The following is a 229,816-nucleotide window of genomic DNA, read 5'->3' on the forward strand; positions in this document are numbered from 1 at the left end:
ATTTTTACGTTACTCTTGGATGACATCCAAATAATTAGAAATTGTGTTAATTAACGAAGTATATATGTGTGCGCACAGAATCTTTCATTGATTAGTTTATTTTAACTCTTAAACATAATTAAAACCCAGATTGCGCAAAATGTATAACAAGTAAGACACCTACATTTTAATGTATCGCATCGAACTTGAAATATTAGTTTTGAAGATAATTTATCTTGCTTTTTCATATCTTTCCTGCTTATTAATAAGTTATACATAGTAAATTCATGAAAACTGAGAATCATAATGGTAGAAAGGTGGAAATCAGTAAACTTCCGAGTATATTTGTTTTAAAATTCCTAGCAACATTATGCTGCTCGCTCATCGTTCACTCAATTCCATCACTGTCATAGAAATTGTCACTGTCAATCTGACGTTATGTCAATTACCGAACGTTCCGTTCATCCGGTTCATCATTCATTATCAGTTCATATTTTGCCCGTGCTCGTGCATTGTTTGCAATGTTCGTTGGCGGGGTGTCAATGATATTCGTAAAATATCTCAAGTGCGCATAATACAAAATATTATTTATGAAACGTTGGCGACCCACTACAGTCTTTGTTTAAAAAATATCTAAGAAAGATAAGGACTATATCAGTCGGACGTTCTCAGTCTCAGTGAAGATTAGTTCGTCTGCTCTCGGGCATCTTGCTTTATCTCAATAACTCGGAAATGCGAACATCTCCAGTGTACTGATTATATATTCAGTTCATCGCGCGAAACAGTATCCGCCGGTTGTTTTGACTATGTATCGGTAGCACTGGCTGGTTAGAAAAAAATATAGTAGTCTGTGAACTTTTGAAAAAGGAACACTTATTTGTTGGTATTTTTTTTTATTGGGGGAATTAGTCGTAATGGCGGGTTATTTACCGGAGTATATGTTCACTTTTGTGGATCAGCTTGATGAGCACCCGTGGCTCTTCGCAGGGCTGGCATCAGTCCTTGTGGGGCTCAGTGGCATCTTCCCACTGCTCATCATTCCTCTAGACGCGACAGACACCTTCACTGATGGCCGTGAGTATTTTTGTTTACTTGCTATAATTTTTTCGACCATGTGTTTGTTATTTTTAGATATTTCAAGTCATCATTCATGGTAGTGTGATGTGATAGTCGCTTACGTCGTTTGGCATAATTTCGGGAAAATAATAACAAAGAAGTGGGTTATAATATCTGACAAACCTTTGCAACAGAGTTTAAAATTAAATTAGTGTAATAAACCTTATCTCTAACTGAGTAAAAATATGTAGGAAGGTTCATTTGTTTTTATTGTCTTTTATTGTTGATCCTATTCAATAACAAAAACTTGATCTATAACACGTTTTAGTAGTGTACAACAAAATTATTAAGTAGATATACAGACTAAAGTCTAATTAAAATTCATATTTCATTATCTTTGTTTGTAACAAACAAGAAATAATATTTTGCTTATAATCTGGATATTATTATTAGTATTTAATTAATTTGTTACATTATTTTTGACATTAATTACAACAGATATTTTATCATCTATTGTTTTCTAGAAACATCTTAATAAAAATGTTTTTATTACAATTAGGATTTGAATTCCATCATTTCCTTCTATTTACAAGTTATTTTTATACTTAAAAAATAATCTTTATACATTTTCACTAGATCATCTGTTCCTGGAATATTTAGAAAAAAGTTTTTAATCTAACATAATAATGTAATGTATAATAATAATGTTTACTGCATCACTTCAAGGTAAAATTCAAGTTGATAAAAATGGTTTCCTGTATATATGGATAGAATAATAATAGCCATACACAAACAACAATCAACTAAACCAGTATTTTTTGAAGAATAATATCAGAGTGTTAACTTGGTATATGCAAGCTTTCTGCTAATCCAAACTTATATTATAAATGCGAAAGTAACTCTGTCTGTTTGTCTTTTCTTCACGCCTAAACTACTGAACCGATTTGTATGAAATTGGGTACAGAGATAGTCTAGAACTTGAGAAAGGACATAGGATAGTTGTCATTACAAAAAATAAAATTCTCTGCTTGCATCAACCAACTGTTTACCAACTTCCTCAATCAATATACATGTAAATTATCATATTTCTTGTTATTCATGCTGATTACACAACAAAAACATGTACCTAACCCATAACTCCTTACAAACATCTTCAACACACATTTAACAAGATAAAAAAGTACATATTTTAACCCACAAACTTGCCATTCTGTTTACAACACAAAACACACTGTTCGGAGGCTATTGACTTGTACTGTTTACAACTGCGTGAGAACCATTGTTTTGTCTCCGCCATATCTACGATGCGTTTTTGTTTATTCATTCCAGTTGATTCAACTTTCTCTTCCTTCCTTTGCAATGGTTGTTTGTCAACTTATTGGTAGTTTTTTGGCAACGGCAAAAATATATTGGTACTCAGCTGTATCCGTTTAGATTGGTAGCTGACCCCAACATAGTTGGGAAAAGGCTTGGGAGATGATGAGTTATTTTTTTTACAATAATATCCCAATGTAGTATTTGTGTGTTTGTTGATTTTAAAAAGCATCCATTGAGTTTCTTGCTAGCTCTTCTCCATTAACTAGCTCTCTATCTTAACTTATTATAAAAACTGAATTATATTAGGTCTATTTGAAATAAAAAGCATAAAATTTCTCATAAACCTAAAGCAAAGTCTAATAGAAATGTCAAAACAGTTCTGACAGAAATATTTAGAAAATCGAACATAATATTTAGGTGCATAAAATCGCGACTGAAAGCATTTTAATGGACCAGTCATTACGTAGATCAAAGTTGATTGAACCAATCGCGACAATTTGTGTAACTGCACGCTTCATTGACCGCGAGATGATATCAACTGTTCCATTTAATTGGACGTGATATTTGCACGTTATTAAGTTTTCAATGCAATATCTAAGTTTTTAGTTTTTTTTTTTTTTACTCTAAGATTTTTTATGAGCAGCAAATATTTAAAAGATGCTACACTCTAATTACTTGAGAAAATCCTTCGAAAAAAGGTGTTTTTTGAAGTTAGTTAAAAGCTCTTGTTGTACTTGACGTGATTTATACTGCTTCAGTGCAAGCACATGTAGAAAAGGGTATTTTAAGAACTTAGTGCATAGAACCGATGTCTATTCTATTTTCCTTGATACCAATTATGAAACTGCAAGCGAGGATCGCATAACTTCACACGTTCAAACCACCCCACTAGCCAATGTGATAAATGGCAAAACGGTCACATCCTGAATCCTGATACATAGAACAGTGTCGTCGAAAGCAATCGGTTAAACAACGACACTAAGCCATGCTTTGAATGCATGTCTGCAATGCACTCTTCACAAATCTTATCTAGACTTCTTGTTTGTTCCAAAATCTCTATTTCAATTTGATAGATTTGCCTTTTATCCGATTGCCAAAAAAGGCTGCGGTTGCAGTCCCTTTGTGTCTAATTGCGAGAGATTAGGGAAATTCTAAATCATCATCGTCGTTGTCGTTTGAGCCGAAAGACGTCCACAAAGGACAAAGTCCTCCCCAAAGTTCGCCATTTTGCTCGATCTTCAGCAACCCGCATGCACTGCTTCCCGGCGACCTTTTCCAGAACATCCGTCCATCTAGTTGGGGAATGCTAATTTAAAGAAACGAAAGAAAGATCTGCTTCAATGCACCTATTAGTTACAATTTGCAAACCAGTCACAAAATGTGGAAAATTGTCGGCATTTGTAATTTCTTAAAGACTTGAACTTTTTCATCATTTGCCGTCAATAAGAGGTGATTGAATAATAATTATTCCAAACCCTTGACTTTACAAAGACAAACGGCCATCAAGATAAGAGTATGAATCCCATAGCAACAAAAAGCTACAAGATCATTAATTGTGAAAAACCATTTGGCTCCTTTAATTCGAATTAGATATATTCTGAATAGGCTTGGATATGCGAGATCGATATGCAGACCTTGGAAACACGACCGTCACGGTCAAAACTATGAAAAAGAAATAACTGCGTGCTAAGGAGCGATAGGGCCTCACGATGGAGCTTATATTTTGTATATTCACTATACTTAGTACCTTAATCAAGAACCTATATTTTGATAAGACCATTTTTCGACATGCCAATACATGAACACAAATGACTCATCATTTATTTGCATTATGTACAAAAAATATATTTTGTGCAACAATGTATCCTTATCTCCGGTTTTTCACACTCGTTCTAAACGAGATAATAAACACATATTTAGTTTATTTCAACGCTCAATTGATCATAGTTCAGGTACCTCCTTATCGGTAGCAGGCAGATAACACGATTTATTTTAGATCAACAGCATCCAATCTCGTTGACTTTAGAACTAACCTTCGGTATGTTGTGAAACTGACCGTTTAGCAATGCTTGACAGTTGACTGGCTTTGTTAACAAAAGACACTCGAGATTATATATTTTTTTTACGAAATCTGGCGAATTCTGGAGACTAAATTCTGGCAATGAGGAAAATTGTGGTCTAACGAGCACAAAAAGTTGTTTTTTTATACAAATTTTTGGATGTATTGTGGCTGGCTGGAAACTTGTCAGATTCTTATTTTAAAATATTGCTGTTGCTAAGAGCAATTTCCCGATAAGCCAAAGAGGTTTATGCCTGTTTCTAATCCGGAATACTAGAAATAAGGGTCAATTGCAGCGCCAGAGGTGAATAACCTACGAGCAATAATGCACAAATGCAATCCTCGCCGGACACGTTACATTGCTGTCAAACACAATGCGATAACAATACAATTGGCATTGTAGTAATAATACGTCAACGATAGGCTAAGGACAATTTGTGATAATCAAGGGGAAAAGGACCACAGAATAACATGTTTTTCTGCTGATCTGCCTCACCGTGTCACACTTCAGGGGCTACTAAAAATTAAAGAAACCATGAGTATTTTAGGGTCAATCTAAGGAACTAGTGGAAACTAGGACAGTCTATCAAATGAACACTAACTTAATGTCGAAATGTCATTTAAAACTAATGTAGTCTGAAGCAAAGCTATAAGTGAGGCTGATATCAATTTCACAGCTCAATAAGTCTATTTATACACCATCTGTGTTCTCGAGATAAAGTGTAATTTATCCACGTTTATTACCTTTTATGTATCCGTGAAAACATCGTAATCAATATTTTGCACATAGCCTTGCTTATTTCTAAAAACAGGTACTTCTTTCTTATGGCGTCTGTGTCTTGTTTCCATAAAAAAATTGCCAAATGGCCATAAAAATCATATGATAGTTCAAACAATACGATTGTTACGATTCAGGCACGTTTGGTGATAAACTGCATACTACGTTTTGTTTACAATTTTTTATTCAGCTAGTAAAAGTACTAATTCAAACGTTTTCTCAACACATAGTCTATTCATCAGTCCGATTTTGAGAATGATTTCCCTAAGAATGAACTAACGTAACCCTAAGTTCTACAGTCTCATACTCCGAATACTGAAAATGAAGGCAGCAAGCCAGTCATCTATAAATCCATACATACACGTGTTCAGCCTAAAGCGTAGATTAGTATACGTACCTTGATAGCTAAATTCTACCTAACACGTTCTTAGATATGAGATAATAATGCACTTTACACGTATTCTGATAAAAATGCACTTTACACGTAGATTGATAACGAACTTTAAATGACACGGGGCATGCACCATACTGAAGGTCGTACAACTTCTCTGAAGATGAATGAAGGTTGCATTAAATTGAGAATCTGCTGTCCGATCTTCACTTGTCCTTTCTTCAAGTGTCATAAAAAAGACCTCAAAAATATTATTAGTCATCGTAGACAAGCATCACCTTCGTGCCCTGTTCACAAGTTATTTGGCGTCGGTGCTACAGAGTAAGCGCAATATTTTTCCGCTTGCATTCCTCTCTGTCAGCCAGGATCACGCCGTCATACTACCATCCACTCTCTTCTTATTCATGCCCTCTTCTCAGCAAACAATACATCTTTCTCTTGGTCTGCCTTTGTCTGGAATAAAATTCTTTTAAAACTGCTGACATTTCGGTCACCTGTTTGGGAAAAATTTGGGATCGAGCCGTTTAAAATCAAGAAAGATTACAATTTTTATTATATTTTTTACCAATGCCAATGATATGACAGATTTCGAACAAAACATTGTAGGTATACGAACGTACCTATTTTTACATAATCGATCGGTTTTCGTAGACGACCTTCAGGAGAACGTGAAATTTTTTAACTGGATTAACTTTTTTAAGTGACCAAGAAACGAAGTAAAAAAGCAACGCTTAAAAGAAACCAAACCCATAGTTTGCCAAGCAGATTGTATGGTATGCAACTGCGGACTGCAAGTCAATTGTTGAAATTAATTTATTTGCATTCTTATCATTCGGTCAGGCGGGTTTCTTAGTAAACCACAATGTTTTTATTGTGGGCCGTCTGTTGGTATCGGTCTGATGTGGTTTGCCGTGACCACATGCCGTATGCGGCAGTATTTATATTGTGTTGATAATCCCAGTAGGTACTGTCAACATAACAAAAATGTATTATACATTTTTTACTGTGTTACGCAAAAGGGAAACCAGAAAATATTTACTTGTGAATTGCTGAGTACATTCATCGAAAAACGATTTAATTACTGACTATCCCGCTATTACTCACTTTTTAATCCAAGACACTTTTTATAGAGATGGCAAAAATCATCAAATGACTCCCGCTGTGGGTTAGCAGCGGTGAGGGAGTGTCAGACTTTTACGAACTAAAAATCCATCGTGTTCCTTCGCAGGCCTTTTATGTACCAGGGCCGCGATAACTCTTTCGAACAATCCCACAGCCCCGGCGGGCCTTGGCCCGGTTGGGCCCCGCAGGGGATAATCAAAGACTCTAAAATACATTAGATATTTCCATGGATATTTTTAGAGAGTTGATTATTCTAGGCTATTTATTTACTACCACTGTTTCTGATCACACAATCTTATACAAGCCTTTGCAATGCTTTTCTGCCTATTTGATTAACGATTAACTACAACCGATACACTCGAAGAACAATGTTAATTAACCGTACATAATGTTAATTGTTGCACACGCATTCGCTTTGGCAGCGTAACGTTCATTTTAAACATGTCTTACGGGAAATTACGGAAGGCTCACGGAAAATTATGTTTCGGTAAGTTGATTGGCCCTTACAAAGTAGCAGGTTGTCTTAACCGCTTAGTTGTTTTATCATCTCTTATCTCTACGTGATGAAGAGCTCGTAAGATAAAGACAATTGGAGATACACTTATGACAGCCACGTCATAGGTCAGCCTGGAGCGCTCTAAAAATTCGTTTTATTGATATTTTCCATCATGCTCGTGTGAACTGCATACACATGTAGGTAGGTAGTTCTGTTGATAAGATTACGTATCTGTTGCATTATATTACCGTTTGAAGTTGAAATTCATTTTTTTTTAAGATGAATAATCCTCATACTGGTTTTTACCGGTCTGGCTAGGATGGCCTTTTACTAACTTGCATCTACGTTGTGATATCTATCCGTCGATTATTTTAAACTCCCCAAACCTTCAAAATCATCTTTGACCGCTTTAAAGCGGATATGTTTATGGGTAGGTATATTAATAGCTTATGGCTTCTTAGATGCCAAGCCTACAATATAAGCTATAAGTGAAAATAATAATTTCAATAAAAGAAAAAAAATCGGATTTCCCAAAGATCCGTCGCGCGGTATCTCTGATGGTGCGATTATATCAGTTTCATGAATGTGTCCGATAACAAGTATTTCGAGAGATACGCAGTCTATCTCCTACATATAGGTATCTATTTATTTATATCTATCCTATCTGAAGGGAGTGTCTGAATATTTATCTCAAGCGGTTCAAAAGAGGAATGGAATTTTCTTCAGTTACCTATTTGGGAAATTACAGAATATTTAATTTTCAATCACACGTAGGAAACAAAAACAACGCTCGATTCGCAATTAATCGATTCATTTTCATTTTACCGATTACTTATAAATCTTCAATGATATCGGTCCGTTTTCCCAAGACTCATTTACGACACTTTCATACATAAAATTACCTGTGTTTAAGTTTGCAGCTCCTATATTATACTTTCATGAATGAGAAATACATTCGTTCAACAAGATAAGCCACTCACAAAGTTACTCAAAAATTAAATCCGATTGCTGATAAGACCAATACAGTCCTATCTGCGCAATCACAGCGGCAATCGACAAGCAATTAACAAATAATACGAAAGATAACATATCGCGTAATGTAAACTTAAATAGTTCGTGATACAGCGCGTGCTTATCTGACAACTTGAATAATGAATCAACAATGGGCATTAAGTAGTGTTTAGCAATGATTATAATGTCATCATCTGTCTAGCCTTCGTACATCACCATTTTACAATCTTCAGGCTTTAGAACTCAAAAGTTTTGGACTGACACAGTTCGTCTTAGAAACATTCTCGAGGATATATTGTCTTCGTGGTACAAAGACGTTTTACATATGCTTCTAATAAAGAAGAAAAAATATGTGAAGATCCTCAAGCCTCAAGTACCTACTCGTACAGGAAATCCTAAACTTTTCCTTCCTTTTTTTAAAGGGTAGGAAATTCTCAGCACCCTACAATTGCTTAGTTGACAGAGTTTTCTGCTTAGTTCGCCGAAAAAGTTGTCACAGAAACGTTACAATACCTGGAGAAGTAAACTCAAAAGTAATTTTCAGCTAGATTTTTAGGTATGGCTTGAAGATGATTAAACGTTAATCATACTACCATACCTAAATACCTATAAATCAAATAGATTTTCTGCCTCCTTGAACATTTTACAGGACCTTTCACACGATGACCAGAAGCAGCTGCGAACTGTAAAAAATCGCCTTTATTGGTTGCGCTAGTTATGTGATTATCTCAAATCCGGTAGCGGTCCTGAAAAGTGATAGTTAATAAATTATCTCTGCATGCACTCTGTTATCCGTGACCTCAGCTATAATTAACAGTTTTCCACGTGAATTTTTTGCAGAAATTAAATGTGTAAATAAAACTACTTATCTGCATTTATCATTGTTTCAATTCCTGGCTGTAGTTCTGACTTTAAGCCATCGAATAAAATTAAAGTCATGCAATGCTGACAAAAAAAAGTCGTGGTGGCCTAGTGGGTAAAGGACCAATCTCTCAAGTATGAGGGCGCGGGTTCGATCCCAGGTCAGGCAAGTACCAATGCAACTTTTCTAAGTCTGTATGTACTTTCTAAGTATATCTTAGACACCATTGGCTGTGTTTCGGATGGCACGTTAAACTGTAGGTCCCGGCTGTCATTGAACATCCTTGGCAGTCGTTACGGGTAGTCAGAAGCCAGTAAGTCTGACACCAGTCTAACCAAGGGGTATCGGGTTGCCCGGATAACTGGGTTGAGGAGGTCAGATAGGCAGTCGCTTCTTGTAAAGCACTGGTACTCAGCTGAATCCGGTTAGACTGGAAGCCGACCCCAACATGATTGGGAAAAAGGCTCGGAGGATGATGATGCAATGCTGACAAAAGAAGACATGCAACTTCACTCGCGGCTCTGCTGGAATCCAAAAAACCGCAGGAGTCGGAGAAAAACAATAGGCAAAACTGATAACTTACTACTATTGAAATGTTTAAGAAACATGTAATTTCACACACAGTTTAACAACCTTTGGACTATTTTCCTAGCTTCCCAATATGTATCCTAACTCCCTATGTACTTCATATTCTCGCTGAATAATTACTCATACAGCCTATTCGTCCAAGCTTGTTACACAAATCCTATAAGCGGTGACCCTCGCGTATCAGTCGCACAGATTAGATACAGTCGATCCCGTGATATTGACAGCCTATTGTTGCTAGCAGCACTACAGACTGATGGAAAACTTGATAACCTTGAGATAGTTCGTTTACTTTAGTGCAATATATGGACTTTGCTTCGAACTGTAGCAATGTGATGAATTTTATAAGAAAATAAATACAAGACTTCTTTTTTTCTAAATTTTAGAAGAAACAGAAATAGATCCCACTCGATGTGCCATAAAAAATATATTTACTGCCAGAACTTTCTGGTCCCTATGTTTTAGGTCATGCTTGTATTTTTCATTTTCTTGACGATGACAGACACGGCTCGGGCTCGGATACCCATACCACATCCTATGAAAATAAAAAGTACATTTATCTGTTCTTAATATAGGTACTGTAAATCTTTCCAAAATAGACAAATCAGGGTGTCAATCTGTAAGCAGTTACTTAAAAACGCTACTTATGGTCTATCTATCAACTTCCCCTTTAATCAGTTAGTGTTATCCTTTAGTCATCAGCCATTTCCAAACTTCTAATATTTCTTTCCACGTACATTAAATTACAATTGTTTTCCATTTCAGCTGGCGCGTCTATGCTGAGGATACTACTAAGCTTCGCAGTAGGCGGTCTACTGGGCGACGTGTTCCTACATCTGCTGCCTGAAGCCTGGCAGAACGATCTCAATAATACTAAACGTGAGTTTTATTGTATTTTATCAAGTCTAAATTAAGGATTACCAGTCTCAAGACCATGGGCCTGTATAACTTCTATATCATAAAGCAGGCGTGTCTTTTCTCTGATCGGTCGTGTCGTATTGCCGGCCCATCGGACTTTGCGAGTGAGGAAATAGAGAGTACACCTGTGCCTGCGAATTGGTCGTTGTTCAAATTTATTTAGGGTTAATGAATGTCTTATGACTGAAATGCATCTTTTAACAGTACCTATGTAAGCTTCTAGTAATAATATATGTACTCCAAAATTATTCTATGATTGAAAGACTAATCATCGTTACAATCTTCAATTTATTTGTTCCTTCTAACGGCTCTGACGAATGTACAAATGACTACATTTGCATATAAATGAGTATTAGACCGTCAAGTATTATTTCGATTACGTCTGCGACCTATTTCGCCATATATTCAAGGGCTTGTGAATTATTTAACTTATTTTAATTCCGTCAGGCAAGTAATTAACCTAGCCTTTTACAGTTTTGCTATCGATCAATAAATACCGTAAATAACAAGTTTAATAATTTGAATAACAGAACCAATATAGGTATTTTCATGGATTTTTTGAACCGCTGACAAAATTAAAGTAGTGGTAGTGTGGTGGTAGTAGTAAGTAGCTCAAACTACTATTATATTAAGAGTTCTGTCTTCTTATCTCCACTCCTTTTCTCTCCCTCTCTTACTCTGTCTCCTTCTTAAGTCTTGTTCTTTGTTCTAGCCTTAATCTAGTAGTAATAACAAGAGTTATGTCTCCTTTTCTCTCCCTCTCTTTCTCTGTCTCCTTCTTAAGTCTTTGTTCTAGCCTAGAATACGATACGGCCAATGAACTGTATGTACGTGTTACGGTGATTAAAAATCGAGACACATTATCTGGCTCTTGTTTAAAAAGCATGACTCATTCTTCAACATATTTTTTTTATCACTTGGTAAACAAAAACGTTTCTATACTTGAAGTTTTTATACCGAATTGATGAGTAGTAGAAGTAAATAGCTTACTGCTTCCTGATTGTACATCAACAAGTTTACATTATGATACAGAACAATGGATTTTGGTAACAATCAAATTGTCGCTTCCTAAGCTTACAATATAACAGTGTTTGGTTCAGGCATTGTAGTTCTAACCTCTATTTACTAGCACAAATTTCCCTGGTCTGCTCACAGTTTTACTAGCCATCATTATTATCATTTGTAGCTAGGGCTGCCATCTCAAATTTCACCAAACCCGGACAAACATTAAAAAAACCCGGACATTTGGCGTAAATCGCATTTTTTCCCCGAAGGAGTACGATTTTTTTAAACAAAATAATACCTAATTTGTAATCCATTTACTATTAACACATACCTACTTAAATCCAATGAGGTGCTTCCTTACATGAAAAGTGTCCGGGTTTTCCCCGGACACTTCTTGAAACCCCGCCCGGACGGCCCCCGGACAAATCCGGGGACCGGGGTCCGGACGGATGGCAGCCCTATTTGTAGCCCATAACCGCGAATGTGCTAATCTCAGATCAGATTGGTCCGTTTTTTTTGTGTTAGCTAGACTTTTTATCGAGGGAGGCTATAGCACATGGCACGGCAATAATATTTTACCGTGGCTACAGGCCATCTTTTTATTCAGTTGTGCATAGTTGTTCCCACTGGATGCAGGTGAAACCGTTGATGGAATGTAGTCACTAAAATTAAATGGGAGTCTCATAATAGGTGATCATGCTACCGGTATGACAAAACATATCAAATTACCAAACAAATAGTTTCACCGCGTAATACTAGCTCTATGTCAAGAATTCAAGATCAGCATTCCGTGCCGCATTTAAGTCTTATATCTTCATGCACATGTTTTTAGAAAAGTATCAACACATTGTATTAAATGTGTCACTTTATTGTCCTTCTCGAGATAATCCCCTACAAAACATATGTAACTAAACCGATAATGTTAAAAGCAATACTTATTATTAAAATAAAACTGATAGGGGGAATAACGTTTAGGACTGTAGGAGAAGTATATAGAACTTTTCCATCTATATGAATGACAGTTTCACCCGCGTCCCGTGGAAACTATTGCTCTCCCGAGATAAGATATAGCCTATTTTTCTCAGGAAGAGTGTAGTTTCCCAAAAATGAAAGCATTTTTAAAATCGGTTCAGTAATTTCGTAGCAGTTAGGGTACAAAGAAACAAAAAAACTCCTCTTTATTTTAGTAGTATAGGATAACACAAGTTAATATTAATCATCATTAATCCTTATTCAATTTTAATAAAAATTACCGTCATAATAATGTAAAGATTGAAAATGCAGCCATTGTCAATGAGTCAGAAGTCACGGCCAAAGTTCAACAGTAACAATTTTCACGGACTAACCGCCTATAAAAACAATGTGTAAAATGCTAATATGCATAGTTAGCATAGTTTTAGTACAATGTAGCTGTTTATGCATAAAGATAACGCGGTAAGTCCATTGTCAATGCTGACGGGCGTACATAATGACTTTCCGTATTTGTAACCTTTTGGCGGAAGAAAATTTGTATGAAAATGTAAATAATGTATCCAAAATACATTGTTAGGACTATATATCTATATTATGTATAATATTTTTTATGGTATGTATGTCCTTCCTGCTTCTTGTCTCAATCCAAAGATTGTCATGAAGAGATCGCTTGCTACTAGCTAATAAGATGGTCTTTTCTAACTCGGTGTACCCAATAAATTATCTATCCGACAGTTATTGTGAAAAAAAGAGCACTTACACCCATCAGGATTATTGGGCGCTATTGAAATGAGTGTAAACTTGAACAAATCGTATAAAAACAACCCAAGATGGACAATAAGTACCTACTGAAAAAACGATTGGATTCTAGACAGAATAACATCACAAAAGACCTGTTGACTTTGTTATCAGGACGAACTAGTTTTTAACAACAAACAAAATAAACTCAGAATTCATAGAAACAAACAAAGCAAACAGACTATCTGATTTCCGTGTCACATTTCCTACTGATTTGCTTGCTCAAAACATGTTGAGAATGACCCGAGCAATGTCATTGTATCGACGATAACTTAGTATTGCATAATATAACTAGTGCATTCATTCATACGACTGTAGCCACTGAAAGTTTGAACACGGTCAGTAGAGAAACCCGTGATAGGCAGTTTCTTATATCCTACCTATCTGTTGATTTGCTTACTAGAAACATAATTTTGACGTTAACCCCATAAGTAATACCAAATTCCTATCTTTAGCAGGCACATAAATATCATATTGGAAATGGGGTTGTAAGTCAATCCATAATCCCTCAGTCAGACTCTTATGCCTAGCACACACGAGATTTTCAAGCTAGGATTGCAACCTGGCTTGGATGACCAGGCCGGAATAGTCCCAAGTATTTTTACATGAGGCTAGATTATTTTAAGTTTGTCCTATAAGTTGAAGTGCCACCGTTTTGCTTTACTTTACTGAAAGCTGGCTTCACCGCCCACAAAAGTTCGGTAAATGGCTTCAACAATTTCAGTCGATTTCAGACATTTTAAAGTATTCAGAGCGCCATAAGTCTCAAGTAATAGGTACTGGTCATAGTGGTCATTGATTCAAAGAAAAAGGTCGTTTTCCTCAAGATACGGATGCACATTATTAGTTATGTAAATAAACATTGCTGGCCTATTTATAGTAAATTGTTGGTTGGTTTACATTGTTGAGGTTTTGTGTCGCCAAGCCTCGTTCATTTGTTGCTGTGGTTTGTGGTTTTGAGGGCTTGTTTTAGATATTTCATTGTTGTGGAATTGTTAATAAATAAATACACTTTATAGTTATTTAAGTGAGCCTACATAATTATGTGTTATTGCGCAAGCCATTGTCACATTTTCTAGTTCTAGAATACATGGTATTCTGTATGGTACTTATTTCTATAAAACAAACTTTGCAAAACGACGTACCTATTAGTTAAATAAGCTTCAAAGAGAAGTTGCTCTAAAAAACATATTTAAATGCACAATGGTCATAACCACTAAACTAAGCCAATTAATGTAATCCAAATAGTCTATGTAGATTATTGTTGAATGTTCCTACAATCATATAAATATGTAAATAAACAAAGCCGATAGGAATCATTGCGACTAAATCACGGCACGTTGTTTCAATTAGTGGTAATAGTTAGTAAATTGTAGGTGACGACTTCTGGGGGACTGCAAACCTATCATATTGCTTGCAACTGTAGTGTCAGTCTTCATAAAAATACACACATCAAAAGTGTCTAGGGATCAACATATATTTTTGCAATAACTTTTCTCCTGATTGATATTAATTAAAATTTTCTTTAAGGATTCATCAAATAAAGTGTTTTCGTTTGTCACAGTAACGATAAACCAAGTCACCTTTGCACTAATAAAGAAATTTGCCATTTTCCTAATAAAGGGATTTTTGACATTTGAAACACTAACACAAAAGTTCGAAAAAAAAGACTGAAATAACAGTTTTCTTTAAAAGTTTATTGGGTAACTTAAACAATTAATAATCCGTGTTTCTACCGCGAACACTAACAACACAAGAACATCGGTTTGGCATACTCAAAATGAGTTCATCCAAATCACGATGTGGAATGGCCGCCCATGTTCGTTGCAACAACAAAAAAAGGTCTTCTTGCGACTGGATACCCTCCATATTCGGCAGAGCTCTTCTCTGTAGCATATCCCATGCATGCTCAATCGGGTTCAAGTCTGGCGACTGAGCAGGCCAGGGCAGGACATTGATGTTAGCTGCCGCGAGAGTCTGTCTTACAACTCTTGCGGTGTGCGGTCGTGCATTATCATGCATTAACTGAAATAAGGGACCGATTTGCACTTGTAGAGGAACGATGACGTCTGATACAATCGTCTCAGCATAAATTTGAGCGTTGAGGTTGCTTCTGATCCAAATCAACTCAGTTCTTCCGCCGATCCAAATACCCGCCCATACCATGATGGTTCCACCACTATAAGGATGGACTTCCTGGCAGGATTTTAATCGCTGTTGGCGTCCAGGGGTTCTCCAGTGTCGTATACGTCTTGTATCCGGTCTCATACCAAAACGAGACTCATCAGAAAAGCACACGAAACGCCATTGTTCTTCTGCCCAATTTCTGTGTTCAAGAGCCCATTGATATCGAATCCTACGATTGTGCATTGCTATAGGTGGTACCCGTAGCGGTCTTCGGGAATGAAGGTTCACTTCATGCAAGCGGTTTCTGACTGTTTGGTCGCTAATTAAGTTCCCTGAAGAGTGATGAAGCCTCACGGCTAACATCATGGCGGTTATTGTTGGAGCTCTTCGAGTTAAGATTTGAATGTATCGGTCTTGTCTCCGTGTGGTGCAGCGATACCGTCCTCCATGGCGCTCAGCTACGGTACCAGTGCTTCGGTAACGTGTCCAAAGTCGACTGATAACACTCTGACTTGTATTCAGAGCTAAAGCCACAGTACGTTGCCGGGAACCAGCTTCTATCATTCCCACGGCTCTGAGCATTTCTTCCCTGCTTAAATGACGTCGCCGCTCCATAATAACGTTGGTTTTAATCAGTAGTAGGGAAACAGTAGCACTAATAATGTCTTCAATGCGTTGTATGTGTTTATAGGGAAAATATTGACAGCTGATTTTCATCTTTTACTCGAATTTGATTCACAGTTCCTGATTCAAATTATGAAATGCACCAAAAAGGATCCATATAAATTTATAAAATCATAAATTTATTATAGTTCGGCCATTCAGAGAATGCGTTCCTGACACGTCGCGATTGAACTGACGACGTAACTTTGCAATGGCGTTGCAGTTACGATAAAAATATTTTTGCTGGTTGTTTACCGTTTTAACAATTGAGGAGCATTAAAACAACATTATTATATCAATAATCAATGAATGTTATAATTTTGTGCCAAACTGAGTGTCAAATAACTTGGTAAACAATATTTTTCTAAATCTATACTGCGCTATTACAAGGTTATGTCAGCGGTTTATATTTTGTAGTGCTGTGCTAAAAATAACAGGCAAGTATCGTAATCTGTTCTTATACAGTTATAATATAAAATAATACGTTTTGATTTTCTTTTTAAGAATTGGAAAATAATGGACTATAAGACTTAATTATAACTTTTATGAAAAATAAAAATAAAACTATGACCAAACCGCATTTTTATACTTAGATTAAAAATGGTAACCCCAAATGGCGTTATGGGCCGCCATTTTGTGACGCTAAAACAGTCGTCCGTTGTCGTTTCGTGCGCATAGACCACGTTTTTCAAGTGTTTTCGATCTGTTTTTATTTGATTACCCGGCTTTTGTTAGACCGAGATATCAGGATTGATTCTGTTATTGATAATAATATAATTATACATGTAGGCGAAGATGATGATGAAGACACCACCTCCTCAAGCAAATCGGAGTCTGATTAATATTCTGTTCGCACATTCAATTCAATGTACTTGTAACAAAGAATAAATAAAACAATTTTATTATATGAATATTACCTTTTTTTGGTTTCCACTTAAATAACTAAAATATAAAACAAATGATTCCGCCAATTTAAAACGAAAATAATCTTAAAATAATGCGGCGGTTCATTTTGAAGGAACGGTAACGAACTCAGTGTTATGTTGTGCCCATCACTAGTCGTGACTAACTGATAGGTGTCAGGAACGCATTCTCTGAACGGCCGAAGTATACAAAGCCACATCTCAATCTCAAGAAATCCGCATAAAAATGCTTGATCCCTAGACACTTTTGATGTGTGTATTATTTACATGTCATTGTTGAGAATAAGAAAAAACCTCATGTGTCCAAATGATTTTGTAAAAATTACCCACATCAATTCAGGCAAATACCAATGCAACTTTTCTAAGTTTGTATGTACTTTCTAAGTATATCTTGGACACCAATGGATGATAAAAAGGTGAAGGAAACATCTTGAGGAAACCTGGACTATCTCATATAGTCCACATTTTAGACTATATGTATAGTCTAAAATCACTAACCCGCACTGAGCAAGCGTTGTGATTAATGCTCAATCCTTCTCCGTGTGAGAGGAGGCTTGTGCCCAGCAGTGGGACGATAAAAAGGCTGTAACAGTACCCAAATCATCTTATTACACCCCAACCTAGACTGAAAAGTCGGCCGATAGTTTAATCGGATGCCTTAATCAGAGAGAAGAATTTAAGTGCTCCCATTATATATCCAGCCACTATCGCCTAAAGCTCGAAGCTCGCGGAAAAACGTCCTGAATGGCGCAAACGTGTCGCGGAGGGTCGCAAATTTTGCGATGAAGCCTGGTTCGGAGTGCTTGCTGACAAGAGACAGAAAAGACATGAACACGGTTCGCCACTAATGTCCAGTTGCTTCTCTTGTCAAGCCTGTGGTAAGAAATGTCGCTCTCGTATCGGTCTGTTCAGTCACGAAAGGCGTTGTATCACATAAATCGTCCGCAATAGACGAAAAGGCCGTTGAATCGCCCAAAATTTTAATAGCCACAAATAAAAAAATATACAAAATTAAAAGATGATGACAATTAAAAAAGATTCAAGTTTCAAAATGTCGTTATTACCATTTCATTATCAAAATGTTTACATAACACTTATTGTTAATGATGGTTAATTAAGTAATTAAACAATGTTTTGTAATTAAGATTACCATGTCAGATACGATGGGTTTACGTAGAGATATTTTAATATTTTTATTACAAGTAGGCGTGTTACTCGGTCACCGACATGACTTTATAGTTATCTGGCTAAAAATAACACAGCTGCCTACTTTGTTACGAGAATATATTTTCGCGATGTATATTGTTTTAGTGAAAGAAAAACTATTTAAAAACTCTTTTAATACGTAGTATGTATGCTATTTAAACATTATTTAAGTATAATATGGTTTATCTATATGTAATATATTTATTGCATCAGCTGTGTACTTAAAGCCATGTATTCACTGAGAAACAATTGTTTATAAACACTGTTTCAGAAACAAAATCTACGTGTTTCTGAAACAAATAATTTTGTTTCTGTAAACACTACGTGTTTATCGAATGTTACAAATCAGTTGCGCGACATATGGATACAAGTGTGGACGCGTGTTTCATTTGTTTATAAACGCCAAATAAATGTCTTCATAGCAAGTAATTTCTCTTTTCTTTTTCTTTTTACTAGAAATGGACTTATGCAAATAAATGTAGGCACCACACAACAACACTACTTCCTCGGGCGACATATTGTAAACATCTGACGGTGTGGACGGCAGTTTCCGAAACATTGTTGCTGTAAATATCTACGTGATGTTTCAGAAACTGTGTATCTGAAACATTGTTTCCCAGTGAATACATGGCTTAATAGATATTACATATACTTAACTATGATTGCACACAACTGCAATATACCTATATCGGGTATTTTATATATTTTTACCACAAGAAAAAGATAAAGTCATCCAACTAACACCCATTCGTACGTACATCATTTACATATGTACTTGGAAATGTTACGACTTACAAACATTATGTAAGTTTACACAGCACGAGAATAAGCGCAGATGCACTACTGCACTAGCTATTATCTCACTCTCCTATTATATAAATCAGACACAACCGACAACCTACTAAAATCAGGACCAGGATCCAATCAACAACAGGATAGTATTTCTAAATAAAACAGCCCATCCAAACACTGACCGCGGCAAGTCAAAACCCACTTCAACATAATCAGCAATAAGTACAAATTGTAGTTGACTCGCATAATCACTTGTAATGAAGTAGGCATTCCACTAATTCTGATACAACAATGACAAACGCACGCGCACTCATTTATATTATACACACACTGAGGTTGAGGTTTTGTGTCGTCATACACGCAAATCATTTCAAAAGGTACTCTAACGTTGTTGTTTTAAAGTAGAAAATCGTTTGGATTAGCGCGAAGTTTTGTGTTCCAAGCGATAGTACGCGATGTTGGTAGTAAAAAGTAAACATTGTGAATCATGCTGTCTGTTCGATCAATCATAGTAACTGCTAACTGGTATTGTTTTATTATTTATATCTATTTATTGGAGGCTATAAAATGCATTTTTGAACATTATACACCGAAATGTAGGGAACTTCTCGACCACCCTCTTTTCTACACTACTGGCTCGTGATCATTGATCAACAATCGATAGGAACTCCTTTGTTACTACTAAGTAACAACGCTAAACATTTATCTAGGACACTCGGACACCAGGGTATCCAAATCGAAGTGCTGAAGGAGAATGTCATGCGTCCAGTCAAATAACTTTGATCCACTGAATCTAGCCATATAACACCTCGCACAAGCGCAGGGGCATTTTCTTGTCCATTTTGATTATAGTGAAGTGAGTAGCAATCTTGTAATCTGTGTCAGCGAACTTCAGACAAGCAAAGCTGGTCGCAGAGACTGTAACTGTTCGGTTTCCAGTCTAACCAGACGACGTTGATGTTTTCCTTGATACGCTATCTGACCTACAACTGGTATTCTTACAGTTATTCTAGGCTGAATGGGAGCGCATTCAACTTTTGCTCAGCGGGTTAAAAATAAATCTGTAGGGCTTGCTTATCTAACTACTAAACGCGATTAGCGATTCAATAGGTGAAAACATCATGCTATTTCATCACGGCCAGTTTCTTAGCAGCTTTTATAGGCGCCTTATCCGATTTTTACAAGAAAATAAATTGATAAACCGCCAATGCAGATATCCAAAACCGGCTTACCGTTAAAAATAACCATAACAGAATGTCTCAAATCATGTTTAACGTGTTTAGTATCTAGTCGCGGAAATTGGCCTCAATCATGTAACATAACACTCGGGTTCTTTTATAAAAAAGCATACTAATCCCATTTATATGCACACAGTAAATAAATAACTAGCTAACCAACAATGAACATGAATACAATAGTAATTACAGTTAATCTATGTTTGCTTACGTAGTAGGCTATTTACAGATTATTTATTGATCGTACAATTACACAATGTTTGCATAATTTTCTGATATTACGTATATTTGGCTGACCCATCTGGTTCACCCAAAAACTGACGTAATATTTTCAGTTGTTTTACAGTTCACCATATCATGAATCATCCAAAGTTTGCAAGTCATATACAAACCAGGGATGTAGTTTATGAAGATACAGACGAAAACCACCACACACATTCATTACATGACTTGTAAGGTCCCGCGAATTGCCCCAATTTTGCTTTCCATATAGCCAAAATACCCAAATAAGTCTATTGTCTCACATTCTCGTCTTCAATTTAAGAGCCCAGCTCTTGTCGGTGTAGCTCCTCCCATTTACGCCTATCTAGCGCCAACTCCTGAACTTCCTTATACGTCACAACATTCACCTTCTCTATAATTTGCTTGATGTAGCTGTACCTTGGACGACCCCTTCCCCTTCCCTTGTCACATATTATTTGAATTAATTTCCAGTAAACACTAGAAATCTCCCCAGAAAATACAGAACTTCGTTAAACCATCTTATCTAATTCAATCCATTTTAACTACACCACATTTTCCACCCACAGCCGGCGAACACGTCTCCCTAAAAAGTGGACTATGGTGCCTCTGCGGTATGCTAGTCTTCATCGTCGTGGAGAAACTCTTCGCTGCCACCGAACAGGAGGAAAACGAGGAAGAATCGCCCGAGGAACAAGACACCGTCAAGCAAAACGGGACCAAAATCAAACAGATTGAGATCGAAGAGATTGAGAAGCTTCTTAACTTGGAAAGACGGCAGAGAGGCAAGAGTATAGGAGAAGGTATTTGTGATAGCAACGGCGTGGTGACGGCGAAGGAACTGTATGACACCTGTGTCTTCAATAATAATACTAAAGGTCAGTAGAGGTAGTTGTTATTGATTAAGGCTTGTCAGAATGACTGGTAGACTTTTTCCTGTGGGAATGAACATGGTCTTTAGTATTGATTTTAATCGTTGATTTTAATAATTTGTGCTGCTAAAAGTGATATACAGACACTTGCCCAGGGTCCTCCGATCGATTATATGGAGTGATCCCTATTGTGGCCCAATGGGTTTACAGCTAGAGCCTCAATTCTTAAGGTCCATCAAAACAGACGTGGCATATTTTTTGTCATAATTCGCCACGCTAAAGGCCCACTTTAATTCCAATTTGCCTAGCCTTTTACTGTCTAGTCATAATATTAGGGATATTATAATATTAGGGTCGGCTTCCAGTCTAACCAGATGCATCTGAGTGCCATTGTTTTTACATGAAGCGACAGCAAGAAGGTCTACACGACCCTAATCATTATTGTATATAATTCATCATAACTGTACTACATTCCAGGAGTATGCTGCAACTCAGTAGCAACACAAAATGGCAACACTCGGTGCAACAGCAAGGGCAACAGATGGATGGGGCGCTGCCTGCTGCGCGAGGCGCGGGAGCAGGCACTCAAAGCCACCAAGGAGAAGTCCAACAAGAAAGACGTGAGTTACTGTGATTATTTTAGGGAACCAGTTCAACCAGTGTTGCGGAATTGATACCGCGGCCCTGGTATGCAAAGATCTCCAGGTCTTATTCAGTAGATGTCTGACACTCCCTCACAGCGGGTGCGGGAGAGGTCATTTGATGGCTTCGCATCAGGAAAAAGAGTGTTTATTAGGGGACTTGCTTCTACCTGCTTGTTTCATCTGGATAAAAATAGCCTATAGTCTCCTAATTATGCCTCTTTATAGGATATAGATTTTATCGTAATTGTTATACATATAAATACTAATAAGCAGCAATAACTCTTGTGTTTAACGTTCCAGGTGGCAGGCTACCTGAACCTGATGGCTAACTCCATCGACAACTTCACTCACGGTCTCGCGGTCGGAGGCTCCTTCCTCGTCGGCTTCCGAGTAGGACTACTTACAACGTTCGCTATACTCGGTAATTATCATTATTATATGAAATATTAGCCGCGAGTAACACGCCTGAGGGAATTACATCTCTTATCTAGGTGGGAATAAAAGTATCCAATGTCCATCTCCTGTTGCTAAGCAAAAAAAATGAAAAAAAAAAATGCACAAAATAACCATTTTATTTTTGAAGTACTTCAAGTACTTCAAATATAAATACTTGCGATAAAATTGCATGAAATTCAGCCTCCTGAATTACAGAGCGAAAACATCTCGAGTCGATTTTTTGTTGTTAATTATTTTCAATTATCTGTTTCAGTTCACGAGATCCCTCATGAAGTTGGTGATTTCGCTATCCTACTGAAAAGTGGGTTTTCTCGGTGGGAGGCAGCTAAAGCGCAACTGGTGAGTTTGGCAAACAAATTACATAGTAATAAACTAGAACTTATGTTAACTATATTCAGTAGACAATATTTTTAAAGAAATATTTGTCCTAAAAATTCATTGTCACCTGAAAAAAAATACCTATGGTTTGAAAATGATTATTAAGTAGTGTTCAATGTTTTTTTTTTGTAAACCAGTCAGTTGTTTAAGATAGTTTCATTTATTTTTTTCCCAGGCAACGGCGGCAGCAGGTCTGATCGGCGCCATGACGGCAGTTATATTCAGTGGCGCTAGGAACTCTATTGGTGAGTCTTTTTTATATATTTATGTAAAACACTGTAAGCTATTAGTACCGTGTTTTAAATAAAACAACAAAAATTCCAAGATTGTGTTTTATTATGAAGATTTATGATTTAAATGTGCATAAATAAATTGATCATTCACAAACATGCAGTGGAAAAGTACAAAAAACTTTTGTGGTTCAGTACATTTGTATCAAGAAAAATTGCACAATTCTGCAACAAAATTAAAACCTAAAAAACTTTTAATACTTTTAAAGATATCTATTAAAAAAAAAAATACTTATTCTTTCAGAGGCAAAAACATCCTGGATAGTCCCCTTCACAGCGGGCGGTTTCCTCCACATTGCTCTGGTCACCGTCTTACCTGATCTACTCCGAGAGCCTGACAAGATACAATCCCTCAAGCATCTCGGAGCCCTGGTCTCCGGGATACTCATCATGGCCGTGATGACCTATTACTTTGGATAAGATGGACTGGATCCCAAATTATGATGAAGAGCAACCCAAGATTTGAAGGAAGGAAACAGGAATTTGTGTCTGTGTGTGTGTCAGTGATGAGATTTTTTGTGAGAAGGTTATAAAGTGCTATAAGTGGGAATATTTATTTTAAAGTTGCCCTAAAGTTTATTGGGTTATTGGGCAAGTTTTGGATAAACATCATCTGTGTGTTAGCTCTATCAGGCGCAGATTTGAAAAGCGTAATACCAATTTATAAGTACGTACAGTGAAAGTTTTCCACGATAAATAAGGCGAATGAGTTAGACGACAGCACATCACCGACCTCAATCTGTCAAATTTCTTCAATAGAATTTCAACCATATCACAATAGTGGAAGGTTACTATTTGATTGGTAACATTTGACAGCTTCGGGTAGGTTGTCCTGCTGTCGTCTATACGACTAAACCCTACAGCTTGTTACATATCTGAGCTAACATAAAAAAAACCTTAGTATGTTGTTAATGTAAATACTGTCATCAGTGGCTATAAACTTAGGAATCATATATTTTTATATTCTTAAGATTAAATCGTCCCATAGGACATTAAATGAGTATTAATATTTTTGAATTTAACTTAGACTGTGAGTAAGTGGAAGTTAAGTTACAACTGTAGTATGTTAAGTAAATAATACTCCGATAGCGTACTAAGTGATACGTAAATATTTTGAAATTGTATTTCTTTTTCTGTACTAGTAACACTCCCAGTGTTGCTCGCTGCAATCGAGAACATAACTTTTTGAAACTAAGAGAAAGTTCATGTCTGATGAAACATGCGTACCGTATGGGTTGCGTTAGTTGCGTAACACCAAAACAGACAAATTTGCGATAAAACATTCAATCAATCACAACTAATCGATAATGTGTTAGTGCGTCGATCATACATTTACGATTCGTTCGACGCATGTTCTGTTAGATATGCACCTTCCCTAAATGTCTTTAAAATCAGAAAAAAATGAATTTATTCATTTTGCTTTATTCCTTAAACTATTTATGAAAAATATACTTTCTTTTCGAATATAATGGTTGCTATATACTAAGATAAATAGCTATCTATCGAATTGTACTCCACTAAGTAAATGTACAAACATATTTAGATATTAATCACTTATTAAAACCAAATCACACTATGTTATGTAGTTTTAAGCTATCATTTTTGATTAAATGTTTAATTTTGAGTTTTAGGATTTCATACACGATCTCAGAAAATACAAAAATATTTTTAAAAGTAATTACACAAAAAAGTTATAAAATCGTCATTGAGGTCTCTAATACTTGAATATTACATTAATCAATTAAACAAACATGTAAATTATTGTAAATATTATGGAGTTAAGAACTTAGTTGCCTAGTGGTTAAAATACCAGCCTCTCAAGTATAAGAGTGCAGGTTCGATTGCAGGTCAAACAAGTTACAAGAGTATAGGGCGCAATTTAATATTGGACAGTTAAAACATTTTTTTTTCTTACATTTAGGATGTAATTACATATTCTCGAGACTTAATCGCACTTTAATAATAAAAATATTTCTTTACAGTAATATATCGCGATTAAGTCCCAACTGTGTAAAAATATTTGTACAATTTACGAAGATAAACTTGCAATTAATTTATATCTTGGAACAAACAGCCTCCGTGTAAACAATAAATACTTAGTCCCTTAGTAAATAGTACAAACTCCACTTGTAATATTGTGATAGTTTTCTATAATAGTTATTCATATATTTTTTGTTATTTCCACATTTAGAGGTGCAGTCGTTTTTTTATTATTATATATCAATTTATTTTTCGCCCGTTTCTATACACGTAATCATGCATTTTAGTTGTTAATAAAAATATTGCTAGCGAGTGCATTTAGACAAGTAGCTATATCAAAAATCTAAAATACTTACGTCAATTCTAATTTTGTATCTTATTTTTTGTACGTTCTCTAATGATACGTAAGATTTTCAATTTGTTCGCTATTTGCACTTGATATATAAACAATAACGTATCTACAATGAGTAGCCATTAAAATATATTGTGATAAATAATGCCATTTACGAGTATTTTAGTCGTGAGAACGACATTACTATTAAGAAAGTGTTAAAAGTCAATAAAATTATCAGAAGCAGTCTTTTGTTATTTTATTTCATTTTTTACAACATCCATCGCGCGTCCACACGATAGGTTTAGCTAATATTAATTTTCTCCTCCGTTCTTGCATTTAAAATCTATCAATAAAACACTGTTATTTTGATTTGCATTTATTTCCCAATGTAACAATTTACAATAATGATACAATGAGCTTATTTATTTATTTTCTACATTAGACAAACTCGTGATGACACAGTCCGCGGTAGATATTTAATGTTTTACACGAACTACAAGTAAACAATCACAATAAAACATAGGTATTACTGTATGATTTTTATAGAGAAACTAGCTTCTGCACACAATATTGCTCGTAAATTGTATAAAATATAGCCTTTTTCAGGGATAATATAGCTCTCGAGCAATGAGTTTCTAAAATCAGTTCAGTGATTCTTGATTTATTACATACAAACCTTTTACAGAATCAGAATTATTTTTTTATATTTTTATTGAAAGCGTTTCAAATTAGAGTAATGACCTAAAGAGCACAAGGGTTCAGTTAAATAGACAGTTTTGTTTATTTTCGTGCTAAGCGAAAAGCAAGTTTGACTGCCTTTGTGAAGATATTAAGTTCTGTCTTATTGAGATGAAGTGTTCCAAATAAACTAAAATGGCACAAAAATATATACATATTTTATTTTAATGTGTGTTACAAAATAGTAAAGTTAACTCCGTTTAGAAGTTGAAAACTTACTGTTTAACTACGAATCTATCGACACGCATTAATATTACAGACTATCCTTCATCTCGAGAAAAATTAAATTCTGATTATAAGAACACATTTTGAAGTTTATGGACAATCCCTATCTAAAAAGTTATAAATACTCCAATTTACTTACTGCACGCATTGATAACGATATTTCGAGATTCCATAGACTTCTTGAAAATACAGAATGTTTTGTTTGAGAAATAACCTATATTTGTCTATTTTTTTGCTCATAAGTTTTAAAATCACATTTGACTATGTCTTTTGCTTGAAGTTCGATATTGCTTATGAAAACATTCTGCATTATTTGTTAAATATACAATACAATATTTTTTTTCTCTTTTCAAATAAACACATAAAATAATACTAAGGTTTATAATATAAGAGGCGTAGCTAGGTTACTTTTCAATATTCTTTATTTATCAAAACCAAAAGAAATAAACAATCATGAAATTAGTATTTCTCGCTCTTGATATTTGAAAATGAAGCTGCCCTGTATAATTAAAATCCCCATATTTTACCTCAAATAAAAAAAACTCGCACATTTTAGAAGTTGTTTTACCGATATTCTTCTAGCCACGCCAAAACAAGATGATATTTATTTCCATATAATTTTTATTTTTTATAGTTAGTACATTAGACATACTAATCGTCGCGTAAATGCTAGCATGTACATAATATAGCGTATGCAGTATAGTATATACATTATACAGTAAATAGGTTTTTACATAACGTAGACTTTCTCGACGCGTTTCATACAGAATACTTCCTTCGTCTTCGGGCAGATGATGGAGCCGTGTTCCTTCATCATTTCTTTTAGAGCCTGAAATTGTATGAATTGTAATATAATTTAATTAAAAATACACTATATAGGGTTGATATGTTGGGGTCACTTTCACGATAGATGAGTAGAGTTTGAGTTAAATAAATATCAAAGTTTGATAATGTGTTTTCATATCCAAAATAATCATCAATACATCTCTGATGATTGACCACCAAAAAAATATAATCAGATGCCGAATTATATTATCAAAAAGTCAAAATGACAGTTAGGAGTCGTGGCCCAGAATTTAACGTGCCTTCTTAAATAGCCATGAATTTCTTGAATAGCCATACACAGGACAACTGTCCCATCAGCGAGCCTTCCTTTCATCAGTTGGTCAATTTGGCCGTAAAATATTGTTTAAAAAATATCTCACCTTTTCACCATAAACCTGTCCATTAGGCAGCACCATGGGCTGGTTGTGTTCATTGAGCGGAGCCCTGGATATGCGGCACAGCAGCCGCGAGTGCGACACGTGCGCGTGAGGCAGTGTCCTGGCAAGAGTGCACAGCGGCGGCTGGCAGGCGGGGCAGGCTGGTACCTAAAGTTGTGAAACATCGATATATTAAGTGAATTTCTCAATGAAAAAGATTTTATTATAGAGATAATTTAATCAGAATTGTGGTTATTATTGAAATACTTATACATCTTTAGTTTTTAGAAACCTTCAGAAAGCTGTCCATAGTCTGAAAGTTGGTGATTGAACACCGTGAAACCCGTCATCGCAGAGCATATTAATGTCGGTCGTTCGTTCTCCGGTCGTGTGGGTTTGCCGTCCCATCGGGCTAAGAGACTGAAGAGATAGTGAGTGCACCTGTGTCTGCGTAAACGCTCGTACACTACAACGCCTGCGTAATTGACTGATCTCTTTGTATGAGAATAACCACTGTGACCGAAATAATAATAATAAATTTTTCGAAAAAAATATGTTCATCTTTCTTTACCCTAGCTGCTCCACATTGAGGAGTATGCAGTGCAGCGAGGCCGAGCTGCAACGCTACAGGCAGCGAGGGCAGCTTGGCGGGGTGCAGCAGCCGCGCGTGCTCCCAGCGGAACTGCTCCACCAGCCCCGTCCAGCGACCCGTCTGCAGGAGCGAGCGGTATGGTTCTACCTCTGGAATCACAAATGGTGTGTTAGGCAATTTTAGCTGTTCAAGTATTATGGAAGAATGATATGATATTGTTTTGATGTATTGATATATACAATGAATATGTACCCACATAATTATGTTAAGTAAGAAACGGACTGATCAACCAACACAGCTGAAACCGCAGAATTTTTAAATAGAATAGAATATTCGTATTTGCACAAACAATCCTTAAATGTACTCTCTTAGAGCTGGGCAGGAGGAAGAAGAAGAGCTCATGTACTAACAACTTATACACAACTTCGTATATTCGGATTTTCTTATTAAATTGTGAGTGAAATACAGTTCATTTTAACAGAAATCTGATCTTGGTAAATACGTGCAAAAAGATCTATTGACACAATTACTACATTAAACAAATAAATAAGCTAAGCTACCTGTATCTTTAGGGAAGGCGAGCATGCCCATGCAATGCTGTATGTCTTTGAGCTGATCTTCCTCATAAGTGGAGAAGTGTTTTTTGGCGTAGCGCACCGCCTCCAAGCGCTTGTCTTCGCGAACCAGCTCTATGAACTCCTAGAAAACATCGAAATAGCATGAATATAACTTAGGCTCAGGCTAGCTGTTCATGAATTGAAATAATTCAAGAGTTGAATGGATATGAGGATCGTATACTTGGTAGGAACAAATTACTATGATGACGAAAGACCATTTTAAAACTCATTCATTAATTTTTCCTCATTATGATAACATTTCGACACTACAATAAGTTGTCTTCCTTGTTCATCAAAGTGGTCTGTTTTTTTTAGGCATTTTTTCTACCTTTGTCTAAAAAGTTTCAGTTATTCAGCAGTTGCTTGACCATGAATCATGATATCATGGTCAAGGTTTTCTGCTTATCCTATCAGCCATCCCCTTGTAAAAGGGTAGCAGTAAAAGCAAAAAAAAATAGCTAAGATATTTTTTGAATGTCATACATAAGCCTGGCATAAGCCATTGGCATATAACTTCTCTAAATTCAGGCCACAATACCACCTTACTCTACTTAATATCACAAACCTGTATCCGTATCTTGAACTCCATGTTGGAGTTGAGTTTCCTGAGCTTGGACTTGTTGTCTGCGCACCACTGCAGGCACCGCGCCGTGCGACGCGACACTAGCTCCGCTTCTACTTCAGCCGCCGCGCCGTATATGTCTGATATTGTGAAGGAGAATTTAGTATGTACTTTTATAGGGAAGAACATAGGTGAAATAGTTGTCTGTGAGTAAGGTACTAAAATAAAGTAAAAGTGGACAGATTATGTGATTTGGTATGAAAGTTAGTAGTAATGCTAATTTTTATAATATAACGGCGCAGATTGAGATTTTTTTAAATATTGTTTTCCGTAAACTTTGGCCTCCTTTAATTAGACTTCATGAAGTAACTAGATATATAGTATATAGTAAGTTTCTTTACCACTATGTATTCATGTGCAAATAAATTACTTTTTTACCTGAACAGCTAAGAAAAATTAAAGTCAATTTATGTAACCTATTCAAATTAATTATCAGAAAGTTCGGAGAAGTATCCAAGATTTTCTTATTATCTGACATTATAAACAGGTTCCCCAAAAATATTTATTTATAGTTCGGCCATTCAGAGAATGCGTTCCTGACACGTCGCGATTGAACTGACGACGTAACTTTGCAATGGCGTTGCAGTTACGATAAAAATATTTTTGCTGGTTGTTTACCGTTTTAACAATTGAGGAGCATTAAAACAACATTATTATATCAATAATCAATGAATGTTATAATTTTGTGCCAAACTGAGTGTCAAATAACTTGGTAAACAATATTTTTCTAAATCTATACTGCGCTATTACAAGGTTATGTCAGCGGTTTATATTTTGTAGTGCTGTGCTAAAAATAACAGGCAAGTATCGTAATCTGTTCTTATACAGTTATAATATAAAATAATACGTTTTGATTTTCTTTTTAAGAATTGGAAAATAATGGACTATAAGACTTAATTATAACTTTTATGAAAAATAAAAATAAAACTATGACCAAACCGCATTTTTATACTTAGATTAAAAATGGTAACCCCAAATGGCGTTATGGGCCGCCATTTTGTGACGCTAAAACAGTCGTCCGTTGTCGTTTCGTGCGCATAGACCACGTTTTTCAAGTGTTTTCGATCTGTTTTTATTTGATTACCCGGCTTTTGTTAGACCGAGATATCAGGATTGATTCTGTTATTGATAATAATATAATTATACATGTAGGCGAAGATGATGATGAAGACACCACCTCCTCAAGCAAATCGGAGTCTGATTAATATTCTGTTCGCACATTCAATTCAATGTACTTGTAACAAAGAATAAATAAAACAATTTTATTATATGAATATTACCTTTTTTTGGTTTCCACTTAAATAACTAAAATATAAAACAAATGATTCCGCCAATTTAAAACGAAAATAATCTTAAAATAATGCGGCGGTTCATTTTGAAGGAACGGTAACGAACTCAGTGTTATGTTGTGCCCATCACTAGTCGTGACTAACTGATAGGTGTCAGGAACGCATTCTCTGAACGGCCGAAGTATAGTCATCGAATAAAAGTTTACATACCAACATTGGTGAGGTCCCGCAGCCCCCTAGCGTCCGCCAGTTTGTTGGCAGACTCATAGTAGCCGTTCCTGAGGAAGTAGTCTACCAGCATGCGGTCTAAGCGGACCTTGCGCCATTGGTTCAGTGTGGTCTGCGGTAGATAGTATCCTTTTTAGTTACGAGATAAGTAGCTTTTTTAGACAGGATGTGCTTAATAGGTAAGTATTTTTCTATGATACAATATTTCTTCATCCAAAATGATGAATGAGATTGTTGCTCTGCGATCATTCACCAACTAGAGATAGAGGGGACCCTGAGAGGAACTTGGGGCTAAGCAACTGCCTCCGTGTTTTGGAGGCATTGGTGGGTCCTGGTTTTCATTTGAACATCTTCAGCAGTCATTAAGTCTGACAACCAGTCTTACTAAACAGGTTGGGTGCCTGGGTTGAGAACGCCAGATAGGTAGTCGCTCCTTGTAAAACACTGGTAGTCAGCTGCATCTGGTTATAGTTCGGCCATTCAGAGAATGCGTTCCTGACACGTCGCGATTGAACTGACGACGTAACTTTGCAATGGCGTTGCAGTTACGATAAAAATATTTTTGCTGGTTGTTTACCGTTTTAACAATTGAGGAGCATTAAAACAACATTATTATATCAATAATCAATGAATGTAGTTACGTCGTCAGTTCAATCGCGACGTGTCAGGAACGCATTCTCTGAATGGCCGAACTATAGTTTGGAAGCCTACCGCAGTATAGTTGCCGTAAAAGTCTAGGTAGATGATGAGATCCTGTAGATAGTTTAAATACTAACCTTAACTTGAGGCGTGCTGGGCTCCGCCAGGGCTGCGGCCTGCTCCTTCAGGTGCTCCAACCTCTTCTTACACACGTAAGCGGCTTGCACCTCCTCCGTGATCGCTTCAGAAGCCTTGCGTTTCATTGTTGTTAGCTTTTCCACCTGATATACATTATTATATATAGTTTGAATCCGTTATGTAGAGGTTTTCAGTTAATAAATGGCTGTTATTGTTATTGCAAGCAGATTGTAATGTGAAATACCAGAAACATCTGGTTATTTACTTATTTCTGGTATTATCTGTTTTATACATAACATTATTTTGAGCAATTAAGTTTTGCTTCAAATGCAATTCACAACCAACTTTAGATGCTAATATAATATGATTGAGGATAAATTCCATTACACCTCCTACATAGAGAATTGTTTTAAATATAAGGATGTGCATGCACATATGCACATAGACAAAAATAAATAATAGTTTTAAAAAACTAAAAAACACGCTTTTTATAGAAAAACGAACTAAAAAATAGAGAATAAATTTAAATGAATTTAAATTAAGAAAACAGTGTTAAAAATTTCAATGAATGTAAATTAATAATAGTGTGAATACAAAAAAAAAATATTAAAAAAAAAAAGCGTGGGGTGCATGGTGTCAATAGTTTTTTTATTGACAGATATGAGTACAGTGATTTTCATTTCGATAATATCTTAAAAAGCACCCCACGCTTTTTTTTAATATTTTTTTTTTGTATTCACACTATTATTAATTTACATTCATTGAAATTTTTAACACTGTTTTCTTAATTTAAATTCATTTAAATTTATTCTCTATTTTTTAGTTCGTTTTTCTATAAAAAGCGTGTTTTTTAGTTTTTTAAAACTATTATTTATTTTCTACTTTTTAGTTTGTTTTAAAACTATTATTTGTTTTGTAGAATTAAAATTCTCTTTAGTATACAAAAATTTGTCAATATTAGAGGAAACGGCTAAAGATAATGATTGGAAACAAAAATTAACATCGAGTCCTGCCTTATCGACTGTAGAGAAAAATTCTAGAAAATTTTAATTAATTTTCTTACCTTATCGACTATAGATGAAAATTATATAAATTAACAAAAATCATATTTTGCAAATTGAAAAGCCTAGAAGTCGGTGTCTAATGGATGTTACTAAGTTAATTTTGCCACCGACTTCTAGGCCGATGCACCTAAAATTAGTTTTTTTTTTGCTTTTTAGTGTTTTGGGAAGTCGGTTTAATTTTTTTGTAAAAAGGTTATTTATTTAAAGCTTTTCAGTGATACGAATAGTTGTCACTATCCATACAAGTGGGAAGTTCTCATCAATACAAAGAATATAAGTCCAAACGAGGTATTTTACATATTCAGTTGTCGCGTTCCCTCGACTTTCTCTGGTCTCCATCATCAGGTCAGCTCCAAACCTTCACTGTTGCATAGGTCTTGTCAATACGAATAATTTAAGCCCAAACACGAGGTAGTTTACATATTCAGTTGTCGAGTTTCCTCGATTTTCTCTGGTCTCCATCATCAGGTCAGCTCCAAACCTTCACTATTGCAAAGGTCTTGTCAATACAAATAATTTAAGCCCAAACACGAGGTAGTTTACATATTCAGTTGTCGAGTTCCCTCGACCCTCCCTGGTCTCCATCATCAGGGCAGCTCCAAATCTTCACAGTTGAATAGTGCTTTTAGGCGTACACCTGAGTGTCAAGTTTTTACCCTATGTATGCCTACAACTTTTGAAGGTTGCCCTCGATTTCTCAGGGTTTCCATCATCAGATCCTGACCTGATGACTATGGGACCAACTGGCAGCTATTCCGAGTCGAACAAAAAAAGAATCACGTAAATCGGTCTATAAACCTCTGAGTAATCGATGTGTATGTGTAACCTCCTCCCTTTTGGGAAGTCGGTTAAAATGGAATAATTTTATCAAATTAGTGTATTGTCATCGGTCCTCAATAAATCTACAAAGTTTGAACGAAATCTGGCCGTTTAAAGTGGGTCAAAATCGCGCCCAAAGAAGTCGGTTACAAACATACAAACATACAGGTGAAGCTAATAAAAAGCGTGTAAAAACACCTCTCACCATGCCACCAAGAAGTGTATCAATCTCTCCAGTAGTGACCGGTTGCTTCCTGGTAGCGGTGTCAAGCTCACCAGCCCCGCTGCCCACTTGACGAGCTTCTACGTCTAGCACTCGCTGGGCATTGCGGTAGCGTTTGTTGAACACCTCATACGGTACCTAAAATAATTCATTTATTTCTATTCATACTATTGTTAATACAATAGTACCTAATATGGGTACAATTTAGAGTTACAAGTTTGTTAATATAATCTTTCCTACAAAAGATGTAAATATGTAGAGTGCTCTTTTGATATGTTGGTATTTTCTAATACATGAAAGTAGCCAATGGATATCTTCAAGAAATATTACACTAGTTTACAAAATCAAACTTTTTGCCTGTTGCCGTGGATTTAATGGCTGGTAACATTCACTTATGTTTAGTTTTTATTAATTACACCCGCAAAAATTTTTTTGTAGCTCGACTTTACTTGTTATTGACTTTCTCTTTTCTGAACCTTTTTCAGTCGCTGAAGTACGTATTTTATTGTAATTATACAAATATGTGAAGTTTTTACAACACGAGTAGTTCAAGGAGGCGTTGTTTGAACAATCCAAACCATGTTTGTTACTTATGTGGAGAATATGTGTTTGAGAAGAGTAGAAATGTCATCAGAGACGCTTAAAAATACTTATTTTTTATATTTTGGAATGTTGTTAGATAAAAATGACAAATCTTGGGCTCCTGATTGTGTTTGTAAATCGTGCGTTGAATATTTAAGATTATGGAAAAGTGGTAAAAGAAGTACTTTTCAACTTAAAACACCAACTATTTGGAAAGAATCGAAAAATCATCTCGACGGCTCTTACTTTTGCAGCGTGAACATAAACAGCTTAAACACCAAAAATCGAGCTAAATGGCAAAACCGAAGTAGAACATGTGTTTAGCGAAGAGTGTAGCATTCACCTGAACTTTCAGAGAATAAAAATTATATTGAATTTTGAAAAATTATAATGAAAATTATGTTGAACTTGTCGAAGACCTGCTTTTACAAATAAGAGGTATGGGATGCAATTTGAGCATAAAGTCACTTCCTCTTCAGTCATCTGGACAGATTTCCAGAAAATTTAGGAGATATGAGCGAAGAGCAGGGGAGAACGTATGCATCAAGATTAACGTGTCATGGAAGAACGTTATCAGGGTTTCTGGGATGTAAATATGATGTCTGACTATTGCTGGTCTCTGATACGCCATTTCCCAAAGTCTACACATAAGAGAAGAGCTTTAAAGCCAAGTTTTTTGGAACTTAACAATTAATATAATTTTTAAACAAATATTCTTTAAGGTAAATCCACGTTTTTTCTCTTTAAACCGCACTTAGCTGAATCTCAAAAACTAGAGCTGATAAAAAAAAACTACTAATAGTTTTAAATATGGTTAAATATGAGTAGTCAACAACAGCTTAAAAAATCCCGGCAACAAATGTACTGTAAACTAGTGTTATGATAGATAGAAGTACATTACTATATTTTACACAAATAAATCTGCAAAGTAATACAATGTCTGACCTACATTGTTTAAAAGATAATATAGGACAATCTAGAGAGTCAAAAACCTCATTAACTTATTGTTTGTATTATTGTGCTAATTTTAACTGATAACTATGGTATTACTTTGTTGATTATAGTAAACTTTCTTCTTGTTGTGCCACTATCACTAATTATGAAGTTTCAATATGGTTTAGTAACGTGAAAAGCTAATTTGTCGATGTAAATAATAGCCATTTTGTATGATCTTGTTACAAACGATACAAAGTAATATGGCCAACTTTACCTTCAACGTAGCGTGTTCTAGAGACTTCAATTCGTTCATATTTATGTTCGATCGATGAGTTAAACTTGTATTATATCCTGAAATACACGTTCACACTGTTATAGTAGGCACACGATTACTTCTGAAGACCTGAGAAATGAAAACAAAGCTCAGCTGATTGATAAATGGATTACTAAACGAAACATACGTAGGTATACGAATCAACTAAAATTACAACAGTGGCCATAACTTCTGGCAAAATAAACACTAAACTGTAAAAAGACTTAACATTATTATCCAATCATGATATCAACAACAATAATTTTAGAATGTAAGGTAGAAAAAAATATACGAAACCTTTTTGTGGTGTACACGACGTCTTTTCATGAGTTCGTACAAATTGCAAGCAACATTGTTTTGTCTTTTTCTTTACCTGTGAAAATGAGCGAGATGAAAAATGTTTTGTAGAGTACGTTTAGTACAGAATTGTTTTGAGTGTTTTAAAGTGTTTACGCGAATATTTAATTTATCCAATATTATGAGGAAAACATCTTTTACATATGGGGACGATTTAATGTTTATTATTTTTTTCAAAAAAGGTAATAACATAAAACAATTAAAAAAATATAGATGCAGTTTTTGAACATACCTTATCATAGACTATTCAGTTTTATTTTTTAGAAATGTGCAACATAAAAAGTTTTCAAAACGTAAATAATTTAATTTAAACCTATTTCAACTAAAAAATATCGTTTTATTGATAAAACGTATCCTTTATATTTCTGCCCTGCTCTATAAAAAAATTGTCATCTTACCTTTAACTATATTTTTAAACTTTAACTGAATTCCATAACAGAAACTATTGAAATATATTATAATAGATTTTTTCTATTAACAATTTATAATCATTTTAAATAAAATAATTATCTTTTTTTTCGAGGCGTTGACCATAGACAACGATTTAGTCCATGCGTTTTCGGCGCGTCAGCGCGTCACTTTCATTACGCAAATCCGCCATTTTGTATGTAGCTGGCGGTGCTTCACGGTATACTTTCTCGGTTCAGTGATTATATCCACGAAAAACTGGGAAACTTTGTTCAATTTGACTTTGTAAACTGACTGTGAATATAACTAACAATTTTGTGAAGTTACATAGCTTCAACTTCTTGTGCTTTCGTGATTTGTGTGTGCCCTATAATTGGAGCGCGTGGCTGGTGACTCTTTGTTGTTGGAATCGGCTTATTTACGGTGAGTTTCTTTATATTTACTAATAATAGAGTAGTTTCAGTGAGTTACCAGTGCACCAGAGAAGTTTTAGTGATAAAAAACGTAATGTGAGAGCATTATTAGCAAGAATGTGTTGGCGTCATTGATGCGGTTGTAGCGGCGCGGTGATTGCTTTGCTGTGGCGGTGGCTGGCGGCCGACGACATTATTCTCGCGGCGACGCCGACGCGTCACCTCTTGATCGCGTGAGAAAACGTGTTAGTGGTGAATTGGTTTTTCTAGAAATCTCTGCTAATCCCGAATTCGGTGTAATAGTTGAGATAGTTAGAAGAGTTTTTGAAAAGTTCCTAACATGTGCTCGTAACGGTTATGACCCTAATTCTGAAAATTGTGGGAGGTGCTTTCCAATGAGTTAACTGTCTAATCTGAATCTATCGTGTTCTAATTATGGATATCTGATAACGCGCTCACACAACGTCATTTCAGGTAAGATAACATTTTAAACATTGTTCGAAATAAAAATCAATAGTTGACCGTGCCACCTGTTTCTTTGAAACTCTAAAAAAACTGGCCAATATTACGTTTTATTCAATTTCAATTGGATGAATCATTTTCACAAGTGAACTGCGTATTCGTAAAAAAATATATCATTATTACCTAACTTAAAACTGTAAATTTAGAGTTTTCTAATAAATTTTTGGCTTTCGATAGTATACATTTTTTTTTTTCTTTTTACTCCTCTCTTTTGTAGAAAAATTGACAATAGTAACACAGTATAAATTTATTTCAAACACCTTTTTCTATTAAAAAAGTGTGCATCGTTTTTGTTCTTAATCATTTCACCACGATTGCCCAATTATTTTCCTTATTTCATGACACTCGTGTTTTTACTCTAACTGCGTAATTTGGGATAACTAGCTCAAAAACTTATTAGAATCAAACAAATCAATGAAAGCAGCAATATGTTGTTAGGTATTACCTGATACAATACACAATAATCGTTATGTTAGTGAAACCATTCACATAACATTATTAAAACTCAAAGTTAAATTACAAATTAGTACATACCCAGTAAACTTGGTTTTGTTCTCACAAAAAGTTTCAATGGATTTCATTGGAAACTTTCCACCTTTCATTATTTACCTATTTAGCTTTTTTCATTTGTTCAGTTTTGCTCTTGTTTGAATTCTTCGCAAGTTTCATTAATTTGTTTGTCCAAAGTTTTTATTTCATTTTTTATTAAAAGTATGCCGAAACGAATTCGTATCATGTTTTGTAGGTACGTTCCCGTTTTGATAATTGTGATGAAAGAAGTTTTTTCGTCGATTTATTGCTATTTCGTTTTCAGCTAGAAAGTTTTATTGCTGTTTCCAATAAAAATGTTTGGCTTTGCCGGCGGCGGATGACGTAAACGCGTGCGTCGGTAATCCTTAAACTTATCTATGTCGCAGTATGTGTTTGCTATCACAATAAATTCAAGCTACTAACAGAAAAAAACTGTTATCGTCTCAATAAACTTCTTTAATAGTTCATTTACCTACATTCCCAGGGAACGTCATACCAAAAATGCAAACTAAATTCGACCAGAGCTCTCGTACACCTAAATGAATAATGCGCACCCGTCTAGAACGTTGGCTTTGCTTGCCCATACATATTCACGTAGGTATACCTACTACGCTATAGCCAACGAGATTTATGTACTCTGTACACGAATCGCAGTTAATTCCATCTTGACTTGCCTCCACTAAAAGTTCACGAACTCTCAAATCAATAGTCTTAATTAAGAGATCGAAATCCTAATTGTGTTCGCTGTTCAAGCAAGTACGTAATCATAATAACTTTTGTTTCGAAACGGCTCGTCTAGCAGTGTACTTAGATGTCGCATAGCAACATATTATTATACGTATGTACGGTGGCGTAAACAAAGAGGACGTAGTGTAGCGCATCGGTTCGCCTCGACCTATCTTTACACGCTATGTCAAGAAGTAACTAGGTATAGTCTAGTCTAGTCTATATCTAGCTAGCTAGCGCAGATAACGATAGAGTAACGTCGCTTGCCTTGCCTTCCACACTAGGGTTGGCCAAAACTAAAACGTAAAACTTTTTTTTTGTATACCAAAAACTTTGCCGTGACGTCTTACGAATTAGAACTAATGATGAATGAAAACTGCATCATAAAATATTCCTTAATTACTCGAAACATTCCATTTCAGATAAGACCGTAATGACGCTTACTATCTAAGTTTGTAACGCTCACATCACACGCTCTTCCGCGCGTGCCCACCGTACCGTTACACTAGACTTTTCCCAGTCATTTTTCAACGTCGGTGTATTTTATAAATCGTTTATATGACATCCATAGTGCTCGCTTAGATACTTGTCGGTAAATACACGGACGGACAGACCACATCCGTTAGTGCCGGTGTGATTGTGCGCGTGTGTGAACGCTCACACACACTAGCACACGACCGGCCAGGCGGGTTGTCGATCGGCAATCGATTGCGCGTTCCTTTTAAATACTCGCCTACAATCATCGCCACGATTTTATTTAGCTTTGTTTTCTTGCCCGAGGCCGTGGAAAGGTGTCTTCGTCGTAAAACGTGTTTTTTTTTTCATTATTATTATCTCGATGTTCGTCTTTATACTTGTGGTCAGTAACTTTTATGGGTTTCATATCGTTGGGACGCTTTTGTAATTACTGTCTTTAGTAATTGTTTTATTGTTATCATGAAACTTTTTGGATTCATGGCATGGACGATTTGTAACTGATATGGTTAAAACTCCTTGTATTTTAATTAATGCTATTCGGGTTTGATTAGGTAATACTTCAAGCTAACTAGTCTATAATAAAGTATATCTCAATTGTATGCAAATTATCGTCTACACGCGCTACTCTACATAAGGCCAGACTATATTTTCGGTGCTTTTACATTCACTATTCTTGTGCATAATTCTTACCAGGTCTTTAATATGTTAATTAACAAGAATTATGTATACTAATGTAGCGATAATATTAAATTGATATGCATTTATGCATTTTTATGATCTACACGTGTAAGAAACTGCTTTAAATAAAATCACAAGTCGTCCATAACTCCGTATTATAGATTCTCTCTGACTCAATTTTCCTATAAGAGAATATACAAGGGGTGGATAAATAAATATAATTTACCTAAAAACGTGATGGCGGGTGACCAAACTGCCTCGGTTCCACGTCGTGTTTATCCCCTCTATATCAATACGTTATTTGTTGAGGGGTTTCTATACAAAGTATCGAATGTCCCCGCAAGCAACCACACTACGCACTTTCCCCGATACTCTATACTTTCCTTATTCATCGAATATGACACTTATAAAAGCTGATATATCAATTGATGTCGTGGATTTGTAGACTATCGTAAGTTTTTGCTTGGAATCATATCGTGTTAAATACATAACAGTGAAAGTATCGATTATTTTTATATTCAGTAAAATTCCATAACTGTAAATAAAGGGATAGTACGCGCTCCGGATTAATTTAATTCCAATTTATTGTTTACCAAAGTGCGTTTGAATTTCATGGGATGCAAAATTGCAAACGTGTTTTTTTTTTTTTTCACGATAAATGTCGAGTGTGAATTTATAGATTCATTGGCCTATCAAACCTGTTTTTTTGTTTGAAACAAATAAAGCCATAACGGTAATGCAATATTCATCAAATTAAGCATAGAATGACGGCCATCTTTTTCCAAAAGCGGTGAATCGTCACCTGTAATGTATGCGCATATAATTATAATACTTTTTCTATAGAGCAACTGTAGACTTAAATCGCTTGCTACATGACATCTGGGTTTTTCCTAGCTTATAAATAGGTGCTTAGGTATTTTTTTAGCCTGTCTGCGTTGGTCTAGTAGCAAGCACTACTGTTAAGCATGATTTCAAAGCTGTAAGTTAATGACTCTTTTGTGGTAGGTTAATATTTTCATTAGCTTTTTATAATCACTGGTGTTATTTATGATGAACTTGTGGTCAAGGATAGTTGAAAAATATTGCTTTTGGAGTTCTTACAATTTTCTATTCAGGACGGATATGGGTTAATCAGATCACTAGCGAAAACTTTTAGTGCATTTTTCACCAAGAAAACGAATAGGATATGCGATGTTTTTTTTATTTGATTTAGTCATCTGAGATATAGGTCACGGTGTTCATAAGCCAAGGATGCGTCACTGTTTATGCAAGATTACTAATGCAGCTGAATTGTTAAGATCCAAGATCACAAAAACCAATAAATAAGATCCTGTTGCTAAGCTATATTTTTAACAGGATACATTTTATTGACCTGCACAGTTCCCAGTTCTTAGTACGAGTAAGTAGGTGCGGCGGTTTCTTGAGAACTATCTGCCTTTGTAGGTTTAACTACTGTTACAACTCTGTAGCTTTCCTGGAAAGATAGGTTAACGATACAAAATAGTTCACGATAAATTGTATTTCCCTTTCATGTTACAAATACTGTAGTAACCGGGAAGTTGAAGATCTTCGGAGTAATAATTTTTCTCGTGTTATCTTGGTATCATATTCTGAAGTAGCTACCTCCAGCGATTTCATCCATGTCCCATCGGAATAATATGCACACCTGGATAAAAGTAGCTTCATGGGTAATTGGGCTATCACACTGAAAAATAAAATCTAATCGGACCATTAGTTCCTGTGATTAAAGCGTGCAAGCAAACAACCACACTTATAATAATAATAAACAACAAATAGGCTCAATATAACTATAATCTTACATAAAATATTCTTAAACATATTTTAATGGATTCGTCTTTAGCATTGTCCAATTACTTTATTCGAGGGTCGACTTAGCTTATGCGTAATAGAAATAGTAATTTTCCTTATGTATGACACAATCACTAAGCACGTGATATGTCTCTTGAATAATAAGCGTCTCTGTCAGTTCATTCTTATTACTATGACACTCATTTACGATTGTTTGTTGCTAGATATTAGTAGTTAATGTAATACTAGACGTTTGCTCGCGGTTTCACCCGCGTCCCGTGGAATGAAATATGGCCTATGTTACTCAGAAACAGTGTAGCTTTCCAAGTCAAAGAATTTTTGAAATTGGTTCATTAGTTTCGGAGCCTTTATACAATCAAACAATCTTTATTATGTTAGTATAGATTATCGAACTTTAAATTCGTAAAATGTTGTCGGCATCTGTCTGACTAATTTTGCCATTATTTTATGTATATCTGCTTTTATAGCCATAATCTATGCAAATTATATGAAACCGGACTCCAGACAGGTTTGCTCGTGCCCAAATATAGTCAAATCTTTCATCTTTTTTGTAGACACATAAATAATAGAATTTATATTAATTCTAGAATAATAATATCGTCCTATTATGTGAGCTAATAAACTGGAATGATATTAATATTTAGTTAGCAAGCATTTATGGTATTTATAAGATGGTAACGCAATATTACATAGGTAAGTACACGATATTGTTTTTTAATGCATTCTTATTGTCCTATTAACTTGTTATCTGCCTTGAACTGGAAACTAGGATATTTCCATGACATGATCACGGTATACTTGTATTATCTACAATATACTCGTAAATAAACTATTATTATTCATAATATTAAACCTATATACGAAATTCAGCCAGGAACTAGTATTCTGTTCTTAAATCCTACATTGTATTATCTAAAAAAGTCAAACATAGGAGAAGTATTTGGTCAATGTCCTGAAATATAAATCAAGCAACAAAGTACAGAATAATTGGCAAAACAGCTATACGACGAAACCAACTTCCCGCAAGATAAATTAAAATTTTCGCTCAGTAGCATTGTCAAAAACTGTATTATTTAAGTTACGAACAGTTCTATTGTACAACGGCTCGTTAATTGTGCCTCCCCATCCCCGGGCGAGGGTGGTGGACACCCCCAAACCCACCCCACTCGCTGACCGACCTATTAAAATTCTAATTACCGACCGGCTTTGTGTGTTATTGCCGAAAAGACTTCATATTGATTCCATGAAACGTGGAAATGCGGTAACATTTTTAGCTATATAAAAAGATATCTACAGAGTTCGTTTTTTGCGGAATTTAAATGGACGATAATAATTGAATCCAGAATATCCTTTCTATTACTATTTGAAATCTCTTACGTAACGACTGACGCTTCTCGTTTTTTTCCCGACCATTTTTCCAGAAGTGTTTTTGAAGCACACAAAAACAGCTCTCCAGATTCAGCGATGTGCCAAATGGACAAAACGTATGCCTGAAGTAGTTGGCTTATCTTCAAAAACTTAGCAAATAAGAACTTCATTCATACTCCAAAACTTTACAAAGGATTCCGCAGATAAAAAAGTTTTAATGTACACAGGAAACGGCTATAGCTTTCCAAACTAGTTAGTGGAGTAGTACTATTAAGCTGAGATAACTACTTAGGTATTGTTGCGACAAAACCTACGAGGGTCGAAGCCAAACACCATCTCTACCAGAAGTTTGGAACAATAGCTAGTTCCAGAATTACTTTTCAAGACCGACACGAAAATGTTTGATATCACTCATTGTCTTATACACGCATTCCTAAACGTGATCTTAACCGAATATAATATTCACGTAATATATCAGAGCACAGTTAATTTCGCACACAACGGCGACAAAGCTATGTCGAACAATAGTTAATGTGATTTTGACACAAAGGCGGGGAGGGCCGGTCGAGGGACGTTTCCCCTCTCGGCCGTCTCTCCGGCACATCCCAAGATTTGAGATATGACCTTGTCATGTCCCCTCCGATAGTAACTCACTTATCAAGGCCTCTTTATTCTTCGTCGCTTTGATGTTATTGCGAGAACACGAGTGCCCCAAATTGAACTCGCAAATATGATATCACACAATTTTAACTGACTTTGATTGCGTTCTCGAGCAAAAATGCTTTTTTTTATTCGTAGAATTTTCGAGAAAATTGAGGCGCTGTCATTCATTTATGTTGAGTTTCCTTCTTGAGGGTGAATTATTTGATGAAGGTATGAAGTGTGCCATAGAATTAACCGTATTTTTCGATTATTATTTACACAGGCCGGTCTGTCGTAGATACATTTTTAAAATGTTTATTTTTGATAAAGACAAGTTTCATCTCCAGAATTCTGTCGTCTCAAATTTACCATTCTTCAATATAAATGAAGTTCCTATATCTAGATGAGAAACAAGTCCTTTACAAAAATGTATTATCAATAACTTGCTTGGTACGAACTGTATATTTACAATCTATTTGCCGTTTCGCGAGTCGTGGGCGCGAGTGGCAGATATTCAAACATGTCTAAAAATATACACTGATACATGAATCTATGTGGGAATAAATTTTTCTAACACTTTATTTTAGGGAAAATTAACTGCAGCTATTTAAATTGTTTAGTCATCAGGTCAGTTCGTGATTTAATCAGAGAAATGCTTATATCGCCAATAAAGCATCATTTAGCTCCGTCTTTCTACGGTTATTTACTTTACGAAGAATCTACAAAGATACCTAATATCTTTTTGAAGTGTGTGGTCTTGTTATTTGTATAACCGACACTATTAATCTATTCCAAAAACACAAGCATTCGTTGTGTTTGCATTCGCAAATTATCACTCAGAACGATTGGTACTTAAATTAAAATCCTATCTCGAAGTGACGCATTACGTCTGCACCAAAAAACTATTCGTGGGCGTTGAGCAGTCTACACGAACAATATGATAGGTGTTCCCAACGCGATATAAACATGGAGTATTATCCATTTGGATGCGATCATACCGTTGTTTATTGCAGGCGAACGCGCGCCCATAATGCTCGATTTATGGCTCAATTTAGTGCTCCCATACCTAACAGTTTTATGTTCAATGTAGTGTACCTTTTTTTGTCAATACCTATTATTATAACACTCGGAATGTACCTGGTTTCAACGAATATTTACAGAACCATTTCACAAAGTACTTACATACTTATAGCCACGCGGATGAAAAGCTTAGATTCTTGACTAACACGTAAAACCATTATGTAATGTGGAAATAAAAAACGCTACACGTGCGAAACTGAAGGTTACAGTACTTATATTGTAACGATACTGCGAATTCTATACATAGATAGCTGTTGCCATACGTTTATGTCTGGGTAAATATTTAACTGGCATGACACCGCAGCAAATTGAGACTAAATTTACCTTAGCATTGTTCAAAATTAAGACAAGAATTTCGCTATTCTCGCTGATACTTACTCGTCAGCTTAGAAATAAAAAGTTTAATTACAAGAAAGCTATAGCCATTAAAAATAAGAATTAAACGTCAAAGCCGACCGCACTTAAATTCCTACCCCGTTCGTTTGCCACTTTTCTCACAGTTGGATACAACTACTTTCAGCTTGGCTTTATACGTGTTTTATCGTACACTTTACGTAATTAAACACACGGCTTCTACCGCATGGCGATCATTAAAATGTATTTAATGGCGTCTTGTGTAAGCTGTTTTCGCAAAGCACATTCCCCGGGTATTTTTTTCGCAGTGCCCGGTTATTCGGACGGTTAATGAAAGCCGACGAGATGGGATGGCTAATTGGATTCCGTTTTGTATCGGAAGCCAGCGGCGCGGCTGCGTTTCCGTTCTGAGCGGTGTTATTCACCTTTCGGGTTCTTTGTCATGGTAATTTTTTAGAAACAAAATGACACGCTTTAGCGGCTATCGTATAGACGTGCTCAGCCATAGTTTTATATAACTTTTATTACTGTCAAGTTTTATTTTGATAGACAATCTTTATCTCTGGCTTTCTTTCAACTTTTAACAATCCGCCGTTTTTATTATACTTACGAAACAATTCTCGGATAGATAGATACGTTCGGACGAAACCTCAGGAAACTTTCCCGTGAATGCCGAGAGCATTCCTCGAAGTCTTCCCTAACTTTTATTAAAACAATAAAATAACTTTCCCCAGCTACTTGTCTATAATTTATTCTCAAGCGCGTCTCACCTTCATCTTTGCCGGTATCGCCATTACCGATGCTTTATCGGCAAAAAACAGGTATTTACTGCGAAAAACATGCCACTAGAGTCGTGCGACGTCGAATTTGATCTAAGGCTCGCTGCTGAGTCATACAAGTGGCGACTGGGGGGCAGGGGAGGTGTTTGGGAGGGGGGAGGAAACAGCTCAGCTCAGCCACCTATTGTAGTATTGTGGAGGCACGTTGTTTTTGCGGAGAGTGGTGTGTCAGCGACAGGACGTAAGCCGACGTGGCCGTGGCGAACTAGGCTTGAACGAGAACGCGACTCGTTTCAAAAGGTCTAGCTAGACAATTTATGCGTTGATGACATTCTGCAAGTGAACGACTCTTTTGTCTAACAAAACTATAATGTTTCAAAACGACCCCAATCCAAGATGGCAGTGTTACATAAAAGAAAAATAAAGACTTAATAGGTCTCATCCCAGGCTCCTTTACAAAGGCTGTCTTTTGGAACTCTTCTCGAAAATAAAATGTTGGACCACTTCTAACAACGGGCGTAGAAATGTTTTTCTAAACTCAGGATCGGTTCCACGGGATGCAGAAAAAACAAGAAAACGGACGTTATTTAATTAAACAACGTTGGGTATACATTTTATATGCAGTGAGGTGGGAAAAGTCGTTATGGAAGATGCAAGATGAGTCAGTTGGGAAGTTTGCTAGCGACGAACTGTAAATGGCAATTACTTAGTCCGCAAGTCGCCACGACGCGACTGGGAGCCGTTGCTGACTGTTTGGACAATTTTCATTTTTATCGTTCTCGCTAACATTTGTTTCTTTTATATTTTGCACTGTTTGTTAGTGCCGAATTACATTTTGTTTTATTTGTTTACACTTTCCGTTTTGTTCGCTAATTTGTGCTTATCGACGTTTTCCTTAGATTTATTTGGTTCCTTCAAGTCATATAAAACTCGTCAGTTTTGTTCGTTCTTCCGTGATATCAAATTAGCTTTAATTTATCCAAGTATCACCAAATAATTCGACTATTTACAATGCTTTTGAAGTCAGCCTGAAAATCCGTACTGTTTATTTATAATGTTTGAACAAGTCTGCAATAAATACATATTTCGCAAATTAACTAATGACCATTATTTGCAATTCCGAAACTGCCTATTCCCAACGGGGAAACATTTGTGATTCTAACATTAAATTAGTCAGCAACATAATTTGTGTATTTAATTAGTTAGCACAGAGTGCCGCAATTGTGTTGTTACTAGTCACAGTTTCACAGAATGCAGATAAAATTACAACACCAGTATATACTGGCAATTGATGTCACCGGGTTATCACTGTTCAAATGGTGTAACTCAGAGAAAAATAAACTCTGAAGCCGATCCTGATAACGCACGCCGTTATAAAACTTTATCTCTCGCATATTAAAACACACGTACATTGTATACAATTAATTACCCTGGCAATATTACGTAGTTATTAAAATCCATGCTTTAATTATATAATTTTCTTACGTAAAGCCATGTGAAGTTTTTTTTTTTCTGAATAACCATTAGGCATGAATATGTAAATCATTTTATTGCGTTGTGTATAAATGGAGCTTGATTAGAGTTAAATGTCACAGCTCCATCCGTTCTCACGCCTAAATTGTTGAATATTTATTATGATTGATATTTCAGTTAGCTTAATACAATAAAATTAAAACCTTCCACATCATTAGGGCAGGAACAGATGAAGGGAAAAACATGGTATGCTAAAACCATTTGAATACATCTCCAGTTGGGAGTTTCAATCACCGCTGTAAGCTAGCCGTCAGTCTATCACTCACTATCGAAATGACAGTCTCGCCACAACATCCGACGTTTTGTAATTGGCGCGTTTGAAATGGCAAGTCAAAAAGTTGCCTTTCTGCTCAGTCATGTGCACGATGACGGCTTCTTTGATTAAGTCATTATCTTAACCACTTTATCGAGACATTTAAATGTGTATCAGTCTCCAACTAAGTAATAATAAGGCACTAACTAAATGCGACATGCTCACGCCACGATTCCAACTTTGATAACCTAACTGTAATGTCAGATAGCTAGATCACTAATTTTATTTATTGACTACAATATCGGGGCATCGTAACTTCGTCATAATATAAGACAGACTGTATTATAGCCGGTTTATCTGGAAAGTTCTATGTAATTAATATTCTATTGTCGCTGTCACGTGTATTTATGGCCCAGATAAATAAATCGTGTCTTATTCTGCTTACGTGTTAGAGAGGGGCCAGTAGCTTCCCCATAGTCGGCTGACGTAAACTAAACGATGTCGATTCTCCACCGGAGATTGTTTTCCAAAGCGACCCCACCCGGATTGTTCTAGTGAAAATCTCATTTTTGGTCTTACGAATTAATTAAGGGTCTTCCTTTCTCCGTTTGGTGTTCGAATTAGTATTTTAATAGGCTCTAATGTATAGTAATTAACTTGTATAAAAAAATTGTATAGCAACAGGAAACTAGCGATGTTGTGACAAATAACACGTTCAATTTCCGGGTGACCTTAGCGCGGTTTTGTGGCCAAATGGCGATTTCTCACGTGCGATCCTAATCTATGCTGAGAACGCAGCTATGTATTAATTGACACATTTCTGAAATGAGATTGTTAACCTTGTTTCGTATTAAATGTATTTATAACATGATTGAAATACGTCAGCAAATATTTAATTAAAAATTAATTCGAATCATTTATCAACTTATTCTTTAACAGTTATAATATAAATTAAAGATACGATCAAGTGACACTAATTTAATTTCCCCTTCCAGTTCAGAAATATCCGTTGCTAATATTGGAAAATTAAAACTTCTGAAAGCCGATAAAACAGCGTTGCGGCGTCATCGGAAATCTTGCTAAGATGGCGTTTCTTTTATGTGGAAGATCGTGCCTCGGCGCGACAGTAAAAAGTAGCTGACTTAACCGATCCGGTTTACTAGACTCGGCAAAAAAGTCGCATGTGTATACATTAGCTGTATGTGAAACGTTTGTAATTAATGATTCCGTTTTAGAACGAAACGTTAATCGAGCTAAAGATGCGCGTGTCGGACATTTTAAATCGAATACGTGGCCATGTCGATTTGTTACAGATGTCTATTCACAAGTTCAGCAAAAACATGTTTGTGTCAAGAATAGATTTCAAATATTTCTTAGTCTTAATTAATTATGTCGTCCGGCGCAAAAACTATGATACATCTATTTATCTCTAGATCAGCGGTTCCCGAATTCTTTTGGCTTCGGAACCCTTTTCGTTTCACCATTTTTCGGCGGAACCTTAGCTTAAGTAAGAAGTAAACTAAAGACGTAAAAACACTTAGGTACGGCTCGTGGCGTGTGGTAGCGCACCAAATGGTTATATGGTTAGAGACATATTCATTATACTCAGGCGTAGCATGGCTATCTGCCACACGGGCCAGAAAACAATTTAACCGCCCTTGAATTTGTGTATTATGTGAATAGTTTTCAGTTTGAAGACTGACAAAGTAAACGCAAAAAGAAATAGATTGGGTTTGTACAGGTGCGAGGCGAGCGAGCGCGATTTTTTTTAACTAAAAGAAGAAGTTCCAAGCACCCACTAGCATTGAAAGACATTCAATGGTAGCCGGTATCGCGAGCGAAGCGAGCGCGATTTTTTTTTAGTTTAAGTACCTACACAAAATAAATAAAACCACTGTAAATTAATAAGGTCTCAAAAAGTACAATATCCACACAAAAAAGGAAATGCAAATGAATAAGCAGCTAGCGAAGAAAGCGCTATTGCTTTTTCTGAACCAGAGGAATAAAAAATAAACATCAAAGAAATCTCGACGGTAGAGCGCGAAAGGACCATGGGCAAAAATGTATGAAGCCTGGGCTCACCCACCAACAGAGATGAGACCAATTTGAATATACTTGTTAAACACTAAATATAAAGATTTAAACTCATTTTTGCGAAGAATCCATTGGGTTATTTTGCTATAAATATTTTTCTCCGACCATGAATAAACTAATATTCTGCAAAAAGTAGTGCTGTTATGGCATTGTAGGTTTTGTTATTGAACACCTTTATCTAGTTTTAATTCCAGGTTTAATGTATACATAAAAAATAAAACAACTGCTAACAGTTAAAATTATTTTTGTTAACATTTCAATCAATACCAATAATAATGTCGTCTAAATATCCTGCTGGTGGATTAAATTGTGTGTGCCTGCCTAACCCTAGATACCATATTATTGAAATGATATGAGCACAACTTCCTACTGTGCGTCTACCTGTTAGACACGAGCAGTAAGGGTCATGGCACAGTATAGCGGCACCGCAACAGCACGGCGTGGACAGTCCGTGGACGATTTCTTCTTTGTGCTAGAGATGGAGTCTCCTGATGTCTCCTATGGATGTTCCTGAGTTTATACGCCACCGACTTCTATGCCGATGCACCTAAGAATAGTTTTATTTTTGGCTTTTCAGTGACAAGCATAGTTGTCACTATTCGCATTTGTGGAAAGTTCTCATCAATACGAATAATATAAGCCCAAACACGAGGTAGTTTACATATTCAGTTGTCGAGTTCCCTCGACCTTCTCCGGTCTCCATCATCAGGTCAGCTCCAAACCTTCACTGTTGCATAGTGTTATCAAACGTACACCTCATTGTCAAGTTTTTAACCTATGCACGCCTACAATTTTCGAAAGTTGCCCTCGATTTCTCAGGGTTTTCATCATCAGATCCTGACCTGGTGATGAAGGTGGTCCCATAATCCTTTCATAATCAAATCCTGCGAATTAGATTTTATGTCATGAACAACCAAGCGCACTACGACTCCTAACAATTCTTTTTCTACAAAACCTGTTTAGGTGCGTATCTTTTTTTTGCCATGGAATTGAAGGTAGTGCCCATAGTAACAATTTTAGTACAAACAAAAACCTTCACAACGGCATATGCTATAACTCTGTTGGACAATGAGCCCAATTTGACTCATGGTCCTTTTTTTGGTGTTGGATACTTGAGCAATTAAATGAACATAAAACCATCATACGTAACATGGAGTCGCGAGCGAAGCGAGCGCGAAATTTTCGGATTCGCGGAGGTGCAAAAATTGGAAATAATGTCACACTTTGATTCATGGTAAAAATAGCCACTGGAAATACTCGTATGCCGTGTCATTTCACGTCCTGTCAAATGTATCAAAACGAATAATCCTGGCAATGAAATAAGCCCAAAAAATGCGGTGATTTTTGTCCGACTCGCTACCTACTTGCAGATTGCCGAAGACCTGGAGGTATTAAGTTAATCTACAATTTGTAAAAAACGGAATTAAATTATCTGCTGCCGTGGCCTTCCCCCGCCACTTGTCGCGAAAGTACGAGACTTACACTCCCGAGTGGTACCCACCTACATGGTGCCTAAATGGAATTTTAGAATGCAATATTTAAAACAATTTAATTGAGAATGTATAATAATTTAATATTGTCAAAAGTGAAACGATTTACCATATGGAAATCTTGAATTTTCCACGGAACCCCTGAGTGCCTGTCACGGAACCTCAGGGTTCCGCGGAACCCCATTTGGGAATCACTGCTCTAGATAACTCGATTTATTATTATTCAGGCTGAATCTCGTGGCATGACGCATCCAATTTATCTCCTAATTTGTCTGCCATATGAATATTTAACCATCTGAATTATTAATACTAAAAATTATAAAGCGGCATCGAATAGGATAAACTTCTATTTAGGTTAACGTGCGTGAGTTTCGAATAAACATTTTTAACATTTGTTATTGTACAGTTTTATCTCCAGAGTATATAAAGCCGTGTAAATTATATTAACTATGCTAATTAATCGTCAGTGCTAGACTTTTTCTCGCGACTGACATTGACGAGAGCCACGGACGGTAATTATAAAGCCACCTGGTCGGTTGAGAACCAGTCATGAAACTCGCGAATGAAGCGGTCGCATCCTCCGTTTGTTGAAGAATTTTACTCGTTTTATAGACGCCGAGAAAAAACGTTGGTATTCCGCGAATTGTGGCCGCAGTTTAGTTCGTTCTTCTATTTTACTAGGAATGGTCTTCAGCTGCTTTTACTCTTTGCCAAAGGAAATTAGCTATGGAAATATCAAGATTGCTTTTGTTGAGAAGTGTTCTTTGAAATTGTAGTTGATAAGGCGTCTCGAATGGAATAATATTATTTGCCTTGATCTCTCAATCTTCATCAATTTAATCAATTCATGGAAAAAGTGTCTAATGATAAATGTTTTTATTGTTTCATGGTTACCTTACAGTTTATTTTCTTAAACTACTTTCTTTTATATAACTGAAACTGTCTCTGAAATAAGCAGTTGAATGTTTAATTTATCTTTTAAACTTTTTAAAACAGTTGGCGACTTCTTAAAGGTCAGACAGCTTGACGGCTTGACACAGTAATTATGGAATAGTTAGCATTTATTAATAATGACTGTATTCAGCTGGTGATTTAACTGGATATTTGGTTTTTAATGAATGATTTTATTAATTAATAGTTTTAAAACTTTCCAATTTTCTAGATGACCAACTATTGCACTTTTTTAATGAAGTTAAATTGAATCAAAATGGCAAGAGCATCTTTGGAAAGTTTTCTAGTGAACTCAAATATTTTTTTATGTATCGTGTCGTGAACTGGAAACCCCCGTATTTAAACATTCTGTGATACTAACTGAACTTTTAACAAACACGTACAAATTATTAACGCTAAGCACAAAAGCTGAATTGTCGCTTGTTGCCTACCAACACAGTCGTCATACCTATTGTATTTACTCATATCTGTGTATAATACAAGAGCGATAACGAAATATACGATAAGGATTACGTACGTAGAAATGTTATTTCATTTTATTTTCACTGTTGCTGAATCGATTTGCTCGGAGTCTAGCTAATATAATGGTAAGGCGGCAGGAAAAAATGAATCATAACTTCTGAGCACACGTGTATGTTTTTTGTACACGCTTCGACCTACTATTCGGATTCTAATTGTATAAAATTCTGATTCTGAATAGCGAATGAAATGAGATCTTAAGTTTGAAAGAATTAATTGGGTTAAATACAGGAAAATCATGACATGAATTATGTAGAAGGCTGTTTCTCAGTGAATTCCCGTATAGTAAGGTTCCCAAGCCAATTATAAAATTAACTATATCCGTAGCGGACGAAGGAGTTTATCATCTTACCCAGTGAACATAAGTCGTAGCCATAGGCTTTAGCTAAAAATAGACTTCGCATCTCGTCCCCAGATATATTCTATCCAGTGGACACGTCCTCCGTCCACTGAAAACGTCATAAAGAAAGATGTCATGAATGCATTATCACGTATGCGCACGTGTTGCAACTGAATTAGCTCCACTAAGAGCCAACGCATGATATAGCAATTTCCGAGCTGCATCGCGGTTTGCCGAATTACGTTCGACTGCACTATCAAATGAATGCTGTGGAATAGCTCGCTGCCAGCTAGTGGAATACTAATAGTATCACTTATACTTTGTCTCTTGTGTAGCGGTTTTTGTAAACTATACCTACGAACAGAGTAGTCTACTTTCTTATCTATGTATAATGTGTCTTGGCGCCGTATTCATTACATTATATCTGTAGCACCGTTACTGTATATTTTACATAATGGAATAACAGCTTCGACAACTTTCAACTTTTAGTTGTTATTCTATTCGAATCTAACGTTTCAGAACTTTCCGAATTGTTTGTGTATGAAATTTTATTAAAATTCTTGTCATACGTACCATTTGTACAGTTGATCATAGAGCGTGAAATATTCATGTTTAACAACTGTTCGCGTTCATACCGCGGATACCGAAGCGTTTATAAAACTATTTTCATTCACACCCACTCGTATACACTAAACTAAATCACCGGTAAACATTTTGAAGCTAAACGTACGTATAAAATTATTTCATTCATATACAATCTTTTTTGTACGAACAAAGAGAACTGGAATCATTCAATATTAATCGTTAAAGCGAATTGAGACCGGGCGACACAGCTAGGTCGCAGTTAGGTTACGTAGACAAGGGCGGCGACCTTGGAAACACCCTTGTCCCCGCTGCCTCCCCGCCCCCTCCCGCCTACAACCCTCGTGCACCCTCCCGGGACGAGATGTGAGCTGACTTTTGAGAACCTACTCCTTTGACTGTTACCAAGTACCTATCATCTATACACGTATTGGTTCTAGAAGAATCGATGAGATTTCGGTTAGCTCCCCAACTATGTAACATTGTGCAAACGCTGTTGTTATGGCGTGTAATGTTTTGTCAATTTCTAATGGCTGGTTTTCTTTTGTTTCAGGTGAGAAAAATTTCTATCAACCGTTGTTTTCCCGGCATTTTGGATTTAGCGTAAGTTGTGAATGAGCGTTCAAAATAAGTGCCATAGGATTAGTTGGTTACGTTCTAGTAATAAAGAATAAGCAATAAAAGGATGTTATCTCTTTTGTGCCGATAGAGTAATGTTGTTTGCCTTGGAAAGTAGGTTTTGGATCTAAATTTGAGCTCTATCTATAGTAACTACAACATGGATGTTTAAGATATTACTGTTTTTTTCTACCCTCCTTACATATCAGTAACCCAGCATTATATAAGACTCATATAGCATGCATAAATTAGCACTGAACACTGCGTAAAAGCCTGCTAATACTGTGATTCACTTATTTCCATGAATTCCTTGTTTCGGATTACGTATTTTTCTTGAGAGCTTAGATTTCACTCCCCTCCTCATCCATGCAAATATGTACATTACATACTATATTATGTATCTAAATAAACTAGGATTTAGTATGAGAACTATATTTACTAGTTCTTCTGACTTCTCATTTCATGCGAAATTGTGGAGTTAAAACATTCGTGTCTTGATGTGTTACTATCTACGCAATAAACAACCAAGGGTGAACAGGGTATTATTATAAGACATTCAACGCTAAACATCACGAAGGGTCAGCTAAAGGGGTGATATTTAGGACACCTACGTTACGCCAGTTATGTTCTCACTCAGGGGCGTAGCTACCGCCGTATTTGCCGTATCAATTATACGGGGCCCCCGGGCCACGAGGGCCCCCAAAGTGTGTAAGGAAAAAGAATAAAAACTTTCTAATTTATTTTATTTTACAAATGACAAAATTCTATAAAGTAATTTTTTTCTTTTTTTCCCGCCTTAAGCGTGCGTTCAAAAGTTAGCAACACTACATCGTTATGGCGGGCTGCGGGACTTCCCCGTTTTACTTACTTCATCTTCAACTCAGCGGGGAATCCCCGGGAATCCTTTATCGATATCGCGATGTACGTGTACGTTGTTGTACTTTGCATTGGATGTTAAACCACGGAGTACAGTGCACTGTTTATTTACGCGCTTTATATAAATGTACATTACATTGTAATTCAGTACAAACAATATTGTTCTTCTGGTTTAGCAGTATTAGTAGCGACTTGTAAAAGAAATGAGTGAAAGGAAAAGAGATTATCCCAGCGGCGCTGAGAAAAGAAAAATAAAACAGAAAAGGGACGAGGTTATAAAAAAAGTGCCCAAAATTTCTTCATTTTTTCAGAGACAAGATACTGTGAGTGATTTAGATTGGAAAGGTAAGTACTACACTACTACCCAACCCATTTATTAGGAGCCCGTAGTGATAAACAAGGAAATATTTTAATTTCGGTCTGTCCATCTGTCCGTCACGTTATTTATTTATATATAACTCTTTTTAGTTTAGTATCAAAGCATTCGTATTTATTTTTTAACAATTACTCGTTTATTTTTAGATTCTTTTGAAGCATGTTCTTCGTCACATATCCATCCGGAAATAGAAGAAAGCCAAGCACATACTTTATCGGATGTCCATCCAGAAAGCGAGGAACCCCAAGTCAACGATTCTGATATATCTGCAGATAATGCAGATTGTAATATAATTTCATCAGATAGAGGAAATTTTGGTGACAATTTAACTGAATGCGAACGAAAAATAATTTTTTAATTGGGTCCATTTAAACCACAAGGACCATTTCCAAAAGTTTCAGAAAATAACCGACCTTTTTCGGCTTATTATATTCATATTTCAATCAGGCAGGCATAAAAATTATAAGACCATGGTTATGTTATTCTAACGTTTTAAACAAACCGTAGGTACTGTCACTTCTGTTGGTTATTAGCAGATCGTCAAAACAAATCGTACTCCTCTGCTTGGGTTAACGGTGTTTCGGTTAGAAGCAATTTCACACAAACTATTCTTGACCATGAAAAATCACAGCAGCATATTAGTGCCTCACTCTCTTATAATAATTGGTTGCAAGGAAATACCATCGATACTCTATTGAAAAGTGAAATCGATAGTAAAATTACATTCTGGAGAGATGTACTGCATCGTATAATTAATGTTATAATTACTTTAGTATCTTGTAATCTACCTTTGAGGGGGCATGATTCTGATTCTGGCAATTTTATGGCAATTTCACGTCTGCTATCTAACTATGATGCAACTTTAAAAGAACTTCTTCTAAAACCGAAAGGTGAAATAAATTATTTAAGCCCTACGATTCAAAACGAAATTATTAGTTTGCTTGGTACTAAGTTAGTACCGTTACGTTAGTACTACTAACGTTAGGAACAGTATTATCTCAGAAATTAAAAAAGCTCCATTTCTGACAATAATTCTGGATACAACACAAGACTTGTCAAAAATTGACCAACTATCTGTAGTTTTTCGATATATCTCGGTTACAGAAAATGATGATAATGTGCCTAAAGAAATAAAAATCTGTGAGTCCTTTTTAGGATTCATAGCAGTAACCGATTGCAGTGCTGCAGGTCTGAAAACTGTCATTTTAAATTTGACTAAAGAATATGGAATTGATTTGACTAAATGTAGAGGACAGGGATACGATGGAGCAAATGTTATGTCGGGTGTGTATGGAGGATTACAAACCCTAATAAAAGAGCATGCTCCAAATGCCGATTATGTTCATTGTGCTGCGCACGCTTTAAACTTGGTTTTGAACGATGCTGCGAGACATGTTCGTGAAGTATCGACATTTTTCGATAATTTAGAAATAATATATACTTTTTTTGCCAATAGTATAAAACGCTGGGCTATGCTACGTGACGATTCATCTGAGAAATATTTGATTACCCTTAAAAAGGTATGTCCTACCAGATGGTCTTCTAGGAACGACGCTTTATTAGCAGTAAAGAAAAATTTTTTACTAATCATGAAAACTTTGTACCAACTAAATTTAATTTCAAATAAACAAAATGAACGTGAAGAATGTAAAAGTATAATTAAAATTTTAGAAAGTTTTGATTTCTTAGTGCTCGTTATTTTTTCTTCACTATTTGAAATTATTAATCGTGTTTCTAAAGTTCTACAGCATGAAAATAATGACTTACTTAGAAATCTAGTATTTTATTAAGTAATTTTTTGAATAGACTGTGCCAATTAAGAAATCAGAATTCATTTAATAGTTTGCTAAATGAATCCAAAGATTTAGCAAAAGAGTGGGGGGTAACAACTGTTTTTAAAAACAGTAGGCGTAAGATAACGAAGCGTTTTTTTGATGAGTTATCACAAGATGAAAGAATTTCCGACCCGGAATCATATTTCAAAGTCAATGTATACTATTGCTGTTTAGATATATTAATTTCTCAAACTAAAGAAAGATTTCAGAGCCTTTGCAACCTGAGTAGTATATTCGAAATATTACAACCGGAGAAACTCCTATCTTCTTCAAGCGAAGAGATATTAAACGCTTCCATAAAACTGTCTGCTAAATACAGTAAAGACATCTCACTTAATCTTTGTGACCAATTAAAGGCTCTAAAAACATGCTTAAATTCTGAAATTAAAAAAAATTATTCCATTAAAGAACTCATTGAATTATTGCTAGTAAAATTCAATAGTCTTGCATCCAGTTTTCCCGAGGTAATCACAGCATGCTTTTTATTCTTGACCCTTCCAGTTACAACCGCAACGGCAGAAAGAAGTTTTTCAAAATTAAAACTAATAAAAAATTATTTAAGAACTTCGATGGGACAAGAACGGCTGTCAGACATGTCACTATTGTCCATAGAGGCAGAAACTTTAGAAAAACTAAAATCATCATCAGCCATGAAAGATTTAATAAATCAGTTTGCCGAAAAAAAGGCAAGGAGAGTGAATATTTAAAATTCGATTTTTATTTGTAAAATGGGTAAATTATGTGATAAATAAATATTTCTTCTCACAATATTTTTTTTCTTTTGTGAAAAATCTTTACCTCCATATAAGGGCCTCCAAAAAAAATTTTATACGGGGCCCCGACAAGGCACGCTACGCCACTGTTCTCACTTATATGACAAAGGGCGACCTTATTGGCTTGAACCTTAAATCTAAATGACTTGGTGCTATTGAAAATTTCCACATGGAAAAACACATAAGTATAACACTGACCTGCTCCTAGGAGTTGTCTAACAATATTACATGTTCAATTGTACACGTCGTTCTTATCTCAACGATTACAAGACATCAAAAAGATAAAATAAAATTGTTAGATATTAAAAAGACATGCAAAGCCGAAGCGGGTCGTTTACTAAGTCAAATGACAGACCTCGCCTCGATGTAATTGAGTGAGTCATTTCGGCCTTTTAAAGTAATGAAACGGTTTTTTTTTATTTATTTAAATGCTTTAGGTAGTTGAGTCTGTTTGCACGCCCCGACGCTTAATCGTTTCAATGATACGGGCTATCCTGAAGTGACTTGGCACTTTAATGATTTTATTGAACGACAGTGGTTTTAAGATTATATCTGGTCGCAACTGCAGTTACTAAGCTTCTAGAATCAATGGAAGTTACGTTTTTCAGAATTCACATGGAACACATTTAAGAAGGTCCATTTTTTGGTCCGTAAGATGTTTTTTTAAAAGGTTTTAATTGAGAGTTATAACAATACTACTTCGCCTACCAAATAAGATAATCTGATAGTCTACGTTTATAATGGTTCATCAGATCCAAGCTCACGAATATTTCAATGTAAATATATTACATTAATATCTTCGAGATCTAATATAACAGGGTTAAAGTTCATCTTGCATTGAAATCTATCTTGCTTTATTTGTTCTACACGTACGGAGTTCCAGTAAATTGATCTTACTTTTATTTGCACACATTTTGCTCTATTGTGATTTTAATACATCAGATAACACCAATTCATTGCAGACACGTTTTTCATACAGTATAAACGTTTTTGCTGTCTAGATCTCAAGAATATTTCTCACAATGATGCACCCACGTACATTGTCTCATTAAAATATCCAATTCACACAGTAACATGGGTTTATAATTGAATACAATGCCTAATTACAATTTTGGGTTAATTTTCACACAATCCCATTCAATCCGCTGCAATTTGTATGATTGCGCTCGGTGTTGGTCCTAGTTCGCTGCAGTAATTGTGTAATATCCCGCTAAGCCACGATACGTACGGCCGTGCACTCGTACACTGACGTGCAAACTTATAGATTTGATTGCACTTAGTTTAATAACTTGCATATATCACGAACTGTTTAACACCACATGGTAACCGTGTCATACTTTACTAAGCTCTATTTCTTCTTCGCGTCTTTATACGGGATGTTACTTAATCCTTGACTGACAAGGTTTCATTAATATGGCTGCGATTTAATAGAAATTTTCCTGTCGACATAAATTACTTTTAGTTCAACCTTCACGCAACTAATCTCTAACCACAAATCGTCCATGTGAAAAGATAGATTTTTATTATAACTTCGGATGTCTTTAACTGCTGGCAATTAATTTTCTAAGACACGAGTTTAGATGTTGTATGTTCTAGGATTAATACAAGTTTCATGGCTAGTCCCGCACAGCTGGTAGTTGCATCTCTGTTCCGTTCGCTCCAACTTACTTTGAACTATATTTTAGTGCACACTCGCGCGAATTGCTCCCGGAAAGTTGACGCACCAAGTTGAGCCCCCACCCCCAGCCACTCTAGTTTAGAACAGTTCTCATAACACTACGTATATCAAACAGTATGCATGTGTGCACATAAAACACAAGTTCGCGTTAACTCGCGCTCCGAAGTCGCTGTGTATTATGTAATCTTCCGCGCTTTCCCAACTCTCTAAGTTGGACCATCGAGTCGCTCACATTGTCGCGTGCGGTAATAACAGAAACTCCGTTAATGTCACTTGGAGTTGTCGCTAATGCCGCTCTAATTTGCGTTACGCGTTCGCCTTATGTGTGTTTCCATATTATGTCCTGAGCTTCTTGTTTGCAATTCCCCCACATTAATACAACGAGTCGTTCACCTTCTACGCAAGAGGTGCCACGTGTTGGGTTCCTCCATATTTTTTTTATTTCAGGAGATGACGATTGTGTGAATCTAGAGCCGTTTTAGTTAAACATTGATTATGTGGTTGTTTGTACGGGACGCTCAGTTCGTATTATTATTAGTAACAGTAGGTATTATTATTTCTAAGAGGAAAACATCTCGAAATAGCGCAATTGCGCGACGTCGACTCGCCCGCCGACGTTCGCCATTATTCACTTTTTGCAGCGAGTGCTAGCATTCGACAGACGGCTCGTTCTGTTGACGTTGACGTTTTTGTGCCTCTCGGTTTGATACAGCCAGACGCTTTGTCATTTTTCAGTGGCCACTACGACTTCCGTGCAAGTTACAGCCCACTGCCCAAACTATAAAAAAATCGAACCAATCAAATTTTGAACGCTCCAATTTGCGAGGGGACCACGTAAACTCAAATGACATTTTTCACTTTTAAAATTCAAATAGCTAATTTCCGAGGTTAGCCGGCTCTAAACTCCATATTTTGTTGGTAAAGGCGCCGCCTTGTTCTGAGCAAGGTGGGATCCGCGCGTCGCGACTCGAATCACGTTGTTTCCTCACGTTACAGTTTAATGGTTTGCCTATTCATATTGCGTACGAGATGACAGCCGTTCTCGGCGTCCTCAGACGAGGGCCAATTTAGACAAGTCGTTCAATTTTCGCTTCTATAACGAGAACTAGTGAGAAGTTTCCGGTCGTTTGAGTTTGTAAATCGTTTGTTGCTGTGTTTTCTTGCGTAAGCAGAGTCATGAGTCATTTGCGTTTGGTCAATTATGTTGAAGTGGTGTGATTATCTTGTAGTTTTAATTGTTTATGTTTTTACTACAATACGTGGGTTGGCAAAACAAGTGACGATAGCAGTAATTGGAGCTGGGGCGTTCCCCAATTAGGGCGATTAGAAATGGCGCGGTCGAAGCTAAATTAGATTATGTGGCGCCCGTGAAACGCAATGGTCCCTCGACATGCGACCTCATGTCACCTCTGTGACGGTATAGCAGACGCCAAGTGAGGCGTCCCGCTTTATCACTACGCATTATTGTTGCGCAATTCGCGCCATTAAGAAATACACGTGTTATCTCAGTGTTCGAGAATATTCATGCGTCCGCGTGGCATTGCGCCCGCGCCCGATAGTACTAGCTACTAACGATTCCGGCGAACGGACGAAGCGAGTTCGACACGTTTCGTATATTGGCGGTCGCGACTCACAGCGGCGTGCACCGATCGTAAATTGCGTTTTCGCCGGCGTGAAAGGCGACCGCCGTTGCCAGCCGGCCGGTGCATTCACCGCTCACCGTATCGAATTTATCGCGAGATCGATACGCGCGCATACCCGCCAACGCGCTCTGTATACACTTACCTGCGCCTAGCCGCCGAGCGACGTCACCACACGTGGCGCGGCGGGGACGCGCGCTTGTGTGAGTGCGCCACACGATTATATGGAATTCAACGATTACGCCACCTACCTACGTACAAGCATCGAGCGCGAGTACGTTCGCTCAGCGGTAATAATAATAATTAGCCGCCTCATTATTGTTATTGGAGGCGACGGCGCTCGCTGTCACCGACAGATAACCGCTGCGCGCGACCAGACACCGCCGCGTTCGATTCTCGCGGCGTGCTCGCCACCATTGTTGCCATTATCGCCGGACAAGGAGAAATACTCCCTTTGTGTTGTTAGTTGTACTGTGTACCTACTCTGCCTGGCTACCGGATTGTAGTCACTGGATTGTTTGACTCGACACCACCGGACCGTTCTATCAGGTAGATACGTTTGCTGAGTAAACTTCACTTGTATCGTAAACAATGGACACGATTTCTGTTAACTGTGTACACAAAGCCCGCTGCGCCGAGTGCCTGTCTCCAGAGGGTTTGTAGGGCGAAGCGTTCAGTGACCTTGTGACGCCACGCGCGACATGTTTGTGTATTACATTTGGCCGCTCAGTAGGAGGTTATTGAAAGTAAACTGATCGCTAATAGCCTGCCTAACTAGCCAATCTTGTTCAGATAACATGTTGATGTCATACCACAGCGTGGCCGGAATCTGGCAACTTCTATTGAACTTTAATTTACCGAAAACGTTTGTTCTGCAACTTTAATAGGTTGTGCTCATGACATGTTCATTACGAAAAGTTGGTGATTTAGGTCTTGGTAGGCTGTTACACTAATATACGGGATAACATTCAGTCAACTTGATACGGTCTAGAAATATTTTGGTGTATCATCATTTTAACCAAGACCCCTCATCTTGCATTGTTTCCTAGTTGCTTGCTTACATATTTTTTTTTTGCTTTAACTCTTGTTGTTTTTATGTTTTTACCCCCCTGTTTGTGTGGCCCGCTGTGCCTTTACTTTAGTTTGACATAAATGCTAATGCTCTTTACTTCTACGTCAACATACCACTTATACCCAATTATTTACCTACAAATTATAGCCTTGCTCACGTTACTCAGATAACTTTGACACAACAAAGCCGTTTATCAGTATCGAATAAAATATTTTGGTGGCGTTATCTGACCGCCCGCCATTTTCTATTCATATCTACATAACAGCACTTACATTCCAGATTGTTTTATTGGCTTATGCCAATATGTCAGAGAATTTTATAATCTTTGAAATATTATGCATTACATACGTACGTCAGATAATTATCATCAGGTAGATAGAAAATGTTACTGCTGTTGCTATGCCTAAGTTTATCGAGCGCGGCATAATTATGCCTTCGAAGTAGGAATTATTTTTTTATTGTAAGGTAGGTTATAGCATTCCTTTTACATATTGTGATAAATCTATTTAGATATGTAATAAGATTGATTGTTTTCATTTCTACACTATTTCTAGAAGGAATTCGCTACACTATCTCATTTATAAAACAGTCGTACAAATACATGGCCACATTTTGGTTTACTTTATCAAATGACAAGTTTAAAATGTGCTCCGAACGGATATCGAATGCCATGCACGTGCGAAGCTCCGTGATCGATGCGGTGCATCTAGAAACGCGACTAACGTAAATCTGGGAACGAAATAGGGCTGTCACTGATGCCACGTGATTTTTGTAGTACGTGTATTAAATGTGAGAGTATTGACAGTAGTAAACATTTAACCAAAACACGTTTTTGTACCCGATAAAATTTTTGAACAATATCATACAGACAGAAGCCATGTAATACACTGCTGAAGTAGAATGGGGACTAATGATGGAAAGCACCGTGTAACAGAATCTGGACCATTTTAAAGTGTAACAACGCCTTCCCAAGCTCCTAATAAAAAAGGTATAAGTAATTCAATTTATTCAAATACTCCCTCGGCGCCTTGCCTTCTTAAGTGCAAGTGTACATTAATATAAATACCGTCACGCCCAACGCCCGTCTCACGTCCACGATTGATGCGGCTGATCGCTCCGGGAAATCCTGACGGATGTAACCCTGGCCACTGCGCGGAATAAAAACGTCCGTCTGAACGGAATTTATGAAACCTCCCTTTGTGATAGTGCTGTGAACCTACACGTATGGAGTTTGCCAAGTGTACTGGTATTTGTGTTGTTGCCAGTTCTAATGTAAATGGTATTGCACTCTTTTTGGATTAGTCGAATTTGTTTGCTTTGATAACCTAAGTTAATGTATTTTGTTATGCAATTTATGGTTAAAAAAAAACCCAGAGTCGACAGAAACTTCATATGTATGGTTGGATTCAGGATAATGTGTAGATTACAAAAAGTATTTCATATCATCTAAAAACCATGGGGTTCTCTTTTTACAAGGTTTTTTCGATTAAGATTTTAGTACATAAAAAAGCTTAACTTTCCTGTTTGCTGTTCATTAGAAGTTGTGCATAAGTAAAGTTTTTATTACACTCAGGTGTATGTCTGTTAGCACTGTACACGAGTGAAGGTTTAGAGCTGATCTGGTGATGGAGAAGAGAGAAGGTCAAGGGAACTCGGCAATGGTACATATTAACTACCTCGTGTTTGGGCTTATATTATTCGCATTGACGAGAACTTTTCACTAATGCGCATTGTGACTAAAAAGCTAAAAATAATAAATAAAAAAAAGTTTAAGTTTTTTTTTTAACTTAAGGTTTTTTTTTTAATTAACCTTTGTTCAAGCTCGCAACAGAGAAACCTCTTCAAGTAGGTAAGGTCGGTACTTAATCGTATCTGGAGTGGTTCATGTCAATAGTGCAATAGGTGGTGGTCAAACTCAAGACCTTTTAATTACCAGGCAAACTCTGTAACTAGGGTTATATTACTATTCGCATGTTAAAATGTTAGTATACCTTGTTTTTTATGGTCCTTTATGTAAATCATCTTAAAAATCAACATAAATTCAACATAACCAATTTTTGTGAAAATATGATATAGCTCCTATACCCTATGGATTTAATGCTGGACTTTTTGGCACCATCAAAGGTCTATCATAATGAACCCATTGGTACCCATTTCGTTGCTGTCGATTCTGGGTTTTTTTACTATGAAAATTTGGCCATCTCCTTTGGAACGTTATGTGGTTTAGTTTACGTAGAGTGCGGCAAAGGATTAAAGTTTGACAAACATAATTTTAAAGGTTAAAGGATTATTTAAGTCCGTGACCATGCCGCCTAATTAGCATAATGAATGAAACCCAATTATATTAATTTTAAAAATAATACTTAATTAGCTATCACACGAGCTAAAAGTCAAACGTACTAAAACTGATGCAATCTGTACGAAATCCCGTTACAATGTCACATTACATTTAATTCAAAACAGGTAGTCTTTGCTGACCTCGTTAACGGAAACGTAATCGTAACACGAATAACTTTCACAGCTAAACACATAGTAACTATAGTTCGGCCATTCAGAGAATGCGTTCCTGACACGTCGCGATTGAACTGACGACGTAATAACATTCATTGATTATTGATATAATAATGTTGTTTTAATGCTCCTCAATTGTTAAAACGGTAAACAACCAGCAAAAATATTTTTATCGTAACTGCAACGCCATTGCAAAGTTACGTCGTCAGTTCAATCGCGACGTGTCAGGAACGCATTCTCTGAATGGCCGAACTATACATACACAAACTAAAACTGCAACGTTTAAATTCAAAGAAAGTAAAATAAAACAGACTGGTATTTAAATTCAAAGAAAGTAAAATAAAACAGACTGGTATGCGGAAAAGCAGAGGTAGAAAATAACGCTTACACTGTGTGAAAATGACTATTTCGAAACGTGATTCTTATTACAATTAATATGCGGACGTGTTCATAATACATATTATAATCGAGCATAAATATTTCAACGTTGATGTCATTCTGTATCGTATGCAGTTTTATTTGCGAAAGTGTCGGCGCTTTTTTTGATAAATATTATATCATGGAATGGCAACTAGATAAATATAATTCTGCAACGTACGGTTCGTGGAACTCGTGTTGACGTTTTATTTTGATGTTTCGCTGCACACTTTAATGGTGCACTATAAATATGGCTGATAGATTGCAACGAGGTTAAATATGAGTATGATATGCACTACGCTGTATTTTTGCGATGTTTCTAGCGGAAAAATTAGACTGTACTATTGCTATTTCCTAATAACTGGTTCTAACTGGAACAGATTGGTCTACAGGTCCGGATCTTTGACCTCAACTTACCAAAACAGATAAGTCACTTTAAAACATTTCACAACCTCCTATCACTATACATTATACGTACTATCACTATACGTACGTACATTCGCACTTTGTAATTACATACGGCCAAAATTCTGTAATATATTATTCGCATAATGTCAACATGCGGCTGATTGGCTAATCAGTGCGGCCCGCAATCGGCTTAACGAGTGAACATGTTAGCGTGCTTGACAGTCGCCTGATACCGCTTTTATTGTAATGTATGTAAGCTTAACGTTAATACACGAATTATTTAACACATGAATTAAAATCAATTGCTGTATGTATAGTTCGGCCATTCAGAGAATGCGTTCCTGACACGTCGCGATTGAACTGACGACGTAATAACATTCATTGATTATTGATATAATAATGTTGTTTTAATGCTCCTCAATTGTTAAAACGGTAAACAACCAGCAAAAATATTTTTATCGTAACTGCAACGCCATTGCAAAGTTACGTCGTCAGTTCAATCGCGACGTGTCAGGAACGCATTCTCTGAATGGCCGAACTATAGTCGGAATCGCGAGAATCGGAAAACCTCTTCTGTGTTTCCAAAATGTTTTAAAACATTGTGTCAGTTTCACTCTTTTAGATCCTTTGTAAGAGAAAGCGTTTATAGATTCGTATTAGTTAATTAATGAGACTTCATTTGTTTCCCGTGAACTTGTAAAACAACCAAGAAGAATATAGCGGAAAGAGAACATCTGGTAGCATCTTCCCAACTCTGAAAGTCGCGTTCCGCATAAAAGAAACGAATACTGTTGCGAAAGTTGATCACATCTACAAATAACTTTTCTCACAGTACGTCTAAACGAATCAAAAACTAAAGTGTGCAAATTTATTCGCACGGAACTCTCCGTTCGTAGTGTAGACTAAACTATTTCATTCTCGTGTAACAGGCCAGCGTTCATCTCGACCTACGCCACTGCAACTTTCTTTAAACTCCAACCGGCGTACACATTCTTATCTTATATTCTATAGCAGTTTCTAGACTTGTTTGGCTATGCTGTGGGCTGACTAACCGGTTCCCAAGTAGGCTCGTACAGTCGCCTCCAAAAAAAAACAGTTCACTTTCTTACAAGTCGTTTGTAGCGAAATATTTTATGGTCCTGTTAGTAAAATAAGGTCTCGTGTTAAGTATAAGTTTATTGTTGTTCGTATTATTAGCCTTATTTTTTATAGCTGAATTGTCGCTGTTTGTTTTATTGTCGAAAGAGTTTCGTCACGGAATTGTGATTATGAAATGCAATTACACATTTCAACATGTTGTCTTAACTGGGAAATATGGTTCGTGTAATTCATTAGACCGTGTCCATAAATGGAGTCTTCAAACATATGACAGTGTTGTGTCTATTTAAGGCATGCAAGTCCAAAGCATTTGTTTGATATTCTGTGTGCTGTCGTCTACGGAAATGTACAAAATTAGATCGCATGCAGTAACCGCCGCTTCCGCACCGCATCGCATCGCGTCGCTCTCAATACTCGTCGTATTATGTCTGTCTACGAATATTGCACAGCGTGTGTAGCTGTAACTCATGTCAAATGTTCATATTAAATGCTATAACGAACTTTAATGATACTTCTGTATTTTGAGTGTTAGTTATGGTTTTAATTATAAGTTCCGAGTATTTCTGAATTACGTATCAATTGAAAAATGTTTGTCAGTGATTGTAATCTAGTCTCCTTAATACAATTTTGCTTGTGTAGCGTATAAACTCCTCTCAACTTGTATACTTCCTAGGCTTGTTGTAAACACTAGACGTAGTTAACCTATGCCCCTGTGACATTTCGATGTACTGGATCTGGTCTGGCTTTTACTCTTAGAAGACGAGTCGTGGGAAAGTGATCGTTGCTCCGTAACTAAGTACTTCTGTACTTGCATTATTATTTTGCCTGCTGCGATTTCTACTAATTCAAAGTGCGTCTGATATACTACAGCTGTAAAAAATATTTATTTGTTAAAGGAAAAACTTCCGTCGCATACCACTGGCAGGTGAAATTGCCCCGCACAGCAAGTATTAAATATGTATCACGAAACTTTCCTTAAACAAACATTACATTTATGTGCTTTTAATGAAGTTATTAACTTTACATGCGTAGAGGGTAGATTTTATCTGACCACACTATTCCTTTGTTCATTGTAATTCTAGGGTAAAATTCTTTTGAAAACAAAATGCTCATAAATGACTATGGAATTATTATTTATAGGAAAGTCTTCATCAATAATAACAATACAATCCATTCACATTAACGGCCGCAAACACATGAAAAATGACGGCTTGCCCCAAAACAATAATCCTATCACATATATTTTCCTGTCCACGGGAAAAGGTTCGGGAATGATTAATAGTGACACGGGCCTGCGGTCGTGTCGGCCATGGCTACGCGTGGTTGAACTATAGTAATCTCCACGAACCTTACTAATGGAAAATGTCCGTCTATACTGCGCCCACGGACTTATCTCGCAATCAAAGAAATGGCTACATTATAACAGCTAATTGTTATTTTTTTCCATGACTTATATCGACGATAGATCATTCTGACGTTTACAATATATGTCTGTCTATCTATCTGATAAAATAAATTGTTAATCTTTAGTGGAGATATGAAGCAGGAAAGTCATATCATGGTTACTCATTCTCAAATCGATATCAAATTAGGACACGATGAGGATATTGAGTCACGTACCGGAAAGTAATTACGCTGATCTTAAAGTTAGAACCATTTGTTGAGAGAACTTTCTAAGCCAGTTAACAACAGCTATTTCTAAAAACAATACATGCATAGGCATGGTTTTCCGCAAACGGTTATTGTTAACCGTTCAATACTCCCTACCCACTTAGTTACAAGTCGCCTGTCAGAATAACAAATGGACAAAGTTGTCTCGTATTTGACGAAACGCTAGCCGTTGTGGCCGACTTCCAAACAATTTGAAGCTTTCATGCGTTCGCGAGAAATGTGACAAGGACGCAGCCCTAAACTTTTAGCCAATCGTTTTCACACGACCAATGAGACGATGAAAGTACTCTATTTTGGGCCCTCGCTAATACGACAAAAGGCGTGTGAATTGAGTGGGCTATAACTATTTTTAGATAAGTTCTATATAGTGTGTTTAAGCCGGAATAGTGAAGCAAATACCAAAAGCGTGGGACGAAGAGTACCGGTGACTTGCTGCCGAGGTGACAATTCCAAAGCGTTGCCAATTAGCGACTCGCAATAAGTAACTGATGTATTACGAACGGATTCTGAAATAACCGTCTAGGCCTGATGCATAGTCACGTCACAGTCTGAACGCGTGAACAAAGTATGCCAAATCTCTGACGCAACCGTCAATGCAATAAATTAAATACATTTTTGTTTATTCCCAAAGCATTTGCATTCGAGACGGATTTAGTGGTTACGCGATTTAAAACTTACCCCGTCACTCGGCATCTAAAAATATTGTACTTGGCACTGAATAAAACGGCGTTAACTGTTTGAACTATGGCCAAGTTGTGAGTTGTGATTGTACAGCGTTATCTCGGGTACTGATACCGAGTATTTACGTAGATAGCACATTGATAAGAGTGTTTTGCAGGTTTTGATACGCTGTTACTATATAGTCGTCAAATTCACTTTCTTTATCGTCTTTCTAGATTGTTTTGATTTCCGAATTTTATATTGCGCTCTCCCTCGCTGAAATAAACTCATTTTATTCCGAGAAATTAAAGGGGAATTGAGGTCGTCTTCCAAAAACAACAAAAAGTATGGAGTAGCAGATACCTACGTTCTAATTCACTAGTTCTACTGGCGAAAAATTATTGTATTTTAGGCCGGAGCTTCCTTTTGTTTGAAGATTATTGCCTTTGGGAATACCTAATTTTATTTTCCCATCCTGAATGAGTCTTAATCGCAATCGTTTCTGTCCTTTGACAAAAGTTTGAAAAAGTAAACTACGGGAGCGCCAAGCGCGGCGTACCGCTTCTCACTCCCCTAAAATCCCTTTAAAATTAAACGAGAACTTGAAAAATCCTCTTTGACAAAGTTTGGAAGTGGAATCGAGTTGGTAAGTTTGTTACATCTCGCCGTTCAATATTTTATAATGTGGCGAGAGGCCGGCCGGTGATCCGTGAGCGTCACTCGACCTCCACGAAGGCCGTGCCCGGCTTTTATTGATTTTTTATGCGCATTGTCCATTTCGTTCGTACCTACGCCCCCGCCTGGCGCCCGCCCGCTCTGGCCCACAAGCGACGAATTGCGATACCTATATTTGTCACCCGAAATTACTATGCCAGCAGCACATTTATGATTAGCCCTGACGCCGATATTAGACCAGACTCTATCAGATAGCAGAGCGATATGATGTGTAAACATAATCCATTTATGTGCTAAGGGGAAACAAAAACGACTAAGTTTTATAGTTGTTGTGTTATCATTAAACTGTCCGCGTGTTAACCTACTCATGTTTTCTCATATTGGCGCCGGGGGCGTAACTAAACCGTACCGTAGTGTATGCGTAGTTATATCACCTTTTACTGGGACTAGGCAAATCGTTTACGACTTCGGTTCCACTCGTAAAAACTTTAGGCGACAAGTCAAAAGACCTTCAAATTATGCCCAAACTTTATCTACAATGTTCTGCTTTATGATTCTGCTAGTTTTCGCTACGTCAAGTCGGCATTTATTTTCTAATTTCATCTGTGACTTAAAACATTTGTACGTTATGTTTCTCCTCAAATAATATTGTACGCTTTCCGTTGCAATAACTGCAGTCGTTCCGAAGCCAAATGCCTCTAAGGTTGTCATGTACAAAACAAATTATCTCTTTTCTATTAATGAGCTTCACACCTTTTTCAACCGTTAATTTTACGATTCTTCATAGATTCTTCGTAATTCAAGTTTTAATTATAAAATGCGTGTAATTAATTAAACGTGAAACAATGAGAATTGGCTTGCAATATTTGGGCGGTTGCAGCGTTGGTATGTTCATGACAGTTATTGGCTTTACTCATGTGGAATTTCTCAACACAATTCGCATTTAAGCAGTCCTTTAGTATTGGGTCTTATTAAACCGGTGAATTATTTTTCCTCTAGATTAGTTTGTATGATATTTTTACAAATTAAGGTCGTTTCATATTTACTGGATCGTTCAGGACAGGCACAAGTCTTGCTTCTGCTTCATTCTTGACTAGATGTGTCAACAAAAATAGGCGTTAGTAGCGAGTATCTAAATTCACAATGTCAAAATGGTTTAACTAATTTTTTTTTTTTTTTTTGTTGCAGGTTGTTAAGTGTGGACTGCCAGATCACCTAGCTAACTACTTTATACTATAAAAGTAAGTTTGTTTGAATGTGAAAGCATTTTGCAATGTAGGGACAAGTGAAATCCACTATACTTAAGTACTTAAGTTTTAATTAAAATTATTCTGCATTCTTTTGTTAAATCTATTCACAAAAATTGCGTAAACGCATAAATTAAATTAGATAAATAAGAATTTGCTGATTCATGTTTGCCTTGAGTACATTCAAATGTACTACATTGCCACGTGGTCTAAGCATGCAGACAGCAATTTATCATTTTCTTGACATTCAAAACGAGTATTATAATTAAAATATTTAACATGTTAATATTTACATAAATTATAGAAAGATCTTCGGGTCCAAATTCATGTTTTGTTGAATTTGAAGCTTGTCATTTTAATTCGCGAAGTGTCTACGACGTCTATAAGTGTTCAAACTGGAATTAAATCAACGTTGTCGTTCGAAGTAATGAACACACCTGTTGTATTATTCTTTGAGCTTTGCCGTTACACAATGGCTCGTCGTGTTCGTATTCTGTGCACGAACAATTTACGACTTTGCGAAATTCAAATATTGACTAATAATAATTTTATTGCTCGACGGCAGTCAGCACCCACGTAATTTGTTCTGTCTTCGACGTCAAACAGGTATTTTTGCTAATTACTAATTCGCCGCGCTTACTAAACCGTGAATTACTTGCGTTACCAACCCGCATGAACTTCTAATAATATTAACGGCCATATCATTAAATGGAACCTCGAAGATTCTTAGCGCTATCGAGGATGCCAGGAAGGATCCAAAAATTCTCAGTATTTCTAATTTTATCCTCCTTTGAGCCTGTTTGCGGAATTTCAACTCGAGAATTCCTGCGTCCGTTGACTCTTGCGCGGGTGGCGCGCGCGTCAAGCCGAGTCGTAAAATGCAAACGCTTCGTGTCACACGCGGAGTGACACATAGCTTTCATATCGCATGACATGCCGATCTGTCTTTGTTCCGATGAGTTATGCCCTGCGTCCCGCCGGTCCGCTAGATGAACGCTAACCGCGCCACAAATCATCGGCTCTGCTAACTCACTCCGCAAGAACGTCGCCTCGGCCCCCGCGACGCCCCGCCGACCTCGCCGACGTCTTCCCACAAATTCTCACCCCGAAACGAAACATTCACCGCCTCGCACCGGACGAATATCACACGAACGCCGCAATGACGTAAACTCCATAGTCGCGTGCGCCAGCCGATGTTCAACTTACATTGGGCCGTTGTGCGCGGCACACACGATCATTAAACGTATATCTGTTAATAATAATTGCGATTGTCTGGTTGTACGTGCGCACCGAGTTATGGCGCAGTTGCCGGGCGGTTTGCGAGACCCCCTCCCCCGCCGCCGCAGTCACCCACTGCCGACCCCTCGGATCTGCGGCGAGCGGCGCATCTTGAGATGAAATGGCATTCAGTTTCGTTTTGTGACGGTTGAATGGGCGCCCGGTTTCGCGAATACGTGTGTGTATTCAATGTATGAATACATGCATTGAAGCATACACCTACCTACATCTGGAATTTTCACATGGCTGTAGGTACTTAGAGTTGCCAGATTAAATCTCTAATCTTACTAGCAGGAAAAATAAGCGATAGCAGATAATCTTCTTCTTTCATAACAAGACATGTTAGTCTATTCGCAACGCCAATAATGTGTTGAAATATGACACAGAGGTCATGACTCATGACCTACCAGAAAAAATAGCCGTGATCATAAATCTGAATAAATAATTTCCAAGGTACCATACAGCCGTGTAAAACACGTTAAACGAAAGTTATTTCAATGTTGTCTTTTGATTAATATCATCAGAAAGTTTTGAAGAGAAAACTTTTGTTCCTAATTAATTGGCGTTAGATAACCCTTGACAAGTCACTATTTTCAACCGATTTCCCAAAAGGGTAAATATTTTTCTGATATCTGGCCGGTTCGAAGTAGCGATCATCTCAAGTTAAAAACAAACTCTCAGATCTTATTATTACTTAAAATGCTCAATGCTGTACCACTGGGTAACACAGTAAAATGTTTATTTTTGACGACGAATAAGTGTATATTACTAAGATTATGTTTTACCAAGAATTGTTTTTGCAAACCGAAATTCTGCTTAACTGGACAGGAAAAATAGGCAAGCAATTTAATGTCCGTAGACACGGAAAGAAAAACACATTTTAGTGCTAACTTTGGCTCAGCGATCATTCGCAGACCATTTGGACACCAGCCTACAAATTCCACCTTTTATACCCAATAATTCACATGTTCGCACTTTACGAGGCATTATAGAGCACATGTTACAGATTTTCCGTTAGCTTGCACATTTTTACGATCTCAATGCGGCTCGGGCGGTAGTTTAACACAGCAGAGCCCTATGCCCGTCGGGCTCTCACGACCGGTCCCTACGTGATCTCCTGCGACGCTCCCCGACTCGCTAATAACTGCTGTACACACGTGCCCACATGTTTGTGTGTGTACTTGCTGTAAGTGTGTAACAAGAAAAATGTTCTTCGTTACTTTGATAACGTATTGTGTTGGACGTGAGAGAAATGCAGCCTTGGGTCGTGGTTTTACTCGGTGTTCAAGTGAATTCGGACGGCTCTTTTGTTCTCGTACATAATATGTTCATTAGTGATGTATGAATATGGTAAGTTGACAACACAACAGATCATCAATGTACATTTGTGAGTTGAATTAATCTTCTCTTATTCCCAACGGTGTTCAATTAAAAGGACTCATAATTTACATTTAGAAACGCGTAGTCGTAGATTTTATTGGATAGCTATTTTATTGGACAAAGCATGAAGATTATTTAAATACCTCGAGTTATATTGCCCTTAGGGAATGATCCCAGACACAGGCTTACAGAACGAAACGGGTTTCACCATGGGACTTCACAATAGGTTAACTATCTGTCATTACTCATGCACCGTTGCGACTTTCGAAGCTCGGTACCTCGGTGTCAATGCACTTCGCGTTCACGATACTTCCCAACTAACCCTGCCTCTTGACGAAACATGTATAAACTACACATGTACTTACATTCAGCAATATAACAGTAAACGAGGCATTTTTAATTCCCTCGCAATATGTATATTTACTAGCAAGTTTTCGAAACAATACGAAAATTTGCATTCATTTCGTCGGGTTGTTAATGCATTTACGCCATCGCCTGTCTGGGTGATACGTCTGCTGTTTCCCATATCAATATTTTCGAGAGAGATCTCATCACGACCACTAAAATTTTTTTGACAATGCATTCTGCAAGACCCGCTTTCAGACTTCTGGAGTTATTTGACTGTTGAAACATTAATTTAAATAACTAAGTTTTATGAAACATGTACTTAACTGATGCCTTTCTGTGGGTATTCAAATAGCTTTTAATGTAATTAATAAAGATGGCACTTCCATATGGGTATTGAGTTGCGTGTTCCGTTAATATATGGTCATAGGACTGCCATGTCGTTCTCCAATGAATTACTGCGCATTCCACCGCTCATGCAATAAATAAATGGGCATTTTTATGTCTATTATTATTACTGTTCGCACTTAGCAACTAGCAAATACCTTGGTGTTAGTTGCCTGCGGGTGACATTTTGCATAAAGTTAACACTGTTCATTCTATAAACAGTATTATTCACCATCAAAGGCGCACTGACTTAGATTTGTACGGAAACTAACAGCTTACATTTCAACCAATGAAACTATGCAGACGTTCTTTGAAACACTTGAAACCGATTCCTCTAAATTCCGATGCACCCTGAGCTTTATGCCGAAGTGTCGTCTACCGAGAAACAAGCACTAATATCGGTATGCGCGAGTCGATAAAGCCAACGGTCAAAGGAATTTGACTCTTTATTGTGTTATCGAGTAGGAATATCGATATGACACGTGTGGCTGTTTAATCGATTAATCAAATAGTTGTTCGCAACACTTGCTCGAGTATTCTGTTTGTCGATAACGTATCGGCTTGTTTAATGTGAGTTGGTCGATAGTCGGATAGTCGGATAGTCGGTCGGTAAATATACCTTAGACACCAATGACTGTGTTTCGGATGGCACGTTAAACTGTAGGTCCCGGCTGTCATTGAACATCCTTGGCAGTCGTTACGGGTAGTCAGAAGCCAGTAAGTCTGACACCAGTCTAATCAAGGGGTATCGGGTTGCCCGGGTAACTGGGTTGAGGAGGTCAGATAGGCAGTCGCTTCTTGTAAAGCACTGGTACTCAGCTGAATCCGGTTAGACTGGAAGCCGACCCCAACATAGTTTGGGAAAAGGCTCGGAGGATGATGGTCGATAGTCGGTAGATATAGATAGTTGGTAGTGTAGCACTAGTGAGAGCGGTGTTTATGTTTCATTTTCTTTTCTACGGCCTTTACATTGATTGTTGCATATATGTATTTTCGATGCATTATTTAATAGCTGAATTGTATTCTTGAAGAAAGCGTCTCCAAAATATTTATTTTATGATATATATGCAAATAAGCATTAAGCGCCAAGACTGATTTCTTATTAAAACACTAAACACGTATACTTTCTAAACAACTTGACTGTTGTTTTTATTCAAAACTTCCAAGTTTCTAACACAAAGTCTCTACCAAATTATTTCTTCATCAAAAGCCGCGTCAAACTTTGCCTTTCAACAAAACCTAATCCAATCCAATTTAGTTTGAATAGAATTAGACTGCGAACAGTAAAACCATTAATCGGACGTTGGATTTTGTATGTAAAAGGCTTCATATCGGATCCCGGCTAATTCTAATGACGCACTATGTGTAAATGACCAGGGGAAATAGGTCGGTCATGAATTACGGATATTGCCAACTTTGTTCTGTGTAAATCATTTGTTGTTGAGGGTTTCGTACTAAGTTTTGAATCACACTAGATAACACAGTTTCTATTTGTGTTGCGTAACTGCCCCAAATCTGTAAGGGTAGATGTGGTTTGGTTGTCTACTAAATAATAATACTTTCTACGTTTAAAGTTACATTTGCTGCCGTGTGATCTTGTTAAATGAGCATGGCATGCCACCCGTCTCCGTTCTATAGCATGTCGCTTTTCATCGCACGTGCCGCCCGCGTTGACTCACTCCACCGCGCCTCGGTTATTTGACTTTCAACTACACTGTGCCACTACCATTTCATTTAAAATTCACGATAGCCATCACAAGTGTTCTATTGACATACGGTTTACAAACTGCGTCAGCAAACATTACACAGCTATCAACTTTCTACAGCTTCAAACTTCTAAATCTTGTCGTAACGCCGAACTAAGCCAGTCGGAATCATTTACGACACCATAAAAAATAACCACGCTTTCCTTCTGAGTAAACCTCCAATATTCACGGCTGTCTTATTGGAGCGCAGTCCCTTAGTAGTATAATATAGTAACATGTAGGGTGGGATGTCTCGCGCCCTTACGCCTCGATTCACGCGGTGTCGTGTTACCAAGGGCCCTTTGTAAGAGAGAAATGTGATAAACAGGAAAATGCTCAGGGCTGTCTATCCATGATAACATTCAATATTGGAATTTAAACATCCAACCATTCTTAATTAATAAGTTAATTCCGATTGCGAACACAGATGACGCGTCCATTCTAATCGCTCAAATTACCGTTTGATGTCTAGTCTACAAAATTATATGAAATAATTCTGCGCGTTTATAAAACGTTTGAATTTTGACGTCCATACAAAAAGCTCTTGACGCCAATTTCAAAACGGAATTACATTTAACGGAACACGGAACTTCGGCTTTCCTTATTTTGGGAATTAATTTGTTTGCCTGCGGTGGTGTCCTTATTGTAAATGTTTCCGCATTTCCAATTTTATCCTTATCTAAATTTTTGATTAGTTCATATTTATTACGTGTTTTGTGACTCGAGGCTGAAATTCATGTGTAAGCAAAATGATTGTTTAGTTACTATTTACACTGTTTTGTTAAAATACATGTCTTTAGTGTCCAAAACTGAACACGATAAAGCCTAAGAGGAAGTGTGAACAATGTAATTCATAATGTGAATATGATAGCAATTTCAGTATATAGCTTAACTTTCCAGTTTCATCTATACAAAACCAGTATATCGCCACAATAGTGCTCGCGAATAGCATTCAGAACAAATAACCAAATCGCAAAACAAAAACTCCACTACAATAAATAATATCGAGTTGTTCATACAAAACGCAAGGCGACGCTCGCACTGTGGGCCAACTCAGTTTCAAACTGGATGTAATAACTGAGCGAATCAATTAAAAACTCTCCAAGTAAAGTTTCGCCCGGTCCCCCAGACTACAGACCGTGTGATTTACGTGCTTAGGTGTTACAAAATTGCGTAGTTCTGCGGCAATGCCTGTTTAAACATTTTGCACGTTTTGTCTTCGCGTTCCACTGTACTAAGGATAGTCTGGATTTTGTTAATGTAGCTGACCTACATTTTTTCGTAATTAAAAGTATAGCTGCGAGCTGTTTTCTTTCTGTCTGGATGTAAGTTTTGTAAGAAAATAATAATGACAGATGTATTTTTCGTTTGCTTGTTCTATGTTATAAAACTTGAAAGTAATGACGAAAGTTTTTATTGCGTTATGTCTGCTCCCCGCAGCTCACTGGTGGTCTCTAGTTTGTAACAAAATATTCTTGTATCTGATATCATTTATAACACGAAAAAAATGTTTTACCAAATCCCCGCGGAGTTGCTCAAGTGATTTATATCCGAAGGACGATCGGCCTATACATCACTATATAAGATATTTTCGAACGTCTTGTATTCCCAAATCACATAATCGGATTTCAAATGCTGAAAAGCCGTTCGTCTAAATATGAGTTGTAAATTACGGAGTGAAATATCGCGAAAACGCCTCCATTTTATTCATTGCGGTGCGCTTGTGTGTGTGTGTATGGTTGTAAACAGTGAGTGTGTGTGGGAGTTGTCAGATAAATTCGTGTTCACGTCCTTGAAGCGGTGACGTAGGGTGTTATGATTTGTATTATTGATGCTACACGTGTTCCAGAGTCCCATAAAGATATACCTTTGTAAAACAGCTTTTTCTTTATATTATACGATATAATACCCATTTCTGTAGGGCTCGATGAAGCATGTAGGATTGTAAGAGTTCGATGTTCGAATTTAAAACTTAGTTCTTCTTAGCTTCACTGCATAGAGGTAATATGAATTTTACGTTTGGTTCCACTGTCCAACCTCACTAGATAAACTGATGCATATAATTTCCATATCGAAGTTATATTGGAGATCTCGTATTGCGATATCAGAGTCCGTTCTATTAAACTCCGCAGAAGTTCGTCTGCAAACGTGGCTACACGTAGAGAATCACGTCTATTGACTTATTGGTATACACGAGATATTAAAGCATTTGAATATTCAGACACAAGACTCGTTTCATCGCAGACCAATGGCAATTACCTTGACATAACAACATTTATGCATACGACCGACACAGTTCTATATTATCGTGTATATCTAGCAAGTCGTATAACATAACCACACATGCATAATAATGCCGCCCATTAAAAGGTAATTATAAATATAATTTGAATAAATTATACAGATATATTCGCGGTATGTTAGCATCACTGACGTTTATTACATATCTTTAATCAGACCGATTCCCCGAGGGTTATACAGCTCTGATAATATTACTTAATGAGTCTGCATATATTGCGCTTTATGGCTTTTAAATTGCGTTACATAGAACATCATTAGATTGCTTCAACAGCTTACTTTATTTACAGCTGGACGTTATATCCTAAAGTAACTGCAAAATAAATCTCTTTAACGATGTTTTATACCTTTTTCTGCGTATAAAATTCTTGCTAACCTGTTTTATAAAAAGATATTCTCAGTATAACATTTTGTCATGCATGATGTGTCTTATATGACGCCGTGAACGCGTTGATCACTTGTTTAACCATCTATGAAGACCGACCTTTTGTGTACCTATTGATTTTTATTGATATGACCTGCGTCATCACGCCATTGTAGTATTTAGAGGACGGTCAGAGTTCTAACTTTGTGTTTTATAGAATAAATATCATTTATACAGTTTTCTATAAAAACTCGTTTTTTTTTTGTCAATAGGAAACCACATTTCACCCACTGTGCAGCTTCTTTTTAAATATTCTTTCTTCCAAATTCTCTTTCAAAGATTAAGAAGAAAGTTCTATCGAGAAAATGGTCACAAAATTCTATGAAATAAACAACCAAGTAAAAATTCGTAATTAAATAAAAGAACACCACAATTTATGTTCTTGTTACAAACAATTTACAACTTTTAATTAGCTTTCACTTTGTTTTAATGCTTTTACAATGACTTTTTCTATACCAAGTACTTTGCCATTAAATTGGTTCATAATTTTAGAACACTGCTGCCAGTTTTTCAGCTGTACCAGTAAATAGATTTAAAGCAAATGCTTCGCACATAACATGTGTATGAGAAACGAGGTCATGCCGATTGACATACGAACTAAGTCTAGCAAAATTGTGTACCAGCTGCGGTTCAATAACACGGCAAAGACAGTAGTGCGAGTCAGAACAAAAAGTCTAGACCAACGGTACTTTCGCAATGCGTCGTCAAGCAAATCGATTGACACGCTTGCCGTGAGTATTTAACCCAAGTTTTAACATCTTTTGAGTACTGAATTTGATGTTTTAAAAGTAATAGTATTATTAGAATGATCTTTTCCTTAGCAACAGATCGACGGTCGGTAGCTAATAGGCAGTTTTTTTCCACACGTCGTCATACTTAATCAATTTATAAAGGTGTATCCGATTCTCAGACTACGTATTCGTATGAACCTCCATCTTATTCAATCTACTAGGAGATAAATTACGATTAGTTAATGTACTGACGTAACTGACTATTTAAAAATTAATTATGATCCTATTTAATTACATCAGATTGTAACCTGTCTTAAGGGCATTAAGATATCAAAAAAGCATTAACGTAGTATAAAATAGAATCGTAATTGCACATTTCATTAAAGTTATACTACTGGTAAATATTTTATTAATTGCGCTGCGGTGGTTAGAGCGTTGCAGAGTGAATGACCGGGTCCCGGCGACGGGCGGGAATGCATGTAAATGAGAGTTCTCCTGATGATACCATCGTGACGTAGGCGAAAAAAAAAAACTACCACTTAGTGCCGTAGTTATGCTCTGTAAAGTATATAATGCTCCAGCCTTTTTGCTGACATGGCTAAATATTCGCAGACATTTTTCGTGGCTTCTAAAACTCGTATTGCTCGTACTAGACTTATCGCTATAGTAACTTAAATGCTCTGTAGTCGTTCAAGTTATCTCAGGTAGGTATATAATGGCCGAGTAGCAACAGAAGTGGTTGTTGGTATACATGAATCACGGTAAAGTACTTTCTTCTCAATGACTCACCGATTGTTCAGGAAAATAAACACCTGATTCATTACAGTTTTTACGGAGTTAGTGAATATATGTAATGTTTCTTGGTACACTTTAATTTAATGATAACTACTTTTCTATTGTTATTTTGTTTGCGAAATAATACAATAGTGAAATTATTTTCCTGTCTTTACGCAAATGTGTTAGAAATCAAGACTCATAAACTTGCAAATTAATTAACTTGACCCATCAAGACTACAGTTTTATGACCGACTTTCACAAAGCAAAGCTTCATTTTTCCTTATTTGTAGCCAGCTGAGCTCGATAAACCTTTGTTCTACAACGCCTTACAGAGTTACAATCGCATGTCGATCAGAACGTGTCTGAACGCACTTTCTAAACGTTCATGTCAAGTTCTACGTCACTAGCCGATTGCGAGCTGAAATAACCCGTAGTTAGAACTAGAAAGGTGTGACTAATAGTTTGATATCGGCTGGTGAAATGCGTCATACGAAGATAAGGCTTGGAGAATATTGATTGATTTGCCTGCTTACAGGTGAATTTGCGTAGCTGCAGAAAAAAAATTACATTTAATTGAACAATAATTTGCATGACTACGCTTATCGTTAAAGGTTCAGGAGAACTGGTAAAACTCATTCTAGAAAAACAAGTATACCTAAATTAAATTAATCAAACAGGCAAACACTTTGTTTATTTCAAGTCAGTACCTAATTGTTGCTAGGGAAATTTTATTTAACCACAACATAACTTTTTCCTTGTATTACTAAAAGCGTGAAACGAAACGTTAATTCGATCAACAAGTTTGTCTAGAAAATATTTCAAAGCAAATAAACGCGACAGACGAATACTCAACAAAAATCTTTTCTACTTCGCTTCACAGATGAGAGCTCTGTAAACACGGAGACATGATTATAAGTGCCGTAAGCATTTCCATTATAATAAACACCATTTCTGGGAAGCTTCATTTTCAGCAGTGACACGTGGAAAGATTCTTACAGGAAATCTGACTCCTGATTAGGTGTCAGGATCATAAATAATTAGTTTTTGGAATGTTCCGTTCCCTACAAGATTATCCTTGTTGCGTAATACAGAAAAAGTACCTTCTTCTGGCAAAACTTGTTCTTATTTATAAGGTCGTTATCAAGAACAATAATAAATGTAAGTCATAATACTCTCCGACGGATGTTGGCAAACGAACTATAGTTCGGCCATTCAGAGAATGCGTTCCTGACACGTCGCGATTGAACTGACGACGTAACTACATTCATTGATTATTGATATAATAATGTTGTTTTAATGCTCCTCAATTGTTAAAACGGTAAACAACCAGCAAAAATATTTTTATCGTAACTGCAACGCCATTGTAAAGTTACGTCGTCAGTTCAATCGCGACGTGTCAGGAACGCATTCTCTGAATGGCCGAACTATAGTACTAGAGGAAGTTTTACCGCCGTATGTTGATGTTTTCCTGTCCGCTCGTCGGTTTGTTTCAAGGAAAAAACTCAATGAATATTTATGCAACGTGTGTCGTGTAATTGGATTTCGCATTTAATAAAATCTGACACAATGCCTGTATATGAATGAATGCAGTGTTAACCACGACCAATATTTTTGATGCTTAATTCGAACACAAAATGGAAGCGTGCCCATTTAAAACAGCATCGCTTTTAGTATTCACCTCCTATCCATTGTTATCGCCCCGAACACGTAACTTCCAAGTAATCGACGTAGAATGTACCTGTCTGTAGTAAACAATTCCAATTACCTCCTTCAGGCAGATTAGTTGCTTTCTGATTACATGCAGATACTCTTCGGAACCGGTTCCTACAAGGAGACTCGGACTACTTATCATTTTAATGTCATGGCCTTTTTTCACGAATGCACGACGGGGTTATTGTACGTAGCGCTTGGACACTGCTTCCAACATGTGACCATTCGTCATCCTAATTTACAAGCGCGAAGCTAATAAATTCAGCGGTGCACAGCTTGAGGTCTTGTGTGTGTTCATAAATTCCATAAATTATACACATTTGTCAATCTCTGTTACAACAAAAACTTAAAGGGAGCGACCTCAGAGCAGTCATTAATTAACTAAACGTAAGGTCCCAATCACCTCTATTAACTGATTGGACGGACATTTTATATTCAGAGAATCAAAGCGTTTTCTTTGAAGCGTCCTAATTTTAGCTCGAATCCCGTTTTCCTAACTGTTCCTTAATTGCAAATGTCCAGCTATCCAATCTGTATCCAATACATCCATGATTATCAATTCTAGTCAGCGTGGTTGAGTCAGCTTGTAGCAGAACGGTGCTAACTTAATTATCCCGACTTGACGCTGAGCGCGTGCTTATATTCTCTTTACATATTGACCATTACGTAGGCAGATGTTTGTCCGAGCGTTTTCTGGCCACGAGGTGTGTCCGCATTGTGTATTCCGACGGCCGCCTCGGTTAAACCCAGTTTACGAGCTCAGCAACATCGGTTACGTCTTGCTTACTGTTGCAAATGTACGCCTGGCGACAACGAGTCTGAGAATTTATCATTGTGTAAAATGTTACCCTCAAACAATCCGTGTCTCTACCATCGACTCCAACTACAAAATCGTTATGTTGAACCATAAATTCGCCTGATTTTTATGGGGAACTATATTTTTTGTCACCAAAATTTATATTTGTCATCAAGTTGTATCACCTAATAAATAGATCTATCGCCACGAAATATTTTCGTTCTCAGATAAACAAAGAGTGTTCCCAGGTATGAATTACCAAATTATTGTTAATATAATGTATAAAATATAAGATGGATTACCAATAAAATTGTAGTGCATTAAATGAATATAAATTTCGTTCTTATAATAATAGTTTTATTACTTAAATAATAGCTTGGTGCTCAAAATGGTAGATCTGTCACCAAATAAATCGATTAATCGATCCCTGACTGCGACTCCTTTTTATTTGTTATTTTGTCACCAATACAGTAGTTACATTTTATTTCGTTCAGTTATTAAAATAATGTATTCGTTACCAATTTAATACATCAGTTTAATTTTAATTTACTTATCGGCCAGAAAAGAAAAAGGAGGCGCCCTTCAAAATCCAAACCAGCGCTGATTATTCAGTGATTGTTATTTTCACAATAAATATGGATTATTTTGACTTTAATTAAGTGTTTTCTTTACTATTCAGCTAGAAATTTAATTTAAATATATTTATACTACCTGTGGAAATTAAGACCCTTGGGAGAGGCACATGGCCAGTTAAGTAGTAGACTCTTTTGGTTGAAAGGATGATGACGACCACCCTACATTTTTAGACCTTCATGAAATTTTCTAGTGATATAATATATGATTTATTGGTGATCTCTTTAAATTAGTTTGCTTAAATACTATTAGGACAAACCTATAATAAAACACACAAAACCATTTATTTGGTACCTGATCCCATATCTCTATGATTTTCGGTAATTTATTGTGGAATTGATTTTATATTATTTGGTGATACATTTTGGTGACAAATCTACTATTTTGAGGGCAAACCCTATTATTTAAGGAACACAAAATGAATTAAATTGGTGACAGCTTAAACCATACCCATTTTTATGGCACAGGCAGAGAAATTGGCAATTACAGTGTCGGCACACTCGTATCGCAATTCACAAACCCGGCATTAAATTCGACGAAATGCTCAAAGCACGTTTCAGTAGTTTGAGTGATTCTTGGATCGCGGAAAAAGCCCTAATGGGGTTTAAATTTTGACATAACCCTAAAATTCGAACGAGTCCAATTGCAGGTCGTTTGCGCGGGCTTTCCTTGCGATTGAACACGAGTACGCTTCGCCTGTTCCGGGGACACGTCGGATTGGAATATGTAAAATAATTCGCCGTGCCGAGAGCTCGCCTCGGCCGTTTACCTTTGCGATGAGATTATGCTGAAACTGACCCAGCTTACAAAGGAACCACGTTGAATGGAATATTTTGGGGTTATTTGAAGTGGCTTTTGTTGAAGACTCGAATATTTGAACGGAAAACCGAGTTACGAGGACGTTTGCGTCTTTGTTACATTTCACTTGCATTAAAAGCTTTCCGCATTTCCGACTTTCCTGAAATGGCAATGACTACTTAACAAATTAATACCTATGCTATTTCTGTGTGCTTTTAATTTCAATTCTAGCGAAATGGGTCGTTCCCTAGTAAATTACGAGAAATTAACTTTTGTTGCGATATCATTGCACAGCAACTAATAAAAACTGATTTCTGCGTAAAAGAGACATAAATAATTCATAGTGTGAGCAATCAATTGCGTGATGAATATGCTAAGTAACATTACTCTGTTAGATATGGCACAAATTTTCATAATATTGTATGTACATGATACCACCCGTGTGTAATTCTTTGTACAGTTTGCATTGACACGGATCATTGACGTCAATCGCAAACTAGTTTTACTAATTAAGGTTTCAAGTGACAGTACACATTAATTATTTGGGACACCATTAATAAACATGGCATTATATCGAGTAATGCCAATGTAAATTGAGGCTTTACATATATTTGACGAGTTTTTTTATTTTACAAAAATACGTTTGGCAACTTTGTTATAAGACAGATTAATGATCTGTGTGCTGTTTGTGTTTTTGTGGAGAGAATTAGGAAAATCCCAAGCGACTTCAATGCCTTTGCCACGTGTGCCGTGAACATTAAACATTGTGTACACTGAATATTGATGTCAAGTCGATGCCGTGAGGCGGATAACAATGATCCTTTTCCTTACCGACCAATTCAATTTTCGAAGAAATATCGTCATTAATTCAAATCGTCTCATAAACACCTACGATGTTCTAGTCGAAGTTGGCTTACAATTTAAAAGAACGTTTCCTTTTACATCGAACTAGCAACACCCTAACCGTTGTATGGCAAACAAACGCAGCTGGAAAGCGATCCGCTTTCATTTGCTTTCTCGTACGAGTGAACAGACTCGCCTAGCAACAACTAGCGACCGTGGCCGCACACCATTGGTCGAATTCGATGTACCGTAAGATGTTGCGACATTGCTGTCATTATGTTATTAGTCATTTCCCCTACATCGGACGGCTTTAAAACGCGATTACGAAGGTTTTTGTCAAAAATTGTCGATTTTGTGTTGTTTCCTTTATGTCGTTAATGCTGTCTGGTTTTTTTATTTTATGATGAACGGTTGTTAGGTTCTACAGCCAGATAAGGCAGCTAGCGCAGAATGATTGTCCTTATAAAATAATATGTCAAAATTTCAAATGAACAGATTCAAAAAAGGTCAATAACAGTAACAATTATCATCAAATACCGCCATCTCACCCCGCAATGAACCTCACAATAGCACTAAACATTAACGAGCGAACACCATTCTCTTAGTTTTAGTTTTGCAGTACTTTCATCTTATTTCCTAGCTAGTCGTGTTTGCGTGACCTGTGCGTTGACCCGTGGCCCGCGCCCTCTGGCGCCGCCGGTGCCACCAATGCGATCTTTGCTCTCAGCACTTGTTACTGTTTCATACAACGTTCTGTATGGACCAAGATATGCGGGTGTTTTATTGGGGTGGAAACTGGGTTATGCGAGGGGTGAGTGCGCCTTTTACATTCATATAAAAATTATATTACAACTCGAACCCGGTTTGCAGTTCGTGTTGATTTTGCTAGAGTTGTGTGATCTTTGCACTTTGTTCTGTAGTTTCAAATGCATTTGCATGTAAAAGAACTGGACTGCGAACTTGCTCTTCATGTTTTAAAGTAATGGCCGGTTTCTGAGCACCTTTATCGTTGTTGGATCTATTCATGTCTCCTTAAAAGTGAATAGATAAACCACCGATAAAGGTGCTCAGAAACCGGCCATAAGATTGTAGTCAGGTTTTACTTTAATGAAGATACTGCGTCTTTTATTAGCGGTGGGTGGGGCTACGTAACTAAACGAAGGTTTTAGTCAGAGATCAAAGATAAGTGTAGAGCTCTACATTGCGTTCAATGAACCTGGCACAAAATGTGAACGTTATTTCCAAAAAATACATCAACGTTATCTGCAAATAAGTTTACAAGCAACTCCTTTGATGTTCTACACAAGTTCACTTACGCACACATAGCCAGTGATAAATGCGCCTTGTATAATAATTCACGCCACTTACACCACGTGATTTATATTAGTGTGTGCGTGTGTCACAACGAGCTATGCATGTGTGTATGTGAAATGAGATCACGGACTATGAACCCCTGATACAATGTTGATACAAGCGGGTGATGAATGGAAGTAATCGCGTCGACGGAGAACGTCTGCGAAACTTACGTTTGTAGTAAGTTTAAGTTGTTTGATTGTGGTGTGATAATGTTTTTCATTCATGGTTATTTTGACAAACACATATCTATCTCTTCTCTAAGCAAGGCGAGCTAATTTCGATTGATCGGTCATAATTTCTGGATCGAAATAACTATCCAATACTTTGAACATGTTCTCAAAAGCTGTGATACACGATAGAACAATTCACCATAACCAAACCACAGTCTAACCAACGCATGTTTCGGGGGCCACGATCATGACCTTTGCACGGCAACGAACGCTTCTTCGAACGGGGTCGACAAAGTTTCTATGACAAGGATGGAAAAAAATTCTGGTTACTTCCAGTAGCTAATGACGCACTAACAACATATCTTTATAGTTTTAACAAACTTATAATAAGCAGGTCATAGGTAAATGCCCGCAGTCTAGTCGCCAATGCGAGCCTCTAAAGTTAATTTGCGGTAAGTGTTAAACCAGTATTTGCACGTCCAAATCATTGACTGATTACATGTAATCTTAAACGGCTATTTACGAAAGTGTTTTACTGACTTGCGTAACTCAAACGTCGTCACTAGAAAGTGATAATTTCGCACTCTCTCAAAGATAAAGCGGTTTTGATCGAACGACTTTAGAAGGCTTCCGTGTCGCCCAATCCTCTTTAATATCGTGGAAGAAAACATTTCTATCAAAAACACTTACAAATTACAGACGTTCAATAAAACCTTTCTCCTTTCACACAGGAATGCTAGAAGTATTCTACGCTGTAACAATGGAAGGTAATACATTGTTATGTAAAACTAAAAGAACATTTCTTCTAACTCGGGCGTACATTATTGCAAACTATCAATAAAAGCGCGCAGTCCGCATAACGGTTGTGCATTTTTTTGCCCATATTTCACTTGCGCTGCAAATCGCTCGGTTATTCATAGTACGGCTCCAACGCAGTCAGTTTCCAAGCAATAATAATATTGAAAGACAGCCCGCCCGCTTCCGCTTAGCTCGCTCGAGAGGAATGCTGATACAGCTCGCGGGCATGAAACTCCTTAGGACACTGATACACGCTCATTCCGCACTGACGCTTCTCAACTTGGACAAAATAGCTCAATGCTTGCTTTCCGCAATAAAACTTTATAGTTAGCAGACTAAAACTCAGAAATAGCCACAAAATGCCAAATAACTGTAAATGCGAAATATGGATGAAGCAATTTCGCATTAATCTCTATAGTAGCTAACACGTTCTGATTGCACTCCGACCCAACACAGTTTCAAAGCAATCTAAATCCATTTAGCTTGACATTTTATACATAGCTCGGAAGCCTATTAAAACTTAATCAACAAGTTATTGATTGTTCTGAAATGCGTAACATGATATTTCGCCATAACATTAATGTATTAAAATGGACTTCTTCTAGCTATTTCTTAACTGCGTTAACTATTAAAGTTTCTGCAAAACTTTCCATTCGCCTGCATACAAGAGACGAGACAGTGTAGCTTTTTACGAGCAGCGCAACGTCCAAACTAGATCGCACCCACGGGTGCAATAACATAATATTGATGTGACGCCACGTCCATAAGATTGAACGTGTACGTGCGCCCTAAAACCGGCCTTGCAACCGATAGGGCCATAACTGTTTACGCCCGCCATAAGCTGAGCCAGCATTCATGCTCGCGTAGCCATTTCTGTAACAGTATACCCCTTTAAAAAAATACATTTCCAAAGAATTCTGCTTACACGCACACTTTCGTGCCGCACAAATTCATTAGCATCCAATTTCGAACATTACACCGCACATAACAGATTAACATTATTTAACTGTAACTATATCGGCACACTTTATTTTGCTGTGCTGCGATCTTTAACAAACGTGAGAATGCACGAAGACAAAAGATTCTCAGGCATGTCATTACAACGCCTTTTATGTAGTAAACATTGGCAATTAGCGCAAAAAGCTAGTACAACTAGCAAAACTACACCGCTTTGTGTCGTTCATGGCTAATACTCTGCACAAACAAACTCCACACTGCACACTACAAGTGTAAATTGTAGAAATATAACGTCCATTAGTGCTCTCGCTGCATTCGGAATGATTAGAAAGATGAATTTAGCATTTAAGCTTAAACAATATACATCAGGTTTCGTTTGTTTTCAGATATGGGATTTTCCATTTGACAATAACTCTTGCATAGCATGCCTAATATGGAATAAACAAAAGGGTGCATTTATTTATCGCATAGACCGACAATACACAACGCAATTGTTGGCCACGAATTTATTGTGCCATTAGGCACAGCGTGCAGAAGCACAGAATTTATCTCTAATCGGCGATACAAAAAATTGGTCAATTTCAAACAATGGCGTGCGCTCGCCTAGTACCTCCTTTGTGCGGTCCGTGCGGACGGAATCACCGGATTCACTGGCTTCGTTTTGTTTGGCCGCAACACGCCACGGGAAAAAACGTACGCGACCGTGTCAGCGCTGCTTGTACCTATACAGATACGGATGCCGAATATAAATGTTAGTTTTACTATGACATTTTTTTAGTTGCGTTTTGTTTATTTTTACAAGTTTCGCAATTTGAGCTGCGTTTTGACAAAGCTTTTTTCTGTTAAAAAATCTGTTGTTTTAATACTTTTTTTTGCGTCGGACCAAATCTTTCAATTAGTCTAGATTCTAAAAAAGCGCACAATAAAATAACTCATGCGAAAATTTCTAAGCAGCTCGAAATCGATTAACTATTTCTATTGCCAGGTTTTTTTACACGTCGCCTTCCGGTCAATTCATCTCGGCTTTAGCAGACCCTTAATAACGGGTCGGCTGCTTTCACGCGCGGAACCAGGAAAAGTAAAAAAAAAGTTTTAACGTCGGCACAAAAGCCTTCGAAACGGGGCCAATGTCCATCGATAGGCACGTACGTAGAACGAACCGACGTATTTCCAATTGACTCATTGATTGCGTAAAATTGGACACGTTATTTAACTACCAACGCGACTGAGGTGAGGTATACTTGTACTGTATAATTTATTATACCCACCGAATATTGCCAGGTGCTGTTGCCAACCAAAAATATATTGCTGTTTTTGGGTCAAATTCGACCATATAACAAATGATTTAAAAAGAGAAATACGGCAACAATATACTAATGCACGTTTAATTTTCCAAACGCATCGACGACTATGTCACTTCATATGAAGCTTACGCAAATTAACACAAATATAAGTTCATTCAAGTAATGTAGAGTTGAAATAGGGCGTGGAGTACACGTGCGTCCATTCTTAGGATGGGGATCGATGGGGAAGCTCCGAGATCACCCCTCGCCCACCTGTCTGACTCTGACCCGCTTTTCATTATTGCCTATTGTTTACAGAATCAATGGGTTTGTGGAGCCTTTATGTATTAAATGCGCTGTTTCTGTGTTCGATAATAGAAGGGTGGATATTCAATTTTAAACGAGGGTCGTAGATACTATTATTCGTCTTTTACGGACTGTTTCTTTCTCCGTATAAAAATTGTGACACGCATCTAAATTGAGGACTCTTGGCGATGTTTTCCATCTCATCGCATCTACATTGAGATTCATCCACCGTGAATATTCAGCGTCTCCGATCCCTCCCCGGGCCCAAGACACGCGTCTCTACGTGGGACGTATTTACGCAAACATTAATTTCGATGTCTCCGTAAAGCTTGTATTGCCCTACGTTACAATTAAATCCTCCGCCATAATAATTGGCTACACGTGTAAATAAACCATGAGGAAAAATCGTTTGCGAGCGTTTTCATTACAGCTTATTACGTGAATGTGACACGTGTAAAACGTATTTGTACATTTGAACGGTTACTTGAATAGTTTATCATCGTCACTCGCTCGTGTACACCGTACATTTTGCACAGAATTATAATTTATCAAAACTCTCTACAGTTTCGTTTTCAGGCTAAAAATATGATATTTTGCGCACATTTTAAAATAGCCGTCTATTTTAATCATACTTTATGCGTGGCATTTCTGCTGGCTACGCGCTAAAATATAGGTGGAATAAACCGACTACAAAGGTCGTTAATATGATAATTTGCTCGTAACGTGCCTTATACAAGCACTTTATCAAATAGATACCTATTGAACTACAATAGTGGGTGTCGAGTCGAGGTGATAATGATAACAATACCATTATTGATCTGCTAACACTTGAACAGCCGTACAGATCGGAAAGTAATGAAGCGCGTTTAAAATGCAGTGCAACGTGGCCGTCGGGTCCGGCGCGAGCGTGCGGGGTGAACGACCTCTGCGCGTCCCCGCGATCGAACGCTCACCGCTCGCCACGCCGCCGCTCGAATCGCCCAGCGCCCTGTCCCACTTTACACGACAAATTACTGTACCCGCCGAGACTCGCACAAATACTACGATTGTTTCACCACTTTTTACCGTAATTACCTTTTTCGACAACTTTCAAAAATTTGCCGAGAAGCAAAGACTATTGTTGTCGAAGTTGACACGAAAACAACCGTTTAGGATCGTGCAAGCTAAACTTAGCGACATAAAACGAGTTTTAGTAGCGCACTGGAACACTTAACCAAAATAAATGTAGAAGTATGCAAGCGCTTTATCCTAATTTTGTCTCTCGTCCAAGCAAAAAAAGAAAATAAAAAAACTAGGTAGTGAACCAGGAAACTGCACCGCATAAATCCGTGCGAAATATTTCGAATTCATTTATCAAAGTTGTAGTAAAGTTTGTGCAAACTGTTTATTCGTGTTGTTGCAGTTTCGTGTCGCATGTTCTACGTTAGCCAAATGTTTAAAGGTGAGCTTTTTAGAAGGTGTTGTTATCCTCTATTTCGTTCACCCTGGTTTGGTTGAACCCCGTACGGTGACCGGGCTCCACAATTTCGTCATACATACTTTTTAGATATACTGGTTTTAAACCTCTAATGAAACGCAAAAAGCAAATTAAGAAAGTTCGATTTGAACATACAAGGTAAAAAACCGGCCAAGTGCGAGTCGGACTCGTGCACGAAGGGTTCCGTAAATTACAGTTAAATCAACCTATCTCAAAAACTATAAGAGATACTTTGATCAAACCAAAAATCGTTGAAAGAGTTAATTAGCATGCATCACCTCTATTTTTTTTAGAATTTTATACCCCGTAGTTATAAAAATAGAGGGGGGGGGACATACTTTTTACGACTTTGAGAGCTGATATCTCAAAAACCGTTCACTTTAAGAAAAATGTTTTTTAGAAAACTTTATATCATTTTAAAAGACCTTTCCATTGATACCCCACACGGGTATGTACATCGAAAAAAAAATGTCATCCCTCAGTTACATGTATGGGGGGCCCCACCCCCAATTCTTTTTTTTACTATTTAGTGTCATATTTTTGTAGCGGTTCATACAACACATATTCCCATCAAATTTCATCACTGTAGTACTTATAGTTTCCGAGTAAATCGGCTGTGACAGACGGACAGACGGACAGACGGACAGACGGACATGACGAAACTATAAGGGTTCCGTTTTTGCCATTTTGGCTACGGAACCCTAAAAACGAATCACCAAACTATTTTTGCAAAGAATATCAAATCTGCGTTTTGAATAACGAAAGAACCGCGTTTTCATTTTCGTATGCATATTATATCCTACCATACTCCTTCTAACATGTGGTATGATAACCGCCGCAGAACTGTAGACAGACAGTCGCTTGCGCCTATCTAAAGCGCGCCTTCGTCCAAACGACGCAATAATAGATATCCTATATTCCTATACAGTTCATATAATAGATATGCTCTATTATATTATACGTACGTAGATTTCATAGCTACGTGTACGCGACTATTGAACTCGTTTCGACTATTCGTTGTATTGTTCTACGTAATGGCGTATTATGGGTAATGGCTGTCCTCTCTCTGTATGAAATGGGTTTAGAAGACTATTCTGTTATTGTAGTATTAAATGTAGTGTGTATTTGTAGATGTAATTAATAGCAAATTACATTAATTGTCTAGTCTTTGTCTAAGTTTTAAAACTAATCGTCGTCTTTCTTCAATGTTTAGTTTGCAGGCATAATCCTGCAATCATATTCCTACAAGGCTACAAAATACCCAACTATAGTGTATTACCACACCACAATGAATACACATGCACAGAGTTTTGCTCCGGCGTAAACTTCGCAACTTCGCCAGTTCAAAGTCGACTTTATGAAACTCTACGAACAAGTAATCCGTCAAAAACATGGTACACGTATCCAACAGTTTTAACTAACTTAAACTACTTTAGTTTTGGCCAAATTTCAGGTTCCCTACACCGAGCTACATCGGCTAAGACTTTGCACTGAATTTGTATGTGGAGTTTGCTCTATACATACGGAGTTTGATTCTGTTTACACTATGTACGTTAGGAGAGTGAAATCTGTAGTGTGAGGGGTCCTAATGTTAAGAGAGGTGTTATTATGTATGAGTAAACGGGCCCTTAATTGTTGAGACATGAAGTAGTTATGCTATTTACGATTACGTGTGAATGTAATAATGAATATAAATAGTTGTTTTTTTATGACAGTTGTTAAAGTGAATAAAACATATGAACAAATAAAGTTCTTTAGTTAAGTACTTCAATATTTTTATGAAAATATTAAACACCAATAACTCAACGGTCATCAGTAATTAGTAATCTTCAAGAGTTTCCCTCCATTTTTCTTTGTTATTTATGTGTTGTCATAACTATAAATAGATAAACGTTTTATATTGAAGTGCTTGTTAAGCAAACAGTTATCCAATCATCCGCCTTATCGCACTTTATCGGCAGCATATAAATTGAATTACATAATTAATTCTCGTATAATGCGCGGATATCCATGTATTCCTTACATAAATTATCTCATTTATTGTATTAATATAAACTGAACAAAAACTCTAAGAAGAAACTAGCACGCGAAGTACGAAAAAAGAAATTACAAATGCCGGTTACGCGTACAAATACTACGTATGTTAACATTTCCATAATCAAGGGTTAACGTGTCCTATCAACTTATTAACATTACGAATGATTCAGGACGGAAATGATCGCTGAAATATGCAAATTTTAAACCGTTTAGCCCTTCGCTGTACCAATTTAGATATCGAAATTGGCAATTATAAATGTAACCTTTCCTCCTTAATGCTTCAGTTAGAACTAATCCCTTATCTGCAGTTTGAAACCCCTAAATAACACATTTGAAAACACACAAAGTTGTTTGAAACCTTATGAGAAATTTGTTCCCAACTACTGGAAAGTTCATGAAATTCCTGTATTATATGTTATTAGTAAGTACATAGATAGGTAGGGTACACACAAGAGTCAGCGGGGACGGTAAACTTTGTTGCAAAAGATTTAATGGAAGTTAGTCTCTCTTTGTCTTAGTTTGGCACTCGTCTGGTCGCCCCGCTCCCGTTTCATAACTTAACGCGAATTCAGGGCTGCTGGACAATACATAACAATTTTCTTTTGTGACATTTGTACTGTTTGTTGCAACGTTTCGTGAGCACTCTGCGCAAATATGAGAGTTTTGACCGTTGCAGGTAATGTGTAGTGTGTATGTGTAGTCTCGTTTGTGAAAAACTTTTATTTCTGTCATATTCGGTGTTAGTTGTCGCTATATAATGTTTTTTGTTTGTTTAGAGTTTAGACTATCAATTAAGCTTTATAAGCACGGATAGTGCAGTCTCAGTAAAATCATGTTCATGTTCTAGCAAATTAGCAATATCTTTGGCAAAGAGACAGCCCTGTTCTCAAATGTATATCTAGGGGTTAGTCAAAAGGGAAGTTTTATTGCTCGTGAATTTCATTATAACTTTGCGAAGCTCTCTCTTCTCTTAATGCCTTTAAACGAGGATTGTTGTCTAATTTGTAGGAATTATGTCGAATTTCCCCCACGGGACTACTACTTGGATGTTATGAGAACACGTACGTATTAGAATATGCTTTTGTTTTACCTATAATTTGATTGTCTAACTAATATACCTTAGAAATAACAAACGCGAACCTTGTTAATTTGTACACTTCACGAGCTCAGGCTCTAGCTTATTTATTTTTTAAACTCAAAAGACTGTTTAGTCGAGAAAAAAATGTCACATTCTTACACATGAATAAATGAGCGCTGGAGTGTCAAAAAATGTGTATGATAAGTGTCATTCATTATGTTCAATGTTCCAGTTTGTTCTGTTTTAACCACTGGTTCGGAAAACTGTCAATGAGTATCAAAAAGAAGCATTGAATTTAAGATTCTGAAATTAACCCATTCTTTCACATGAACTTCACAGCCATAAAAGATCCATTGAAGCCATTTGAGAGCGGAATTAGCATAATCGCACTGTGAATCATGCAGTATCTGGAATGACTGGGCTTTTTATTCCGACGCATTATAGCGCGGCGCATGCACATAATATGAACGTGTCACACGACTGATGTCATCATTCATACGGCTAACAAGAATATTGAGAATTTATTGCTCGCTTCCTTCCTTGTAGAACACTTGAAAGTTGAACCGTCTTGAGTTGCAAACTACAATTTGTTACAAATGTGAAATGTAATTGCGATTCCCGATAGTTTCAAACAAGTTATAGAATAAAAGCTTGGTATTGAACATGTATTGCTAGGAACGTAGACTGCGCAGCACTGAATTTTGGAGTATATTTTGTGTTATTCCCTTCCAAATATTCAGTACTACGATTTAATTAAAACAATACATCAGAACCGACTGGCAAACAATGGAGCGGGGCTTAAATCAATATCTGTTCTTACTCGAATGAGGCTACAGCTTCATCTCAGGCATTGTATTTGCAATACTCGGTCTTAAATTCCACTCTATTCGATATTTGAAAGTTCTATCAAGAAAATCGTTGAGCCGCATTAACTCATCGATCGCAAGGACGAAGCTAATCAAGAAGGATCTCTGCGAAGCCAATTAACCGGGTCACACTACTATCCTCAATAACCATAAGTTTAATCCGGTTTAGTTTTATCCACAGCCTCACGACTATGTAGGGTCTAAGTGTTTCTGGATCTCCGCCAAATCTAAGAGCCTCCAACGCCATTGGAGCACCCACTTAATCGGTTCCTGATAAAAAGTAGCCTCAATGTCCCCGCTGAGGGTCAATCGAGCGTAACTCTTACATAATCTGTACCATGGCATTATAGATTTTATTCGCTAAATCGTCTTGACTTTCGTTTGAATCAGATGGAGGAAAAATTGTTATCAAATATGGGTTTTTGCTAACCGATTTTGAACATGGAGATTACAAAGTGTGAAAATCCCAATTCTGAAAAACAAATAATATGACAACAGTGACAGATGGAAATCCACAGTTTTTCTACTATATGCATGCTTCGTGGTATGGAAGGAGCAGTAAGATTATGACACGTCACAAGTTACCCGTTGGCCTCGAGGAGAAAGTTTACTCGGGCGAGTTCGTTCTCTCGCCTCCCCTCGCCCTACAGTCTGCGCAGTTTGCAAGTTCGTCCGCCCCGCACTCGGCAAACTAGATTCTATGATGTTGTGTTGCTAGATGAGATACACGGTTCATTGCTTTGTTGGTATTGAGGTTTTGTTCGACTTCGTGTATGAATACGTATTGAAGATATATCTTAACCATTACACTATTACTTGAAGCTTCATACATAATAACTGAATCGATTCTGTAGTTTGTCTTTGCAGACCGTGATTCTACTTAAGTAGTTTTTTGAAACTTTAATAGCGTTTAAGCCCTCTCTGATCTTCCAAAAGAATTGTATTGAGGCGATAGCATCTTTATTGAGTCCAGTGAAACAAAAACTAATTGATCTATTGGGTTTTTATCTTCACAAAAGAGCCAATAAAATTCTCTTTGCGTGGCCGCTTCCAGTACGTTTTTTCTGCCCATTCTCGTCGCAAGTTAGTCGGTCGCTGTGTAACTATCGAACTACCGTTTCAACTTGTGGAGGCGAATGGTAAATGTAAAGGGGAAATAATGTTATCGCCCCGCGTGTCGACTTTTGGTCCGACTACCCCCGAGTTTTGAGACTTTCGGACCTACACAAACAAGCGAGTAAACAACTTTTTTCTTGTTACGTCTCCGACAACGAAGTTTGCGGTACTTTAGTTTTGTTCGGAGGTTTTTGTTAATTATGAATTGTTATTATTGTAATTAATTCGTATTGTTTCGACTTTTTCCTGTTTGTATCGCAAAAGAAAATTACGTTTTTCATTTTGATGATTATTCAAAGTATTTCTCTGGTTTCCCTCTTTACAAATTTTGTTTTCTTTAGATACAATCACTCAAAAGATTTAAACAACATCCATTAACGTAACGAAAAATGTTTTTTGGCTTTTTGAAAACTTTTTCTTATTTTTTTTTCCTTTTTGAAAACAGTTGAATATAGCATTTAATGCGGTCTATAATCTACATCAAACAAATGTAAATATCTCTATCTATTTTCTATACTACCCCCTAACGATGATACTTGTTGGCACCAAGCACAATGCATCAATATGTAACTTCATTAATCTCAAGAATGCACGCCACAAACTGCCAAACTATGTAGAATTACCTCATCTGCGCCCACTAACAAGCTAAGGCGAAAGTTTGCCTGTATCTTTGCTTGGTCTATAACAGAAAGCTTCCAGACTATCAAACTCTTGTTCGCTAACCGTTGAATATTCAAATTGATCCGTCTTGTATCCACCTACCGTGATGGAGTGAAATTCGGATGGAACTTCGGAAATAGGTCGCCGTGTAATCTCTATCGTGAGAAATTATGTTCCATTCATCAAAAGTGTGTGGTACATGGACTGATGGTGCCGTTTGGTTCAGTAATCAAAGTATTTGATATGTGTTATCCAATTTGTGATCTTGCTGTACGGAATTTTGATTAGGGGTCCCTATCAGGAACGATTTCACTTTTTGGTTATCCAAGAGTACTGAGCTGTGTAACATTAAAATTTTCGTCGGTTTGAGGAGTTGTATTTTTGGGCAATCTAAAAGGTACGACACAGTTTCAGTTTTGTTTTAGGAGTTCGAATACGACCTACTTTCTCCAATTCGATAGTACATATTTATTCCCAAATTATGTAGAAACGCTGATACATAATTTGACCCTCCTGTGGCATTAAAACGTTAATTGTTAACCGTTGGTTCACCTCAGAAATGGAGAATGATTGTATCAATTAAAGTGTGTAATTCTGAACGAACATTTGCTCTACGATATTATGGGACTGTAATTAACCATTTCCGTGAAACTACTTCGTTTGGTTACTATCCCATTAACGTACTTAATTACTACGATAATTACCCGTTCAAACTACGTGCGAATTTCCAAGAAAAAGTACATTTCCATCAGTCAATCACCACCGTGTATTGAATCAATAAAACCTCAGCACGTACGCTTGTATAGCGTTATTAATCAAATGGTAATTGGTCATTGTCTTATCCGCCTACATTACTCCTGGGAGCAAAGCAATCAATACCGTCTCAAAGGGATCGCTTGTCAAAGATTATCGTACGCCAGTAAATTATCATGTTTGTGCGACTACCCTCGGAAGGACGAACACAGATATCTGTAATTAAACATCGCTTTCCAATTAACGAACTGAGGCTTACAGTGTTCCCTCAAAATGCTATCAGGGCCGTACACGGTGAATCAGTGTATCTACTTCGGAACCGGGTCTGTGTCTCCCTCATCTGATAATATCGGCGACTAGTTCGCTGTGGTCGGACAAAGCGCTCCTATATCTCCGATGTTGCCGGTGAAAGGGGTTTTATTTGACGTTCATGGAAAATGGCTTCGCTTAAAATGATCGATTTCGTAAGCGTTTGTTTGAGTTCAGTTTCATATTTATGTACTTAAGTTATTAGTTCATTTTAGTTTGCTTTTGCTTAAACTGAGTTCCTAACAGGGATATATGTGGTTTTAATTATTAATTATTTTCGTTTTGGCTTGCCAACTTGATAGTTTATCAAAATAATAATTGTAAGATAATCTAATATGATTCATTAATATCCGTCTCTGTGACGTCATAAAAGGAAAGCCACAAGCATCAGAGTAAGCCTTGCCAAAACCAGTCGGCGTTGTCTCTTAGAACAGTAAGTTCGCAAAGCCAACCTCAGCAATCGATAGTCCAACGACCCGAGGTGCAATAACAATTTATCGGTTTCAAGTAACCATCGCCATTCGACGATAAGAAAACGTTTTCCCAACGTTAATTAAACAGATAGCGATGTGGATTGCACACATATATCTGCCGGGACGGCAATTCGGCCGGAGTGGATTCCACCGTTGAAGATGCATGCGGTCTTTACGCGACCGTACGACCAGGAGCGAAGGGTTGCAGCTTTCAGTTCACTCGAAATTCCCACTACATTCCAGATTTCTTTTGCTTTGAAAGAAACCAGCAAATAAAACACTGCCTGAGGATGTGGTTCTACTAAGATGTATGAACGGAATAAAACTAAACGTAACGGAATAAAAGCGGCGAGCTCAAACAAAAACACTCGCTATTTTATTACTGGTAACAGTCATATTCACAGTAATTTTATTTTGTTCATAAACTCGAACACGAAAAGAAAGTACGTCAACCGCAAATTACCGCGATAATTGAAAGTACAATTATTACAATACGGAAATTGAGAAAACCAGTCTCTTAAGAACAACACACGGAAGTACTTATTATCTTCACATCTAACAAAAGGCAGGCCACTCAAACTGATTCATTGTAAAATTGGAAAATAACAGAGTCCATTACTCAACCAGCTGGCTTTACTGACAGCTCAATATCCTTATCAACAGCACTTATCTTATAATTGAACGTAATGTTTTTACAGTTAACTGACTAACTGTTGAAATCTTGGGAACGGTACGTAATCTTACACCGCATAAGGCTCAGGGTTGTCCATATAAAACTGTTTCTGATTGATCAACTCAGTCGTGTGTCAAAGTTGTCATGTTCCACTAATGTGCTGTAGCTAACATGAGTTGTTATAAAAGGCACTTAGTTTCTAAAACGTTATGTTGTTAGCTTCAAAAGGAAAGCTTTCGAAAGCTTTTAGAAAACTCATTGTTAAATAGGTTCACTAAAATGTTTTGAAAATACGTTTCTGCATCAACTTCAAGATAGATGATTGTATGCTAATGTTAGCATTCCCCAAACAATGTAAATAAGCTGTAGATACCTAAGCAGTTTTAGTTTCCACTGAAGATAAAATCGGACTGAATAAAAAGTCCATAAAACTCGCAACTTTTACACTAGATCCAGTTTTATTTTTCAATCTGGAAGCGATATGCGTTTAGACAACGCTGAATTCGGAATTTCAAATGAGTCTAAAAGAGCCATTTCTGTGAATTTACATCATTATCTAGGTGTGTTGCAGAACGCTTGTAATATATCTTATTCGTATAATGACCTCCAAGCGATTATATTTGTAGACCGTTAATTGGTAGACACGTACGCTACGTTATTGTAATATCACGTTTGTTATGTCTAAAAACGACTGTTATCATCCCAATTGTCGTAGAAATAAGTTTATTACGCAGTGACCCTATCGCGTGACCGCAGTGACCCTATCGCGTGACACGTGACGCGATCAATGGTCCTTTCAATTAAAAGTTTGTCGTACAGTTGTGCCTGCAATGTTCAGCCGAGTTGTTCCCTCGTCTCGACAGATGCTTTTTACGGAAATTACAACGGCACACTTGGCTCAGATGTACACGCCTCTCTAGTACACTCCCGCTCACAACTTTCAGTTGCAACGCGAAGTAGATGAGAACTTCGCGAGGAATTTTATGAATCGGTGATCTGTTTGCAGTTTGCTTGCTACCCTGACCTGTTTAGTCTAGTAGTTTCTACTTGTTTTTGTGCTTGTAAAATGGCTTGGACGCTATTTAAGTATATTACTTCAGGCTTACAAAGTTACAACGGCTCGCCTCCGCTCCGTAAGTTGTGCAGTCGCGCACACTAACTTTCAGTTCCGAAGCGAAGTTGATACGAAGTTTAGAGGGATTATGGACGAAGTGATCTCTTTGATTGGTTGCTTGACCTGATTAATTTTGTAGTTTGCGCTCGTTTTTCATGTTTACATAGCGGTGGGTGGTAATTAAAAATAGTTTCGTGTATGTTGCTCATAAGTCATTCAATTTCGAAATTGATGGAACGTAAGGTTTTAATTTTGTAATTGAATAATGTTTGTAAACTAAATATCAGTTGAAGTAACTGTCAGATATATCTTCAGTAGTTATTTCAACATTAAAGACCCGACGGAGTTTTTAATTTCGCTAATGAAATGTTTCTGTTATCGTAATTCTCAGGGTCTATTCTGACTTTTGTATGTTTAATGTTTTGATGGCTTTAAAATGTTAAAAGGACATAAAGTAATACAGTTCTAGTGTCTTCATAAAAGACAGCTCGTCTGCCAGTATTTAAAGACCTATTTTAACGACGCACATTTCCTATCCCCTTTTGTCGGCGCACCATCTATAGCGCACCATCTATAGCGCACCAAATCGCTTACCGTGTTTACACATACTTGCATTCATGCCGTAATACTGTACGTGTAAGTTTGTAGGGAAACAATGCAGGTAATGCCCCGCGGCACTAAACCGACAATGTTGTGCCGGTCGCTGTTTATAGACCGTAAAATATTACGTCGACGAGATCCCGGCTACGGCCAGACGCGGCCACGTTAAACTAAATAACGACTTAGACCACCAACGTAATGTACTTTAATGGTATTATGTATCATTTTATACTTTCTGCTATGACCTTTATCATCGCTTCTCTTAACCTTTCCCATAAAGGTATTTCGACATGACGCATCCTTTATGTCGAAATATATCTGGTAGGATCTACCTTTGGTTTTAAAAGATCTTATTATGACGTACAGATCGCAGTTAGCTAAAGCGTTGTAGCATCTAGAAAATGTCGTGAATTTGATTCGATCTTGCTCAATTCAGAGAGAATCTCACTATTAATTTTAATATGTAACTCCAAATAAATAATCGAAAAAACTAATAAGATCCATCATTTGTTACAGGTGCAGTGAAAGCATTCAAACGCAGTGATCAGTGAAGTTGCTATAAGCAACGCCGCTACCTTCGTGCCGTGTGTCCATACAGTGTGGTGTGCGTGTGTGCGTGCCGGCTGCCTAGTGCCAGTGACAGTGCCAGTGTGTGTGTGTGCGTGCGAGCGTCCGAAGTGGCGCCGACGCAGGCGTCAAGTCAATGCCGGTGTGCCGATGGAGCGGTGATCGCGGACTGACTACATCACAAGAGCAGCGCTGGTTAGTTCGACTTTCAATCCTTTAGTCAGAATTAGGGATTCAGTTACTCCCTAATTGCTGATGTACCAAAAGAATAAAATGTAGGTAAAGAAGGACCAAAAGCAAAAGACAAAACGCAGTTAGCGCTACAATTGCTATGGGATTTGCCCAGTCCCTTAAAATAATGCTACAAGTAGTCCGATGCTTAGTAAGACAATGGGTCTAATTGCAAATAGTATGCAAGTATAGCTATCTTGAATGTCAAACTTGAATTAAAAGGCGGCGAGTGATTAGAATAAGGACATGTTAGGAGGCGTACAAAAAACTGGCATACCGTAGAATACCCGATATCTGGGATTCCACATCAAAATGCTGCCAAGTTGGTATCCAAACACCTAGTAAAGGAATTTGTCTTGAAAACACTACACCGTACCTTTTAGGCTTGTCTCTGGTATTGCCTATTTATGTCCATTAACGGAGTGACCACTAACTATCTCGCCTGTCGGCAGCTATTATGCTTAATGCCATCAAATTACACTTAAACAACGCCATACCCGCTTTTGGTATACGCGTAACTATCGTAGTTACACCTTTTAAACTGGAAACTTAAGATCCTAATCATTTATGGTGTGGGTAATCTAAAGTGTGTAGAGTCAGTTTCAAAAGCCAAATTCTTGGTCTAATGAAGTTATAGATGTAAATTGATCGAAACATATAAGCAATGTTAATACGCAGTGAAATAGATGGCATAATGAGATTGTTCAGCAATCAAGCTCTAAATTATTATTAGCCAATAGTTCAACGACTTTTTAGGCAAAAACATAATTGAGTCTGATTAAGGATGTAGGCGTTCAATCACTGCTAATTGACACATTACGTACTTATTATATTATCATAACGGAAGGCGCCTTAATCAATCACATTAACGGCTAAAAGATTAGCTGCCCTATTCAAGAAAACAAGTTTCTCATTATGGAGATCTGAGAAAAAATGTGTTGAGTTTATTATATAGTACCTACTTACCTTATAAAGGGTTACTTAATTATAAAGGGTTTCACTATTCAGATATATCTGAAACTTAAGTTTATTCTTTACTTATAGTAATTGTGAAGCCATAACAATGAGAACTGGTCCTCTTTATCTTGTGCTGACTGTGGCCTCGGCTACACTACAATCAGTTTTGGTTTTATATTATTGCCAGTAAAAGTATTCATATACACAAGTATTCGTATACACTTGTTAGCAATCCAATATTCTTCTTTTCGTTCACACAAGTTTTGTGAAACAGCCCCATCCAGTTTAGCGCCACCTGGCAAGTCTGGTTTGTACGCCTCAACAACGATAACTTATTGTACACGAGGTACAAACGATAATAATATTGAATGAAGCAATTGCTCACCACACACGATAAAAAACGTGTTATTATTTATTACACACGGCGTGTTTATATTCTGTCTCCTCGCTATGAGCTTATTATCAGTTTTCTTGTGAGACATTGTAATAACCTTATCGTTTATTAAGCTGTGTTGTATTTAAATGATAATTGCATTAATTAGCACGGGTACGTGATATTCGCTGCAGACTGCAAAGTCATTAAGGTCCTATGCAGTGCAATTCTATTAAATTATTGCACAATAAATAGCTTCATCTGTCGACAAATATTGCATGACGGCTGCAATAATGTCCAACTAATGCGAGAGTTGCTCTGACAGCCGGTTGCATAAAAATATTATGTTACGGAATCGTAATATGTAAGCGTTTGACGTAAAAGTGAGTGTTGATTATACTTTCATCATAAGTACATGTCGACAGTTCGCTTTGTAAAAATACATAATGCAAAACTTCAATAACGGGTACCTTAAAAGAACATACGAATTGCTTGAATTTGTCGTCGACCGTCTGTATACTCTGTATGTATAAATAGTAGTCACCTTAATATTGTATGCATCATCTCGGTACAAAGACCGATACTGGCACTAGACCTTTCCATAATAAATATTAAACGTGGCGTATAAACAGACGACACAGGTGCAATTTAACGAGCATTCGTGTACTCTATAAATATCGCGTCGAGATAAGATAGCCGGCTGTGCCTACGGGAGTCTCCTTGTCTACTAGCGAATCAATAGAAGTTAGTAGTAGAAATGTTTCTTTTGAATTTGTTCCAACGTCTAGTAATCATTATTTCGATTTCTATTTATACACTATACAAGTACGTTTTAAAACGGTGATGGTAATTATTGTTGTTATGGCTTTGCCAACAAATAACTAAGGGTTTATTGAAAATACGGCTTCCACGTGTATGTGACAAAAATATCTGATACTATTCAAAGAAAACAACTCAGTCGTTTAGTCCAAATATTTCTTTACACGTTCAAATGTATTGTATGCCAGAAATATCCAACAATATCACACTCCCACATAGTGCTACGTTATTACGTTTATTAAATACCAATTACCGTTATTATACAGCACGTGCCAAATACGAGTTGGCAGCTCTCGTTCAAATCGTTAAAGCGTATGCACCCGATAGACACGTTTTCCCTTTCATTTGACATAATTATCATTGTATTACTCGTAACAGTTTTTAAGATAACGCCCAACACAGACACAATACAAATCTAATTAGTTCACACCGCACCTGTGATTTAACATCCTGTCTGATAAATATTACAAGTGAGTTACCAAGATAGATGTTTATCTTGCTATCCAATATACGTACGATAGTTATTTATATCACATTAGCTTGTGAACGGACTGAATAAATGCGCAGTAAGTAATAAATTATAAGTTCTATCTATACATTTTCATTCATGTTTATATTCACATCACATGTATTAATCAGTGACTGTGACTGTATAATTGGTATTAAATAAAGTGCAGTGTGTTGTTGCTAACCGATATCGATACACGTTAAATAATAATATAACTACTCCGTGTGATAATCAACAAGAGGGCCAGCAGATAAAATATTTCACCGACATTCAAGTATCTCGTGTATTTCTGCAGGACACATTTTCCCATCGCTATTCGTTGGCCTGAATTTATTCGAGTTCCACGCTCTGAGAGCTCTCTAAATATTTCACATACAAGGACAACGTTCTTTATGAGATACAAGAGAAAAATCTCGGTTATACGGCGTTCTTGACCACGGGGGATAAAATATCGCAAGTATAAACCATCAAAGCGCCAAAGGCAGGTCTTTTATAAAAATACTTAACGTTCAAAGAGCGGAGTACTTTATATTTTTGATGATAAAATACGAGAGAATTTCTGCGATACTTTATGAGTTTCCAAAGAGCTTCTCTTGCTCGTTTTGCTAAAAATTATATTTCACAAATTGGTTTATTCAATTGAGCTTTATCAACCTTGGTTAAATAGAAAGACTTAGCTAAAGAATTTCCACTTGTTGTGTGAACACATTTGTAGTGATGAATTTATAATTTAATTAAAAGTAATTCGTAGTCCTTATTTTCTATTCCTAGCAAAACTATCATGATAATTCGTTCTAACAAGACAGTCTTATTAAAATGAGTAAATTCCATTTGCTTAATTGAAGGTTGCTTATCCTATGTTAGAAATTATAGTTTCGCTAAATACAGATTACTGGAACTACCCCATATTCGCTGTAATACAAAAGTAAGTGAATCTGACTATGACCGTCGAATAAATAAAATATTTGACCTAAAATGGTTTTGGTATGTCCTTTGTTCGACCACTTGAACTAGTTTTGAAACGTCCGCATTCTGCACCATGTCGTCCGACATCGGAAATATTTGGTGACCTACATAGGCTACACACATTCGTTTAGAACTTGCAAAGATTAATTTACAAATGTACGGAAAAATGCTGCGTGGGACCACGAGTGTCGAGTTTTTCCTTTAGCTAATTCCACAACGTTAAGCGTGTAATAGTTCCCTTAACTTTTGAGGCCGAGTTCATGGTCGACTATAAAAACGTCAAATCGCTGTTTTATATTTTTTCTAAGACCGGCTTCGTAGTTTTAGAGCTTATCAAGGTCGGAGTAATAAAATAGTGTAAAAGTTATTAATCACTTTGTGTAATTTGAGTGAAATTTTCGGTCAAAATTATGTAACACTTTTTTTACTAAACTGGTTCATTTCTTTTTAAAAGTAGCATATCTTTCAGCTTTCACCAAGTCAAATGATCCAATAGTTTCTTAGAACCTCACAATAGTCTGGGTGTAATAGCGCAGATGGTATCGTACCGAGGCGAGGGGATCGTGAAAGTTGCTTTTTTATTATTCACCTAGCTCGCCTTGACCTCTAAACAACTCTTTCCAGCTGAGAACGCGATTTAAAAGGTAATGCGCCAGATCATACCTTTTTAAAAATGCATTTGTTTGACCTTGACCCATATAAGTACCAACCCTTTTAGCGGAGATAGTACCGAAGCTGGTTTTAGGGTAAATAATTTTAAAAAGGCTTGTTGACCTTGAACTACATAGTCATTTCACTTCACAGTACTTTTGCAAACTGGAATGATCGTTATGCAACATTTTATGCATTCGAAACAATAGGCATGATGACAATTTTTTAAATTCCTTTGTATGATGTAGGTATACGTCTATTTTATATGAAAAATTATTAATTTTAAGAAAATGCGAAGTTTTTTTATCAAATAATTGCATTTTTCTCTGTCCACTTTGAATCCGGCGCGAAAACGCTTGTCAGTGTCATGTCGTCACTTGTGACGTCACGACTGAAATTACAAGACGCAAGTTTGTAAACAACGCTCGTGCAATAATTAAGTTTTTTGTGTTATTAAATATGAATTCGAAAGGGCATAGGTGTTGTGGAGTCCCCCAATGTAAGAACACATCCAAAACAACTCCTGATAAGTTATTTGTGTACGTTCCTCATAATAAAAAAATACGAAACAAGTGGCTTAAACTTGCAAGGCGAGATTCAAAAGCAATATTGCCCAGGGTACAACTTTATTTTTGTGAAGATCACTTTGATGTAAGTTATTACATAGTTCTCTAGATTCTAGCATAGTTTACAATGTAAATAACTATTTCGAGGTTAGGTTTCATCTCTCATTGTTTTTTAATTAAACTAGTATACTTACATGGAAGTTTTAACATTTCTAAATTCAGCTGAACAAAAATCTTTATTTGATGCCAAAAACTTTCCCACCATTATGATATCAATTCTAGGCCAAATTAACGCTGTTTGCCTTGATAAATCCGGGCTCCATAACTCGTGTTATAAACAATTAATTAATTAAAAACAAAGATCGCAGTGGAAGTTCACAATAACGAAATGTGACGTTCGCGCGCTTTCGCGCGAGTTGTTTTGAGAGATGACGTCACGAGCTCTGATTGGTGTTCAAGATATCATGGCGGATTGCCTTATTTCGTAATTTTATCTTATAAAAATACATATTAATCACATTATTAATAAAGAAAACAATGCGCGTTTTATATTCCAAGCTTCAAGTTTAATTTAATAAATATATTATTTTAATGATTTTTGATTACTGTCATCATGCCTATTGTAATGCATTGCAATGCAAATGCAAAAAGATATGCAATTAATATTTACTCTTACGATTATCACAGTCTTATCCGATATCTGAACTTTCCAAATCCCAATAATAACATCACAGTATTACTTCTCTCGCCTACAAACAGTAACTAATCCAATCTATTTCCTCTGTTGACTCACAATCGCAACTCGAAGGGAAAAAGCAGCTGACACGATTCCTATCTTTCCCATGGCGATAGGGAAATGCTGTAGCTTCCTTATTGACATGAAAATGTGCCGTTGTATGTGACACCGTGCTGCGGTATTGTTTACACTGTGAAGTGATACTGTTTCGTTCGATAACTGTAGGTTCTTGGTGTTCTTGCTTAGATAGGAAAGTACTAGTTTGTGGTGTGTTATAATTTTGGAAGGTGAGAAAGTATTGTCTTGTTATATAATTCACAGTAGAGAGGCTACTCTTATTTCTTCTGCTTATTGTTGCTGATTATCACGTAATTTATTGATTTCTTACTAATGGCCAATTATGCTAACGGTTGAAAAAGTAATCGATCAATTAAAAGAAAACTTGATTTTAAATACGAAGCCGGAATTCACTGAAACCTCCATGTCAAATCTGCTTGAGTAACTAAAAGTTTTAGGAACAATTCTCAAATTATGTTATATTCGACTATAGGAAGGAGGTTAGTTTCTCTTTCACTGTTATCTTCTTAGAAATACGCCTTAAACCGTAAGTAATGGTCACTGATCTTTCTTGTTACCTCTGAACCAAAAAGTCATTACTTTCTATAACACCTTACCCTATCTAGTTTATCACATCAAGTTTACCACAAAAAACACAATCTACTTAACGTGTCAACGAAACACGTGTTGTCGGCGCCTCAAAGCCCATAAAATTACATGTTGGCCCAATAGATTACGTTCTCGCATAAATAATGTTAGCTCCTAGTGCCTGCGTCTCGTGCCATCAAAAGTTAATTGAATTTCAGAGTCCTGCGGCACCTTCTGTGTCTTTCTATATACTGCTCTGATGATCATAAAAACCTTTTTTCTTTTTATGTACTTGAATTTTACTGTCATCGGTGTTTAATTGATGATGGGGTAAAGTATTAGAACTGTTTCGTTTGTGGCCATTTGTCGAGGTAAAAATCGCGAGAGAGTGTTCGCTTTAGCTTACTGTTTATTCGTCAAATATATTCCCTTTGTTTTCATCGCTGTGCATATATTGTGCCCTCCCCATTGAGTAATATTTTATAACAATAATGCCTGAATATTACGTATTTATCAACGTACATTATAAAATAACTAAAGTCTCACGGTCATTAATACAACAAATTATCCTAAAAAGCTGTGTGAACCAAGTTGTACTGTCATACGTATATCAGTTAGCGCATTAGCCACGCATCGAGTTATGCAATAGCTTCGAAGGTCAGTCACACACTCGACATGACATGAGACAACTGCACTACGGCCTATCAGTTCCTCTATTATTCTAGTATTTGTGTAATTAATAGCTGTTAAATATGACTTTACTTGAATCTTTTGTCATTTAAGGGTTTAGTTTCAGTTATCTTCATTTAAGTATGTGTTTCGTCTGTTTATCTAATTTGCGCATAAGGTTGGAATTTCACATGACACGGGGTTGGTAGCTTTTGAATGTAAAATGGTAAAAGTGACTAGGTACGTTTCATTTCATGAGAATTAGTGTGGGTACAAAAATCATTATCAGAATGGAACGGCCGATTAGAATTGTAGGCGTGCTTGTAATACTTGCTATCGATGAATGCACTGTAGTTAGATCAATGATTAAACTTCAAACTAATTCTAATATTAGCCTCTACTACAACGTAATGGACTTCAACAGAATGATAACAAACGATGTAGACGCTGTGTCTAATAGGGTTTGTGTTTCTATTACAAGGTTTACACATCTTACAGACGTATACGTTTATAATTTAATTCAAGTTCTTACAGCTCATAAATATTTAAAATGGCGTTTTCTTGCACACAAAACAATAGACGGTCGGTTGTAAGTTTACATGTAAAAATGACCTAATAATATCTTAGACCTAAGTCTGAAAGTAAGTGTATCAATATCAACCGACAACCTAAATATCCCTTCAACTTGTTCCACAAAGAATTATCCTACCATCTCGTTCGCGTAATAAAATCAATTCGGGCAATGTGGATGGTACAGCTCTCGGTACATAGCCAGTGAGCCACCTACTACATATGTGGTATTGCGATCGTTAAATGTAACTTATTGCCGTATGTGGTGGCGTGGCCGAGAGCCCCGGCTACGCTGGGGGCACTTAGCGCCGATCCGGGTTCGAGATCAGCTAACCTTGTGCGATATACGATAGTTTTACTCTAGTTTACGATACATTATTGTCGGTCCTTTGGCGATCGCACGATCATTATAAATGTGATCGGTTACAGGCGCTATCGATCTTGAAGACATTAGGAACACTACCGTTAAAGTGATGGTCCTATACGTTTCAGAGTTCATTTTATTTTGTTGTGGTTTTCTGAGCTGTCAGGGCTCGCTATAAGGCTACGACATGATGTGGACGTTAGTATATAATTATCTAATTATTGTAATCACTGTCATACCTTTCATTACCATGGATTTAAATCTTATTTTGAAGAAGAACTCTTATCTCTTGTCGTAACGTAAAAGTAAGTTTAAGAAAGTTGCAATAAGATCAACTAGTTTATTGGCAGTTCTGAAGTCGTCAGATCATCAACTGGCTAGGTCACGACCGTAACATCAATGATGCAGAAATAAACAATCGGTTATTCAATGCAGCAACAACAGTTATGCAATGCCGACATTATATTTTATCAGCAACGATGCACACGGAACGTAAACAGCTGTTTTGTATACTAAACAAACTCGTTTGAATCCCTTTGGCATTCCGTTCACCTTCCGCATTTTGATGGCTACTACGTTTGTTTAGTTGTAATACTGTTTATCTATGACTTACGCGTATTTTACACTGTTTCGCGCAACTCCTAGTGGGATATGCTGACAAAGTCAAATAGTGCTAAGTTGTTGTTCTTCAACAATCTTCAATGTATATCAACTTTTCTCAACTTTCAGCGGTTTCGATTTGCCTATATAGTTTGTGAGGAAGTCTACTCCCAACTATTTATTTATTTACTTTTATTATTATGCACGATTGTCTTTCAGAAGTTTCGAATGTAGGTCAATCGATTTCAGTTGCTGTTCCACTGAGATTTGTTATATTTTGTGTGTTTGAAATTATTAAACTAGCGTATACACATTACACATGTTAAAGGATGTATTATTTATGCATAGACCAACCTTGGTACTACGATCGTATGTAGAGAGCGAAGCGCTTAACCGCTATGTTAAACGGGTGTTTAGATAATTTTGGGATCTATAATTTATATCTCAGTTTAGTGTATCAGTTTGCACAGGAATGTAAATTGTAAATGTTATATGTACAAACCTCTTACAAACGGCACGATTCAACTGGTTGATGAGATGTGGTGGAAATTAATATTGATTTAAGTTTTAAATTAATATTAATAAGTTGCTTTTGTGTCTGTGCTCAAAAAGTTGGTCAAAGTTCCTCGTTTTATCCACCTATCATCTTTGATATTAGGTAAAAAATTTTTTTGGAATCTGGAAAGCAACGTAGCGAGAGTTTTTGGAATTTCTGTACTCTTACTGTTGTGTAATAGAGTGCAGTTCCTTAACTTTTTGGATCGAACAGCTGTTTTACCGAATTCCCTATTGAAATTCCATCGACCGCACTACAAAAGAACCACACTGCTCTCATTATACCGGATTTTCAAACACAGCATGCGCCTTTATATTCTAATGTCAAGCGTTCACGATAAAACAAAACGCATAAACCAAAGTGCTGCCAATAATGCATTGTATTTAAACGTAAAGCGAGCCTTTCAACGTGGGTAGGATGCTTTTGTTGCTCTTGTCACCATTATGCAACTTATTGCCACTATTTTCAATGTATGTCATCGGTTAAGTGTTTTGGTTTTTGTTTCAGGGGACAAACGTATAATCGAGTGCATAGAATATGCTTCTTATATCCGATTTTTTATGAATTTGTACTTTTATGTGGTATGTGTGAAGGAAAACATCTTATGGAAACCTGGACTATTTAGTCTGAAATCACCAACCCGCATTGAGCAAGCGTGGTGATTAATGCTCAATCCTTCTCCTTGTGAGAAGAGGCCTGTGCCCAGCAGTGGGACGATAAAAAGGCTGTAACAGTAGTTTTATGTAGTCAGAGAACGAGAATATCACCGGATACTGTTTGCTTAATATAATTTAAAAAAACTTGAATGAAATTAACGTAATAAAAGCAGATACGTATATGAACCGTGACTGAACTCTAGCATATCTCATAGCTCATCTTGTTTACATTTACAAGCCATCAATATCCTAAATAACATAGACATAGCATTATTAATAACATGTTATTAACTGCCATCCGGCAGCTAATGACTGCCCAATACAACCGCCATGCTTTAATGTGCATGAACCTATCATTATCACTCAAAACCATAGCGTTCGTACAGGTTATTTATTTACTAATCAAAAATTGAATATGGCCATCAAAGCTGACGTATAGTAAAGATATGTAGTGGACGTTTTTGGTTGTTTAATCTTATATCTATAAGATACAAATGTTATAAAGCTGAAGAGTTTGTTTGCTTGAAAGCGATAATATCAGAAGGTACTGGTGCAATTTAAAGAAAACTTTCAGTGGGAAGAATTCTTTCAGGTGTTTTTTTCTTTCCAACTGGGATACTCCCACGCTAGATTTTTTGTAATACTATTTCATTTTCCAGCTATTGGTTAATTGATTTTCGCATTTAGGTCACTATATTGTTAACCTATATACTATAATAAACTTATTTTGTACTTTATTCGCGCGGATAATAATTTATGCATATAATAGGCAACTTTAACTACACAATATTTATTTTATTCACACGTTAAGATATTGTTTTTGCCCTTGTAGTCGTGTGTATAAATATGATCAACATCATTGTATTAACTGGTTATGAAGTGCAGTGCAAAGTATGCATAGAAGGTACTATATAGGACGGCACTGACCTAGGCTAGTGCGTATCGTGTTAACCCTTGCATTGAGACTCTGTAACCGGTGCATACAAGGCATAATAAATGTTATAAACGCGAGGACAGTAATTCAATGCTGCATAAATTACGTTTTTAGAATATTTGATTTAACATATATAACTAGAACACAATTACATTGTGTTCTAGTTTTTATGAGATCCTTTGATAGATGTTTAATTGTTTATATTGATATGAATGCATAAGGGAATTTTGTTATGTAAAGGTTTATAAAAGATATCGGCTGAATAATAATCGTAAATGTTTTAAGCGAAGTTAAGCTTAATATTAACAAATTATTAACCATCGTAAGAAGGTCGAATCGAAAAATCGAAGGCCTATGTATGTAACTACAAAGTGCTCTACGAATGTGCATTTATAATGCTTTAACTGAAATACTAGTTTCCGTTCTCACAAAACTGCGCGCTACTCAGAAATGTTGCTAGAGAATGCGTCCAACAAAATATTTTAAATGCATTTCCCTTAGTGCAATGTTATTATCACTCAATTTACTTTTAAGTGTTATTTTAGTCGCTAAGAAAGAGTTGTGTTTACAATGATAATTGAATATGAAAAGAAACTTGTAAAATCAAGAACTTTTCAGGGCTGAATTCAGTAACAAAAGAAATCATTGATATGTTTGTTCGTCCCTTTGCTTAGGACGATATTGGGCTGGAATATCAGTTATTTGTCTTCCTTATATTTTACTATTGTTGCTTATTATTCTGTTGTATGTTCCAGGTGACGCGCTGCGTAGCGGTGATTAAAGCGGCTCTGCCGCTTTAAATGGACAAACGCAAGATGCTGCCAAAGAGAGCGCGTATGGATAGCATGCGGGGTCCCATCGCCAACGGACCCTTGCAGTCAAGGTGAATATCGCACTTATTTCTAATTAAACTACCCAGATCAGATACATAATGTAGTTCCTAGTATACAAGTTACTAGTCCTGTCAATACGTAAACAATGTTGACATGCCCAAATACTTATAACAATTTAGTATACAACCCAAACTAACTCCGTATAATGAAATCACATAATTGTAGAAGCGGCCACTGATTTAATTCAATCACAATCCACAATCAGAAACTCAAACAGTTTACCAAAGATCGAATCTAGCCGAGTCGTTCATCTAATTCGTAAGCTGGTCGCGAGTGAACGCGGGTGGCAACTTAACAAAGCGACGTCCGTCGTCTATTGGGCTCACTCCACTTATTCTTTTCTCGCGCTAATCCTATTTGGTTTCCATCAAAACTTGCCCGAAGGGTTGCCACCCCGCCCCCACACCACTGGGTCGACCTCTTTGTTTGCCACCAAAATCTGTTTTCGTCTGCCCCCGGAAAAGTTTGTTGGAATTCTGAAAACTCCCTCCTTACCCGCCCGGAATTACTTTCCCGTTTCGCCGCCCGAAACTTTCCCCGGCAATAATAATAATTCCGCTCCGCTATGACGAAAGTTTAAATTATTAGTTTAATCGTACTGGTGTGCTTTAATTATTCGCGGCGGGGTCCGGGCGACGCCGGGGGCACGTCCTCTCGTCGTGATTAGCCAACTTGTCCCCGACTGCTATCCCCAATCTCTCCTAGTTTCCAATATTTGTCGGTTTGCTTAGAAATTTAATTTGTCCATTAATTTTGGTTTGTCTATTACTAAAGCTAATTGGCAGTTACAAACTTGTAATTTTGCTGTTCGGCGTATCTCTTAATCTAAATTGGACTACCCAAGTTATTTAGTACTAAACTTGAATGCTTTTAGTGTTGCAGATTTCCTTGCAGCTTTCCTTGGTATTATCGATTGATTTATTGTGTAGTTCGAAGTATTATTCGGTTTAATTACTAAAAGCCATTCATGTTCAGTGTCCAAAAAGATAGCCGTTTTAAAGTTGTCAGTATTCGAAAATAGCATTGAAATTCTTATTCTAGTTTCTAATTAAACTACGTGCTATCGATAGAAAGAGACTTCTCGAGACAGACGTGCGTCAATCAGACATCAAAATTATTATACAACAAACGATAACAGAATATAAATAACCACAAAAAGCAGTTTGCATTAATATGCTATTAGTAAACATTTACATGCTAATGTTTTTATATTGATAACTTTTAATTAAATCCCACTTTGAAGCGTAATTGATATTCGATACTGTAATTTATTTCGTAGTCGCAGCATATTTTGACAGCAAACGAGCAATATTAATAGATTGATATCTAATTTTAAAATTGATGTAATGATATACCATCCATAATCACAAGAAAATAGACATGAATTATGTTAAATAGATTTTGAATTGATCAGGCAGATTTTGCCGTACCCTTCGTATATTCTGACGTAGCAAGAGACATACAATCAAACAAGCATGAAAGACAAAATAAGATAATAAAAGTCATAAGTTTAAGTATTGAGCAGCTAACAATGAATCACAATGTTTCTTTATAGTACCTCGTCGAGTAATGAATGACTGTAATTAGTTAATTACAAATGAAATAGCTTCGTTCCATATCGCTTCATTTATTGTGTAACTCCTAATGCGCATTTGTTTGTACGCCCCCATATTGAACTTATTGCGATAAATGAAATCTAATTTATTTGAGAATAATTTATTATTGGAAAGCATTTACTCCTTTCCTGCTTATAAAATATAATAGCCCTTACGATGTTTCGCAATAAACGGGTTGTTCAAAAAATAGTAACTTCGTAATTAGTAGAACTATATATTTGATTATTCCATACGTTTGTCCATATCAAATGCAAAGCATCAAAAATCTATATAGAAAAACCCAGGTAGTACCAAGTTCGAGCAATCAAATCCGCAGCCCTTAAAACCACAATGTAAGCATTAAAATAGACGACCTCACAGGAAGTTGTTTAACCTATAAACCTAATACCATTCCGTCGGTAAAACAACATGGCATAATCCAAAGTGTTAATAGCTATGTGTAAAGAGCTGGCTTCGTTTGTTTTTGCCAGCCACCGGCAAAAGTTCGTGAAATTGACGGCCAAGCTCCAATGGCGACCCGTTATAAATAGAACAGGAACGCGTTTGCACGTGTCAACGGTCAATTTAGGTTCCTACTATTGATTTAAGAGCGGATATAATTGAATTCTGTTTGTTAATGCTTTTTGTTGATCAGTTTTTCGGTTTGGTCGTGAAAAGGGTAGTTGTTGAAATGGGTTACCGTATTTGACGTGGGAAAGATGGTAAATACTAAATATTTAAACTTTGTATCAGACAATACATATACGCAACTTATATGTATAAACAAAATTACACTCACAACAAAGAAACGTAAAATAGTTATCTTATTTAAGCTGGCTAACGTTATCACATCCAGTTCAGAAGATGTTTATTCTGGCGACTGAATTTCAGTTTTGCAGTTTTGTTTGCTGACTTTTGTTTTCTTTCCGTTTTGTCTTTTCTATTAACTGTGCTACTTAGCTCATTCTTGTTTTTTATGATCTTTATTTCTTTTACTTACTTTTTCTCTTGGAATTCCATCGTGCTTGATGGAGTTATGTACTATATTTTTTCTTTGTATTGGTTGTCGGTCGTGAGCTATTTTATCACGTATGTATGTATTGTATAACGTAGTATGAGTATGAATGGTTGGTTGCTAGCGTGCTACATTAATAATGTCAGTAAAACATTATCGCTTGATAATGTTCGTGAGCGTTACGTAGGTACTATGCATTTATCACTTTTACGTTTTATGCAACGTCTGCGTCATTGTAAAGTTTTACGATGTTATTTATTTATTGCCACTGGGTTATTCGCTATCAAAGTACTTTCTCTCTACATTGTATTACTATACTATGAAGAAAGAACTACACAGGTAAAGTCATTTTCTGTGAGACCGCATCATAAATTATGCATTTAGTTCTCGCATATTTTTTAACTTGAGCAAACTGAAAACTTTCAAAGTTTATCAAACTTTGGAACTTGAAACAACTATAACATTTCAAGAATGTTATGTTATCTTTGAAAATGGTTTTAGTTTAGTTGGAACTTAGTTTTGAATAATGTTGAAATTGTTAAATAACAAGTTTTTGTTATAAAACATTTTTAACATTACCTGACTGTTGTCTTAAACCATTTGATCCAACCCTTGTTTGTTAAGAATATTGCCTGAAAGTGCTTAGTTCTGCTGTTATTTCGTAAAATATCACATTCCTAAGATATATTGTAATTTTCCAATAATTGAAGGATTATTAAGTTATCCCCATTTCCGACTTGCCCAATTTCACATGGGCTCTTTGCAGCATATATTTTGTTAATTTATATAATTTTACTAATTAATGTTTTATCATTTCCAGGCCCCTAGTGGCGTTATTAGACGGACGCGACTGTACAGTCGAGATGCCGATACTAAAAGACGTGGCGACAGTCGCGTTCTGCGATGCACAGTCAACCTCGGAGATACACGAGAAGGTGCTCAACGAGGCTGTGGGTGCCCTCATGTGGCACACCATTATACTGACCAAGGAGGACCTGGAGAAGTTCAAGGCGTTACGGATCATCGTCCGTATCGGGTCCGGAGTTGATAATATTGATGTTAAAGCGGCTGGGGAATTAGGTGAGTTTTCTTATTGGTGTTTATTTGATTTTATCAGCGTTTATTGTATAGATCAGTCTAATTACAGAACTCATTATGAATAACAAAAATAATTGCGTATCCTTTAATGAATGTTGTTTCGAATCTGTCTGATCTACGATCTAATAGGGGTTGTATTGATGATTTACCTGAAAACCGGAACCTATTTATGAAAAACCTATTAAAGGATCCTAGAAACTGCTAAGTATTTTCTTATTGGAGATTAACGGTCGTATTATGACTACCTTGTTTGAATGACTTCGTGTAAATAGCTGCTGCGTTTACACCAAACCTTTTTGCTAAAGTGAAACTAAACTTTGCAGTTATGACTTAAGGTTGCAGTTAGACTGATTAAAATAGACTTCTTTATGTAGTCCTTTATTTAAATGTGTTTATGTAAATGTTCCAGGCATAGCGGTATGTAATGTGCCGGGCTACGGCGTGGAGGAGGTAGCGGACACGACCATGTGTCTCATACTCAACCTGTACCGGCGGACGTACTGGCTCGCCAACATGGTGCGGGAAGGGAAAAAATTCACAGGTACACCTTATTTATTTAATGAGGATTCTGATAATCATCTATCTATCTGTGGATTTGGTCTGTAAAGATAGAATGTTGAGACGAGTAATGTCAAAATTTAATCTCCAATCTTTAAATTACGGGTACTGTAATACACAGAAAGCAAATCAACAGGCAGAGAGTGTATTTAATGAATTACACGATTAACATATACGTTGAAACATCCGAGAACTTTACTGTAAACTGCACAACTAATGTGTGCCAGTGTTTGAGACAGTGTTTTAGGGGAAAAACTAACTGAATTCACTAATACATATGAGGAAACGATATAACGGTGATATTGGGGAACTTTAAAAAAAACAGTTTAATACTCGTCTTATATTTAATAGGGACTATACGTAATAAATAATGTATAATCCTAATTTACACTTGATATAAAACCGATGTCTACGACAGCGCGTGACGGAAAGTGCCCTTGAATTGGAATGGCTATGCGTTACTGTTGTGAATTACTTTACTACGTGCTCCACACGTGTCGGCTATTAAAATAGACATTCTTCAAGCTATTTTTATATATTTATTCTACGTTTATTTATAGTAAACACTCGTTAAGGTTCAACATTGTTGTAGTCATTGTTAACTAGATTACGTTTTTATTAATGTTCTTGCGGCTTCGAAACATGCTTGTTTTTTTAAATTAATGTGGGTTAAGTGTAAACAAATCATTAACGAAAAACACACATAACCAAGATAATAATATTTTTATGGTTATGTGTGTTTTTTTAAAATATATTTTAAAGAAACACTTAAAACAACTGGCAAAGTTAGGATTGTAATAAAAGTTGTTCTGCTGCCTGCTTACTCTTTTGTTTCTAGAAGTTATTTCTTGCTAAACAGTTTTTTTTCCCGGATGACCATTCATGTTAAAATTGGTGTATGTAATAAACTACATACTTTTATTTGTCTCTATATGACAAATAACGTACCCGTCACCAAAAAGATTCCATACGTCCGTAGGTAGGCGTTATTCAGTCTGTAGTTTCTTGACTTGGCAGTGAGAACGTTTACTTGATCTCTGAATATTATGTCCAATACTGATGATTGGTTGGTATACTGCAGGTCCGGAGCAAGTCCGCGAGGCGGCGACGGGCTGCGCGCGCATCCGCGGCGACACGCTGGGCATCGTGGGGCTCGGCCGCATCGGCTCCGCCGTGGCGCTGCGGGCCAAGGCCTTCGGCTTCAACGTCATCTTCTACGACCCCTACCTGCCCGACGGCATCGAGAAGTCGCTCGGCCTCACCAGGGTCTACACGCTTCAGGTGAACACCTTACAATTTTTGAAGGCATTGCCCGTAGAGTCCCGTGTAGGCCGGCCCGGAAAACTACTCTATCAATGAATGAGAAGATTATAAGTACTAGATTAGGCAATAAGTATTGAGGGAGACCCTGTTCGACAGCAGTGAAATTCATATTAGACGATAAGTCGACGCCCAGTCAATAAATAAATCCTGCCATAAGGGCTAATTTTATTTGGAGGTGTAGTGTTTTCTATTCCATATTTCTATCTGCCGTCATCTCACTTGGGAAGACTCAGAAAATCTGTTATTTTCTATTTACACTTTATTTAAACTTTCTTACATGCTATTGGCATTTTGAGCAATAGAAACTGTGATTTATTTTAATGTGTATATTTTCTCATTTCCAGGACCTATTATTCCAGAGTGATTGTGTATCATTGCACTGCAGCTTAAACGAACACAATCACCATCTCATCAACGAGTTCACTATCAAACAGATGCGCCCAGGTGAATAGCGTTCTATTATTCTATTGTTTAGCACTAGTTTGCCCATTCAAATATTAAAAGTATGGTAAAGAATAAGACTGTTTTATTGCATGTATAATTTCAAAACTATTTATTGAAACTAGGCAAAAAACCTTATATATTATATTACTTTTCACGTCAAAGTTACAAACGAATAGCACCCCGAAAAACCCCTCGCCACTTGCAAAAAAAGTTGTAAAGTACAAGCTTCCGAGTAACACAACTGTCTGTACATATTCACTGTCTACATAATCTTCAAATTAGACTGGAGTTCGTGGTATTCGAAGAGTTAAGTACTTAATACTCCTAAGACTAAGCGGCGCTGCTTTTTCAACGTCTTGGCGCTTTGTTGGTGCAATAGTCCATAGAATAAGGTGTATATTGCGTTCTGCAGGCGCGTTCCTGGTGAACACGGCGCGCGGCGGGCTGGTGGACGACGAGGGGCTGGCGGCCGCGCTCAAGCAGGGCCGCATCCGCGCCGCCGCGCTCGACGTGCACGAGAACGAGCCCTTCAACGTGTTCCAGGTACACTACCCACCGTTATACAAGTCCAATAGTTAAAAACACAAAGGCTCCGGGCTACTTATTAATAAGTAGTCCGAAGCCTTCGTGTCGGACTATCGCGGTCGCGGGAAGAAGTTTCCCCAGGACGCGGGTGAAATCGCGTAGAACAGCAGAATAGGTTAATCGTAAATTGATTCATGTTGTGTGAAAAATATTTACATTACATATAAAAAACTATACTAGTAAAAAAAAAAACGAAAACTAAAAAGCGTCAAAAAATTCATCCCCATCGCTGTCGACTTGGGAGCGTACCCAAGAGGCTGGCAACATTACCTCGTTGGATAGCCATGCTGATGTTTGTTATCCGTGCAGGGTCCGCTGAAGGACGCGCCGAACGTGCTGTGTACGCCGCACGCGGCGTTCTACTCCGACGCGTCCGCGCAGGAGCTGCGCGAGATGGCCGCGTCCGAGATACGACGTGCCATCGTCGGCCGCATCCCCGACTGTCTGCGCAACTGTGTCAACAAGGTATAATTACACCGTCGGTCTTGTGAGAAGTATGATCGCCTCTTTCTATTTAGTTGATGCGTAACGTGTTTGTTGTGTTGTCGCAGGACTACTTCCTGGGCGGCGGCGCCCTGCCCGGCGTGCTGGGCGGCGCGGGGCTGGCGGCGCCGGCGGCGGGCGCGGGCTACGCGGACGGCATGAACGGCGGCTACTACACCGCGCAGGCCGCGCACTCCACCACCGTGCACGAGCCCGCGCCCGCGCCCGCGCCGCTGCACGCGCCGCACCCGCCGCTCGCGCCGCACACGCCGCAGCCGCCCATCTCCCTGGTCAGTGCCGTGGTAATGCGCTCATCTACATACTCTCGCAGCATGTCGCTACAGAACCTAGCAACCCATCCAGACGGAGCAGAGCAGAGCGAGGCTGAGCTGTGTAAAGAGGTAGGAGTTTCCAGGGAAACAAAACGAAGCTGAGTCGAGCAAAGCTGCGTTACCCCACGGAGCATTCCTTCGAGATGGCGCGCGAGCTAAGCGTCGCAGTGGCTCGGCGCTGCCGGCGTGCTGCTGGCGCGTGAGCCGCGCCAACGACCCGCGAGCAGCATTTGTGCCGCGTTAACCAGATATGGACGCACCCTTAAGCGTCACTCAATCACCTTCTGTCTCCGCTCCTCTCTCGACGCGGGCGAAGAGGGTCGAAGCAGATCGAGGCAGTGTGAAGCGGAGAAAAAGAATCTAACCCGCTCTCCAGATATTGTTTCCTTTGAAGCGAAGTAGGTAATAGATGTGTATTTCAAGCCAGCCGATTGGTGAATCGTGACACACCGCTGCCCCGCTTCACGTCATTGGAATGACAGCCCATTTTTTTTTATCATCCGTCATCATTAGGAAAAGGCTATTTTCCTAATTCAGTTGCGGTTGGTTGCCTTCCAGTCTCACGTGATACTAAGTACCAATATTTAAAAATGAAACGGCTTTTGCCACGTAAACGACATTGTCAATGTTACACCCGCCTTCCAAGGGATTCACTTCATGTAAGTTGTGCTATCCTGGTACCGTTGAGCAATTGCGTCGGGAGATTGGGAATACTTATGTAAGTAATCCCCAACAGCTATCCTGATATATAGTGAGCAGTTACATCGACATATTGACAGGTATTTATGCTGTGCTTAACTTTTAAAGATTAACCACATTCATTTCACCGCTGTTTCTTTATATTTAGAATCTTTTCCATACCCAAATAAAACATAGTCCATGTTCAGCGCAAAGAGTGTAGCTTGCTAACACTGAAGGAATTAATTAAATCGGTTCGGTAGATGCGAAGCCTATTCAGTGCAAACAATCAATCAAATATTCAGCTTAATAGTATGGGCAGCCAGGCAACTATTTTTTTTTTAAATTAAAATTTTCCTAGATTATATCATTCTTCACCATTATTTATGAACATAAGCTGTTTCCAATATTATCATTCTATCGATGGATTTCCCAATTTTAAAGTATTTTTATGGACCTTCTGTCAAATTATTGAAGTCGTTCAGTAAAATGTTAACAAGTATTGATTAATCAGCGGTTATGTTTGTGTGTTACAGCCAATCAACACGTCGGACCCGGCCAACCACCAGTTGAACAAGCAGGAGAGCTCCGACGTCCACTAGGCGACACGATGCGCTACGTTACAGTACCGTGATCACGCCGACCGACTAAACAAACATACAAACAAACAATAGTTTTATTGATTCCATCGCAATTATGTCATAAGTACCTATGTCGTAAGCCAACGAGTGATATAATATTGTAGTCGCGGCGTTTGCATAGAGGCGACACAACGCTTTATTATATTAAATAGTAAATTAGTGAGTCTTAGTGCGTCCGTACGATCCGCGGCGAGTGAGTCTGTTCGTCCTGTTGCAATCTGTTATAGTCAAATATGTTCCTGTCACGGAGGGCACAAGTGGAATGCTAATAGCTGACCCTGATACACATTCACAAGGAATACACAGTGACAAAACTTCACTAATTAACTAAACTAGATTCTAAGGAAAACTATGGCACTCCATTTGTTTTTAACTTCGTGGTTTCATAGTCGATTTCATGTTACTGACAATAAGGCGAAGAAAGCAAAAGATTTCGACACATTCGACTATTTGAATAAGAAGCACTGGTGATAAGCGCTGAACATGTTTTATATACGTCTGGTAAATGAGACAAATAATATAGTTAGTGCATACGGCTTGCAGAGATGTTGCGTGTGATTGTACACAGTTTTATTTCAGTGTGATTATGAGATTCCTTGTGAACGCGCGTCTCGATGCAAACGTCGCGCGATATGAGCGAATACTTGATTCTGTGTTTGTATTTGGTAAGTTGGGACAGCTATATATAGATACTGTTATGGTAAAATGCGTGTTTTGATCGCGGGCCGAAGCGTGTATGTGCAGTGTTCTTGTACGTGTAAATAATGCGATAACATGTCGATACCACAGCCTACTTCACGCAGTCGAGCATTGCTCAGTTGTTCAGTGAAACAGGGTGTTTCAAGCTGGCAAAGGCAATGACCCACTGTGTGGAGTAGTTTCATCATGTCAATAGTTAGACTAAAAAAAATAAAATGTACATGAGATTCATTACGCTTGCGTAACATCATATTTTTCACGCACAGTTAAATTAGCGGCCGAATTTGTAATCGGCTTTTTGTAAAGTTTTTGCTCAAAGACAATGTTGGGTGTATTCAAGTGGACAGTTAAAGTCGATTGATAAGTTATTGTTGCATAATAAAGAGGTACACGTTTACATTTACGCCTAATAATGATAGTGCAAAAAGTAAATAGACTAGCGTAATTATCGATATTTGTAAGGCGTTAATGTAAACGTGAGTAAAGCATGCTTCCTCGTTTGCCCTGACCCGGTCAGCGGCAGAATAGCTTGTGATACCAAGCTAAAATGTACAAATGGACTAAACGCTAATGTTGTATGCAAATAAGTTGTCAGTGAGTGTGTCGCAGTGAGATATTATCGCGTTATTCAGACGTATCGTGGAGAGTGACGGCGCTGGAGTATACTGTGTACTAGCATACGTTCGATGCATGGTCCCAGCTGGTCTATAAGCATTTGATCGCATTTGTTTGTACCCACGCGGCCGCGGCCCGAGCGCATGCATTCGAACTGTTATTTTTAAGTAATCAACAAAAGGACTGTAGAATTCTATCATCACACTTTATTAACGAGAAAACGGATGTCTTCGTGTTTCTTTTTTTTTACTTTGAAAATGTACAAAATCATCCTTTCATTTGAATATTTTTTTTAAATAGAGTTTAAGTGACGAATTTGTACATGAACATGAAAGAACACCATGATATAAAATTTAGAACCGAAACGCAATAGAGGGGCATCGCCCCGCCCTGCACCCGTTTGACAATCGTGAGAATTGGTATTTAAAAATTAGTATTTACTTACATTTAGTTTAATGACAAAAACAATGTGTATATTTTATGAGAAAGTGAAAAGTTCTTAAATAAAACTATTGTTTTCGGATTAATTACCTGGGTGTTTTATTTATTACGATCATCAAACAAATGTCAACCTGTCTCTTCAGTTCTGATTGACTATGTCGCTACATACAACCAATATAGAACTAATACATAACAAAATATTGAGATATATCTCGACCGTCTTATAACTTTAAAACACTTCTATGATAACATGGCGTACCTGCATTATATTTCACATTTGTAACTTTAAAAACACAAGTTTTACAAATATAACATTTCATGCGGTACTGAGATCATTAGTATAAATTGGCACGTATATTATTCCTAATAAATAAATTAACATTTCGGGGCTATAACAAACAAGAAACTTAATTTTATAAATAGTTAAAACTGCTACTACATAATTAAAAATACTAGAATATTTTATGCACATAAAAAATGCAAGACATGGTAGGTAAGGCCTTACATAAATTCGGTTTACGACAACACTAATTGCTTTTACGATGAAAGTTAATTTTCTTGATAATTAAGTTAAAATCAAATTATTTCACTACAATAAAAAAAATAAGTACAAACATGTAATATTGGAAGGTAACTGTTAGGAAATGTTGTTCTGAAAGGACCAGTAGTCACATACAGCATTAACCCGATGTATGTCGGATCGCAGATATAGGCGAGACACAATTGATTTTCTATCGTTTTATAATCAGCGACATACGAGAGGTTAAAAAGTGTCTACCACCATCTTTGCAAGGTAACCCCTACAGTGGTGATTGCACAATTTGTATAAAAACAATAAGGCCTCATTGGTGGACATAAGGCAACAAGCCAAGTTGATGTAAAGTCAACGTAAAGCAATATAGGTCCAAACCCGACCCTGTAACATAGACACCTTGCCATCATGGCCACAAAAGTTTGACCATGATCTTCCTAGATAGATTTCAATACATTTAAAATAGGTATTGTACCATCGCAGCACCTATAGGGCACTTAAAAATCGTTATTTTATAGGTCCCTATTGTTTCTGCGTTGCGGGCGTAGGCGGCGTAGCTACCTTCAGCCTCCTGGCTTCGTCCGCATCAAGAGCTCGCTTCATTTCATAGTACTTCTGTTTAAAGGATTGCAGCTCCGAGTTCACTCGCTCTAATTCTAAACGTTGGTCGTTTACTTGACGTTCGCGCATGCTTAGCTCTGGAATGGTGTGGTATTTTATTATATAGAAATAGTAATTCGCTTTTTCGAAGCAGTGACTCTGTCGGTATGTATCAGATATGATACATCATCTTCATCATCATGATGATTGTCATCTGATAGCTACTTGAAAGTCGAAAATATACTTACCTGCTACTAAACACTTCATCTTAGTGGTCCTTTGTGACAGTGCACGTTGCGTGCGATTTAGTGTTATCTGAAAACAGGTAGTCCTATGATTACAAGTCCTTCGTTATATGGGAAATTTATTAGAAAATTGACTAACAAGAGGTTTGCATGTATTGGCTTTTGTAACGACTCCAAAAATATAATTTAAGACCCTATAACATTAAAATATGGTTCAAAATCCATCAACAAATAGATAACATTTTCCAATGATACTTGGTTAACTGTAACGTCATTGAGTCACCTGTATTTCAGGACTGGGCTGCAAAGCCAGCATGTCTTTGACGGCGGTGTACAGGTTCCGAGTCTCCTTCAGTTCTCGATCCTTGAGTACCAGCATCTCGCTTTGTGCTAATACTTTTCTGAAATATAAGAAGTTGGATTAAAACGCAAGTTAGTAAAGATGGGTCATTTTACATACCTACGTTCATTACTCACTAGTTTCCGCTAGTTGCTTTAATAGTGTTCTGTTGTTTTTTTTTCTTATAGCGCGTTTTAGCAAACAAACCAACTCTTCAGTTTTAATAGATAAGACAGATAAAGTGATAGGTATTTCACGCCAATTTAGTGGTCTGTTCTTATTTAAAACTAGCTTTCCGCCCGCGGCTTCGCCCGCGTGGAATTCGGTTCACCCCTCCCGCTGTGGGTTAGCAGCGGTGTGGGAGTGTCAGACTCTTACTGACTAAAATCGTCGTGTTCCGTCCTAGGCCTTTTATATACCAGGGCCGCGGTACCTCTTTCGAACAACCCGCAGCCGCGGCTGGCCCTGGCGCTACTGGGCCCCACTGATTTCAAAACAGACTAATTCGCGGCGAACCTTAACACCACGATACAGAAAAGCACAACGCCATCTATCGAGCTATCGGGAAGCTCGCGATTGAACAATGAGCTACAGGTTAAAGCGCGAGATATCATTGCACTTCTTACGTATCTTAAAAAAAACAACGTCACCACGTTTTAAAAAGCTATCATTCCACTTCTTATGTATTTTAAAAACACATCGTTACCACGTTTTAAAAACACCCAGCGCCATCTATCGCATACCTCAAGAACGAAATAACTTAACTAATACTTATACCAATTAGTAATTCGTTGAATTATAGTTAATTCAGGATAAGTAGATGTAAAAAAAACAGTTAAGATGATAAAACAAATCGTACGTCATCCCTCGGGAATTCCTCATTTTCGAGGATTCATTATCGTATCATTTAGCTTCTAAATTTATATGTTCATATTCGTTTGCAATATATAAGTAGATGTAAAAAAAAACAGTTTAGACGATTAAACAAATTGTACATCATCCCTCGGGAATTCCTCATTTTCGGGGATTCATTATCGTATCATTTAGCTTCTAAATTTACATGTTTATATTCGTTTGCAATATATTACCTTGTTTTAAACGACACACAGCGCCATCTACAATCCATCCATCAAGCAAACAATATTTTTGTTTTCCCTCGGGAATATCTATTTTTTTCGGGATAAAAAGTACCCTATTATTTAATCCGGACTTCTAACTTTACGTCTGCAAAATTTCAAAGCAATCAGTTCAGTAGTTACGGCGTGAAAGCGGAACAAACAAACAAACAAACAAACAAACTCACTTTCCGATTTATAATATTAGTAAGGATAATTACCTAGTCTTATTTTTATCCAAGTTTAAAACGGCGAAAGGTCAAATTAATTGAGATCTGAAACACTTTCAAGCGTGGGCTAAATATAGATTAAGTACTTTTAGTTAAGAGTACCAAAATAGAACCTTTTTATTTGTTGAATGAGAAGGTTAACCCAAAAAAATATATTCAGTTAAATTAAGTGGTTTGTTCACTTTAAGGTCTGAACAAGCGACACCATTTTGAAACCTTACGCGAAGATCAATGTTAAAACTATAATTAGGTATAAATAACGGTAATTCTTTACAAAACAGTACTCATTAGCATTGTTTACTATATTGTCTTACAGAAATAATTGTTGTTTTGTCTCTTCAAAGTAGCGTCAAGCTTCATCTAACTTGATTATTTTAGACGTTATTTCTTCTTGCCAATTAAAATAGGTATTTAGTTGCTATTGTGTCTAGAAGTAAATCAATTTAGCCGTGGTTCAGTTAGCCAAGGACCAAATTTCACTATTTATTTTCCTGATTTAGACATTTGAGGATAAAATAAGGTTTTATTAAATTGTAAGTTTGTATTGTTTATTTTTAGTTGCAACACTGATGGGTGGCTTATTTTTTGCTGTTTTGCTGAAGTGAGGACAAGTTGCATTGATACTGAAATAATAAGGAAAATTATAGCTCTAACGTTTTGACCGTTTACGTAAACATTAGCTTTGGTACCAATTAACTGCACTCAGAATTGTCATCTAGGTAATCTCCAGTAATTTTCGAACTCAACGTGTAGGAACAACTTTAGCAAACCTATTGTCTACAATTTTACCTATGCATCATCAATTTATCATTAGTATTTTCTAAGGCAGACAGGCTTGTAGCAATTGCAAACAAATCTCAAAATACCTCGGTAGCTACAGAGCGTCTTACACTGTCATATCTATTCGTCTAATATGGTAATAAACAATTAGGTAATATGTCAAATATGTGTGAAATAATCTAAGTATCTCTAGGTAATTATATAAATTAGAGCTCTCTAACAAGAGACCTTAGTACAAGTAGTTAACAAATTATAAATGCGCAATCTTGACCATTGAACGTTCAAGGCAGGATATTTTGACTCCGCGGTCACCGGCGCCGTACCTGTCACTAGTAATTGTCTAAATTGACTGATCACAGAACCCATTGTGTTTGCAACACGATACAATGCGTGTCAGATACCCATCTATCACTTTATTGACTTATTTTTGAATTTAATTATTATCCGTAAGAACTGACATAGATCTACATATTGATGACGTAGCTTTAGATTCATTTAATGATCTTTATTAACGTTGAATCATCATTTATTTTCTTTTATGTAATTAATTTGTTCTTGCAGGTTCAACCGAGGAAAATGTATTTCTTTTGGGATGCCGTCTGTCTTTGTAGATCTATGTCAGTTCTTACGGATATTCATAAAATTAGCTTTAGCAAGAACTTTTGTTATCCAATTACTACAATCAAAGGTACTACAAATTCTTTGTATTTAGCATCCGGGAAAACTATGGCGAAAAACTTGGGAAAAGCCTACTTTGAAAGAATTACTATAAATTAACCAATGACGTTGAACCTTTAAAACACTTTAGAAATTAACTGGAATCTTTTGAATTATCTACCGAATCATTTGCAAATATCCGTATTGGATGGAATATCCACAAAATATTGGCGTTAAGCAAACAAATGTAGGTAGCTATGTGTGTATGATGCATGCGATGTTTTCAACGGAGATACCCATTCGTACTATTTGACATTTGTTCAAATTATTTGCGTGCGATTTAAAGCTTACTCATTAATAATTAATTAGTGTTTGTTATAATAAGGTTAGTAAGTAAAGATTTCTCGAAACAAGGTCTTCGAGTATGTATTTGTTTTGACGTTTTTGAATTATCAACTCAAGCGCATGATTGTTCCTGTCTTACCGTTTTATGTGTCTACTTGCGTCATTAGTATCAATAAAATAATAAACAGTTTTTATTTCATTTTAAATCTATTAGTAATCAATTTACCTTTTTGTTGTTTTTGTGACTGAACGGCTAATAATTTAAGCGTCACACAAACCAGGTCAATGAAAACTTTTTGTACGACGACGCAAGCTAAGCTACACAGGTACTACATACTGAGTTCTTTCAAGAGGTTAGGCTTGTTTTACCTACAACATACAAGGCTAGATTTTCAAGGCAAAATTTTGGATTGTGGCTTTGTCATGACAATTCGGAACGCATGCTTTTTATATACGGACGTTAACTTACGTACTTTTTATCCGACTACGCATAGGAACATTGAAACGTCAAAGTTGTGAAAAGCTTGACAGAGGGGCTTTTGAACGGTTTGCGAGAGACATGAGTAGGTAGAAGTCCATAACTTGCCTTTTTTTATGGGAAATCATCAAATGACTCCTCCCGCTGTGGGTTAGCAGCGTGAGGGGAGTGTCAGATTTATACCTACTGAAGAAAACCCATTATGTTCCTGCGTGGCTGGGTCTTTTATATACCAGGACCGCGGTTACCCTTTCGAACAATCACGCAGCCCCGGCAGGCCTTGACCCTGGTGGGCTCCGCTGGGGTATACCTATAACTTACCCCAAAATGGTGGGCGTAAAGAGGTGTTTCCAGGGGTTTCTCTAGCCTACGTGAACATCTGATGAGTTGACCTGAGCAACACTTACTTCTGAGTAAGACGAAGCTTCTGCGTGAGTCTGACACTTTCGGGGTCTTTGTGTTAAGATCTTTCGACATGTTTACAGGTCTTCCTCTACAACTTGAACAACTACGAGTTGAAATACTTACTTCTGCGTGAGTCGTAGTTTCTGCGTAAGTCGTACGCTCTCGGGGTCTGTGCCTTGCAGTTTGCGCCAACGGTGGACATTCAGAGGCGTCTCTAGAGCTTCCTCTAGCGCCCTCACGCGGAGACGCTCTCTGCCCAATTCGCGTTCCAAGTTGAATACCTGGGTGGAAAGAAATGGAGCTGGATTTGGTGTTTAGATCTTTTGATAGTTCTCAGATGTTGAATGGGAAGCTGGATTGAAAGTAATGCTGCTTTGTAAAATGTTGTTTAGACTTTATTTTGGAACATTTGTTTTTCATCTCCAATTTCTTTAAATGGAGTATGTAGAGGCAGCATAGTACATAAGATACTAACCCCTATCTAAGGGAGAAAATCAGGGGAGTACATAAAAAAGTGTATATGTGTGTGTTGGGAGTAGATAAGGAGAGTAAATAAGACAGTACATATCGGACCGAATAAAGGAGAAAATAAAAGGTACATTAGCGATACATTTGCAGTTGGACGACATAATAAGGAGAAATGATTGAGACGTTACAAGTAGGTAAATTAAGATTGTGGGCATGTCCATATACCCCACTAATTTAGATAAATAGAACGTTACTTTTGCCGGTATAAAAAAACAACAGACACAATACCTGACTAGTTTAGCGTTCCAAATAAGAGGAGGTCAATGATGCAGCGTTCAATATCAACGATTAATTATTAACTAAGGCTTGAAGCCATCTAGCCTAGCAATCATACTTAGATCAATGAGAATGCTAACCGCTCGTTAGACACTATTATAACAGAATCTGACTTTGAAAAAATTGGAACGACAAAAATGAAAATACCTATGTACAAGTATATATTTATGTTCGTAATGTAGTGTGAATTTCATGAAACCTTGTACATAGGCTAGGTGTTAAGTTTTATTTAGGCATTCACAAAGTGCTACCTACAGTGCAACCGCTTATTTTTAGGCATAAATGTATCATAAGTCAATGTCCTCACACATTTTCTATTTACTTTTCAATTCGCCTTCAGGCTTCAGGATATAAATTATCTGCTCTTTGATACAAACTTACACTTACTCAAAGTTGATGAATGGGTTGAGCAATGTCGATGAACTTTGCGAAGAAGAAATTAAATAAAAAAATATGTTTTTGCAGTGAACCATGAAAAGGGGTGCCTATATTGACATTTCTGATGATGATTATGAAATGATCAAAATCATGTAAGAATTACAAGAACTTACCTCAAGTCTCAAATCGGTCATATTCTCAATTCCTTTAGAGAGCAAGTTTTTCTCTTTGCGCAGTCGGATGATCTCCAGCCGAAGCAGTCTGATGTCTTCCACGCGCTGTTCATATTGACGCTCACCTTTAAGTAATAGTTATTTGAGACGATTCAAAAATTACAGAAATAACAATGCTGCTACATTAAAATAATATATTTAGGAAGGCAGCTGATTTTTTGAAGATTAGCCTAACTTGGCCTTGTAAGGGCTTGCAAATAATATAATGCTAAATACTATTTCAAAAGTCCAGGTTAAAAGTATGCCAAAGGAGCATGGAGCGTAGCCTGCTCAATATACGGCTTAATGACCGGATACGAAACACCATTATCCGGTCCAAGACGGGCATAGTCGATGTGGGCAATAAGTCTGCAAAGTTGAAGTGGGATTGGGCGGGTCACATCTGTCGAATGCACCCGGACAAGTGGGCCAACATCACCACAAACTGGGTCCCTGAGGATGGAAGGCGACCGAGAGGGAGACCAAGAAAACGCTGGAGAGAAGACTTGGACAGCTTCCTCTCGGACTGGCCACAAACAGCGATGGACAGAGAAAAATGGAAAGCTATGGGGGAGGCCTTTGCCCAGCAGTGGGACAGCGTAGGCTAATTAAAAAAAAAAATATACTATTTCTTTATTTTCTAAGTATATCTTAGACACCAATGACTGTGTTTCGGATGGCACGTTAAACTGTAGGTCCCGGCTGTCATCGAACATCCTTGGCAGTCGTTACGGGTAGTCAGAAGCCAGTAAGTCTGACACAAGTCTAACCAAGGGGCATTAGGTTGCCCGGGTAACTGGGTGGAGGGGATCAGATAGGGCAGTCGCTCCTTGTAAAGCACTGGTACTCAGCTACATCCGGTTAGACTGGAAGCCGACCCCAACATTGGGAAAAAGGCTCGGAGGAGGATGATGGACTATTTCTACTGCTAGGCACAGGCCTCCTCTCACACAGAGGTGGATTGCCCGTTATGCCTCTGGCCATTTTATTTTATGTTTTCTCTTTCTATTGGTTTATCTGCGCAACTTGCTTTATTTATATTCAAGTCAAGGTGTGATACCAGCTTTCTAGAGACCATCTAAAACTTACCTCTCTGCAGCGTAACTTCCAGAATGCGTATCTTTTCATACAGCAGTGAGATCTCATCATTTCTCCTGACTAGCTGAGCCCCCACCACGTCGCGCTCGTTCATCAGACCTTCTAGCTCCTTCATGAGTTTTGCGCGAGCTGCGTCACCTTCCTACATGGAAGATGGCAATTTTAGATAAAATTCGCCGTCAAATCGGTTGGGTATGGTTGGTTTATCGTTATGTATACATGATGAGATAAACTCTTTCTCGATGTGGTAAAAGTGGAAGAAAACTTCCATAGGAGAATGAGATGTTTTAAGCCGTTGGGGTTATCCAACTTCTTAAAAATAGAATGTAAGAGATTTTTGACAAACAGAACGAAAATTGTGGATCCAAGTGATTTTTTACTTTCAGACCTTATCAATAGTTTAAATACCCGTGAAAAATCAACGTTTAGGATAGAAATTCTTACCTGGTCTTCCTTTCCAGAGAGAATGAATGGGGCACCAAAATCAAAGACAGAATAGAACCACAAATTAAATAGACTGGGACAAAGCTATCTTACCTGAACTATCCTATTGAGCCTAGCTTCCTCTTGCCTCAAGGCTGCTATATCAGCCCTCGCCTCAGACAGCTTGACGAGCCCCGACTGTATCTCAACGCGCAACTGCTCGTTCTTCTTGTTACACTTGCCCAGGAAGCCCTCGCAGGACTTCAGTCCCGTCTCTTTGCCACTTATGTCTTCTTTGAGCTGCTCTATTTGATATGCTAACATCTGTTTGTAAATGAAAATCTTTGAGTATCGAAAGACCAGATACATGAAAGGGCATTTCTGAATTGTTTACTAAAAATGATTTTGAAGAGGGATTTTTTCATTGCTCTAAAAACTTAATTCTTCTTCTTCAGCTTGACTACATTATATCGGGTGTGTCGTTCACAATCACATTAAATCATATCGCATATACTTTATGATATTCTATGACGAATTGTAAAAAAACTAACCTAATCCATTCTGTGGTTTAGCCACAGCAGTCATTTTTCGTTTTTATAATTTACAACATCATGTGTAAAGCAGAGATAAAGTTAGTAGTATCGTATGTTTTGATCAGTTGACAGCTGTCAGTTTTCAAGGGAGAATAGGCATGATGACAAATTTTTAAATTCCTTTGTATGATGTAGGTATACGTCTATTTTATATGAAAAATTATTAATTTTAAGAAAATGCGAAGTTTTTTTATCAAATAATTGCATTTTTCTCTGTCCACTTTGAATCCGGCGCGAAAACGCTTGTCAGTGTCATGGCGTCACTTGTGACGTCACGACTGAAATTATAAGACGCAAGTAAACAACGCTCGTGCAATAATTAAGTTTTTAGTGTTATTTAATATGAATTCGAAAGTGCATAGGTGTTGTGGGGTCCCCCAGTGTAAGAACACATCCAAAACAACTCCTGATAAGTTATTTGTGTACGTTCCTCACAATAAAAAAATACGAAACAAGTGGCTTAAACTTGCAAGGCGAGATTCAAAAGCAATATTGCCCAGGGTACAACTTTATTTTTTTGTTTTATTTTTTGCGTTTCAGCTGTACGTAACTCACAGCGTCATCACCATAGGATGGCCTGGAGGACCTAAAAGAAAAATCAATTTATAAATAAAGGGTAGAACCATGATAATAGATTTCATTAACATTTACACCTGATAACAAATACATTGTCAAAAGTAATTTTAAGGAATTATTTATAACTAAAATTGTTTTTAATTAAACTAATATTCTAACATAGAAGTTTTTTTAATTAAACTAATACACTTACATGGAAGTTTTTTTAATTAAACTAGTATACTTACATGGAAGTTTTAACATTTCTAAATTCAGCTGAACAAAAATCTTTATTTGATGCCAAAAACTCTCCCAGCATTATGATTTCAATTCTAGGCAAATTAGCGCTGTTTGCCTTGATAAATCCGGGCTCCATAACTCGTGTTATAAACAATTAATTAATTAAAAACAAAGATCGCAGTGGAAGTTCACAATAACGAAATGTGACGTTCGCGCGCTTTCGCGCGAGTTGTTTTGAGAGATGACGTCACGAGCTCTGATTGGTGTTCAAGATATCATGGCGGATTGCCTTATTTCGTAATTTTATTTTATAAAAATACACATTAATCACATTATTAATAAAGAAAACAATGCGCGTTTTATATTCCAAGCTTCAAGTTTAATTTAATAAATATATTATTTTAATGATTTTTGATTACTGTCATCATGCCTATTTCAGATGTTTGTAATGACTGACTTTTATATGGTGTTCTAATTTTTGCACATTTTTGTTCCATTTACTTTGTTTGGAAAAATATTTTTTTTATTTTTACGTATTTTTCTTTTATCTTTGTGTTAATTGACATATATTAACCAGTATATTAACGCATTTCATTTAATGTGATTATGAACGACACACCCGATATGACAAATTTAAAAGAAATACAGATTCGCGGTTTTTTGTAAACGATGTAAATATTCGAGTTCTAATTGTATTCAGACTATTTTATAGCGATAGTCCCTTTGTTTTGTAATGCTATAAGTCTTAAATTTTCTTGAAAATAGATTGTCGAATATACATTATTTATTTAATAAATTCTATTTTCATGATTCTTTATAACTCTTTTTACTCATCAAGTCTTTCATAGTGCTTACCTTCATCTTTTGCTTAAGATCCTGTATCTCATCTAAAGCTTCGGTATAGTTCTTGTGTAGCATGTTTCTCTCAGCCCTGGTGGCGTCCAGAGAGACGGATAGCTTGCGAGATTTGATGGTTTCCTCGCGTAACGCCTTCTTCAAGTCCAGGATATCGGCCGTGCGGAGACGGACCTCCTCTGGGTGACGTCACATTTAAGTCATTCAAAATATTCTATACTAGGTCCCTGTAGCTTTTTGGAGAATATTATGTTTGTCATTATCGAGCTTGTTGCAGTACAGGGCCTCCTCTTGGTGAAAAAAGGGCTAATTACCGCGCTTGAATATTATATTCGGGTATTTATATATTTATTCCATTATTTTGTGTTTGTTGCTTAAGGAACTTACCTGTTATTTCATCAATTTTCTCGTTTAGAGCGATCGTCTCTTCCAACATCCTGTAATATATTGAAAATCAGTACAATTTGTTTGTAGTTCAAGTTAAGATTAGATTATATTAATGACATTCCTTATCATCCACTTTTTTTTTATTTAGTACTACTTTTTTGCAATCTACCTGACTAAGTCAATTTCCATTAGAAATTACTATACTTTCTTACGATCTTTAAAATTATCCTGCGTCGTTTACTTCATCTTCCATGTACCTATCATTTACACATATTTGAACCCATTTCTGTCGAGTGTCGATCTGTGGATACTAACCTGTCCTTATCCTTCTCAACAGTGCGTATCATGAGGCGTTGCTTGTGTATCTGCGCCGAGTTGATCTCCAGCTCGTGTTCCAGCTGTTTGCGTACCAGGGGTATGTGGGACTCCTCGGTACAGACGTTCCCGGTATACCCACTAAAAGACCCAGCGGCACTCCGACCTCACTTGAGTGGAGTGTCTGGGAATCTATGGCGTCCAGTTCCCCACCGCAGACCTTACGGCAGGCCCCTCATACTTTCTCCCAGTGGGAAGTAGTATCCATAAAATATCCTGCTTCTTTTATTTCATCTTTCATGTACCTATCATGTTTTGCACACATTTGTAACCATTTCTATCCACCTATCTACACTGACCTGTCTTTATCCTTCTCGAAGGTGCGTATCATGAGGCGCTGCTTGTGTATCTGCGCCGAGTTGATCTCCAGCTCGTGTTCTAACTGTTTGCGTCTCTGTTCTTGTAGGTCCAGCATGGTTAGGTTCTCTTGTGCCTCGTCTGAAAGTTACAACAGTTTTAGTATGAAAATCAAGTAACTAACAACATTGCGAACCTTCTCCTTTTTTTATAATTGGTTAATGATTAAAAAGGTGTGTATTATTCGTCATTTATAGAACACCAATTTGCAATGGTATTGTGAAGTTTCACAAATAGAGTACAATTCTACTGGAATTTTGTTTCTTTTTTTACATTTAACTTTTCTACAGTCAAATTATACTCTTTCTGTTTTATATCAGTAACACAACAATAACAGTCGTCGCAAGCAAAACTCATGTTTTTTATATATCATAAAATCAAAACCTGATTAAAATGTTTGTTTACTAGGTAACTCATGGAAACATAGCTCAAACACCGCGTACTTTGTATCTTCTGCAAGTTTTTCGTAAGTATTTCCTTCTCTCTCTTCAAGTTCTCGATGTCTCGCTTGTCGAACTCGGCTTGCTTCTTGTTGAGCATCAGGTCACGCTCCATTACTGAGACTTGTTGCCGAAGCCGCTCACTGGGCAGTGGAGTTAAATAGATTGTAATATTTTTAGTTTTTTTCTTTGTGCAAAATGTTTGACATACTTAATGACCCTTTTGCGAAAAACAACGGGCTCTTTGAGGGGCTCTTATGAGAAGATTAAAGGATTTGTAATAGAATGTACCTTTATACCATCAGTATAGCATAATATGAATGGCGCGCCTCACTCGCGCTCTCACTCATAAACACGCAAACACACACACACACACACACACACACACACACACACACGCACACACACACGCACACACACACCCACTACACTCACATACACACATACATACACACACACCCACACACGCTTCGGCAAAACTTAATTGAATGTAACAAATAGATTTTCTTTTCTTTTTTAATTATAACGATCTCTTGATATGGAAGAGTGGAGTCTACTAATACAAGCATTATTTGCTTAAAAGTAGGCTCCAATCACATACTGATTGTAAACTACTTATTGAAGAAATAAATATTTTGTATTTTGTATTGTATTTTGTATTTGAATGATAAAGAATTTAGTGTTGAGTAAGGACTTGATGTATGTTTTAACGGATTTGCTAAGTAATGGTTTACCTACCGTTGCTGAAAAGACTGAAATACTACGGTGAAACTATTTCGACTGCAAGCAAGCAATACCTCCTATCTGACTCCGGGTGGATTTTAAAGGGGAACAATAAAACTTAATAATATCCTTATTCCAAGGTATAATGAGATACTGAAAATCTAAGTTTTCTTTTTTTACGGATAGTATCGATTAATAAAGTTTTTTTCTTTTTATTTTGAGTCTAAGGGTAGTTAATAGTAAAAGAAAAAAGATACGAGTTTTTTGTAACAAAAATGTCAGATAGGAGGTATTGCTTGCTTGCAGTCGATTTGCTATTTATCAGTTTTTTTAACATCGCCGAATGAAGAAGTCAGCTTTATGAGACCTGTAGAATATATTTTTGACATTCATTTTCAAATGACAGAAATTATAACTCAATTTACTATTATATCTTTGAAGGAGTCTAACATGGTCTAACTTATGACTGTTAATGCAGGCCTGCAGGTAAAAATCAACCATAACTGTATGTAATCAAAGTTGAAAATATCTCACCGATCAGTTTCGACGCCGGCTTTGCTTTGTTCTAGAAGCTGATATCTCTTGGACTGGGCAACTAAGTTCTTGGCCATTTTCTGTGCTTCATTGCGTATTTTGTTGCTGTCGTCGATCGTATTCTAGGAAAATTCATATTTATTCATTCATAGTCGTGGTGGTCTTTTGGGTAAAGAACCAACCTCTCGAGTATGAGGGTGTGGGTTCGATTCCAGGTCAGGCAAGTACCAATGCAACTGTTCTAAGTTTGTATGTACTTTCTAAGTAGGTATAACTTGGACACTAATGGCTGATAAAAAGGTGAAGGAAAACATCTCGAGGAAACCTGGACTATATAGTCTGAAATCACCAACTCGCATTGAGCAAGCGTGGTGATTAATGCTCAATCCTTCTCCGAGTGAGAGTAGGCCTGTGCCGAGCAGTGGGACGATAAAAAAGGCTGTAACAGTAACCGTATTTATAGGACCTCCAACGAAGAATATAAACAACACAGTTTAAAACTAAGATAAAAATCTAGCACGTGTATTATTTTAATTTTAATTTTTAATTTAATTACAGAAGGACACATCATGCATACAGTTATTGTTATAACAAAGTAGGTACAAATACTTTCATTGACCAACATGCATAAAACAGTACAAAAATATTATATTATAACTAGACTTTTAAAGTATAACTGTAATGTAAACTAATTTACATTTTATCAGATTTGTTATATGTAGTATAATTAACAGTGAATTTATTTATATGTTAAATTATAAGATATGTAGATATTACAGTTTAGAATAATACTTTTGAGTATAGAACTGGAGTATCTGATGTTCTAGATATCTCACGAAAGCGGGTTAGCCATACTTGTAAAAGAAATCCTTTAAGGGATGGCTTAAGTAATCATTAAATGTCTCTGAGTGCAAGGGTTAATAGGTATCCTTTATTGTATGGTGGCAGGCATCTTCTTGAGATTTTTGTCTTACTGATTTCTGGTTCCTATTTTGATTTGAAGTATTATATCTGATTGTTTCGATCAATGAATTTAGCATTCGTATCTAGTATAGTTTTCGCATAAGTCAATAGCAATCCTGTTCAGACTTCTTGGTCGTTTCCTCATTTCTTTATCTTTATTTTTCTTCCTGCCATGACGGGTTTCGTTTTTGTTTTCACTTCTCTTTGGGAAAGTCAAAAAATTGGTATCGCCCGCGGCTCGTCGCGCGATAAAAATAAGAAAAACCCATAAAAGCCTCGCTAGAAGTGCTGTCTGTTAGTGCCTCGATCACCCGGACTCGTGAAAAGACAATACGAAGCAAGTGCAGAGAAAGTTCCCGCTGGCCGGCCGGCATTTCGAGTGTCCCGTCGTCGGCAGACTGCCTTCCTGTCCACTTCCCTGTTTCCCAGGTAAGTTTGCCTTTTTCACCTACATTGAGGGTCACGGGGTTTCAACGGGGACTTCAACGGAGTTTGCAGTAACGCCAGCAATTTCTCCAGCGAGGCCCATCCATTCTTCTTTTGGTGCCTCCTGTGAGGAACGAATTTCCTCACAAATCCTCGTAAATACTAATATTTCTTAGTAATATTTTCTCAAAATAATATTTCCTATCGAGTTTTCGATCTGTTCCACTCGCAAAACTTCTTATACCTCAGAGTATTGTTGCTGCATTCGCCGTTGATCTCTTATAAGTAGTTCGTAGTGACAGTTGTGCTCGAAGGATTTTATTTTAACTATAAACCAATCAGTTAACTTTTTCTTTCTTCATTCAGTAGTTTCTGGGTAAGATGGAAGTAGAATTGAAATCGTTGATTAAAGAACGCGAGTATGCGTTCAAAAACATGCAAATTATTTACGACTTAGTTAAAAGTTGCCAAGAAAGTAAAGCAAAAATATCTACTTTCAAGGCCAGATATAAGTCAATAGAAAAAATTCGCGATACTTATGTTGAAGTCTGTAAAGAAATTAATAAAATACAATTAAAAATTAATCCGAAGTTCGTAATTGAGGATCTCGTTTTGTTGTCGTTTGACGAGTTATATTACGCGGCCGTTGAGTTTGCCGATTCGCTTGACTCTAGTTCGTGTGCGCCACTGGCAGCGGGATCTGGTACACAATCATCGATTGCTGCTGTAAAGCTACCTAAGTTGAAAATTCCAAAATTCGATGGCCAGATTGAAAACTGGCAGACGTTTAAAGATAGTTACGAGCCATTAGTGCATAATAACGCCTCGTTATCCGATATAGAAAAATTTCATTATCTAATTCCATGCTTGTCCGGCAGTGCGTTGTCGCTCACGAAAGGCGTTCCGATTACATCAGCGAATTACGCTGTCGTATATAACGCGCTAATCGATAGGTTCGACAGCAAGCGCATTCTCGCGACAACTTATTTAGAGAAATTATTTAAATTATCCCCAATTCAAAAACCATCGTTATCGAATCTATCCGAATTAACCAATACACTGTATGAAAGTGTCAATGCACTTCGTGCTCTAAATATTAATGATTTAAGTGAATTTATTTTATTTTACATTGCGTCTCGACCTCTTGACTTTGACACTAGGCGAAGGTTCGAGTTAGAGAATAAGGACGAACTTCCCACGTTCAATAACTTTCTGGCTTATTTACAAAATTATATAAAAGTTCTGGAAGTAAGTCAGCCACCCGCATTAGCTTGCTCTTCCAATTTTAATAAATTTAACGTTCGAACTAATAAGGTCGAAAATCATGATCGTCCGCGAACGTCATTAATTTCCTTAAATATTAAGCAACCTAACTCAAATAATACCAAGTCAGACCAGATAATATGCGTTTGTTGCAATGAAGGTCATTCTGTGTACCGTTGCGGAAAGATGCATTCAATGTCGGTTGATCAACGCAGAACATTAGTTAAAGATTTGCGTCTGTGTACTAACTGTTTGCGTCCTGGTCACGATAATGTTAACTGCAAATCAAAGTCGTCTTGCTGTATTTGTAACGAGAGACATAATACACTGCTGCATATCGAACGTCAAAGTAAAGAAACACAGGCGAGTGATGCAAAGGTGACTGTGAGAGCGGGTTCAAGCACCACGCTTACCTGCTCATCTACGACAGCTGAACCGTTCAAGAGTACAAAGATCTTAGGTACTGCTGTAGTGCGCTTGCGTCACTCAGATGGTTCTATGCAGTATGCTCGTGCGCTCATCGACAGCGGGTCGATGGATTCGTTGATCACAAATGAGTGCGCACGCAGATTAGGTTTGCGGATTAGAAAATGCAACTTAATCGTGTCTGGGCTTGGTCAAAATTTCGTTAATATCAAGGGTCACACTGTTGGTTCGATAATACCTCGGTTGAGTGAGTCACCACAGTTTGACATCTCTTTGGTAGTTTTACCAAAGATTGCAGGAATGATGCCTTCGTCATCGCTGCCGATGTACGTCAAGGATTACCTCGCACACTTAGATCTCGCCGACTGCGATTTCTATAAATCGGGTCCGATCGATCTTTTATTAGGAGTTGAGTGTTTTGACCGGATATATACTGGCTCTCGTTACACTCCCGGTCCCGGGTTACCTTGTGCGTTATCGAGTGTATTCGGCTGGGTGATAACAGGTCAGTTTCTTCATGACACGTCAACTCGTACACCAGATCAATCCGTTACGTCACTCGTCGCGTCATCCAGTGCGCTCGACGATACCGTTCAACGGTTCTGGGAGTCTGAGGAGCCGTCGAAATGTACAATTTCCGGCCCTAAAGACGAAGTTCACGAAGTTTGTGAACAGAAATCCGGTACATATCGTACTCCGGAGGATAGGTATTTAGTTCCTTTGATGTTAAAGGATAATGCCCCTTCCCTTGGCGATTCTTCTCGCCACGCTTTAAAGCGATTTCTCAACCTAGAGAAACGTTTATGTACTCGACCTGAGTTTAAAACGGAATATCAGGATTCCATGGAGCAGTACAAAGACTTGGGACATATGCAGCCTATTGATTCTTTGTCTACTGCTCAGTATCTTATTCCGCATCACTGCGTCGTGCGTCCAGAAAGTACTACGACACGACTGCGTGTAGTCTTCGACGTCAGTAGTCGGACTACGAATAATTACACGTTGAACAATATTGTTCATACAGGACCTAAACTTGAAATCGATATAGTCGATTTAGTTACAAAGTTTGGCTTTTATAAAATTGGTCTTACTGCTGAAGTTTCTCCTGTTTGTAACATTTACAGACAGATTCTGTTCAGGCCTCAAGAGAGGTGCTGTCAACATATTCTATGGCGAGACAATCTTACCGACGCTCTCGTAGAATATGAGTGCAACACAGCAGTTGCATATGAAGTAACTAGTTCGCTTTATTTAGCAATTTGTATTCCTGAACATTTAGTCAAACAATGGCATTTGCCTGCCGCGAATTTATTTAGTTTGAAAATTATTATCTTACCGCGGCTAGTGATACCTCCAGATCTTATCGATATCTATTTAGTAGGATTTTGCGACGGTTCATTAAAAGGATATAGATGCTGCGGGTATTTATGCGCTGTTACATGTACAAATTCTACTGTAACGCATCTATTGATAGGAAAGTCTAGAGTGGCTCGTTTAAAGCCGTCAACAGTGAATAGGCTCGAGCTAAGCGCTTTTTTGCTTCTAGCGCGTGTGCTATCTCACATGTATAATCTGGTAAAGGATAAAATTCCTAATCTTTCTATTCGTGCTTATTCCGATAGCAGTACTATGCTCTGTTGGATTGGTACTGCTCTTCATTTACTAAAAATGTATGCAGCTAATCGTGAACTTGTTATCATAGAAAATTTACATTCTCGTCAAGTTCAAAATGTAAATACAACTTTAATTTCTAGACATTTCAATTTTATGAAACATCAAGGAACTTTAGCCTGGTGGTTTCGTATTATATCGAATTTTAAACGTCCCAAACAAAATTGGGACACTTCTCCTCGTTCTAGCGCTGAACTTAATAAGTTATTGAGAACTCTGGTTCAGTATACTCAAAGTCAATATATGACAACGGAATTTAATCCAGTGCTTGATAAGCAACAAGGTTACAAATCTATTCAAAACCTTTCACCGTTTATAAATGAGGACGGTTTGTTGCGAGTGGGGGGACGCATTGGTGAGGTTTACTTACTCACATCTACGTTACACCCTCTGCTTTTACCTAAACTAAGTCCACTGTCTCCAATGATAGTTAAACATTTTCATTTAAAGTATCTTCACTGCGGTCCTAGAACATCGCGATCGTTGATTCAACATAACTTCTGGATAATCGGATTTGCTTCTCGTCGCGATATGTGTTATTATGTTCTAACCGCTTGTCGTAAAAATTTCTTAGGCGCGAATAAATGTCTCAAAGAGTTCGTTAATGAACTTTATAAAAATAAATCTGCTATAGTATACAATGGCTTAGCTTGTCTTCAAATCGTCTTTTGGCGAGCTTGGCAACGTGATTATCTTCACACACTTCAACAAAAGAACAAATGGTTTCAAATTGCGCCTAATTTAAAAGATAACGATTTAGTCATCGTCAACGAACCAAATCTTCCACCTTTGCTCTGGAGATCGGCTCATATAGAACAAGTGCACCCAGGTGCCGATAATATTGTTAGAGTTGTTACTCTCCGAGCTGCTAATGGCAAGACGCTTCGACGACCTATCGTCAGGGTCTGCCTTTTACCAATTCATTAATTTATGTTAGATATAATTCGAGCAATATCGATCTCAGTAATTTATATCGTATTGCTCATTCTTAGAAGTTAAGTTTTAGTTTAACATACATATATCTTTCGAGCATAGCTTCCGTTGCGTTCGGCTTATCCGTGAAACCCATGTGGCTTTCAAGTGGGGGGAAATGTTCAGACTTCTTGGTCGTTTCCTCATTTCTTTATCTTTATTTTTCTTCCTGCCATGACGGGTTTCGTTTTTGTTTTCACTTCTCTTTGGGAAAGTCAAAAAATTGGTATCGCCCGCGGCTCGTCGCGCGATAAAAATAAGAAAAACCCATAAAAGCCTCGCTAGAAGTGCTGTCTGTTAGTGCCTCGATCACCCGGACTCGTGAAAAGACAATACGAAGCAAGTGCAGAGAAAGTTCCCGCTGGCCGGCCGGCATTTCGAGTGTCCCGTCGTCGGCAGACTGCCTTCCTGTCCACTTCCCTGTTTCCCAGGTAAGTTTGCCTTTTTCACCTACATTGAGGGTCACGGGGTTTCAACGGGGACTTCAACGGAGTTTGCAGTAACGCCAGCAATTTCTCCAGCGAGGCCCATCCAAATCCACTATTAAATTCTGAGCACAAGTGTAAGTATTTTAAACTTTTACCAGTCAGTTACCTACATAGGTAATTGTCAATTTTGTTGAAGATCAAAGAGCAAAGAACACATTATTTATGTATTTTCATTTGACATGCCTGCGATCACAAACGTGAATCGGTGCACAAATAAATTCATGCCTAATGCCTACAGCCTACTAACAGTTTTTTTTGCAAACATTTGAGTTCAAGGTCGAGCCGAACAAATCTAATGAGAGACCTTAGTACGCTTAGACATTCTTACAACCAGTACTGTAACAGCTTATAGACTGAGAGCTAGCGACTGCCAGATCTATACTCAATTATAAAGCTAAAGAGTTTTTTTCTTTGCTTGAATGCTTTAATCCCAGGAAATAATGTTCGGATTTGAGAAAATTCTTTCAGTATCTAATAGATAAATAAACCATTTAAAGAGGAAAGCCATTTGCTACTGTTTATCCGAGTGCGAAGTAATTGTAGGGAGTGGACTACGGATGAAACCGTTGGCGGAAGATAGTATTTTATGAAAGCCTAATAGATGGACATATGTTGCTGGAGAGTTCCTTAACTTCCCAGTAAAAACACATAGAAAGCGGTGAAAAAGGAGTGATTTTGACATTCGAAAACGCACGCATCCATCCTACAGTTGAGTACCTACAGTATGAAGTTTGACTGATATAGCAATTAGCATTGGAACTATATTAAAACAAAACCGAGTGTTTTAACCTTTATAATGTATCGGAGGTTTGGCAGTCACTGTCTCTTGATTTATTAGTACTTGAAGATCAATTGAGTATTTGCAAACAAAAAAATGGTTGCTTCGATAAGTTACACACATTTCGCAATCACGGTCAAATTTAAGGAAGTTTATAGCTCTCTCATAATAACTAAACTCATAAATAACTTTTTATAGCTGTAGGTGATAAATATTGTAATTTATTAATGATCAACACGTGTATGTTTAAGCCTAATTTGCAACTTAAGTGTGATTTTGCGATAAATAATTGTGAATGGATAGTTGAGGATCCCGGTGTGCGGAAGTCAGTAGTTGCTTTTAAATCAAATCAAATCCTTTATTTGCATAAAACATGGTAGGAGACAAGATGTTCAGTAAAATATGTGTACAGCATGTCTTACCACGGCTTACGGCGCGCAATAATCATATTAAATTATGAATTTAAACATTATAATCATATTAGTATTAAATAATTAAAAAAAATAAAAAAAATTATAACTATCAAATTAATTAGACATTAAAATCAATTATGCTTTAATGGCTTTAAAAATCAATTAAAGCAGAGCAACGAAACATTATTATTATAGATTAAAGACAATTAAATATTAAATTTATCTTCATTCAAGAATTCATCAATACTATAATAACACTTATTGGCCAGAATCATTTTCAATTTATTTTTAAATACTTTGATATTACAATTTTTTATATCATTAGGGATTTTATTATATATTTTTGGCGCCATACATAATACGCTTTTTCCTGCCAGAGTTGTGTTTGCCCTATGTAGACACAGTCTATTACTATTAAGTTTGCGCCTGTTCCTTTTTACCACATCAGATAATTGTTCAAATAGATGAGAGTTTTTATGGACGAACAGTGCTATCTCTAATATGTATAGTGACGGATGTAGTAGACGGAGTAAAGATGATTGAGGAAAAAATATGGAGGAATTTACACTTTGTACGACAACAGAGATAAAGGAATAAGCCAGGAATTGTTTTCAAAATAACACATTGAGTTGTTCTCCTATGTTTTAATTAAAATTGCAAAGAAGAATTTTGTGTGAAAAATGAACCGATTTGAAAAACCATTTACTGCTGTGAAGCTACGCTATTCAAGGGTTAGGGTGTATTTTTTTCGGGTAGAGGAAATTGTTGCCACGGCATATAGCTGAAGGAAACAGCTAGTAAACCCATAAAAACTAAAATTACATTGTAACACTTTTACAGATAAGATCCTGAACTCCTTGAAAAACTTACATTTTCTATTTACGATAAGATACCGAAAGCGATTTGGGTCCTACTTGACTCGAATCTATCCTAGGGAAGGATATACATATATTTTACAGGCACAATAATGAAACAATATTTCTTGCTCACCTTAAGCTCCTTGGCAGTATTACTAAGCTGTGACTTCAACTTGTCCAGCTCAGAGTTAGCAGTCTCCAACTGTTCTCTGAGCTGAGCACTCTTACTGAAAGCTGCCTCTTGTTCAGCTTGAGCAGTCTCCAACTTGGTTGTGATGGTGTTCAGCTGACGGTCTCGGCGCTCTATCGCTTTCTCTGCTTTCGTACACTGGGGGAAGAATGTGGAGATGTTTCTAAAAGAAGTGACGGGGAGGACTGAGAAGCACGTGGGTTTTGGTAATCCAAAATGTCAACGGTTTGCGGAATTTTGAAAATGAAGCAGTTTTTTGGGTGCTTTAATAAAAGTCGTTTACACAAAGGGTGGACCAGTGACCAAAAATGGTCTAGCCTTATGTATTTGATATGAGACCATAGATCATCTGCCATGCCTTCTCTTAACCTTTGAGTTTTACAAGAAGCTTCTGGCTACCTGACTTTTTTAACCCAGCCAGCAGCCATACTGGTTGTCAAACTTCTCCTCGTCCAATTTTTTTTCGATAAAGGACAGAGATATGCTGATCTTTATTCGGTTGCGAGACGTAGTTCCTATCGAATACGAAGTATAGCTAGTGAAAGTTACTATTTCTACAAAAAGACTTACTTTTTCCGTGAGCTGTGCAATATTTGTTCCTCTGACGTCCACTTCGTATTTGAGGCCGTTGGTCTCAGCCTTCAAGTGTTCCACCAGGCGGTTCTGACGCACTGCATTATTTTCTGCCTCCTACAATAAGTTTATGAGATTTTGAGAGTAACCAGTTTCTTGCCCGTTCTTCTCCATAGGAAGCTACATTTGGAATGGGCAACTAGAATCGAAACTTATTTATATTTTTGACGTTTTTTTACATATTTATCAGAGTTTTTGAAGTACCCCCAGGTTGACTTATCTAGGTACCTACATATTTTTAATTTGTCTATTGTTCTGTAATTCATCAAAAATAATAAATGTTTTTTATTGTATATTGATGACATTCTATTGATTGATAGTTTTCCTCAACATTCATTATATTTCTTAGATGTAATTAAATGGATTTTACGAGTATTATTTTATCATTCATACAGTACCTAAACGTATTCTTGGCAGTTGCAGTCTTACTACAACTTACACCTTGATTGATTCACCTTTAACTCCCAAAAGAGGAGACCTATAGAAAATTTGGGTCCTGACCTCAATCTGCTCTTCAAGTTTAGAGATGTTGAGCTCCTTATCATGGTTCTTGGCTTCCAACTCCTCGACGTATTGAACGGAGTTGGCGAGCCTCTGTTTGAGGGCATCCAGCTCTCCTTGAAGACGAGCTTTTTCTTTTTCGAATTTCTCTTTCTCTTTTGCGGCTGATGTTGCACCACTTGAGGAAAGAGGTTTTGTTATAAAAATCCTTACTTATACATGCAAAAGTTACTCTATACGACTTGGAGGAAAGAAGTATTGAACCAATTTAAATGTAGACATTGTAGTGCCTTTTTATACATCTGCGGAAACCATTTCCTACAGATGATAAAAAGAAGTATTGGGAAACCACGGCGAACAGCAAGTACAAAAAGAACATTTCTTTATATCTAGTTGAAGTAGTCTAGTCCTTGGAATATCGGATGTTATAAAGAGGCTCAGCTGTAAAGCATTGTGTATATCAGTTTAATTTTAATCTTTAGTCTCGGTACCTTCTACAGGCCCCATCTGTTGATTTGATTTGGTACTAGAGATGGACTTTTGACACTACCCCGTACAAGTAATGTGACGTTTCTATCTGCAGTTACCAAATAACAGAAGGATAGCAAATTGGGAACGGCAATTATTTGTCCGTCAAAATCTACCCTTTCTCTGTCTATTACTCATAATACTCACGCGTCCTCTTCACCAGCACGTTTCCTAGCATCCAGCTCCTTCTCGAGCCGGATGACCTGCTTCTTCATAGTCTCCAAGCTCTCCACACTGCTCAGTTCTCTGGCGTGCATAGCATCTGCTAGAGCTTGGGCTTCCTCTGTCAGAGTACAGGAACTAACTTAAGGATATACATAGGTTTACAGTTATCCAAAATTTGATAGAATTGCAATTTTTTTTCATTGTTACGCTTTCAAGTAGGTATGACGACTATACCGAGAGGATGCATAATTTGTAGATGTTTCACTCAAAAACAACTGGATGGATTTTTATGAAACATGAAACATGAGTAGGTATATCAGAATAACATAAAGGCTACTTTTTATCATATGCAAAATGCAAAGCTTATTGTCATATAAATTGGTCGGTACGGCATTTTCTTTGCATGGTCATATTATCATCAGCCAATTGCCTGCACCTATAAATAAGTTCACATATAATTAGAACTTACTGATTTCAGTTCGTAGTTTTTCGATTTGCTTGTGATTTTCAGCTATTTCAGCCATGTAATCCGTTACCATGTCATCGAAACGTCCGAGTTTATTCTGAAATATTAATAAAAAAATTGGCGCGTTTTATTATTTTCCTAAACAAAAACAACCCAAAAGCTAACAGACCAATACAATTAGGTATGTATTCGGAAAAACTGAATTAAAAATTTGCTCAAAATCTATGTAAACACAGAATAAAACTTCACCAATTTGATCCATTATTGTAAGCACTGTTTATTTGTGTGAAAAGTCCTTCGTTATCGTAAAGGTATCAAATGGTAATGGTAATAGGTATAGAACTGTAATGTAGTGTAGTATACATACCCGAAGACTTTCTTTCTCATCACACAGATGTGCATTATCTTCTTTGAGTTTGTAATAGGTGTCATAAAGCTTGGTGTACACATCGGTGATGAATTTCAAGCCTTCTGAATCGCGTAGCTGTTCCAGGACCTGAACAAAATATTTTTGGTAAAAGATTTCATTTAAAATAAAGTTACCTACAAGTTCTTGGACAAAAAATTGGGCCACAGATAAACACACATAACGGGGAGATTTATAACATACCCCTCATTTTTATTGTGTTGGTGGTTAAACATAAAGAGAAAAAGATAATTTGTAATTCTGCATAAGAGATTTATTTCAAATCCAGTCAACGAGGTTTTAATCCCACTATCATAATACCTGTATTACGTTATCTGGTTATCTAGAAAACTAACGGTAAAATGGTTTTTTCAGTACCTATTGTTGTAATAATCTAAGGTATTCTATTCAGTCCAGGGCAAGTTTGGGTGAAGTTATCAATGGCATTCGGGGGTCATAAGCTGTCGTAACCTGACTCGAACAAGTGATTTCTCCAGCCTTCTCTGCTGGAAAAATCTACATTTGCCCCCTCTGGCACAGTAAATAGCCCGATGATATTTATGCAAGTGTAGGAATATATAGGTATTCATAGTTTCTCATGACTTTACCCATTTGATACATGTAGTCTAATAAAACTTCGGATAATAGAGCTATGCAAAATAATATGACAAAGAAAATTACTTTTCCATATTCCTTCTCAGCCTCGGTGGTCTCCGAGCCGATTGTGATCGCCGCCCCAAATTCTTCCTCTTCATCCATTTTGAAAAGAAACACTAAAACTTTGTTGAAACGACACAAAAAATATTAATAAACGTTATTATAAAACTAAAATTGAGGTAAACAGTTTAAAAAATCGCCTATGGTCTCGGTGCTCCGCTGTTTATGTGGTTACCATGGAAACGGCGTCGCCGTGGCGAAAAATAAATTTGAACCATAGAGTTTTCCTGGTTGTTGTTTAATACTTTTTGGACGAGATATGAAAACTACTATTGTCTATAGTGCAGCCTACAAGAGGAAAAACGCAGATTTTTCAGTTCTACGTGTATGTGTATACTTATATCTTTATTATCCAATTATCTAAATAGTTAATAGTATTATTCAGTACACGAATTCATTAACTGACCACAAACAACAAAAAATAAATACGGAAACAGACTCTAAAAACCAAATTTAAAAGTTCCCTCTTGAAACCAATCTTTGAAATTGGCGATTCGACCTACATCTTTCGTCTTGCTTTTTCACTGTGTAACAAAAAGGGACAGTTGTCAGAGTAAATTAAGTGATTGTCGTGATTGGTTGGAACAATATAATTGTGGTACTAATTAGGATGTTGGTCGTTTGCTGTCCTTGTGGGACCCTCGAACCTAGAATTGAGCTAGCCAGATTGGAATGATAAGAGTTGTACTCAGGTAAATTGGTTGTGGGTCACGTACGAGTATGTTTGAGTGGATGGTAGTCTTTATTTTTAATGATATTACTAGGTGTTCGGTTTACCCTGTGTCCTGAGGAACCTGAGGGACTTACGAGGTTCAGTAGTTTTAGACAGTCAGACATACAGTTTTTACTTTAGCATGAACAATATAACATGGTAAGGATACGCATGTATCTGTATAAATGAAAATGAATCGTTAAAGTGGTGAATTCAGCTAAAATTTAAGGCGAGAGCAGAGAAACCTTTAGAGACATTTTTTAGTGCACTTCTGTCAGATTTTTATTTAAATCTATGAGGACAAAAAATATTGTCGTAGCTAATTAGAAGTGCTTTTTTATTCTGTAAAAATGAACTTATAAATCACAGCTTCATAGCTGAATGAATTCGAGATTGTCTGGACCATGACATGAATTGGTAAGAACTGCATGTTTTTAATATTTTTTGTATTTATTTTAAGTTTCTTTGCTGAAAGGGTAAAAATATCTTGAATTAGCTTATGATGCCAATTATAGTCAATAGTAATATCTATATTTGGAAAGTAATTTAATTGATCAAGTTGTTTCCTTGTTCGCTTAAACACGCTAATCTCAAGAACTGCTGGACCGTTTGAAAAATTATTTCCACCGTTAAATGGCCTACCTAACACTTTGGACAGCCCATGTTTAGAGGATATCAGGTATTTAAATGTTACTTATATTCCGGGAACGCGAAGATATTCCCACGGGCCGCGAGTGAAACCGCTAGTGGAAGCTAGTTCTGTTATAAATAAATGTAAAAAAAAAAACTTTATACGCAACTGAAACCGCGGTTAAAGCTTGTTTATCTATAAACTTAAGAACAAAAAAATAAAATAAAAAACCTAGAATTTTAAATATCGGAACCGGAATAGGAACTGAGTATAAGATGTATAATAATAAAAACAAGTACATAAGTAAGTCATTTTGTTGTATGTACTTACCGGTTTTAAGGCGCGGCTCCACCGCGGTGCACGGAGAGGCTACGCACGTGTATTAAGTTTCGCTTTGTAAGAAAATGTATGTGGTTGTGTCCACTGCAACCCACGGAGAGGCTACTCATGAATTGACGTCATTGATACACGCGTGGCTTGCTCGAACAGGCGGTTACATAGCTCAACGCTGTCAACGTGGGTCTACGTTTCCACTGGAGTACACGAATAAGACCCACGACTATGTACAGCTCGGTTATCGCAGAGCAGTTGTTGTAAGCGGTTACGTAGCTCAACGCTGTCAGCGTGGGTCTACCCGTGCGCCGTGCCACGCTATACATAGTCGTGGGTCATATTCGTGTACTTCAGTGGAAACGTAGACCCACGTTGTCAAACAAATGAATACACGCAGCTAAAATGCGCCGCGTGTCCGTGCACAGCGTGCACTGCGGTGGAGCCGCGCCTTTAAGCACTACAGGTTATATAACTTATATGTACTTGTGTGAGTACATAAACATTTTATGTACAGTCAGCTTCAAAAGTAGCTGAGCAAATCATCATCTCCCGAGCCTTTTCCCAACTATGTTTGGGTTGGCATCCAGTTTAACGGATGCGGCTGAGTACCAGTGCTTTACAAGGAGCGACTGCCTATCTGACCTCCTCAACCCAGTTACCCGGAATAAATACAAATTTCACCAAAAAAACATTGTCAATTCCTAAGAAATAGTGACCCTTTAAAAAGTAAGAAATTTTTAAAAATTTTGATTTGTTCAGCCACTTTTGATGCTGACTGTACTTTGGTAAGTACATAAACATTTATGTACTCGTATAAGTACTTACATGGACCAAGTATTTTAATTGAGCCAGCATTTCCTGTAGCAGTCAAAATTTACATTCTAGGTCGAGCTGTTTTTGAGAAAAAATGGGAGGCACGTGTAAGTGTTATTTCCGGGGAGATTTTTGTTGTTGTGTTAATTTTTTTTTACAATGCCAATAGGAGGAGCTCATGGCTCAATTAAATACGTTAATATACTGGTTAAAATATGTCGATTAGCATAAAGAAAAAGATAAAATATATATATAAAAAAAACAAATATAGTAAATAGAATAAAAATGTGCGAGAATTAGAACATCATATTATAAGAGTCAGTCATTACAAACAACGGAAATTCTCCCTTGAAAACTGACAGCTTTCAACTGATCAAAACATTCGATACTCCTAACTTTATCTCTGCTTTACACATGATGTTGTAAATTACGAAAACGAAAAATGACTCCTGTGGCTAAACCACTGAATAAATTAGGTTTTTTTTTTTAACAATTCGCCATAGAATATCATAAAGTATATGTGATAGGATTTTATGTGATTAGGTACGACACTCCCGATATATAGGAAAAGGCTAAGCATACAGGTGTTGATCTTAAGATCTAAGACAAAAAAATCGTTCTACACTTTTTTTTTTCTGGCCATAATCTTTATTAAAGAGCCTTTTACTCCAAATATATAAAGAAAATATAAAATCTTTGACTGCAGTTCTGCAAATTAAGATTCTATGCAACTATCACGTTTTCGTGATAATCCTGTTAAGAGTTACTCAAGGATAACGACTGTATCGTAAAAGTTTATTGTTATGTATCGATGTTAATTAACAAACTCTTTTATATAATATATAATACTAGCGACCCGCTGCGGCTTCGCACGGGATAACAGTGTTTCCCCACTATTTAATGTATGTTATTATACATATAAACCTTCCTCTTTAATCACTCTATATATTAAAAAAACCGCATGAAAACCGGTCGCGTAGTTTTCAAAGGGACATAAATAGCGACTTTGTTTTATACTTTGTAGTGATGTAGTGATTAACTAGCTCATTGATATAATAGCAAAAATACATAGGAAGTGGTGAAGGGTGGGATTCGGGGGTTGTCTTTGTTTTCGGACGTTCGAAAAGTGCTGTTTTGCAGCCAAGTTTGAATAAACGATTTTTGATTTTGATATGTATAGGTAACCGCTTACTAGCTGTTCCTCGCGGTTCTTCCTATTTCCCGAGGGAACTTCTCAAGACTCTGGCTAGACCATCTGTGTACCCCTTTACATAAATCGGTTGAGTCGTTTTGGCGTGAAAACCGGACAGACAGACACATGCATATCTACTGTAAAAAAGGCTTTTGTATTCATATTTTTACCTAGATTACAATCTAGATTTTTGAGGTTTTTAGTCTGTTTTTTATTACCTTTTTTACTCAAAGTTAGTTGAATTCAGCGTGGCGTGAGAAGCCTTGACTTAATTAATTATATAACGGCTATTAATGATTTATAATTAAAGGGAATTACATCATTGTGAGATCATTCATTTATTATTTTTCAATTGAAATAATTAAAATTGTTGGTTTTGTGTTGAAATCTATAAATCTTTGGCAAAGAACTAAGTTTACTACAAATAGTCCTGGCAGAAGGGAAGACTTGGTAGAAGCTCCAAGGCTTGTTTAGTTATCCCTAAATTTATATCTATCACCAGCTTCAATACGCGCGCTGTCTCGTTGGTATAGTGAGTGCACTTGTGTCTGCGCAAACTCTTGTGCACTAGAACATTTCCTGCGCAGCTGGATGTACCTACCTGAGATCTATGCTGCTATAAAACGACTGAGCTGTCTTTATTGTTTGTCCACCGTGCAGCACACTACGTTTGTACAACTAAAACTTTGACTTAAAGAAATTAATCCGCTCAGCCAATTTGATTTAAAAGTACAATACCAATTACAAATAGAGTAAAAGTAAAAAACACATGCACCATCTTTAGTCTACCCATTGGTACATTACATACACCACGGTCGACAAATTGTGCAACCTTTACTATTCACTGGTCGCCTGACCCTCCAATGTGCTCAATGCTTCGTACCCAAGGCTCTCCGACTCTTGAACCGTGGTGACATACTTTGAGCTAATATTAAAAACTCTTTAGGCACGTGTTCACCGACAACGTAAACGTCAGTTTTCTTAAATGAACTATGAATGAACTGTATATAATCATGATATAATCATCGGCATGAATCGTGATCGCTGGCCTTCACCTGCGCAGAAGTAATTTATTGAGTCGCTTTTGTGGTATGAAGTGAGGCGCGGGGGCGGTATAAAGCGGTGATTGGCCCGCAGCGCATCGCGTCATAGCCGTCACTCGGGATTGGTTCTTTGCTAATAAATCACTTCTGCGCAGGTGAAGGTCAGCGCTCAAGTGCCGATGATTCTACTATGAATTTTCACATTGTCGTGGTGGCTTAGTGGGTAAAGAGCCAACCTCTCGAGTGCAACTTTTCTAAGTTTGTAGGTATGTACTTTCTAAGTATATCTTGGACACCGATGACTGTGTTTCGGATGGCATGGATGTAGGTCCCGGCTGTCATTGAACATCCTTGGCAGTCGTTACGGGTAGTCAGAAGCCAGCAAGTCTGACGCCAGTCTAACTAAAAGGTATCGGGTTGCCCGTTTAACTAGGTTGAGGAGGACAGATAGGCAGTGGCTTCTTGTTCTCAGCTGAATCCGGTTAGACCGGAAGACGACCCCAACATAGTTGGGAAAAGATTCGGGAGATGATGATGACTATGAATTTTCACGCTCAATTTTCAAACTAAACGGTTGTTTTGAGAAAAAGGTTAAAAGGAAAAAGGTTGTAGGTAAACTTGGGCCGTAATAATTTTAGCGATGTTTTTTTTATAAGTTACCTATTTATATAATAGTTGGCTATTTATAGATTAACCGACGACGGTTGTCTGCTGTATGGTTTATGGTAATTTTATGCAATGTTTTATTTATCTAGTCTATACTAATGTTATAAAGAGGAAAACTCTGTTTGTTTGTTTGTAATAAATAAACTCAAAAACTACTGGACCGATTTTAAATATTCTTTCGCCATTAGAAAGCTATATTATCTGCGAGTAACATAGGCTATATTTTATACCGGTGTGGGCAATAGCTCCCACGGGACGCGGGTGGAACCGCGGGACAAAGGCTAGTTCTATATAAATATGCAAAGTGGAGATTTTGTGTTTTTGGGAAGGCAACCTTAGAAATTTTAATCCATATATTTTATGTTCTCTCCAATTTCTAGCCTAGCCTTTTCCCAAATATGTTGGGGTCGGCTTCCAGTGTAACCAGTTTTACACAGAGCGACTGCCTATCTGACCTCCTCAACCTAGTTACCTGGGTAATACTTTTGTAAGAGTGATTTGTCAGACATACTGATTTCTGACTGCAATATCACCCTCCACGTGCCATTTTATTTTGAACCAAAACAAAAAAAAAACCTTTTCAAAGTATATGTTAAATTGCCACGAGCGATACAGTTACACCAATATTTAAAGTGCAACAGCATTCAATGCAATATTTGAGCGCAAGGTTCAATTAATGTAAATACTACCGTCATGCGGTAGGGAATACCACAATTTAATGAATGAAAAACAGTTCTTGTGATGTCATATTGATTGTAAGTAGGTAGTTCTACGAAAATTCAAGCACAAATATTATGAAAACTAAATGGAACTTTTTGCCTTTTTATACACATAAATATGATATATTTGATACTTTTCCTTAATAGGTACCCATTCACTATGATTCAAATCAAATATGTTGTGAACTTTTTTGCACTTCTGTTTGTGTTACGTAAAAACCCAAAACAAAATAATACAAACAAAAAAATCTATGAAGTCCATACGTCACTTAGCGGTGCTTAGTTCTAAGAACATACTAAGTGATCAGGAAATATGTGACGAGTAAATGTAGGTAACTTGTAACTTGTGACGTCATGATTAAGCGGTTTATTACCTAGACTAGATCATTTTGCTTATTAGAAGCAATTTTATTGATTGTTGTTAATTAATATGAGAGTTAGTGCGTAGGTGATAATGTTACTTCTGGATAGGTTATTGATGAAGTGGTTTTGTTTAGAAAGGCGTATGGCTAAGTTGGTCATGCGAGATTTGATCTTTGATGGGTGCCCATACTCATAGGAAAAAGAAAAGGGGAAGGGGCAAAACCAAGCGATGAAACCGGGTGCCTTTGTGCCTAGGGACACCAGGCATCTCATCTCATTAAATAGTTGAAGCAGTAGTCTCGAGTGACAAATGAAAGTGTTAAAACAATCCTATTAAGACTGAAAAGATCAAGACATAAGCGTTGAAAAAAAGTGAAATTCCTGCTTGATATCTAAATAAAATGTACGTCACCATTTACCGTTTCAATCCCAATGACGTAGTTTAAAGTGGTTAAAGCCACAAGCAAAGGAAGATCTTACGATAACAGCAAAAAAGAAACACATAAGTACTGCCAAAATTCTCAAGTAGGAAATCAAGAAAGTTTTTGTGATATATCAAGTCAATATTTATTCACTATTCATGAACTTGAATGTGACGTAGAACAGTCCGTTCATTCATAATAATAATAAACAAAGAAAAACCCAAGTGACTCATGACTGGTTGACATTTTATCAATGTGTATAAAGAATGCAGTGTTACCATGGAGGAAGGAAAGATAGCGGAGATGAGAATAAGGAAGGTAGGTCAGGCGCCTTCTTGTAGGTCAAGTAACGTATGGTAGGCGTGACCAAACTTATCAGTTACTATTAAAATAACGAGGCGTTCGGGTTCTTTGGGACATCTGACAAAGATTACTCTTGATTAATAAGTGATTTTATTTGAAAATAATGGTTGGTTCCGTAATTTAAGGGGAGCTAGTAACGTTCCTCGTTCCCCGAACATCCGCATTTGGGCGCGCTATTTTCTTAGGAGATTTTGCTTTATGACATCTCCGCTAGTCATTTTGTTCTCCATGGCAGTATTGCACTATGGCCGATGGCTGGTACTTTTTTAATACCCACAGACAAGCCAATTAAATGACCCAAGATTGTAAAAATTCGTAGAATATAATGTTCTCTGAATAAATTGGAGCACAAAGTGACGAAGCAAAATTAATTGCAGTTCACGGGAGAACCACTTCCTGTAACTGGATAAAGAGTGGGTGGCCTATGTCCTTTCCTAGGCTTTGAATTTACTGTGTATCTAATGAACATGTACTTTAATTGGTTCAGAAGCTATCCCATTATGTATTATTAGAGATAGGTATTTGTTATAAGTGTGACTTTTGAGTGTAAACCTGACTTCGATACTCGCTTTTCTTTTGAAAAAATATTTCGTTGTTAGAAAGCCCATTTGTCTAAGTTTTTTTTTGTCAAAGTTCGAGGTACAAAGGTTATGCATTTGTAACTTGCTCACATTGTATTTAATTCAAGTAATACATATCTACCAACTAATAAATTACAGATAATGATATAATTATGGAACAATTTGCCATACGAATGGTTAAATGACAGCTTCCTACTGCTACAGCTACTGGCGATAAACTATCAGTGTTGTTGAAATGCTAACTGGTACTTTAATATTATGTTGTTATCATTCTAAAGAGTAGTTAGTAGGCTAAGAAAAATTATATTTCGAATCATATTTCGAAAGCTGTGAAGTTGATAGGTACTTCCGAAGGGAGGCGGATGAAACCGCTCATGAAAGCTAGTTCGTACGTAAATATTTGTAATTAAGTTCAATATTCTTCATTTTTCAGTAAGTAACGGATTCACTCCACTTCCAGCAATTTATTTTTAGAGGCTTATGATCAGCATGTTTAGTTTTGTGATGATACCAAAATTCGATTGCTTGTACGAGGAAATACATCGAAAGTTGTGGTAAAATATTTTATATAAAATCCAAAAAAATAATCAATTTGATATCCTTGTAGTCCGTTTTTAAGAAATTAGGTGTATTTCGTACAAGTAATAATCTCAGATTAGGTTATTTTATTGCAAGAAACCTGGCTTTTTAATTTTTGTTTCGCTGACAGCTGGGTTTTTATGCATTTTTCTTTTGAGAACGATGACTTTACCTTAAAAGGTACAGATTAATAACTGTTTATATCTTTCTTAAGGGCGTTTACACTTTACGCCGATTTGTTTTAACGAAGGGCCGCCACTGACGGGTAAGCCTCCAAAGAAAATCTATTTAGGACTAACAGTCGTTTTTGACCTTTTGAATTGAATCTAGGCCGATTTATATAACAGCATGTCAAAAATAATCTGTTATTTATCAATAATATCTTAGTTGCATATTTTATTCGACTTCCTAGATTATTATAATTCTGATTGCCTATTTCTAGAAGTTGCTAGCCGGCAGCAGAATTTACGGTTCTCGTGGAGCGGAAATTAGAGAAAATAGTACATAATAAATTTTCTCCTATATGTACCTATTATTTATGACCCTGAGGAATGTATTTATTTATTGGCATAATTAGGTGTAGTTATTATTGTTGAAGATATTGATTGCAATAATTAGCACACTAACCTTCCTAGTTTACCGATATACTTGAGAATATATGACGCAAAAGCTATTTAAAACTTTAATTGTGATAGTGAAAAAGTAACTGAGCAAATACTCATATTTCCTTTTGTCGTTGTTTTGTATTTTCATGCGGTCCCACGTCCCTTGGTTAATAAATACTAGGTATTAAGAATTATTCTATTACATTTTTTTTTTTAAATCTGGCTTGTGAGTCCTTTTTTTTAAGGACGTCAAAAATCATCAAATGACCCTTCCCGCTGTGGGTTAGCAGCGGTGAGGGAGTGTCAGACTCTTACTGACTAAAAACCGTCGTGTTCCGTCGTAGGCCTTGTTTGTACCAGGGCCGCGGTAACTCTTTCGAACAATCCCGCAGCCCTGGCGGCCTTGGCCCTGCTGGGCATCGCTGGGGCTTGTGAGTCCTGAGGTTAACACAAAGAAAGTCTTCAGCTAAATATAATATCCGAATCCACAGTGGCATAGTGCCTAGTAGGATTTACACCTTATAAATTGGATTTTTGCGATGGATTCTGGGAATCATCGAGATGAATTAAGTAGTCATTATACATTAGAATATTTTCAGTATATTTTCTTTAAATAGGGTGCTGGCAGTCGTGGGGTCCGAATGCCAGCACCCTATTTAAAGATCTTTCTAGGCGGCTCGTTGACGCTACTCGTGACCAAAAGGCTGGCTATTACCTCAGACAAAGGATCAGCATGGCGATCCAACGAGATAATACATTGACATCACCTAGTAATTAAGTAAATAAAATCAAAAAGCTTTACGATGTATTTGAATAAACATATAATTTGGTTTCCTGATGAATTGATAAATGTAATTTAGACTAAAGAGTCGTGTTAACACGCGGAAACACATGTTCATTAAGTATATTAAGTAAATTTATATTAGATTAATATCTGCATATTTTTAAGAATCTTAAATCTTAGAATTGGATTGCCTAGGAAACTGGGCTGAAGAGGTTAGATAGGCGCTTCTTGTAAAACACTGGTACTTCTGCATCGGGTAAAGTTGCCTGCCTACGTCTGATATCGGTGAATGATTTTATCTGTCCTACAAAATGGCTGACGTGAGCAGACGAAGACCACCTTGCACCACCCAACCCAACTAAATACAGTTGGGAAAAAGCAAGGTGGATGATGGCTACAAAACCCAACTATTTTTCAAACCGACTGAAATCGAACAAAGCACTTCTAAAAGTGATGGCTAGGAACCTAGAAGCTTAAAATATTGCAAAACGTTCACGTCCCGAGGGAACTACTAAATAGTCTACGTAGTAGTTAAGCTTTTCAATGGTTAGTTTCATCAAAATGTTTTCAATAAATTTGACGTGATCTTTCACGTTAATTTCACGTGAATCTTTACTGAATACAGTTTTCACGTAAAATTCTTTAGATAAACAATTACACAAAGAAAAGTTTTTGGATATAGGCAGAAATAAAAGCTTTTAAACCTAATGATAATCCGATAATTGAATTAACTATTTTAATTTGATTAACTTAATCGAATTATTATTATAATTCGGTGATCAATTATTTACATTTTGAATTTGACAATGAGTTGACACCTGACACGTTTTGATTATGACGTATGTACCTGTGTAATTAAAATTCACGACCTTTCCTAATTTAATTAGTGTTTGTTCCGATAGTGCAGTTCCGGAGTGCTGTTTGTTATTTTCAATTTATTTTGTAAATAAGTTTTCAATATCGACTTGTGATGACGTTGAAAGACTATAGTGGGTGGTCGACCTACAAGCGGGTCCACCCCGTTTTTTACTATAGAGAAAATGAAATTCACATATTCCGCGCGGCAAAAAGGGCATAGACTGTGAAAAACGAAAACAATTAGCAATTAGAAAATTATTAGGTACCCCGTGTTTTTTTTTGGTGGAAACCTTTAAAAAACTCCTCCCACTCTTCAGTGTCAGACTCTTACTGACTAAAACCCATCATGTTCTTTCTTAAGCCCTTTGTCTACCAGGGCCTGTCTTTCGAACGAACACGCGTCGCGTGTAAACTACTTTCTGTGCTCGGACAAAAACCCTAACCCGCGGGGTGGGCTTTTAGTCTACTTCTTACTCAGATGCTTGAATTATTTAAGAAGGTACGCAGGTGTACCCACGAACATAAGCTAGTTCTCAAATAGACAAAGATTAGCGGCTTCGCCCGAAGGCTTGCAAACAAGTTAGCTAAAACATTAACAGGGAAGTACAAGTATTGCTAAACACCCAGTAATACTAGTTCCAGTACCGAACAAACAAACTAGTATTCCACCTGAATCTAAATAAAAATAACACAAAAAACTTAATTGATCTTTACTGTAACAAAAAGTTTTGTCTGTTAGTCTTCTCAAACTTAAATACTACTGAATGGATTTTCACTGTATGAATTTGTGAAGATAGTTTTGATAAATTACTGTAACCTGAAAGAAACTATTTGTATATTATGTGTTTTACTGTTAAAAAGCGCTATATTTTTTTCTTCTCAAAATTCTTTGAGGTAGTTCAGCTTTTAAAAGTGTATAGTTAGGTATCGGCACGGATAATGAGCTCTCGGCGGAAGAGTGGATCGCTTTGTGCACCGTACACTTATGGCAATAAACCAATAAATCACTTCTGCGCAGGTGAAGGTCAGGGCTCAATATCCTTGCCGATGATTATAAAAACCACTGAAAGCTTTTAGAAAAATGGACAGGAGGATGATGATGATGATTTTTTTTTTAACTTTTTATCGTAAAGCAATTGAACCAAATGATAGATGAATTGGTTCGAGTAGAGGTATGTATAAGGTACTTCGCGAGTAAAACCACGGAAAAAGCTTGTATGTTTATTATTTTTTTCTTGAATGCACACCTTGTTTGCAATTAAGTGGCAATGACTTAACTAGTTTATTTATCTCAGAAGCTTCGATTAATTTAATTAGAATAATGTAAAGATTACATTATTTCCTACTTATGTATGTGTCGTATCTTATGTAACTTTTGCACGTGGACTTACTCGACGCTTATATTGAGTTTTTTTTTGTGTAATCAGAACACATCTCATATTAAATCTTTTTTGTATAATCAGATTATTCATTCAAGTTTTTTTTTTTTATAAATAAAATAATAAAATCTTTATTTTCTCTTTAATTACAGTGTTAAGTACATTACAATACAGGTTGCTTTTGTAAGAGAGTGGTGTCTGTTTAAGGTTACCCCTGTGTTACAGATCACCATTTATCCTTTTGAATGTTATACAGCACATTTTGTAAGGAGAGAGGCAAAAAAAATCCTAAATACAACTATGTCTATTATTATAATGCCTGTATCACAAATAATTTAAAATAAAATAGGAAAAAGCTAACAAAAATAAGTCTCTGCACTTATTATTGCACATAAACATTTAGATATATAACCCAAAACTTAACATATAATTATGGTTTCTTCCACTTAAAAATACGCATTATCAAAGAAGAAATAATAATAACACACATTTATTAAATTATGTCATCGTCATCAGTCTTTTCAAACTTCTTCTCTACCACTAGACTTTTTTTTTTCAGTACATCTTAGGTAATTTCGCAAAAATCCCAGGTACCTAGATTCTTCTTCCTCCTGCCCTGTTCCCAATTTTATTTGGGGTCGGCGCAATATGTCATCCTCTTCCATTTTCCCCTGTCACTCGTCATACTGACACTCACTCTCTTCCTATTCATGTCATCTTTCAGGCAATCCATCCATATTTTCTTTGGTCTTCCTCTTAGATCTCCCAGGTACCTATGTAGATTAATTTTTCAAATTACATTCTTGAGGAAATAGATGCATCAGCAAAATAAGAGAGCACTTGTAAGATGAGATTTCCAAATGGAGTCTGACTTTTTCAATAAAGGTCTCATAAACAGACATAACAGAATAAAAACTACATTTATGATAAATAAATGAATTAGATTACATAGTTACAGAAGAAGCAGACAATATTTTGCTTTATTGAGAAATTAAAATTATAATGAGTCGGTCAAGATCAGGAAATCAGATTTATTTCAATAATGTTATGCCGTGGGAAATTTCTCGAAGTGCTTTTAATAAAAATAGTGCTTTAAAACTCTTTAATAAATAAATAATTTTGTTTTCTGAATGAAATATACATTATGAATAATCATTGCTTAATGTGTTAAACTATTCCGTGTAGAAACAAAATGCGTTCTCTATGGTGTGAACCGATTGAGATATTTGGCGTAGAGACAGGATTCTGCCTCGTTGGTCTAGTGGTCACAAACGCGGCTGCTGTGCTCGAGGTCTCGGGTTCGATTCCCGGGTCGGGCCGAAATCGCTTTGTGGGTTTTTTTAAACTTTCACAAAGCAGCCCGTAGTCTGGAAGTTGGTGATTGATTCACCCGTGCATCGGAGAGCACGTAAATGTCGGTCCTGCGCCTGATCTCTTTCCGGTCGTGTCGGATTGCCGTCCCATCGGGTTATGAGAGTGAAGGAATAGGGAGTGCACCTGTGTCTGCGCAAATGCTCGTGCACTATAAATATGTCCTGCGCAGCTGGCTGATCTCCTTAAATGAAAACAGCCGCCGCGGCCGAAATCTGTCGTGGACGATCTTTCTTAGAGACAGGATTAGAATAGTAGGAAACGGAGACAGGTATTTTTTAGGTATTTGGGCACGGGATGCATGTACGCTAAAAATGTGGTCTAGCTTTTGACTTAGGTATTCAGTCATATAAACAAATGCTTTAATGCAACAACACTGCCATGGTTACGGGATGGAATTCCCCCGAAACTATTAGAAGAGGTAATTTTGGATTTAGTATTGTAAAACATAACATTTTATGGAATTTAGATCACAAATCACAAAAGGTGAGATAGCAACAAATCTTCGAAGTGTGTAAAACAAATTTTACAGATTTTTATTATTTTTTCACGACTATGCAGCGTAAAACTAAAATAAGAAAATAAAATTAATGAGAAAACACGTGTATGTACAAAAAACCGGCCAAGTGCTAGTCGGACTCACGCACAAAGAGTTCCGTACCGATTTATAAAACGGACTAAAAAATCGCGTTTGTTGTATGGGAGCCCTCAAAATATGTATTAAATTTTAGTTTTCAGTATTTGTTGTTATAGAGGCAACAAAAATACATCATCTGTGAAAATTTCAGCTCTCTAACTATCACGGTTCATGAGATACAGCTTGGTGCCAGACGGACGGACGGATTGACGGACGGACAGAGGAGCGAAAACAATAGGGTCCTAAACCCTTTGGGTACGGAACCCTAAAAAGATTGACCTTTTTTTTAAAGAAGAGTACTATTTTTAACTAATTAATATGTGCGATAGGTACAAGTGAAAATTCACAAAGAAAATGAGAAGAGAGAGGGAGAAAGATATCAGTGACACCATCAGAGTGCAAGCGTAGTACTGCAGATTTAGATCGACCGTTGCACTTATCTCGTGCAATTGTTTGAAATGCGGTCAGCATCATTTGTGGGAAGGGACTTGAGAGAATTTAATATCATAAGTTTTTTAACGAAAATTGTCGTAGAATTTGTTACTGGGGAGTTTATTACGCCAATTCTTCTTCCTAGCAAAAAAGGACATAGGAAGTGGTGAAGGGTGAGCGTTTTGGGGGCTGTCTTTTGTAAATTTTTGACGTTCAAAAAGTGCTGTTTTGCAGCCAAGTTTAAATAAGTGATTTTCAATTTTGATCGGCAAAAGTATCAGTCACACACAAAAGGTAATTTCTTAAAATATTGCCTTTTAAGACCTTTAAATGGAACCTTTTTGTACTTTCCCAAACACATTTTATCCTTAAAAAGTTTTATTTTATTTATCCGACATTAAAAATTAACAACAAATCTCAACAAAAGGGGGCCGCCTCAAACCGTGTACGACTCTCCAACCAAGCGCTTAACACAAGGACTATATAAATTGGCAGTCTCGCAATGCGCTGGCAGTCCGACCATTGCCCGTACCATGTGCATAGACCTGCAATAAAAAAAAAAACGTTGACAGTTCGAAACATTCGCGCGGGAAAATTGACGTGTGTGACGTTTCGGGATAAAAAACATATTTGGTAGACTTTAGTGAAAGATTGTGTGGGTGTTTTGAGTTTTTTTTTGTCGTGTTGCAGTGTGTATTTTTTTGAAAATATTCTGTGAGTATTCCTTTTTTTTTAATTTATCTTAGTTATTTATTTCAGTAATATATTTGTATTTATTATGGGAAACTATAATACATTATACACTGAATATCTAAACTGACATTAATATACACTAAAAAAATCACATCAAAAACCTCATCGCCGCAATTAATTATTAATTCTATCAATAATATTTATTTTATCAATGAAAGATTTTAAAATAAAGTGCAATATTGCAAATAAAAAAATTGATTGAAGAAAAATAATTATGACGCATTCTAAATTAAGATCCATATTTGCATCTTACTTACATCAAATAAATAAATAAATAATCATAAGCAAATATCATAAAATGAATGAGATTACCAAAGAGATAAAACAATAAGAATAAACCATAAACAATAAGCTAAAACAACTATATCTAATATTAATTGCATAACTATTTAAATTAAAGCTTTTAGGCAGATTTATCAATTAATAATGCAATTTTGACTATGCATATTCAGTTGAATTCAAAATATGATATGAGTAAGTATATCGATATACAGATATCTAGCTGTTTTCCCGCGGGTGAATACTTGCATCCCGGGGTAACTTCTTCCCGTCCTATGTTACCCGGGGATAAATTCGAATCAGTAGTTACGGAGACTTTAGGGTACAAACAAACAAACAAAAAAACTTTCGTCTTTATTTACATTTGTATAGAATACAGGAAATCTAATAGATCTTCGGCAGTTAGATTGCGAAAGATACATACATACTAATCATTAAAAAAAACCTTGATTTTTACAGATCATGCTTGAAAAAACAATTAAGTTCTGTCAATATGTACTTCCGAGACAAAATAAATAAAAATAAGCAATCAATAATAACTGATTTACATAAATCATTATTAATATTATAAATGCGAAAGTAACTCTGTCTGTCTGTCATACCTTCACGCCAAAACTACTGAACTGATTTTAATTGACATTTGGTGCGCAGGCCATTACTTATAGCCAGAGAAAGGACCTACACTATTATTTAACCGGGTGCGAGAAAAGGTTTCCTGGGGACTCGGGACCACGGGGACTGCAACTACTTAGTGTAAAGTTTCATAGGAGCTTGCAAAGGTCTCTTTGAAATAAAAACATTTGACTTTGAGATTGGGAGTAGCTGGTTTGGGGTTTCTTTGTACCAACTTTGTAACTGCTGAACTCATTCAAAATATCTAAAACTTATGGTATGATCATTTTCCCGAGAGAAAGTTACTAGGCTGCTTTATTTGCAAAATGTTTAGAAAATAATATGCAGAGACCTATAAATAAAAATATATACTTAAACGAAATCGTAAAAGAAGGTTAAATATATTTTTGTTGACGACAAAAACTGCAAAATTGCGATATTAATGAAATCATCTCATGGTAATATGGATTTTCGTAAACAAAATTTCGAAATAAAAACATGATTTATATTATATTTCGTATATATTGAAATATTAATAACTCTATCAATGTAATTTGTTTTGCAATTTGTTTATTTCAATTTTACACAGAAACACAATCAATTCACATTTCATTTCAATCACATTTCATTTGCACAATTCCTGCGTGCTTTTAAAGGTTTTAAATTTCTTTCTATGCAAAGTTATAATTACGAGTTCACATGAGAGTTTACAGTTCGAATTTATAGTGAATAGCCGTCTTCCCGCGGTGTATGTCGTCGCGATAAAGTATAGCTTATGTTAATCGTGAAGGGTGTGGCTTTCCAACATGAAAGAATTCTTTAAATCAGTCTTGTAATTTTTAAATTTATCCATTACAAACAAAGAAACATACTTTCCTCTTTATAATATTAGTACAGAACAAAAATATACTTGATGGTTATTTGTGTCCATAAAGAAATCGAACTCTATATTCAACTTCAAAATACTAGGTACTATAACTTATTACAGGAAATCGTTTTAGGCCCTAATTTTAAAAGTAAAAAATTCAATAATAGTAATTACAGACGAAAAGTTATAGTTTTAAATACTGGTAAATCTAGTTTTTGGGTATTATATAACATTCTAGAAATTAATAGGAATACTGACTTTGATATTTTCTATTTTATTTTTAGTAGGTATGTGTTTCAAAATGCGTAATGGATTTAGTTTTTTCCTCATATCATAATTTTACCAATCTGTGCCATAAAAATAAAATAGAGTAAAAGTTTTCTCCGGTTTTAAGTTGAACAATACTTAACCTGCCTTGTTCAAAATGCAGTGTTCTAGATAGATAAATGAAAATGAATTTTAGTTACTTATTTAAAAATTATCTAAAAATTGATGTACTCTCTTAACTACGGAGTACTTAAGAGTGATTTGAATTCATTACTGGTATTGAGTATCGCGTATATAAAGCACTTATACACGACAACCGTTAGTTACAGTTTATTTTCTTTCAAAACCAAAAAAACTATATTTAATTTATAACCGCACTTTCCGCTTCAATTACAAATACGGAAATAACGAACCATTCCAAAAAAAGGACCTAGTTCTAAGATTTGGTACCAACTTTCATTTTTCAGCGGGTTTTTACCATATTTCAGTCAAGTCATACTTACTTACTTAGTGATTGTAAATGAATGACTCAATTACTTAGAATATCACTAAACTGACTTATTAGGAAATAGGTATTTAACCGGACCAGTGTTTATATAAATATTATGTAATTAAATAAATAAGTCTACAAAAGCTATAGCTTATTTAAACGCTACTTACTGACGTCAATCTTTGGGAAAATAGTATGTGGTCAAAATTGCAAATTGCAGTTTTTTTGTTTGGCTCCTAAAAGCCCACTTTTTTTACGATTAGAAGCTAATTTTAGGTGCTTCGGCCTAGAAGTCGGTGGCAAAATTAACTTAGTAACATCCATTAGACACCGACTTCTAGGCCGAAGCACCTAAAATTAGTTTGTTTTTTTTTTTTGTTTTTTAGTGTTTTTGGAAGTCGGTTTAATTTTTTTGTAAAAAAGGTTTTTTTCCTAAATTAGATAGGTATTCGTAAGACAAATATATTGTTATCTAGATTTAAAGTGGAATCTAGGTATCTAGTGTTTAAGAAAACTAGCATCTAAAATCTGTTGCGTAGTTTTAAAGATTTACACAGAGGCGATGTTTTTTCTGACAGTCAAACAAGTTTGAATGATCGTTAAGTTTTCTTAGGTATTACCTATTTAAATTGTTTGTACTATTGTTTTCTCTCAGTTTACATTGTCAATATCGTAAGTAAAAAAAATCGGGATAATGGGAGCAGAAATAAGTTTGCCATCTAAGGGTAATTTAAAAAAAATTAAGTTACAGCTTCAGAATAAAGGTAAGACATAAGATAAAAAAACATTCATTCAAAGTAGGCTGAAGACCAACACTTTTTGAAGGTCAAGTTTACAAAAGACTTCCCGCCCTTCACCACTTCCTATGTCTTTTTGCTGGGAAGAAGAAATGGCGGAACAATCTCCCTAGCAATTCAACCCAGAATGCCGTAGAGAGTGAAGTTTTTTCGCTCAAATGCAATCTATCGCTATATTAGCTTACCTGTAGTGTAGTGCATCTAAATGAATTTATAGGGACGCATACAATTGACAAATGGCTGGGGAGCGTCCCCGGATAAGCCGGTACACACTGCGGATCTACTCATTTAGTTAAACGCTGCGTAAAACGTGGATCGTGTAGGATGGCCTTTATAATTAATGTTCAAGTTTTTTTTTTTGTTCTGTGCACTGTTTTACTTGAAATGACTTAGTGTTGGAAATTGATTCAATTTTGCTTTTGTGTCCTTACCAAAACTAATAAAATTTTGAAATTATTAACTCAGTATGTCTTTAACTTTCGTGTTAAAACAATTGTAGGTATCGTGGAACTCCGAAGATATAAAATCTTCAATCATCACTATCAAACTTTCTATCGTCCCACTGCTGGGCTGCGGCCTCCTCTCACACAGAGAAGGATTGAGTGATAATCACCACGCTTGCTCAATTCGGGTTGACAAATTCGTGCAGTTATTTCAACCAGGACACCAATTACATATTTCCTGACAACAATCAAATCAACAGAATCTATCAATTGATTTGTCACGAACGCTGATCTTACCCGCAGACGGCCAACTAAACAGTCGGCCGAGAGTCCCGGATGGTTGGCAAAAATGATTAAAATATTCTTTAAACAAAATCTTGATTCCAATCAAAGTTTTCAGTCGGGCTGATACGGGGTAAATCTATATACAGACAGCTCGATCTATATACATGACTTTCTTTTATATAAAAGAAAGTCGTGTTATCATCCTCCGAGCCTTTTTCCCAACAATGTTGGGGTCGGCTTCCCGTATAACCGGATGTAGCTGAGTACCAGTGCTTTACAAGGAGCGACTGCCTATCTGACCTCCTCAACTCAGTTACCCGGGCAACCCGATACCACTTGACTAGACTTGGTTTGGTCTTTTTAAAAGAAAGTAGTGATAGTTACACATTTTATAACTCAAGAATGGGTGAACCGTTTAAGCTATAAATTAGAGGGGAGATAGCTTAAACCCGGCATATATATAGTTTTTGTCACCATCCAGGACGCAGGAAGCTAGTATACGATATTTGTAATATGCATTCGAACATTCATCATCACATTATTTCTTCTTCATCTTCTTTCGTGTCGATGACATGTCATATATTAAGACTACACTATGTCAGCTCAATATGCCGCCACAGCGAGAGCACGGTCCTGCCGCGAGCAAGTTTCAGGGCACAGTGGACATGCGATTAAGTGGGACATGGTGACAAGTCAGAGAATCACATTAATTTACGAGCCCAAACAAACTATCGGCCGACTAAAAGTTTGCTGTATGCTCTATAGTAGGTACATAACTGTCCCTTTAAGGACATGTCGTGACAGACATCTGCTAACAATGGCTGTAAACTCACAATACCTCGCCTTGAAGTCGGGTAACTTCGGAAGTGAGTGGCGAAGCAAGGTTTTCGGCAATTACAAACTCATTTGGGTCAGAATGCACCAATTTATCATGACCTCCCATCACCTACTTTGTATTCCACTTAATAGATCTTTTAAAATTGGACGTATTAAACATAACTATTTTACGTTGACCTCTCTCTCCAAATGTAATGCTTAAGTTAGGAGCACAAGTTATATTGGTTGTGTAAAAAAGGAGGTATATTGTTGTTTTAACGTGTAGATTTTAACAAGATAATTTTGTTAATTGATTGTTAATCAGTGTTGCTTTTGTTGTTTTTTTTTAATTACATGTTTTTTAAGTGTTATGTAACAAGGTTTTTTTTGTAACTGTTTTCTATTTTTTATAGACTACTAGCTTTCCGCCCGCGGCTTCGCCCGCGTGGAATTCGGTTATATTGCGGTATAAATCACAACTATAAGAAAACTTCTCATTCCCACGGAAAAATCTAAGAAGCGCGATGTAACGCTGGATACGATGAGCTACAGGTTAAAGCGCGAGATATCATTGCACTTCTTACGTATCTTAAAAAAAACAACGTCACCACGTTTTAAAAAGCTATCATTCCACTTACGTATTTAAAAACACATCGTTACCACGTTTTAAAAACACCCAGCGCCATCTATCGCATACCTCAAGAACTAAATAACTTAACTATATAATACTTATACCAATTAGTAATTCGTTGAATTATAGTTATTTCAGGATAAGTAGATGTAAAAAAAACAGTTAAGACGATAAAACAAATTGTACGTCATCCCTCGGGAATTCCTCATTTTCGAGGATTCATTATCGTATCATTTAGCTTCTAAATTTATATGTTCATATTCGTTTGCAATATATAAGTAGATGTAAAAAAAAACAGTTTAGACAATTAAACAAATTGTACATCATCCCTCGGGAATTCCTCATTTTCGGGGATTCATTATCGTATCATTTAGCTTCTAAATTTACATGTTTATATTCGTTTGCAATATATTACCTTGTTTTAAACGACACACAGCGCCATCTACAATCCATCCATCAAGCAAACAATATTTTTGTTTTCCCTCGGGAATATCTATTTTTTTCGGGATAAAAAGTACCCTATTATTTAATCCGGACTTCTAACTTTACGTCTGCAAAATTTCAAAGCAATCGGTTCAGTAGTTACGGCGTGAAAGTGGAACAAACAAACAAACAAACAAACAAACTCACTTTCCGATTTATAATATTAGTAAGGATTTTAGTAACGAAATACCCCGTGACCAGAAAATCGATGTTTTTTGATAAGTAATATCAATTGAGGACAACAGTATTTTAAATTGGCACCCAAACTAATATTATGACGTAAAACGATGATCTTATTGATGAGTCGCTCCTTGTCCGGTTAGACTGGAAGCCGACCCCAACATAATTGGGAAAAGGCTCGGAGGATGAAAATGATGATCTTAATTTTTATTTTCTCTTCATTTACCTAAGTATATTATAATGTAAATTGCATTTTTTTGTGAATGGTGTAGTTGACGCTCTGTTAAAAAAACATATGTGTAATCCTTTTTTGACTTTTTAAAACTTTATCGGTTAAAACGTCAAGGTTAACAAATGAGGATATTTTTGATACAATATACAAATTATTTTCGTTTCTCCGTTGAAGATGAATCACAGCTATTTAAATAAAGGGATCATTGTCCTGTTTGAGGAAGAAATTTCAGAAAAGAAGACTTGATTTTTTTGTGGTAAAACCCATTATCAATCAGGGATAATATAGTAGAAGTTCCTTTTTACATAAACTGGTTTTGTAAAGCTGAAGAGTTATTTTAAATATATAATGTCAGGACACATTTTCACACACGGTCGGTTAGCTCCATGCTAAGTTATTTAATAAACTTGTGTTATGGATGCTAACACAACTAATAAATTACATACTATAGCTACATATATACATATAAGATTATATCTTATAGTCTAGGATTCAAATAAACTCATGTGTTGCTTCTGAAAACAAAGTTTTATTTTGTTATAATCACTTAACAAAGAAAACATCTTATTTTATGCACTATTGTAAAATCCTCACCTGAAAACAAAGAAACGACATTCAAAGTTTATTTTTCCACCAATTCCAATCGTTTTATCACAAAATATATCTCACATAAAGTTTTCTTCTCGTAACACCACATGCCAATTTTCATAACCTATAAAACCAACTATAGACAAAAACTTTGACTTTTTACCATAGATCGCGCGAAGCGCGCCAAATTCAAAATTAAAGAAATATATTTTCTTTACATCTTCCCTCCCGAGGAAGAAAATTCACCTGAGAATTTTCTCTCAGGCTCTCGATTAGTTCTTCTTTCATCTATCATCACTTGTTTCCTCGTCATCTTCATCTTTTGTTATATGTACTGGAATTAATTTAGAAATGTGAAATAGGTTTGACTCTGTTTTCCTGTGTCCTGTATCTATCTCATAAATGGTATTTGATTTTTTTTCTACTATTTTATATGGTCCAATTCTCAGTTCATCTAGCTTTTTACGATTAAGTTTATTCCCATTTTCTACATATACCATATCTCCAACTTTAAGTTCTGTATTTTTTCTTTTTCTGTCATAGAGCTTTTTATTATAGTAGTGTGATTTTAAAGTATTATTAAGCGCTTTTTCCTTATCTTTGATCCAGTCACTATGTATGCATTCTTGGCGTAGCTCATTTGGTAATAGTGTAGCATCTGTCCCATATAACAAATAGCATGGTGCGTAGCCAGTTATCGAATGATTAGTCTGATTATATTTTTCTACACATTCATGTGCAATAGTAGTCCAAGCCTTTTTTCCTCCACTTCCATTTATTCTGCACCTTATCTTGTTTACTAATGTTTGATTGAGTCTTTCATTTAGGCCATTTGAAAAAGGCGCGTTCACCGCTGTAAATATCATTGTTATTTGCTTGTCACTAAGAACTTTCTTGAATTCTTTTGAATTTATTCCCGGGTATTGGTCGGTGAGAAGCATTTCAATTTCTTCTGTTTCGGTAACTTTATTTATTAGCTTTATAAAATCATGTGCACTCTGGGTCTTTGATGTTACAATAAATGCGTACCTAGTGAAGTGGTCTACTAGAAGATGTAAGTATTTCTTGGTTGATCTCGAACCACCAAATCCTCCAATTGTGTCTATTGATACTATTTCAAGAGGTCTTGTCGCCGGACCTAAATGTGACATCAATCCGTATTTGTCCTGTCCTCTTGTTTTGTTTTTTATGCAGATTTCACAGTTTCTACAGAGATTTTTTATATTCTTTGTTAAATTCTTTGCTACATACAATGAACTTACAGTCCTTAGCATTTGTCCAACTCCAATGTGACACAAATCCTCGTGTATTTTTTTTATAAGTCTAATACTGAGTTCTTCTGTTATAATTATTTTTTCTTTGTTTCTTATTTTTTTGTAGTATACATTATGTTTTTCAATTATTTTGTTTTTGTTTCTCTGTATTTCTTCATTTTTATTCTGATCTATCATAATATCTTCCAAAGTAATCAAGTTAACTATTTTCAATTGATCTTCTATATTTTCTTCTGGTTCCAACACAGGATTTCGACTTAAACAGTCTGCTTCTAAATTTTCTCTTCCTGGGGAATATTTTATTTTAAAGTCGTATTGTGAGAGGTAATAAGTGAGATCTCCTAGCTCGTCATCTGTTCTTGCTTTAAAGTTTAAATTCTCCAATGGTTTGTGGTCTGAGTAAACTGTAAATGATTTCCCAATTAACCAGTACTGCCAATATCTCAGGGCTTCTTTGATGGCCAAACATTCTAAATATACAAGCTGTTGATTTGCATCCGTGCCATAGTCAAGGACGTAATTATGCTAATGATTCTCGATCCAAATCAACAAAAAAATCGGAACGTAATTTTTAATTTTTAGTTTTTTTTCGGAATTCCGTCAATGTCATCTACCCATATTTAAACTTGGCGCGTGTGTTACTGGCCTTAAAACCGTGCTGCGCCCTCACACAAACGCAAACACAAAGCATAAGCAAAGATTATTCATAAATTTCATTCATAAAATTGGGTTACTTCTGAAATACTACGACATAACAATGACAAAAAAAGCAGTGCATATTAGCTATTTCCCGTCTACTGTAATTCCAATCGATTATTTACGTATTTTATGTCGTCCTCCTGAAGTATGGCACACATGCAAATCAACACCTTGTATAGCTTTTTTCTTCTTTTGAGCTCCAGTTAGTTTTTTTGAAAAGTAGGCTACTGGTCTTTCTCTACCATCTTTTTGTACCTGTTTTAAAATTGCTCCAACGCCCTTCAGTGATCCATCGGTATAGATATTAATTGGTAGATCTTGATCAAATATTTCTAGTATTGGTTGCGAACATAAGAGACTCTTTATCTTCTCAAATGCTTTTTGGCATTCTTCAGACCAAAAAAAATTCTGATTTTTTCTAAGTAAGTTATGTAGTGGGTCTAGTATGATAGCGCTTCTTGGTATATATTCATGGTAGAAATTTATTTTTCCTAAAAATTGTCTGACATTCTTTTGTGTTTTTGGTACTGGGAAATCCCTTATTGAAATTAGGTTGTCCTTCACCGGTTTTATCGAATTTTTTTGAATAATATGTCCCAGGTATTTGATTGAATCTGATGCAAATGTACATTTTGTAAATTTTAATCGGAATCCTTCTGTTTGAATTGCTTCTAGCAGCTTTTTCAGGTGTTTTATGTGATCTTCAAATGATTTTGAGAATACCAGGATATCGTCGATATAATTCACAGCAAAATCAGTAAGTTTATATTTTCTAAGTATGTTACTCAATATCCTTTGAAATATTGCTGGTGCTGTCTTCAGTCCGAACGGAAGACACGTCCATTGGAAGTGTCCTTCTTGTGTTACAAATCCTGTTTTCTTCCGGTCTTCTACTCTTAGAGGTATAGACCAAAAAGCTGAGTTTATGTCTAAACTTGTAAAATAGTTACAATTCCTAGTCTTTATCATTAGGTCTTCAATTAATGGGAAGGGTTGAGCCTGTGGCACTACTATTTTATTTAAATCTCTAAAGTCTATACATAGTCTCGACTTTTTATTTTCTTCCTTCTTAAATGCCAAAGTTACCGGTGCTGCAAATGGACTGTAAGACTCTTCTATAAGCTCATTATCCAATAATTTTGCTATCTGTACTGCTATCTCTTCTTTGTCTTTTAAAGTACATCTATATGGTCTTTTGCTGCAGTATTTATCCACTAATAAATCTATTCTTGCTTCATATCCTCGAACTGTTCCTACATCATACTTGTCCTTGGCAAAAACCGATTTATATTGTTGTATTAGTTTATAAATTTCTTCCCTTTTATCTTCTTCTAAATGATTTACTTTTATTTCAAACTCCTTTTCTTTAATATGTTCATTAAAATTTATCTCATATTCCTTTTCATATTCTTTACTTTCATTTTTTTCCTTGTATATCTCTTCCTCTTTTTTTATGTTTTCTTGATGTAAGTATTGTTTTTGAGTTATTTTTAACTCCTCATTTTGTATCAACTCGTATGTCTTTATCATGTCTAATCCTATTAAAAAATCATATTTGAAATTTGGTTCATCAATGACGTAAACATTCACATTTTCTTCTTTTTCGAAAATTTTTATTTTTAGATTTGTCAAACCGCTGGTCTTCTTCACACCATTAATTGTAATTAAATTTTCTTCATTTGCATTATTTTTCTTGGTTTTTAATTTTAATAATTTGGAGTTAATGAGAGAAACATTCGAACCTGAATCATATACCCCATATATTTCTAATTTATCATTTATTAGTAGTTTGACTCTTATTAATGGTGTTACTATTAGTTTTTTTGTTCGGTTTCATTTAACTCTGTTTCAATCACTGAATTATTTACATGCCTTATAGATCTTCTATCGAATTTATCATCATCTTTAATCTTAAACCAGCATGCAGCTTCGGGGTGGTAACGAGTACCTTTATTTAGCCTTTCGCATGTTTTGCATGGAGCACGTTCCTCAATTTTGTTATTTATCTTTTGATTTTCGAATTTTCTGTAGGCCCCCTTCCTATTTTTATTTACCAAATGTTCATACTTTCTCACTTCATTGAATAAGTCTACTGTATCCTTCATTGCTTCTCTATTTATCTTCTCAAGTACAAATCCAGGCAAACCTGCAGCAATTAGATCCACCAGAGTACCTGTATCTATTGATCGCCTCATGTCCAGTATAAGTTTTTCCTTTTTTATAGCATAGTCCACCAATGAACCATCCTTGTATTTAAATAATAGGGCATAAGTCACTTGGTTCCAGCCTTGATTCGCAAATGATTCACAGAACTTATTTTTCCATATCTGCCAGTCAGAGTTTAGTGTTAATTTTATAATCATAGAACTGTACCAATCAACACAACTTTTATCCATGAATAGTCTTAATATTTCAATTTTTTTCTCATCTTCCAAAATATCAAAACGTAAACATTCCTTTTCAAAAGTATCAATCCACTGGTTTGGGTTTGTATTTTTACTTGTAAATTTTTCAATCACAAACTTCTCTGCAATATATTTTAGATTCTGTTTTTTTAGATCTTGCGTGTTCTCAATCAATTTTGCAAATAATTTTTCCAATGAATCTGTATTTTTTTCTAATCCTCCAGATGCTTGCTTTTGTTCAATTTCTTCTAGATACTGCTCTCCAAATTGTACATTACCATCTTCATCTATGTACACTTTTCTTAGTTCATCTGTCATTGTTATCCAAACTTTTCTTGTCTGATGTCTTTTCTTTAAACTATTTTTCACTTTAGTGAACGCAGCTGTCTGTATTAACTCTTTATGAAGACTAGCAGGCTGTAATTCTTCTGGTATAACAAACACTTTTTCATCTTTTGTTGTTATTGAGGTTACACAACAGACATTTGATTTCCCATCCTTAGCTGGTAATATAGCAAATTCGAAACGTAGCTGATCCATCGTTTTTTCCATTTAGGTATTTCAATAAACGAAAATGTCGTTTTATAAGATTATATCTTATAGTCTAGGATTCAAATAAACTCATGTGTTGCTTCTGAAAACAAAGTTTTATTTTGTTATAATCACTTAACAAAGAAAACATCTTATTTTATGCACTATTGTAAAATCCTCACCTGAAAACAAAGAAACGACATTCAAAGTTTATTTTTCCACCAATTCCAATCGTTTTATCACAAAATATATCTCACATAAAGTTTTCTTCTCGTAACACCACATGCCAATTTTCATAACCTATAAAACCAACTATAGACAAAAACTTTGACTTTTTACCATAGATCGCGCGAAGCGCGCCAAATTCAAAATTAAAGAAATATATTTTCTTTACATACATATTTATAAATACATATTATTTGTATGTTTGTTTGCTTGAACACGCTTTTCTCAGAAAGTACTACCTACTCCGAAGTATTTGAGAAATTCTAAAGTATTAGATAGGCTATTTATCGACTATCTAGGAACCCGGGAGCTTGAAGTTATTCCTTCTTCGATAAATAAGTCTATCTAACACTGAAATATTTTTTCAAATCGGACCAGTAGTTTCTGAGATACGCGTGTATGTATAACCAAACTCCATAACTTTATAATAATAGTACGATTTTAAAGATAGGTATTTCACGTGTTTCCTTGTCTGGGATTTGATAAAAAATATTTTATTGATACTGAAGTTTAAAACTTAGGTACTTATACAAAAGAAATCTTATTTTTTGTTTTGACATTATGAATCAAGTTTGTAGGTATTAGCCTACGCGCACACTGCAAATTTTTAGTCCTCCGATTGTTTTTTTGGATTTTTAAATCAGTATGAAGATTAGCTGTATCAGACCGACTGATTTAAAAATGAATCAAGATTTTATATGAAAAAAAAAATTACAACCTCCGGGTCAACTTTCAGCCGACTGTTTAGTGTGCGAAAAAATTTACACTTTTTAGAAAATTTTGAATTCATTCAAAGTTTTTATTCGGTCAAATACCGGTCAAAAACCTGATCGTTGTTACGTGTGCACTTCCGTTCATCTTCATACTGATTTATGAGCCCAAACCTACTATCGGCCGACTTAAAGTTTGTAATATGCGCGTACTCTAAATAAGTATTAACAGACAACTAATGATGCAGAAACTAGTTTGGACTTTATTATGCATTTAACATTTAAACTAAATAAAAATATTTACAAAAAAAGTAGTTAAAGGTCAATTTTTTGCTAATGTCCTGATGTTATGTAATGATATTATTCATTTCCAAAAAAAGATACCTGTCTTTCTACTTGATTTTTATTTTTTTTCTTTAAAAAAAATATATGTGTTCATAGTGTAATTTTGACATGGTATCATAGTTTTTAATAATTTATTCTTTTAGACAGTAAATTTATGTTTAGACATATATAAAATAACGTGTCACCGATGACATAGCAAGTAGATATGCAATGAGATAAAATTCAAACTTCCCTCTCACGGATAAAATTAGCCAATGTCCTTTTTCAGGCTCTGGGCTATATGCGAAGCAAATGTCATGAAACCAGTCGAGTAGAGTAACTTTCACATTTATAATATATATGTATAAGGATTTATAGTATGTTTCAAAATATACTTCGGCAATTTCTCACCCATAACACCAGTTGTGAGTTAATTTTACCTACATATGCAATATGCATGCATGCATGTAAAAACTAAGGTCACCCGATTCACACGTGTAATTTTTTCTTAACTTCCAAAAAAGGAAATACCTATGCCATAGTAGATAATAAAAATTATACCAGGAAGATGTTCGATACCGCTTCTTGTTTATTATAATTATTTATTACATCAACATTTACATAAAGAAAAATAACAAAAGAAAAATATGAATTGACTTCTTGTTATGTAAAAAAATATATTATTAAAAGAATCTTCCTTAAAGATATCTAAATATTGGTCAAGCATTTTTTCTATGCGCCTTTTTGTTACGGTATAAGAAATAGTAGTTATTATTAGGTTATAACAGTAAGTATATGTATATTTTTTTACAAGTTAAAACTAAAACTATTAATAAACTGTGAAGAATACATGACTTCCTTCGATTCTGAAGTCGAGTAAAGAATTTTCGAGAAAAGTTTTTTTTTTTTTGATTGATCAGCAAAGTTGGGATTCAGTAGGAGCTTAATTTATAGTCTATACTTTAATGAGAGTCTGATCAAAATCGGTACAGCCGTTTGGAAAACCTGGTGAAAACAAACAAATAGACACAAATTGCTAAAATAGTCTTCAAAAGTGCCTAACCAAATAAAAATACTGACCTTTTAATCTAACACCGTGATTATTTTTCTTACAATAAGTTAATTATATAACCTGTAATTAAAAATGACCTTGACCCTGCTATCACTCATTGTCAGAGATTTTAATCGATTCTGCAATGGTCCGTGCAGTGCAGGCCGTGGCGAATCGAGTCTGCTAAACGATTGTCCGATACTGATTTAAAATGATCGTTACCGACTTATCGATAAAGTTAATGTGCTTTGTACATTTGTTGTGAATGTTATCGATATTGGTTTTGTTAATTAGATACTCGTAAGCTGTAATCGTTTATGTATTTTTTTTTTCTGAGATATTAAAGCAGTTAAATAGTTAGTTCTCTATATTTCTCCTGAAAAATGCTGAACTACTTGTATGAAGTTAGCTTGTACATGGTATATGAAACGCGCCTAATTTATTGTATGATCGTAATAATCGGCCTATTTATTATGTCCCTCCGCAAGAGGTCTGTGTCCAAATCTAAAAATCTCATATTTTTTGTCTTTTTTCTTATTTTTGTGTTTTCATTCTCTCGTAAATAAATGTACTTGCCAAGAGTATTCGAGTATTTTCCTTCTTTCTCTTTTATACGTCTATTTATTTCAAGTACTTCAAGTTTCATAACCTTTACATTTACCAACTATTTCGCTATAATATTATCATCAAGCCCAGCTGTCATGTCGGACACTTCGCCACAATGCAAACTACGTCAAGCATGCAGCTTGCAACCTAGCCTGCATTGTACCACATATTTGTGGAGTATCATTTGTAAGGCATGCTGGTACATGATGGATCAGACCACTTCCTTTATTAGGCTGAGGAATTTCCGTGACGACGTTTACACCTAGAAAAAAGGTTTCAACTTAGGTTTCAAGATTGTGTGTCTGTAGTTCATTGATGGAGTTCTATCAAGTACGAGTACTATTCAGATAAATTATAATTCAGAGTATGTCATCTTGAGAGTCCTTCAGCCAAGTATTAGAAGATTCTTATGCCTTAGCCTATTGCAGACTAAACTTCCGACGATAGCTGGTTGACAGTTTACTTGAAGTTATCATGAATCTATGATTTTTTTGACGTTTTGATATAAGATCGTTGTACTGTGCGCACCATCATTCATCTCTTACTAATTTATTGGTCCAAACAAATTATTGACTGGCTATGAGTTTGCTTTCGCGTTTATAATATTAACAAGGATTACATGTGGCATTTTATAAAATGAACGTCATACTAACAGTTCAAGCCACGGTTTGAAACCAAATACAATTTTATTGACCTCTCATTTCTGTCTAATTATTCGGGAAAACGGAAAACGCGTATTACTCACAAGTTTTTAAGTTATAAAACCAATAATATTTCATTAAGAGCCCAATTATTTCGAGCAGAGTAATAAACAGTTTCACAAAAGGGTGACGGTCTCACCTTGTAGGTTTCCTTTCAATCTTGAACAATCAGACTCAAGGCGGTATCTGCACGGCTTTTTATTATTATTTTTTATAATAAAAACGGTACTATTAAGAGATGCGTTGAAGGTCGAGATTGTGATCTAAGATTTATGTTTACAATGTAATAACAATTAAGTAATGGACACGTATTTATTATATTTTTCGTTCTGAAAAAAATAATTGGGAGGATGTTGGCCTATGAGCCGTGGTGGCCTTGTGGATAGAGCACCAACCTCTCATGTATGAGTGTGTAAGTTCGACTCCAGGTCAGGCAAGTACCAAAGCAACTTTTCTAAGTTTGTATATACTTTCTAAGTATATCTTGGACACCAATGGCTGATAAAAAGGTGAAGGAAAACATCTCGAGGAAACCTGGGCTGTAAAGTCTGAATTCACCAACCGGCATAGAGCATGCGTGGTGTTTAACCCTCAATCCTTCTTTGTGCAAGAAGAGGCCGCAGCCCAGCATTGGGACGAAAAAAAAAGGCTGTATCGAGGAGGATGATGCTGATACAATTGACCCCTGTGCCTGGGAAGGCCCGTAAAGCCGTCTCCAAATGCTACTCAGTAGTACTCAGAGACTGTCAGGCGGGTTTGAGCAAACTGTGGTACTAGGCCTTGTTAGGTGATTAAATATGTAACTCACTACTTTAGAAGAAGAGAAAGAATATTGGCCCAATACATGGACGTACGCTTCACAATTCAGGGCATGCATGTTTAAATTGTATGATTCCACGTTAATTCACAATTCTGAAAAAAAAAATTGCCTTGAAAAAATATACCTATGCTCCTGTAATAAAAACCAAGCTGTAATTTTTGTAGTAATAAAGTTGTAGTATTTGAACATTTTTGACCTGCGGGTCATTTCAATACCTACCTATCTCAATTCTGAGCCTGAACTGTAATTTTATTTCCATTAAATAGTAAATAAGGTATGAACATTGATTCAGGGCGATTATAAATGCCACTTATGTACATTTCAAAACAGCTAGACTCCATAAATTCTACGGTATTACATTTCGAAACTTTAAGCGTTTGACCGAATCTGTGTACGTAATTTACTCGATAAATAAGTCAAGAAATATAAGTACCTATGTTTTGACTTGTATTTTTTTTGTCAGAAACTTATTTAATACGTTTTCTGTCTGCAGAGTTTCACACATAATAATCACTTCAAGCGTCCTATAAAATTCACACATAATAATCACTTAGTGCATCGTATAAAATAATTTAAAATTATTTTGTAGCCCACTAGCATAATTTTAGGCTACCTATAGTTTTTCTTGATTCTTACTAAATGAATTAACATAATCTGCAATAGTTGCTAAAAGCTAAAGATTTTAATGCCGGTTTCTGCCCAATTATCAGTCCGTGAAAATAAGTAATTAGGCACTAGCTAATGAAAACAGCTGATAGAAGATCTAGGATGATTCTAGACTAGCTATTTCAGTGTCTATTTTCAAAACATTATGCAACATCGTAATTAAAAATGTCTGCTGAACAAAAACCTGTGTTTAATTAACCACTTGTAATTTATTACTTATGTAGGTATTTGTTTTAACCGCAAAAGTAAAAAAAATCGAGCAAGTGCGATTTGGACTCGTGCACGGATGATTCCGTATCATTAATATCGATAAAACGAAGAAAACATCACGTTTTGCTGGCGTAAACCATTTTTTATTTTATTTTTTTATTTATTCCTTTATTTCAGGCAACTAGGGCCCATAAAAATACAACTACACATATATCGTACATTACAATACTTATAAACTAATACATAAAAAAAACACCATATCAATATATAAATACAATACTATATCTATAAAAACTTAAACATACTATAAATACATAACAAATATTCTTAAAACTAATGCACACGATGTGTCGGCGTCGTGTTTCGCTGACTGGTGTCACGTAGCCGGCCACGAAACCGGCGGTAAACAACACCCTTCGGCCAAAAATCTTCCTATTCTAGTTTCCAATAACTTATAGTTAAAAAATCATACTTCAGCAAATTAGGCACTTGAACTTTCGCAGTTGAATCAGTTTAAAATAGAAAATACTAACATGGACTATAAAACAGCTGTGTGATAAAACAAAAAAGTTTTAAATATGTGTAATAATACATCATCATCATTTTGTGAACATTTCAATCGTCTATATCACGGTCTATGAGATATTCAGATGATAGTCTTATAGGGAAAGACGGACAGCGAAGACTTACTAAAAACTCCCATTTTTATACGGAATACTCCCATACAGTACGGAACTCTAAAAAAACTGGAAAATCCCAAATTCAAAATACCAAAATATAGACAACTTTTTATTTATCCATTCCGCAACGTAAATTGCTCTAAAATTATTCATGTTTATTAATAGCTGAATTATTTATGACTGTTTTTTTTTTAATTTACATCGCAGACACATTAAAGACTTGGTAGACGTTATGACTTATAATAGGCATATGATTCACGTAGATATTTGGGGAATTCTCTTTATAGAGGCCAAAGTAGGCTGTGGTGAACTGAGCTTTCTGGTTTAAGGTAGAATTCCGTGGGTCGCGGCTGACGCAGCCGCGCGCGGCTTACGACAGTCGTCGGCCGCGCGCGACAATAGTCAACCTATGAAAATGTATGGCACCGCTGCCGAGGCTCGCGACAGTCGCGCGCGGCCGACGAATTTCGTGAGCCGCGCGCGGCATTGTGTTGAAATTAGTAGATTTTGTTCGTCCGTTCCCTCTAGTCGAAGTGCTAATTGATATCCTTGAAGAAGAAGAGGATGACGTGTTGCTGTGGCTGTATTATGAAAATAGATTACCAATCTACCCTATCTTTAAAAAGTAGAAATGATGAAGGATACACCAAATACTGATTCAAAAGCATTTGTATTGTAATGAAAACAAAAGGAAGTTTTGCCGACTAAATAAAAAACAATTCAATTCTGGTTTTACTAAAATTCTATAGATGTTATTAAGCGCTAGACCATGTTGAGATGCATACGGCCGCGCGTGGCTCACGAAATTCGTCGGCCGCGCGCGACTGTCGCGAGCCTCGGCAGCGGTGCCATACATTTTCATATGTTGACTATTGTCGCGCGCGGCCGACGACTGTCGTAAGCCGCGCGCGGCTGTCGTAGCCGCTATCCACGGAATTCTACCTTTAATTAAGGAAAGAGCTTTCACTGTAGTGGATTTTGTCGCGTGTTTACGTTCGGTTTTTCTACGTGCGACAAATGCCGCACGGTAAAATTCAGCCACGCGGATTCACGTGTCTTCGTTTGTATCGGTAGTTGTCAATTGTTTGTTGTCGTTTGAAACATGTAGCGCTTAAAAAACCGAATCACATCACATAATATAATCACAACCTGTAAAATACAGAATCTCCTGGTGTATTCCTATCAAGCTAGCTGCAGGTTTAATCACCTGGCTAGATCTAGTGTTAGAGTTCTCTCTAACCCACTTGACGGCTTCAGTCGTGGATTTGGAATAACGACTGCTACTGAGTATTCAGGGACGTTGGTTTTACGTGCCATCCCAGGCAAGAGGGTCATAAGTCCTTGTAAAGGCCTACATGAAATAAATGATTTGATTTGATTTGAGTGAGATATCGGTCCGACCCGGGAATCGAACCTGGGACACTGCGCAGAAGACAGATGACTACGTTAGGTTAGGACCAGGATATAATTAAACTGTTTGAAACAACTCAAATAATTAAACGAATTGTAACAAAAGGATTTCCTCGATACATCAATAACGTGTTAACATAAGGACTGATGTTTCCGTATAACGTATATCATAGCTTTATTAGGCGCCCTTGAAATGTCAATCATTTAGTATTGCAATAAGTCTTTATATTGATTGTGGTCATCATTACTATAATGATCGCATCAAAATTAAGTATATAACATATGTAATTTAGTGGTTTCTTTTCGGGAAATAGTATTTACATTAACTACTAGCCGATTTCTTGTGGTTTAACCTGTGTCCCGTGAGAACTACTGCCCGTACGGTAAAATGTATGCCTACGTTACTCGGGAAGAGTTTAGTATGTCAAAATTGAAAGTTTCGGGGCCTTTTGGGGTACCAATAAACAAAAAAAACGATGTTGTCTCTTTATCATATTAGTATAGAGAAAAATGCGAAAGTCAGTTTGTTACGCTTTCACGCTTAAACCGCTGAACTGATAGAGATACAATTTTTAGGTACCACATGAGCAGAAAATGTTTTACTCTCACCTTAGAACCTTCTCGAAATATAATCTACAATCTTGTCGAAATTACAGAAACAACGATATATTAGAATACTGAATAATGAAATCCAAATTAATTTATCCAATGTAGATTTTATCGTAATCCTGTAATTACTAATTACAATAAATTAACATTTAAAGCTGATGTTCTGAGTATAATTGCTTCGTGTGGTAATAAAAATAGTGTTTTTATTAATTGAACTGGACTGTTCACAAAGGATTGCATGATCGGATTTGATTGGCTGGTTACGTCTTAGTAAAGAGATAAGTATACCACTACTTCTGCTCTTCATCATCTGCCTAGCCTTTTCTCAACTGTATTGGGGTCGGCTTCCAGTCAAATCAGATGCAGCAGAGTACCAGTGCTTTACAAGGAGCGACTCCTTTTTGACCTCTTCAACCCAGTTACCCGTTCAACCCGATAGATACCCCTTGGTAAAAATGGTTGTCAGACTTTCTGGCTTCTGACTACCTGTAACAACTGCCAGGAATTTTCAATGACTTAGAAAGTATATCTTAGACACCAATGACTGTGTTTCGGATGGCACGTTAAACTGTAGGTCCCGGCTGTCATTGAAAAGTCATTGGTGTCATATACTTTCTAAGTATATCTTAGACACCAATGACTGTGTATACAAACTTAGAAAAGTTGCATTTGTACTTGCCTGACCTGGAATCGAACAAACGTCCTCATACTTGAGAGGTTGGTTCTTTACCCACTAGGCGACCACGGCTTTTTTAAGCCTAACATAGTTCGGAAAAGGATAGAAAGATGATCATCAGATTTCATTTAAAGGGTTTCTTGTATAGTAGTAACTTACCCTTATCTATAGAGTTACAATCGGCGAGTGAAACCTAAGTAAGCTCGTAATCTATAATATAAAAATGAAGCGCAAAATGTGTTGGTAAGCGCATAACTCAACAACGCCTGGACCTATTTGGCTAATTCTTTTTTTGTTGTGTTTGTTATTGTCAGGAGAAGGTTCTTATGAAAAAAAAATAGGGTAAAGTAGAGAAGTCAGTTGACGGGAGCGAAGCCGCGGGCAAAAGCTAGTGTGCAATAAAATCAATTAGTAGGTACTAAGTACTGAATTGAGTAAAGTACCTATTTAATGGCTCAAGGATTTTCGCAATAATGTTTTATTATCTTAATAATGTATGTCTCTTTTTGACCTCGGGACTACAGAGTCCCGGATTTTTGGGAGGCGAACGTGGGGCCGAAGCCAACACGCTGAAGCCCTTTTGAGACAACTTTAATGAAATGGTGACACAAAACCGACGATTATCCCTGTATACACTATAGAAATGTACCCAAGGACAATCCCCGGTTCTGAGCTAAACTATTGCTAACTATGGATGACAACTACTTGGGCTATTGTGATGGGATGCTAATGGACTAGGGATGGGGAAACTACGGGAACTATGGCACCTGCCGATAACAATGTTTGCACACGTCAAAATGGCAGGTGGAGACTCGCCAACTCACTTACTGGGCCCCCGGGAATCAGTCACTGAAAAGCAACAAGAGGGCAACAGGGACATGAGCGGCTGAGAAGGGTGAGGATACCTCGGCGGACTTTAAACGCAGATCACGCGCTCCCTGTGGGTCCAGCATCACCGGCCCACTCGCCACTTACCACGAGGCACTTACCCTCCGAGCAGGACTAACCTTGCTCTAGCGACTCCACTCTGACCGGCCGATGAAGGCAAGCCAAGAGGCGGGAGACCTATCCCCCGTCATGCTTCACTCCGGCAAGCCGGAGGTGGGGGACAGTATACTCTCCCTGGAGCACTCGGATATATAGCCCCGCGGGGTCGCTACTCCCCGTCATCCGCCTCAGATGCCCTGCGGGGCTTAATAATGTTATTATTATATGTATGTCTTAATATGTCATTATGGTTATAGTATGTGTTAGAGGTAAATTATTATTTATATTTAAAATCATCATGTATTGTAGGTATGTTCCTACATATTAAGTTTTATGAGATTCTGTCATGCGTATTGTCTCTTCTCAGTGACTCTCTTACGACATCATCCACCTAACAGTAAAAGTCTTTTTAATATCGGTTCAGCGGCTCCTGAGCTTCTGTTACCTAGTTGGACATGATAAACATTCTTTATTAATTCGAAGATAGAATCGCTAAATTTCAATACCATATAGACTCAAGGTTGACATAATCTTTAAATCTCGCTTGCAATCAGGTAAGATAGTGGTCAAAAACATATGCCTATCATTAATAAAAAAAAACCTATGCATTCTTACAATACGAACCTCATATATGTTCGACCTTCATGTGAAAAAAAAAAACAAATAAAAATCACAACAAACTGTTACCGGTTACGCGTAGGGTGACCACAGTTCCGGAAAACAAAGGACAGTTCCGGAGATAGTTGCCAACTTGCGGAAACAGTTTTGGTAACTTTTAATTCTTCGAGAAGGCCGGTGAGTGATGCAATTTTAATGGTTATTTACGTGTTTTTACAAAAATAAATAATATTTTTTTAATGGAACAATAAAACATTACAAAATTAAACAAAATATAGCCGAACTCTTAATCACCCGATACCTAACTTTTATTCAATTTTTTTTTATCGTTTTAACAGCGTGACAGTGTGACGTATTTTTTTGCTTTATTGATGATTTTTTTAATCGCCGGATAACTTTTATATCTGAAGAATATGTTTGACGTTTTGACAGCTTTTGTTATAGAAAATATGCCAAACTGCCATTCCTCAGAAAAAAAGTTATCCGGCGATTGAAAAATTGGCCCTTAGTGTAGGAAATATGTCGAAATATTGATTGATTGAATAATCGGCCCTAGACATAAAATTAGAAGAAAAAAAGGTGAACGTGTATGAGCGTCTAGACATGTCTACTAAATAAATATCTAAAAGTATACAATCTATGTATGAGATAGGTTCAGCAGTTTAGCCATGGAAATGTCACAGATACAAAGTATGTAATCAATACTGGTAACAAACGTTTCACCTCTTACAAATTATGTTATTGATCTAGTTTTTTTAAACGAATCGACAACCAGACTTGACCCAGTTCATGTTACGTGTGGTTTACAATTAAGTAGGTATTATTGTAATAAAATTATAATAAGTAATCTTGTATTTACCTACTTGTAGAATTAATGGTTTCGGTCGATTTTGTACTCTAGTAAGTATTTACATGTTACTATCAAGATAGTAAAGGATCGATGTGTATACTATATTATTGTTTGTCTTCAGTATTCCATTTTTGTTGCGCACTTGACTTACCCTTATCTACAGATTTTTTTCTATTACTCTAAGGTTTTATGGTAGAGCAACAAACTCCGGGTTAAACTCGCCTTGACACATTATCTCTATGTATTGTGTGTGTATTGTACACATTTGTGTGCAATAAAAAAATAATAATAATGGTTTACGAATCCATTTAAAATCTAGTCTATAAAGACCAGTCCTGGAATCTGAAAACCGTGATTTGGTAACCCTTTAGGCTCTAGACTCAGTGTACCGGTTATGTATATCTACTTAGGCTGATGAAATTGTCGTTTCTTTGTTTATAAGTAAGAACCTGTATCTCAAATTGGCTACTGGGACATGGAATAAAATGGACAAGTTTTTTAAGTACTAAATAATTGGATTATGCTCCAAATACTTTAATAAATAACTAGTTCCTTCACATATAGACTAAAATTAAGCATATAGGTGCAAAAATACTTTTTGGGTTCTACTTTGATATGTATTCCTTTATGCCATCTTATTCGTAATTCATCTACTCATCTTCTTACTTAGATCAAAGGTATAGCAATCGAATCCTACGAGAAACTCCGTTTATCTTGCATTCACTACATTATTCGCAATACAAAAACAAAACAAACTCTTATTTATAAAATGTACACAGTCCTATCTGTATAGGCACAGGTTATGAGTATCAACAGAGGTCATTGATACTTTCCGTATGCGACCACGAGACATTGCCAAGTATTTACTACAGAGCTACCTTTTAGCTAGGAAATAGGGCATTAAGATAATTTGATTGATTGATTGTGCGGATATTGCTAATTAATACATATTTATAAGGACTAATAGGCGTATAAATTGTCGCTTGAGGTGCTTTAGTTCTTCTAAGTTTACTTTAGATTTCCTATGTTAGGTGTCGTGTTATCAAATGCAGAATTGAGCCATATAATACTAGTGGCACATAAAAGCCTCAATGTCTGAAACGCTTTCTTGCCAAAACCGTTTTAATAATTTGCTATACAGCTAGATAGTCTAGACTCTGAGAAAGGAAAAAAAATAGACGATATGGCGGAGATGACGACAGATAGAGGAGTCTAGACTTTTCAAAATATATTAGGGTCGGCAATCTCACGGGATGCAGTTGAGTAAAAGTGCTTTACCTCCTCACCTCCTCAACTCACAAGACACCCCTCTAATCTCTCTGCTGATCAATTCAACCTAATAAAGAAAACATGCTGCAACAACACCAAAAAACTTAGGATGAAGCCAAATCAATGAATAAGAAGAGTTCAAACACGATTAGAGTTAAACCTATCAGAGGTGTTTTGATACGTTTAGTTCGCAACGTGATTGAGCTCTTATAACTTGCCTTTATAAGTTCACATACAACAGCAACAGAACAGGTGCAAAATAAACTGTACGCGGCTAAGATGTCGAAACACTTCGAAGGTTGGACGGCAAAGTTTGCGTAACACAGTGACATACCCTCACTGGATAGCTCATAGCTTATTATCCTTTTGTTTAAACAGGAAAATTGCTCATTTGAATCTTAATTTGTGTTTTAATATGAGATGCATGGTTTTTGAAGCAATTAGATAGAATGCGAAATTATGAAATGCATTTTGTTCCAAACGAAATAAGGTGTAGATACACAGTTAACTATCCTTGTATAAGAGTGGTGAAAGGGTATAGTTGCAATTTACTTTAGAAAAATTATAAAGAAAAATAACAGAACTGTGACCTTGCTATCTCCGAATATTTAGAAGATTTTTTGTTCACTAACATAATTTCTTATAAACAATCTGAAATTCAACCATCTTTTTCAAAAATAATAAAAAAAAAAAAAAAACATTAAAGGATAGCTGGTTTACGAAAAAAAACGTAATTAAACAGCTAATAACCGAATGTTTGGCGGCGCTATGTAAATCATGGTCAACAGACGATTAGGTAACTCGCGGTTACTGACCTACGACAAGCGCGAGCGCACGCGTGGAGTCGACACTGTTTTATTTAATTTTAGAATAATGTGTAATGGTAACTTTTGTTAAATTATTTTACAAAAATCGGTTAATACGACCCTGTATAAAAAAAAAATGTCGTTTGTCAATTTTACTAACGAGAACTTATGAAATGGTCTTGCGTCGTATTTTGTCAGTCAGAAATATTTGATAACACAAAATTTTTACAAAAAAATAACCGTCTGCAATATTCAATTTGTACCTACAACCTTCTCCTAAGGCCTCTGCCTCGAATTTTGCGGGCAGCGGGGCGGCAGCGGCGGCGGCGCGGGAGCGGGGCGGGCAACGGATACGTGTTCTCGAAACTAGCGGGCAGATCGCGCGGCACTATAGCAGTGTAGTGTTGTGTTCTGTTGTGTTTGCTGTTCCATATGGGTGTCCTCTCAAAGGTGGCCGAAGTAATTAGCTCTTGCACGTCCGAACACATTTTGATACGTCACAAAAAAAATGTATAACACTATGCCTATAATGCAGACGCCCAACGCGGGCGGTCACCGCTTGACCGGAGCGCACCGCTCGTTGCCCGCCGCCGCGCCGCTCCCGCGCCGCTGTATTCGAGGGCCGGTCCATATGAATATACGCGTAAGATCCTGCCGCTCCCGCGCCGCCGCCGCTGCCGCCCCGCTGCCCGCAAAATTCGAGGCAGAGGCCTAACTATACTGAGATCTGAATTAGAATCCTTTCAGCCAAACGTGAGATAATCGGCACCTAACTACATACAGGTTAAACTGAGAACCACATATTTTTTTTAAGTCGGTTATAATACAAAGGGCATTCTACTTTCTTCTCTCTTGTAACCAAACAACTGTCTATATTTTGTTTCATTTGGAAAATAAATACATTTATATGTATATAAGAAAAATAAAAAATATGCGCTACTCCACGCGACGCTCTATTCTATCTACTCGCGTATTTTGACAGTAAACTATTACCCAAGTACCCAACTAGGTCAGGTTCATTCAATTGTTTTACTTTTTATTCTTGCCAGGCTAAGGACAAGCTATTATGCCTCGTTGCGTACCGTTACCGAATAGACCACAGACTTTTAATAGACGTAGTTAATAGACCTCTTTGGAGCAACCTTGCATTTTTTTTTTATTAGCGACGTTCTGTATTTGAAATTATGTTTTTCGTGGTAATTTAATGAAAAGTATTTCATCCGCAATAAGCTCACTTGTAATTTCACTTTTCTATTAATTTTTAGTAATGGTACATGCGTGGTATTTGCAAAATAAACTTTCAGCCAACTATCGACCGATAGTTTAGTTTCCAGTTTGTTTTCAAAAAAGATTAAGAACCCGCGTTCTTATCTTATCTCATCTTTTTTTACAAGCTTTTTTTTCACTTTTAAATATATTTTTTTTACATTATAATAAAAATTCATCCTTGTAAAAGTATGTTTCTTAGGAAGAACCTTGCATAAAAAATAAGAATACACCAAAGTTACTTGAAAAAAAAAAACAATTAAATAACAATAGTAAATCTTTAAACCAATTAAGAACCTAATTAAGTAGATTTGTCCCTGTTTACAAAACAATGCTATAATAAATATTACATAAGAAATTAATTTGTTGTTCTTGACGTCAATAATTTAGAAAAAACAGCTAAATAGAGTAATAATATTGCGAATAACTGAATTGTTGATGATAGTTCAAGAATTCTTGCAATGTGATAAACAAGCTTTTTCTATAGATTAGATTTTTTTTTGCCGCAGACCGCAGACATAGTATAATTTATACTATGCCGCAGAATTTGATTGATTAAACTATAAACATCCCTGTAATTTGACATACTGTAGAAACCCGAAGCCAAAAACACTATGTGGTCTGGACGAAAAAATCCTCCTCAAGCACAAGACACTAATATATCGGGTGTGTCGTTCACAATCACATTAAATGAAATGCGTTAATATACTGGTTAATATATGTCCATTAACACAAAGAAAAAAGCAAAATACGTAAAAATAAAAAAAATGAATTTTTCAAACAAAGTAAATAGAATAAAAATGTGCGAAAATTAGGACACCATATAAAAGTCAGTCATTACAAACAACTGAAATTTTCCCTTGAAAACTGACAGCTGTCAACTGATCAAAGCATTCGATACTGCTAACTTGATATCTGCTTTACACATGATGTTGTAAATTATAAAAACGAAAAATGACTCCTGTGGCTAAACCACTGAATGGATTAGGTTATTTTTTTACAATTCACCATAGAATATCATAAAGTACATGCGATAGGATTTAATGTGATTGTGAACGACACACAATGTATATAATCCATCGTACAAGTAATAAAGGGAAAGATTGTAAAGTTGTATGTAAGTGCGTTTATTACCATATTGAATTTTTTCAAATACATCCAGAAGAATTTGCAAAAATAAGTTTTCTCTTTAACTTTGACAGTCTTTACGTTAAACATTTGTCGCTGATGAAACACCTCACATATAACACCTATTTATCTGTCAAATGAATAAAAAAAAACTACTAACTCTACAACCTACCATTAACTATTTACATTTTCTGTGGCAAAATACTTCTACTAAATTAAGCTTAATTACATAGGCCTCACCACTCAGCAAAAAGTTGTTTCGCCTAAAATGTTAAACTACATTTCAAATGTAATATATTCACACCCATTTAGTAATTTTCCAGATCAACTTACACATACAAACAAACAACTTCCTACAGCACTTTGCAAATAAATTGAAGTTTAAGAATCCAGTCAAATACCCAAGGATTAAATAATGCATACAAATGCACTCGATAAAATAATGAATTTGGCTCATATGTTTGTCTGTAACGCTTTAACTGCAAAACTGCTCGACTGATGTAATGCGATTTGGATAGCACTTTTTTCACTGGCTAAAGTCTAGTTAATCGAAGCAATAGAATAAGTACTTTTTTGTTAACTCAATAGTTTATTAAGTAATTAATTAAATGTTTGAATACGATATGTTTTCATTGCAAATCGGTTCTATCGATTTGGATAATATTTCATACAGTTCAAAACGCAGCTTGAATCTATAAAATTCGTTATCTAACTAGTCTATCTAAATGCAAGTGATATCACGGGAAACGGCTAATACGTAAATAATGCGATTTTAATCACAAACTGACGCAAGAAGCTAGCTTTGTAACAACATCGCAGTAAGGAATATAGTAATTACATTCATATGGTTATAGCTTCCTTATGTTTCTTACTAGTATATGCGTTTATATAAAAAGTAAATAAGAATTACAATAGCAAAAACATCATCACATTTCAATTTATTTTACTTGATTTATGTTAGATAGATATAGATAGATAGATAGATATTCTTTATTAGGTACACCAATTTTACATTTTTGATCTTAAACTAGGTAGTTAAAGTAGGTGACATGGGCGGTCTTATCGCTAAGAGTGATCTCTTCCAGACAACCGTAGGATGGATTAAGACGAGAAGGAAAAGATTATATGGTAGGCAGTAAGGCAAAGTGTACACTTGCTGCTGCAACTTATGTACCTATAATAATCCTAACTATAGTTCGGCCATTCAGAGAATGCGTTCCTGACACGTCGCGATTGAACTGACGACGTAACTTTGCAATGGCGTTGCAGTTACGATAAAAATATTTTTGCTGGTTGTTTACCGTTTTAACAATTGAGGAGCATTAAAACAACATTATTATATCAATAATCAATGAATGTAGTTACGTCGTCAGTTCAATCGCGACGTGTCAGGAACGCATTCTCTGAATGGCCGAACTATAATATTATAAATGTGAAAGTAACTCTGTCTGTCTGTCTGTCTGTCTGTCTTTTCTTCACGCCTAAACTACTGAACCGATTTGTGTGAAATTTGGTACAGACATAGTTTGGAACTTGAGAAAGGACATAGGATAGTTTTTATTTAAAAAAAAAATATATAAAAATAAAAAATAAAATTTATTCCGGACATATAGCGCCATCTATTGGTCAAACCAAAAATATGCCGGAAGTCACTATTCCATGCGAACGAAGTCGCGGGCAAAAGCTAGTACTATAATAATATAATGTTAGGTTTAGTAATAGCCAATAAGAGCTTCCTCTCTCCTAACTCACTTATTTTGCTGTGCTCGACAGGGTCCATGTGAACTATTTATAAGGGTAGGTACACCTTACAATACATGTGGAAAGCAATAAAAATATTGAGTATTAATCTAGAGTGCACTGAGATGCACACAAATTGTTGTCTTCTAGTCTACTCGTTCTAGCAAACAGTAACAAATTGCGTGCGAACATTTTTCAAATGTCCGCAATATGCAAACCTTTGTGCGGGAACACATGCTAGAACGTTAGGTACCTACTTTTTGTTCGCAAACCCATGGGCTCGAATGATTTTGATGGAATCTCATCATAACAAGCCTTTGAACGTAGGTATTTATGTATAGTTCAAAAACTACTTGACAGTCCCTGACTTACAATAACTGTAACTTCTACCGAGCCTTTTAGCCAACTATATTAAGGTCGGCTTCCATTCTGACTGTACTTATGCAATAACAGTTACCCGAGCAACCCCATAGTCTTTGGTTAGACTGATTGTCAGACTTTCTGTCTTCTGCCTCCCCGTAATGACTTTCAAAGATGTTCAATTGACAGCCCGGACCCACCAAAAGAACCGATTGCGTTAAGAGCCGTTTAGCCTAAGTAAATAATTCAAAAGATACACCTAACCATCGTCTTTCAATTTATCCACAATAACCAACGACAATTAAACTTTAATTAAAGTGTAAACATACACAGCCACTAAGTTAACATTAGCTGCAAAAAGCTAAGTAATACAAGGTCTTGATGCTTAGATCGTAGTTGCAGGTGCATCGTTGCAGCTGTTAATTTATTGACTGGTAATTATTTTGTTGGGATTTAAGTTCGTTGAGTTCACGGCTTAAAACTGAAAGAAAGAAGAGTAAATCCTGTGGTAAATCTACGTTTATTCTGTGTTACCTTTTTTGTATATGATAACTGACTTTCTGAAAGTAATTAAATGCTTTCTATGTTGTTTTTTATCATCACTTCGTAAGCCACGTTAAAATACTAGTGTCCATGTTTTCACTCTCGTTCCGTGGTAAGTACCTATTCCATGCACCCTTATAAAAAATCTTCCTCAATAAATTTTCCATCTAACACTGAAATATTTTTCAGTTTATTATTTTTTTTTGTGTCATCATCATCAGCCTATAGCAGTCCACTGCTGGACATAGGCCTCTCCAAGTGCACGCCACTGAGATCGATTTTTTTTGTGTAATAGTTTGTATAAATCGGTTATGTAGTTTCTGAGATAGAGCGGTCAAACAAGCAAAACGCTTCATCAGTACAATGCTCGCATAAATCTTACAATAGATAAATATCTAACCTTGATTTGAGCAGCGCAGTAGCTAAAAACACAACTCTCGTACATGCTAAATCCTTCAACGAAATCACAGCGCATTCCTAGGCCAGTAATTGGTGGTCAATTGGGCCTATTATCCAATAAGCGTTCACTAGCCACTTAGTTAAATAGGACGACTTCAATCTTTTGAATAACTCCTATTTGGGTGATCTTTGTAGACGATTTGGTTAGGAGTGGCTAAGTAACAGGTCAATTGGTCATAAGGTTTTAAGCAACGTTTGGCACGGTCGGTTTGTGTATGACCATCTTAATTGGCTTCCAGTCTTAACTAGATACAGCTGAATACTAGGGTACTCCTCAACACAGTTACCCCTTGGTAAGACTGGTTGGCAGACTTTCTGACTTCTAGCTACCCGGCACGACAATCCTAAAATATCTCTGAAACTTTGTACGTTGATTTTTGGGTTTTTGGCAATAACTGTTATTATAACAACTATCCCACTACATTTTCTAACGATTCTATCACAAAATTTAGAGCACAAATGCAGTATAGGCTGCCTGCAGCATTTTAATAGTTCTCGACCATAACTATTATTATGACAAGTATCCCACTGCATACTCTACCTATCCCATCACATTGTATGAGTTTTTAACAATACCTGTAAGTATACCAACTATCCCATTACAAACTCTAACTATCCTACATTGTTCACAGTTTACCATGGGTTCTCTGCCTCGGGTCTCGGTTGTGAGCGGCGCCCGGACACCTGTCCCAGCTGCCCCGTTGACGAAGCACCTCAGCCATCTGGATACCAGTGACAATACTGCTCTGGTTTATGCTGGTAAGTTTATTTCATTTATATCAAGCTGTTCCATAATGTTCAATCCTTCTCCGTGTGAGGAGATGCCTGTGCCCAGCAGTGGGACGATAAAAAGGCTGTAAATAAGTTTATAGAAGGAAGTGCCTCTGGTAGCAGAATAAACGAGCTTATTTCTATGTGGCTTTTAAGGGGTAAACCAATATTGTCCTGCCCCTACAGTCAGTCCCACCTGCACGTGGTGCATTCTAATCCAATCTCACCTGCATTTGGTGCACCCTGCTTAAAAACGGATGAAGCTCTGAAGACTGAGTGGTGGCAGTATAACCCACACAGCACCAAGTAGGATATTAAATGCATTGCTTGAAGATGGGCAGCGGTATCTCCGAAGCTAAAAATATTCCACGTCTATGGGCAAATCCCCAAGGAGGCACTAGGTAGCTGTCCAGCAATGGATGGATTTCAGCTGTGACTACGGTTCAGTAGTTTTGCCTTGAAAACGCGACAAACACACACGTGGTTACTTTTGTATACATATATTAACACGAGCGTAATGCATCATCAGAGGTATTCTCATGAAAGATACTGTAGAATTCACACCACTGCAAAAATCAACAACCAATATCACAAGACATGAAAATTAAAAGCCAATAGCCATACCATCACTATTTAAGTGGGTCACAATAATAGATGGCTAATGACCAATAATAATAGTGTTCTCACATAAAATTACAGTGACTACTGTGTAATGCTATGGTGTGGCGTGTAATTGACCCATTAACCCTTAGACATCAATGAATTAATTAACAGCTTCTGAGTTAATGAATTGCAGTGTGCATTTGATGATTTGACTCCTCACTAATAATGAAAATGCGAAAGTAACTTTGTATGTTTGTCCAGCCTTTACGCCAAAACAATATAATCTCATCTAAAATTGAAAATAATATTTAAATAGCTTAGGTAATCGATTGAAACAGGATTTGAAATACTCGATTAAGTTTAGGAACCAAGAAAGGCTTATAGGCTACTTCTTATCTAGATGCGGCAAAAAATGCTCTCATGAAGCGGAAGGAACGGGTAGCGGAAATCGGAAGGCCAGTTTAAGATGTAAAATAAAAATTAATAAAAAGGCATTTAGGTTTTATGAAACCATGAAAACGAAAAAAAATAATGGTCAGTTTAGCCAAATCCGGGACTTCCGTAGTCCAGCGACATTGTATGTTGGCGACCTTATTTAGAATCATCATAACAATTGAGGTCGCCCAAATAAACCAGCAGGCTCAGAACGGAATTCATATATTTATCTATTAAATGCATGAAGACTGCATAGATACTAAAAATAGATAACACGGTAAATTAAGTAGGTATCGGATACATACGTTTGAATAAATTTAAATTAATAACTGCATTTAAAAACTAACTGCATAATTCATAGGTATGCATTATTTAAACTATTTATAGCACCCAATTTGATAAGACACTAAAAATAAAAATGTTCTTATAATACTTTTTTGGACAATATTAAAAATTAAGAACAGACTCAGCACATAGGAATATAATATCTGACCTCGTAACACTTTGAGAGAGAATGTAAATAAAGTAATAAAAATAATATCCAATTACTGTCTAACAATATAGTTATTGTTAATAAAATGTCGGATAATTGTAACTATCTCAATAACTAGCCGTTTTGCGCGGTTTCACCCGCTACCCTGGGAACTTCTTTCCGTAAGCAGACAAAATATAGCCTGTTAAATATTCGGGGATAGTGTAGCTTTCCAACAGTGAAAGAATTTATCAAATCGGTTCATAAGTTCTGGAGCCTTTGGGGTACAAACCAAAAAAAAAATATCCCCTCATAAAAAATATCCCCTCATAAAAAATATCCCCTCTTAAAAAAATTGAATTGAATGGAAATTGTTTCCTCTTTATTACATTTAATTGTATTGTACTCGGGGATATCTAGCTTCCCAATAGTGAAAGCATTATCGAAATCGGTTCAATAGTTTCAGACCCAAACAATGTAGGTACCCCAAAGACAAACGAATAAATGTTTCCGCTTTTATATTAGTATAAATTCCTGTTTAACAATATATTAATATTTTTAAATGGTAGATAAAAAGTAACAATTGTAATTATTGTTGCTACGAACTTAAGTTCAATGAATCTAAATAATAATGCATTCAATGAATAAAAACAATTCTGAGAGATAAAAATAATTAGTACAAAATCATTACCTACATTAAAAACTTTAATCAATACCTATAATTAATATATTTTAATCATAACGATTGATGATTTAAATTGGTATTTTTCGAAAAAAGGTTACGTTCTTGAGACCGTGCAATAAATAGACAATTTATGGAATATCAATGATTTAATAGCTAGCGTTAAGTAATTTAATTGATTACGTTTCTTCTGAGATAATAAACTATGTCGGGGAAATATCAATGATTATTGCTGATTATACTAAGTAAGTAAGGTAAGTCACGACTATTAAATATTCATTGTGAGTTGGGGTCAATGAACTATAAACTAAATACCGTGGGAATAGATTACAGAATCTTAATTAATCGCCCTTTATCTAGTTTTTTTTTTAAACAGAGTATTGGGGACAGCTTCTTATGTTAAGCTGTCCTCAAAATTATATTTTATTTTAGTTTTTGAATAAGACAGAATTCAGACAAGTTTAATTCAGACTTTTTCTGACTTAAACCTTAGCCCTCTTTGGTAGTTCTGGAGCCTTTTGTGAACCAAGGCTAATGCCAAGACTTTTTAATTCGGTAACTGGCTGTTTCTCGCGGTTACACTCACCGGGGGACTGAATTCTTACCGTACCGATAAAATATACCCTATGTCCGACTTTCTTTAGGTCAACAAAGATTTAGTCAGCTCATAGTTGGTTTGGGCTCATAAATCAGTATCATAATATCAGAAGTACACACGTCACAACGAATAGGTATTTGTTCGGCATTAGACCGACTAAGAACTTTGAATTCAATCACGATTTTATAAAAACAAATGTTCCTACCGAGAGGCGACCTACAAACAAAAAATGTCTCCACTTCATCACATTACCATGTGTGTATGTCTCATATTTTTTTTTACTTTTTTCAGACGAAACGTGCAACGTCCGTATAAGTTACTCGGAGCTGGCAGCGCGCACGAACTCCCTCGCGCGAGCCATCGCTGCGCGCGCGCGGCCGCAGGGACCGAACAGAGATGGAGATTATGTCATCGCTGTGTGCATGCAGCCTACACATAGGTGAATAAAAATATTACATTATTTTAAGCTAAACATGATCTTGATTCGTTAAAAGAAGATTTAACAAAAACATTTTGGAAAAAAGAATAAGCCTTGTTAGAAGTATCTAGTACCATCTAGTATCTAGCAGTAGTATCTACCAAGTGTCTAGTACTTAACAAAGTTAACTTAATGGGATATGCTATAACGGTGCCTCCGAACTGTAAACTTTTAGTCGAACTCATAAATCAGTATAGAGATGAATGGCACCTGCGCGCGTACGGCCGGTATTAGACCGACTAAAAAATTTCATTGGTTTCACGATTACCTTCAAAATGAACTGCCAACCATCGGGCAAACTAATAACCGATGGTTTAGTCTGCAGTGTACCCCCTGAGGTTCTCAAACTTAACGAAGTTGCATCTATTGATCATCACCCACCGTTGTCACCCTTCACGTGTTCAGTCTTTACAAATCTGCCATTTCTCATTCCAGCACAATAACAACACTCCTAGCGACATGGAAAGCTGGAGCTGCGTACGTGCCGATGGAGCCGAGCTTCCCTCAGGCGAGGATCACGCACATACTGAACGATGCTGAACCGGCTCTTGTCGTTTATGATGATACTGGTATGTTGGTTGATAATGATATTTCCAGCACAATAACAACACTGCTAGCGACCTGGAAGGCTGGTGCTGCGTACGTGCCGATGGAGCCGAGCTTCCCTCAGGCGAGGATCACGCACATACTGAACGATGCTGAACCGGCTCTTGTCGTTTATGATGATACTGGTATGTTGGTTGATAATGATATTTCCAGCACAATAACAACACTGCTAGCGACCTGGAAGGCTGGTGCTGCGTACGTGCCGATGGAGCCGAGCTTCCCTCAGGCGAGGATCACGCACATACTGAACAATGCTGAACCGGCTCTCGTTGTTTATGATGATACTGGTGATGTTTGTTAATTATGATTTTAGGAAATTCCAGGTTTCATCAGCAGAACCACTAGGGGACAAAGTCAAGCATGTGGATAAAGCTTATATAAATTATATCTTTATATAAGCTTTATCCACATGCTTGACTTTATATGCTTGATCCTCGATAAATGGGGTATCTAAAACTGAAAGAATTTTTCAAATCACACCAGGTAACCGCTTTTACGTAAGCGAACAAACTCTTCAGCTTTATAACATTAGTATGGATGATGACGGTTCGCTTAAATCAATGACGTACTTGGTTTATATTATCAAAATTGGATTACACCATCAACAGCTTTCACCAAAATAACCCCAACGTCCCGAAAATATGTATGTACCATACATTGAAAATAGAAGTTTACCTACAAGTTCAGAAACCACATCATATTGCTGTAAGAAATTCTGCTGATTATAACTAAACCTTGTACAAATCTTGTTGTAGCAAACCCAGCCATGTTCTCCGGAAGCGGTGTACCATCAGTGTCCTTCGAGGAGTTGGCGCATGAAGCCAGTGGCCTGTCAGCTGATGTCATGCAGGCCGGAGAAGTGCTGGCTGTGGCGAGGAGTGACAGCATTGGCATTGTGCTGTATACTTCTGGAAGTACGGGGATTCCTAAAGGTGGGTTTCGTTATCTGACTATAGAAAAGGGATTTTACAATTCAAAAATCGACGGCTCCTAAGTATACTGAGTCAACTAACAAATTTGCGAATTGCACTTTTTTGTGTATTAACACAAATAACAATAACAATATTGTAAATACACAAAAAAGTGCAATTCGTAAAATTTGTTAGTTGATTCAGTATACTTAGGAGCCGTCTTCATGTTCTTTTAGGTTATGAAAAAAAATAGCTGTTCTTATAAACCTCATCAATACGATGTTTTGAAGAAATGATTTAGAATTTTTATCGATAAACCCACTTTATTAATTTATTACCGAGAACAAACTTTAAATACATTTAGGAATACCGATATAATGCTTTTTTTCTGTAATCAAAGATATCTTCTAATTCCAACAAAAAAAAAAAAACGAAAAAAATAGTCCGACTGCTAGAAGGTTTTCGCACATTAAAGTTACTGTTTACTAGAAAAAGTAGACCAGAAGAGACATTTGTGCCTCATACCTAAGGAATCTCGCCATAACTCAAGCACTAATCAAAAATCGTCCATTCTCTCACAGGTGTTCGCCTATCCTACTCAGCAGTTTGCAACCGCCTCTGGTGGCAGTTCCATACCTTCCCTTACTCTGACTCCGAGGTCAACTGCGTCTGGAAGACGGCCTTGACCTTCGTAGACTCAGTCTGCGAGATCTGGGGACCTCTGCTCCATGGAAGGACTTTGATTATTCTCTCTAGAGAGACTACTAGGGACCCTCAGAAGCTGGTCAATGTTTTGGCTGATAATCAGGTGAGTAACTTTGAGACAATATAAATGTTATATAAAAAATGGAAATAGTAAATTAAAGATATCTTATTTGTAGAGTAGGTTAGAATTTTATTTATGACACACGGCACCGCGCACCGCCGCGGTAGGCGGTAAAGAGGATCTCATGTCGCATTGACCTGTATTAAATCCGTTGATGCCTAACACACGTCTCGTACACCGCCTGACCGCGCGTTCGAGCGGTGCTCTTTTGAGCGCCACCGCCCTCCGCGGCGGTGTGCGGAACCGTGTGTAAATCGCCAAAATATATTTACACATTTACAAAAATCTGAAAAACTCCTAGTTAAAAAAACTAAAAGTAAAAGGCTTAAAAAAATTCATCATCATCATCATCAAGATACCTTAATAGCTAAATGCATATTTCGTGCAGATACCATCAGTATACCATGTAAATAAGTGCGTTTGTTACATATTTTTTTTCTAGAATACTATATTAACGTTGATTATTCTTCTAAGATACTTTTATGTTTTTTTTTTCTGACATCAAATCTTAATTTTCTTTCAGATCCAACGTCTAGTACTGGTCCCAACCTTACTTCGATCGATCCTCATGTACCTTTCCCTAAAACCGTCCGAAAGACCTCTCCAGCACTTAAAACTCTGGGTCTGCTCCGGGGAGACCCTCAGTAAGGACCTTGCAGCACAATTCTTCAAGAATTTCGGATACCACAACGGGTACAAACTGGCTAACTTCTATGGGAGTACTGAAGTTATGGGCGATGTGACCTATTATGTGTTGGAAAATACTAACCAGCTTGATATACATCCTACTATTCCTATTGGTAAGTTGAGAAACACCATATTTATCTTTGCCATTTCAGTTTTTAGTTGTCATCTGTATTATTCTTTATTGCACACACAATTAATACAGACAGTTTATGTAAACGGCGAGCTTAACCTAGAATTGGGTTCTCTTACAGCCAACCTTAAAGCCACAGAGTCTTTCATCTTAGTGCAAATTTTTATATGACAAACAAATGCCAGATAATTTCCTGAGGTGACTTTAACTAGATTTTTTGTTCTCTGCATGATAAAAGGCTTGTGCTCTGCAGCAGGCGATAAAAATGAATTTAATGTTCTTATGGCAACGATGCATAACAAAATTTCACTTTTAACTACGATATCTATAACTGTGGGATTCTTCCAAAGAGTCCGTTACCCTGGAACGCAAAAGTCTGGTGCTTAGAAGAATAACCTCTGAATGATATTGATTAGTATTGAATCTATCGCGTATCTATTCCAAAAAACGTCCTCCTATGTAGTAGAACAGCTAATTAACTATTGTTAATAATTGTTGTAGAAATAATTGTATGATTTTTATATATTTTTTTCTACAGGCACTCCCCTAGACAACTGCGCAGTATACCTGCTAGACGAGGAGATGAACCCGGCTCGTCAGTCGGAGGCCGGCGAGGTGTGGGTGGCGGGGACCAACCTCGCCGCGGGGTATGTGGGCGGACAGGGGGCTGACAAGTTCGTGGATAACCCACATGCTGCTCATCCAGGTAGGAGTGATTTGATTCTAATTATTTATAAGTTGGATTTCGTTCCGGCAATATGATGTTATTAATTAAGATTTATAATTATTCCTAAAGATCTCAAGGATATCTTACAACAAAATTATGTATTTATTTATAAGTTTATCAATAAAAAAATATAAAACAAGATGGAGGGACGTATACTCAAATATTCATTTGAGAACAAAAAGATCAAGGAATCTGAAATCTCGCATTTGAAGATTCGAAGGTTTCCGATTAGTTATAGCCGATTATGATGGTCTGATATAACAAGAACTGTACTTACTATACTAAACAAAAATTCAAACTTTTGATATGAGATTTATCCTGATATATGTTTCTCCTGATATCGAAATTTGGACATTCCATTTTAAGATCCTTCTCTATTTTATCGACCAAAAAAGCCAATCCATTATTACGACCATTTTTCTCTCCCCAGATTTCGGTCGCCTCTACCGCACGGGAGACTTCGGTGTACTAGAGAAGGGTGTCATCCTGTACGCCGGCCGGACTGACTCGCAGGTCAAGATCCGTGGCCACAGGGTCGACCTGCAGGAGGTCGATAGGGCAGTCGCTGCTGTTGATGGGGTTGATAAATGTGAGTGCTTTCTGCTTATTGGGTGAGGTGCAGGTTTATCTAACAAGTCCTTGTGGCAGAGTTTTCTCAAATCCGCCTGACAACCTCTGACGTAAAGGCTGGCATGATCCGTTCGTAGATGGGTCACCAGATCATCTATCTATGTTATAATAAGTTATTACTTTTAATCGTAAAATTATGCTGAATGTATGATAGAGCTGAATGTAGGAGAGATCTGTGGGATTATCTGATTCCCGGTACTCAAGGGGAATCAACGAACACGGTAGAAGGAACAAAGAAACAAACATACCTTCCATAACACAGAAGAACTCATCATGACTACACGGTCACCCGAGCAAGCGTTTAACCTTCTGATCGATCAACCTTGTGGCTGTCACTTAGCCACGAGCCCCTTACTCTCTCTTCTGAAATTCCTCTATTTATTATTATTCTACTCTATTTTTGTATCCTCATTTCCAAAATCTTAAACATTTTCCTATTTCTTCTCAGGCGTGGTACTCTGCTACGGCGTGGAGCGCGGCAGCCCGGAGATATTGTCGTTCGTCACCATCAAGCCTGACGCCAGGATCGCAGCTCAGCATATAGAGGCTGCCTTGAAGAATTCTTTAACGCACTATATGATACCACAGGTAAATTGTGAATAGAGAAAAAATGAAGATGATATATAAACGAAGATAAAGATATAAATGGATACAAAAATGGGGGATGATGTATGAATGAAGAAAAAAATATATGGGTATTTACATAATATGAGTAAATGCAAAATGATTATGAGTATGTGTGAGTAATTGTAGTACATAACTTAAATATAATATCGTAGGAAGAATTGGTGGGAGGTAAATAGTATGCAATATTTGGAAAAGACTTTCAGAGAAAATACCAGGGATATGCGAGATGTGGTTCAAGGACATGTTGGGGATCTCAGATAAGAAAAAAAATTGGAGATATTTAAAAATCATGGATCCAAAAACTATAATAATTTTGCATTATTTCTTCCAGGTGATTGAAGTAGAGAGCATACCACTGTTGGTGAACGGTAAAGTAGACCGTCAAGCGCTACTGAAGATGTATGAAAACACCAACAATAACGGTAATACAAACCAGAATATCTTACAGCACTAGTCACTATCGTACCCTTTATAACACTTGATTAAATTCAGAACTCCTAAATAGCTTTCCAATTAGAATTTAGTTAGTCAGCAATTACACTTCTTCCGATTCTATATTAACTTCACTAAATTAGTTACTGAATCATTTAGGAAGTCTATTAGTCAAGTAGATGGCCTAAGCCTTACCCTGAGATATCTCTACGCTTATCAGTCAAATTTTGTCTTATGTAATTTTTGGACGTGCAAAAAGTGCTGTTTTGCAGCCAAGTTTGAATAAATGATTTTGAATTTTAATATAACATCAAAAATACACTTATCGCCTTTTTTCTTCCAGATGACTCGGAAATTCCCTTAGACATCGACTACACCTCAGTCTCCCAATCAGACCTCCCGGCCGCTAAGGTCCTGTTCGAGACGGTCGGGGCAGTGCTGGGCAGGGCCGCGAGGGGAGCCATCTCTGTGAGAGCTGGCTTCTATGAGTTGGGGGGAAACTCCCTTAATTCTATCTATACTATTACTAGGCTGAGGGATAAGGGGTATTTTATTGGTGAGTTTCTGAATTTTATTGCATTTTTTAATATGGAGAATTGTAGGAAGGTAAATATATTGGTTGGTAGGTATCATTCACCTGGATGGATGGAGCAAGAACCTAAAAGATGATCCTTACTTACCTGAGAAGAATTTTCTTATAGATGTGAACTATGGTAGATGTAGGCGGAGAGGTAGACTACTAACCAAAAAATGTGTTAAAGTAGTAATAGAATGTGGCGTTTTCAATGAAACTTAAATCTCAAAAGTCATGCTGTTCATGTCAACTTTAAAATTAAACTCTGCTCAGGAATTGTTTGCCAAAATAGCTTCTGGAGATCACTTTTACCAAATCACATTCGTTTTTACTCATCTCTAGTTCATAATATAGTGACCTTAAAATGTCCTCATTCATGGACTACTCTATTTCACTAAGTCCATTTTTTTGTCATATTTTCATATTCTCTTTTCAATCTTCCAGACATAAGCGACTTCCTCGGCGCATCAAACCTAGGCGAAGTGTTATCCCACATGAGCACGAACCCGCACTCCGACGACGGAGACAATGAACTGTTCACCGCTGAACCACTTGCTGATGATCATAAGCAACAGGTTATTGAGTAAGTATAAGTCTTGAATAAGAAGATTCCTACATTTTTAGAAAGTTTTCGTAGAACAGATTGAGAAAGAACTAGACCATGATAATTGTACATATGTATTCCTAGATTCCTATTTCTTTCGAATCAATAATCATCCAATTTTGCGCATACTGAGCATTGCAAAAATGGCTTATGTACCTAATTACTGGAAAGCATAGTACAGATGAAAAAACTTCTTAACAAAATCAGCCCCTCAAAAATGATTCCCAAGTGTCATGTAAGAGCTCCTGCACACTGCAAACTTTTAGATAAAATTAATAGACTAACTAGAAGAGATTAGATAGCCTAATTCAGTGGTTCCCAAACTTATTTTGTCTACTGCCCACTTTGAGAATAAATATTTTTTTAGTGCCCCCCATTTTTTCTCCTATTTAAAAACTACTATAACTTCAAATTAAATTAATTAATTATTGTGACCTATAAATGTTTATTAACGGAGAGTTCTAAACGAAACTTTTACTATAACCCGCAACTTGAAACCTGAGCGCAGGTAGGTAAAATACCGCGGCGCTTAGGTCTCAAGTTGACTCTTACAGTGGCGGCGTAGCATCGGGTGGCACCCGGGGCGGACTACCTATTGAGCACCCCCCAAAAAAACGACAAAATATGGTGCAATATGGTCATTCATGGTACTTTTTGCCTGGTTTAACATAAAGAAACCGGAGACAGATCACTTCAAACTTTTGAAGCGCTAGCGAAGCGAGCCCGTAATTTTTGAGTTTTGGGACATAATAGAACCCGAACATGTCTTACAAAAACCAGTCACAAGTGAAAAAGCCGCGAGCGCAGCGAGCGCGAAATTTTTGAGTTTTGGAAGAGTAAAGTACCAAAACAAGATAAAAAAAACCGCGCAAATTGTTTAGTTTTGGAGCACAAAAGTACCTCAACAAGTGACTCGTCTCTTCTGCCCGTGCCTACCTGGTCGTACAACTTGAACCAGCCGACTGATACAGGAATTCACAATTCGGGTTATTTAACAAAAACTTGTTAAAACATGATAGATATCTACGAGTACTAATAACTATCAAAATGCGAAAGTGTGTCTGTTGCCTTTTTATTTGTTTGTTTGTGTCTACTTTAATTACGAAACGGAGCGACCGATTGACATTGACATGATTTTTATTTTTTCTATATTCAGTAAAATAGGACAGATATATGAACTACGTGGAGAGAAATATAGAACCGAGTCTGAGCAATCTTGTAATTCATATTAGTTGATGTTCACAAGTCGTTGTCTAAGAGGCCTCCTAGCTAAATAAAATTACAAATCACCCCCCAGGCCTCTACACAACGCCCCTATTTTCTTTCTGGGTCTCTTACCGCCCCCCTTGAGACCTGCAGCGCCCACAAGGGGGCGTTATCGCCCACTTTGGGAACCACTGGCCTAATTAGAAAGATAGCTTTTAGATAGTTTTATCGGAGATACTTATTTTTTAGATTTTACAACTTTTAAGTCAGTTTGAAGATGAAATGCACACATGACATCTATCGGGTATTTCACCAGTAACAGACTAACTATAAAAGCCGATTGGAATCACGATTGGCCGAGAATTTAGTCTGCAATGTACCTAAACTGATCTTAAAAAAGAAATTGGTCCTAATATCTTCAAAACTTCTCTTACCTAACTCCCTTTCTTTCCAGAATGATAGTATCCTCATTCTACAACAAGGCGGAGTTGGAGCAGTTCCTGAAGCATGAGATCGACACTAACGACTACGCTGTACTCATCAGTGACACTTGGCCGGCGCTGATCAGTGCTAAACTCAGCGTAGTGTTGAAGAATTGTAAGTTTTTCTTCCTTTAGATCTGTAAAATGGAATAATCGAGGACTTTTGTGAGTTTTTCAAATTCACAGTTTTAGAGCAGAAGAAGACACAAAACTTTGCAATTCAGACTTTAGACTTTTGGTCTCTCACGTATGTGGCAATTATATAAGCACGTATGAAATCAGGCAAGCAAAGCTTCTCAACAATAGGATATCTATACTAATATTATAAAGCTGAAGAGTTTGTTTGTTTGAACGCGCTAATCTCAGGAACTACTGGTCCGATTTGAAAATTTCTTTCAGTGTTAGATAGCCCATTTATCGAGGAAGGCTATAGGCTACTTTTTATCCCGGTACGGGAAGTAGTTCCCACGGGATGCGGGTGAAACCGCTGGCAGAAGCTAGTGTAGGATACAAATGCGCATTGAGCCAGATGACTGACTTAAGGATTCCAAAGTTATTGGCGGAACTGTAAAAAAACCTCTTTGAATATTTTTACTACCGTCGTCATCAGCAATCGTCAATTTCAGACTTCTAAAGGCCATCTTTCTGTGCAATCATTTCTTCCACCTTGGCATGGGTGAGACTACACAAAAAAACACAAAAACAGCTTATAAACCAGAACATACACTATTAAAGTTCACACATTTCCAATTTCATCCACACAATTACAAATTTATATTACACTGCCACTTTTAAATAGTTCACATCCCATAAATGCTACACCACACCACCAGTTTTTCTAACCATATCTTCAATATTCCCCTCAGCATCAGGCACCCCAGTAGCAGTGGCGCTGAACTTCGACGCTCGCGACGAGCCGGACGTGGAGTCGGAGGAGACAGGAGGACTCATGAAGATCATGATCTTTCTGGAGTTCGTCGAGAGCTCCGTTAGGGATACCATGTTGCCGCCTGGGAAGGGTAAGTTGTTTAGTGTTATTTATTAAACTTGAATATCGGAAAGTGCAGAGGTATACATGGATTTATGAAGGCAAAGTAAACGAAAATGCTTTTGAACTCCTTTCGAATAAGTTTTTACCGTATAAAAATTTCACTCATAAAAAGTACTACTAATATTGTCAAAACATTTGTAGCAATCTCAGAATCTAGTATATCTAAGCAGGATCTATAACGGGTTAGAAACATGGAGTTTTGCAAACGGGATTCTTTTATAGTCTTTGGAAGAACTAAGAATGATCTCTGTAAATTTTCCTTCTAATAGGAGGATTTAACGGGAGGTGCAACATCAAAGTTCACAGTACCTCAATATCCTAAATCAATTTGCGGGGTCAAAACTAGCAGCTCTATAAACCTTAATAATTCACAGGCACAATCCTTCATTCCTTCATGATGGCGACAGCGGAAAGCCTGACACCACGGGAGAATGTAGCCGCCATCAGAGCATTAGAGAACGCCACCATGACCCTCGCCAAGGAGACAGGCTTCCGAGGAGTTTTTACTACCAACACCAGCCCGCTTACACAGGTAAGGAAGGAAGAAATATTTATTTGCGTAGAACATAAGTGGTAGCAATTTAATCTGTGGTTAATCATCATCATCATTACGATTTATGTAATTAGCTGTTAAAACCGTGTAAGTCGAATAAATAAAATAAATAAAATCATCATAACCTTTTTATCGTCCCACTGAGAGTAGGATTGAGCGTTTATCAACACAGTGGTGTATAGTTCAAACTATATTCTGCCTTGTTGGAATGTAATATGGAAGTAAATATGGCGGGGCTTCAAGAACTAGCTTTTAAGTGACGTTTTATTTCTTGGGAACTGCCTTCGTATTATCATCTGCCTAGCCTTTTCCCAACTATGTGGGGTTGGATATCAGTCTTAAAAAATGCAGCGGCGTACCAGTGTTTTACATGGAGCGATTACCTATCTGATCTCCTCAACCCAGTTACCAGGGCAAAATGATACCCCTTGATAGGGCTGGTTGTATGACTTTCTGGCTTCTAACATCCGTAACGACTTCCAAAAATGTTCAAATGACTTTTTGCTTTTTCTAATTAATCCACAACCATATCATCGATATAAAAAATTGTCTTTTTTTCTTAATATTAAAGAATATTTTTACTATTATTTATTTCAGCAATTAGGAACAGATGTCCTAGGCTACCAAACCTTACTGGATTACCAAATAAATCAGTACGTTGACCCCAACGGAGACAGAATATTCGGGAAGGCTCCCGATGATATGCGAGCTATTGTATGCTGGAAACCGTTGGACTAACCTGTGATATGGTAATTTAGACTATTGGCCAGTTTTGCAGGTTACTGATAAAGTCTCTATCTCTTATCTGACAGATAAACTATACTCTCGGTTTTACAGGTCTCGGATAACAATATCTGGCAGATATCATAACTAACGGCATAACTAACGGCATAACTAGCATAACTAACGGACACTTTATCGGTAACCAGTGGATCCGGGCCTGTGTGCATAAAATATACATATTTTAAATTGTGTTCTTAGTATATCTCTATTTACGGATGATTTCTATAATATATCCATTTATTTTATACAGATTGAATTTTGTCATTAGCTCCACAATAATAATGTCCAATCCCGCGATTAGAGATTGGACATTCGATGGATAGATTATAAGAATCCGTAGTTAGTCGATTAGTGATTTTGTTATAAAAAGTTTACTTGCAAAAGTATTTTTTTGTTTGTTATGAATAAGTGTGACTTCAAAAATGGATTCTACTGTTAAAGTTTTAGAGCCGATTTTGACTTGTCTTTAAATATTAAAAGGGCTTAAGTGCAAGAGTATTAAGTAGATAAGTAGTAAGATTATTATTTAGTGAGCCTATTAGACAAGTAGTAAGTTAGAGCGCTTAGTATAAGGACGTTGAATTCATGCTTGTTGAATTTAGACTTTATTACTTATACGTAAGGTGTATTTTTCATTGACCAGTGATAAATTACAGTATTTCTTAAGTTTTACTTCTTGCCTGTTCTGAAATGACAATTCTATATTTAGAAAAATATTCTGTGAATTTGATGTTGTAAGTTTATCTATATGATATTAATTTTATTTAACCTCGCAACTTTTTTGTTTGATAAGTAATTTTTTAACTAAGTTTTAATGTTATATTTAACCAAAATAATCACATTATAAAAATCAAGTTTCATCGAACTGTTCGTACCATTTTTTACCAACTTCCCAAAAAGAAGGAGTACCTATCTCAATTTGAATTTTGTATTTTATTTTCTTGAAATATGGAAAAATAAATAAAACACAAATCTACATTTAGATATTTAATACGAGAAAATACAACATTAGAAAATTGCACAAATCGTTTTGCACAAGGCAACTTACTCAAGGCAATTGCACAAGATTATTGCACAATTGCACGAGTGGATTGCACAATACAACTCGATGTGCGCAATACAAGACATACAAATAGTTTCTTATATAGACTATATAATATAGATAGACTCAAAACTCCGATCCAAATTGAAACGAAGAAGTCAACATTTGAATTAAAATCTTGCAACAATAATAGAATAAAATACTTGTATTCACAATTTCGAATTTTGTAATATGACCTTACATCGAAAAAAAATGCTGGTGTTTAAACAGTATAATAGTATGTTTGCCAGTTGTTCAACTAAAAGACGTTTTGTAAATGTGTGAGGAATATAAAAATTGATTCATACATTAAGAACATAGGCAATGTTTAACGTTGTGAATTGACAAGATTGAAACAAAATGACTCTGTTATAATTTAAAATATTCAAGATGTTCAAGCATTAAACTGGATAGCACTATTTACTAGGCCAGGTTCTGCCAACAGTTTCTGTTGCTTTATAATATCAGTACCTATAGATTATGCTTGAACATTTGAATACAAAAACACAACATACGTAAATGTTAATATAATGTACGGCCAGTTAGACCAAACACTTAAACCACATATTCACAATCTGCATACAAAACTCGGCGACCCAACGGTCCGATCCAGCGCCCTTGCGAAACAGAGGTCGCTAGCAAGGGTCGGCCGATTGTACTTGCGACATCGACGGGTAAATGTGTTGATTGTTTATGGGTACAAATCTCTCTCATCTGTTGTCAGAAATATGGTGTTACGTACTAAGTTATGTAAGATACGATATTGGAGTCAAATATATGGACTCTTTTTAAATGCCCTGAAACTATGACATGTTTTGTATGATTTTTCGATTATTAAACAATTTTTTTATGACACACCTAATTAAGTACGAGTCGTCACAAAAAATATTTTTGTATTGGTCCAGATTTACGGGTCGCCAGTTTGAACCAGACAAAGGTCGCTAGGAATTTGTACCCCAACTGAATAGTGGTTTTAAACAACATTTAATAATTGTACTATAATCCTAGCATGAACATATGTATGTCTGTGTTTTTGGTATTATCATGTAAGATGGAGATTTTATTCTTCAATACGGTGTATTTTTTGCTGAGTGTAGTAATATTACTATTTTTTTAATTGACGATTTTTGACATGAAGTAAGAACTAAAAAAGTTAAAAACAACTTGTATTTAAATATTATGTTGTCCTACATTTGTTCATGTTAGGATGAAATCTAAAGACTTAAACCTAATTTACAACACAATAAGACTTGGACACATCGAATAAAAAATGTAGCTTATGAAATACCTATGCACCAAAAATCAACTACATAAAATATATATTTTTACGTTTCTGACACGTTTCTTATTTGAATTGGTAACTTTAGGATCAATGTATGAGTTGAAGCTCCCTATTGAATTTTGCTTTGTAATTTTTTTTTTCAGTTTCACATAGGAACATTGGTACAGTAAAAATTGACCAAAAGGTCACACCTAGCCCGTTTTAAGCGCTGATATACGCGAGACACAATTGATTTTCTATTGTTTTAAAATAATTAGTGACATGCAAGCAGTTAAAGCAGTGTTTAAATAACAAGTTATCTCTGTCGCTAACACCTTATTGTAGCGACAGACATATTTTTAAACACAACTTATTGAATGACATTTTGACTATTCGAGAGATTGATAACCGATCTCTCAATAAGGAAGATAGATAAGAACAAAATGGACTCCTATGTTTTTTCGCTATTTTTTGATGATAGTGCACAGTACAGTTTGACAGTAATGCACAGTTGTATTTTTCTTTAAGGTGATATTTTATGTGTGTTACCAAGAAATTATTTAAAAATTGACGTTTTGCATCTGCATTCGGTGTGTCCCAGCCTTTATACACAACCTACACAGACAACCAGATATTGTAAGTACAGTCAGCGAAATAAGTAGCAATTATTTTACAAGAAAAATACTTTTTCGGCCATTTTGAGCATTTTTTTTTAATTTATAAAAATTTTGTAGCATGCCGCAAATCTTTGTATAAGTTGTAATTACATTTTTCCAATTTTTAATGTCAATTGGTAAACAGGAAAAAAATTATAATGTCATATTTCTTTCTTTCTGTTCAAGAAAATTAAGTGTTTAAATTTGCTTATGTCGCTGACTGTACCTATCGCTATAATTATGAAAATAGTAAATATGCTTAGGAAACATTCAGAAAAAACATTTACTTACTAACTAGGAAAAATTGTCCAAACTTCATATTTGTGAAAATATCATGTTATCATTAAAATATTAGGCGAATAACAAAAGTACAGTTAGAGGTAGTTAATTGGTAACAAAATATGTAATATAGAGGTATCAAAATGTGCGTGTTTTCCGACACATTTTAAATTCATATATAATTTCAATTTGCAGTGAGTATTTTGTTTGTAAATAATGTAACAATTGTATTTAAAATATATGTTTAAGTATAATTAAAATATACATCACAATAATTTTAGGTATATACATTTTAGTAAAAAAATATTAACGAAAAGTAAAATTATTCAAAATGTTTTGTATCTAATAAATAATACTAGATCTCTATACGTGATAAGATAGTGATAATAACTGTGTTATAAAATCTGAGTAGTAATAAGTTGGAAATAAGTTATCAAAATGTAATTTATTTCATAATAAAGAAAATTAATCAGAAACTTGTCTATTAATTAAATATGTGTCTAATTTGTACTGTTCGGTTAGATAATTCAAAAAATACTTCTATTAGGACAGAGGTATTTTAATATTTAGGAATTTTCATTTTTGGTCTCGATAGTAGTAAAATTTGATCTAAAATTTTTCAAAATCAACAAACTAATGACCATTTTAAAAACAAAATAGTCAACTAAAAGACGTTTTAAAAAGTCATACGCCAGAAAAATGTCGTATTGTACTTTGCAATCAAATAAAAACTAAAGACATTAATGAAACTATTTAAAATGATCATTTTTAACATGTCAGGTGATGATTTCAGAATAAATAAAGTAGTTTCGTCAATATTAGAAAGAAAATCATAAATGCTGACTATATTTTCGTCATCACGCATAGAACTTTTGTTGCTAAATGAACTTTGTTCAGAAGTTAAAGACATGATGCTGGAAACTTAATAAAGAGTTTAATGACTTTTGACCAAATGCAGGGAGTATTTTTCTTCGATTTTCACCGATTTTCTAAAAATCCAAATGTACAGTCTGAAATGAAATATGAAATAATTTAGTATACAAAGTCTGATAGGAGACGTTATTGTGATCGGCACTACAAAATTTAAATTGATTTTGTGGCAGCCCAAAGTAGGTACTGATACTCCAATAAATCGTGTTTTGTTATGAGAAACTGATATTTTAACCCGCGCGAAGATAATATCCATACAGTAAAACTGTTCTACACAAAAATACCGACTCTCTTAACATTGGCATCCATCTTCAGTGGTATTTTAACATAGGATTGGAACCTGTTTTTGCTCTAGAGTTAAGCTCACTTTTTTAAAACTTATTTATTACTTGCTGCTATATTGTTGGCCTTGGGCCTTGGGCTACGACTGACTTGACTTTGACTTACAGTAACTTGTATTCCCCTTATGAACTCCCTTTATGAACTCCCTTTATGTACTCCCTTTATGTACTCCCTTTATGTACTCCCCTTATGAACTTTCTTATGTACTCCCCTTATAAGCTTCCCTAGTAACTTTGACTTTAGTAACTTTGACTATAGTAACTTTGACTTTAGTTACTTGTACTCTCCTTAAGAACTTCCTTATGTACTACTTAACTTTGAGACACAACTTCCTTAGATTCATTTTATGAATTAATAAGAATTAATGAAATACTAACCTGCGTCTAATTGTAAGCTCGAGGGCGTATAACGTGTCGTTGTTCGACTATCACGCACATGCGCAGTCCTTCCTGACAGTGCATCTGCGTTTGCGCCTCTCGCATAGATATGTGGATCCTTGCCCTGAAACATGTACAAGTGTACATTTGTATAAGTAAATACTTAGTTGAAAGAACACTATCTTTCCTCTTTATCATAGGTGCATATATAGTATTCATTGTATGTATATATATACATGTATATGTTTATTTTGGTGATTATATATTAGTTATTTCTTTTTTCTTTTTACACACTCTATCTGCAGGTATCTCTTTTTATTCTTACTCTTCGATAACGGGCCTGCTGGAAGAGATTTCTTTTGAAATAAACTGTGCCCCTGTACAATTTTTTTATTTTATTCTTGTCTGTGTTTTTGTATCTGTGTACATAAACTATTGAATAAATAAATCAATAAATAAATGCACATTGGGTGACTGGTAATGATGATGCGTAGCCGGTAGGCTACGGCGGCTGTTCTCATTTAAGGAGATTGCCCAACTGCGCAGGACGTATTATAGTGCAAAGGCAACTATGGAAATAGTGGGTGAGAAATGGCTGCTACCAAAATAAGTGTAGGTGTTTGAATAGTGTCCAAATTATTAAGTTAGCAAGGCCAAGTAAAGGATGATATCTGTGCATATTTACACCAAACTATCTCAATGGTAATGTTAAAGTTCATGAATTATTACCGAATACATATATTTATTGGAGACACCTAATTTTCATCCTTATAATCCTACTGAAAAGCCATTATAACTACGCAGTTTCAAGGTCCGTTAAAAAAAGAAAAAATCAAAATGGCGGCCAACGGACAGAGCTGACGTAACATCGTCTGCGCACTGAAAACTTTGGCGTACTGCGCAATTACGCATTTCAAAATACAAAATCGCATAAATTGAAAATCTAACTGCGTAGGCGTCTTATTATGCCAAAAAGTAGCCTCAGAGAGTATACCTATGAGGTAATCTTTTCGGGAATGTTTTAAAGAAAAGGCATTTAAATTAGAAAACAGTATGATCCGATACACTTTGGTGATTTTTCATACAACACTCAACAGGCATTCAAATTAAAAATTGCTGAGCAACAGTTAGGTATTCGCTTTTTAGCAATAGTCGATATTATGCTAGGACCTAATATTAAGTTCAAAAATACTAAAGTATTTCACAAAACTTAAAAAAAATACAAAGCCAGCTTAAAATTGACCCTAGAATTTTTCAAAGTTTCAACAATCAAATCAAAATTTTCCGATTAACTTTTTCAGAAAATTCACCTAATTCTAGCACCAACACAAATCTGTGTTCATTAAACTTATAACAAACACATAACACAGATTTTTATACAAACAAACAAATTAATTCTTACCTGGTACAACACAAGATCCTGACCCACAGCAGTATGAAGGAAACTACCAAGATTCCAGTTATGATGAGAAGTCCGTCCCCTTTCGACTCTGACTCTGAGCCACTCATGATGACGTTTGCATGATAACTGAGACTTGGGTGCACCTCAATCAATGGTGTATGTGTGTGTGTGCAGATCATGCGCCGTAGATGCAGCAGGCATAGGCTAGGAGTCGATTTATTTGAGGCTGTGATTTATGAGTGTACTAGGTTTTGTGAGCGGTGTCGCTTGGGACTTAATAAAATTTAAAAAAATGTGATAAATTGCACTTTTCGAACGTCAATATTACATGAAAAAGACTACAAAAATGCCAGCCCTATGCAAGTCCTATGTGTTTTTGCTAAGAAAAAGAAATGGCATATCGAACTCCTAAAATTCTTTTAAACATGTGTGTTGCTAACATGTTCAAAAGAATTTTACTATAAAATTACTTTCATGGGTGTACCTACTTTGAGAATAAAAGGAGGGTGATGTACGTGAATCAGTCGGGAATCAGTCTTAATATAGCTTTAACGGTCACTAGCAATTTGATTCCTATCACTATATCCTGACTTCCCGCGACTATCTCAAGCAGGTTGGTGTTTGACAATTTTTCTGTAATTAATCAGACATCAAATCATCACTTATTCGGTAACGAAAAGATTCATCATCTACCCAAAACAATAATTCGTCATGTTCACATCTACAAAAACTAACTTGGCTTCTCATCGGTTTAAAAGAAATACTTACACAACTTTGAGATCAGCTTCCAGTCTAGTCGGCTGTTACCATCCGTCATTCATTATATTCGTTGCTTTTCACAGCCCTGGAGTGCTTTCAAAGCGTCGAACGACCCCTCGGGACCAAAGAATGTACTTAGACGTGTTTCAATGCAGTTTTTAGTTTATCCATAAATGCTGAAACTTTGTTTCGGCTGGCTAAGTATGCATGTGTTCTTTTATTCAAGATCTCGTGGATTGTTAAAGAAAAGAAAAAAGAACTAGGTAGCTTTCGAGCGGTTACACCCGTGTCCAGTGGGAACTACTGCACGTTACGAGATAAAATATAGCCTATTTTATTTGATAAGTATAGCTTTCCAACAGGGAAAGAATTTTCAGATCGGTTCAGTTCCGCAGCTTTTAGGGTACAAACTAATAAACAAAATATGTTTCCTATTTATTCAATGAGTATAGACTAAGCTTTCGCTTATTCCACTATTCACTTAAGTATATTTTTATTTTAAATCTGTTACTAAAATTATATCAAAAAATTTGCATAACAAAACGATGCTAAAATCAACATGAACCTCCTAAACTCATAAATATTAAAATTGCATCCAGCTCCCAATCTACAGGTGAAATCTAGATTGTAGGCATGCGCCGTTCTGATGCACTGGACCTCTCATCCATCATTGTAATGGCTACTTCCGTCTCCCTCACGCCCTTCCTGAATGTTCCATAGGAGGAGGGGGTGGGGGGTAACATCCTACGCATTCCAGGAAATTTGCACTGTATTGATTTATTGGTGTCCGTGTTAAATAGTTTACAGTATGAATTTTAAAGGTCAATTATGTAACTAGTTATAATTAAGGAAAAATAAATAGAAATATCAGGTTTTGGTGACATATTATCAGGGGCCCGATTCTCCTAATTTTACTTAAGCGACATACGATTGACGTTCGACTCGATTCGACTGAGATCCGATTCCGACTCGATTACGATTGAAGCGTATGTGGCATTCCGCTATTTTTTCTTTTAAATACACGTTTTTATCCTTTTCTGTCATTCAATAATGAATCATTTTGTCTGCAAATGATTTACGATTGCAAAATGATTGTACAGCAAACTACCGTATAGACCAAAATTACCAAAATAGCAGACCAATCGCACACCAATCAAATGTCAATCGAATACGATTGGTCTTTTATTAGTAGCAGTATGCCCGATATGGTTAAAACTGCTATTGCGATCATATTGCGATTCGATTTCTATTCGATTTTGATATTATTAACTTAGGAGAATCGGGCCTCTGGATTCGAATATTTGATTAAGCTCTCTCAGTTTAGTACAAAGTTGATGATTATTATAATGATGATGATCACATTCTATTATCTCTCATCAGGGTCATAGCGCTTGCAAAAATTGTCTGCACTCTTTTCGATGTTGAGCAGAAAAATTCCCCTCTTTAGTGCATAGTTAAGTAAACACAGCCAAGTCAGTATCAGGCTATACTTGCCGAATTTAGATCGAACCAACAGTTCCTGAGCTCAGTTCGATTAAAGATAACTTGCAAAACTTGTACCTGAGTATACAGAAACTTGAATCTATTTTTATAACCATCAGTATGACATTCATGCGTATATACGTAATTCCTGTCGAGTGGCACCACGTCCTGTGACCAGGCTTCGTCCAACACGCCACTTGCACAGAGACCTCCTATTTAGAGGAGTATTAACTATTCCTAAGCCTGCCGGACATATTATAGTGCACAAGCTACAGGCACGAATCCTCAACCCAGTTACCCGGGCAACGCAATACCCCTAGGCTCAGACTCACTGGCTTCTGCCAAGGATGATCAATGACAGCCGGGACCTATAGCTTATTTCCGAAAGGCTTGTGTTTAAACACCACCCAAAAAAGTACCTATTTTACTACCAAAAAAAATCTAAACGGTTACCAAAATGGATAAATGGTCACCAAATAACGTTTCCAAAAATATTATTAAAGAAAACCATTTTTTCGTATTATTGACTACTAAAAAAATATATTGACGCCTTTAAAATACACTTTAGACCAAATATTATATATTGTCACTACTTAGATGTTACCAATTATGTAATACCATGATTCCTAATTTGGTCATTTTTGTTAGACTAAAAAAGCTAACGATCGCTAGAATATTTCCCAAATACCAATTTATATACTGGGGTTCCCAAACGTACGTCGCTTATTTATTGTTATATGAATTTGGGTGTAACTCAGTACGTTTAAAATGTAAGCACGCAACATGCAGCAAGCATGGCTTCTGTCACGGCTCCGGCGCTGCGTGGCTCCGGCGGTCCCATGCGAGCTTATCGTCGCAGATGGTTTTCACGCTCACCACCGCAGCTTCGGCTTGCGCCTCAGCCGCGGCGGCGAGCGCTGAAACTACCTGCGCCTCAGCTCGCAGGCCGCCTCGCCCCTCCGTGCCTACGCGGTTTTGAATCTCTAGGGGTAGGGCAGACAAGACTACGTGGAGTCGGTTTTGCAGCTATTCGTTTTCGTCAGTCGATCAGTGGTATCTAAGATATACTTAGAAAGTACATACAAACTTTGAGAAGTTGCATTGGTACATGCCTGACCTGGAATGGGAGGTTTTCTTTTTAAGAAATTAAAAAAAATGTAGTTCCCCAAGAACGTGACAGATGGCGTTGTACCTACTAGCCTTTGATAAAAATTCCTCAGAAATTAAGATTTCTGGACAAATTGTTTTCAAAATCTCTCGGGACATTCGGATAATACTCTGACTGACTTCTTTCATCCTTTTATTCCCTATTTTTTAATAGTTGATGACATAAACGTTTCGTTATACGACCTGAAAATTATTTGATGTTGATAAGATATGACGTTCCGTTCCTTGCATTCACGTACCTAGGTCAGCACTATCTAGAAACCAGCTAGGAAAAAAATAAAAAGAAAATCCCTCATCGAACCCACCCTCATACTTAAGAGGTTGATTCTTTTCCCATTAGGCCATCACTACATCTTATAACTAAAAGGCTGCTTGAGAGAGTTTAGTCCAAGAGATCCCGTGGTCGTCGGGTGCCTAATGAGATAATCAATTCATGAGTTTCAGCTACTATAACTTGTAAAAGAAGTCTGAAAAGGTGTAGTCTGAAAGGCGGGCCAGGCCAAGTTCAAACTGAATAAGTATATACATAGAAGGTACACGAACATACTAAAACAAATTTTAATAAAAAAAGCATACTATTCAATCAACGAGTATATCACCGATAAAAAAATAACCTAAAATTAAATAAAAGCAACGTATAAATAAAAATAACTATAAAACGAAGTTATGCTACACAAAAATATACGTAATATTATAATATAAATAAATACTTAAATATTATACTTCATACTACTAACTATTATATAATCTGTGATACTACTATATTACATTAAACGCCTTCCTCTCTTCTAACTATTTTGCTGTGCCCATCAGGGTAAATAATTGTGACTACCTCTATTATTTTATATTTTCCACCAAATGTACATTATGGAATGCAATAAATGATATGATATGATATGATATGATATGATACATTCGTAAAAAGCAAGTTTTTAAAATGCCTAAAACTATGGGCCTTATTTATAGGAAAAAACAATTGCTTAAGTTTGTGAGTCCTTGTTGAGTTAATCCTTTCTACCTATTTCTTGAGATTTACTTATTTATATTTAATGGCTCTTTACTCGAGTGCAGAAAGGAGTAACTACAAATAAAACAACATTTTTTTTTTCGATCTTTATTCAAGACCATAAATAGACAAACATTCTAAACATTGATCTAACACAGATAGAAGTTGCTAGGTCATAGACAATATTGGTTATGCGTAGGAGTGCATAACCATGAAGGTTGGAAAAAAGTATTGAAAAATAGGCCTGAATAGCCCAATGTGCCGATACAATACCTTATGAAATATGACTAGACATGTATTTATATATTGTGGCGATTATAATAATTTACTTAGGTATTTATATTCAACCGACTTCAAAAAAAGGATGGTTCTCAGTTTGACCTGTATGTGTGTTTGTGCGCAATGATCTCACATTTGGCTTAAACGATTTTGATGGTTTTCAGCATAGTATTTTTCAGATGTTGTCGGTTATATTTTTATTTTGTGTAATTTTTTTTTGGAACGAGATTAGCAGAGTTGAAATTGGAATAAAATATTTTACACAAGAAATTTTGTTCCTGATGATGCTTTAATTGTTCTTAATTTCTCACTATTATTTTCGCCACAATATACAATTTCTAAAGTATGTGTTAAACATATAACCACTTATAAGTGAAGTTTATAACTTATAATAGTAATACTTCTAAAGTATTCTTACACCGTATTATAATTGTAACTTATCTATTCGAGTATTATTTACGGTCTCCTGTCAGTTAGTCGGGTATATATTTTTATAAATTAGAACTCAAATTTTAAAATAAATAGAACTTACCTATATTATAATTAAGAATATTGTAGACCATTTATACCAAAGAATGTGATTTGATGTTATTAAAGTTTGTTTGTGTGTGTATGTATATTGTATGTGTGTGTGAGAGTGTGTGTATGTCTATGTTGTGTTAACGTGAAAATGTTGAGTAAGTGTGCAATACTGTCAATGTGTGTCAGGTTTATATTGTTCGTTTTATGTAGTGTGTGAAATTCATTCAATGGGTAAATGGTCTAAAATAGGGCTCGAATCTTACAAGTACATTATTTCAATTTAGTGACTTAAAACGTTTCGAAAATGTTAAATAATAATTACATAACCTTATTAAAATAGGTGATTTTAAAAACCCGGGTATCAATTGAAAATATTATCACAATTTTGATTATTATCATTTTTATCTGACTTGTAAGTCAGTTACGTTTTTTGAAAAATTCGTTCGATTTACATCACTTTTTTATAATTGACTATATTCCCAATTATTTTTAAGATATATATATATATAAATATATACCAATTTAAGATATATTTAAATATATAGACTTCGAGCCCACACCACTTAATAAATACTTAATATTAGACCTTATTAAAATTCGATAGTAGGTAAACTTATATGGAATTCTTTATGAAATATCTTAAATATTTTTATAACTAGATTAAATTAATACTTAGAGGTAACCTTATTTTATTTCGACTAATGTTTGGAACTCTTCCCAAATGCAGTTTTTTGACTATTGTCATTAGACAATTAATTATTATTCTTATATCATATTTACCAAACGCATGATGAGTAAACGCGTGACCAGTACCAGTAAGATACCATTCTTAGATATATTAGGTATGATTTTGAAAAAACTAAATACTGCACAATTGCAGAAAATAAATTATTTTTTATCCTACCTGTGAAATAACCCTATAATATATGTAGAATCTCGGTTTCTATATCTATAACGATTGTTTAAACTGTGCATTGATTTTATTTATAGTTCGGCCATTCAGAGAATGCGTTCCTGACACGTCGCGATTGAACTGACGACGTAACTTTGCAATGGCGTTGCAGTTACGATAAAAATATTTTTGCTGGTTGTTTACCGTTTTAACAATTGAGGAGCATTAAAACAACATTATTATATCAATAATCAATGAATGTTATAATTTTGTGCCAAACTGAGTGTCAAATAACTTGGTAAACAATATTTTTCTAAATCTATACTGCGCTATTACAAGGTTATGTCAGCGGTTTATATTTTGTAGTGCTGTGCTAAAAATAACAGGCAAGTATCGTAATCTGTTCTTATACAGTTATAATATAAAATAATACCTTTTGATTTTCTTTTTACTTTTATGAAATATAAAAATAAAACTATGACCAAACCGCATTTTTATACTTAGATTAAAAATGGTAACCCCAAATGGCGTTATGGGCCGCCATTTTGTGACGCTAAAACAGTCGTCCGTTGTCGTTTCGTGCGCATAGACCACGTTTTTCAAGTGTTTTCGATCTGTTTTTATTTGATTACCCGGCTTTTGTTAGACCGAGATATCAGGATTGATTCTGTTATTGATAATAATATAATTATACATGTAGGCGAAGATGATGATGAAGACACCACCTCCTCAAGCAAATCGGAGTCTGATTAATATTCTGTTCGCACATTCAATTCAATGTACTTGTAACAAAGAATAAATAAAACAATTTTATTATATGAATATTACCTTTTTTTGGTTTCCACTTAAATAACTAAAATATAAAACAAATGATTCCGCCAATTTAAAACGAAAATAATCTTAAAATAATGCGGCGGTTCATTTTGAAGGAACGGTAACGAACTCAGTGTTATGTTGTGCCCATCACTAGTCGTGACTAACTGATAGGTGTCAGGAACGCATTCTCTGAACGGCCGAAGTATAGTGTCGGTCATTATTTTGGCAATTGACGGTGACGAATATTTTTTAATGATGACGAAAAGGTCCGAGTTTTCATTTCATTAAGTAGTATGATTACACTGGTCAACAAATTATTATTATTATTTTGGTGCAAAGGTGAAATATAAAATTTCTTGTAGAATATTTGATACGTAATCGAAGTCCAGAACATAAAGTTGCACTAGCACGTAGGGATTTAGAGATATACCCCTCCTAAAGTCCCAAAAACGCGTTTTTTTTATGAAATTTGATGTAATTTTTTGGGGACAGCAGAATTTTCTAGTAATTACTGACTAAAGTATTGTATAGTCCTACTTTCCCCGCATTAACCCCATTTTAATTTATATTTTTGCAAGTTTTCTTTCTCAATATATACCATTTTATATCTAAAGTGGAGTTTTTTCATACTAACAGGCCAAATAAAATATAGGGAAGATCGAACTATCGTAGCTGTATACATATTTCATGAAAATTTAAACTCTTAGCGTTCGAAATAAAAATGAATTTCAATCGGGAAGAGTAGTACTATATAATGCTATAGATAGAAACTAAAAAACAATTTTGCTGTTCTTCAAAAAAATCGTCAAATATCGTTAAAACACGCGTTTTTGGGACTTTAGGAGGGGTATATCTCTAAATCCCTACGTGCTAGTGCAACTTTATGTTCTGGACTTCGATTACGTATCAAATATTCTACAAGAAATTTTATATTTCACCTTTGCACCAAAAATGTTGTTGACCAGTGTTATTTGTTGTGTTGTTATTTGTCCAGATTTTTTTGTGATTATTTTTACTGTTTTTTTTTTCAACTATTTATTAATCAGAAGTTATATATTTTCAGATCGAGCCTACATTATTTATACATGGTGATTTTTTCCAATTTATCTGGTACATTAAAATGACTGACCCTAGAGTTTGTTTCGGTGTTTATTCTCAAGGTGTAGCATGATTTCATTAAGATATAAAAATCGAGAGGACATAGTAACCCTATAAATAAACTACTTATTTAAGAAATACTCCATCCCCCCAATCATCTTACTTCTTAGGTTTTTACCTTAATTAATTATTATCATTTAGGTAATATTTATTTCTTAAATCTAAACTCCGTTACGAACGGGCGACATCGACTAGATTAGTAGTTACGTTGCAGTTCCATCTGGTACAATATTATATAATTTACACACTTATAAGTTATAAGTTCTTATAAACTATAAGTTATAATACTAGTGACTAGAATTATGAGTAGTATTTTAAATAGACGTAGGTACTTCATTTTTCCTTACTTATTTTTTTTATTGTGCGAGAACTTGGCAGTATTTTTACACGTCAATTTTAGTGCAGAAAATGGTGTTGGTGACATTTTAAAATACAGATGTTATTTCTGAGGACTGATTTATATGGCACAAATATATTAGTAGGTGTTTTATTATTAAATGGGCTTTTGGTCATAATACAGTGACTTTTATTTGTCAAACAACATGATGTTAATATTGCAGTCCAATGATTTTTTCCACAGAGTTAAGAATGTAATAGATGTAGAACGGCCATATTTTATGCATATAATTTGTTTGTATATCAAAGGTATGTTAAAACCGCTTCTCTTGAGAATAACTTACTTGATGTGATGTTAAATCAAGAATGATGATATATCTTTACTTTAGAAATTTGTTATTGATGGCAACCAGGCCCAAAATGTGTTAATAACTTAAACTTATTTATTGCAAGGTTTGCGTACTTTTTTCATAAAATTAATTTCGTATATCTCAATTATATGTGTTTTATGGTAAGTAAGGAAAAATTAAGCACGTCAATTATTACGATTAAATATAATTATTATATTAGAAGTTACGAGTATTCTTCAACATTTAATATTTACTCAATTTAAAATTGGCATTCTATTAAGTTTCCTGTGGTTTTTTCAGTTACATTTTCAAATGAGTAAAAGATTTTTTTAATCCTACTTTAAAAAGTAAGCTTCCATATAAAAGACGCTGTTTTTTAAGCTGCCCAAAAATGTTATGGAAGGAGAACATTTTTAAAAAAATCTTAACTATTAGTCAAAGTGTACGTTTTAACTTCATTGCGACTTTATATGTACAATGTCGAATGTTTTACTTAAATATCTAACTACTTATTTTTTGATTTTGACTGCGTTAATAATGGTGATTTACATTCTATTTTCTAGTTTCAAATTATATAATTACTCGTTTTCTTAATGCGACTTGTGTGTTTTTTTATCGGATTTTTTACGTGTTTCTAACGAATGGAAACTTATTTCTTTGTTGTGGTTCCATATTCACAATTTTTTTTATTAATTGTCAGATTTTACAGTTGTTCCGTACTTTTGGTTTATTTAGATCTGGAATCTTCGAACTTCCTTAGAGACTAACTTTTCAGAATTGTTGGTGCACTTAAACCATTTCTAAACTATTAGGTATCACCAAACATTTATTAGAAAAGATACGTATTTTTTTTCTTTTTCTTTTTTGTATAAAATGACGAGTATACATCTTCGCGAGATTTATCAATTTACAGACTTATTATTATTTTACTCTTAATTACTTTTATTTTTTTTTACTGTTATTGAAGACATGTACACACGCGAGATTTTTTCAATTTACATACTTATTATTATTTTACTCTTAATTACTCTTATTTTTTAAACTATTATTAATATTTACACACTACTGTTTTATTTCTTTGGTTTTCCAATTATGTGGCATAGTCACCCGGAGACTCCCTTAATCTACTTGGAACTAACTTATTATCGCTTTAAAATAGCTACACTCAACTTTCTACCTTATTTCTTCTCAATAAAGTGCTTATTAGCTTGCCAATAGTTTATTTCACTATAGAGTTATGAAAGCTTTAGATGGTACTTATTTTTTTTTAGTTTTCGAAACTGATGACTATTGAGTTTTATTGGTTCAGTTAATCAGGCTAGATTTTGCGAATTTATGTTATTTTTTTTTGGATGTCAAAAATGTATGTAGTTTTTGTTAGATTTTATGTAGTACCGAACTAGGTGTTATGTGTTACTTATCATTTCACCGCGTGTTTTTATGAAGACTGGTTGAATATAGCTGTTTTATTGCATTCTAAATTATATTATGTCGCTTCCTCATTACAGTTCTATTGATTTTTTTTCCGGGAATTTCGAGTGTGATGTTATAAACGTATGTTGTCCAATTTTAATATGTTTTTTCGAGAACCAGATTTTCAAGTAAGAGTTTTTTGCTCTTTTCTATTGACCTTATTCTGTACTGCTGGCATTTTTTGATGTGATCATCGAAACATTTTTTTTAACTCAAAATTCAAGTTGTTCCTTTAAGTTGTTTTTTTAACCCATGTTATGAGATAGCAATACAATAACCTTAACTTAATCCTAATTTAAGTATAACTTAACTAACGACATCATGGGTCGTATTCTTACATCTAATTACCGTGAACGCTGTCGTATGTAGGATTCATGCGGGTTCCGCTTTAGAGTACACTTATAGAACTAGTTCTAGACTAAGTATTACCTAACTGCCTTGCTACCTCGGCTGTTAATATAACACCACTATTCGTTTGGATAATGCAAGCTAAAATCCTATAGTTTCAAGTGCCCATTCTATTTTTTCTTAATGCTTTGTTCATCAATATGCCTATTCTGGCTCTTATTTTCAATATTATTTCGATTATAAACTTTTATAAGTGATTTTAACATCTATATGTTGGTATACTGATGCTTTCGTTCATCAAAATGATTTTAAATTTAATCTTTGATATCTATATGGGTTAATTTAAATGTACTGCGTTGTTCTGTAATGTTGCTTTGCGGTCCAAATGGGTGTTGTACGGCCAAAAAATTTTTTTTTACATTCGATATTGTTTGTTCTATTTCCAATTTAATTGTTCTGAGTTATTTTTTTATTAATAGAGCCTGTTTTATGTGTATGATCTCATATCGTTATTATAATATTTTTGTTGGTATTTTCCGTGTCTGCTCTTATGTTCTTTTTACCGACTTCAAAAAGTCAGGTTCTCAGTTTGACCTGTTGTGTGCAATTATCTCGCGTTTGGCTGATTTCGACGGGTTTTTATATGTTATAGCTATTGCGAAATCCATTAAAAACGGCAGTGTTATATTTTCAGCGAAAAGTGCTGGCATTGATATGATTGGATAATACCTTATATGCTAATAATTGAACCCGAAATGTGTATAATTTCCTACGCCTAGAACCTTAAGTAAAACTTACCTAATTATTATCGTTAGACTTAATATTATCATGCACTTACCTATTTATCTTAATATTACTTATTTATTATGAATCTTACCCAGTTTTTACTAACCCTTAACCAGTATATTACACTTACTAGCGAAGGAGCCGTAGCTCTAAAGATGTATTTATCTATGAACAAGTCTAAGGAGGTTTATTTCAATATTTTTCGCGCCTATTTTCAAATTTAGATCGATGGTGAATCAAGGAGGTGACAAATGCGATGAGGTCTGATAGAAAATAATGGATGAAATAGATTTTATTATGAAATTTTCACCAAATAAATTGGGATGATTACAGAAAGTTGATGATGATGATAATGTTTGATGGTGATCATAATGATGATAGGTAACGCTGATTGATGTTAACCTCCTTAAAAGTGTTACTGTAATGTTAAAAATCTTTTCTGTGTCATGATGGTAATTTTGCCTGTTTTTTTTTATTTAATTTTTGTAGTTGCAATTTTAAACGATATTAAAAAAAATGTTTGCATAAAACCTCCTTTGACCTGTTCCAAGTTAAACCTCTTCTACTTCACTTCTATTTCTTTTTAAAACCACATTCGCACAAAGATGCTTTGTTTCTAACCTAACTTACATTCTAGACTTTACCTAGTTATATTTTAGACTTACCTAATTATATTCTAGACTTACCTAGTTATTCTAGACTTACCTTATTATTCTAGACTTACCTAATTATTCTAGACTTACCTATTTATATTCTAGGCTTTCCTTGTTACCTAGTTATATCTAGACTTACCTAGTTACTTGTAGACATACCTAGTTATATTCTAGGATTACCTATTTATATTCTAGACTTACCTAGTTATAACCTAGTTTTGATTTTGATTTTTTATAGTTATTATTTCTATTTTTATCTACTTTAACCGTCCTTTTTGTGTTTCATCCATGCAGGAATATGTACATCTTACAACCTACCTATTCTACCTAACAAAACCATAGAGTTAAAACTAATAGAACGGACGAGTTGTTTCCAGATATAAACAGTATTATATTATGGCGCCTCTAGATTTTAATAAGTCTGTATTTGATTTTTAAGTTTGCATAATTTCAGCAGAGCTAAATCTGACTGTGAGTTCTCCAAAGATTTTTAATTTCAAATATGGTGGTTTTCTCTCGTTCTCATGGGAGACAGTCGTTAATTCTATTCATTTTAATAACTATGGTAGTGTTGGACTTACTTAAAATGATCAATACTTTCTGTAAGTGACAAAAAACTTCCGTAGTATTTAATGGGTCAGTTGTTTTTGACTAATATGAATGGAATTGGAAATATGACAGCATGTTGTTAATCATATGATGCTGAATTTAATTTTGAGGCGAAAGCACAGTGTTATTTTTTTGTTTCTGGTGTTACTAATGGTGTTTTTCCTCTGCTGGTATGGTAATAAGTTTTATCATATATAGAAAGTATTGCCAAATATAATACTAATCCACGTTATTGTGCGTATATCTATTTTATACCTATTTGTTCGTATCTCCTATTACTCGGCTTTGCTCCAAAATATATTTACAAATTGGGACATTAAAATGAGACGAAACAGTCATAAAAATATACGTAATACTTATATATTACTGAAATGTTGGTAGTATTTTTTTTACTATCTGAACTTCAGACAAGGCAGTTTTTACGAGTATTTAGCTGTTAAAAGTTAGACTGCA

The 229,816-nt window shown here is 36.2% G+C and overlaps 5 protein-coding genes across 12 annotated transcripts; 3 read left to right on the top strand and 2 right to left on the bottom strand.

Moving 5' to 3' along the window:
* Positions 1 to 467: 467 nt before the first annotated feature.
* Positions 468 to 25,735, top strand: LOC124641776 (zinc transporter ZIP13 homolog). The gene is made up of 8 exons (XM_047179977.1): positions 468 to 1,053; positions 10,422 to 10,535; positions 21,105 to 21,413; positions 21,885 to 22,027; positions 22,352 to 22,472; positions 22,761 to 22,846; positions 23,061 to 23,130; positions 23,420 to 25,735. Exons 1-8 carry the CDS (start codon positions 894 to 896, stop codon positions 23,593 to 23,595), a joined length of 1,179 nt encoding a protein of 392 aa, XP_047035933.1. The 5' UTR covers positions 468 to 893; the 3' UTR covers positions 23,596 to 25,735.
* Positions 25,736 to 25,852: 117 nt separating this feature from the next.
* On the bottom strand, positions 25,853 to 36,165 carry LOC124641775 (E3 ubiquitin-protein transferase MAEA). 3 transcript variants are annotated; one of them, XM_047179973.1, is made up of 10 exons: positions 36,014 to 36,165; positions 35,678 to 35,806; positions 33,868 to 34,023; positions 31,779 to 31,922; positions 30,985 to 31,114; positions 29,429 to 29,565; positions 28,807 to 28,945; positions 28,226 to 28,395; positions 27,658 to 27,822; positions 25,853 to 27,281 (listed from the first exon to the last, which is right to left on the bottom strand). In XM_047179973.1, exons 2-10 carry the CDS (start codon positions 35,714 to 35,716, stop codon positions 27,183 to 27,185), a joined length of 1,179 nt encoding a protein of 392 aa, XP_047035929.1. In that variant the 5' UTR covers positions 35,717 to 35,806; positions 36,014 to 36,165; the 3' UTR covers positions 25,853 to 27,182. The 3 variants fall into 3 exon arrangements, with proteins under 3 accessions (XP_047035929.1, XP_047035931.1, XP_047035932.1); XM_047179975.1 differs by having other exon boundaries at positions 35,678 to 35,754; positions 36,014 to 36,097; XM_047179976.1 differs by lacking the exon at positions 36,014 to 36,165 and adding an exon at positions 35,865 to 35,922 and having other exon boundaries at positions 35,678 to 35,754.
* Positions 36,166 to 36,645: 480 nt separating this feature from the next.
* LOC124642078 (C-terminal-binding protein) lies at positions 36,646 to 124,226 on the top strand. Of its 5 annotated transcripts, none has more exons than XM_047180375.1 (12): positions 36,646 to 36,904; positions 71,140 to 71,192; positions 101,886 to 102,131; positions 113,493 to 113,620; positions 117,061 to 117,320; positions 117,748 to 117,879; positions 118,978 to 119,177; positions 119,564 to 119,663; positions 120,076 to 120,206; positions 120,558 to 120,713; positions 120,800 to 121,033; positions 122,278 to 124,226. In XM_047180375.1, the coding sequence occupies exons 4-12, from the start codon at positions 113,538 to 113,540 to the stop codon at positions 122,341 to 122,343; spliced, it is 1,362 nt and encodes a 453-aa protein (XP_047036331.1). In that variant the 5' UTR covers positions 36,646 to 36,904; positions 71,140 to 71,192; positions 101,886 to 102,131; positions 113,493 to 113,537; the 3' UTR covers positions 122,344 to 124,226. The 5 variants fall into 5 exon arrangements, with proteins under 5 accessions (XP_047036331.1, XP_047036335.1, XP_047036334.1 ...); XM_047180379.1 differs by having other exon boundaries at positions 120,800 to 121,021; XM_047180376.1 differs by lacking the exon at positions 36,646 to 36,904 and adding an exon at positions 37,124 to 37,368.
* Positions 123,930 to 149,743, bottom strand: LOC124641719 (cilia- and flagella-associated protein 58-like). Its single transcript, XM_047179885.1, has 19 exons — positions 149,666 to 149,743; positions 148,946 to 149,074; positions 148,582 to 148,675; positions 148,095 to 148,230; positions 147,420 to 147,597; positions 146,856 to 146,975; positions 146,229 to 146,423; positions 137,839 to 137,960; positions 136,585 to 136,724; positions 136,084 to 136,222; positions 135,410 to 135,459; positions 135,023 to 135,201; positions 132,894 to 133,103; positions 132,348 to 132,498; positions 131,220 to 131,344; positions 129,988 to 130,145; positions 125,798 to 125,915; positions 125,518 to 125,584; positions 123,930 to 125,367 (listed from the first exon to the last, which is right to left on the bottom strand). Exons 1-19 carry the CDS (start codon positions 149,741 to 149,743, stop codon positions 125,192 to 125,194), a joined length of 2,565 nt encoding a protein of 854 aa, XP_047035841.1. The 3' UTR covers positions 123,930 to 125,191.
* A 14,975-nt stretch (positions 149,744 to 164,718) lies between these two features.
* On the top strand, positions 164,719 to 214,152 carry LOC124641769 (tyrocidine synthase 3). 2 transcript variants are annotated; one of them, XM_047179963.1, is made up of 17 exons: positions 164,719 to 164,898; positions 196,164 to 196,290; positions 199,384 to 199,531; positions 200,006 to 200,139; positions 200,932 to 201,108; positions 201,669 to 201,895; positions 202,437 to 202,713; positions 203,269 to 203,436; positions 203,888 to 204,046; positions 204,536 to 204,675; positions 205,046 to 205,136; positions 205,490 to 205,702; positions 206,165 to 206,303; positions 207,985 to 208,127; positions 208,879 to 209,031; positions 209,438 to 209,595; positions 210,214 to 214,152. In XM_047179963.1, exons 2-17 carry the CDS (start codon positions 196,170 to 196,172, stop codon positions 210,352 to 210,354), a joined length of 2,589 nt encoding a protein of 862 aa, XP_047035919.1. In that variant the 5' UTR covers positions 164,719 to 164,898; positions 196,164 to 196,169; the 3' UTR covers positions 210,355 to 214,152. The 2 variants fall into 2 exon arrangements, with proteins under 2 accessions (XP_047035919.1, XP_047035920.1); XM_047179964.1 differs by lacking the exons at positions 164,719 to 164,898; positions 196,164 to 196,290; positions 199,384 to 199,531; positions 200,006 to 200,139 and adding an exon at positions 200,174 to 200,301.
* The last annotated feature ends 15,664 nt before the right edge of the window (positions 214,153 to 229,816 follow it).

Source organism: Helicoverpa zea, chromosome 23 (assembly GCF_022581195.2).
Source record: "Helicoverpa zea isolate HzStark_Cry1AcR chromosome 23, ilHelZeax1.1, whole genome shotgun sequence".
Lineage (NCBI taxonomy): Eukaryota > Metazoa > Arthropoda > Insecta > Lepidoptera > Noctuidae > Helicoverpa > Helicoverpa zea.

Bases quoted from the DNA above. Each gene is read 5' to 3' on its own strand.
- LOC124641776 (XM_047179977.1), top strand. From the start codon at position 894: ATGGCGGGTTATTTACCGGAGTATATGTTCACTTTTGTGGATCAGCTT. The intron at 22,847-23,060 runs GTGAGTTTGGCA...TTTTTTTCCCAG, and splicing joins AGGCAGCTAAAGCGCAACTG to GCAACGGCGGCAGCAGGTCT. The intron at 23,131-23,419 runs GTGAGTCTTTTT...TTATTCTTTCAG, and splicing joins TGGCGCTAGGAACTCTATTG to AGGCAAAAACATCCTGGATA.
- LOC124641775 (XM_047179973.1), bottom strand. From the start codon at position 35,716: ATGAACGAATTGAAGTCTCTAGAACACGCTACGTTGAAG. The intron at 34,024-35,677 runs GTAAAGTTGGCC...GAATTATTTTAG, and splicing joins TAGAACACGCTACGTTGAAG to GTACCGTATGAGGTGTTCAA. The intron at 31,115-31,778 runs GTTAGTATTTAA...TATCTACCGCAG, and splicing joins CCAGCACGCCTCAAGTTAAG to ACCACACTGAACCAATGGCG.
- LOC124642078 (XM_047180375.1), top strand. From the start codon at position 113,538: ATGGACAAACGCAAGATGCTGCCAAAGAGAGCGCGTATGGATAGCATG. The intron at 119,178-119,563 runs GTGAACACCTTA...TCTCATTTCCAG, and splicing joins CCAGGGTCTACACGCTTCAG to GACCTATTATTCCAGAGTGA. The intron at 121,034-122,277 runs GTAATGCGCTCA...TGTGTGTTACAG, and splicing joins TCTCCCTGGTCAGTGCCGTG to CCAATCAACACGTCGGACCC.
- LOC124641719 (XM_047179885.1), bottom strand. From the start codon at position 149,743: ATGGATGAAGAGGAAGAATTTGGGGCGGCGATCACAATCGGCTCGGAG. The intron at 148,676-148,945 runs GTATGTATACTA...TTAATATTTCAG, and splicing joins ATGAGAAAGAAAGTCTTCGG to AATAAACTCGGACGTTTCGA. The intron at 125,585-125,797 runs GTGACTCAATGA...ACCTGTTTTCAG, and splicing joins AGCCCAGTCCTGAAATACAG to ATAACACTAAATCGCACGCA.
- LOC124641769 (XM_047179963.1), top strand. From the start codon at position 196,170: ATGGGTTCTCTGCCTCGGGTCTCGGTTGTGAGCGGCGCCCGGACACCT. The intron at 199,532-200,005 runs GTGAATAAAAAT...TTCTCATTCCAG, and splicing joins TGCATGCAGCCTACACATAG to CACAATAACAACACTCCTAG. The intron at 209,032-209,437 runs GTAAGTTGTTTA...AATAATTCACAG, and splicing joins CATGTTGCCGCCTGGGAAGG to GCACAATCCTTCATTCCTTC.